The sequence below is a fragment of the Oncorhynchus masou genome, chromosome 27 (genome assembly GCF_036934945.1).
Source record: "Oncorhynchus masou masou isolate Uvic2021 chromosome 27, UVic_Omas_1.1, whole genome shotgun sequence".
Classification (NCBI taxonomy): domain Eukaryota; kingdom Metazoa; phylum Chordata; class Actinopteri; order Salmoniformes; family Salmonidae; genus Oncorhynchus; species Oncorhynchus masou.
Window position 1 is genome coordinate 34075984 of NC_088238.1, and position 288358 is coordinate 34364341.

The following is a 288358-nucleotide window of genomic DNA, read 5'->3' on the forward strand; positions in this document are numbered from 1 at the left end:
ACCAACTGTCCAACTAAGTCCATAGTTCCGGGTTGGAGCGAGCGGTCGCATCGACACTTCGGTCCGCAGGTAGTATAACTTTTCATTACATTTCATTATAGTACAACGGTTTGATTTGTCTAATCTTAGCAATTTCTTCTTAGCTAGCTACATAGCCGTCTTTGTATCAAAGATAATTGCGTAATTATCGTATTTCGTCGTCCTAACGTAGTCTACACTGCTTTCTGCCCAGCAACTAGCTAACGTCCACTAGCACAGCAGCTAGCTAACGTCCACTAGCACTGTAGAAACTATTACACTCAACGACTCGATTAGTGTAGTGTTAGCTAGCTACATAGTTGTCTTTGCTGTCTTCGTATCCAAGGTAATTGTGTAGTTTAGAGTGTGTAGACTTAGAGTGATTATCTTAATTTACCGAGGTTAGCTAGCCAGCTATTTGTCGTCCTTAACGTAGGAGTCACTGCTAGCTAGCTAGCCAACAGCTAGCCAACGTCTTCCGAATTGAACTTCAACAACCCGGTCAACATTCCGCCTCGCTCCACAGGTAGTATCACATTCTCATTTCACTTCATTACAGTACAACGGTTTGATTTGTTTGATCGTAGCTAGCTAGCTACATAGCCGTCTTTGTATCTAAGACAATTGTGTAGTCTGGAGCGATTTTCTAGGTTAGCTAGCCAGCTATTGTCGTTCTTTTAACGTAACGTTACGTAATCAACACTGCTAGCTAGCCCCCGAATAGCAGCACTGTAGAAACTATTACACTCGACGGAACGACTTGATTAGTGTAGTGTCAACAACGTAGCCACTGCCAGCTAGCCTACTCCAGCAGTACTGTATCATTTCAATCATTTTAGTCAATAAGATTCTTGCTACGTAAGCTTAACGTTCTGAACATTCGATAAGTGTAGTCCACTTGTCATTCCAATCTCCTTTGCATTAGCGTAGCCTCTTCTGTAGCCTGTCAACTATGTGTCTATCTATCCCTGTTCTCTCCTCTCTGCACAGACCATACAAACGCTCCACACCGCATGGCCGCGGCCACCCTAATCTGGTGGTCCCAGCGCGCACGACCCACGTGGAGTTCCAGGTCTCCGGTAGCCTCTGGAACTGCCGATCTGCGGCCAAGAAGGCAGAGTTCATCTCAGCCTATGCCTCCCTCCAGTCCCTCGACTTCTTGGCACTGACGGAAACATGGATCACCACAGACAACACTGCTACTCCTACTGCTCTCTCTTCGTCCGCCCACGTGTTCTCGCACACCCCGAGAGCTTCTGGTCAGCGGGGTGGTAGCACCGGGATCCTCATCTCTCCCAAGTGGTCATTCTCTCTTTCTCCCCTTACCCATCTGTCTATCGCCTCCTTTGAATTCCATGCTGTCACAGTTACCAGCCCTTTCAAGCTTAACATCCTTATCATTTATCGCCCTCCAGGTTCCCTCGGAGAGTTCATCAATGAGCTTGATGCCTTGATAAGCTCCTTTCCTGAGGACGGCTCACCTCTCACAGTCCTGGGCGACTTTAACCTCCCCACGTCTACCTTTGACTCATTCCTCTCTGCCTCCTTCTTTCCACTCCTCTCCTCTTTGACCTCACCCTCTCACCTTCCCCCTACTCACAAGGCAGGCAATACGCTGACCTCATCTTTACTAGATGCTGTTCTTCCACTAACCTCATTGCAACTCCCCTCCAAGTCTCCGACCACTACCTTGTATCCTTTTCCCTCGCTCTCATCCAACACTTCCCACACTGCCCCTACTCGGATGGTATCGCGCAACCTTCGCTCTCTCTCCCCGCTACTCTCATCTTTCCATCCTATCATCTCTTCCCTCTGCCATACCTTCTCCAACCTATCTCCTGATTCTGCCTCCTCAACCCTCCTCTTCCCTTTCTGCATCCTTTGACTCTCTATGTCCCCTATCCTCCAGGCCGGCTCGGTCCTCCCCTCCCGCTCCGTGGCTCACGACTCATTGCGAGCTCACAGAACAGTGCTCCGGGCAGCCGACGGAAATGGAGGAAAACTCGCCTCCCTGCGGACCTGGCATCCTTTCACTCCCTCCTCTCTACATTTTCCTCCTCTGTCTCTGCTGCTAAAGCCACTTTCTTCCACTCTAAATTCCAAGCTCTGCCTCTAACCCTAGGAAGCTCTTTGCCACCTTCTCCTCCCTCCTGAATCCCTCCTCCCCCCTCCTCCTCTCTGCAGATGACTTCGTCAACCATTTTGAAAAGAAGGTCGACGACATCCGATCCTCAAGTCAAACACACCGCTGGTTCTGCTCACACTGCCCCCCTGTGCTCTGACCTCTTTCTCCTCTTCCAGATGAAATCCTTCTCAACAACCTCCCGCTCCCTATCCCTCTGCCATTTCCGGAGACCTTCTCCCTTACCTTCTCCAACTCATCCCTGATCTCGTCTTCCGTCTTCAAGAGAGCGAGAGTTGCACCCTTCTGCCTCACTCAATCCCTCCGATGTCAACAACTACAGACCAGTATCCCTTTCTGCATCCAAAACTCTTGAACTCTCTATCTCCCCTATCTCTCCAGAATGACCTTCTTGATCCAAATCAGTCAGGTTTCAAGGTCATTCTCCCCTCCGCTCCCGTGGCTCGACTCGACTCATTGCTAGAGCTCACAGAACAGTGCTCCGGGCAGCCGGCGGAAATGGAGGACAAAGGTGGCGTGAGAATCTGTCTCCTGCTCACGGACCACTGGTGTCATCTCTGTTCTACCCCTCCTCTCTACATCACTTGGCTCTGTCATCCTCACATGGTCTCTCCTGCTTGCTAAAGCCACTTTCTTCCACTCCAGGTAAATTCCAAGCATCTGCCCACCTCTAACCCTAGGGAAGCTCTTTGCCACCTTGATCTCCACGGTCCCTCCTGAATCCTTGGCGTCCTGGACCCCCTCCCTCCCTCATCTGCAGATGACTCCGCAGAGTACGCCCCTGCAACCATTTTGAAAAGAAGGTCATCTCCCGTCGACATCCGATCCTCGTTTGCTTAAAACCCTCAACTCATCGAACGCCGCAGCCCGTCTGGTGTTCAACCTTCCCAAGTTCTCAACCCCGCTCCTCCGCTCTCTCCACTGGCTTCCAGTTGAAGCACACTGCCCTACCCTGTGCTCTGACCTCTTTCTCCCCTCTCTCTCCAGATGAAATCTCGCTTCTTGTGACGATGACGCCATCTCAATCACCACTTTCCATGGACAACAACCTGCCCGCTCATCACTACCCTAAACCCCCTCCTCTCTTCTCCAGACCATTTCCGGAGACCTTCTCCCTTACCTCACCTCGCTCATCAACTCCTATAGCCTATAGGGAGGAGGTCAGAGAACTGGCAGTGTGGTGCCAGGACAACAACCTTTCCCTCAACGTGAGCAAGACTAAGAAGCTGATCGTAGACTACAGGAAAAGGTGGCCCGAATAGGCCCCCATTAACATCGACGGGGCTGTAGTGGAGCAGGTCGAGGGTTTCAAGTTCCTTGGTGTCCACATCACTAACGAACTATCATGGTCCAAACATACCAAGACAGTCGTGAAGAGGGCATGACAACAGCCCAGTACATCACTGGGGCCAAGCTTCCTGCCATCCAGGACCTATATAATATGTGATGTGAGAGGAAAGCGCATAAAATTGTCAGAGACTCCAGAAACCCAAGTTATAGACTGTTTTCTCTGCTACCGTACGGCAAGCAGTACCGGAGCGCCAAGTCTAGGACCAAAATTCTCCTTAACAGGTTCTACCCCCAAGCCATAAGACTGCTGAACAATTCATAAAATCGCTACCGGACAATTTACATTGATTACCCTCCTTTTGTACACTGCTCCTACTCACTGGTGGTTTGTTACCTATGCATAGTCACTTCGCCCCCACTTACATGTACAGATTACCTCAACTAGCCTGTACCCTCGCACACTGACCGGTGCCCCCCGCCTTGTTATTGTTATACTTATTGTGTTACTTTTTAATATAGCCTAGTTGGTAAATATTTTCTTCTTCTTGAACTGCACTGTTGGTTAATGGCTTTTAAGGGCTTGTAAGTAAGCATTTCTGTCACGGATCCCTTCAGAACTTTCATTGCGCACACCTGTCCCCTATTCCCACTGATTTGTACTGGTATAAGTGTGCCCTTTGGTTTCCATTGGGCTGTTGATTATTGTTACAATGTCCGTTGGTGTGTGTGAGTACCTGTGCTGTGAGTTTTGGGCTTTCGTGCCCTTGTGGATTGCGCATATGATTACGGGTCTCGTCCTAGGTGTTAATCATTGTGCGCGTGTGTCTTTATTCGAGGTACTCCTCGCTCTTTTGTTTGGGTTTCAAACCTGTGTTTTGTATACGTGTTTGTTTGGTCTTTGTCCCCGTGCTCTCACACGGCACACCGGAATTTGGGACGTAATTTTCAAAAACTATTACGCATTCCTGCGCCTGTCTCCTGAATCACTGTTATCAACGTGACAATTTCACTGTAAAGTCTACACTTGCTGTAATTGGCGCATGTGACAAATAAAGTTTGATTTGATTTGTAGAATGCTAGTAAAATATAAACACTCTTGTTAACTCTTTGGGGTACTCTAAAATCAGGAACGAGGCAGGACAAAATATGTGTTATTACACTCTTGTGATTCCACTAGGTAACACTCAGGTGAATCAAAGTCTTCTGCCATTCAATTAGTGGTTGAGTGGTTTAATGGGGATATACAGTAACTCCAAAATGCCTAAGTGTTTTACAATATTATATCTAATCGCAGGGGGAATATTATGTGATCCGAGGCCATAAAAGCTTAATTCTTCTTCTTATCTCATATAACAAAATCACAGGAGCTAAAACCTGAACCAACATGAAGTCCACAGGGATTAAAAAACAAATCATTGGGTGTGTGTCCCATTTAATTGGAGGGTAAATGATTAGATGTCTTAAAAACGACCAATCTGATTATGATGAGACATTTACAAACTTTATTATGGGACTTGGCATTGTCTTAGGTCGGGAACCTCTCAAGTGTCCCTCACACATTAGTATTTTGGGAGGCTTGTTTTCAACGAGGCACCCAGCCGGTGTCTTGCCCCATTGTTTAAGCAGTTGTTGGAGATTTCCTTGCCAAAATGAGCGCAACAAGTTCCCCGCCAACTCTGATTAGTAGGGTTCGGTCTCCCTCTGTGTGTTTTGTGTGTGCGCGCGTGTGTGTCCCAGCTCCACAGGAACCTGTCGCCTCAGCCAGCGCTCCAGCCAGCCTCTACAGAGAAGCCTGAAATTAACACCAATTAGAGTCCCAGGAGAGGAGAAAAGGGATCTCTCTGTGGCTCTCAGTAAACATGACTTATTCTTCTATCTGCTGCTCGGAATAAACAAATGCTGGATGAGAAGAGAGTTTCCCATTTCCCAATAGTGGGGACTGTAGTGTGTGTATGTGCGGTGTTAGTGGGTTTTGGGGGGTAGATAATGGTTTGTGATGAGAAGAGTGGGCTGTGTGTGTGTGTGTGTGTGTGTGTGTGTGTGTGTGTGTGTGTGTGTGTGTGTGTGTGTGTGTTCAACACCAAACAGTCTACTCTGACTGTCTGTAGGGTGTCATGGCAGTGACAGACAGACAGAGAGACGGACAGGAAGGACATCATGCTTATTGCTGGATAATAGGCAGCTTTATTAACAGACATGGCAACCGGGAAAAGACTACACACAGCACAGACTTACAGAGGGATATAACCTCTTACCCTTGTCAGAGTCCTCTTCAGCCATCTAGTAGACATGATCCCCTAAGAGGGGCTGCCTATTGTTGGCAACCTGCTCACAGATATGGCACACAGTTCTGCACTTTACCTTGTCTCTAAGGTCCCCCAGGTTTGTCCTCAGTGGGCAGGAAAGCGACAGTCCCTTCATAATACTGATGGGTCAGGAACATCATTAGACCTGCAACAGAAGCAGTGTGTGGCTTTGGAAATCATGATGGTGACATTGTGTGAAATATTTCATGAGTTTCTCCACTCATTCCTCCTTTCTCTGTTGGTCATATTTGAAAAAAAAAAATCAATTACATAACATAGTTACTAATAATAATTTCCATTCTTACATTGTTTGACTGCAATTGTAACTACATTTTAATAATGTGGTAATTACATTGTAATAACAATTATAACTCCATTATTTAAATGAGAGATCGTATCTGGGAGGCCCCATCCAGCACTTCCTTTCGCAGTCCGCCAGGAGGTCTCCGTAGAAACCGTATCCGAGCAGCGAGACATACCTGAGGAAGGTGTTGTTGTGACGGACAGAACACACGTCCATGAGTTGGGAGTCACCTGGAGGAGGAACAAACAGAACAGACAGAAAGGGCCTTATTCAACGGGTTGGAATAATGTCACAGAGCACTCAAAATAGAATAGTATTGGAGTCAGATTTGGGGTGAAATCCAATTCAACATCAGTTCCCCCCCCCCCCGTAACACTGCTGCTAATCTCTGTTACTTTCTATGCATAGTCACTTTAATAACCCTACCTACATGTACATATTATTGACTCTGTACCGGTACCCCCTGTATATAGTCCATCTATTGTTATTTACTGCTGCTCTTTAAGTTGTTATTCTTATCTCTTACTTTTTTTAAAGGTATTTTCTTAAATCTGCATTGTTGGTTAAGGGTTTGTAAAGTAAGCATTTCACTGTAAGGTCTACACCGGTTGTATGTGACAAATAACATTTTAATCGATTTTTTATTAGGCAGAAAAGAGGTGATATGTATCAGAGCCAAAGAAAGATATCATAGCCAATGGATCTGTCTGGGTCTGGTCAATTAGCACTCACTACACAGTAAATGAGGGGAAAGCGAGACGCAGACCTTGCCTGGCACTTGAGAGAAATGTTCAGTTTTACTTTGAAATCTCTGATTTTATATTATGGTAATAGGTCTCTATCGACCGTGCACTACCGTTTAGCCGGGGGACAGTAATTTCAGGCATATCTGTCACAGTTTGATAATTCACTATCTGTTGAGACGCACCAATGACACCAAGACAGACTGGTGAGGAGACAGACTTATTTCCTATTTCCATCTCTACAGCTAGACAGCAGACTGATGCTAGGGATGCTTCCCAAATGGCACCCTATTCCCTAATAGGCCCTGATCCAAAGTATTGTACTATATAGGGAATAGGGTGCTATTTGGGATGCAAGCTAGATGTTTTCAGCTGACTCAGTGAACCGTGACAGAGCAGAAAGCAGCCAGGGAAATCAGCCCTGCCGTTTACAGATGGACACAGAGATAAGTACGAAGATGAGTTATCTTCCTCTCTTCATCATTGCTTAGTAATCACACTCCTCCCTTTTCATATTGCTCTTATGAAGAATATTTGACAATGACACAGCAGACTGACTGGTTTGCTTCTCCAATACTTTCTGAAAAGTTCTTGAATTTAAATGAAAACTTACTGTAGTGCTACAGACTGGTTTACACTTCCTTATTTCTTACTCAAGTGAAGACATCTGTATGAAGGAAGCCTGGCTGCCTTGGGTGTGTGACTGTGTGAGCCAAGCATGTACTCATGATCAAACAACAAATCTTAACACTCAGCCAAAATATTCACAGAAGAGAGGAAACTAGCTACTCTCTCAGCTAAATATATCCCTCTGTGGATTTCCAGATTCTTATCGAAGAGATATTTTCTGCAGTTTTGGCTCACTTCCTCATTTGAATCTTTCCAAAGCTTCTCTCACTATCTCTGTCTGCCTAACTAACAGACTAACAGTCAAGGTTCAGTCATTTACCTGAACATAGTACCTAGAAAAGATGTGATAAGACAATGTGTTGAATTACACACAGCCACTAGGTATCTAAGTAGGTTACCTGATAAAACTGGGGGGACTTGGATACTCTAACCAAGGCTGTATGTGTGCTGTGTTGCTCATATTAGTCAGTGAACGTCTATTTGATACTGAGAAGTTTTGCTCGCTATCTTACCACATGTCTAATTAATACATCATTATTACTTTGAGTTATTATTATCAGCCTCAAAAAATTATATAATGATTGATTGATAGGTAACAATATTTAAAATGTTTATACAGCCTGAGCAGTGGCAGCAGAAGAGGCCACACTTGACCTCATGAAACCTGTCAGTGAGAAACTAACCACGGCAAATGCACAACAAAAACTGTGACACTGTGAGTCCTTTTCTCTAGATATAGATGTCAACTGGCTTATACTTTGGTGACAAAAAATTATTTCACCTTCATCTGACTGACCGGGAAAAGGCTGTATTTCTGGACCCCTGCAGCAGCAGGCACTTGATGCTAAGAAGTAGCATTAACCTATAGAATCACTGAAGCTATAGGAAAGGGAAAGGGGATACCTAGTCAGTTGTACAACTGAATGCCTTCAACTGTAATGTGTCTTCCGCATTTAACCCAACCCCTCTGAATCAGAGACGGGGGCTGCCTTAATCAACATCCACGTCTTCGGGGAACAGTGGGTTTGTCACGACTTCTGCTGAAGTCAAGGCCTCTCCTGCGCTGGGTTATGTTAACCCGTATTGTTATTTCGTGTTCACTTTGCTGTGTGTTTTACGTTCGCCTAAATAAAAGGCTCCGATGGCTACCCAATATCTGCTCTCCTGCACCTGACTCCCTTACACCCATTTACGCATACCTGACAGGGTTAACTGCCTTGTTCAGAGGCAGAATGGCAGATTTTTACCTTGTCAGCTTGGGGTTCAATCCAGCAACCTTTCGGTTACTGGCCCAACGCTCTAAGGCCTAACCAGCTGTGATTTGATTCTCCTCCTCTATCTTCACCCTTAGGTATTGTGAAGTAATGGATTTTACGGTGGTGAAATATATTATTTTAAAAAGTGTCACGCAGCACAACAGGCCCCCTCTTAATGCAGTTTTGAGTGATAGAGTCTTCACAACCCCCTGTAGGACCCCGTGTCCCGTTGCTATTGGGATTTCTTCCCGTAACTCAGCAACAGCCAGATAACAGAACATGGGAGCTGAAGTTAGCCACTGTGAGAGTCAATCATAGCCATGGCCACTATAACAGTTTTAACACAGTCTATGGGCTATAACTGGCCTTTTCCTTCCCTTCTTCCCTCTTCTCCATTTCTCTCTTCCCTTCCCCTCTCCTCTCCCCACCCCTCCTCTCTCACCTGCAGGGATGATTCCAATGCGGAGCACACATGGAACCAGGCCCTGGTTCGATTGGTTCTGCTCCACTCTGGAATCACTCTGGGTCCAGGCCGTGGACAACACACACACACCCACAATGCATGAAAACACTACTTTGAGACCAGCCTTAGAGTGTCTGCTGGTTTTTGTTATTTCCCTTCAATTTGTGTCCTATTAAGACCTAGACAACCAGGTGAGGGGATTTCCTAACTAATCAGTGACCTTAATTGATCAATCAAGTACAAGGTAGGAGTAAAAACCCTCAGACACTCTGTCCCCCTAAGCTTTCGTCTTAATGTTGTGGTTGCATTGATGCTGACATTAATGTCCACTTTGCTCTCAGCAGACCCCTTTCCTCAGATATGAATGCATTGTGGTTGGACATGGACTGTTTTGTACGGAAATCTTCACTTAGTCTTTTGCACCAACAAAGTCATTTCTGACCGAGATAATAAAGTCTATGCCAGGGGATTGAAGTGTCTTCCTGCAAGGTCTAAAACTCACCCGTCACATTGCTTCAGATCTACCTCCGTCGTCAAGTGATCCCTGGCATGATTGGCACTCTCCGTAACTATGGCAACAAGTTATATGGTCAGTATTAGAAACCCATGACGAATATCTCACAAGCTTGTCAAGATGTTGCACATATAACACAAAATAGTTAAGCCAAGAATCCTGCACACAGTATTTCTCCTCCCATTGTCTAAAATGAAAAAAAGGTGTTCCAATTAATGGTGAAATGCCAACACCAATTAAAACACCTCGAGCTATGGGGCTGGGTCCAGACTTAAGCCCATGACGGTTCTATGGTCGCAAGCTGCCAATACCCTTGACCAGGGACTGGCAACTCCAGTTCTCGGGGGCCTGATTGGTGTCACACTTTTGCCCCAGCCCCAGCTAACACACCTGACTCCACTAATCAACTAATCATGATCTTCAGTTTAGAATGCAATTAGTTTAAATCAGCTGTGTTTGCTAGGGATGGGGAAAGGGTTAAACACCACTCCAGCCCCTGAGGACTGGAGTTGCCCATCCCTGCCCTAGACGATCCTTGATCTTCCCAACCTATGTGATGCCTCCCCCTGCCAATACCCTAGACCCCTCAAACTCAACTCTGGACCTCGAAGCCAATTCCAGTACTCGTTTTCATTATTCCCCTCTAATCGGGGTTCACGATTTAGACCTGGCATAACAAGTGGGTGCAATTAATTATCAGGTAGAACTGAAAATCAGCAGGCTCAGGACCTCATAGGGTGAGAGTTGAGTACCCCTGCCCTAGATGATCCATGATCTTCTCAAAGCATCCCGCGAATCATAGATGTGTTTGGAATGGATTCTCATGTTTATCGACTATCACAGCTTCCATTAGTGTTCCCTTGATGGATGATGCTATAAATAAAACCATATTCTTGGGAGTGGTTGGCGGGTATAGGCTGTTTGCCAAGTCAACAAATAAATATTTGCCGGCCATAAATGCTCATTTGTTATTTAAATGTTAATGTAGGCCCTATGACAGTAAGTCACTGATCACGTCGGTGGAGATGGAGGCTTGGGAGAAGAGTGGTGCTGCTCTCTGCTCGTAAAGCCGCTTCCCACGCTGTTTTCCACCGTAGGAATTGATGTACACTAGCAAGCGTTTCGGTCGGCTGCCTGCAAAGTGAAGAAGAGTCTGGTTTGGTCATTAAAACGGAGGACTCAACATTTAGTTTAACAGATGGTAGTCTGTGACTGTCTGACAACTTCATGAAGTTTTCATTAACCAACAAAACTTTACAGAAATGCTCCGTCATCATCAAACTGAATTCCTCTGACTGATTCTCTTAATGTTCTATGGGAATAAATTGTTGGGATATTGAAGGCTATATGAGCAAAAAGCATTGGAAAGGTACTTCTTTGTAAGATGCTAAATAGTATGCTAATGGTTTGGGTAAATGGTCCCACTTTACACAGACAACACATTTATAGGGTTAGGCCTTCTTAGATGTTTCACACATTATGAACCTTTAAAGTTGGCGTTTGTTTAAAGTAGATCCAGTAAAACAGTCTGCATTGAAAGAGGACATACTGAGTAGTGAGAGCTGGTTTTCGATGGTCTGAACCCACCGTTGACGCTGTGCCTCATCCAAGTAATGGAAGATGATGTCTACACCGCCAGCAGGGATGTTTGGTCCTCTCCATGTAGGACACTATAATTAGAAAAAGGTAAGAGAAATAGAGAAAGAGAGAGCGATAAAGACAGAGACTGAAAAACTGTAAAAAGTCCAGAAGGATTCTATCATTCCAACAAAAAAATGAATTTCTGTCTTGTTAGGGTAGATTAAACAAAACAAAGATTTCTGCCTCCACAAACCATCCCATGCCAGATGATGTATCCCTCCCCTACCTGTGAATGCAGACGGATACAACAGAACTTGATGCTTCCTTCGGCCATCTTAGTTTGTTTGGTCGTCTTCTTTGGTCTCTCTGGCACCAACTATCTCAGACACCAGGAGAAAATGATGGTCTGCTGTAAACGTTAAGAAACAACACAGAAAAACAGTTTAGTGGCCCATAATAACACATCAATTACAGAAAGGACAGTTTGACCTGCGGTCAGGATTAACAATTCAACGATAATAGAGATATGATATTAAAAGGCAAAGATAACCTGGGGTTAACTTGGGCATATTTTTAGGGTCATATTCCCAGTGGTTGTATGACTTAAATCAAGGAACATTGTATCTGTCTTGGGACCATGTGTAATGAGCCTTACTGTTTTGTACTTTCCTATTAACAGGCTGTGGGCACTACAGTTTGCGTCACTGGATGCCAGTAAACATCTCATGTGACTGTGACATACTGGGGGAAGGGTGACAGTGGTTATGGCTTTGTTCAAGGGAGTGGAGGGTTTAGACCAGGCACTAGGTGACGTTAATCATCTACCTCATAGTCATACACAGTTACCACCTAACGCTGACATACATAAACGTCTAGATCTACAGTACAGCCTAACCTGCGTCATGATGAAAGCTATTGGAGGAAGTTAGCTGACACCATGAAAATTATAGAGGGCAGCAAAAACAACACAAGAATGGGTGCCCTCTGGATGAATTTGCACTGCGGGTGATTTTGTTTGGCCCCCAAAGTCCTGACCCCTCCCAAAAAAGTGTTTCATTGTTGTTGTTGTCGGGCATAAAATACAATAAAACACCCTGAAATAAAGAGATATATGTGAACGTACACAAATGTAAGCAAGGTTTGAAATTATTGTTTTAGTCAAAAGTTATATCTGTTTGGGAAATATGTTCTGACCATCCTCTCAGGAATCTAGTTGATTGAAACCTGCCATTTGTGTGTGTTGTACCTTTTAGTGTTGTGATATAGGCAGTCAACCAACACCCGCTCGGTCAAGTAGTATATCAATTGGTTCTATTTTTATTTAGCCTTTATTTAACTGGGCAAGTCAGTTAAGACAAAAATCTCATTTACAATGACGGCCTACACCGGCCAACGCTGGGCCAATTGTGCCCCGCCCTATGTGACTCCCAATCACGGCCGGTTGTGATACAGCCTGGATTCGAACCATGGTGTCTGTAGTGCAGTGCTTTAGACCGCTATGCCGCTCTGGAGCCTATATTTAGTCATAATATCACACATTATTCTCAACATAAAGAACAATGGAGCTTTCGAAACTTTCCAGTACTGACAATGCTAAACAATGTCAAGGGCGGTGTTGCTTGTATATTCTCCAGTATATTAGCGACAGTATATCAACAGGAGGGGTTATTCTTTAGTCACATGTGGACTCTGATTAGTGATAGCAGAGAGATGGGACGGGTGACTCGAGGTTTACAGCCCGTCATAATCATAAGGTCTTGGGCTGAATCTGTTGTATCACTGTGACGCTATGGCTCTATGTATGACATGATGGAATAAACCAAACTTTGATTCACTCCACTAAAAATATAATTAAATACATTGATCAAACACTATGCTAGGCTCCTATTTTTTTGTTCAAACGGGTCAAATAAGACAGGTGCCTGAGAATCAGTCAGGCCGTCTCTGGGGCACCCCAGTATGAAGACGACAACCCTCACTATACTGGGTAAGTGGAAAGTTCAGCTGGAACAATGGCTGACATTCCAACGGACCCAAAGATGCTCTGCCTTTATATGGCATAACGCCGAAAAACAACAAAAAAATCTGGTCAGCAAGAAACTGTCAAAGTGAGGATAAGTGAACTACAGTGTCACGTGTGCATTGCCCGGCCTCAGTCTTCTGTGACTGGGTCTTCCTCTTCAAGATATGTCAGCATTAGGAGCTGATGATTATAGAGCAGACCCAATTTGCGTAAAGCCTCTAAAGCAGGCGGCTAAGTAAGCACGGCCTTGAATCACTGGCTTGCACAACTGACTCACCTACCACGCTGAACACACAACCCAATTACTGTTGCTGGACAGTATGTGACCTGACCTGATGGTGTGACACAGGTTAGAAAACACAAGGAGCTTTTTCCACACACAATTCACTGGTCTGGCACAGCTATAACCAAGAGAAGTTGTCTGACAACTACTGTGTACAGAATGCACAGGATTTCGAGATTGTATTGGCACCAAGACCTAACTGGGACCCAGAGTTTTTATAGTCAGGTCATATGGTCAGGAAAAACAACTTAGTCCTAATGAGTACAGTCAAATATAACCAAGGGAAGAAGTGTGAATATTATCTCATGATATCTGTCTTATACAAACATCCCAAAGGGGGAATTGGCAGTCCTCCAGCTACAACTAAAATATAGAACAAATCCATAAAAAGGTGAGCTGTGTAAAACAAAGCATGTTTTTTTTTTATAAAGTACCAACAAAGCAGTTTTTAACCTCAAACCCATTGCTACTTGGCCTGATAATGGGATATTTATTACAATTTCTAAATGATAACCTTCCTAAGTTCTCCTATGTCACCCTGCTCCTCTGCACACTCCACTGGCTTCCAGTCAAAGCTTGAATCATCTTCAAGACCCTGGTGCTGGTCTACCTAGCAGCAGGGGGAACTGCACCTCTTTACCTTCAGGCTATAATCAAACCCTACATTCCAACTCTATTGGCCCTCCCACCCCTACGGGAGGGCAGCTTCTGCTTGGTCAAAGCTCTTCTCTGTCATGGCACCCCAATAGTGGAACAAGGCAAGCTTCCCCCTAAAGTCAGGACAGCGGTATCCCTGCCCATCTATCGATAACGTCTGAATGCCACTTTTCCAACAAGTCAGTTCATCAAATTTCCGCCCTGGTCAATTGTAAGTGTTGTTATTGTGAAGTGAAAACGTCTAGGAGCAACAGTTGCAACGCTCACTACTGAGTTCCAAACTGCTTCTGGAAGCAACGTCAGCACAATTATGATTCGTTGGTAGCTTCATGAAGTGGCCGCGCAGCAGCACATGATCACCACGCACAATGCCAAGTGTTGGCTGGAGTGGTGTTAAGCTCGCCGCCATTTGACTGAAGCAGTGGAAACGCATTCTCTGGAGTGATGAATCACACTTCACTATCTGTCAGTCTGACAGATGAATCTGGGTTTGGCGGATGCCAGGAGAACTCTACCTGCCCCAATGCATAGTGCCAACTGTAAAGTTTGGTGGAGGAGGAATAATGGTCTGGGGCTGTTTTTCATGGTTTGAGCTAGGCCCCTTAGTTCCAGTGAGGGGAAATCTTAATGCAACAGCATACAATTACATTCTAGATGATTCTGTGCTTCCAACTTTGTGGCAACAGTTTGGGGAAGACCCTTTCCCGTTACAGCATGATAATGCCCCCGTGCACAAAGCGAGGTCCATACAGAATTGTTTGTCGAGATCGGTGTAGAAGAACTTGACTGGCCTGCACAGAGCCCAGACCGAAACCCCATCAAACATCTTTTGGATGAATTGGAACGACGACTGCGAGACAGGCCTGAAATAATTGGAAAGAGAGATGGCTAATGGGCAGGTGTCAGTAAGAGCTGGGAGAGGTGACATTAACGAAAGAGAGATTGTCAAACTCTTGGCTTGACCACCAGACAACAGAAAGATTTTAAAAAACAGTTATGAGCTGAACATAACAGTATGGCAGTGGAAGGGAGGACAGTAGAAGGTGACTCAACTGTGGTTTGTGATTTCCCATTAACCAATTCAGTTGCAGTAATTCCATTTAGGATTCTTTTGTAATTCCGTTACCAATTTTGGTAAAATAATTATGAATTGTAATCACTTAATGATTAGTAAACAAAGTTAATATCTGTAAAATCACTATAACTAAATGGTTATAGTCTACCATTATTTGTTATTTTCATTATCCTCCCTCCTCTTGAGGGAGAGAAAGTAAAAAATATACTAAAGGTATATGTTTTTGGTAACGGAACTACACGGCACAAGGTAAACAATTTTTACAAAATTACATATAAGTGTTGATATTAGTTGTCAGGGGTTTTACATCAACATTATTGTGTTTGGATGTATTTCTGATACCATTTAATACTTTTTTTCTGGTAGATTCTATGATCCCTTTTCCCTCTATTCATCCAGAAATCAAAGCCTTTACTTATGCTTAGTTTTACTGGATGGAAAATGGTTGAAAAATTTATCTATGCCTGCATTTTCAAAACAATACAGACTCTGAGCTTTCATTTGACACACAATTTGATATGCACCTATGAACTTCATCTGTTGGTGCTCATGGGTCCTTTTCAATGGAAATGCCCTAATGAGTTATTAGCCAGGTTAACACCCCGACTCCCCCGGCCCTTGTTTAGTTTACAGATAAGGACAGTGACCCTTGTCGTCAGTGTGCTGGTCAAGGGTATGAATCTGTGTGTTTGATATTGCTAGTTGAACATTGACCTAAGAGCTTTAGAGGGTTATTAAAGGACATTTGGTTCCACTTAGAGAAAGGCCAATGGCAGTGTGCAATGTGCACAGATCCCGTTGAAGGGATCAAAATCGACAACATCCGGTGAAGCTGGAGCGTGCCAAATTCAAATGACAAAATCGTAATATTAAACATTCATGAAAATACAAGTGGGCTCGCTATGTTGCTTTGTATTTTTGTAATTTTGAGTAAAGTATGTTGATTACTCATATCTGCTGTCCTGCGCCGGACTCTCTACACCAACTACACACAGGACCGTTACATTTACTTTTACTCTACGGACAATTCCTTCGACCTCATGACTAGGTTTTTGGCTTAGACATGCACTGTCAACTGTGGGACCTTATAGAGACAGGTGTGTGCCTTTACAAATCTTGCCCAATCAATTGAATTTCCCACAGGTCTGAATACTTGTGTAAAAAAGATAATGTTTTACAAATTTGAAAACATTTCTAAAAACGTGTTTTTGCTTTGTCATTCCCAGGTATTGTGTGTAGATTGATGAGGGACAAGCATAATATTAGAATAGGGCTGTATGATAACAACATTTTTTTAGGTCAATGGTTCTGAATACTTTCCGAATGCAGTGTAAGCAGAGAATGAAAGCTCTTACAATATTCAATGATTACATTTCTCTAAAACAGGCTACAGGCTACATGTGCACCACCAAGTCAGAACAGTAGGCAGTATGGCAGTGGAAGGGAGGACAGTAGAAGGTGAAGGGGGAATGGGACCAAATTATTAGGGTGAGGTACATGGGCTGCTAACAGATTACTACACAACATACAATTAGTATTACTTTCTTAGCTACAGTATATAAATTCAGCAACAAACAAAAAAACGTGTTCATGATTTTTAATAAAAACTGAACACAAGAACAAAAAATAACAAAGCGGAACAAACGAAACAGTTCTGTCTGGTGCAGACACATAAAACAGAAAGCAACTACCCACAAAACACAGGTGGGAAAAGGCTACCTAAGTATGGTTCTCAATCAGAGACAACGATAGACAGCTGCCTCTGATTGAGAACCACACCCGGCCAAACACACAGAAATAGAAAACATAGAACACAAAACATAGAATGCCCACCCCAACTCACACCCTGACCAAACCAAAATAGAGACATAAAAAGGATATCTAAGGTCACAACTTTGAGACTGGTGTTTTGTGGGTATAATTTAATGAAGCTGCCAGTTGAGGACTTGTGAGGAGTCTGTTTCTCAAGCTAGACACTCTAATGTACTTGTCCTTATGCTCAGTTGTGCACCGGGGCCTCCCACTCCTCTTTCTATTCTGGTTAGAGCCAGTTTGCACTGTTCTGTGAAGGGAGTCGTACACAGCGTTGTATGAGATCTTCAGTTTCTTGGCAATTTCTCGTATAGAATAGCCTTCATTTCTCAGAACAAAAATGACTGTTGAGTTTCAGAAGAAAGTCCTTTGTTTCTGGCCATTTTGAGCCTGTAATCGAACCCACAAATTCTGACGCTCCAGATACTCAACTAGTCTAAAGAAGGCCAGCTTTATTGCTTTAATCAGGGCAACAGTTTTCAGCTGTGCTAACATAATTGCAAACAGGGTTTCTAATGATCAGTTAGCCTTTTAAATTATAAACTTGGATTAGCTAACACAACATGCCATTGGAAAACAGGAGTGATGGTTTTTGATAATGGGCCTCTGTACGCATATGTAGATATTCCATTAAAATCCTGCCGTTTCCAGCTAATAGTAATTTACAATATTAACAATGTCTACACTGTATTTCTGATGAATTTGATGTTATTTTAATGGACAAAAATTTGCTTTTTTTTTCAAAAACAAGGACATTTCTCAGTGACTCCAAACTTTTGAATGGTAGTGTAATTAGTTTATTCGATAAATAACAGTCAGCAGATTAATGAAAGTAAAGTCACGACAGTGGCTTTGCATGGTAGGCTAGGGCACATATCAAACTTCTCATCCAGTCTTGCTTGACTGATAACCAACATTAGGCTGTGTATCTCTGAAATATGCCACATCTCATCACATTTAGATAAGGAGGAAGGTTCACAGGTTTGCGAGGGCAGGATTTATCAGGCCATCAATGGTCGAGAAGAGTATTCTCAAATGAGTCTGATTAATAGTGATCACGTTACAAAAATGTGCCTGTGCCTTCTAATTGCTTTGTAATATATGCCAAGTTACTCTCTCAGAATATCATAATGGACCTGCAACTTTGACCTTCTCTACTTCCACTCTGCCTTTCTGCAATTTCTCTTTAATGGATTACTTTCCTCACTCATCCAAGGGGCTCTCCATTTTTATGTGGCCTTTTTCAACTTCGCTGGAGCTATGGCATCAATGGTTGCCCTTAATTTGCTATTAAAGTTATCAACCAAATCATCACAAGAGGATTGCAGAATAGGTGGTGGAGTATTATTCATACACTCAAAATCTGTAGCAACTTCAGAGGTAAGATTCCGTTTTAATAATGCGTTCAGTATTACACTGTGCTATGGGCAACAAGGTACTAAAAAATACTGTGGTGATTAGATAAAGCAACATCAACAATAGAAGATATGTCAGTAGAAAGCCCTATGGTAATAACCAGGCCCAGAGTATGGCCGCGTTATTGGTGGGCCAAGTAACATGTTGGATAAAGTACATAGAGCTCAAAAGATTCATAAATTCACTGGCTATAGAGACAGTCTCTTTGTCAACATGAATATTAAAGTCGCTCAACACAATGATTTTATCATAGTTCTCAAGGACATGCAATCAACTTTGCTCTCAGTAATGAGGTAATTTACGAGAAAGAACAATCACCAAATGATTAACATTTACAAACACGTTTTCTGACAGTCTCCAATCTATCAGAATGGTAGGTGACAGTTTGTACCGAATAAACTCAATAGAAGGATGAGTTAAAGGAACGTAAATAAAATTACTCACAATAACCATAGTGCCATTTCTAAAGGAGTTGATATGCTTGCCAAGTCCTCTCTTGATTTTTCTGACAGGGAGAACTGGAGTACTACCAGACCCTGTCTGTCTCTAAAACTCGATGTTGCTGGAAAAAATCCTGGAACCCCTGCAGTTAGGATGAGTCTCTTTTGAAAAGTGCTGGTTGCTCCCACATCAAATCAACGAGACATTCCTGTCGTTGGAAAGTTTCTATAGGTACTCGTTCAGGGCAAAGAATTGGCTAAAATGTTCCGAATCCCTTCAGTAGCACTGGAGGGGGCCAGAGATAATTATTCTCTTCCCTGTGCTAGCGAGGGTGTTTAAAAATGTTTGCAGTCCTCCCTCAGTTCCTCAGATTGCCTAAAACGAAGATCGTTAAAACCTACGTGAGTGAGGATGGCGTCAATATTGGGGTAGTTGGCCAGAACCATGGGCAGGAGGGAGTTGACGTCATGGTCATGGGCTCTTGGGTGACAGTGGACCTTCGTTGATCCACAGTTCAATAGGCAGGCCAAAATTTCTCACCATCGAGTTTCCCATGATGGTGGTCGTGATGGAATCCGATGGGGAACATACTTTTATATCCAAGATGGTGTAGCAAGTGGATGTCTGTTTTGATTGTTTTGTCCCGTCCCGTGTATAGATCCGTTTTCTTTTGATAGCTGGGTCATTTCGTATATATTTTGCCTCCCCGATCTCCCACTCCTTGTGAGTTTCCATCTCCATGGGCGGACTTGAACATAACATCTGTCTGTTGGATTGGGACAACGCCGCCTCACAGCTTTGCAATGGAGGCATTTTAAAACTGCAACCCGCCTCTTACAGCAAGGTATGGAACCCCAGCCAGCAAACAGCCAACTATCTACCCTAAGCTGGTTGATGGTGGTGCATTTTGGGCAGACAAATCCATGTCTATTTTCCAGTTCCACCTTGTCTTCATTGTGTAGTGTGGAAAACATCTGACACCTGACACATTTGTGCCCAGCTGTGGAAAAACACCGGTGGGCTAGCACTGCTAGCGTTAGCCTGATCTGTTTTCATGATGCCTAGCAGCTAACTGCTACTTAACAGGAATCCGAGAGAAAAACTTGCTTTTCCAGCCATAAAGCATCTCCGTATTCGGAAACTTGCGGAAACTTTAGCTGATTAAAAATTATTTAATTAAAACTATCATAAAAACAAACAAAGTAAGTTTTCTGCAATCCTACACATATTGTCATGGGGCGGAGAGAAATAAATATCAGTTTTAAAGATAATTTCCTGAATTTTGCAATGACTTATGACATGTTAATGATGGGAATGACTGGCCATGGCATGGCTGACAGATAATTGAGTGACTGTCAGTGACTGAGATAAGAGAAAACTCCAGGCTCAACCAAATTTCGAAATTCCCTGGTGTATTTTACTATTCTTTCTCTCAAAAGTAAGTTGAGACCTCTGATTTCACCCACCCCCGCCAAAAATGTGCTTATACACACAGGAAAGTATGGGACAGCTCAGTGACTCTCAACCTGGCACCGACATGGGATGCCACCTTTCCAACAAGTCAGTTCATCAAATTTCTGCCCTGCTAGAGCTGCCCTTTCATCTGTAAGTGCTGTTATTGTAAAGTGAAAAAGTATTGGAGCCAATGGCTCAGCCGCGAAGTCACCACACAAGCTCACTAAACAGGACGGCAGAGTAATGAAGCAAGTAGTACATAAAAATTGTCTGTCCTCGGTTGCATCCTCACTTCCGAGTTCCAAACTGTCTGTGGAAGGAACATCAGCACAGGAACTGTTCATCAGGGGCTTCATGAAGTGGGTTTTCATGGCCGATGCCTCACAAGCCAAAGATCAATATGCCTTGCCATTGTCGGCTGGATTTGATTGCCTAATTGATTCTTGACCAGTGGAAATGCGTTATCTGGAGTGATGAATCACGCTTCACCATCTGGCAGTCCGACAGACAAATCTGGGTTTTCGCGGATGCCAGGAGAACGCTACCTGCCCCCATGCATAGTTTCAACTATAAAGTTTGGTGGAGGAATAATGGTCTGGGGCTGTTTTTCATGGTTTGTGCTGGGCCATTATGATTTCCTTCACTGAACTAATGCTAATGCATACAATGACATTCTAGACGATTTTGTGCTTTCAACTTTGTGGCAACAGTTTGGAGGCCCTTACTCTTTTCAGCATGACAGTCCTCCAAAGCTGTTCAAACAGAAATGGTGATGTCAAGATCTTAACCCTGGCCTGCACAGAGCATTCACTCCCCATCGAACCCTTTGGGATGATTTGGAATGCTTGTTGAGACAGGCTTATTTGGCCGACCTACTAATTTTCTTGTGGCTGAATGGAAGCAAGGTCCCACAGCAATGTTCCAACATATATTGGAAAGCCTTCCCAGAAGAGTGGAGGTTATTATAGCAGCAAAGGGGGACCAACTCCATATTACTGCCCATTGTTTTGGAATGAGATGTTTGACGAGCAGGTGTCCAATACTTTTATATCTAAGATGGTGTAGAAGTGGATGTCTGTTTTGATTGTTTTGTCCGGTCCCGTGTATATATCGTTTTTCAATCCCGTAATATAATCTCATTTCCATCTACGGACTGAACATAGCAACTGCCACCCAATGTGGTATTGATCTGCAACCCGCTCACCCAATATGGAACCCCTTCAGCCAGTTCTGTCTATAGCTGATCCAGGTCTAGCCACTGCACAATCCCCATCAACTCAGACATCTAGCTTTGCCAGGTCCACCTTCCAGAAATAAGTCTCTCAACTTTGAGCCACTTTTTATACCACATCTCCGTATTCCCTGCAGCTCTGAACTTTTACTGGATCATCCATAGCTAGCTGCTATCCGAGTGCCTACTCCTGGCTAACGTCTCTTCCTGAAGCAAGCACCAGATATTCTGGAGATAGCCTGGGCTAGGCCCATCTCCCGGCAAGCCGAAGAGATCCATCAGACAATTCCTGGGCTTCAATTACCTTTTTGCCAATTGGCCTGGACTTCTGCTAACACGATGCCCCGCAATCCATCAAAACCTGCAAGGAACCTACCAGGTACAACCCTAAATCCGTAACCATAGGCACCCTCTTAGATATCATCCTGACCAACTTGCCCTCTAAATACTCCAGATTTGACTGCCCTTGATCAGCATCAAATAGCCCCACACGGTATGCAACTTTTCAGGGAAGTCAGGAACCAATATACTCAGTCAGTTAGGAAAGCTAAGGCTAGATTTTTTGACAGCTGGCCACCCCTACACCGGCCAACAGCTCAGCTGTTTCGGAGCTGAACATGGGTGCACCTCAGCCACGCTCAAGGTCCTAAGCTATATCATAACCACCATCGATGAAAGACAGTACTGTGCAGCTGTCTTCATTAACCTGGCCAAGACTTTCAACTGTCAATCACCGCATTCGTATTGGTAGACTTGATAGCCTTGGCTTCTCAAATGACTGCCTCGCCTGGTTCACCAACTACTTCTCAGATAGAGTTCAGTGTGTCAAATCGGAGGGCATGTTGTCTTGACCTCTGGCAGTCTCTATGGGGGTGCCACAGGGTTCAATTCCCAGGCTGACTCTTTTCTCTGTATATATCAATGATGTCACTCTTGCTGCTAGTGATTCTCTAATCCACCTCTACGCAGATGACACCATTCTGTATACATCTTGCCTTTCTTTGGACACTGTGCTAACAAATCTCCAAACAGGCTTCAACGCCATACAACACTCCTTCCGTGGCATCCAAATGCTGGTAAAACAAAGTGTATGCTCTTCAACCGATTGCTGCCCGCACCCTCCGATCCGACTAGCATCACTACTCTGGACGGTTCTGACCTAGAACATGTGGACAACCACAAATACCTAGGTGTCTGGTTAGACTGTAAACTCTTCTTCCAGACTCACATTAAGCATCCCCAATCCAAAATTAAATCTAGAATCGGCTTCTGATTTCGCAACAAAGCCTCCTTCACTCATGCTGCCAAACATACCCTCGTAAAACTGACTATCCTACCGATTCTTGACTTTGGCGATGTCATTTACAAAATAGCCCCCAACACTCTACTCAGCAAACTGGATGTAGTCTATCACAGTGCCATCCATTTTGTCACCAAAGCCCAATATACTACCCACCACTGCAACCTATATGCTCTCGTTGGCTGGCCGTCACTACATATCCATCGCTAAACCCACTGGCTCCAGCTCATCTATAAGTCTTTGCTTGGTAAAGCCCCGCCTTAGCTCAGCTCACTGGTCACCATAGCAACACCCACCCGTAGCACACACTCCAGCAGGTACAGTATATTGCGCTGGTCATCCCCAAAGCAAACACATAATTTGACCGCCTTTCCTTCCAGTTCTCTGCTTCCAATGAATGCTTCTTAAATCTCCCTCTCTAACTTTAAGAATCAGCTGACAGAGCAGCTGTACCTGTATGTACCTGTACAGAGCCAATCTGTAAATAGCACAACCATTCAACTACCTTAGCACCCCAGTATCTCTACTTGCACATCATCATCTGCACATCTATCACTCCAGTATTAATGCTAAATAGTAATTATTTCGCCAAAATGGCCAATTTATTGCCTACCTCCCTACTCTTCTACTCTTGCACACACTGTACATAGATTTTTCACATTTTCTTTTCTATTTTGTTATTGACTGTACGTTTGTTTATGTGTAACTCTGTGTTGTTGTTTTTGTCGCACTGCTTTGCTTTATCTTGGACAGGTCGCAGTTGTAATTGAGAACTTGTTCTCAACTGTCCTACCTGGTTACATAAAGGTGACATTTTTCTTTATATATATCTATATATATACATACAGTATATATAAACTCAGCAAAAAAAGAAATGTCCTCTCACTGTCAACTGCGTTTATTTTCAGCAAACTTAACATGTGCAAATATTTGTGTGAACATAAGTTTCAACAACTGAGACAAAAACTGAACAAGTTCCACAGACATGTGACAAACAGAAATGGAATAATGTGTCCCTGAACAAAGGGGGGTCAAAATCAAAAGTAACAGTCAGTATCTGGTGTGGCCACCAGCTGCATTAAGTACTGCAGTGCATCTCCTCCTCATGGACTGCACCAGATTTGCTAGTTCTTGCTGTGAGATGTTACCCCAGTCTTCCACCAAGGCACCTGCAAGTTCCTGGTATTTCTGTGGGGAATGGCCCTAGCCCTCACCCTCCGATCCAACATGTCCCAGACGTGCTCAATGGGATTGAGATCCGGGCTCTTCCCTGGCCATGGCAGAACACTGTTTTGCAGGAAATCTCGCACAGAACGGGCAGTATGGCAGTTGGCATTGTCATGCTGGAGGGCCATGTCAGGATGAGCTTGCCGGAAGGGTACCACATGAGCGAGGAGGATGTTTTCCCTGTAACGCACAGTGTTGAGATTGCCTGCAGTGACAACAAGCTCAGTCCGATGATGCTGTGACACACCATCCCAGACCATGATGGGCCCTCCACCTCCAAATCGATCTCGCTCCAGAGTACAGGCCTCGGTGTAACGCGTATTCCTTCGACGACAAACGTGAATCTGACCATTACCCCTGGTGAGACAAAACCGCCACTCCTCAGCAAAGAGCACTTTTGCCAGTCCTGTCTGGTCCAGCCATGGTGGGTTTGTGCCCATAGGCAATGTTGTTGCCGGTGATGTCTGGTGAGGACCTGCCTTACAACAGGCCTACAAGCCCTCCGTCCAGCCCCTCTCAGGCTATTGCGGACAGTCTGAGCACTGATAGAGGGATTGTGCGTTCCTGGTGTAACTTGGGCAGTTGTTGTTGCCATCCTGTACCTGTCCCACAGGTGTGATGTTCAGATGTACTGATCCTGTGTAATGATCCTTACATGTGGTCTGCCACTGCGAGGATGATTAACTGTCCATCCTGTCTCCCTGTAGCGCTGTCTTAGGTGTCTCACAGTATGGACATACATTGCCCTGGCCACATCTGCAGTCCTCATGCCTCCTTGCAGCATGCCTAAGGTACGTTCACGCAGATGAGCAGGGACCCTGGCATCTTTCTTTTGGTGTTTTTCAGAGTCAGTAGAAAGGCCTCTTTAGTGTCCTAAGTTTTCTTAACTGTGACCTTATTTGCCTACCGTCTGTAAGCTGGTAGTGTCTTAACGACAGTTCCACAGGTGCATGTTCAATAATTGTTTATGGTTCATTGAACAAGCATGGGAAACAGTGTTTAAACAATTTACAATGAAGATCTGTGAAGTTAGTTGGATTTTTACAAATTGTCTTTGAAAGACAGGGTCCTGAAAAAGGGGCATTTCTTTTTTTGCTGATTTTATATATAACGCTAGTAAAACAAATGCATGCTTTTCAACCGTTCGCTGCCTGCACCCACACGTCCGACTAGCATCACCACCCTGGATGGTTCCGACCTAGAATATGTGGACATATATAAGTACCTAGGTATCTGGCTAGACTGTAAACTCTCCTTCCAGACTCATATCAAACATCTCCAATCCAAAATCAAATCTCAAGTCGGCTTTCTATTTCGCAACAAAGCCTCCTTCACTCACGCCAAACTGACTATCCTACCGATCCTCGACTTCGGCGATGTCATCTACAAAATAACTTTCAATACTCTACTCAGCAAACTAGATGCAGTTTATCACAGTGCCATCCGTTTTGTTACTAAAACACCTTATACCACCCACCACCGCGACCTGTATGCTCTAGTTGGCCGGGCCCTCGCTATATATTTGTCGCCAGACCCACTGGCTCCAGGTCAACTACAAGTCCATGCTAGGTAAAGCTACGCCTTATCTCAGTTCACTGGTCACGATGGCAACACACACCTGTAGCACGCGCTCCAGCAGGTGTATCTCACTGATCATCCCTAAAGCCAACACCTCATTTGACCGCCTTTCGTTCCAGTTCTCTGCTGCCTGTGACTGGAATGAATTGCAAAAATCGCTGAAGTTGGAGACTTTTATCTCCCTCACCAACTTCAAACATCTGCTATCTGAGCAGCTAACCGATCGCTGCAGCTGTACATTGTCCATCTGTAAATAGCCCACCCAATTTACCTACCTCATCCCCATACTGTTTTTATTTATTTACTTTTCTGCTCTTTTGCACACCAGTATCTCTACTTGCACATGTTCATCTGATCATTTATTACTCCAGTGTTAATCTTCTAAATTGTAATTATTCACTCCTATGGCCTATTTATTGCCTACCTCCTCATGCCTTTTGCACACAATGTATATAGACTCTTTTTTTTCTACTGTGTTATTGACTTGTTTATTGTGTAACTCTGTGTTGTTGTCTGTTCACACTGCTGCGCTTTATCTTGGCCAGGTCGCAGTTGTAAATGAGAACTTGTTCTCAACTAGCCTGCCTGGTTAAATAAAGGTGAATATATATATATATATATATATATATATATATATATATATATATATATATATATATATATATATATATATATATATATATATATATATCAATATTGATATATTGATATATATATACATGAAATTGCCATGCGAGAAATTGCCAAGAAACTGAAGATCTCGTTCAACGCTGTGTACTACTTCCTTCACAGAACAGCACAAACTGGCTCTAACCAGAATAGAAAGAGGAGTGGGATGCCCCGGTGCACAACTGAGCAAGAGGACAAGTACATTAGAGTGTCTAGTTTGACAAACAGACTCCTCACAAGTCCTCAACTGGCAGCTTCATTAAATAGTACCTAAAAAACACCAGACATATGGAAACCAAGTTTGACTCCATCACATTTATTACATTACAGCCATTACAATGAGCCAGCCCTCCTATTGAGCCCCACAGTGGACTTGTCATAATACCCATAAAACCCAAACACAGAGATCGTTCCAATCGTTTTTTCACCAATAATTTTTTCCATTGTCGATTTTAGAAACACTTCAAATAACGTTTTCTTTGTAGGCTTACCCTAGCACAACTTTTTAATAACCATGTAAATCTCTAGGAGTCAATGTGATTTTTATCAATATACATTCACAATACTACAAATTCCTGCAAGCTCCTGCCCTTCATCACTAGCTGACACCTTTGCTATCACCTAGCTAGCTACTTGATCCAAAACTAAAGATATATTCAATATTTTAATTTACTGTTCCATATTTTAACTAATATTTTTCTTAGTTATTTAGTCTTGTACAGAATACTATCCTAGTAGCAGTCAGATATTTATGTGCCATGAATACTAGGCTATTTTTTTTCTCCCAAAAAAGCGATGTAGCTAGCAAGCTACCTACGTAGATGATATTAGTAGCATACCCTTACTTTAGCAGATCCTTTTCTCCTTCAGCCGGCGGAGGTCTTTATTTAATCCCTTGTCATGTTTGCCAACTATATGAACAAGATGAAATCTATTTCAATTCATGGTGTCAGAACGCACTGCTGTATTAAACAATTCCGTTGCAGAATCAAAGCCAGATTAACTCATTGCAGAAGGTGTCGCTAATCATGAATGATTATGAATATTTATTTGACAAGAATGCACCTAGTCACCCATCAATCACGTAAAACACAGAACACCAACAATTGTTTAAAAAAATCTAAATAATAAACAATGCATACGGTGCCTTCGTTAAGTATTCAGACCCCTTGACTTTTTCCACATTTTGTTTCAAATTCTAAAATAGATTAAAATAAAATAAAAATCCTCAGCAATCTACACACAATACCCAATAATGACAAAGTGAAAACAGGTTTATAGAACCTTTGCAAGTGTATAAAAAACAAACAGAAATACCTCATTTACATTAGTATTCAGACCTTTTGCTATGAGATTTGAAATTGAGCTCAGGCGCATCCTGTTTCCATTGATCATCCTTGAGATGTTTCTACAAGTTGATTGGAGTACACCTGTGGTAAATTAAATTGATTAGACATGATTTGTAAAGGTACAGACCTGTCTATTTAAGGTCTCACTGTTAACAGTGCATGCCAGAGCAAACACCAAGCCATGAGGCTGAAGGAATTGTCCGTAGAGCTCCGAGATAGGATTATGTCGAGGCACAGATCTGGGGAATGGTTCCAAAAAATATCTGCAGCATTGAAGGTCCCCAGGAACACAGTGGCCTCCATCAATCTTAAATGGAATAAGTTTGGAACCACCAAGACTCTTCCTAGAGCTTGCCGCTCAGCCAAACTAAGCAATCAGGGGAAAAGGGCTTTTGTCAGGGAAGTGACCAACAACCTGATGGTCACTCTGACAGAGCTCCAGAGTTCCTCTGTGAGGATGGAAGAACCTTCCAGAAGGACAACGATCTCTGCAGTACTCCACCAGTCAGGCCTTTATGGTAGAGTGGGCAGACGGAATCCACTCCTCAGTAAAAGGCACTGGGCAGCCTGCTTGGAGTTTGCAAAAAGTCACATAAAGGAGCACCATCCCTACGGTGAAGCATGGTGGTGGCAGCATCATGCTGTGGGAATGTTCTTCAGCGGCAGAGATTGGGAGACTAGTCAGGATCGAGGCAAAGATGAACTGAGCAAAGTACAGAGAGATCCTTGATGCAAACCTGTTCCAGAGCCCTTAGGACCTCAGACTGGGGCGAAGGTTCACCTTCCAACAGGACAATGACCCTAAGCACACAGCCATAACAATGCAGGAGTGGCTTCGGGACAAGTCTCTGAATTAGGGCTGGGGAATATATGGAGTTTCTTTTATATATTCCAGTTTATGTTTTAGCGTGATATGGAAAATGCCTGTATGCAAGAATCGAGGTTCTGTTATAATGTTGTAACATTTTACAAATGCAGCATCTCTTCTCTGTCAGCCCAATGTCGAATCACAAATTACAAGGTTATCCACCAATCACAACCCTAGACAGCCTGTCACAAATTGTAACCTTGCTGGAGAAGTGTAGCGGCGGTAAGAGTTCTACCAAAATGGAAAGTGAGGAAGCCAGCACAAATCAAATCCAATTGTATTGGTCACATACACATGGTTAGCAGATGTTAATGCGAGTGTAGTGAAATTCTTGCAGCTCAGCCTCTCGTGAGGATCAAATCACCCCCAAAAAGGGCAGCAATGTTTTTTCAGTACTATGGAAGTGGTTCGGGTTGAAGAGGTCTGATGTTCAGCAAAAGGAATGTGTCGAAAGACAAGAAGCAGCGCAACCAACTTCTTCCATCACCTGGGAGGAATGCGTGAGACTACGCAATGCCGATTCCAGTCGATTCCAGCCGATTCCCAAAATGTCTGCTGACAGACAAACTACCATTGCTGCATCCTTTTCAAACGTATTCCCTTATGACAAGAAATGTTTGAGGTGGAAGGAGATAACGGATGCAGTGACCTATTACATAGCGAAAGATATGGTCCCAATCTTTACAGTAGAAAGCCAGGCTTTAAATAGCTGTTAGGTACAGTTGACCACAAATATCAGATGCCAAGCCACAAGTATTTCACTCGATTACCCACTGCTAACCCTGAAAGAGTCGCAGAGAAGCTGGCTAGTGTTTCTTATTTTTTCACCACAGCCAATCTATTGACGAGCAGTACGGCAGAGCCATACCTAAGTTTGACAGTCCACTACATAATTGAAGACTGGAAATTGCAAAATGTCTGCCTCCAGACGTCTTACTTCCCCGATGATCAGGACCCTAGGCATAGTAGCTGTTGCAACAGCTAATGGGGATCCTAATCAAATACCAAATAAGTAATAGCCCAGGGTCTCAATGACTCTCTGGCATCGTGGAACCGTGCTTCTACACCTGCATTTCTTGCTGTTTGGGGTTTTAGGCTAGGTTTCTGTACAGCACTTTGATATACCAGCTGATGTAAGAAGGGCTTTATAAATAAATGTTATTTTATTTGGATTTGGAAGATGTGCGAACACCGACAGGTGCGCATGACAACTGACAGCTGGAGCAACATGATAAAAGCATTGCGGTTGATCAACTGGACCAGCCGGCTGTTCTTTGGGCACAGGCTTCACCTCGCCATTGGAAAGTGTGACATTGGATAATTAAAGTACATTAAGAAAAGTTATGTGCAGACCGGCTGTAGGCTAATGTGTTAGTAGTTGTGTTATTCTGCCAATCCAATAGCAAATAACCACAGGCTGTTTTAATTATAACAAATTAACTAAATTAATATATTTTCAATCAAAATGATGATATAAATTACATATTCAAACGATAGTGGTCAACCATTCCTAAACAATAGAGTAGATGTGTGGGTGTGTGTTGTCCATTTGTTTTGCACAAATAGGCCTCGAGGCCTTGTATATTTGTTTTATTTTAATAAAGAAAATTCAATTAAGCTTTATGTCTTGGCCTTTTTTATTTTGTTTAGAGAAAAACAAGAAATCGAGATATACAAGTCGGAAGTTAACATACACCTGAGAAAACATATTTAAACTCAGCTTTTCACAATTCCTGACATTCAATCCTAGTAAACATTCCCTGTCTTAGGTCAGTAAGGATCACCACTTTGTTTTAAGAATGTGAAATGTCAGAATAATAGTTGAGAATTATTTAATTCAGCTTTTATTTCTTTCATCACATTCCCAGTGGGTCACAAGTTTACATACACTCAATTAGTATTTGGTAGCATTGCCTTTGAATTGTTTAACTTGGGTCAAAGGTTTTGGGTAGGCCTTCAACAAGCGTCCAACAATAAGTTGGGTGAATTTTGGCCCATTCCTCCTGACAGAGTCAGGTTTGTAGGCCTCCTTGCTTGCACAAGCTTTTCAGATCTGCCCACAAGTGTTCTATAGGATTGAGATCAGGGCTTTGTGATGGCCACTCCAATACCTTGACTTTGTTGTCCTAAAGCCATTTTCCAACAACTTTGGAGATATGCTTGGTGTCATTGTGCATTTGGAAGACCCATTTGCAACCAAGCTCTAACTTCCTGACTGATGTCTTAAGATGTTGCTTCAATATATCCACATAATTTTCCAACCTCATGATGCCATTTATTTTGTGAAGTGCACCAGCCCCTACTGCAGCAAAGCACCCCCACAACATGATGCTGCCACCACCGTGCTTCATGGTTGGGATGGTGTTCTTCGGCTTGCAAGCCTCCCCCTTTTTCCTCCAAACATAACGATTGTCATTATGGCCAAACAGTTCTATTTTTGTTTCATCAGACCAGAGGACATTTCATTTGTCCCCATGTGCAGTTGCAAACCGTAGTCTGGCTTTTTTATGGCAATTTTGGAGCAGTGGCTTCTTCCTTGCTGAGGAGCCTTTCAGGTTATATTGATATAGGACTCGTTTTACTGTGGATATAGATACTTTTGTACTTGTGTCCTCCAGCATCTTCACAAGGTCCTTGCTGTTGTTCTGGGATTGATTTGCACTTTTCACACCAAAGCACATCCATCATTAGGAGACAGAACGCCTCTCCTTCCTGAGCGGTATGATGCGTACTATTGTTTGTACAGATGAACATGGTACCTTCAGGCATTTGGAAATTGCTCCCAAGGATGAACCAGGCTTGTGGAGGTCTACAGTTTCTACAGTTTTTTTTTAGGTATTATTCCGTGTTCAAGTACTAGTCTGAACTAGGAAACTAGGAATGTCCGACTTGCTAACTGCTTTTCATTAATCACGTACTGCGTTCAATGATGTCGGACATTTCCTCTTATTAAAAAACCCCAGAAGAAGCGACAGTGCCTTGCGAAAGTATTCGGCCCCCTTGAACTTTGCGACCTTTTGCCACATTTCAGGCTTCAAACATAAAGATATAAAACTGTATTTTTTGTGAAGAATCAACAACAAGTGGGACACAATCATGAAGTGGAACGACATTTATTGGATATTTCAAACTTTTTTAACAAATCAAAAACTGAAAAATTGGGCGTGCAAAATTATTCAGCCCCTTTACTTTCAGTGCAGCAAACTCTCTCCAGAAGTTCAGTGAGGATCTCTGAATGATCCAATGTTGACCTAAATGACTAATGATGATAAATACAATCCACCTGTGTGTAATCAAGTCTCCGTATAAATGCACCTGCACTGTGATAGTCTCAGAGGTCCGTTAAAAGCGCAGAGAGCATCATGAAGAACAAGAAACACACCAGGCAGGTCCGAGATACCGTTGTGAAGAAGTTTAAAGCCCGATTTGGATACAAAAAGATTTCCCAAGCTTTAAACATCCCAAGGAGCACTGTGCAAGCGATAATATTGAAATGGAAGGAGTATCAGACCACTGCAAATCTACCAAGACCTGGCCGTCCCTCTCAACTTTCAGCTCATACAAGGAGAAGACTGATCAGAGATGCAGCCAAGAGGCCCATGATCACTCTGGATGAACTGCAGAGATCTACAGCTGAGGTGGGAGACTCTGTCCATAGGATAACAATCAGTCGTATATTGCACAAATCTGGCCTTTATGGAAGAGTGGCAAGAAGAAAGCCATTTCTTAAAGATATCCATAAAAAGCGTTGTTTAATGTTTGCCACAAGCCACCTGGGAGACACACCAAACATGTGGAAGAAGGTGCTCTGGTCAGATGAAACCAAAATTGAACTTTTTGGCAACAATGCAAAACGTTATGTTTGGCGTAAAAGCAACACAGCTCATCACCCTGACCATACCATCCCCACTGTCAAACATGGTGGTGGCAGCATCATGGTTTGGGCCTGCTTTTCTTCAGCAGGGACAGGGAAGATAGTTAAAATTGATGGGAAGATGGATGGAGCCAAATACAGGACCATTCTGGAAGAAAACCTGATGGAGTCTGCAAAAGACCTGAGACTGGGACGGAGATTTGTCTTCCAACAAGACAATGATCCAAAACATAAAGCAAAATCTACAATGGAATGGTTTAAAAATAAACATATCCAGGTGTTAGAATGGCCAAGTCAAAGTCCAGACCTGAATCCAATCGAGAATCTGTGGAAAGAACTGAAAACTGCTGTTCACAAATGCTCTCCATCCAACCTCACTGAGCTCGAGCTGTTTTGCAAGGAGGAATGGGAAAAAATGTCAGTCTCTCGATATGCAAAACTGATAGGAACATACCCCAAGCGAATTACAGCTGTAACGCAGCAAAAGGTGGCGCTACAAAGTATTAACTTAAGGGGGCTGAATAATTTTGCACGCCCAATTTTTCAGTTTTTGATTTGTTAAAAAAGTTTGAAATATCCAATAAATCTTGTTCCACTTCATGATTGTGTCCCACTTGTTGTTGATTCTTCACAAAAAAATACAGTTTTATATCTTTATGTGAAGCCTGAAATGTTGCAAAAGGTCGCAAAGTTCAAGGGGGCCGAATACTTTCGCAAGGCACTGTAAATCAACGGCTATAGATGGACTTATCTTTAAAAGGAAGCGTCCTAATAACCAAGACTGAAAGTATCTCTAGGCTAACATATGGCGCTCTGTTTTTAGATCTTGACAGTAAAATAAACAAGGAGATAGACCAGATGCTTTTCAGCTTTCTGTGTAGAAACCGTACCCATTACACCAGGAAAAATGTTGTAATGAACACTTGGTGGACTGAATGTACTGGACTTTACTACCTTAAATAATACTTTTAAGATCAATTGAAGAAAACAATTCCTAAGAAGACCTACTTCTATGTGGAATTTTATTCCTCACCATGTATTCTCTACTTTTAAGTGGCCTTAACTTCATGTTGGTTTGCAATTATAATATTGACAAAGTTCCAATGAAACTTTCTGCTTTTCATCTGCAGGTTTTCTTGTCATGGTCATAATTTATAAGCAACATTTTTCTCCACACAGATATTATATATGGAATAATTGGGATATATTGTATAAAAATACTTATTTGTTTTTAGAATATTGGTTCCGAAATATTATCCTCTTGGTGAGCTAACTTCTAAATGCAGAGGTTGTTTTACTTAGTTATAAGGAATTCTTATCACTTTATAAGTTCCCTGTAACACGTAAAGATTTTGCAATTGTTTTAGATGCCATTCCCTCATGTGCTGCTTTATTATTCAGGAACGTGTCAAGACCTGTCCCTCAAAGCCTACCTTCCATTAATCCTGTTGACTCATCAGTAAGAAAGCTTTTTTATCTTTTGGTGCGTTCAACAACAGAGTGATACAAACCTTGTTTCAGTAGGATGTTGTATCCATGACCTTATGTCATGCCTTATTTGAATTGTTTCATTGATAATATCTGTTGGAAAAAAGTTTGGATGTTGCCAAACATACCTACTTGTTAACAAAATTGTTCATAAATATTATCCTGCCAACCACTATATGAAGAAGTTTAAGGAAAACAAACTCAAATAGTACCTTTTTGTAATCACCACCAAGAAACATGTTGCATCTTTTTTGGCATTGTGTTCATGTAAGGAAACTGTGGCAAGACATCCGTAGATTTATAATTGAACACATTTATGAAGAGTTTACACTATTATGGAGAGATGTGCTGCTTGGATTCTTTACCTACGATAGAAATAAGATGAAACTATTTCATGCAATTAATGTAATTATTATTTTGGCCAAATTTCATATTCACAAATGTAAATTTACAAACAAAACACCACATTTTCTTACCTTACAAAAATACATTGAACTATATTTTAAGACAATTAATAACAAAAAAACTGTCAGAATTATTAGTGTATGTATGTCCCTTAAGTTCTTTGTGTAATGTGATATTGTACCCCCTAGCCCAATTGTCCTTTGTACATTATTTATATATGCTTGTGTTCCTACATGTACTTCCTGTATTGATTTGTTGTTAATAAAAAAATAAAAGTCGGACATTTTCCGAGTTTCCTATACCGACTACCATGATAACGCAACATTATACCTCAGCGACATTTGCCGCGTTCACGAAGCTTGTCGGAACTATGAACCTTGGAAATGCCCGATTTGCTGAATCGTTCATCGCGGCACGTAAATAACTTAAACCAGGAAAGTAGTCGGACATTTCCAAGTTTCTAGTATCGATTAGCATATAAAAAAATGTTATTCATTTTTTAATTTGTTTTATTTAATACCCATGTAGAAAAGTCTGTATACATACAATAAATACATAGACAATGATACCATATGCTAGGGGGTAACGTTACAACAAATGACAGATTATACAAAGACCGTAAAAGAAACACACATATTGATTGTTTTAACAGCTTTCTTATTAGAGGAATGTAGAATGGTCTTAATGTACTGCTCGAATAGAAATCACTGAAGAGTGATTTTTTTTATTAGTGAATTTACATGTATGAATGTGAAACTTTGCCATTAGCACAATTAGATTTATGAGGTAAAATGCTAGTACGTGAATTCAGCAACTGACAATAGTTGAAATCTGACGTCAACCGCGTCTCAAATCACTTTCGGTAGATCGTACTTGTGATTGGGCGATGGCTAGGAAATGTGAAACGAACCAATCCTTGCAGCGCTTGCTCAGAGGAACCCAGATCCAACATGGCGGAGGGAACTGGGTGTAAATAAACACTCGTTAGACGTTTTAAAAGCTATAGCTAACAACACTCGCATTTTTTTGTGTGTATGACATATTGTACTGGGGAAGTAAAATGTCAACTGACGGAAACAAGAAACAATTCTGGAAAAGAAACACAGCTAAGGTCCCTGGCAGGTTAGTGACGTGTTCCTTCTTGTTAGCTACATTTACTCACTGCTTGATAGCTAGCTACGTTGCACTATTGAATCTGAAAATGCATATCACACTGACTGTAACGTTAAAACATTAACATTTTCACATACCAATAATGATTTCTTGCTTTATGTTATACTTTATGGGGTTGTCAAACGTGTGCATGTGACAGTGATTTCAGAGAACATATCAACAGCCATTTGCTAGCTTAAGGCTAGTATAATTTAGTCGGATAGGTAAACAGCTAGCTTAGCTAACCAGCCTAACATTCCTTGCTAGCCAGTTCGCTAACTTGCTAGGGTTTTCATTTAGCTAGCTAGTAGCCTTTTCTGATTGAGCTGACTCGTTGTCAGAGCGTATTGTAAACACACCAACAATGAAATAAGACAACTTATTGAACTTCTTTCTGATGTGTAGCCATGTTTCAAGTAACTTCACATTTAGGTTAGCTAGCTAACTTACATGCTCATCAAAGAATGAAATGGGGCATCACATTGCCAACTTATGATGTTTTCAAATGAAACCCGAGTAAACCAAAGTTAGTCTGCTCATTCATGCTCTACGACTTTGCTCCTTATTGGAGTGCACTTTAACTGAATCAAGGCATTAGTTGACAGAGACGTGTTATCCACTGTTCACTATAACACACTGTAATACATTCATTCAAGAGATTTCTTGTCAAAGCATAGCAATTGGTCACTGTGTTTTCTTTCCTCTCCACAGCATACAACATGTGTATGGTGCTCAACATCCTCCTTTCGACCCTCTTCTGCATGCTAAGTAAGTGTCTGATTAGTTGTACTGTATAGGCCCAACAGTATGTCTGAGTCACAGATGACACCCCATGTCCTTCTATTAATGCACAATATAGGGAATAACGTTGGGACATTCTATAATGTCTATAATATTGGGACATATTCTATAATGGTGACTGTTGGTCCTTTGATGGGGATTTAAGATGGTCATTCAGGTTGAAGTAGTGAACGTACCTGAAAATCCAGTCAATAAACTGGGTGTGTTTAGCACTTTCAGAAAATACTGAGGCCAACATTCAATGCTATTGTAACTTGCTTAAGCCTCATACAGCGACATTGCGTTTTGGTACACCAGAAGTACATTAATTTCCAATGGATCACTGTGTTTTCCTTGCAGCATTGCATTGCAGAGACAGTTTCAGTGCATTCTGTGTGGTGCATACATTGTATTTATCGAACATATGCATCAAATTGTATGGCTTGACAGAAATGGTAGCAGAAGGTGAATGTTGAACTTTTGCACAGATATCCAGATGATGCTTCATACCATTTTGTGCAATGACGCTGTCAGTGTGATCTATGCGTTAGGGCTATTGTAATTACAGAAACACTGCATGTCCTAGTTTGACTGTCTTTTTAAGCACCCGTTTGACTTGATTGAGAATAGGGAATTATGTCCGCTCCACTTTAGCCTGGCTGTCTAACAGTTTAATCAACACTAGCTACATCGTTGCCTTGCCAAGACAACAGCAGATTGGCTAAAGGGCAATTCCACTGTAACAGAATTATGCTTTGACTGAGTTTTTTCACTTTCAAATGTATGCCAAACAAAAAACAATTCAAAGTTGACCTGACCATACAAATCTATGCTCAATGACTATGGTAACGGAATTAGGGTAAAATCTCCCTTAGGTTTTTATGAGACCACATTTTCCAAGAACTCTGAAAAATATTGGTTCCGAATTAAGATTCAAAGATGTCTGCAGAAAGATTGTGGTGTCAGCTATGACATGGTACCTTGTTTGATTTAAAAAAAAATGTTGGTTATTGAACTACAGTCAGTGAGTTGGATTTACACCCGGTAATATAATTATGGTATTGGCATTACAACATGGCTCTTTGACCTGTACTACACAGAAATGCATAATTATGGATATGATGTTATTGTCTTCATATTTTACGAGTTTGAACAGCACAGAAGATGACAGTCCAATACAGCAGAGTAGAGTTCAGTAAAGTATAGTACTGTATTTTACTGTCCTAAATTATACTGTACTATTGTATTGGACTGTACTCTACTGTGCTCTACTCACTGTACTGTGCTCTACTCACTAATCTGCACTGTGCTATTCAAACTTATGTCTACGATACAGTAGGTTCAGATTTGGTCTAGTCCGTTTTGTTTGTGTGTTAACGTCAAGGTCAGTTCATGTTCATAAACGTACGGTGCTGGTCGGTGCTCAGTGGGTGAGGATGCTAGTTAATGTAAATGAAAAGGGCCTCCCAGGTGGCGCAGTGGTTAAGGGCGCTGTACTGCAGCGCCAGCTGTGCCATCAGAGTCCCTGGGTTCGCACCCACCCCCGCTCTGTCGTAACCGGCCGCGACCGGGAGGTCCGTGGGCCTAGCGTCGCCCGGGTTAGGGAGGGCTTGGTCGGTAGGGATGTCCTTGTCTCATCGCGCACCAGCGAATCCTGTGTCGGGCCCGGCGCAGTGCGCTCTAGCCAAGGTTGCCAGGTGCACGGTGTAGCCTCCGACACATTGGTGCGACTGGCTTCCGGGTTGGATGCGCGCTGTGTTAAGAGCCAGTACGGCTGGTTGGGTTGTGTATCGGAGGACGCATGACTTTCAACCTTCGTACGGGAGTTGTAGCGATAAGACAAGATAGTAGCTACTACAACAATTGGATACCACGAAATTGGGGAGAAAAAGGGGTAAAATAAAAAATAATAATAATGTAAATGAAAAGAGGGAAAGGAGAGGGGTCATGGGTAGGTGTCAGTAAGACATTAACTGGAATTCAGACTGTTTTAACACTCTTGGTTAGACTACCAGACAATAGAAAGACAAAAATTCATTTTGAGCTGAACATAAGTGTACCAGTGGAAGGGAGGACAATAGTAGGTGACTGTGGTTTGTGACTTATTATTTCCCATTGTAGCCATATCAGTTGCAGGTATTCCATTACTGATTTTTTTTCGTGGGGTTATTCCGTTACCAATTTGGTAACGGATTACGAGTTTTAATTACATAATTATTAGTAAACTAAATTTATATCAGTAAAATCACTAACTACTGGTAGGTCTACCATTCCTTGTTTCTTCTGCTAACTTTCATTTTCCTCCCTTATGAGGAAGAGTAATTTGAAAATATCTTAATGGTATCAGTTTTTGGTAACAGAATTACAAGGTACAAGACAATATTTCTTAAACTTACTGAAGGTAAGCAATTTCTCCAATACTAATATGATATTAGTTGTCAGGGGTCTATACATCAACATTATGGTCTTTTGATGTATTTCTAACACCGTTGACTACTTTTTCTCGTAGATTTTGTTTCTAAGATCCCTTTTCCATTATAATTATTATTTAACTTTTTACCCCCCAATATTTGTGATATCAAATTGGTAGTTACAGTGAAGTTCCATTGCACAACTTCCGTACGGACTTGAGAGCCGTGTGTCCTCTGAAACATGACCCTGCCAAGCCACATGGGTCTCCCTCATGGGTCTCCCGGTCGCGGCCGGCTGCGACACTTCCCCCTATCAAGCCCGGATCTGTAGTGACGTCTCAGGCACTCGGGAGGCCCTTTTCCATTTGATTATCCAGAAATCAAAGCCTTGACTATGCTGAATTTGTAAGATGGAAATGGTTGAAAAATGTATCTATGCCTTAATTTTCCCCAAATATATAGCTTTCATTTGACACAATTTTATATGTGCCTATGAACTTCACATGTTGGTGCTCATGTGTCCTTTTTGATGGAAATTCCCTAAAGCAGAGACAGACTGATACCTAGAAGGGCTTACTTCTCAGGCTGCCTGGCACCGACTATATATTTGTTTATGATCTGTCTTATCACCACTTGACATCCTGTTTAGGTTAACACACACAGATCCAAGTTAGGCCTAATCAAATACTCTATATAGGTAACAGTATAATATTCTCTCTGCTGGCTCTCTAGGCTGTGCAGTCCAGTCTAGCACAGTTCTGAATCTCCACCCATCTGCTCACATACCAGTATACCAAGTATATTCTCCCAACTGTTGGTTGTGGGTTGACAAGGAGGGAGCGGAAATACACGAAGCAGCTGATCTTCAGTAATAGGCTTTTGTTGTTTTGCCATTGAGATTAAAGTGCAGCACGTTTAATCATGTGGTTATGTCCACAGAGGGGTTTATTTCAGTTACTTGTTATTGTTAGGCTGAGTTCCATAGTTTTATCACCTGTCAGGAGTGGGCTAGTGACAGGCAGAGTCATATTGAACTTGGCTTTGCTTTTGTTATGCTAATGCTTGGTTTTGAATGAAAATAATTAGATGGAAAGGATGGGTCCCCCCTCCCTCTCTTCTTCCACGTGTGCTGTTTTTCAATCTTTGGTGCACACCTGAGTTTCATGGACATGAGAGGAAAAAGGATACATTTAAATGGACTTTTTATTACATTTTCCCCCTGAAGAAAACATCTCTCATACACAAAGGAAGGTTTTCTGAGAGATTGTATTTTTAATTGATTTCATCTCTGCGCAATGATTGTGTACCTTTTACAATAATCATTTTGAAATCATTTAACTAGATGCTGACTCATTGATTGTCCTTGTGGAATGTTTTTGTGGTTGTCTAATTTCTTTCATTATCGTCATTCAGTTTTTTCCAACATTATCGTCAGTCAGTTATTTTCAACATTGGCTCGCTGCGTCAACGTGAGAATATCCATCCGTAGCCTGTCGATATCAAAGGCACACCTGCAGTCTGACTAATATAACTTAAAAAGGACCCGTGCATTTTTGGAATTTAGTACATGATTATGCTCTGGCTGAAGTAGGCACTTTTTGACAAACTGTATTTGGCATTTGAATCTTAATGCCATCTAATGGACAATTGAAGGTTGTTTGAAGTTGCCTTTCCAGAGTGAATTTGGCTCCCTGTCTTTAATCTTTCATGGCCCTTCTGTTCATCCTTATAAGTTTTTCACCTGTCCTTCAAATCACCATTATTACCAACCTCTTCCACCTTCTGCAAAAAATAACATGAATTTGAAAATACATGAATCTTTTTGGTGCTTTTTGATGTCTTCTTTAATGTTTTGGATGACTTCTAGTACCCTAAACTTCTCCTTATGTTTCTCCCTCTCAGTCTAATCAAAGCGGGCAACAAGCCCCAGACGACACCGGGAGGGAAGTCAAAGAAAGCCACCACCTTCCAGGAGTTTGAGAGCATCACCAGCGATGCCTGGGACGTGGGGGATGACGATGACGAGCTTCTCGCCATGGCCGCACAGAACCTCAACATCGAGGTCGTCATGGAAACAGCCAACAAGGTGATTCTGTGATGTAAACATACACAGCAGTTAGTCATCCTTGGGTGTTTCAAAGGCGCTTATTATGCACTCATAAGACCTTTTTATGTTAACATATAAGCCCTTATAATACATTCAGGTGTTTGTAAGGAGTTCAAAAATGTAATGTATTGTTATTATCATTATGCAGGTTATCGAGAACCACAGCAAGCAGCAGGAGAAGCAGAGACAGGACGATGCCGGCGCGTCAGAGCTGGAGGAGAGAGAGGAAGAGGACGCAAATGAAGAAGAGGTGGAAGAAGAGGAAGAGCAGGGGGAGGAAGGGGAGGAATCAACCCCTGAGGTGTCGTTTGCCTCTGAGCCCAGCCCGCTTGGCGATGGCAGACTTGTGAAGTCACTGAGTGAGGCCCCCATCGGATCACCTAAGGGTAAGTTGACATCTGTCGCACGTTTCTCACTTCTCGCTCTCCCGCTCTCTATCTCTCTTCCTCTCTATCCATCAATCAATCAATCAACAAACAGACAAACAAACAAACATGTAAGCTTCAGGTGAGGTGACAGATGCGACTATCAACTTCCTAACTGTCTCCAGTCTCCACCCGCTCCTTCTATACACAATATTTCCTCTCTCCTTGCCTCTGCTCTGAGCCTGTTAGGCTTTTCATGTTAATTTGTAAGTGTGCTAACAGCAGCAGAGGGTGGTGTTTGTGTTGTGCAGTAGGGAATGCCTGCCTGCTGTCTGGTGGTGCAGGAGATAAGAAAGCAGCCCGTAGCCGCCCTGACACCAGTAGTTATCTCCATGGAGGAGACACTGGCTGAGCAGATACTGTCTCGTGTCTGCTCCATTCACCTGTGTTGTTCAGTACACACACACACACACACACACACACACACACAAAGACAGATGCACACACACACATACTGCCCCCTGCTCACACACTCCTTCCTCCTGTGAGAGACGACATATTATCTCTGATTGTTCTGCTCTCTATTATTGAGTCAACTGTAGTGTTTGGGTAAATTATAAATCATGGTGATAATGCAGTGCCTGTTGAGCTACCCCCTCTCTTGTTCTTTGTCTGCATGAAGTGATAGTACTCACACACTCCCCTTTGCATGCTGTGTTCAAACAAAGCAGCCACCTTGAGCTCAACTCATCACATAAAACCTCAGTGTTCATTTTCCTTTCGTCACATCACTATAATCTTGTTGTGACTATCTGGTAGCTCCTCTCTACCCCCTTCTATGCTCTCCCGTCTGTCTAACCTGGCACTCCCCTGCCTCCCTACCTTCTGATGTGTTGTTTTTGTCTGCTGCTGTGGTCTGTCTCTGTGGACCCAGCTGCCTAGTCCTATATTCGATAATGGCCCACTGCAAGGCTTTCATTAGGCTTCATCACCCAGCCTGCACTCAGGCTGCTCTCTGCTCATGGACAGACAGACAGACAGACAGACAGACAGACAGACAGACAGACAGAGAGAGAGTGGGCTGACCTTGACCCTGCAGCACTCTACACCCTCTCTGGGTCCTCCACTGTCCTCCACTGTCCTCTACCTTCTGCTGCTGGGAAAAAACTAGACTCTGCCCTGTAATTGCCTGAATTCGGGGTTTTCTGTTGCTGGAATGGAGAATGGTGGTTGGGTTACACAGTATTTGTGTGTGTCTGTTTGACGAGTGACTTCAATGGGTGCTCTCGGAGAAAAGGTGCTTGCAACAGGTGTGTGTGCGTGTTTGTCTGTGTGTTTTTGCATGTGACCAAGTGTGTGTGCATCTTTGTGTGTGTCTGCGTGTTTATTGTTCTCAGTATCTGTCCCCTCTCTCTGTTTATCCAGATGTGTCGCTCCACAGACAGCAGTCCCTGCCCCACCGGCCTACCATCCCCATGGTGGCTCGTATAGCTGACCAGAACACCTCCGGGACCCCAGCCATGACGGAGAGAGAGGCTTCTCGCCTGGACAAGTTCAGACAGGTCCTGGCTGGACCCAACACTGACCTTGGTATGTTTCTGGATATTAATTACAGATCTAAGATCAGACGCCTGTGGTCATAGGGATCATTGAACCCACAACGTTTGAAACTCTGATATGTGCTTTGTGTAGGAACTTTACCGCTTAACCACACAGGTTCACCCCAATCCTGAACTAAACCATTTGGGGGGAAAAGATATCTGATCCTGTATCATTGCTTTGGGTTACAACACCTCTCTGTCTCACCTTGCTAAGATAAAGACATCCTCTTTTATTTTTTATTTTTTTTAAACACCATTCCCAGCTCTGTGGTATTGAACTCCATATGAGAAAACAAGCAGTGAAACATCTGCGGTGTTCTAACGATGCCATATGAATAGCTGAGGGGGAACTAAGCTCTGCCATCTGGCCTGTGGCCACCGTGCATAATCCAAGGGATTCAAATGATGATTTTAGTTTTTACTTGCTCGTTCTTTAGCTTACTTCTACTGTACTTCTTTGAGATGTTTTTTATTTTATTTATCCTTTATTTAACTAGGCAAGCCAATTAAAGCAAATCTTATTTACAATGACGGCCAAACCCCGGACGACGCTGGGTCAATTGTGCGCCGCTAGATGTGATGCAGCCTGGATGAGATGAGATGGTGCTTAACTTGTGATCCAAGGCCATAATGGGGTAACGGCAGTAGCTTTGGTATAGTTCTTCTATGGGCATTTATATGGCCGATTTGAAAGTTTTATTGGTTATGCTTTCAACTTCTACGGGCTATTCTGTGGAGGATTTTAAAGTTCTATGGGTGATTTGAAGGAGTCTATTCACCCTTTAACTCCCACTTGTTCTCCTATAAGTTTCAGGGTCATGTTCTTTGTCAGTCCCCTAATCTTGTCTGTCTTATCAGCTCCGTCCTGGAAAGGCATGGGGGCAGATCGCTAGTGAGTTGCATTGGAGCTGCTCGGGCGTGTGCGCGAGTGTGTACGTGTTGTCAGACTCACTCTTAGCCCTCTTGTACCCTTGATGATTTTCCCTGCAGTCGTCTTTGGTAATGCTCTGAATGTCCTGTGTGATTGTGTGTGTGCTGTCTGTTCCGCCTCAATGATTCCAGCTTCCGTCGTTGTGCCTGAGCCAGAGGTGAAGGTGTCTTGGTGAGGTTATACCTGTGAGGGAGTCAATGCTATAGAGTCATTGTGATAGCGCTGATTCAACCCACTAGCTGTATCATTTAGTGAGGCTTAGTGTCACCGACTGTCTGTCTAGTCTATACAACCTGAAGTGAGCTACAAGTCATGAGGTGGTTCAGGGTCGTGCAGAGACATATGATGGCGTAGGAGTGGGGTAAGTGACGCGCTGAATGTCAAAAGACCACGTCCGATTTTGAAAGGCGAAGACCATAACAGGTTCACCTTTTTTTTTGCCACCTGTTCCTTTTCAATAGACACATTTAACCTGGACAGCTCATGACTAAAGAAGGGACCACTATATAGAGCTCAGTTGATACACAAACAGTGGCAAGTTTTTTTTCAAGTTTTAATGTCACATGTACAAGTACAGTGAAATGCCTTTCTTGCAAACTCAAAACCCAACAATGCAATAATCAATATCAGGAGAAATAAGAATATGAAATACACAAAGTAAGTAAGCATACTATATACTGGAAATATTTAAGTCAGTTCTTATACCATATTTACATGGGCGGTGATACTGGAGTGATGGAGGTAGATATGTAAAGGGATTAGGCAACAGGATGGAAGATAAGATAAACATAGTAACAGCAGCTTGTATGTGAGCGGGTGTGTATAGTCAGTATAAATGTATGTGCATATAAAATGTGTGAGTGAGAAAATCATGGAGTGAGTGTGTGTGTTGGTGACAGTGTGTGTGAGTGTGCATAGAGACAGTGCAAGACAGTGTAGATATTTTGTTAGCTATTTATCAGTCGTAATGCTTTGGGAGAGAAGCTGTTCAGGAGCCTGTTGGTGTCAGACTTGAAAATAGTCTATGGCTTGGGTGGTTGGCGATTTTCCTAGCCTTATTTTCACACCGCCTGATAGAGGTCCTGGATGGCTGGGATCTCGCCCCATGTGATGTACTGGGCTGTCCGCACAACCCTCTGTAGCTCCATGCAATTGAGGGCGTTGCTATTGCCATGCTAAGCAGTGATGCAGCCAGTCAATATGCTCTCAATGGTACAGCTGTGGAATCATTTGAGGGCCAATGCCAGACTTTTTTTAAACTTCCAGAGGGGGAAGCAGCACTGTCGCGCCTTCTTCACGACTGTGCGTGTGTGTGCTTGGACTATTTTAAGTCTAGGGATTTGGAAGCATAGGAACTTGAAGTGGTCTACCTGTACCACAGACGCTCCATTGATTTGGATGGGGGCGTGCTCACCTCCCCCCCCCCCACTCTGTTTCCTGTCCACGATCAGCTCCCTGGTCCTGCTGATGTTGAGGGAGTGGTTGTTACTCTGGCACCACACTGCCAGGTCACTGACCTCCTCCCTGTAGGCTGACTCATCATCGCTGGTGATCAGGCCTACTACCGTTGTGCTGTCAGCGAACTTGATAATGGTTTCATGCGTGGTCACACAGTTGTGGGTGAACAGGGAGTACAGGAGGGGACTAAGCACACACCCATGTGGGGCACCTGCATTATGGGTCAGCGTGGCGGAGGTGATGTTGCCTACCCTCACCACCTGGGGTTGTCCCATCAGGAAGTCCAGGATCCAGTGACCTTGGGTGTTCAGATCCAAATTCATAAGCTTGGTGACGAGCTTGGAGTGGACAATGGTGTTGAACGCTGAGCTGTAGTCAATGAACATCATTCTCACATAGGTATTCCGCTTATCTCGGTTAGTGAGGACAATGTGGAGTGCAATTGAGATTGCATCATCTATGGATCTGTTGGGGCGGTATGCAAACTGGAGTGGGTCTAGGGAGTCTGGGGTGAGGGAGTTAATGTGTGCCATATCCAGCCTCTCATAGCACGTAACGATTACAGAAGTGAGTGCTACAGGGTAGTAGTCATTGTGGCATGAAGCCTTAACGTTCTTAGCAACAGGATTGATTGTGGTCATCTTAAACATGGGGATTACAGACGGGGACAAAGAGATTTTGAAAATTACTATGAATTTGCCTGCCAACCTTTCTGTGCATGCTCTGAGCACGCGCCCTGGAATACCATTGGGGGCTGTGGATTTGAGGGTGTTGACCTGATTTAAAGACCCTTCTCACTTTGGCCTCGGTGAGCGAGATCACCAAATCCTCTGGGTCAGTGACACCAGGCTCAATGTTGTTGTCAAAGCGTGCACAAAATGCATTGAGTTCGTCTGGTAGAGCGGCATCGTTGGGCAGACCATGGTTGGACCTTCCTTTGTAATCCGTAATGGACTGTAACCACATGCGGCGGGTGGCAGAGTCTGTGCAATGACCATTTCTCAACAGAGTGAATCACGGGTACTTCCTGTTTGAGCTTCTGCTTGTAAACAGGAAGTAAGTCACAATCTGATTTGCCGAATGGCAGACAAGGGAGGGTCTTGTTGCATTCTTGTGGGTAGAAAAGCAGTCGTCTAGGACTTTATCGCCCATAGTGGCTTTGGAGATGTGTTGATGGAAGTTGGGCATCACGTGTCTTCGTGACGGCAAATTAAAATCGCCAGCAACCAGAAAGGCAGCCTCTGGGTGTAGGTTGTCCTGCTTGTTTATAGCCTTGTACAGTTTGTTAAGCGTCAGCTTGTTCTTTTTATTGTCCTGAGGTGGAATGTATACAGCATTCACGATAACAGCTGAAAACACCCTTGGGAGGTAGAAATGTCGGCATTTGACCATCAGGTATTCCAAGATGGGTGAGCAGTGGGTCAACACTTCCACCGAGCTGGAATTAACACATCAGTTGGACTTGATGAAGAGGCAACCCCCCCATCGATTTCCCCGACTCCACTGTCCTGTCCTCCCTGTGAATGGAGAATCCATTGAGTTGGATAGCCATGGGGGTATCTTGTCCGAGAGACGTTTATGAAAAACAAAGAATATTGCAGTTCCCCCTTACAAAAATGTACAATGGAAAAAAATGACAGGAAAATACCATGGTACTTTCCTGCCATGGTAGTACAGTGAAAAAATATGGTACTTGGCTAGTCCCGTGTAGGTCAGTTGGTAGAGCATGGCACATGCAACACCAGGGTTGTGGGTTCATTTCCTACAGGGGACCAGTACGAAAACGTGTGAAAATGTATGCTCTCACTACCTAAAGTCGCTCTGGATAAGAGCGGCTGCTAAATGACAATTGAAAAATGTACTCACGTGATGCAACCTTGAGTACTTCAAATGCAAAGCGTAGGGCTAGTTCCCTCTTAAACCCCTTTAGCTCATAGTGAACCACAACACACTTGGTCTAGTTGTGTACCCTCTTAAAACATGGGACCTGGATAGAGTATGGTGAGAAGAATGCATTCTGAAACCTTGAATAATTAAAAAAGTTAGTTTCTGGTACTTCTCTCATCAATACAGTTTTCAGTTGGCTCTCTCGCATTCAACTGACTTGGCTACTCGTATACGATTCTAAATAGCCAACATACACTATATATACAAATGTATGTGGACACCCCTTCAAATTAGTGGATTCGGCAATTTCAGCCACACCTGTTGCTGACAGGTGTATAAAATCGAGCACACAGCCATGCAATCTCCATAGCCACACATTGGCAGTAGAATGGCCTTACTTAGAGCTCAGTGAATTTCAACGTGGCACCGTCATAGAATGCCACCTTTCCAACAAGTCAGTTTGCAAAATTTCTGCCCAGCTGGAGATGCCGCGGTCAACTGTAAGTGCTGTTATTGTGAAGTGGAAATGTCTAGGAGCAACAACGGCTCAGCCGTGAAGTGGTAGGCCACACAAGCTCAGAGAACAAGACCGCCGAGTGCTGAAAATCGTAGGTCCTCAGTTGCAACACTCACTACTGAATTCCAAACTGCCTCTGGAAACAACGTCAGCACAATAACTGTTCGTTGGTAGCTTCATGAAATTGGTTTCCATGGCCTAGCAGCAGCACACGAGCCTAAGATCACCATGCACAATGCCAAGCGTTGGCTGGAGAGGTGTAAAGCTCACCATAATTGCACTCTTGATTAGTGGAAATGCGTTTTCCGGTGTGATGAATCTAGTAGTAGTCTGACGGACGAATCTGGGGTTGGCGGATGCCAGGAGAACACTACATGCCCCAATGCATAGTGCCAACTGTAACTTTTGGTGGAGTAGGAATAGTGGTCTGGAGCTCTTTTTCATGGTGTGGGCTATGCCCCTTAGTTCCAGTGATGGGAAATCTTAACACTACAGCATACAATGACATTCTAGACGAATCTGTGCTTCCAACTTTGTGGCAGTTTGGCTAAGGCCCTTTCCTGTTTCAGCATGACAATGACCCTGTGCACAAAGCGAGGTCCATACAGAAATGGTTTGTCGCGTTTGTTGTGGAATAACCTGACTGGCTTGCACAGAGCCCTGACCTCAACCCTATCGAACTCCTTTGGGATAAATTGGAATGATGACTGCGAGTCAGGCCTAATCGCCAAACATCAGTGCCCGTCCTCACTAATGCTCTTGTGGCTGAATGGAAGCAAGTCCCCACAGCAATGTTCTCACATCTCGTGGAAAGCCTTCCCAGAATAGTGGAGGTTGTTATAGCAGAAAAGGGGTGACCAACTCCATATAAATGCCTGTGATTTTTGAATGAGATGTTCGACGAGCAGTTGTCCACATACTTTTGGTCATGCAGTGTATACATTCTTATCTCATAGATACATTTTCATTATGTAATTATTTTTATTCACTGGGTTGCTAAAACCATGAATGCTGATTGGCTGACAACATTTATTTTTACTGCTCCAGTAACGTTGGTAACCAGTTATAATAGCAATTAGGCACCTCAGCGCTTTGTGGTATATGGCCAATATACTACGGCTGCGGGCTGTATACATGCACTCCGCGTTGCGTCGTGCTTAAGAACAGCCCTTAGCCGTGTTATATTGGCCATATACCACACCCCCTTGGGCCTTGTTGCTTAAACATATCCCTAAAAACACCAAGTTACAATGTTTCCCTTTGTGTATGTGTGAATGTTCGTTGGTCCTGTCACCATGACTATGATAGGCTAGCTTGACTGAAGCTAACTTTACCTGACGTTATCTTCTATGCTAACGGACTTTTATTAATTAATTAAACTATCAAAACATCATCGGAAAATTACAATTGGCTATATTATTACAATCCCCTTAACTTGGTGTTTCATACCCTATGCTTTATAACTCTCTCACCGTAATGGTAACATTTAAAATATTTTGTTTTTCTGGTGGTTCTCTCACTGACTCACAAACTAGGCACTCTAGCGCAGGAGCCACTGTAGCGTGAGAGCGTGTGAAGAAACCACTAGAGCGAGCGGCTCTCTCTGTGGGCCAAAATAAGCACAGCACCCCTTGACTATAACCACTGTAAATTATTCCAAAATTCCAAAGATAAGGCTACCAGATATCTCACATTCTCCCACATTTTTCAGGTTGGTAACACAGGGAACCCAAATATGAGCAAAAAAAAAACAGTACTATTAATACAGAAAGTATTTCCCCTTTTTCACAGCAACAGTTTCCCTTTTTCTTTGACATTACAGACAAACTAGGACCAACAATGGTAGCCTGCCTCTGACTTTATTAGAAATTTGCCCATACAGGTAAATAAATCATCAATATAATGCCAACCAACCTCTTTTGACCTTGTGGGGTTTATTTATTTAAAGCATAATTATAAACGGTAAATCACAATTAATAAAGATGGTACCGTATGATAATTTTTGGTTGAATTTGTAATGCAGTTTTAAACCATGCTATTTCAATGAGGCAATACTATGGTATTATTTAGGATCATTGCAGTACTATCATACTTCAAAGCTAAAACCATGGTACATTTCCATGATTGACTATATCATGGTATAAGTGAAAGTATCATAGTAGGACCATGGTACATTTTTGTAAGGGCCGAGAGTCTCGTTTGTAGCAAATCTTAGATCGGAGGTCATCTATCTTATTATCAAGTGACTGTACATTAGCCAGTAGAATGGAGGGAAGAGGTGTCCGGTTTTCCCTTCGCGTTAATCTCACCAGGATCCCCCTCTCTTGCCTCTGTAACGCCGGTGTTTTCCCTTTCGGGTAGCCCAGGGCAGATGAGTCGAATTAGAAGCCGGAATTGGGGTAAGTAACTGCCAATCTGATGTTCAAGAGTTCTTGTCGGTTGTAAGAAATAGCGGATACATTTCACGAAAATCGAGTAAAAATAAATGACAAAATAATCACAAAATAGCAAAGTTGGGTCTAAGCTTGCAAAATGGCAGCAATCCAGGATGGCGAGGTCATACGAGGATTTAAAGCCATCCATATACTGATGCATGTCTTCATCTGTCTCTCTGTTATTCTAGTGTCCTGGGAGGAGGATGAGAGAGAGAGAGAGAGAGATGGATGGAGGCCGGGTCAGGCAGCAGGGTACAGTCAGTGATTCTAAGCCTGTCAACATTGATTATACCAGGCCTGCAGTCGGGATCTGCTTTTTAAATGGAGTTGTCGCTCCTTTATTACATATCCAAACTGACTAGTGTTAGCAATTTACGTTATTCTTCAATAACACAAACTCCAAAGCAAATCAGGGGGAGAAGAATAGGTTTATTTGAGAAGGACAAATCAAGATGTTATGCTGGGAGGTAGATGTTCAGTCTCTCCTCTCCTCAGGTTTTCTCCACTGAACAAAGGAACAGAATGCCATTTATAGCCCCCCATGTACCAAATGTGGAAGACAACCACATGACTAAGCCTAGATCATCTGGAATGTAATCATGATATTTAGCGCCCTCAGTCCTGATCTTTTGGATTAGGTCAGTTATTTCCTCAGAATTATCAGGAATATAAACACAGTATTCAGAAGATAATCAAGGGCCAAACGATTTTGCATTGCCACAGACTGAGATGGCAACCATCTCAGCTGTAATTAACTCAAGACTCTCAGCTGTACTATTAGCTAGGATTTCCAAAGAGCTAGCCTTATTAATAACTTCCCGTGCTATTTTAGAAATACCATCAGTGGGAAAATCAATCGCAGAGAATCTCTCCATTTCTGTAATCCCACATTTATGACTGTGTGAAAAAAGAGAATTCACAGAACGTCTTACCCTAGGGTACGACATATCCCAAATAACACGACCCTTGCCTCAACTTTAGTAACCAGGAATAGGCATAGGATCCGCAGATGAAGTAAGTCCCATTAGGAGCTATCATGCCATTATTGAGGATATTACTGAAGGTATTGGCATAAAAAGTAGTCATAGTGTTATTACTGAGTCAATTCAGCAGACGTTAGACATTACACGACCTTAGTACCATCACAGGTAGATCTGTTGTCTGATCACACTTACTGTCCTATTTTGACAAACGCATGTGTCCTGGTGCAGTTGATACAAATTCCTAGAGAGTGACCTATTAAAACATAACCACCCAACAGGGGCATGTGTAATAACTAGGTAAGGTGGTCGCTGATTAGTGTCATTGGTAATCTCAATTGATGGAAGGAACTGCAGAATTAGGTACTCTCACATGTTGATACTCAACATTCTCATCCAAATTATTACCAATAATCACCTTATACCAATTAACATCTCTCCATATACCCAACATTTCACTATGGTTAAAAGGAATAGCCTTTCATGGAATGCCTGCCCTTGATATGTTTTTATTTGACCTTTTATGTAACTAGGCAAGTCAGTTAACCTCTAGCGTCGAGCAATCCCGTACCTGGGAGCGTAATCATAGCCTCAAGCTCATTAGCATAACGCAACGTTAACTATTTTTGAAAATCGTAAATGAAATGAAATAAATATATTGGCTCACATGCTTAGCCTTTTGTTAACAACACTGTCATCTCAGATTTTCAAAATATGCTTTTCAACCATAGCTACACAAGCATTTGAGTATTGATAGCTAGCAATAGCATTAAGCCTAGCATTCAGCAGGAAACATTTTCACAAAAACAAGAAAAGCATTCAAATAAAATCATTTACCTTTGAAGAACCTCGGATGTTTTCAATGAGGAGACTCAGTTAGATAGCAAATGTTCAGTTTTTCCAAAAAGATGATTTGTGTAGGAGAAATCGCTCCGTTTTGTTCATCACATTTGGCAAAAAAAAAAAAAAAAACGAAAATTCAGTCATTACAACGCCAAACTTTTTTCAAAATTAACTCCATAATATCAACAGAAAGATGGCAAACGTTGTTTTAGAATCAATCCTCAAGGTGTTTTTCACATATCTTTTCGATGATAAATCATTCGTGGCAGTTGCCTTTCTCTTCTGAACCAAATGGAAACGTGCATGCAGCTGGAGATTACGCAATAATTTCGCGAAGAGATGGATTGATTGACGGAGAGAAAGAGGGAGCCTATAAGGAGCAAGTGAACAGACAGCGAGAGAAGTGTTGACAGAGACAGATGGTTGTGTTGTCCAGTGGTTGAGGTGGCCGACCTGGTTTTTGTCCTGGTCTCCCCTCTGACATCACAGCATCTGTAGCACTACATAGCCATTGATCAGTCCTTTCACCACCAACGGAGCTCGCTTAAACCTCCATCTCTCACACACTGTCGCTCTTTCTCGCTCAAACCTCATCTCCTCATCCCTTTCTCAATCACACAGCTATCTATCGGGGGAGACTCTGCCCTCTAGTGTAGTACGACTGCTATGACTCTTGTCCTTGATGTTGGGGGAAGTGTGTGTGCGTGTGTGTGTCAGGGAAGGTGTGTGTGTGTGCGCGCTTCTTTCTTCAGCCTGATGGATTGCAGCCTCGTTTGTGGGTCTAGCCCTCCATCATGTTGTGATTTGTCTCCAGAGTTGTGTGTGAACAACTGACTGACTGCTCCACTCTCACCTGTTTAATGATTAGTAGATGAGTCATGGGAGAGAACGGGGCTGAAACCCTTAGGCCTAAAAAAAGTAATCATTATTTTTCTTGTCATTCCCAGTTCCCATGCTCCTAATTTTCTTTTCAAAATCTTTGTGACAATCAGGTACTTTAGTTTTTCCAGATGTAATATTTAGTTTTTGTATCTAATTCAAGCAATCATCAGCCATCTGTGTTTGTGGGTGGGTGTGTTTTGATGTTTAGCACTAGTGCAGTCTGTATGTCAGGATTTCTGGGTTTCTCCAGACAGAGCAGTGAACCTTGCAGAGGTAGGCAGGCTGACAGCGGAACAGAGGAGGCTTTACAGCACTAAGGCCAGATAGACCATGGCAAGAGCAGGCAAAACCCATTTATCATCACTGAGAGCGAGAATATGAATGGATCTCATTCACAGCCTCTCATCTCTTTCATTTGAACTCTGTCTCCCCTTCTCTCTCCCTTTTGCTGTCACTTTCTCTCTCATTCTCGCTATGTCACCTGTTTCTGTCTCTCCCTCTTTCTAAAGAGATTCGATGTGACACTTTTTGGGGATTATGTGGCTACAATACTTCCAGTTGATTTGGGCATCCAATGTATGGGACATTGCAACTTAATATTTGCTAGTCAGCCTGCAAAATAAACACTTCTACGATAAATATGACTAATCTAGAAAATACAGTATATATTTCCTGAAAAACTGTGGACTTAATTCAGCTGTATAAAAAGATTTGTAGCCTAACATAGTCGTTTGATTTTTGATATATACTGAACAAAAATATAAACAACAATTTCAAAGATTTTACTTTTATTGTTCATATAAGGAAGTCAGTCAATTGAAATAAATACATTTGGCCCTAATCTATGGATTTCACATGGGGCACAGCCATGGGTGGGCCTGGGAGTGCATAGGCCCACCTGGTCGGGAGCCAGGCCCAGCCAATCAGAATGAGTTTTTCTCCACAAAAGGGCTTTATTACAGACTGAAATACTCCTCCGTTTAATCAGCTGTCCGGGAGGCTGGTCTCAGACGATCCCTCAGGTGAAGAAGCCGGATGTGGAGCTCCTGGGCTGGCGTGGTTACACGTGGTCTGTGAGGCCGGTTGGACTTACTGCCAAATTCTTTGTGTCCCCAGCACAAAGTGCTACTTGTAGGCAAAATGAAAATCTGACCCACTTCTATTCATAACTACATTGTTGAATGTAAGTGACAACTTTATACTACTACATTACTAACTAGCCAGTTAATTATTCTGTGTCTTAACCAGTCTGATTTCATTGATCTGTTGCACGTTATCTTGAATGGGCCAAGTCAGCTGCAACATTTTTTCAGGTTAGGGAAGTTGGAGCTAGCGTTTTCAAATTGGGCATGCTGGCTAATATAGAAAAACTTTCCAAATCTACTATTTTCCTTAAGTTATCAAACAACATTTTTACATTACAATAAAGTAAATGGTTTAAAGTGTCAAAAACAATCAATCAGATTTTTGTTGAATTTTTGGTATTTCCCCCAATAGAGTTGGTGCGACATCTGAAGGGTTCTCGTTGGCCGCCTCACATATTGAATTCTTTTATAAAATGTTACAATGTTTTACATCAAGGGTGGTCAACCATTTTAGAAAGCAGTTGCTCAACCTGACCTTGATTAACCTCTTGATACTCCCCACCCCGGATCCGGGATCGTGAATAAAGCCTCAGGCTCATTAGCATAACGCAACATTAACGATTTCTGAAAATCGCAAATAAAACGAAAATAATGCACCTGCTCTCGAGCTTAGCCTTTTCTTAACAACACTGTCATCTCAGATTTTCAAAATATGCTTTTGAACCATAGCAAATCACTAATTTGTGTAAGAGTATGCTAAGCTAGCTTAGCATTTTGAGTAGCATTTAGCACGCAACATTTTCACAAAAAACAGATAACCAAATAAATAAAATCATTTACCTTTGAAGAGCTTCGGATGTTTTCAATGAGGAGACTCTCAGTTACATAGCAAATGTTCAGTTTTTCCTGAAAGAATCTTTGTGTTAGAGAAATCGCTCCGTTTTGTACATCACATTTGGCTACCGAAACGAACCGAAAATTCAGTCACCAAAACGTCAAACTTTTTCCGAATTAACTCCATAATATCGACCGAAACATGGCAAATGTTGTTTAGAATCAATCCTCAAGGTGTTTTTTCACATATCTCTTCATTGATATGCAGTTCGTGGAAGCCTGCTTTCCCCTCAGAATCGCATGGAAAAATACCAGCAGTTGAAAAAGACGCACCAATTTCGACGGAGGACACCGGGCGGACACCTGGAAAATGTAGTCTCTTATGGTCAATCTTCCAATGATATGCCTACAAATACGTCACAATGCTGCAGACACCTTGGGGAAACGACAGAAAGGACAGGCTCATTCCTCTCGCATTCACAGCCATATAAGGAGACAATGGAAAACGGAGCCTCAAAAATCCTGCTGGTTTCCTGGTTGCCGTTTCATCTTGGTTTTGCCTGTAGCTCCCGTTCTAGGGCACCCACAGACAATATCTTGAAGAACACAAGAGAATATCTTGTTTAAAACGGGAACGTTTTTCATCCAAAAATGAAATTGCGCCCCTAGAGTTTCAAGAGGTTAACTGACTCTGACGTTTGAGCAGGGCTGGATCAAAAGTCTGAACACCCAGTAGCTTTCCAGACCGAGGGTTGAACACGTGTTTTATACAGTTGCCTAACATGTATTTTACTGTGTGTGGGGGGTTAAGTGCCTTGCAGAACGACAGTAGGCTACATGTGATTAGAGATTAGCCTCCCAGTGTCGATACCCCAGGGTTGTGTGTACGGAAAAAAGTATGAAATATAAGCTTGAAATGGGTCGGCACGGTCTAATTCAGGGGTTCCCAACTTAGAGGGCACCAACGTTTCGTGGGTAGGTGCGGGGCCTTCCTTGATTTGCCCTAGGAAAACGCGACTCTGCACATTGGGATATCTTTTTGATTTGTCTCTGACATTCAGAATCGGAGATACGACTCTATAAAGTGGAGGAGTAAAAACAAATTGACTTTGCATGGGAAGTATTGTTATACAATGTGTGACTCTGTCGCTATCAATTCATCTAGTCATTTTCTGTAAAACATCATGCATAATTAAATTGAGGGTTAATATAAATGATCATAAAACATATTTGGTAGCGGAATACAATTTGGTTAAATCTAGTCTGCACTTTATTTTTCTTATCCATTTTATAATTGTATTATGATAGCCTACCTAAACTAAATCATGAGTCTGTTTAGACTATGTAGAATTGCATTAAATTAACTTCAAAACAAAAGTTTCCTACGTCCCTCAAATTAAACAATCAAGCTGAAAGTATTTTTAATAAAGGCTATCTCAATAAACAATAATAATAAGAACGCTGGGAGGGTGTGACATTTTTCAAAGGTGAAAAAGGGGGCCCTGGGGGGAAAAACGGTTGGGAACCACTGGACTGATTGATTCAACAACTTAAAACGCATATCTAAGTTGAGCTTTCTTATCAAAGATAGCTGGCTAACTCATTGATCCTGCTTTGGAGTTTACCCAACTGAAACTCCCTGGCCTCAGGCAGGGGTCTAGCTAAGCACTGATTGATAACCGATAAAAATACTGTGCATGGGATGTGTCTGAAAGGGCACCTGGTCAAAAGTTGTGTAATATAGGCCTATGACAAATAGGCTGCCATTCCAGACACAGACATGAATCATTATCTTAATCTAACCTCCTTTTTTGGGATAAAATATATCCTCTTTGAAAGAGGAAAGTTAGGCTAGTTCTGCCCCTCCCTGCCTTCTGACTGAAACATTTGTATTTATTATGGATCCCCATTAGCTGCTGTCAAGGCAGCAGCTACTCTTCCTGGGTTCCAGCAAAATGAATGCGGTTTATACAATTTTTAAAACATTACAATACATTGACTGTGTGCCCTCAGTTGACATCAGAACTCAAAGTGGGCATCTAATTCAACTCAATTCTGACATTTTGTTGAAAATCTGTACCAGGACTGCGTTTCTGATGTTTTTCTCCAGTGTGTATGAAAATTAGATGCAAGTATGATCCTCCAAAATATGGTTTTCTATGAAAAAGTCTTAGAGTTGAGTTGTCTATTAAGACGATCATCCAATGATGAATATCCTGGAGAGTGGACCGTAGAGTAGGAGCGCAAGACACTCATCCCGCAAAAACATTAACAGCATCTCAATTTTGCAAAGTTGAACCACTATAGTAGCTCAAGTTTCTGCCTGTTGTGGTACAGCATTTCACAGACCTCAGTGTTCATTTAAGACCAGAGGCTAAATGACAAGTACTGTGATGATTATGTCTCTCATGGCGATGCCCTAGGCCGAAAGCTGCTCAACTGTAACTGGTCTCACCAGGCAGGCCCTCAAGTGCCAGTTGTCTCCCTCTTCTGATTGCTAATTCCTTTGTGCGTTATTACTTAGCACACAAAGTCATGTGTATGGTAACCAATACAAGTTGTTTTTGCCTGTCCAGGCCAGTAATATGTTAAGGCTACTCTGAAGTAGGCCTAAGTTCCTAACTGCTGTTGAGCACCAACTTGAGTTGCTTTTAGTGTGTTTGTGTCCTTTCGACTTTATCAACAGCTTTTCATCCCCATTGGAGGAATCCAGACTTGAAAGGCCTCTGGCCACCAACGATGGAATTTTTCCCCAGTTGAATTTATGCAGTACTCAGTGGCTGACGAGCTTCTTAGGAAAGTGTGTGCAAAAGCTGCTGCCTATTGGCGAATCGAACGGGTGTGCTCGCATATTACCTTAAAAGACCTTCGCTTGAGAAACGAGAAAAATAGTAATAGTACTGTTTGTCCATTTTGAGACGCTGTATACATACACTTCCTCAAAATAGTCTGAATTAATCTAAGATGACTCTTTTTACATTTTAGCCGAGCAGATAATAGTCACACAATTTTACATCTAACTGAGATGTTTGTTGCAGTATCTCTCAATGAAAAAGTTTGAATGAAAACCAGTCGTCATAATATACAGTGCATTCGGAAATTATTCAGACCACGTGACTTTTCGCACATTTTGTTACGTTACAGTCTTATTCTAAAATGTATTAAATACTTTCCCTCCCTCATCATTCTACACACAATACCCCATAATGACAAAGGGAAAATAGGTTTTTAATAATGTTAAGAAATTTAATACAAATAAAAAACAAAAATACCTTATTTGCATAAGTATTCAGACCCTCGGCAATGCGCCTCGAAATTGAGCTCCAGTTCATCCTGTTTCCATTGATCATCCTTGAGATGTTTCTACAACTTGATTGGAGTCCACCAGTGGTAAATTCAATTGATTGGACATGATTTGGAAAGGCACACACCTGTCTATATTTGGTCCCAAAGTTGACAGTGCATGTCAAAGCAAAAACCTAGTCATGAGGTCGAAGGAATTGTCCGAGAGCTCCGAGACAGGGTTATGTCGGCACAGATCTGGGGAAGGGTACCAAAACATTTCTGCAGCATTGAAGGTCCCCAAGAACACAGTGGCCTCCATCTTTCTGAAATGGAATACATTTTTAACCACCAAGACTCTTCTTAGAGCTGGCCACCCGGCCAAACTGAGCAATCGAGGGAGAAGGCTGTTGGTCAGGGAGGTGACCAAGAACCCGATGTTTACTCTGACAGAGCTCCAGAGTTTCGCTTTGGAGATGTGAGAAACTTCCAGAAGGACAACCATCTCTGCAGCACTCCACCAATCAGGACTTTATGGTAGAGTGGCCAGACGGAAGCCACTCCATAGTTAGAAGCACATGACAGCCCGCTTGGAGTTTGCCAAAAGGAACCTTGGCTTGAATGCCAAGCGTAAGTTCTGGGGGAAACGTTGCACCATCCCTACGGTGAAGCATGGTGGTGGCAGCATCATGCTGTGTGGATGTTTTTCAGCTGTGGGGACTGGGAGTCTAGTCAGGTTAGAGGAAGAGATGAACAAAGAAAAGTACAGAGATCCATGATGCCAACCTGCTCTAGAACGCTCAGGACCTCAGACTGAGGAGAAGGTTCACCTTCCAACAGGACAACAACCCTAAGCACACAGACAAGACAACGCAGGAGTGGCTTCGGGACAAGTCTCTGAGTGTCCTTGAGTGACCCAGCCAGAGCCTGGACTTGAACCCAATAGAATATCTCTGGAGAGACCTGAAAATAGCTGGTGTGCCAAGCTTGTAGCGTCATACCTAAGAAGACTCGAGGCTGTAATCGCTGTCAAAAGTGCTTCTACAAAGTACTGAGTAAAGGGTCTGAGTACTTACGTAAATGTGATTTTTAAGTGTTTTATTTTGAATAAATAAGCAAAAATGTCTAAAATTCTGTTTTTGCTTTGTCATTATGGGGTATTGTGTGTAGATTGATGAGGGGAATAAAAAAAATCAATTTTAGAATAAAGCTGTAACGTGACAAAATGTGGAAAAAGTGAAAAAGTATGATTCACTAGATTACAGTGTGGTTCAATGGCAGCCATGCATAACTTGGTCTTCCCATAATAGAACAAAGACTGACTGTGAACTCCCCATGAGCCAAATCACAACCAATATAGAGATCTGGTGGCTTCCTCATAATCCCTGTATCAAAACTGACACTAAAACTTTTTATTTTACTCAACCTCATTAAAAAGCTGGCATCACGCACACTTTAGAGACTAGGGAGAAGTTCAAAGAAGTTTTTTAAAAGTGTCATCTGAAATTAGAATATTGTACGTTGTTAACATCATGAGAAAAGTAGGATCGTTTAAAAGATGTAGGGGAATTTATAATGCAATCAGTTTAAGAAGCCGACCACCTCTCTCTGCAGTGACTTTGAGAGGCCGGGCTAGGGGGGAGTTGACAGGGTCCTTACTGTACCATTCACTCCCCAGTCATCTGCACTATATCTCACCATGTCTACGTCCCAAATGGAACCCTATACCCTAAATAGGCCTAGTGTGCTATATATGCTTGGGTCAAAAGTAGTGCACTTTATAGAGCGTAGGGTACCATTTGGGATGTAGAGTACATTCCATCGTCCAGAATCCAGGTGGTAATACGGAGGAGTATCTTTTTACAAGACTCCTATTAGTTCACGAGCCTGTCGTCACCAGCTGCTTGTCTCTTCGTCCTTTACCTGAGTTAACAGCACTGTACTCTGCCTCTCACACAGACAGACATAGTGCTTAAGGTTTAGAGCATCAGCTAAAACTTTTACAGCGCCGCATAAATGCGTCAGGCCGGATGACATCCCTGTTAGCCATGATAGTGATGATGTGGAGGCCCTAGTTTATCTGCTGGGGATGTTGTCTTGGGCCCCTGCGTTTGAAGAAAAGGGGATCTGCCTGCCACTGAGATTGTAGCCTCTCCAACTTTCGTTTTACAGGCCTACACAGGCCTAAATCTGAGTGTATCGGGGTGTTGCTGGGGATGATTCTTTATTGGGTTGTTGTCGGCCGTGATAGAAATAGGCCTACGGGATCTGCTGTCACTGTCTGATATTATAGCGTATCACTTTATTAAGTAAGTGTTTGTTTTGTGTTGTTGACATGCTTTTATTCAAGAGAGGGCAAAGTTTTGGTATTTGTTGAAAATAGGGGGCTGTAGTGGATTTGTGGCAACAGGGGAGTCAGTCAGAAGAAGTTGAGTGAGGTGTTTGCTTATTGATGGGTGTTTTTCTACGCTTTTTGGTTGTGTGTGAGTCTGTGAATGTGAGCTGTGTGTGAGGACCTCTTGGCTGTCTGTCCGCCCCATTGCCCCCTCTCCGTCTGAGTAGTGTTTGAATCGTGCATGGCACCGAGCTGTCAGCACACAGACTGACAGCTCTCATCTTTCCTGATAAATGGCCTGTCTTGCCTTTTCTATATAATTTATTATATTCCTCTTTTTCACGCACACACACATGATTTGGACTCAAATCCAAGCACTTGACTCTCCAGCTGGAGATTGAAACAACACAACCTGTGTTGGGATTGACATATTTTTGAGGTATTTAGCATCCATTAATTTAACTTCACCCATAGGGATGCAGTTGTTACAGTGCTTAAACGGGAGGTACACAATGTTACAAAGTACCGGCGTGGCCACAAGTGAAACTGTACTGTAGCCAAGACCTGTCCGGTGTGAGCTCATAAATAAACCATTAACTCTAGTCTAAGGACTGGGATAGGATAGGAAGTGCTCTCAGGGAGAGAGGGAGTCTATGACATAACATAGTGTTTCCCCTAGGATTTTTCAGCAGCGGTGGAAATGTTAGTGGGGGGGGGGTTGTTGTTTTAAAACTCATTTCATTCTGCAATTCTATACCCCCCCCCCCTTTTTTTTTGTTGTTGTTTGTGTAGTTTTAAAGATACTTTCCAACCAATTTTACACATTTTTGCATGGGGCAGAGTATTGCTGTTTTTAAAGGTTATTTCCTGCAATTCAATTCTACACATTTTCCATGTCTTAACTATCTGTGTTTGTGATTCCAGGGGTCGAAGCCTGACTGAGTCACCCCCCCTCTCTTTAGAAGAAATAGGCCTACATTATATTCTATTTGTCATTTGTAGTCTGTGCTGGCATTTTCATTTGACTTGGCCTGTATCACCCTGTCCAGGATACGCCTTTCCTCTGTTTCTCCTAGATTAGCCTCATAGCTCAGACACAATCACAATGTTGACTGATGTGCTTCACACTGTGCTTTCCCCTCATAATCTCACACAGGGCTCTGAGACTTCTGATTTGATTTAGTTCTGGGTCCACGTCCCCAGGGACCTTGTTCCACGTCCCCAGGGACCTTGGTCCACGTCCCCAGGGACCTTGGTCCACGTCCCCAGGGACCTTGTTCATCTAGTTCTTCAGGCTTTGCTATTTTATTCTAATGAACATGTGATACATTCTTGAAAAAGCCGTGTTTTCTGAGAAACAAGACAGCTCCGGCCAGTAATGAAACAGCATTTGCAATTTTAAGACCTGGCTCTAGGAAACTGAGCACGGTCGTGTTGTTTCCTTCCCCGTGTAGCAGGAGCTCCGGATGGAATTTCCTCATCAGTTATCTGACTGAGTCAGCTAGGGAGAGGATGTTAAAGGGACATGCAGACTGCATCTTAAATAACATTCTATAACCTTTTATAATGCACTCATTTTCAACTGTTAGTGCACTTCTTTCAATCAGAGGGGACCCATGTAGTGTAGTTCTTTTGACCTAATCCCTATGCGTGAACAGAATGTAATTTGAGATTTTCCCAGTTTCGATTTTTCCAGCTGCGGCCACCTTTGTCAGTTTCGAGTAGTGTTTTAAAATGCAGCGAGCACAGAGGGTGTGTCATGTTCGGTGATATTCCTCCTGTGATGTATGGCTGCAGCAGGCAGATGCTCTCACACTGCTGGCCAGCTGGTGCCAGGTAAATGTCTGGCCTCCAGCCCTCCCAAACACTGAAGCCTTGCACGTATGGCCATGAGAGCGGTTGTCTTTGGAGGTCATCGACGCCGAGGAGAGAAAGTGTATAAGGCTGTGTACGACTCTCTCTCCCCACCGTGAGGTTAATGTCAGTTACGATTGCACACTTCCGGAGGAAGGCGAGATTATTGGGATGCGACCATAGTGTTCTGTGGGCTGTGATACACTATAGAATCTATGTATGTCTGTCGAGACCCTGGAGATACAGAGAGGAAATATGGATCAATTGCTATGTCCTATAGGCAAGCCTTTATCCTATTTATCCAGTTTTCTCTTCAATTTAGTGGTATTCACTTGGTAGTTAGTCTTGTCTCATCGCTGCAACTCCTTTATGGACTCGGGAGAGGCGAAGGTCGAGAGCTGTGCGTCCTCTGAAACACAACCCAACCAAGCTACAATGCCCACTTAACCCGGAAGCCAGCCACACCAATGTGTCGGAGGAAACACCGTACGCCTAGCGTGTCAGCATGCACTGCACAATGCCCGCCACAGGAGTCGCTAGTGCGCGATGGGACAAGGACATCCCTGCCGGCCAAACCCTCCCCTGACCGAGACGCCGCTGGGCCAATTGTGCACCGTCCCATGGGTCTCCCGGTCAGCTGCGACAGAGCCTGGACTCGAACCCATAATCTCTAGTGGCACAGCGATGCAGTGCCTTAGATCTCTGCGCCACTCAGGAGTCCCTGAAAATGGTTTTGAATCTCAATGGGAATGAAAATAATAAATAAAAGGATAAATAAATGAAACAACTAACATGCTCAGAATGTTGTTTAGCCTAAGTGGCGATGGTATACAAAGCATTAGTGATAGGCTATACAACATATTAGTAATTGTATAAGTGGATGCTTGATTTAGCCAATGGACTAATCAAGGCCTTTCCTGTTTAGAACATGCCAACATTTCCCATTGCAATATCTGTCAGTAACACAATACTCTATTGCGTTTGTTTTAGAACTGCCGGGTAAGGTAATTTGGAACTTATCAATATGTCTGCTGTGTTGTACCAATTTCATGCCAGCGTTCTGAACAAGAGTCGAGGTTAGGCCTAAGTCGGAGATGCTTCTGTTTTTACATGGAGGGAGGTAGAGTGGGAGGGAGGGATGGATGGATGGGGAGGTGGTGTGGGGTAGGGGAAGAGGAAGCGGTGTTTTGCCTGCCGGTGTCATCTCATTTACACTCAAATCAGTTTCCCCCGTTCTCCTAACACGAGTGAAACAATGCACAATATGCAATTACACTGAAGAGATTCTTGTTGAATTTGGATTGGAATAGGCAAGCGGAATGTTAATGATACAGTCCTAAACTTTAGTTCGGCTGAAGCGAGGCTCGATGCATGGCCATTTGTGAATTGTGGCTGAATGACACCAGTGAAGGTCTTGTGTGCGTCCCAAATGGCATCCTAGTATTCCATTTTATAGTGCACTACTTTTTACCATGGCCAATAGGGCTCTGGCTAAAAGTAGGGTACTGTATAGGGCAGGGTTCGGCAACAGTTGGCCCGCGAGCAAAACCGTATTTAGATTTTATTTAGCTTTACCGTCCTGCCAGTAATTCAGCCCAAAATTAGTTTAGTTTAGGAAATCAAGTATTCAAGTATTTCCACGAATACAAAAAGAGTTATCGTGTGTCAATATAAGCAAGCTATGAAATTATTATTTTAAAATAAAATCTATTTTTAGGTTTAGTTGTGTTTGTAAATTATTTTAATTATGTTCCATCCACTCCAACAAAAATCTTCTCACAGCTGAATCTAGTTGCAAACTATAGCACTACTGAGAATTCACTGCAATTCAATAGGATCTCTCTCTCTGTCTCTCTGTCTCTCTCTCTCTCTGTCTCTCTCTGTCTCTCTCTCTCTCTCTCTCTCTCTCTCTCTCTCTCTCTCTCTCTCTCTCTCTCTCTCTCTCTCTCTCTCTCTCTCTCTCTCTCTCTCTCTCTCTCATATACATACATATACAAGGGCTCTCTGAGTTGAGAGATGGTTCAATGTCATATCTCAATCTAAAGGTTCCTATAGTTTAGTACACAGACTAATGCAAACAATTGTAATTCTGTACCTCATGTGCATTCACTGCTATATGCATGTATGTTCAAGGACTCTCATCAAGTGAAGAGAAATTGTTCATGGTCATGTTTCTGTAGAGTAGTGCACAAACCATAGAACTATAAAGTTATGTACAAAGCAAAACTATTCAGCTTGCAAGTCCCCAATCAATGTCATACTTTTATTTTGTGATAGGAACGCTATCTAGCTCATTTCTGATTGTACTGTTCTGAATATGTAAATGTTCCTCTGCTATGTACTCAGCCAGTTTCCTCAGTCAGTCTTTTTGTTATGATAATACATCCATATCTACAGTAGTCAATGGGTAGAGTAGCCAGCATAGGTATCCATGTTGTCAACAGGAAATGGAAATAAAGACCTTTCCTCTTCAAATATTGATGTTTTTATGCCCAATTTAGCACTGTCCACTCTCTGAGTTTGAAGTATGCAGTGGATATATTGTGAAAGTATCCAGCGTTAAACCATGGCTGCATCCATCCCAAATGACACCCCATTTCCTATATACAGTAGTACACTGCTTTAGACCAGTGCACTAATGGGCCCTGGTCAAAAGTGCACTACATTGTCGGTGTCCCAATTTGCAACCTATGTGAAGAATCCAGCATAAACAATTTTCTTTGTGGTTTTATAGACCCAGAGGGAGCTCATCTTTCCCAATTTAAAAGTCCAATTTGCACCTCTCTGTGAGATTTATTCACATTAACGCTCATGGGCCCCAGACCACGGCCTCCTGACAATGTGGTGGGAAACCTCTTTAAACCCATCAAATTCTGATGTTATGGAAGTCAGAGACAGTGAGCAGAAGCTTTGGGTTTGGAATTCATTTCCTGGCACCCCGATGCCTGTATGTGTTGGATATCAGGGAATGTGGGAAAAATATACAGCAATTCAGAAATCTGCATGCTGTTGTCTTTCAAGGAAATATGTTTTCCTCTAGATCGACCATATGTTTAGGGTTCATTTTCTGGCATCATGATCTCTGTAGGTGTTGGGAATTCTGAATATTTGGGGGAAATAGGCTGTACAGTAAATATGCATGTTGCTGTCTTTCCAGGAAATATGTTTCCCCTCGAAGCAAACATTATAAATGCATTAGGCTGATGCTGTAGGCTTACCTGTATCCTAAGGCTTAGTCGTGGAATATGGAATTGTTGACATTTGTGTTTATTTAATTATTCTCTTTTCTTTTGCTTTCTTCAGGCAAAGAATCTCAGTGGTCTTGTATATTCTTTGAAAGTGTCATAATGTAATTCTCTGTCTGTTCCCCTTTCAGAGGAATTACGAAAGTTGAGCTGGTCTGGAATTCCTCGCCAGGTTCGTCCAATCACGTGGAAGCTCCTATCGGTAAGTAAGGGTGTTTTCACACACAGTCCTCTTTTAAAAGAATGTTCTCAGTCGTCTTCAAATGTACATGTTAATAGTATCTTCTGATTACAATTATTATGTCTCATATTTTAACTAAACGCAATCTATTAGCTTCCAAAATGTAAGTAGGTACAGTGCCTTTGCGAAAGTATTCGGCCCCCTTGAACTTTGCGACCTTTTGCCACATTTCAGGCTTCAAACATAAAGATATAAAACTGTATTTTTTTGTGAGGAATCAACAACTAGTGGGACACAATCATGAAGTGGAACGACATTTATTGGATATTTCAAACTTTTTTAACAAATCAAAAACTGAAAAATTGGGCGTGCAAAATTATTCAGCCCCCTTAAGTTAATACTTTGTAGCGCCACCTTTTGCTGCGATTACAGCTGTAAGTCGCTTGGGGTATGTCTCTATCAGTTTTGCATATTGAGAGACTGAAATTTTTTCCCATTCCTCCTTGCAAAACAGCTCGAGCTCAGTGAGGTTGGATGGAGAGCATTTGTGAACAGCAGTTTTCAGTTCCTTCCACAGATTCTCGATTGTATTCAGGTCTGGACTTTGACTTGGCCATTCTAACACCTGGATATGTTTATTTTTGAACCATTCCATTGTAGATTTTGCTTTATGTTTTGGATCATTGTCTTGTTGGAAGACAAATCTCCGTCCCAGTCTCAGGTCTTTTGCAGACTCCATCAGATTTTCTTCCAGAATGGTCCTGTATTTGGCTCCATCCATCTTCCCATCAATTTTAACCATCTTCCCTGTCCCTGCTGAAGAAAAGCTGCCACCACCATGTTTGACAGTGGGGATGGTATGGTCAGGGTGAAGAGCTGTGTTGCTTTTATGCCAAACATAACGTTTTGCATTGTTGCCAAAAAGTTCAATTTTGGTTTCATCTGACCAGAGCACCTTCTTCCACATGTTTGGTGTGTCTCCCAGGTGGCTTGTGGCAAACTTTAAACAACACATTTTATGGATATCTTTAAGAAATGGCTTTCTTCTTGCCACTCTTCCATAAAGGCCAGATTTGTGCAATATACGACTGATTGTTGTCCTATGGACAGAGTCTCCCACCTCAGCTGTATATCTCTGCAGTTCATCCAGAGTGATCATGGGCCTCTTGGCTGCATCTCTGATCAGTCTTCTCCTTGTATGAGCTGAAAGTTTAGAGGGACGGCCAGGTCTTGGTAGATTTGCAGTGGTCTGATACTCCTTCCATTTCAATATTATCGCTTGCACAGTGCTCCTTGGGATGTTTAAAGCTTGGGAAATCTTTTTGTATCCAAATCTGGCTTTAAACTTCTTCACAACAGTATCTCGGACCTGCCTGGTGTGTTCCTTGTTCTTCATGATGCTCTCTGCGCTTTTAACGGACCTCTGAGACTATCACAGTGCAGGTGCATTTATACGGAGACTTGATTACACACAGGTGGATTGTATTTATCATCATTAGTCATTTAGGTCAACATTGGATCATTCAGAGATCCTCACTGAACTTCTGGAGAGAGTTTGCTGCACTGAAAGTAAAGGGGCTGAATAATTTTGCACGCCCAATTTTTCAGTTTTTGATTTGTTAAAAAAGTTTGAAATATCCTATAAATGTCGTTCCACTTCATGATTGTGTCCCACTTGTTGTTGATTCTTCACAAAAAAATACAGTTTTATATCTTTATGTTTGAAGCCTGAAATGTGGCAAAAGGTCGCAAAGTTCAAGGGGGCCGAATACTTTCACAAGGCACTGTATATCTAGCTGCCCGATAGCACATTCTGATTAAATGGCTTGTTCAGCACTTTGTAAAAACCCAGAGTGCATTGAGTGAATGTTGGAAAATGATCTTGGTTCCTTAACATAACAATGTGAATGCAAAGAGGACTCGGTCCACAAAATAGGTGTATTGAACTGGCAAAAGAGTTGAGTCCTCATTCAAAGTTTTTACCTCAGAGTTCACATTAAAGAGGACTATATGTGACCCCTCCCTGTCTCAGTCCAATTTAATGATCTTTCCCTTGTGGCTATGACCACATCACAGCCATGATACAATTGTCATAACACATGCTGTCTCATGTATTATTGCTTAGTTACTACAGATGGTTTGGAATTCCCATTGTTAGAGCCTATCCTGCCCATGATATACAAGGCAACATGCACATGGCCACATTCATAAAAAGTGCCATTGTTTACGTTGTTACCTAGCAACGCACTACTACTTTTACAGATCCACTTTCTCATCTGCCTAGCCGTGCAACTTAGAAACTTTATCTCCACTGTAAAAAGCATCTAGACATTTGCAACACTGAAATTCGATCTTCACTGTGCTATAATAATGAACCTGTTGGGAGTCTGGACGAGATGCAGACAGACACCTTTTCTTAGCCAGTCGAAATCCTGGAATCTGCATAGTTTTTATGGATATATACAAAGAAATGTCAATAAAATAACTATTGAAATGAAATGCAGCTACTTTGCTATCTTTCCAGCTTCAGTCTAAAGTGATTGTGTTAGCTGTGTAGTTGGCCAGCTAGCAATGGGGGGGAGGAGCCTCCATATCAACCCTTTTTTTGCCATAGCAACCTGCAAAGTTCTGGAATGTCAACCAGCTCTCGGGTGACTTTGCTTTACATGGCAGTCAGTATGAATAGAGCTAATGACCAGAGAATGCTTAAAATTGCACTTGGACAACTAGCGTTAGTGAATATAGCATCACATTTTGTTGAACAATTTATGGTTTGGGAAAGAATCTTGCTTTTTAATGCTAGTAACCTGTTGTATAAAAGCAATTCTACACTTGAGTCCATGTGTTATGACATTTTTACCATGGCTCTGGTGGCCGTTGTGGCCTCGTATTATTGCTTAATTACATAATGCTGTAATTGAAAATGTAACACCCAATGTAGGCTACTGCCCCTTTAAGAGCCTGCATTGATTTTGTACCATATGCTGTAATTGTCACCAAATATGTTCTCTTCTCACACTATTCAAACCTCACAATCAAATAAACAGCTTATGAAGCTCTATAGATCACATATTACAAAATAATTATCTGCACATTGTGTCACGACAAAACTCCACACACATTTTGGAATTTCTGTGCATTCATGACAATCACTAATCAATTTTCAAAAACGGCACACGTTTCTTCTGTGAATCTGTACATCATCGTCTCTCTTTTGTGGCACCAATGTGAGGGGTTATGGCAGGGGAAACGGTGTTGCAGTAGCCGAGTCGAGAATAATGACGAGAGAACGTGTGGAGCTTTGTGTTCACATTCAGAGGCTCTTTTGAGTTCCTTTGGAGTGTTCACAAATTGTCTGAAAGGGACCATTCATTTTGTTAACAAAAATTGTCTGAAAGGCACCATGTGTGAAAACACCCTAAAACCATCTTGTCAGTTTTCTCCCAGGCGCTCTCTCTGGCCCTCGCTCGCTCTCTCTGGCCCTCGCTCGCTCTCTCTGGCGCACGCTCTCTCTTGCTCTCTCACGCGCTGTCTCGGCTCTCTCTTGCTCTCGCGCGCTGTCTCGCTCTCTCTTGCTCTCTCACTCTCTGGCGCACCCTCTCACTCTCTCTGGCGCACCTCGCGCACCCTCTCACTCTTGCTCTCTCACGCGTCTGTCTCACGCTCTCTCTTGCTCTCTCACGCGCTGTCTCGCTCTCTCTTGCTCTCTCACGCGCTGTCTCGCTCTCTCTTGCTCTCTCACGCGCTGTCTCGCTCTCTCTTGCTCTCTCACGCGCTGTCTCGCTCTCTCTTGCTCTCTCACGCGCGGTCTCGCTCTCTCTTGCTCTCTCACGCGCTGTCTCGCTCTCTCTTGCTCTCTCACGCGCTGTCTCGCTCTCTGTCTTTCTGTCTCGCGTGCTCTCTTCTATGTCTCTCTTTTGTCTCTCTCGCGTGCTCTCTTCTGTCTCTCTCGCGTGCTCTCTTCTGTCTCTCTCGCGTGCTCTCTTCTGTCTCTCTTGCTTGCTCTCTACTCTCTCTCTTGTGTGTGCTCTCTCTTTGTCTGTCTCTCTTTCTCTTTCCCTGTGATTCATGGAGATTAATAACGCTCTTTACCTCCATTTAGAAATTAATTGCCAGGCACAAATAATGTATTCACGATACAGAATGTTTACTCATTAAGCTATTGTTGCAGTTTACAGTGACCCAACTAGTGAGTGACTTCAGTCTGGTGATCACTTCAGGGTGTGGAGCATTACTTTGAGTGGTGTGACTTTCACATTAATTGCTGTGTGTAGTTAATGTCCCACAGACAATAGCTCATTAAATTGCCTAGGGGTACGGCAAAGATTTTTGTTGTCAACACAAATTAGTGTCAGAGGTCCCCAGTTCGGTCTGAGGGGCTGAGATGCAGTGGTGTAAAGTACTTTAGTAAAATTAAAGTACTACATAAGTTGTTTTTTGGGGTGTCTGTACTTTACTATTTTTCACAATTTTTTCTTTTACTTCAACACATTCTTACAGAAAATAATGTACTTTTTACTCCATACATTTTCCCTGATACCCAAAAGTACTCATTACATTTCGAATGCTTAGCAGGATAGGACATGGTGTGTATTGGAAACTTTAGGGAAGTAATGGGTTACAGTACATTGCACTCTATCTGTGCTTTGCCTCTAAATGGAATCACCTATTATTTTGCTGGTAATGGTGGCACATCGATACAATATGGCTATCAGATTCAGATTAGTCATCAATAACCCAATCCAATATCAGGTTGTGCTGTTGGCTCTCAACGGCTTGGTTTTCTGGGATATTTGATAGGTTCCCTTAGACCCCCAGCCTTGTCCCACCAAATTTTTAATATAGGCCTATACTGCACGAGAGATGCAAGTGTTTGTGGTTTGAAAAAAAATGGAAAGTGAGGAGACAGAAAGAGATGCCTAATCCCTGCAACATGCCATCCCTATCCTCCCCCGAAGGATCCTGGGATATCTGAACACTCCCCTGACCTTTAAATCCTCTCTGTCAAGATGCGGTCTGCGATAGACAGGAGAGGCTCTGAGAATCTATTCTCCACCCTCTACCGCTATTTCATAAACTTGGAGCCACATAATAAAACTTCACTCTCGGCGCGTCCCCTGTGACCTTCTCTGCTCCCGACCGTGCCGTGGATGTTCAATTTATTCCTTTCCAGAGGCTGGTTAGTGCTAGCTGTATTACCTCCTCTGAAAGAGACAATCAGGCATTCTAGGTTGTTAATACATTTTAATGCTGCATCACCACCCATACTATCCCCCCCCCAGTTGCATTTTATCACCTGACTGCACAAATTATACATAACTGTCTCAATCATTATTAGGAAATGGAGGTAATTATAAGGTAAGAAAACAGTGAATGAGCCCTTTTTATATTCTTGTCATTCTACCTCTCCCTGGGTGATATCTCTATACGCTACAGTTATGTTTAGACTCGTCTCTATCTGTCTGCACCATAAGACACAGAGAGAACTTCAGCTTCCGGCTCTGTGAAAAATAATAAGTGTTTCTGGAATAATGAATAAGAAGCTTTTTAAAGAAGAATCGTCCACTTGGGTTCCAGTGCCTGGAGGGAGTCAATTAAGTGGATTTTCGGTGATAAGAATGGCTAAGCCGCCCGTGGCAATGTGTACACTTTTCTAATGGAGCGGAATTGTTAAATGTTAAGTGCTGGTAAAGTAGCAGCTAACTGGCTTTGTGGTATTGATGTGGCTGCAAGGCCAGATGTGATATATAGCCTAGTGTAGGCCCCATAGTCAGCACAGCATGTTAGCTGTAGCATATAGGCCTATGGATCATTCTATATCAAATCGAGGGCCTTTTTCCAAAGCCATTTTTTTATTAGTTGATTTTCATATGCAATGTCCCATGTAGAAACTCTATATAGAAAATCAAATCTCTGCACTCAAAATAACTCAGTGCCACTAAACCAGAAAAGTAGCAGATATAACCAGCTTAACTCTAGTACAAACATAACTTTATGACCATTGAGATGCATGCCATTTTTGAGTCATTTAGTGTCTTGCTTGGGTGGGCGAGAGGCACCATGCCATTGAGTACTTCTCCCCTCAGGCCAGGACTATGTCCCATTTCAGGCTACAGGAAGCCCTGGTGCCTCAGTGTTTGCCATGTTGAGACTGGCACACTGATGATGGAGGTGCCAATGAAGGACAGGGTAGACAGCAGGTGATAGAAAGGTGCTATCACGGCCCGTGTCTCTGAACGGTCTCTGGTGAGGGACAAACACCTCTGATTTTTATGTAGAAAGACTGAAAAGCTCAGTTCAGGTGGCTTTTTAAAAAGGACTACTCCAAACCGAATGAAAATAAAATTGTACTGGCACCATCTGAAATATAATTTCCACCTCCAGAAATGAGCCTAACATATTGAGAAAATGATTTGGTACAACATGGTCCATTTTATCAGGTATGATATTAGCAATAAGCATTATCATCTGTAGCTCAACTGATGCAGCATAGTGGCTATAAATAAATAAGCTGAAGCATGGGGTTGCCTATTTGCATTTACCCTATTGGGCTAATCATTAGCTAGATCTGAAATGTAATCTTTAACTAGTTCAAATTCATAAATAGGATGCTATGTCGTAATTTTTTTTGTTGCATAAACACAGTGAATTTAACCTAACAGGTAGGCCTACATTAACTTGGTAACCCGCCACCTGGGCTAATATGCCCCCTGCCTGTACTTCTCACAGAAACCATCACCATTTTATCCCCCAACACTTTCCCTGGTTGCCACTCAACTAAAAATGTAAAGAAAATAAATAAAATCACTCCAAATAAACTGATTTTGAGGTGGGGTGGTGTTCCACGCGCTGTGCCACAATTACATGACTGCACAGAAAACACACACACACACACACACACACACACACACACACACACACACACACACACACACACACACACACACACACACAGCCATATCTAGTTCACCTGTCTCACCTTCATCTGCCTATGGCTCGCTCATCTGTCATCCTGACTCAGACCCAGAGCTCGAGCTCCACTCAATCACTCCACATCGATGCACGCTATTGAACCCCCTGTGTGGTGAGGGTTGGTATGTGCGTTTCTGTCTGTGTTCTTGGTATCCTTCTTCTGTGTCTTTCTGCATCTAGTCCTGTGTTTGTGCATCTGTGATTTTGACATAAGAATTAAAACAGCAGGGAATCATCTTTAAACTAGAGCGATGACTCGTCAGGCCTCTGTGGGAGCAGAGGGGGCTGCCGTCACCTCTTGAGGCGCTGTTGTTTTCCTGCAAAATCAATTCTCTTCATCCTGCTGACTTCTCACAACCTACTGCGCACACACACGTACTGTTCAGACTTGAGCAACCCTCCCCAGCACTCTACTAAGTAGATATTTTTTTGGTTTGTCAGTTCCTCGCTAGAAAATAAAGATTTCATTTAATCCCTAAATTGATTCCATAGGCTTCTTTTTTTCTGAGGGAGAGCAGTGGGAGAACAGGTTGTTTGTGTCAGGTGCCAGCCCATGGATTCACAGAGTGATTAGTGGTGAAAGGAATCACCAGCAAGTTAAAGGGATCTTTAGATGTTTCTCGGCTGGCCAGCTGTAATACAGTAGCCTACTGACTGTCAGCACCTCATAGTTTTACTCTCTCCTCTTCCAAAACTTTCACAAGGGCCCGGCTATTGATTCTTCTAATTTTCACAAGTACAGATGTAGTCAAATATATTGGCACCCTTGAATTATTCGGTTCTGTTCTCGAAACCAGTTCCAACCCTTGGCACAGATACCTCCGAACACAACCATAACCCCCCCCCCCCCCAAGCAGCTCCCCCTGCCTGTGTTTCTTACTGTGTAGTTTTAAAGACTGCGGCATGCTGTAGGAGACATTTACAGGCCTATAAAAACCTTGATAAAGTGCAGTGCCTCCCTCGGCTGTGTGTGTGTGTGTTCTCCCTTGTTGACCCTCAGTTCAACCTCCATTAACCTTGGTGGAGGAAACTTTCTCTTCCCTTTATTATGTAAAGTCTGGCAACAGCTAGGGAGATAGCAAGGTGCTCCAGCTCATCTCACAGCCTTATCTATTATTCTCACAACATCCTCTCCAAAAATAACACCTACAAGGCTATGTACAGACACTCACAAAATAAAAAAGAGCACAAATTCACACTTTATAGTTCAAAAAGTACGTTTGATGAAGATTTGCTTGGATTTGACCACTCTCCTCTCCCATCTTCACTAATGGGGTTACACGGTAGGATTAGGGGTCGATTTTTAATTGGACAGGAGGACACCTCATTTTAGGAATGACACTTTCATTTACCTAACTGTGGTTTGTGTGCCTGCCTGGCTGTAGAGAACATCTGCTCACAACTATGACAGTCCTGACTCCAAAGGAAGAGGCAATCCTCCTGAACCTGCTTGGAACTGACAGCTCGCGCTGATCAACATTTTATTACTGTTGACATATATTTTTGTAGGTGAAGAGGAGAAAATTCTAATATTTGATGTGCTCTCTACTGTATCCAGCAAACATACTGCCAGCCCACCTCCAAATTACTATAACCCATGTGTGACTCACTCAAACTGTGTTTGTACTGTATGACGGAGGGGTTTCAAACTTTCGAAGGACTCCTATTCATGTTCTGACTTAACCACTGCTGGAAAGTCCAACATGTTCCATCTATAAAGTAACCCATTTCTCCTCTCTCGATTCACGAATCAAACTTCCACTCGCATCCTGATTTTAATGGAGTTTTCAAAAGGATTTGACCCCCACAAAACGTAGTTCTGCACTGCATATCTCACAGCAGTAGCACTCGGATAATACTTCAGAGTCTCTTCAAATACTTGACCTTCCACTGTTACCAACAATAGAATACCAACCCTCACCTCCTCCCTTTACAGCACATTATAAAGTCAGTGTGATTACATGGATATATGGTAATGGCCCTTACAGCCAGTGCTCAGGGGGCTGCCTGGCACACATACGTCTTGTTAGAGCCATTTCGTTGGGCCGTGGGAGTGAAGAATGGGCACAAGCCTCAACTGCTCCAGAGATGAATGGTTTTCTGGGGTTGTAGATTTCCAGGCAATCAATTACTGAATCACTATAGGCCTAGTCTACACCACCAGGACTTGTCTTTTCTGTCCCAGACATATGGTGTATACTGTAGCTAGATACATTCTCACTGGAGGAGAAGTGTGTGTGTGTTCAATGTTATGCCACTGTTAGGACATTAACCCTCTCTGCATTAATCTCTGCCCATCTGTTATTGAATGTGGGTTGATATTATTCTCTTCATATGGCCAACAACCTGAACAGTTCCCTTTTCAAGTTCTCTTGGCATACTGAAATATTTGCTCATGCAGTGGAAGTGTGTCAGTAGTACAGTGCTCTAACAGTCTGTGTCCCAAATGGCACCCTCATCCCTACATAGAGTAGTGCACTACATTTGCCCAGCATGAGGCCCACTGGAGCGCAGTCCATTTAGCAGATTTAAAGTGATCGGAAGTTACTGTATCCCTAACGTAGTTCTCCAGATGTGTATGGGTGCATGGGAGTGTGTGCGTCTAGCCTAGACTAGTGTGTAAGCTGGGCTTGTGAGAAGTCATTCTCAACTACACACAAGGCTAGCATGCCTAGCGTGGGCTGGGTTTTTTCCCCCAGTGAATTGATTCAAAGCTGTATGTTTTGATTCAGTCTAGTTATTAGGCTTGGGTGGTATCCAGATTGTCATATCTTCACACAGACCTTGTGCCATACTAAGATATCGGGTAATACTGGCACTGGACACAAAGGGCACTGTTTTTAAACCTCACTGAGGCTCTGTAATCCAAAGGTGAGCAGTTAGAGGTACATTTAAAAATCCATAGAGAATGACAACTAAATGCTAACGAGTGCATTGCAAACATTTTTTACAGTCTCTGAACGAAACCATACAAGTAAACAAGCAACTAAAAAAAGTTACTCACAGTTTTCGCCAGGCACAAAACAAATCTAAGACAGCAAGGCTCTGTTACCAAGTGAAGCTTGATTTTGGAAGAATCTAACCATTTAGCTAGATAGATAGCTAACTAGCTAGTACATTGTCAAATCAAATGCACAACTGCAGAGCTTTTAGCACATTTTAGTGCAAACTTGAAAATTCTGTGTGACTTTTGGCACACTTTTACTGTGAACACTGACACTGTACCCGCTTTAAGTTGCAGGTATAACAGTGGCCAAGTAGGCTACTGTGGCTATTTGATCATCATATGGGCCTATCAGGGTGGCCTAGCATAAAAAACAATGGAGAAAATGCATTACATAGCAATTTAACATGGAAATAGCTGTCCTGTATTTCATCCTACAGTAGCAGCCAATGTGTGGTGTTCAATGTCTGCCTACATTCCATCAGACTTTTGTAGGGATTGATATTAACCTGTTTATCTACTTGTCTTTCAGACAAGGAGGTGACTGAACATGTTGTGTTTGATTCAATAAACCACTTTACAACATAAAATGCAATGTTTTTCTCATACCATTATTACAGAGATTCAGGCAAATTATGCTGCCTATTGGCTATAACTTATTCAAGCCTGTCTCAAAATACAACACTGCCCCTTGCAGAACAAAAGCTCTTTACCTGACTTGCTTTTCGAAGATGGCAAAAAATGCACTTGTTGTGCTCTTGTAGGAAGCATCCACTCCCCCATTGCTGACTAGCAATGAGCTATAACTGGGCTAATAACTCACTTACTTGCAAAGAATATGAACATGCACACACCTGGCAACATGCAGCTGTTGGTTTGATCGCAAAACAAACGCATCTATTCACAACCACTCATGCTTTAAACACAGTCCAGTGCAAAGTGAATGGCACAGATCCATATATGTCAATGGTCTATTTGCATATAGGGATACTGCAGCTCTGATTGGTTATGGTGCACCGGTCTGTGTAGAGTATGGGACTGAGTTGTGCCAGTTACAGAGGAGGAACTTCCAGATGCAATTAAGGCCTTGAAGTGCGGGAAAACTCCAGGGCTACATTGCATACCGGTTAAGGCAAGCTAAGGTATCAAATTTTTTTTGATGTGCTCAGAGGACCGTTATTAGCATGTTTTAACCACTCCTATAAAAATGGTAGATAATCAGATACTGAACAAGGTCTGATTTCACTAGTACTGTAACAGGACCCATGTGGTAAATACAGTGCATTTGGAAAGTATTCAGATCCCCTGACTTTTTCCACATTTTGTTACCTTACAGCCTTATTCTAAAATTGATTAAATTGTCCCCCCCCATCAATCTAGAAATAATACCCCATAATGACAAAGCGAAAACCGCTTTTTAGAAATGTATTAAACTTAAAACACTGAAATATTGCATTTACATACTGTAAGTATTCAGACCCTTTACTCAGTACTTTGTAGAAGCACTTTTGGCAGCGATTACAGTCACAGGTCTTCTTAGGTATGACGTTACAAGTTTGGCACACCTGTAATTGGGGAGTTTCTCCCATTCTTCTCTGCAGATCCTCTCAAGCTCTGTCAGATTGAATGGGGAGCGTCACTCCACAGCTATTTTCAGATCTCTCCAGATATGTTCGATCTGGTTCAAGTCCGGGTTCTGGCTGGGCCACTCAAGGACATTCAGAGACTTGTCCCGAAGCCACTCCTGCATTGTCTTGGCTGTGTGCTTAGGGTCATTGTCCGGTTGGAAGGGGAATTTTCACCCCAGTCTGAGGCCCTGAGCGCTCTGGAGCAGGTTTTCATCAAGGATCTCTTTGTACTTTGCTCCATTCATCTTTCCCACAATCCTGACTAGTCTCCCAGTCTCTGCCGCTGAAAAACATCCCAACAACACGATGCTGCCACCACCATGCATCGCCGTAGGGATGGTGCCAAGTTTCCTCCAGACGTGACGCTTGGCATTCAGGCCAGAGAATCTTGTTTCTCATGGTCTGAGAGTCCTTTAGGTGCCTTTTGGCAAATTCCAAGCGGGCTGTTGTGGCTTCCGTCTGGCCACTCTACCATAAATAGCCTGATTGGTGGAGTGCTGCATAGATGGATATCCTTCTGGAAGGTTCTCCCATCTCTGCAGAGGAACTCTGGAGCTCTGTCAGGGTGACCATCAGATTTTTGGTCAACTCCCTGACCAAGGACCTTCCTCCCCAATTGATATTTTTAGCTTGTTAGGCTATCTCAAGGATGAGTCTTGGTGGTTCCAAACCTCTTCCATTTAAGAATGATGGAGGCCACCGTGTTCTTGGGGACCTTCAATGCTGCAGCCATTTTTTTGCTACCCTTCCCTAGATCTGTACCTCGACACCATCCTGTCTCGGAGCTCTACGGACTATTCCTTCGACCTCATGGCTTGGTTTTTGCTCTCACATACACTGTCAACTGTGGTACCTTAGACTTTCCAAATCATATCCAATCAATTGAATTTACCACAGATGGACACCTTTCGGGCAGCAGGTAACCTAGCTTATAGGAATCTTGGGGCATTAACCAAAAGGTTGCTGGATCGAATCACCGAACTGACAAGCTAAACATCTGTCATTCTGCAAGGCAGTTAACCCACTGTTCCCCAGGAGCCGATGACGTGGATATCGATTAAGGCAGTCCCCCCCCCACCTCTCTCATTCAGAGGGGTTGGGTTAAATGCGGCAGATACATTTCAGTTGAATGCATTCAGTTGAGCAACTGACTAGGTATCCTCCTTTCCAATCAAGTTGTAGAAACATCTCAAGGATGATCAATGGCAACAGGAGGTACCTGAGCTCAATTTCGAGTCTCATAGCAAAGGGTCTGAATACTTATGTAAATAAAGTATTTCTGTTTTTCATTTTAATACATTTGCAAAAATGTTGAATCCTGTGTGAAGTTTGAAGATGAACAAAATGTGTTTAATCCATTTTAGAATAAGGCTGTAACAGAATGTGTAAAAAGTCCAGGGGTCTGAATACTTTTGAATGCACTGTATAAAGATCCAATCCATAAAATAAATTGGGGGCCCCATACACTTCTGTGTTGTGATGCAAACATTTGCATAGCGCATAGAATTTAAAAGGTATTTTCGGATATTATTCATCCCAATCAGGAAGTTTTTTTTTTACATGGACACTAGATTTGAGATAATATAAGACAAGTACTGGAGAAAATTGAACACAATGAAAAATCAAGTGAACCAGCCTGGTATTCGAAGCTGACAATGAAAAAGCTTTTGGTAAAAGTACGACTGGAATTTATATATAAATGCCTGGAATTTTTCCATTTTGGAGAATCTCTTATACAATGGGTTAAAGTTATGTAAAATAGTAAATATTGTCTACTTCTCAGAAAGTATTAAACTAACGAGAAATATAAGAAGGTTGTCCACTATCGGCATATTTTTTTTTTTTGCCATTGAAGTATTAGCTATTTAAAACAATAATATCAAGGTGCTAGAAATCCAGGGCTTAAATACAAAGGTGTCATTGTACGCTGATGATTGTTTTCTGACTGTGTACCGGTACCCCCTGTATATAGCCTCGCTACTGTTATTTTATTGTTGCGAGGCTATATTCCTATTATTGTTTTGTTTTTTATTTGATTTATTTTAGATTTAGTTTATTTTTAGTAAATACTTTCTTAAGAAAACTAATGTTAACTGCATTGTTGGTTAAGGGCTTGCATTTCACTGTAAGGTTGTATTCGGCGCATGTGACAAATACGATTTTGATTTTCATTGAAATCCACAATAGAGGATCTAGATATTTTTTCTAACCTCTGACGAAGGCCTTGAGGCCAATATGTCCTATATGTAAAGCTTAATAAAAGGCAGTGATACTAGCAAGAGCAGTGTGCAGGTTTCTTATTTTTTCTCATGTTATTCAATTGTTACCATGCACCTGCAACAAAGACAGCACAGATGTGCGAGTGCCTTTTGAATAGAAAGTTAGCAAAAATAGATAAGATATTGCTACCATGGAACGGAAATACCTGTCTCTTTGTGGTAAAATCACCCTGATTTAACTCTTTAGTCATATCCCAGATTACCTATGAGTTTATGGCCCTGCCTATACCTAACAACTTGTTTTTTTAAACTTGTTTGCAAAAAATGTAATTTTATTTGGAATTGCAAGCCAGACCAAATTAAACCGGCATGTTTATATAATGAATATGAATTCGGAGGGCAGACATTGTTAAATATTAAACCATTAGAGGCTTCAGTCATCCAAAAGTTATACTTGCATCCAAACTGGATCCCTGGCAGACTAGTAAGAATGGCTCACCCCGTGTGGCCTTTTCCCCTTTATTCATATTACAACCTCTCACTTTCGGTTATTTGAAAATGAAATCATCTCCCAAAATATCTGTATTTTTAAACAAGCCATAGAAAGTTGCAATTTCAGTTTAATACACCAGAAAATACAGAACAATTATTTTAACAAATATTATTGTTAAACTCAAATATGCTAACTGATTAAAAATAATCGATCAAAACAGTAGAATTTTTGTAAATGATGTCACACATGCAGCTAACAAGAATATATGGAAATGTCTGCTCTATCAAAAATTATGTCCATCTATTTGCAGCATTACTTCAAAAATGGAAGAGGGAAGGTGGTAAGGAACCTGTCTGTTGGCCCTGCATTAAAGACCAAAATTGGTTAAAGAAAACTGAGATAAATAAAAGTATACCAGCTTCATTTAAGGACCAAAAAATTGGCAGCTGTGACATATAGATTCTCGATGGACTGGTTCAATTGTACATGGTTTATAAACGTATAATTTACATTTTTATTTAACCTTTATTTAACTAGGCATGTCAGTTAAGAACAAATTCTTATTTACAATGTCGACCTACCAAAAGGCAAAAGGCCTCCTGCGGGGACGGGGACTGGGATTAAAAATCAAATCAAAATGTAGGACAAAACACACACCATGATCAGAGAGACACTACATAAAGAGAAACACAAAACCAGATTGAAAACTTAGGTTTTCAATTTAAATTATTATACAAAATTCCTGCAACCAATATAATGTTATATGTGGGGAGATACAGCCATCCCAGCTCTACAGATTTAGCTGCGTGGAGACAGAATCATTAGATCATTTTAGTACTTTTTTAGTACTATCCATATGTAGCTTGTTTTTGGTCGCAGGTCCAGGAATGGCTGAAGAATTGAATTTACCTGGAGTTAACTCTGCAAATACCACTGCTGGGTGATCTGAAAAGTCAGTCAATCGATCAATAATATAATAATACTATTACCAAAAATATTTATCTTTAATTTACAATCTGTAGAAACTATGAGAATAGAAAGGTTCAGAACTTTTGTTGAACATCACATCACAGTATATGGCAAATAGAAATCAAAACTGGATGGTTTTCAGAGATAGATGGGAGGGGTTGAGAGTAGCTGGAGGATGGGACTAAAAACAAACAAAAGATAAGTAATGTAAGATATACTGTGTCTGTAAAATATTTATGGTATGTTTCATCTGGAAATAGAATCCTAAGTGTTGTCCATTCAGTTTACTCCAATTAGGGGAGGGGCTAGGGGAAAGTAATAAAGGGAAAAATACTTTTAAAAAAGTGTGTGGAACTGGCTTCGCTTGAAGGACCCTATGCTATCCTAACAGTTCTGGTGTACTCTTCCCAGGGTTACCTTCCTGCCAACACAGAGAGGAGAGAGAGCACGCTACAGAGGAAGAGACAGGAATACTTTGGTTTCATAGAACAGTACTATGACTCGCGCAATGACGAGCACCACCAAGACACATACAGACAGGTAAGCATGCTATCTATGACCACACACACACAGTCACATTCTCTCTCTCTTTCTCAGTCACTCTTTCTCTCCTCCTCCCCCATGTCTTTCTGTATTCCCAAATCCACTGAGCCATGCACTCATATATTGAGAGCATTCTGTCTATCCTAAGCTCAGCTCCTCCATAGTTCATCCATTCCAGTGGTGGGTAAATATAATTCCTCAGCCATCTACAGTTCAGACCCCTTCACCTCAGTGACAGACAGACGGCAGACATTTATTTGTGCAGATAGAATGGGCTGTCCTGTGGGTGTAAATCCCCAAGCCCTCTTACCAGGCCCTTCCCTTTGTCCCTGATGTGTTGGTTCCCTCGCAGCCCAGACTAGCCAAGCCACTGCCTGTCGGCGGCCACGAGTCTGCTTTACAGATCCAGTTATACGGTGATAAGTGGTTTTCCATGCTGCTCTCTTCTCACACATAGCAGTGCCACTATGGAGGCTAGACAAGAATGACCCTCTCTCTCTCTCCCTATCAAAATTCTATCTTCTCCCCCCTCCCTCCCACCGTTGGTGTCAGTCTCTCTCTCTCTCTCTCTCTCTCCCTCACTCTCTGTTTATCAGGGAAATCACTTCTGCTGACCCCCCCCCCCCCACACACACACATGTTTTACTACCTTAAAAACAAAATCTATTCAAAGTACAATTTTCCCTAACCCTAATTGTAACACTAAACCTAACCCCTAATCTTAAAATAACCTTTTTCCCTAAGAAGGGGGAATTGTCCTTGTTTTAATATCCTTTTCGAGATTTCCTGTACCCACGAGAATAGTAATACACACCGCATGCACGCCTGATATTTACTATGAGGTGTGTTGTCGATATTTACTTTGGTGCGTCAATATTTACTATGCTGAGATTTACACCCGTTTCCCGCTAGAGTAAGATGAAGAGAGAAAAGTCCTCTCTTTGCCTTTAAGAAAATGACTGATATTTACTTTAAAATTTGAGTTTTAGGCTTCCAGCAAACTGAGTAGAAATTTACTCTCAGCAGGGAGTCTTGAGAGAGTCCTTCTCTCCACTGATCTCAGTTCTGTGCTCAGTGGCAGAGGATGTTTTCTGGCTGATCACAGGCTCCCTGCTGTTCCCGAGTCAGCGCTCAACTTCCTGACATTGGCATTGCAAGACCTCTGTCTGTCTGTCTCTGCCTGACCTGACGGTCAGCCTCCTGTGTTTTTCTGTTCCCCAGTCGCTCTCCTCTGTAACTCCTCTCATCTCCCTACATTAGTCTGTCTGTCTGTCTGTCTGTCTGTCTGTCTTTTGTACATGAATCTCTCTCCTTGTCTCTCCCTCTCTCACTCAAGCTCTCCCTCTTGCTCTAACTTTCTCTTTCAATCAATCAATCAATGAAATGTATTTATAAAGCCCTTTTTACATCAGCGGATGTCACAAAGTGCTTATATAGAAACCCAGCCCCAAAGAGGAAGCAATGCAGATGTAGAAGCACGGTGGCAAGGAAAAACTTTCTAGAAAGGCACTCCCCGCCCACACTCTCAGGAGGTTACTGTCAGGCACTCTCTCACACATCTACAGTAGTTTTTAGAGTTGACATGTTTGAATCTGTCAGAGTTTTCATATTTTCATTTTCAGTCACACTTCTGTACTGTTTCCTGTTGAATTATCTCATGTTGTTGTGCGTTTAGCGGTATGTATGTAGCGGTTGTTTGTGGAAAAACAGCTGTTTTTTTCCCACATCTAGGGCTGGGGAAAAACTCCACTGGATATCTGATCAATTGAGTGTGTTGACTTATTTCCTTAGTGTGGGTGTGTTGTGCACGGTCCGTGTGTGTATGCGTGAAGACTGAGTGTGGGTGTAATGTGTTTGTGTTAACTGTTTTCTCCACGCCACCAGATTCGTATAGACATCCCCCGGATGAGTCCGGAGTGTCTATTGCTGCAGCCTATGGTGACAGAGTTAAGACTGGTTAGAGCGGCTGCCGACCAATCCTCACTCGCCAGAATGACACCGATCCGGTTCCCGTCTGGTCTGCCCTGTCTGTGTTTGTCCTTCTGTTTACAGGCTCCAAGTTCTGAATTGGTTGACGGTGGTTCTCTGGTTTGACGAAGCTCTCCTGCACACATAAGTGATGACATGGTGTATTTGCTTGTGCCATACACTGACCCACTGTGGTTCTGTAGAGAAAACAGGGTTTGGTTTGGAGAGCTTGTGAGACACACCACCCCGCCACCCATTTCAGAAATGTAGCCTAGGAGCTCCAGTTCTCTTCAGTTTTCTGCCGTCAATACATGCCCTGGACCCTCGATCCAGTGAATCCACTAACCAGCTCTCTCTCTCCTCTCTTCCCTCACTGTGACGACGTATGATAACCTTGGCTGCTCTTCTGTTTTGTGTTTCATCTCTCCTCTCTGCAGATTCACATTGACATCCCGAGAACCAATCCCCTTATTCCTCTCTTTCAACAAGCTTCTGTCCAAGAGGTGAGACCTTCTATACAGAACACACTGACTGCCCTGCCTCACCTAGACCTAGCTAGTGTATGACATCCTGTTCGTCTTATTATACATACAGACACACACTGCACCATGCATGCATGCACGTATACTCAAGCATCCTCTTGACTACTGAAGAGTGGAAACAATCTGGTGTAATGAAAGGTTCTCCCGTGTGGTTTTGCTGTTTTGTTTGCACTCTGGTATGAGTCGTTTTTGCACTCTGCAATGAGTATCTTAGAAAACAGATCGTTTTTGTCATTGGCTATAATGGAACGTGTTTGCTTGTGTGTCCTGGATAGGTTTGTTCAGTATTTGCGAGTCACACCCCTCTTCCTCAATGTCCTCTATTGGTCTCTACCTCTGTTCCCTTCCCAGACCACACTCCTACCTCAGTGCTATGAGAGAATACTCGTGAATGGGCCAATATCTATTTTTCTTAATTTAAAGTGTCTCCCTTTTTCTTTGTATACCTCTCTTTCTCTCACTCACTCCTTTGCCTCTTTCTCTGTCCCTCACCTATTTCTCTCTCTAGCTGCCCCTTTCTTCCCCCCTTCCTACTCTCCTCTTTCCTTCTTCCTACTGTTTTATTTTTTAATTCCTCAGACACTCTCTCCCTATGCTGCTCTTTTTCCTCATCTCTCTCCCTTTCTGTGCATGCTGGTGTTTCTGGCCACAGGCCTGCAGTGAAATATTTAGAGAATTTAATTGGGGATCATTTTTTATTTCTGTCCCGAAATAACTTGTGGTGGTGATGCATGCGACCGCAGAGCTGTCTAAAAATCACACATTTCAGTCTCTCTTAGTCTGTGTACATAGTGCCTATAGAAATCTACATCCCCTTTGCATTTCTTCACATTTTATTGTGTTTTACAGTGCATTCGGAAAGTTTTCATACCCATTCCCTTTTTCCACGTTGTGTTACATTACAGCCTTATTCTAAAATGGATTAAATAAAAAAAAGTCCTCGTCAATCTACACACAATTACCCCATAATGACAAAGTGAAAACAGGTTTTTAGACATTTTTGGAAATGTATCAAAAATAAAAAACATACGTTATTTATAAAAGCATTCAGACCCTTTGCTGTGAGACTCCAAATTGAGCTCAGGTGCATCCTGTTTCCATTGATCATACTTGAGATGTTTCTACAACTTGATTGGAGTCCACCTGTGGTAAATTAAATTAATTGGACATGATTTGGAAAGGCACACATCTGTCTATGTAAGGTTGCACAATTGACAGTGCATGTCAGAGCAAAAACTCAGTTATGAGGTCGACGGAATTGTCATTAGAGCTCCAAGTCAGGATGGTGTTGAGGCACAGATCTGGGGAAGGGTACCAAAACGTTTCTGCAGCATTGAAGGTCCCCAAGAACACAGTGGCCTCCATAATTCTTAAATGGAAGAAGATTGGAACCACCAAGACTCTTCCTTGAGCTGGCCGCCCAGCCAAACTGAGCAATCGGGTAGAACGGCCTCGGTTAGGGAGGTGACCAAGAACCCGTTGGTCACTCTGACAGAGCTCCAGAGTTCCTCTGTGGGGGTGGGGAAATGCTGGCTGAGGACAACCGTCTCTGCAGCCACCACTAATCAGGCCTTTAAGGTAGATTGGCCAGGGGGAAGCCACTTCTCAGTAAAAAGCACATGACAGCCTGTTTGGAGTTTTCCAAAAGGCGCCTGAAGGACTCTGAAGACCATGTGAAACAAGGTTCTCTGGTCTGATGAGACCAAGATTAAACACTTTGGTCTGAATGCCAAGCATCATGTCTGGAGGAAACCTTGCAACATCATGCTGTGGGATGTTTTTCAACGGACTAGTCAGGATCGAGGGAAACATGAATGGAGCGAAGTACAGAGAGATCGTTGATGAAAACCTGCTCCAGAGCGCTCAGGACTTGGGCGAAGGTTCACCTTTCAACAGGACATGATCCTAAGTACACAGCTACGATAACGCAGGAGTGGCTACGGAACAAGTCTCTGAATGTCCTTGAGTGGCTCAGCCAGAGCTGGACTTGGACTTGAACCCGATCGAACATCTCTGGAGAGACCTGAAAATAGCTGTGCAGCGATGCTCCCCATCCAACTTGACAGAGCTTGAGAGGATCTGCAGAGAAGAATGGGAGAAACTCCCCAAATACAGGTGTGCCAAGCTTGTAGTGTCATACCCAAGAAGACTCAAGGCTGTAATCGCTGACAAAGGTGCTTCTGCAAAGTACTAAGTAAAGGTTCTGAATACTTAAGTAAATATTTCAGTTTTGTATTTATTATAAATTAGCAAAAACCTGTTTGTGCTTTGTCATTATGGGGTTTTGTGTGTAGATTGATGAGGGCAAAAAAATATTGAATACATTTTAGAATAAGGCTGTAACGTAAAAAAATGTGGAATAAGTCAAGGGGTCTGAATACTTTCCGAATGCACTGTAAGTGGGATTAAAACTAACTTGGGCACTCAACTCACTTTCTTCTTGGTAAGCAACTCTAGTGTAGATTTGGCTTTGTGTTGTAAGTTATTCTCCAGCTGAAAGGTGAATTCCTATATGTGTGTAGTGTGAAGCAGATTTTGCCTGTGTTTGCTTGGAGCTCCATCCCGTTTCTTTTTATCCTGAAAAACTCCACAGTCGTTGCCAGGCATACCCATACCATGACGCAGCCATCACCATGTTTGAAGATAATTCATTTTTTTATTTAACCTTTATTTAACTAGGCAAGTCAGTTAAGAACAAATTCTTAATTACAATGATGGCTTAACCCGGGCGACGCCCTATGGGACACCCAATCACTGGCGGATGTGATGCAACCTGGATTCACACCAGGATCTGCAGTGTCTTAGGCCACTGCGCCATTCCGGAGCCTATAAAGGCACCTAAAGGACTAAGGAGGCAGTTACTCAGTGATGTGGTGCTGGATTTGCCTCAAACATAAGGCTTTGCATTTGTGTTTTGCATACTGATGCATGTTTTGGAATATTCTTATTTTGTATATTTATATTATTCTTTGTGGAATAACTACAATGTTGTTGATCCATCCTCAGTTCTCTTTTCACAGCCATTTAACTAGCTATTTTAAAATCGTCAATGTCCTCATAAAGACATTCCTATGCAGTTTCCTATGTCTTGCAGCTGAGTTCAGAAGGACAACTGCATCTTTGATGTGTCTGGGTGGTTTAATACATCATCTACAACATGCTTAAAGATACAGTACCCTTTGCCACAATGACAGCTTTGCACACTCTTGGCATTCTCTCAACCAGCTTCACCTGGAATTATTTTCCAATGGTTTTGAAGGAGTTCCCACAAATGCTGAGCACTTGTTGGCTGCTTTTCCTTCACTCTGTGGTCTCAGTCATTCCAAACCATCTCAATTGGGTTGTGGTAGGGTGATGGTGGAGTCCAGGTCATCTGATGCAGCACTCCATCACTCTCTTTCTTGGTCAAATAGCCCTTACACAGCCTGGAGGTGTGCTGGGTCATTGTCCTGTTGAAAAACAAATGATGACTCAAATGATAGTCAAATAAGAGCAAACCAGATGGGATGGTGTATCGCTGCAGAAAGCTGTGATAGCCATGCTGGTTAAGTGTGGCTTGAATAAATCAGTCTTACAAAGACACGGCGGTTGGAACAAAATTCTCAAATTTGGACTCATCGGACCAAAGGACAGATTTCCACCGGTCTAATGTCCATTGCTTGTGTTTCTTGGCCCAAGCAAGCTTCTTATTATTATTTGTGCCCTTCAGTAGTGGTTTCTTTGCAGCAATTCGACCATGAAGGCCTGATTCACGCAGTCTCCTCTGAACAGTTGATGTTGAGATGTGTCTATTACTTGAACTCTGTGAGGCATTTATTTGGGCTGCAATTTCTGAGGCTCATAACTCTAATGAACTTATCCTATGCAGCAGAGGTAACTCTGGGTCTTCCTTTCCTGTGACGGTCCTCATGAGAGCCACTTTCATCATAGCTCTTGATTGTGTAAGCGACTGCATTTGAAGAAACGTTCAAAGTTTTTAACATTTTCAGCATTGACTGACCTTAATGTCTTAAAGTAATGATGGACTGTCATTTCTCTGTGCTTATTTTAGCTGTTCTTGCCATAATATGTACTTGGACTTTTACCAATAGGGCTATCTTGTGTACCACCCCTACCTTGTCACAACTGATTGGCTCAAATCATTAAAAAGGAAAGAAATTCCACAAATGACTTTTAACGAGGCACACCTGTTAATTGAAATTTATTCCAGGTGACTACCTCATGAAGTTGGTTGAGAGAATGCCAAGAGTGTGCAAAGCTGTCATCAACGCACATTTTTGGCTACTGTGAAGAATCTCAAATATATTTGGATTTGTTTAACACTTTTTTTTGGTTTGCTACATGATTCCATATGTTTTATTTTATAGATTTGATATCTTCACTTTTATCTACAATGTAGAAAATAGTAAAAATAAAGAAAAACACTTGAATGAGTAGGTGTCCAAACTTTTGACTAGTACTGGATATTAAATATCTGATTTGTTATTGTTACCCACCTACCAATCACTTTTTTTATTAAGCTTTTGAAAAACTCTCTAATCTTTGTTTGAATCTGTGCTTGAAATTCAATATTTGACTGAGGGAATTGACAGATGTATGTATTTGGGATAGAGAAAGGTGTATTCATTCAGAATCATGTCACCCTCTATTATTTCACACAGAGTGAGTCCATGTAACTTGTGATTTATTAAGCCAATTGTTACTCCTGAACTAATTTAGGATTGCCTTAACAAAGGGGGTGAATACTTATGCAACGACTATTTTAGTTATATAATTTTTGTGTTCATTTGGAGAGAGTCATTTTATTTTCACTTTCACATTATGGATTATTTTGTGGAGATCAATTACAAAACATTACAAATAAATACATTTCAATTCCACGTTGCAATGCAACAAAATGTGATTAAAGTTCAAGGGGGTGTAGACTTTCTATAGGCACTCTATGACTCTCCTGAGACTGTACATTACTGAGTAATGCAACATTTAGTTTTTCACACCGTGTGGGTCGAGGTCTCTTCCTAAGGGACCTACAGCACTGGACATAAACTTTGCCTCGGTGCACCACTATGGCTGTAGACATGCTGTTCACACATTAGCAGTGATGCTAGCGCCAGAGAGAAGCGCACGTGTGTCCATACATACATTTCTGTCCTCATGATTTCCCTTGAGGAGGCAATGTAGCAGCGTGGGTGGAAAGAGGAGAAGGATGCAGAGGGTGACGGAGGGGTGAAAGCCTAATGCTCATCCAAGCAAGTTGTGCTTTTATGCATGATCAAATTAAAATAATTCCGTGATGGTGCACTGAATTATGCACAAGCTATTGGATGAAAACATAACTCATCAGTACTATGATTTTTAGTAGCCTTTTGTCCCTTTTTTAAAATGTTTTTTTTTTTCATCAGAGCTGTATTGTAAAGCTTGCCTTGTCCCAGATCTGCAATAGCCAAGCCAACTCCTCACTACTACATTTTTGGGCAAAATAACATGGAGACCTGGGACCAGGCTTACTGACCACTCACTGTCCTTTATTCCCTGTGCTTGTGGCTTGATGGGCAGCCTGTTCACTGCATAAACATAACACACTAATGTCTGGACCTAACCCTCACACACTGACACTGTTCAACACTGTCCTCTCCTGATCACACACGTACCACTATCTAATCAGTTACCACCACGAGGTCAACATACCTCATCTGTTACTCTGCTGCGTGTCATTTTTTATTGTTGTTGATCCATTTATTTTTAATTACAATATTTTATTATGTTGGCAGAGTCTTTCAGCCTCTTGAATCTCCTATTGGCCTCTCTCCCTAACTCTCTTACACTCACTCTCTCTGGCCATTGATTTCCTCCACCTGGTTTAGTGTCTATTTTCCACCCTCTGATGGGCTTCTGACGGACTGTGGGTGCTCTGGCCATGAATTCTAGCTGCAGGGAGATGATGGGTGAGAGAGAGATGAGGAGCAAGAACATAGGTTGTTTCAGGGAGTGAAAGGACAAAAAGAGAAGAGGGACGGTGGGTGACGAGAGGGTTGGGGGTGGAAAGGGAGGCGAAGGGGAAGACATGGATGGGGAGGAGAGAAGGGAGGGTGTGCTGTAAAAGGGAGAAACTCACATTAGCACTCCGCCTTCACTCCCCCTCCTTCTCCTCTCTGTCCCGCTTTGATAGATGTGACTTTGATGATGAAAGCAGGGGGACAGCAGTAGGGAGATGTGAATCCCATACATGTCCATGTAACAGCATTTTAAAGGGACACCGCCAAACCATACTAGCTAGCGTAACGTGCCAGCATCCCAGGCAGCCAACCAACATGTTTTTGGAAGCCGGGGCGATCACAATTTTGAGAAATGTGTTTATTTAGAAAAATGACAGAAACAAGGCGTCCGAGAAAGTGCTCTGCATGTGTAATGCATCGCCTGACATGTCAGAACTCCGGCACAGACATTAAGGGCCAGACTAGAAGAGGGATGAGAAAGAGAATGGAAATCCAAGGTTGCGTCCAAAATGGCACCCCATTCCCTATATAGTGCACTACGTTTGACAGGAATGCTATGCGACCTGGTCAAAAGTAGTGCACTATTTTTGGGGAGGAATAGTGTGCCATTTGGGACACAGGGTGTTGTGTGGTTGATTTGTGCTGAACTTCAAGCCTCCTTTAATTCTTGGGGGATGACAGCAGCAAGGTGGAACATTAAAACCGAGGCTGTAACGAAGATGGAGGTGTTTTGCCTTCCAGAAAAAGATTAGAGAAAGAAGAAAAGAAAGGAGAAAATTGAAAAGTTTGTGAGCGAGTTCAAAGTTCAAAGTTTGTGAGCGAGTTCAAAGAGAGACAGACGGGTCCAGCACGGCGATGAGACATTTACGTTGATGTTGTCGTGTGCACGCTTCAATTCCATGTCATTGCTCACCGCACATGCATGTCCTATGACTAATTTCCTCACTTCTCTAACACGATTAAACCTTTATGTCAATTTTTATAATTTAATCTGATATTGCTCTTTGATTGACTGGTGGGCATGGGGTGGGGCTTTTCTCGGTTGGTTTGAAACCGTCATGTGACGTTGTTAAAGAAAGTCAAATATATAAAACATAGAAGTAAGTCTACATTATTCACTGTTTTACATGGATTTGTCATCTGTATTGTGTCTGTTCCTATTTAGGTATGTCTTAGATGGAGAGATGGCTAGATTGACTTTATCGTCCTTGAGAGGGACTTTGACTTTCACATTAAAACAAGCAAGCTTACTTATTCCTCTCAGTTTACAAATATTAACAAGATAGCTTGCGTATACTGATTCTAGAAGTAGCTTCAATTTTCTTCTATGTACTGTGCTCTATACATAGTGTGTGTGCTGACCTGTGTATTCCTCCGTCTGTCCATCAGATCTTTGAGCGTATCCTGTTCATCTGGGCGATCCGCCACCCGGCCAGCGGCTACGTGCAGGGCATCAACGACCTCGTCACGCCTTTCTTTGTCGTCTATGTCTTTGAGTACATCAGTGAGTCCCTCTTCCTCCGTCTTCGTCCTCGCTCTATGTCCTCCCGTTTCTTCCTCTGTCCTCTTCCTCCCTATTCTTCCTCCCTCCTCTCTTCCCTTACTCAAGGGAATAGCCAAAGCCAAAGACTAGATAGTATGCGTTTGTACTTTGGTGAGTCCCTCTCTTCTAGCCGCTTCTCTCATTTAAGGGAATTGTCCTCTTTTTTGCTTCAATCACTGGAGTAGATAGCCAAATGCTAGATAGTAGCGTCCACTTCCCTCACTCGAGAGAATACCAAGCCATGAAGAGATCCTAATTTAAACGTTTTAATAGGCTCTCCTCTCACAATAGAGCTTGCCTGGGTCCCTGCTGTATGAGTTTATATGGTGTAAATTATTTGTGTTATGAATGTTTCATTAAATTGATGACTATGTTCTCTTGTGCTGTGTAGACTGAACTGAGCCGCAAACATTGATTTGCAGAGAGTAAAGCATCTCAAATGACGTTTGTGTGTATGGGGGGGATTGTGTGTGTGTATGCACGTGCTTGCACTCTAGTGTGTTTGTGCTTGAATAAATGGCTCCTCTGCCACTCCAGGGGTTGCTCTAAAGGCATGGTAAGAAGTTGGGTTGTGAACCCGGGGGATTGCAGCTGTTTTGTATGCTGAAGCGTGAAACAGAAAATAGTTATTTCTGTTGCTTTTGACTCCCCTCTCTTTCCTTGTCTCTGACTCAGACCCTGTCGGTCTGTCAGATCCCCAAAGTCTCCTGGCCTGCTTCGCTTTGTTTATATGCATCTTCATGTGCTGCTACTGATGAGCCTTGAAAGCTTACAAAGCCAACAAACCTTCAAACGTGCTCCGCCTGACACGTAACACGATGGTTTGATGTGCTGTCTGTTGCTTTTCGCTCGTGTTTTTTTTGAGAGGTTAAGAGAAAGAGAGCGAGAGGGATAGAGCGATTTCTGGGCGTTCATGCCAGGGAATGAGCAGGCTAATTACCCTTCTGTCTGAGGCTTTCTCTCATGCGCTCGCTCGCTCACTCATTCAAACACACTCTAGCTTGTATACGCACACACAAACTCAGTTCAACTTTTGATGGTGCTGCGTCACAGCTAGCTGGCAGCCATTTGTTATTTCCCAGTATTCTACAGAGCCTAATGAGGGCTGACATTGGAGTGATTGAAAATGCACGTTAAATAAAGTTTGATTTTATCCCTTTCATTCATTTGTCAGACCGCGTGAACATCGCAGTCTGACTGAAATGAATGAAAGGGATCAAATCTCAACTTTATTTAACGTGCTCCCTCTCTCTATCACTTTGGGAAGAAAAGAAAGAACTCTCCATCACTAGAGAGAGAAGAAAGAAGTCAGAGGGTTGGAGATTTCAGAGTAATTGAAAGCTGTTAGTGTAGGACATCTCTCTCTGAGTCAGATTCTCACTGTCTGTGTGTGTGTTTGTGTGTTGTTGGACTTGGCTTTAGTCTCCTGATCTTGTCAGGAAGCTCCACTGACTAGCAGGCCCTGTCTCTCTTTAAAGGATGTAGATGGGTTTGTACACTCCTAATCACTCCTAATTCAGTAGCATTTTACAAGGTGTTAGTACAAACTCTTGGGGGACATTACTGTTGAAGGTAATGCTGCTTTCTGTTTTAGCTGATTCTCTCTTATTAAAGGAGGAGGGTGAAAGGAGGTTTGCTAGTGTGTGTTTGGATCTGTTTGTGTGTGCGTGTTGTTTTTCAGCAGAGTTTGCAGTAGTTGCAGCCATATCGTGATTTGTACTCACTGAATTGTGCCGGTTGAATCCCTGTGTGTTAAAGATACATTTAAAAAAATATATATATATATATTTTTTAAACATTTATTTAACTATGCTGTGTTGTGCCTGCTGCTGTCAGGTACCATGCATTATAGTGCTTGCCAGCTTGTAGTCCTAAAACCCGAAGTGAGTTACCTCATTCAGCTGCTCCTTCTGGGAAAATGTATGCGGAAAGATTCAGGTTTTTGGGATGAATGCAGAACATAAGGGCTTAAGTTCACACAGGCTTAGGAGATCTATGTTTTGTTCCATGAGATATCAGTCAGTTAGTATGACCTTTATGAAGCCTTTATGTGCTTTATGTACTTTTTTAAATTACATAAATGCTTCAGCATTGACAAAAGGTGATTTTAGCTGAAGAAGATTCTCATAGAACAAAATCTCCTAAGCCTGTGTTTGGCAGACCTTCTGCGTTTATCCAAAAACTCATAGGCTTTGCCCAAAAAGACACCATTGCTATTGCTCTCTATAGAAGAACAAACCTTTTTTCCCCCTCTGCTACACACACACTCACGCACACTTATGCACATACACTTTTGAGAGATGTGTGTGTATGTTTGTTTGCGGTAGTCAGTAGGCCTACACAATGTAGCTGTAGCATGTTGGCTATAGGCTTTTGAAGTGCACTGTAATACACTGCTTAACCTGTCACCCTGCTTGACCACTGGGGGCAGTATTAACTCTGTTTAATCTACCTTCAGAAAGTATTCATAGTTAGAAAATTGTACATCATGCACTACAGGTGGGGAACTATGGTGAAGTAATTCTGCTTTGAAAGTTGATAAACTTTTGATAACCCCACTTTTGAGAAAATGGCTATTGAATGTTTTGGTACACCTACTGGAGAGCTCTTCTTTGTCTACACCCATTCAGTATCGTTCACACCCTCTTAAGCTTTAGCCCCACTTACCTATTTAAGGATTCACATGTGACGCCATGTGCTAAACAGAGTAAGGTAGTGTAGGAAACAATCAAATATTTCAAGAGTGAAAGTAATAGCAAAAATACACTTTATCTAGTCCAATAGATGACTGTAATCACCCCCAACTAGGTTCAATATTAGCTAGCTAGTTTTGTATTCTGTACAGGCTTTCTTTTCACTCTGTCAATTAGGTTAGTATTGTGGAGTAACTACAATGTTGTTGATTCATCCTCAGTTTTCTCCTATCACAGCCATTCAATTCTGTAGTTGTTTTAAAGTCACCATTGACCTCATGGTGAAATCCCTGTGTGGTTTCCTTACTCTTCGGCAACTGAGTTAGGAAGGACACCTGTGTTTTGTAGTGGGGTACAGAAATGGGGTACTCATTTAAAAATCATGTTAAACACTATTATTGCAAACAGAGTAATTATTATGTTTTGTGCTGCTGCTATGTTGTGCTGCTGCCATGTTGTGTTGCTACGATGCTGTGTTGTCATGTGTTTCTGCCATGCTATGTTGTTGTCTTAGGTCTCTCTTTATGTAGTGTTGTGGTGTCTCTCGTGTCCTGATGTGTGTTTTGTCCAATATATATATATATATATATATATATATATATATTTTTGCCCCGGTCCCCGCAGGAGGCCTTTTGCCTTTTGGTAGGCCATCATTGTAAATAATTATTTGTTCTTAATTGAATTGCCTAGTTAACTAAAGGTTTAATAAAAATACATTGTTACTTGTTAAGCACATGTTTACCCCTGAACTTATTTAGGCTTGCCATAACAAAGGGATTGAATACTTATTGACTTCAGACATTTCAGGTTTTGAAGGATTTGTAAAATTATTGAAAAACATGATTCCACTTTGACATTATGGGGTATGACAAAATAATTTAATTCAAGCTGTAAGACAACAAAATGTGGAAAAAGTCCAGGGGTGTCAGTACTTTCTGAAGGCACTGTAACACCAGAGAGAGGTGTTAAAGATGTGAGGAAGTTGAGTGACATGCTGTGTCAAATGTGAATCACAGTTTCCTCTGTCAGGGAAATTATTAAGATGGCCACCTGCACTAGGTGTTTTTCTCTCTCATCAACACCATCTAAATACGTCTATCAGACAGGATCAAGGCTGCCGTTCCATCTCTGTCTTTTCGCCTTGCCTTCGCTCTGTAACAACACTAAGCTATCGCTTTTTTGTGTCTCTATTTTTGTGTCTCTATTTTTGTTCCTTTGCTGCTAGTTTTCAAACAAACATCTATCTTCCTTCCTTTGATGATGCAAGAACTAAGACGTTGTGTTTCATGCAGAAACCAGTGGGTTGCTCAAGGGGGGTGGGGGGCGGGGGTTCATGCAAGAACAATGGGATGCAACTGCAGCCCCGAATTGGTGGCTGTAGTTGCACACTAATGCTTTGGCTGCTTCCAAATCCCACACACCAAGCCCCACCCCCCTGTCACTCAACCAGGCAGTTCCTCATACTCAAGATTCACTCTGCATTGAACAACAGCATGCAGTTAAAATATTTTTCTGACAAGAACAACACTGCTTTCCTCTTTGCATCTTAATAAAAATCCACATTTTTCTATATTATACTATTTGTTCAACAGATAGCTGGAATCAACATACTTTCATAGCCTATGCATTATCTGCCTGTTCCTGTTTTGCCCGTCGTCTGCTGACACTCTCCTTCTCCCCATTGTGCCCACGGAGTAGGGAAAGATGGGTTCTGCGAAGCACAAGCATATTACCGTTGCTCAAAATGCTTTTGAGAGAAAAATACAGTTTTTAAAGCAACTTCTGTCTAGTTACAGAGAGGATAGTCATATAATGTATTTCTCAACATTGACTTCATGGCACCACTTTGTCACTGGTGTAGGCTGTAGTTAGTATGGTTTTTGGTGCGCCTGCGGAGCGGAGTATGCCATTTGCAGTGAATAGGCCTACAATTAAGTAGCTTATAGGCCTAGGTCTGGAACGTTTTTGTAGGAACACTAGGCTACATTTACTGTAATACAACTTTAGGTATTTTTTAACGTAAATAATCAATATAATTGAAGACTGGGTGATCTGTGTTCAATACAGGAGGAAAACAAACTGCAGCTAGCTTTCTGGTCACGCGCCTCTATCTAACAGTACACTTCAAGTGACCCTCGTTCAAGACGGCCGTACTTCATTACACAAAGGAAAAACCTCAATAAATTTCTATAGACTGTTGACATCCAGTGGAAGCGATAGGAACTGCAAGAAGGTCCCTTAGAAATCTAGATTCCCAATGAAAACCCATTGAAAAGTGTGACCTAAAACAAATAATAATAATAATCTGAATGGTTTGTCCTCTGGGTTTCGTCTGTTATACTCACAGACATGATTCAAACTTCAGAGTGTTTTCTATCCAAATCTACTAATAATATGCATATCTTATCTTCTGGGGATGAGTAGCAGGCAGTTGAATTTGGGCATGCATTTCATCCGGACGTGAAAATACTGCCCCGTCACCAAGAAGTTTAAGCTTCAGCTCCACTCATCTATTTAAGGATTCACATATGAAGCCATGTGCTAAACATAGTAAGGTAGTGTAGTAAACAACCAAAGATTTAAAGAGTAAAAATGTGAAAGTAGTAGCAATGTGTCAATGTGTGTCAGATACACATGAGTTCAGAGGCCTTGCTTTAACAAAGTTAACCATTTTCACTGTAGTGTCCAAAACGTCTTTCAAGCTGTCAGGCATTCCCTTGGCAGCAAGAGCCTCTCGGTTGATGCAGCAGTGTACCCAAGTGGCGTCGGGAGCAACTGCTTGCACGCGTGTTACCACTCCACTATGCCTCCCTGTCATGGCTTTTGCGCCATCAGTACAGATACCAACAGGAACAGCAGCTACATACGGAGCGTTAGTGGAATTCCCGCTAGAGAGTAACGGTTAATGTGATTGGATGTTAATTATTTGACTAGGCTACCTGTATTGTGTTTCGCTGAACACGAGATGGTTTAATTTTATTTTTGGCAGTGAAACGAGGCTATTCAGGCGAGTAAGATTTTGTGAAGATTCTTTTTTAAATATGTTATTAAAAAAAATGTGAATCACATTTTAGGATCCGTGCTGTCAGAAGGAAGCTGCACGTGTTTCCTGGAAGATGACCTATGATAGTACTGCTGGGCTTTATATAGGAGCAGTAGTGATGTCAGTACAAAGTCGATGCAAAAGGATAATATAACTTGTGCCTGCGTCTGTGTGAGTGAGTGTAGGGGTCCGGTAATATGGGGGGCTGCAGTGTGCCAGTGGGCAGCAGGCAAGAACACCATGATGGTGTCACGGCCAAGGAGTTATGGCGGAGAGGTGAGGGGAATGAATGTAATAATGATGGGAGGAATGGGGTGGGCATTCAGTCCTGTCTGTCCAGAGCTCTCAACTACCTCAAGTCCTGCCTGCTGGTCCTGGCATTGAGGGGAAATAGAGGGACAGTGAGTGACTGAGACGGGCAGAGGCAGGGATTGGAAGAGGCTGTGATAAGGATAGAGAAGGGGGGAAACGAGTGGAAGTGAGGAGCTCAGAGGGAGAAATCCCCCTTATTCGGATCCCCATTAGCTGTTAATTTTTATTTTATTTTTATGTTTCTACTTATACTTGCTACCATGATTTAGGATAATGCTGAATGAGTTGTGAATAATAATGAGCGAGAAAGTTGCAGACACAAATATCCCCCCAATAATGCTAACTTCCACTGTTATTGTAGTTGTGAGAGGTTAGCATGTCTTGGGGGTATGATATTTTATTTACAATTAAAGTTACTCCAAAATGACGCTTGGGCAATAATCTGAAACACAACCAAAAACAGAGCAAATGCATACAACAAATGTGTAGAGTCACAAGCTTGATGAAGTCATTGCGTGCTATGAATATGGGACCAAATACTTAACTTTATACTACTTTAATTCACATAAGGGAATTTGTCCCAATACCTTTTCCCCCCTAAAATGGGTGGACTATATACAACAAGTGGTGTAAATACCCTCAAATTAAAGCTGACAGTCTGCACTTTAACCTCATAGTCATGGTATCATTTCAAAGTGCTGAAGTAAAGAGCCAAAACAACAAAAATGTGTCACTCTTCCAATACTTTTGGAGCTCACTGTGTCTTAAGTGAACCATCACTTAAATCAAATTTTATTGGTCACATACACATATTCAGCAGATGTTATTGAGGGTATAGCGAAATGCTTGTTAAGGTTCCTAGCTCCAACTGTGCACTTCTTAAGAAATTGAAAATGATACATTGTGACAGAGCTGGCAAATACATTACTTATCAGGTTTTGATTCAGAATAATAAACCAGACATATAGCCAAGCTCTGACGGAGTCTACACTGTAAGCCGACGCATAGACATGAAGGTTGGTTTTAATAACAGCAACAGAACCGTGTGAAAGGAGATCAAATAAGCTAAGTGAAGAGAATATACCTGCTCTGTTAGCAGTGCTATCCTAGCAAATTGTTAGCATGGCTGGTTGGTTTACAGTCTGAGACCTAGCTGACACTGGGCATCTCTGACAAACTCTAAACAGTGCTAATGTTAAAAAAAAAAAAAAAGTTTTATTGTGTGTGTCACTCTCAGCATCTGACAGGGGGATTGGGGATTGTAGGCGGAGCAGTCAGGGAAAAACCATGTAGAGAGGGGTAGAGAGGAATTCACAGTCAGCCTAAATGATAAACCATGTAGACGAGAGAGAAATACACATATTGAGCTTCAACAAGAGCCCTATTGGACTACTCCAAGCAAGCTAAAGATGATCCCTTCCTACTAAGCAGAGAAGCGACTGAAGTCAACACGCTGTGATTGTGAGTAGTGGGCCTATATTTTGTGTTTACACCATGTGATTAAAACGGGAGACTTTTGATGTAATGAATCGCAGTCAAAATTTCACTCTTCTGTTTTACTTGTCTCTACAGCAGAGCCTTGTAGTTTTAGCCAACTACTTTGTCAGCTGCTACCAGGCTGGTTTAGTTTATCCATGTTTAAGTGGTCCGTATCGACTGTGTGAGTATCATGCCTACTGTCTAAAGACACACCACACGGATCCCCCGCTCAATCCACAGACAGCGCAGACACAGACCACTGACCCTCTGCTCAATGAACAGACAGCATGACAGAGAATCACGCCTACTGTCTGTCAGTTTGGTCTGGCTGTGGGTTGAGCGGAGGGCCAGAGGTGTGTGTGTCTGGTGTCTGTGAATGGAGCACTGGGTCAGTTGGGGGTAGTCTATCTGGTGTCTGTGGATTGAGCGGAGGTTCAGCTGGCTGTCTGTCATTTGGTCTGTGGATTGAGTTTAGTGTCAGTGGGGTGTGTTGGTTCTCTGTCGTGCTGTCTGTTAATTGAGCGGGGGATCAGTGTGGTGTGTCTTGTTGCTGAGTATTTAATGAGTATCGGTTTGTTCGCAGTCTCCCATCGCCAGGCGCTGATTTTAACGCTTAGCTGATTAACGTTCTTTATTTGCTCTAACGAGTCATTAAGTAATTGCCTCTGCACGGCCACTGACATTCACTGGAGGTTTCCCTCCCTCTTTCCTCCTCTGCTCTCTCTTATCCCCCTCTTCTTTCGTTCTCTGATGGAGTTCCCCATTGACCCAAGTTTGTGTCTAGTAGACTGATGTGGAAGGCAGGGAACAGTGCACACACATTACTTATTGGCAGTAGTAAAGAAATGTGCATCTGAAGTAGGCCTAGCAATTAGAAAGAAAGACGCTTAACTTTAGTTTTGCGATTTGCCTCTTGCTCTGTTATTTTAAATAGGGTTATTTAGAATCTGTTTTGGCTTGAGCCACTTTTTTTCAACTTGGGCTTTTCATAAATATTTATTTATTTCACACTCCTCATATTTCTAGTTTATTTAAATTTTAAATCATTGTTGTGAAATATAATATACACTATCATACTAATAGTACAGTACTTGGAATAGTTCGTATCACGTCTTGAAATATTTTCTTCTTTAAGATGATGGAGAAGCTGACTCATTATTCCAATGGCCAGGAACTGAAACACCAGATCTATTTTGAGACTTTCTCCACACATTTTCTCATCCTGATTCCATAAAATGCACTGGAGCTGAAAATGGTTCTGAAAAAACTCCTTGTCAAGATGTAATACATTTTCCATGAATAATAATCACGGTTATTGAATATTTTGGTATTATGTTAATTCCTCTACTATAAAAAGGCATAAATTGGATTTCTCGGCATGAAATATTGTTCCTTTATCATTTTGTCATCCCGCTAAAATGCACTTGACATGATGCAATTGAGTGTCATCTTTTTTTAAGATACACATTTGTTGTTGAATAATCTTCCACTCTTCTGATAGTAATTCAGACTGTAGCTACTGCACATAAAATCAGCAAAAAAAGAAACGTCATCTCACTGTCAACTGCCTTTATTTTCAGCAAACTTAACATGTGTAAATATTTGTATGAACATAAGATTCAACAACTCTGACATAAACTGAACAACTTCCAGTGATGTGAATAACAGAAGTGGAATAATGTGTCCCTGAACAAAGTGGGGGTCAAAGTGTCAAAGTAACAGTCAGTGTTTGGTGTGGCCACACACTGCAGTACCTAATGCAGCTGATCTCCTCATTGACTGCACAAGATTTGCCAGTTCTTCCAGTGAGATGTTACCCCACTCTTCCACCAAGGCACCTGCAAGTTCCCGGACATTTCTGGGGGGATTGGCCCTAGCCCTCACCCTCCGATCCAACAGGTCCCAGACGTGCTCAATGGGATTGAGATCCAGGCTCTTCGCTGGCCATGGCAGAACACTGACATTCCTGTCTTGCAGGATATCTCACACAGAACGAACAGTATAGCTGGTGGCATTGTCATACTGGAGGGTCATGTCAGGATGAGCCTGCAGGAAGGGTACGACATGAGGGAGGAGGATGTCTTCCCTGTAACGCACAGTGTTGAGATTGCCTGCAATGACAACAAGCTCAGTCCGTTGATGCTGTGACACACCGCCCCAGACCATGACGGACTCTCCACCTCCAAATCGATCCCACTCCAGAGTTCAAGACAAAACTGCGACTCATCAGTGAAGAGCACGTTTTGCCAGTCCTGTCTGGTCCAGCAACGGTGGGTTTGTGCCCATAGGTGACGTTGTTGCCGGTGATGTCTGGTGAGGGCCTGCCTTACAACAGGCCTACAAGCCCTCAGTCCAGCCTCTCTCAGCCTTTTGCAGACAGTCTGGAGGGATTGCACGTTCCTGGTGTATTTCGGGCAGTTGTTGTTGCCGTCCTGTATCTGTCCTACAGGTGTGATGTTCGGATGTACCGATCCTGTGCAGGTGTTACACGCGGTCTGCCACTGTGAGGATGATCAGCTGTCCGTCCTGTCTTCCTGTAGCGCTGTCTTAGGCGTCTCACAGTACAGACATTGCAATTTATTGCCCTGGCCACATCTGCAGTCCTCATGCTTGCTTGCAGTATGCCTAAGGCATGTTCACACAGTTTTCATAGCTGTGACCTTAATTGCCTACCGTCTGTAAGCTGTTAGTGTCTTAACAACTGTTCCACAGGTGCATGTTCATTAATTTTTATGGTTCATTGAACAAACATGGGAAACAGTGTTTAAACCTTTTACAATGACGATCTGTGAAGTTATTTGGATTTTTACAAATTGTCTTTGAAAGACCGTGTCCTGGCTGAGTTTATTTATCAATTAACATCCCACTCAGCCTCTTAGACCAACACTACGTCCCAAATGGTGCCCTATTCTCTATATAGTGCACTACTTTTCACGAGGTCTCATAGTGCACTTCTTTTGACCAGTAGGGAGTAGGGTGCCATATATCTCCCATTCTTACATTTTTTTCTGTTTTTCTCCCCAATTTCGTGGTATCCAATTGTCTCATCGCTGCAACTCCTGTACAGACTCGGGAGAGGCGAAGGTCGAGAGCCGTGCGTCCTCTGAAACACAACACAACCCAACCAAGCTGCACTGCTTCTTGACACAATGCCCACTTAACCCGGAACCAGCCGCACCAATCTGTCAGAGGCAACACCGTGCACTTGGTGACCGTGTCAGCATGCACTGCGCCCGGCCGGCCACAGGAGGTGCTAGTGCGTGATGGGACAAGGACATCCCTGCCGTCCAAACCCTCCCCTAACCCGGACGACACTGGGCCAATTGTGCGCCGCCACATGGCTCTCCCGGTCGCGGCCGGCTGCAACAGAGCTTGGACTCGAACCCAGAATCTAGCACAGCGATGCAGTGTCTTAGACCACTGCGCCACTCGGGAGGCCCCCATTAACTATACTTCTAATGATTTCTGTGAAACTGCAAATTAATTTCTTAATGGATTCTTCCGTATTTCACACTCTAGAAATGATCCCTCTTCTTTTCCTCTTCTTATCCTCCTCTTTTCTCCGTTAGTGGCAGCTCATCTCGAGTGATGACTCTCTGTTTAACTCTGCCTCAATAACAGGTGAAGTCGATGTGGATAGTGTTAGTGTTCTGTTATGTTGTGGTAAGTTTCAAGTTTTGTCACGTGCACAAGTACAGTGAAATGTCTTTCTTGTAAGCTCTATCCCAACAATGCGGTAATCAAGTAAGCAGTAAGATATTCACATTGTGTGTAGACTATAGTGTAGCTATACTATAGCCTTCCCAGACATACAGTTAGAGCCTAGTTCTCCCCATATTAGAGGTCTTCACGGGACTCGTTCGGAAATGTGCCTGGGGCTTTCCCACCCGTACACGTTTTTCATAAATACATTTTTAAAACCTAGAGAACCATTCCCGAATGGACTCGTGGACAACTTGAAACGTTCCATATAGACCTGGTCGGATCCAGACCCAATCCGAGTGAGGGAAGCAGAAGAAAAGTCCTTTTTTTAAGCTATTTTTTCTCTCTAGCAGATGGGGGAAGGGCCATACTGTGAGCAAGTGACGCAGGGAGGGAGAGACGAGAGACACCAACCAACCAAGCACACTTGTGCTTTAGTACGCTAATAGCTGTCATACAGCTAGATTATCAGATATGATTACATAGTACCTGTCTTGACTGCATCAAACTGGGAGAAGCTAGTTAAGATAGCCTGCTAGGCTAATTAAGGCAGCATCCCACAGTTACAAATGACAACCAGTCCATTCAGAATATTAAGTAGCAGCCTACCTGTTGGCTTTTGGTCGTTGTAGCCTATCCTTCTCCTTTAACTTATTCCGTCATTTTAATTACATCTTCCATTGATTCGATATCTCAAAAATGATGCAACACACAAGGCTCTATGACTATAGCCTATTTCCGCTTTGATGACTTGGTCAACAACAAAAACAAGCTCCCCGTGCCATGCTCCTCTCTCGTGAAAAGCAATAGCAGCAGCATAAGTTATAGAATTTTTCTCTCTCTACTGCAGCAGTCGAGGTTGGATCTCTACGGGCCCTTTTGGACAAGTCAGTTACCCAAGACCCGTGACAATCATATCACCTCCTACCCAGACCTGTGAAATTATTTAGAATTCTGGATCCAGATCTGTTCGGGTCCCGGATCGGGTATAGGTCGATCCGCGAAGACCTGTACCCCACATCAGTCCAATTGATATGTCTATCATCTATAGCTCATGTATTTCTATGTGGCAGTGAGAGCCCTAGATACAGTACTGGACCACTAGCCAAGCAACCAGCAGGCCGCAGAGAGAACAGCAACAACATCTCTGTGCATCTTTAATGGCACCCAGTGCCAGTGCCATTTCAGATACGGCCATAGAAACCGATCTGAAATGCAGCTCTGCTCTCCTCTCCTCTGCTGCTGTACCATCGCCATGGTTACGTGATTGCGGCGCAAGCGTTGGACGTTGGTAGGTGAGTCGTACTGCTGGGTTGGTTGGGTGTAGAGGAGAAGCAGCTGTGTGTGTTGGCTGACTGCGTGGGCTGGGCTGGTGCTAGTCTAGTCCAGTGCAAAGCCTATGGCCGCAGGCAGTTATTTTCATCCTCTAGCTTGTGTCCTCTGTAGGCTATCATATGTTTACTATAGGAGGAAGACACGCACACACACAGAGTGCATATTTATTTGTTTATTACCACACAATGTGTATTTCCATAAATCACAGATGGATTCACAATGCTCTCTCGCCTCTTTCTCTCACACTGTGTAATTACGCTCCCAGCATCACTTGTTTCTCAGCATCACTTGTTTCTCTCTACTAAAACAACTTTGCCAGATTTGACTCTCATATTAATTATCCACTGTTTCAATTACCTACCTGAGAGGAATCTATGTGATAATCATTAACCAACACTAGGTTTAAGGATAGTTGGCATGTGTTAGTCAGGTTGGGTTAATCTTAAGTGAGATTACGGATATCTGTGGCTTGTGGCCACTCTTCGCTCTGTGAAGACTATACAAGATGATATTGACACATCTAGATATGACATACAGGCTTTCATAGACTCCAAAACCATCTCTCCACAATGTTTTCAGCTAAGGGAAGCCTGATGAAGAAAATTCAGTTGTGAATGTAACACGTTTTGGGCGAAAATTTATTGCGAAAAACAAATGTTTTTAGACAAAAAATCTGGGTACTCGGACTTGGTTGAAGACAGTCAAAGTTTGGGCACCTACTCATTCAAGGGTTTTTCTTAATTTTTATTATTTCCTACATTGTAGAATAGTAGTGAAAACATCAGAACTATGAAATAACACATGGAATCATGTTGTAACCCAAAAAGTGTGAAACAAGTAACAAAATATATTTGAGATTTGTTTCTTCAAAGTAGCCACCCTTTGCCTTGATGACAGCTCTGCCCACTCTTGGCATTCTCTCAACCAGCTTCACTTGGAATGTTTTTCCAACAATCTTGAAGGAGCTCCCACATATGCTGTGCACTTGTTGGCTGCTTTTCCTTCACTCTGTTGTCCAACTCATCCCAAACCGTCTCAATTGGGTTGAGATCGGATGATTGTGGAGGCCAGGTCATCTGATGCAGCACTCCAGCACTCTTGGTCAAATATAGCCTTTACACAGCCTGGAGGTGTGTTGGGTCATTGTCCTCTTGAAAAACAAATGATAGTCCCACTAAGCACAAACCAGATGGGATGGTGTATCGCTGCAGAATGCTGTGGTAGCCATGCTGGTTAAGTGTGTTTTCAATTCTAAATAAATCACAGACAGTGTCACTGTCAACGCACCATCTCACTTCCTCCTCCATGCTTCACGGTGGAAACCACACATGTGGAGATCATCCATTCATCTACTCTGCGTCTCACAGAGACACGGCAATTGGAACCAAAAATCTCAGTTGGACTCATCAGACCGAAGAACAGATTTCCACCGGTCTAATGTCCATTATTCATGTTTCTTTGCCCAAGCAAGTCACTTCTTCTTATTGGTGCCCTTTACCTAGTGGTTTCTTTGCAGCAATTTGACTATGAAGGCCAGATTCACGCAGTCTCCTCTGAATAGTTGATGTTGAGATGTGTCTGTTACTTGAAATCTGAGGCATTTATTTGGGCTGCAATCTGAGGTGCAGTTAACTGTAATGAACTTATCCTCTGGAGCAGAGGTAACTCTGGGTCTTTCTTTCCTGTGGCGGTCCTCATGAGAGCCAGTTTCATCAAAGCGCTGGATGGTTGTTGTTGTTGTATTTCAGCATGACAATGATCCCAAACACACCGCCCTGGCTTCGTAAGAAGCATTTCAAGGTCCTGGAGTGGCCGAGCCAGTCTCCAGATCTCAACCCCATAGAAAATCTTTGGAGGGAGTTGAAAGTCCGTGTTGCCCAGCAACAGCCCCAATACATCACTGCTCTAGAGCCGATCTGCATGGAGGAATGGGCCAAAATACCAGCAACAGTGTGTGAGAACCTCGTGAAGACGTTTGACCTCTGTCATTGCCAACAAACGGTATTTAACAAAGTGTTGAGATAAACTTTTGTTATTGACCAAATACTTATTTTCCTCCATAATTTGCAAATAAGTTCATTAAAAATCCTACAATGTGATTTTCTGGATTTTTAATTTTTTTTTGTCTGTCATGGCCTCTCATCTTTTTTAAGTGGGAGAACTTGCATAATTGGTGGCTGACTAAATACTTTTTTGCCCCACTGTATACAATGTAGAAAATAGTAAAGATAAAGAAAAACCCTTGAATGAGTGGGTATTGTCCAAATATTTGAGTCTACATGCCATCCAAGTTGTCACAGACTCCAAAATAATTACTACACAATTTTTCCCAGTTAAGGTAAGCCGGATAAAGCCTCCTGCATGCTGCCATTAGCAACTAAATTATCCTTATGTGTTCTGTGTGCAATTTTAAAATAAATGTGTCAGTTACATCGCTATGCATATGATCTATTAGAAGCAATTATTGGTTCCATGATTGTTTTCCCCAAGAACAAAAAAATTCACACGAAGATTGCAGTCTGGAAGCTGTGGTATCTCAACGGCCAATAAGAAGCCGCTTGGCTTGGGCTTGGCAGATGTAGAGGAGGGGAGGACCTGTGTTAGGCTGATAGTGGAACAGACTCATGGAAACACACACACGCACACACACTAAAATCCACTCTTCCACACTCGATTTGCATGGGGAAAATCACCATGTACAATGCCTTGCAAAGGTATTCACCCCCCTTGGTGTTTTTCCCTGTTTTGTTGCATTACAACTTGTAATTTAAATAGATTTTTATTTGGATTTCATGTAATGAACATTCAGAAAATAGTTCAAATTGGTGAAATGAAAAAAGTATTGAGTATATCTTTTCATGTGACAACACTGAAGAAATGACACTTTGCTATAATGTAAAGTAGTGAGTGTACAGCTTGTATCACAGTGTACATTTTCTGTCCTCAAAATAACTCAACACACAGCCATTAATGTCTAAACCGCTGGCAACAAACGTGAGTACACCCCTAAGTGAAAATGTCCAAATTGGGCCCAATTAGCCATTTTCAATCCCCGGTGTCATGTGACTCGTTAGTGTTACAAGGTCTCAGGTGTGAATGGGGAGCAGGTGTGTTTGGTGTCATCGCTCTCACAATTCCTCATACTGACTGGTCACTGGAAGTTCAACATGGCACCTCATGGCAAAGAACTCTCTGAGGATCTGAAAAAAATAATTGTTGCTCTACATAAAGATGGCCTGGGCTATAAGAAGATTGCCAAGACCCTGAAACTGAGCTGCAGCACGGTGGCCCAGACCATACAGCGGTTTAACTGGACAGGTTCCACTCAGAACAGGCCTCGCCATGGTCGACCAAAGAAGTTGAGTGCACGTGCTCAGCATCATATCCAGAGGTTGTCTTTGGGAAATAGACATATGAGTGCTGCCAGCATTGCTGCAAAGGTTGAAGGGTTGGGGGAGGTCAGCCTGTCAGTGCTCAGACCATGCGCCGTACACTGCATCAAATTGGTCTGCATGGCTGTCATCCCAGAAGGAAGCCTCTTCTAAAGATGATGCACAAGAAAGCCCGCAAACAGTTTGCTGAGGACAAGCAGACTAAAGACATGGATTACTGGGACCATGTCCTGTGGTCTGATGAGACCAAGATAAACTTATTTGGTTCAGATGGTGTCAAGCCGTGTGAGGCGGCAACCAGGTGAGGAGTACAAAGACAAGTGTGTCTTGCCTACAGTCAAGCATGGTGGTGGGAGTGTCATGGTCTGGGGCTGCATGAGTGCTGCCGGCACTGGGGAGCTACAGTTCATTGAGGGAACCATGAATGCCAACATGTACTGTGACATTTTACATTACATTTAGATACTGAAGATCATGCATGATCTCCTCCCTTCGGAGACTGGGCCGCAGGGCAGTATTCGAATATGATAACAACCCCAAACACACCTCCAAGACGACCACTGCTAAAGAAGCTGAGGGTAAAGGTGATTGACTGGCCAAGCATGTCTCCAGACCTAAACCCTATTGAGCATCTGTGGGGTATCCTCAAATGGAAGGTGGAGGAGTGCAAGGTCTCTAACATCCACCAGCTCCGTGATGTCGTCATGGATGAGTGGAAGAGGACTCCAATGGCAACCTGTGAAGCTCTGGTGAACTCCATGCCCAAGAGGGTTAAGGCAGTGCTGGAATATGATGGTGGCCACACAAAATATTGACACTTTGGGCCCAATTTGGACATTTTCACTTAGGGGTGTACTCGCTTTTGTTGCCAGCGGTTTAGACATTAATGGCTGTGTGTTGAGTTATTTTGAGGACAGAAAATGTACACTGTTATACAAGCTGTACACTCACTACTTTACATTGTAGAAAAGTGTAATTTCTTCAGTGTTGTCACATGGAAAGATATACTCAAATATTTACAGAAATTTGAGGGGTGTACTCACTTTTGTGATATACTGTATACACATGTTCTGAAAGGCCCCGGAGTCTGCAACACCACTAAGCAAGGGGCACAACCAAGCAAGTGGCACTATGAAGACCAGGGAACTCTCCAAACAGGTCAGGGTCAAGGTTGTGGAGAAGTATAAATCAGGGTTGTGTTATAAAAAAAAATATCTGAAACCTTGAACATCCCTCGGAGCACCATTTTTAAATCCATTATTAAAAAATGGAACGAATATGGCACCACAACAAACCTGCCAAGAGCGGGCCGCCAACCAAAACTCACGGACCAGGCAAGGAGGGCATTAATCAGAGAGGCAACAAAGAGATCAAAGATAACCCTGAAGGAGCTGCAAAACTCCACAGCGGAGATTGGAGTATCTGTCCATAGGACCACTTTAAGCCGTACACCCGATAGAGCTGAGCTTTACTGAAGAGAGGTGAGAAAAAAGCCATAGATTAAAGACAAAAATAAGCAAACACGTTTGGTGTTTGCCAAAAGGCATTTGGGATACTCCCTAAACATATGGAAGAAGGTACTCTGGTCAGATGAGACTAAAATTGAGCTTTTTGGCCATCAAGGAAAACGCTATGTCTGGGGCAAACCTAACACCTCACATAACCCTGAGAGCACCATCCCCACAGTGAAGCATGGTGATGGCAGCATCATGCTTTTGGGATGTTTTTCGTCAGCAGGGACTGGGAAACTGGTCAGAATTGAAGGAATGATGGATGGCACTAAATACAGGGAAATTCTTCAGGAGAAACCTGTTTGTCTTCCAGAGATTTGAGACTGGGACGGAGGTTCATCTTCCAGCAGGACAATGACCCTAAGCATACTGCGAATGCAACACTCCAGAGGTTTAAGGGGAACCATTTAAATGTCTTGGATTGGCCTAGTCAAAGCCCAGAACTCAATCCAATTGAGAATCTTTGGTATGACTTAAACATTCCTGTACACCAGCAGAACCCATCCAACTTGAAGGAGTTGGAGCAGTTTTGCCTTGAAGAATGGGAAAAAATCCCAGTGGCTAAATGTGCCAAATTTATAGAGACATACCCGAAGAGACTTGCAACAATAAGTGTTGCAAAAGGTGGCTCTACAAAGTATTGACTTTGGGGGGTGAATAATTATGCACACAAGTTTTCAGTTTTTTTGTTTGTTTCACAAAAAAAAATATTTTGCATCTCCAAAAAAAAAAAATGTTTTAATGACAGTTTATAAGGCAACAAAATAATAATGCCTAGTGGTTAGAGCGTTGGGCCAGTAACCGAGAGGTTGCTGTATCGAATCCCTGAGCTGACAAGGTAAAAATCTGTTCTGCCTCTGAGAAAGGCAGTTTTAACCCACTGTTCCCCGGGCGGCCGGAGACATGCATGGTTCTATTTTGGAATTTGTGGTCTGTAGAGCTGCAGCACTAGTTTTACCAGCCCTCTCTTTCTAATCTGTAGGGAAAAGGTTAATGAACCCAGATGATCACAACACCAGGCTCTAGGGATCTCTCTGTGTGTGTGTGTGTGTGTGCGCGTGTTTGTGCGCGTGTGTGTGTGTGTGTGTGTGTGTGTGTGTGTGTGTGTGTGTGTGAGAGAGAGCAGGAGTGTGAGAGAGAGAGAGCAGGAGCGTGAGAGAGCAAGATCGATGGCGTGTGCTTGTGCGCTGCATATATGTAGGGCTGTCCCTGACTTTATAAATCTTGGTATACCGAGTGTCATCTGTTCTTTCGACCAATCAATCAATTGGTCAAAGTTGTATCACTTGTAGGTTTTCATATATAGACACATCCTATGTGTTTTAATCAACTATATGCACTGAGCTTGTCTGATGCTTTAAGTGCCCTGTTTGATAAATAATTAAGGCGCACAAATGACTAGAGGGAGTCTGACCACAATTGATTTGATTGTGTCGGGCAGGACTCAAACTGGCTGTGTTTTAAACAAATGACAGCGAGTGACTGTGTGACGAGCACCCATTGTCGCTCTCTCCTCCCTACTGCACCGTCCACCACAGAACATTAACAGTGTTTATTGCGTTGTGTGTGTTGCTGAAGCTGCAACATAATTACAGCCATTTCTGACTGAAAAGTTACCTTGCCGAAATCCCTCATTTGTTTAGGAAAAACATTCCCTGTGCCTTCAACCCTTGCTTTCTTTACGTGAGGCATGCACGTGACCAATATGGTCTGACCTATAGCACATCATAATCACATCAATAAATTGGTTATAACAAATGCTGAACACTGTAAAACATTTGTCAGCGAAATAGATGCAAATGACATGACAAACTCGAAACGGGGGAATGTTTGGTTGCTCAGGGGATAAAGGGGAAGTCAGATGTGTGGAATACATTTGAGTAGTTGTGGAAAATACTGGATATCAAGGTAAGCAGCAAGCGCTGCGTGCATAATGTGTGCTAAACAGGTGCTGTTAGATGACAATAAAACATTTTCTGACCGTTTGGAACAATGTAAACAACACTAAATAAATTATAAGCAAACCAAAGAGTATGTTGTAATGCTGTTGTTTTTTAAAGACTTTATTACAGCAGGGACTAAACAGTCGCGACTAAACAGTGAATGCAATTGCCAAAATGGAATGGTTTTCTAATTATTCAAGTGCCGCATTTTTATATATATATATTTTTTTAATGTAAACGCTTGATTGCATTTGAAGTCATGAATGACTCATATGCTGTGTGATGACATGAACAAATTAATGATTGATTTATACAATAAACCTATATTAGTATTGAAATATGGGCTTAAGCAAGTTACGGTATTAAGACTAAGCAGGATGCGGTCTAAGGCCTATACAGCTCAATGGTGGTTATACAAGGCCGCTATACTCAACCTGCTAATGATAATGGCATTACTTATTTATTTTATTTTATTTGACCTTTATTTATCTAGGCAAGTCAGTTAAGAACAAATTTGTATATTCAATGACGGCCTAGAAACAGTGGTTAATTGCCTTGTTAATGATAATCATAATAGTAATAATAACTATAAGACGGAGATCAAGAAAAAGGATTGTTATTATTATAACTATATTTTTTCGGACAATTTAGAACAGTGTGAACAACACTAAAGAAATTATAAGTAATACCAGAGAGGCTGGTATAAAGCATAGCAAATATTAAAAACAGCCGAATTTGTGAAATTGTTTATCCGACATGTTGTGGTCTCGATCGACCAACAGCCTATCGATCAAACAATCGACCGGTTGCGTGCGGCTTGGTGCTATTAAACAAACACTCAGATCCTGCTTGTGTTCCCTGTTTATCTTATTTCTGTAGATATATGGATGATTTATAAAGCCAGGCACATTTAACTGCGACAGCTATCCAACACGGAAGAAAGCGCATTTGTATAATATTTTTTATTTGTGTGGCACCATTGTTCTTACACAATAATAACCATATACAATTTCAGTAGCACATGTCTTAGACTGATGGACCGTGCCACCCAACAGCCTCCACAGTGGATCAGTACACTCGAATCAGACAGGTGCCTTGTAGGCTACACCATGACCATTTTCTTTATTTTTTTCCCTGCTGCTCGCAATCTCGATTGACCAACAGCCTATCGACTAAACAATCGACCAGTTGACTTATTGGGGTTCAGCCCTAGTGTGTGTGTGTTTTCTTGTTCCTGTGTACTAGTGTGTGTCTAGCCATACACCTGTATCCCGCTATTAATGGTCAAACACCTTTATCTCACCCTCCCATGGACTGGGCTTCACCTCGTATGGCTGCATCCCTGTTCTCTGGTCCTCTGTTCTCTATTGTCCCTCTTTCTCTCTGGTTCCTGTGTCCAGTCAGTGTGATGTTCAGTGCCTGTGTCCTCGCTCCTGCTCTGTCTCTCTGTCTGTGTGTTTGTGATGCTCAGTGGCCATGTCACTTTTTTTTTAACCTTTGTTTAACTAGGCAAGTCAGTTAACCTCTTGAAACTCTGGGGGGCGGTATTTCATTATTGGATAAAAAACGTTCCCGTTTTAAGCGCAATATTTTGTCACGAAAAGATGCTCGACTATGCATATAAGTGACAGCTTTGGAAAGAAAACACTCTGACGTGTCCAAAACTGCAAAGTTATCGTCTGTGAGTGCCACAGAACTGATGCTACAGGCGAAACCAAGATGAAATTTCAAACAGGAAGTGCCCCAGATTTTGAAGGCGCTGTGTTTCAATGACTCCTTACACATGGCTGTGAATGGGTCACGAATGAGCCTACACTTTCCGTCGTTTCCCCAAGGTGTCTGCAGCATTGTGACGTATTTGTAGACATATTGACCATAAGACACTACATTTACCAGGTGGTCGCTTGGTGTCCTCCGTCACAAATACTGCGTAATCTCCAGCTCCAGTGCTTTTCCGTATGCTACAGAGGAGAAACCCAACTGCCACGAATGATTTATCATCGAATAGATATGTGAAAAACACCTTGAGGATTGATTCTAAACAAAGTTTGCCGTGTTTCTGTCGATATTATGGAGTTCATTTGGAAAAAAATTTGGCGATGTAATGACTGAATTTTCGTTTTTTTTTCTTAGCCAAACGTGATGAACAAAACAGAGCCATTTCTCCTACACAAATAATCTTTTTGGAAAAAATGAACATTTGCTATCTAACTGAGAGTCTCCTCATTGAAAACATCTGAAGTTCTTCAAAGGTAAATAATTTTATTTGAATGCTTTTCTTGTTTTTGTGAAAATGTTGCCTGCTGAATGCTAGGCTTAATGCTATGCTAGTGTTGCGATACGAAACCTTCAGCCCCGCCCCTTGGCCGGCAGCGAGGTGCTAGAGGTGGTTAGCGTAACGTTCCCTGGATTGGACAGGGCACTATAGATACTTGAGGTTATCTCGGTATAACCAGGACCGCTCGCGTAGCCCTGCCTCTCTTTCTGTATCGATACGTTGTCCGCGTAGAGAGGTATTTTGCCTTGTCACTCTCAACAATCTAGCTCTAGCTGGGATGTGTGAACCCCACGTTTCTCCTCCAGACTCTTTGTTTCACCACTAATTGATCCTTGAGTTGTTATTAAGCACTAGTCCTACCAGTCTCTATATGATTTCCCTGTGGTTGAGTATTTCCCCTCTGTGATGTATCTAGTTTAACGTGTGAAGACCTTTAGTCAACTTAGTCTCACTACTCTGCCCGTCGGCTATGTATCGCTTGGAAAATAAAACTTAGATAGATCAATAAGACAATTAAATTAATCACTACTGGACACACCTTCCTCCTTGTCTTTTAATGGTAACTCATTCTGTCATAGAGCATTGATCCCCATTTCCAGTGTCCCGGTAGCGGGGAGTGTCAGAGTTGTTATCTCCCATGCCGTTAACTGTCTTTGAGAGAACCTTTTACTCGAGACAAAATAAGACTACCGTTTATTTTTGAAAACACTCTATTTTTTGTCTTTTACAATCAAACACACTTCAAAATACACAATTTGTTACTCGGTCACACACAGCGTTAATCAAAAACATGCAAATGACTTAATGCTCTTATAAAATGCCTGGTACAATGATAACACTTATCTCTATATTAAATACTTATAATAGTTATTTAATTACCTTTGAGAGATGACGAGGAGACCCACAAGATCAAGAGCAGAGTTTCAGTCGGTCAGAGTTCTTTTAGAATTTAGTTAGTAGCGACTCCCCTCTACTGGCTGAGAGGTTGACTTAAAGTCGGTGGTTTACTAAATTTAGAGATTCAAGTTTGGACTGGATGAGAGGACCCGTTGGTGATCCCTCGGCCTAAGCATATTGACCAGGTGCGTGTGTCTCAGAACCTCGGCCTCGTTGCGTGTTACAGACTCTTTGATAATTCCATTGGGGCAATGGAATATCAAATCCCCAATGGAATATCAAAGAGTCTGTAACACGCAACGAGGCCGAGGTTCTGAGACACACGCACCTGGTCAATATGCTTACAGGGTCAATTCAGATAACCATAGGTATAAACAAGAGATCAACTAAAGGAGTAGAGTGACTCTCAGTCCCGTTGAACTACCGCAGCGTCCGTGGCACGCAACGAGGCCGAGGTTATGAGACACACGCACCTGGTCAATATGCTTACAGGGTCAATTCAGATAACCATAGGTATAAACAAGAGATCAACTAAAGGAGTAGAGTGACTCTCAGTCCCGTTGAACTACTGCAGCGTCCGTGGCACGCAACGAGGCCGAGGTTATGAGACACACGCACCTGGTCAATATGCTTACAGGGTCAATTCAGATAACCATAGGTATAAACAAGAGATCAACTAAAGGAGTAGAGTGACTCTCAGTCCCGTTGAACTACTGCAGCGTCCGTGGCACGCAACGAGGCCGAGGTTCTGAGTCACACACACCTGCTCAATATGCGACAAAACTGCTGTTCAATAGGTAAACAGGATATTGGAAAGTCACTTCTCAGATCCAACAAGTTAGAATCTTTAAGTAATTTGAGTCAGGTGTCAATTTACCCGAATTCAAATGGTTGTCTAAATGAATTCAGAATTCAAGAAGTCAGCGCCAAAGTAATGGCAAATGTCTCTTTATATACCTTTTGATTCTCTGGACCCGATCCGCTGCTCCTCCCAGTCCCTCAGAGCAGAGAGGGTGATGACATATCTTACAACAGGAAATACTTTTCTTACAGTGCATATATGGGCCTCTGGTTATGACTGAGCCTATTACTCTAGCAACAATGAGGAAATACTTTTCTTACAGTGCGCATATGGGCCTCTGTTTATGACAGTGCCCTTACTCTATCAGCAATGAGTCTAACAGCTGTTCCCATTCAGAGGTGTCACTTGAGGCAGAGGGTGATTCTTCCTGACACCAGTCAGGTTCAATAGTTGGTTGGCTTGAGTCGTCTTCTGGTGGCTTTGCCCAATCCAGTATTTCAGTAGGCGAGGTCATCTCTGTCTCTACCCTTGGTGGGTAAGACAGGGGAAAGGACCAGGAGGTAGATCCCTTTGGCATTTTACTACACTAGCTATCAATACTCTTACACAAATGCTTGTGTAGCTATGGTTGAAAAGCATATTTTGAAAATCTGAGATGACAGTGTTGTTAACAAAAGGCTAAGCTTGTGAGTGAATATATTTCTTTAATTTCATTTGCGATTTTCATGAATAGTTCACGTTGCGTTATGGTAATGAGCTTGAGGCTATGATACGGGATTGCTCATCGCAACCAATTCTTATTTAGGAACAGTGGGTTAACTGCCTGTTCAGGGGCAGAACGACAGATTTGTACCATGTCAGCTCGGGGGTTTGAACTTGCAACCTTTTGGTTCCTAGTCCAACACTCTAACCACTAGTCTACCCTGCCTCTGTAGTGGCTGATCACAGGCTACAGCCCCTCTCTTTCTCCTGACAATATGCTTCGACAGATGGCATGGTCCTATCGTTCGAGAGGGAGGGAGAGTGTGTGTTTGTGCAGAGCTTGGGACTTTTCACTCTGCCTATTTTAACCCTCATAATCTGACTGCTCACCTATAATGCCCGTAACACACTCTTACTGACACGTTCTTCTTCTCAGCAAAAGGCTCTTATTATTGCATATGAACTAGACCCTGGGTTTGTGTGTCATGTTGACTCATAGAAATAGAACTCATTCTAGCTTTGTGGCGTCTACTACTGATGACGTCAGAAACTGAGTGGTGGCCCAGTGAGGTAGAGTGAGTGTGTGACTGAATAAAGCAGAGAACACTGTGTAGGTGACTCAGATCTCCCAATATAACAAAGGAAATCATTTGCTGTGCTTCCCTCGCAATGGAAATTCACTTCTTTAGCATTGTCCTATCAGAGCAGGCTTCAGTTCCTCCAGTGACCACAGGGGGAGCTGTTGATTTGTGGAACAAGTAGTACAGACGAATAGAAACACAGCGCCTTCTTTCTTATACCCTTGTTCATGCATACTCTGAGTTAGCCCCGATTCCACATCAACCCCCTTACCCCCAAGACACTTGTACACACTCCTATACAAGTGTCTCCCCTACCCTCACCTCACTTGAACAGAACAATGTTAAACTGGCAGTAAAGACGACCTGGAGAGTGTCTGATTTGTATTAAGGCAGTGGTCACCAAGTCAAGATCTACCACTCTACCATAAAAAAAACGACTGTAGGAATGAGGTTTGTGCAGCAGGTCTAATACATTATCACAGCATATTGGCTATGATTGGCCTGGCGATATTGTTCTTCTCAGACCATATTGTATTTCAAAACTCATGCTTTGATAACAAAATAGATCAGTTGTTGCATCACTTGGCACAGCTGAGCATAAATTGAAATAATTCGCTTTTTTATTTTACTGGACTTGATCTGTATCTGATGGTCAGTTTCAGCCGAGGAAAGGAGAGAGCAGCAGAGTGTCTGCCTCTCATAGCCCCTGCTCTCTCTTTTCCTCTGGTGAGACTGAACAGGGGACACAGTCTTCCACCTGATGGGGCAACTGGAGTCGCACCACTTTATTTCTGCCTCATGCACGAATGCATGGTGTTCGCATGACCAGAACAAGTGAAATATTCTTCGATATTAAAATAGACACGACAAGCTGCTAATAATAAAAACACAACATATTGAGACACTTGGCTACTTCATTCTTTGCAGCTGCAGTGCTGCTTGTAGCACGAGTGGAAGTAGGGATAAGCGTATTTTATGTTTTGTAAAAGTGTTGGAGAAAGAAACTGTGACAAGGCTGAATTCTTTGATAGTTTCGTGGAAGCTGTAGGCACGTTGATATGAGCTATCCGATTGGCCAGCACAGTAGGCGCACTTGATTTAGTTCTCCTGGTCTGCCGGGTAGGCGGAGTTTGTCCCAGACAAATTAAACGGTTAAAAATGGGAAGACTTTGCCTACCCGGGGTGTAGGGCTTCTGAATCAAGTGGACCTACCGCCAGCAGCGCAAGACGAATACAAATAGATAGAGAGGAGCGCAAGGCTATATCGTTGGCTTTTCTACAGAAATGTTTGGTGATCGCAATCGACCGGTTGGTGACCACTGTATTAAGGGCTCATGAAAAGGCTCTCCTGTCTTTTGAACAATCTATCCATCCAGCCATTCCTTCTCCCTGTCCATATTAGAGCCTGTCTTCAGCAGTTTGTCTCTTCTCTCTTCTCCCTATTTACCTGAGGGCGGCTGCTGCTCACCTCCCCTGGTGTTACCTGTCAGAGTAGCCACTGAGGACACACAAACGTAATAGGCGGCTGGCCAGTGATGCGTATAAAGAGAGAGTGGTTCGTCAGGTGTGTGAGAGTAGTAGAGTGTGATTAATCAGTATCATCTCTCTCTAGTGTTCCACTCTGTTGCAGTTGTCAAGAATGTGTCAAACCCTACATACAGCCCTCCCTAAAGCCCACACCATATCTGTCACACACACCTCATGTTCCCCACGCCTCACCTAATCAATCGGGTTATATGTTCATGATCCCATATGGCACCCATCAGCGTGATAACAAATTATATTACACCTGGTCTATATTAACCCAGGTCGACACATGATGGACATGTAGAGGTAATTAGAAGGACGTATGGTTAACAAGGCAACAAATTATTGTATTTTTTCATTCGCTGTATGTAATGGCTTATAGGTCCTTATGGGAAACATGTTGCTCATGTGAAGATGCATATACAGTTGAAGTCGGAAGTTTACATACACAGGTTGGAGTCATTAAAACTCGTTTTTCAACCACTCCACAAATTTCTTGTTAACAAACTAGTTTTGGCAAGTCGGTTAGGATGACACAAGTCATTTTTCCAACATTTGTTTACAGACAGGTTATTTAATTTATAATCCACTGTATCATAATTCCAGTGGGTCAGAAGTTTACATGCACTAAGTTGACTGTGCCTTTAAACAGCTTGGGAATATTGCAGAAAATGATGTAATGGCTTTAGAAGCTTCTGACAGGATAATTGACATCATTTTCAATAAAAAAAAGGAAACCTATTATTCTGACATTTCATATTCTTAAAATAAAGTGGGGATCCTAACTGACCTAAGACAGGAAATTTCTGCTTGGATTAAATGTCAGGAATCGTGAAAAACTGACTAACACTAATGGGACAGGAGATATGCTTGTTCAAAGTCTGGAATTTGGTGTCTGTGATATCGTATGTGACTTAAGAACATAAGTATTAGGGTTTAATATTTTCCAGGTATTTTACAAATGTTACATCCCGAGAATAATTCACCTTTCTTCCGGGTAACCCGGTATTTCCCGCCAAAACCGGAAGTGTCATTGAAAGCATTATACGTCATATAAATATGTCTGGATTTTATTAGAGCTTTGATCAGCATGTAAATTTTAACCTGATGCTTCCCGAGTCTGATGAGACTTATATATTATATTATATATTAAATACATTAAATACACTGCATATATATTATATATTAAATACACATATATATGAAATACACTGCTCAAAAAAATAAAGGGAACACTAAAATAACACATCCTAGATCTGAATGAATGAAATATTCTTATTAAATAGTTTTTTCGTTACATAGTTGAATGTGCTGACAACAAAATCACACAAAGATTATCAATGGAAATCAAATTTATCAATTTTGAGTGGAGTCACCAAACCATACTACAGGCTGATCCAACTTTGATGTAATGTCCTTAAAACAAATTAGGCTCAGTAGTGTGTGTGGTCTCCACGTGCCTGTATGACCTCCCTACAATGCCTGGGCATGCTCCTGATGAGGTGGAGGATGGTCTCCTAAGGGATCTCCTCCCAGACCTGGACTAAAGCATCCGCCAACTCCTGGACAGTCTGTGGTGCAACGTGGCTTTGGTGGATGGAGCGAGACATGATGTCCCAGATGTGCTCAATTGGATTCAGGTCTGGTGAACGGGCGTGCCAGTCCATAGCATCAATGCCTTCCACTTGCAGGAACTGCTGACACACTCCAGCCACATGAGGTCTGTAATTGTCTTGCATTAGGAGGAATCCAGGACCAACCACACCAGCATATGGTCTCACAAGGGGTCTGAGGATCTCATCTCGGTACCTAATAGCAGTCAGGCTAACTCTGGCGAGCACATGGAGGGCTGTGCGGCCCCCCAAAGAAATGCCACCCCACACCATGACTGACCCACCACCAAACCGGTCATGCTGGAGAATGTTGCAGGCAGCAGAACATTCTCCACTGCGTCTCCAGACTCTTTTATGTCTGTCAGGTGCTCAGTGTGAACCTGCTTTCATCTGTGAAGAGCACAGGGCACCAGTGGCGAATTTGCCAATCTTGGTGTTCTCTGGCAAATGCCAAACGTCCTGCACGGTGTTGGGCTGTAAGCACAACCCCCACCTGTGGACGTCGGGCCCTCATACCACCCTCATGGAGTCTGTTTCTGACCGTTTGAGCAGACACATGCACATTTGTGGCCTGCTGGAGGTCATTTTGCAGGGCTCTGGCAGTGCTCCTCCTGCTCCTCCTTGCACAAAGGCAGAGGTAGCGGTCCTGCTGCTGGGTTGTTGCCCTTCTACGACCTCCTCCACGTCTCCTGATGTACTGGCCTGTCTCCTGGTAGCGCCTCCATGCTCTGGACACTACGCTGACAGACACAGCAAACCTTCTTGCCATAGCTCGCATTGATGTGCCATCCTGGATGAGCTGCACTACCTGAGCCACTTGTCTGGGTTGTAGACTCCGTCTCATACTACCACTAGAGTGAAAGCACCGCCAGCATTCAAAAGTGACCAAAACATCAGCCAGGAAGCATAGGAACTGAGAAGCGGTCTGTGGTCACCACCTGCAGAACCACTCCTTTAAAGGGGGTGCCTTGCTAATTGCCTATAATTTCCACCTGTTGTCTATTCCATTTGCACAACAGCATGTGAAATGTATTGTCAATCAGTGTTGCTTCCTAAGTGGACAGTTTGATTTCACAGAAGTGTGATTGACTTGGAGTTACATTGTGTTGTTTAAGTGTTCCCTTTATTTTTTTGAGCAGTGCACATTTTTTGACCCCAACATTAATGACATTTAACGAGCCCGATCCCCAAAAAAGCCCGAATGATCTTGCTTGTTATCCAATACATATATGATATAGGCTACTGCACATTACGCATGACAGAAAAAACAGAAAATTCCATAGATAGCCAGCAATATGCTCTCTTGAGTACATAAATGAAACCTGCTCCAGCACCAGGAATTGCACACATCATTCAAATAATGCTAAAGCAGAAGATAACATGCGACTCTGGTTCAGCACGTGGCCTACAAAGTTACAAGTACAGGCTAGCGAATTGGGATTTTAATTTGGAAATATATTAGGGCCTATTTGTATAATTAGTAGGCTTACGCATACAGTATATAGCTTTAATAATATTTCCCCTAATGTTATTAGCCTACCTCTTTCTCTCTCTATCGTTGCCTCATTCATTCCTCGCCTTTCAACAGGTAAATGCAGTACATTTCGTTGTCCTTATCTTCATCATTCTAATAACGTCCTTTAATAATATAGGACTAGAAATAGAGGCAGGTGGCTTTCACTTCTCTTCACAAACAGTGAATGTTTATGGGCCTGAATAAATAACTGCTATAGCCTACCGCCATCGCAGGTTCGCTCTTCTTTTGGCTACCGTGTTTAACATTCATCAAAAATGAGCTTGTGTCCCTCTTCGAATTGTCTATTGGTATAAGAAATGCAAAAGTGCTAAGTAGTGTTTTTTTAATGAGAGGCCAGCGGAGCACAGGTGCTTGCGTATTGCGCATGAGACAGAGGCTATAAGCGTATTATGCATAATCCATCATTATTTAGCTAAATAAAAGGCTAATACTGCATTGAATGTATTACCCGAAAGAAGTAGGCTAGGACATCTATATATAGGATTGTATATCAATCAAGAACAGGATTATCTATATTGGATGCAATTTAAATAGCGTTAATGGAGAGAGAGAAAGATTGAAAGTGCTCACACGTGCATTGATTCAAAGCAACGATTCTCAAGTGATAGGCTGATTAAAAAATCTGCAGCGGCAATTAAAAAAAATATATCTTTGCAATTAAAAAAATAATGTGATCCCCGAAAGCCAGATGGAGATGGGTAAATTAGACAAGACTTCAGTCTTTTTATATTACCTATCACAAGAAAAGAAAGTTAACATGATGAGATGATTGGTCTACATGCATTGTGAACTGCGTTGCATATGGCAATGGGCCATCTGTCCCCACCCTGAGTGTTGATTCATCATGCAGAGGCCGTAGCAAAGCCCGATTTTGACATCACATATCATTTAGCAGGTCCATTTCATGCTATGCTGTTCATATAGATAATTTACTGGTTTCTCAGTTATTTATCTCGGTCAAAGGGAGTGGTTTTGGGCAGTAAATCTTGGTAACTGGGTTCCCACCATTCAACCCTTGTACACTACCATTCAAAAGTTTGGGGTCACTAAGAAATGTCCTTGTTTTTGAAAGAAATGCAAATAACATCAAATTGAAAAGAAGTACAGTGTAGACATTGTTAATGTTGTAAATGACTATTGTAGCTGGAAACGGTAGATTTTTTAATGGAATATAAGCATACAGAGGCCCATTTATCAGCAAACATCACTCCAATGTCACAATGTTCCAATGTCACACTGTGTTAGCTAATCCAAGTTTATCATTTTAAAAGGCTAATTGATCATTAGAAAACCCCTTTGCAATATGTTACCCACGGATGGACTTCATTGCTAGGCAGCGTAGCCTAGTGGTTAGAGCGTTGGACTAGTAACCGGAAGGTTGCAATTTCAAATCCCCGAGCTGACAAGGTACAAATCTGTCGTTCTGCCCCTGAACAGGCAGTTAACCCACTGTTCCTAGGCCGTCATTGAAAATAAGAATTTGTTCTTAACTGACTTGCCTAGTTAAATTAAAGGTAAAATTAAAAAAGAATTTTTTTTTGCTGATGTAGAGCTTCATAATCTGTACTATATTTCCATGGCTTTTGAAGGTATTATGCATGGTTTAGATGATAGGTCTATGTGCAGAGAACATACTGAAAGAGTAAGATGGCACTAAAATTGTTATCAGTATTTTTTTTTAAATATAGATTAGTGCTGTATATTTGAATGACTGTGGAGAGAAGATGTAGTTGAATGACTATGGTTGTAGATGTACTAAGAAGCATCAGTCTGCATAACCACAGCAACTCGCCCAAGCCTCCCCCATTTCTCCTTCACCCAAATCCAGATAGCTGATGTTCTGAAAGAGCTGCAAAATCTGGCCCCCTCAAATCAGCCGGGCTCGACAATCTGGACCCTCTTCTTCTAAAATGATCTGCCAAAATTGTTGCAACCCCTATTACTAGCCTGTTCAACCTCTCTTTCGTGTCGCCTGAGATTCCCAAACATTGGAAAGCTGCCGCGATCATCCCCCTCTTCAAAGGTGGAGACACTCCAGACCCAAACTGCTACAGACGTATATCTTTCTTACCCTGCCTTTCTAAGGTCTTCCAAAGCCAAGTTATCAAACAGATTACCAACCATTTCGAATCCCACCGTACCTTCTCCGCTATGCAATCTGGTTTCAGAGCTGATCATGGGTGCACCTCAGCCACGCTCAATGTCCTACACGATATCAGAACCGCCATCGATAAGAGACATTACTGTGCAGCTGTATTCATCGACCTGGCCAAGGCTTTCGACTCTGTCAATCACCCCATTCTTATCGGCAGACTCTCAAATGATTGCCTCGCCTGGTTCATTAACTACTTCTCTGATAGAGTTCAATGTGTCAAATCGGAGGGCCTGTTGTCTGGACCTCTGGCAGTCTCTATGGGGGTGCCACAGGGTTAAATTCTCAGGCCGACTCTCTTCTCTGTATACATCCATGATGTCACTCTTGCTGCTGGCGATTCTCTGATCCACCTCTCGGCAGACGACACCATTCTGGCCCTTCTTTGGACACTGTGTTAACTAACCTCCAGACGAGCTTCAATTCCATATCTCTCCTTCCGTTACCCCCAACAGCTCTTAAATGCAAGTAAAAATAAATGCAAGCTCTTCAACCGATCGCTGCCCGCACCTGCCCGCCCGTCCAGCATCACTACATTGGACAGTTCTGACTTAAAATATGTGGACAACGACAAATACCTAGGTGTCTGGTTAGACTGGAAACTCTCCTTCCAGACTCGCATCAAACATCTACAATCCAAAATTAAATCTAGAATCGGCTTCCTATTTCGCAACAAAACCTCCTTCACTCATGCTGCCAAACATACCCTCGTATAACTGACCATCCTCGACTTCGGCGATGTCATTTACAAAATAGCCTCCAACACTCTACTCAACAAATTGGATGCAGTCTATCACAGTGCCGTTCGTTTTGTCACCAAAGCCCCATATACTACCCACCACTGTTACCTGTACGCTCCCGTTGGCTGGCCCTCGCCTCATACTCGTCGCCAAACCCATTGGCTCCAGGTCATCTACAAGTCTCTGCTAGGTAAAGCTTCACCTTATCTCAGCTCACTGGTCACCATAGCAGCACCCACCCATAGCACGCGCTCCAACAAGTATATCTCACTGGTCACCCCCAAAGCCAAATCTTACTTTGGCTGCCTTTCCTTCCAGTTCTCTGCTGCCAATGACTGGAACGAACTGCAAAAATCACTGAAGCTGGAGACTCATATCTCCCTCACTAGCTTTAAGCACCAGCTGCCAGAGCAGCTCACAGATCACTGCACCTGTACATAGCCTGTCTGTAATTATTTATTTATCTTGCTCCTTTGCACCCCAGTATCCCTACTTGCACATTCATCTTCTGCACATCAATCACTCCAGTGTTTAATTGTTATATTGTAATTACTTTGCCACCATGGCCTATTTATTTACTTTTTCTACTGTATTATTGACTGTATGTTTGTTTATTCCATGCGAAAGTCTGTGTTGCTGTACTTCTCGAACTGCTTTGCTTTATTCTTGGCCAGGTCGCAGTTGTAAATGAGAACTTGTTCTCAACTAGCCTACCTGGTCAAATAAAGGCGAAATACGTGTATTTTTTATTTTTATAATGTAAGTAATGTGTGTGTGAATGGGGGTGGAGAGGAAATTGACACATTAACAGGTGTTGTTAGAGAGACCCTCCATGAAGCGCTGAGAACAACCATCTGTACCACTACACTTCATCAAGGAGAGAGACTCCCCAGGCTCTCTTCAAGAACATCTTTCTCTTATTTTTTCCCCCAGTTTAATAGAAGGCCCCTGCTGTGATGCTGGTAGACCCAATTCACTCTTATTTTCACCCTCTCTCTCTCTCTCTTGGTACAGAGGAGGAGGTGGAGAACTTTGATGTGTCCAGCTTGCAGGAGGAGACTTTGCGGAACATCGAGGCTGACAGTTTCTGGTGCATGAGCAAGCTGTTGGACGGCATTCAGGTACATGGATTCTCCTTTCCTTTCCGCTGTTTACATTCACTGTGTGCCTGTGTGTGTGCGCTTGTGTATGTGTACCACCGCCCCAGGAGAGAACGGTTAGGCATGTGTATATTTATGTGTATGTGGAGTAGTAGTTCCAGGGGTGCAGGTGTGTGTGTGTGTGTTGATTTGGCCACAAACATGATTGCATACAGGTTTAGTCACAATAGGTTCCCCTGTGTGTAGGTTAGTTGCTCCCTCCCACCTTCCCCCTCTGTTCTATCTCCTCAGAATTAGAGTGTGTGGTACATATTCTCTTTCTGCACTGTGCCGTAGCCAAATACAGCCTTTTACCCGTCAGCCTGGTGGCGGGCAGCGTTGAGCATATCACCCAGGGAACTGGTCCGCCTCCTCACTTTCTCGCTCTCTTTGTCGCTTATTGATTTACAGCCATAACATTAGAGCCCCGTGTGTGTGTGTGTATGTGTGTGTGTGTGTGAGTGCGCCCGTATGTGTGAGCATTCGAGTGTGTGTTTGGCCTTGATGTAAATGGCCCCATATACAGAGTTAGCTAGGCAGTGGAAGAAGGCAGGTAGGTGGCAAGGCTATATTATCCATACAGCCATTCAACAGAGCGGAGTGTTGCTACTAGCCACACGCCCGACACTGCTCCCGGGTGTTGCCCGCTTCCACCGTTTTGTCTCGCTGTGTTTTTTTCTAAACACTCGCTAGGGATGAAATGTTGTGTAATTACACCAGGGTGCGGAAGAGGATTCGATTTACTTCAACTAGTACTCTCTCTCGTTTTCTCCGTCTCTCTCACTCGCTCTCACTCGCTCTCTCTCGCTCTCCCTCGCTCTCTCTCTCGCTCTCTCTCACTCTCACTCTCTCTCACACACACACACACAGATTGCCTTTTTGGCATGAAATACAATTTGTAGATCTTGCCAAAGCAGTATAGTTGTACAGCATTTCAGTAAATACAATGAGGATAATTAAATGTATTTTACTTAACCTTTATTTTTATCAAGGAGTCATACTGAGACCAATGTCTCTTTTACAGATCAGCCCTGAATGACATACATTACAGAAAATGCACACATCAATAGAAATAGAAAATGCAAGCAGAAAGAAGAACACGATCATAAAAAACAAACGCTTTCATCAGTGATTACGGTCCTCAATCTGTTTTCTGAATTGCCCTCGAGTACCCAAAACTTCAAATTTAAGAACATTTTGAAGATAAAAAAAAATAAAAATAAGATGCACGAACTTAAAGCTGATTTACCGAACTCAGTAGAGACCAAAGGAATTTCCAAAGTTATCCCTGAAACCGGGTGTGGTAACTAGTATGTCTAAAGTTTAGTAAAGATGTTGGGTACAGTGGGACTTTTTGTTAAAGGGATTTATAAATTAAAACATAGCAATGTATCAACCTAGGTTACATCAAAGACGGCCAGTCAACTTTCCGGTAGAGAATGCCTCGATGAGCACTAAAATTGTCACCTGTAATATAGCTCTGTGCGCTATGATAAACTGCAACTAACTGCTTTAATAAAGTGGCAGCTGTGTTCATATACAGTTGAAGTCGGATGTTTACATACACTTAGGTTGTAGTCATTAAAACTAGTTTTCAACCACTCCACACATTTCTTGTTAACAAACTATAGTTTTGGCAAGTCGGTTAGGACATCTACTTTGCGCATGACAAGTCATTTTTCCAACAATTGTTTACAGACAGATTATTGCACTTATAATTCACTGTATCACAATTTCAGTGGGTCAGAAGTTTACATGCACTAAGTTGACTGTGCCTTTAAACAGCTTGGGAAAATTCCAGAAAATGATGTCATGGCTTTAGAAGCTTCTGATTGACATAATTTGAGTCGATTGGGGGTGTTCCTGTGGATGTATTTCAAGGTCTACCTTCAAACTCAGTGCAACCTCAAGTCTGTTTCATCCTTGGGAGCAATTTCCAAATGCCTGAAGGTACCACGTTCATCTGTACAAACAATAGTACGCAAGTATAAACACCATGGGACCACGCAGCCGTCACACCGCTCAGGATGGAGACTCGTTCTGTCTCCTACAGATGAACATACTTTGGTGCGAAAAGTGCAAATCAATCCCAGAACAACAGCAAAGGACCTTGTGAAGATGCTGGAGGATTCAGGTGCAAAGTATCTATATCCACAGTTAAACAAGTCCTATATCGACATAACCTGAAAGGCCGCTCATCTATGAAGAACCCACTGCTCCAAAACTGCCATTAAAAACCAGACTACGGTTTGCAACTGCACATGGGGACAAAGTGAATGAATGAAATGAAATGCCCTCTGGTCTGATGAAACAAATATAGAACTGTTTGGCCATAATGACCATCGTTATGTTTGTAGGAAAGGGGGGGGGGGCTTGCAAGCTGAAGAACACCATCCCAACCGTGAAGCACGGGGGTGGCAGCATCATGTTGTGGTGGTGCTTTGCTGCAGGAGGGACTGGTGCACTTCACATCATAGATAGCATTATGAGGACGGAAATTGATGTGGAAATATTGAAGCAACATCTCTAGACATCTGTCAAGAAGTTAAAGCTTTGTCGCAATGGGTCTTCCAATTGGACATTGTCCCCAAGCATATTTCCAAAGTTGTGGCAACATGGCTTAAGAAACACAAAGTCAAAATATTGGAGTGGCCATCGCAATGCCCTGTCCTCAATCCTTTAGAAAATGTGTGGGCAGAACTGAATATGTGTGTGTGAGCAAGGAGGCCTACAAACCTGACTCAGTTACACCAGCTCTGTCAGGAGGAATGGGCCAAAATTCACCCAACTTATTGTGGGAAGCTTGTGGAATCAAACCTGAAACGTTTGACCCAATTTAAACAATTTAAAGGCAATTCTACTAAACGCTAATTGAGTGTATGTAAACTTCTGACTCACTGGGAATGTGATGAAATTAATAAAAGCTGAAATAAATCACTCTCTCTACTATTATTCTGACATTTCACATTTCTAAAATAAAGTGGTGATCCTAACTGACCTAAAACGGGGACTTTTTACTCTGTTTAAATGTCAGGAACTGTGAAAAACTGAGTTTAAATGTAGTTGGCTAAAGTGTATGTAAACTCCCGACTTTAACTGTAGATGTTGCCACTGTAGTCTAGTACTGATAGAAACATCAACTGAAAAATCTGTTTTCTACTGTTTAGCGGTTGGCAGTGCCTATTTCTATAGAAGAAGCCCATTTTTATTTTGTTTATTTATTTATTTTTCTTCCATTTTTGCAGGTATTTTGTTTTAGGGGGTACTCTCAGCTTCTTAACTTACTCATCAATTTGCTTAAAAAAAAATAATGAATACAGTTCATTTGAGTAGTAATAATAATTGTACATATAATCATGTATACAGGTACAACACTACTGCTGTTGTATTGTGTAATCTTCAATAGATACCTTTTAAGATTATAAAAGAAAAGACGGAATGGGAAATAAATAAACAACAAAATGGACATGCATGATGGTTACACTATTTATTACTTATAAGTTATATACAATGTAAATACTACATGGAATTAATGGTCATGGGATGACTCTTAGGCTATGGCAATCATATACATACTGTATCTCTCGTTCTCTCGCTCGCTCTTCTCTCTCCCGCTCTTTCTCTCTCCTCTCTCCTCGCTTACTTCTATCATCTCTCTCCTCTCATCGTCTTTCCTGGCCTCTTTGTATCTGTCATTCAGAAGGCAGTCTCTCCTCTCCTTCACTCCAGTCTCTCTCTACTCCAGAGAGGGCCATTTGTATGCTGGTGACTCACCTCTCTTCAGAGGTAGCAGTGCATTAGGATGCACTCCCAGCCAGCTACCCTTTTGTGCTGTTTTGTCCCTAATTACCGCAGTAACTTGTGTGTACAAAGCTGATTCGCGCAGGCACTTGTGATTTTCTTCATAACTTCACAGTATACTCAGTTATAACCCAGGAATATTCGTACTTCACTTTTATACAGTGTTTAGAGGTGTTTGTGTGTGTCTGTGTGGGGCTGTGTCTGTGTGAGAGAGAGAGAGACAGGGACTGCCTCTGATTATTGCAGTAGAAAGGAATGCTTACTTTGAAGATTATGACACCATAGCATTCTTACATCTCCACGGAATGATATAAGATCGTGATGAACATATCATAATAGGTGTTAAGCAGTAAACAACATTTTGTATCACAGCAAATTGCTTTTTTGACCTTGATCTTTGGACATTCAAGGACAATACAAAGGATGGCTAACAACACAAAGGATGTGTCCCATATGGCACCCTAGTCCCTACATAGTGCACTACTTTTGACCAAGAAGTGAACTATATAGGAAATAGGGTGCCATTTGCGATGCAGCCTCAATGAAGCTAACAACACTAGATGGCATTGCTCCTAGTATAGAAAGCAGACTGCTATTATTGAAATCTTGGTTTCCTAAAAACTCTAAAGTAAAATTCACAATAACATCCAGCTTTCAGACAGCTTTCTACAGCTTTCTGCCCTGAAGGCAGTACACCACAAAAACACTGCTTCATATAGCAATGTACAGTACTCAATGTGTATCACGTGTCATATTCTCTTTCATTTTGCACCAGCATGCATCAGAATCAAGCATGAGACTAGCTAACTAACCCCATCTTCTGTTTAGCTCTTCTTCTATTGCTCTCCCGCACCACTTGATGCCATTTACATGTCACAATGACCTGTGTGGAAGCTAACATGCATTTCTTTAATCCTTGCTGTTTATGTTGAGCATTAGGTTTAGAGACAGATGGAGAGACTTTACAGGCTTTGATTCTGCTCCCTAGAGGCTCTTCGTATGGCACTCAATCAACGACACAACAAGACCACTCCTCTCTCTCTCTCACACACACACACACACACACACACACACACACACACACACACACACACACACACACACACACACACACACACACACACACACACACACACACACACACACACACACACACACACACACACACACACACACACACACACACACTTGGTGAACTCACACAGCTGTGGGTACACTCACACACATCACCAGCTGTTTTGATGACTGATATGTGAACGGTGCAGCCTAAACCCCTGTGATCCGCTGAAGCGGGACACGGCACCACGCTGCTGTTTGCTGAACGCCGACCTCGGACCCCTGTGTTGGGCCCTGGGAGACCCCATCTCTGATTAGCACGGCTAGGTGATCTGTAAACAGATGTATGGTGTCATAGAGAGGAGAGCAGCTCTCTCAGGGAGGGAAGGGGCCACACAGCTTGCTTGTGAAGCTGGTTATCAGAGTTGGAGTCTTTTAGTTGGTGTTTATTTGACCAAAATACCAATAAAGGTGCTCTATTGAAGTGCACTCACCTACAAACACCTGGATTTTCTCTAGGAATTGATCATGTAATTGTATTCAGTAGCAAGACAAAAGAACTGACATACATCCTTTGAAAACACCCTATAAAACATCCGCACCCAAAGAGGGTAATGGCTTTCTCGACCCCACCCCACTCCTCTGCTATTTAACCCCTGCACTCCCCGTCTCCTCTGTGGCTATTGTAGTTGTGGGTATCAGAGAGAATAAGTTAACGGCTGGGACAGGATGGATAACAAACTAGCTAATTAAGGTGCTAGAGGTGTTCAGGCCCGTAAAGATTGTTTAGAAACCATTAGGGGCAAAATGACGTGCCCCTACCCCTCTCTGCCACACACACATAATTAGATATAGACAAGGTCACAGGAACCACACACAGGCACACACACATGCACACACACACCCTCTCTCTGGTGCTCCTGTAGGAACTGCTGCTGTCGACAGAATGTAGTAGCATTTACGCTGGGACAAAGGAACCAAAGCACGCTTTTATTAAATCTCCTAAATAAATAGGTCCCTTATGGGGCCTTGTCGCTAAAACACATTCAGTGATATTAATGAGCCACTTGTTTATATAGCCTATTTTTAACGTGCTCTATAGCTAACTTAACAGAGAAGGAAATTGGAAGCATTTACCTCAGAGCCCCTGGAGATTAGTGGTATAAAACACTGTGAAAGCCACTGTGAGAGTAGTATCAGATCTAGAATAGAAAAGGCTTTTCTTTCCGTAATATATTAATAAATTCCTCTCAGCTTGAACTTTAAATGGAGTTTAAATGATTTTCCAGCAACTAGGTTACTTGTCGTTACAATGGCCTTCTTTTTAATTGAGCTTTTCTGTTGTGTTAGAAAAACTAGTATTGGCGTCTAGTTGTTTAGTCATGGTTGTTTAAAGTGCCATTTGTTCTGTTGTCTCAGTCTTTCCGAAATCTTCTTGTCTGTCTGGATTAGCTGCTTACAATTTTGTCAGTAATCTGCTGCACTAGTTAACTAGAAGCAGACAGACACACAAACATACAAAGAGGTTAAACACTGGCTAGCTAGCCCCACACACTAGGGTTGGGCGGTATCCAGATGTCCATATCTTCATACCGTCCTTCTCTCACCCCGGGATTTACGGTATTAATGGATTAATACACAAGTAATATCACATTTTCATGGTGGCTGCTAGCTAAATATGCTAATGAGTGCAAACAAAAATAAAGAATTGTAAAGACAGGCAATCCAGCTCATAAATTTGTACATAGGTTTGTACATAGAAGCTACCAAATTATATTTTTTGTGAGTTTGGACATTTACAAGCGAATGTGAACAAGAGACATTAAAAATGAACAAAGTTTTGACGCATGCTTGTCTGAAGGAAGAACATTACTGGCTCTGGAGCAGCATGTGTACACGCTGTGTCACGCTGTGTCTTTGTGTGGCTGCCAGCCAAATAGCGTTGCACTTCTGTTGTCATCTGTTGAAAATGAAGCTATTTTCTGCCGAATGTGTTGCGCTTATATATTTTTATAGCAGCGATCTACCTCCCCAAGCAAAGTGAGAAGAATTAGAGCACCACATTGAAGCTGCCCATCAACACCCGTTCGGGGTGGTGTTGTCATCATGTTTGACAGTCTCCTGGAGGGGAAGATGTCTTTTCAAGAAATGGCCATATCACAGCCTGCCGATATGGACAGCCCCATCAAGAGGATCCTCCTGGATGATGTATTTTGGGAGAGAGTGGTAAGCAGCCCGAAACTCCTGAAACCTATAGCGTTAGCCATTGCACGGATTGAGGGAGACTTCCTGTCTGATGTTCAGACTCTGCTTGCAGATGTAAGCGAAGAAATCCGTACTGCCCTGCCCACTTCACTGTTTCTCCAAGCAGAGGAAATGTGAAGGAAACGTGAAGACCTCTGCCTGAAGCCCATACATGCCACAGTGTCCATGTTGGACCCCAAGTATGGCCAGAGCATCCTTTCTGGTGCAGAGATCAACAAGGCCTATGGTGTCATCACTACTGTGTCTCGTCACCTTGGACTGGATGAGGGCAAGGTTCTTGGCAGTCTGGCGAAGTACACTTCCAAGCAAGGGCTTTGGGATGGAGATGCAATATGGCAGTTGTGCCAACATATCTCATCAGCCATCTGGTGGAAGGGACTTTGTGGAACTGAGGCTTTTCCCCCTGTTGCCTCCATCATCCTCCAAATCCCACCAAATCCCGCCTCAGAGCGCAACTGGATCTTTTTAGGGGAGCACACACACACACCACTCCACAAATTTCTTGTTAACGAACTATAGTTTTGGCAAGTCGGTTAGGACATCTACTTTGTGCATGACACAAGTAATTTTTCCAACAATTGTTTACAGACAGATTATTTAACTTATAATTCACTGTATCACAATTCCAGTGGGTCAGAAGTCTACACTTAAAATTCACAGTGGTAAGAAGTTTACATACACTTAGTTGACTGTGCCTTTAAACAGCTTGGACAATTACAGAAAATGATGTCATGGCTTTAGAAGCTTCTGATAGGCTAATTGACATCATTTGAGTCAATTGGAGGTGTACCTGTGGATGTATTTCAGGGCCTACCTTCACACTCAGTGCCTCTTTGCTTGACATCATGGATGGGAAAATCAACAGAAATCAGCCAATACGTCAGAAAATAAATTTTAGACCTCCAAGTCTGGTTCATCCTTGGGAGCAATTTCCAAATGCCTGAAGGTACCACGTTCATCTGTACAAACAATAGTACACAAGTATAAACACCATGGGACCACGCAGCCGGCATACCGCTCAGGAAGGAGACGCATTCTGTCTCCTAGAGATGAATGTACTTGAAAAGTGAAAATCAATCCCAGAACAACAGCAAAGGACCTTGTGAAGATGCTGGAGGAAACAGGTACAAAAGCATCTATATCCACAGTAAAACAAGTCCTATTTCGACATAACTTGAAAGGCTGCTCAGCCAGGAAGAAGCCACTGCTCCACAACCGCCATTAAAACACCAGACTACAGTTTGCAACTGCACATGGGGACAAAGATCGTACTTTTTGGAGAAATGTCTTCTGGTCTGATGAAACAAAAATAGAACTGTTTGGCTATAACGACCATCGTTATGTTTGGAGGAAAAAGGGGGAGGCTTGCAAGCCAAAGAACACCATCCCAACCGTGAAGCACAGGGGTGGCAGCATCATGTTGTGGGGGCAAAGTGAGAAGAATATATGTATGGTGGACATTCCTGCAGTCAACATGCCAATTTCACACTCCCTCTTGTGGCATTGTGTTGTGTGACAAAACTGTACATTTTAGAGTGGCCTTTTTTATTGTCTCCAGTGCAAGGTGCACCTGTGTAATAACCATGCAGTTTAATCTGCTTCTTGATATGCTACAGCTGTCAGGTGGATGGATTATTATCCTGGCAAAGGATAAATGCTCACTAGCTAGGAGAAGCTTTTTGTGCATATGGCAAATTTCTGGGAACTTTTACATTATGGGATATATCATGTTTATATTTTTGTTCAGTATGATTTGGCAATCTAAAATACTTTTGCTGACATGGGCTAATTGGCTGACTATCAGTGACTGACATAACAAGAGAGAAACTGTTGACGCACAAATAAATGTTTAAATTGCACCTTGTGTATTGTACTATTCGAACTCGCAACAGTAAGTTGAGACCTGGGGGGAATTGATCCTTCAAAAGGAGGCCCATCCCTGACATAGCTAGAGCGGTGGATTAAGAGCAAGGTGTGTGTAATGTCTGTCTCACAAGCAACTGGAGAGACCACACACAGACACTCACTTGACTATCTGCTGGTTTAGCTGTGAGCTAAAGGGTCCCTGCTGTGGGAGGCTGGTGCAGCCTGCTGGTGCAGCCTGCTGGTGTAGCCTGCTGGTGTAGCCGGTGTTGAGGCGATGTAGTGAGAGGTGCAGTGGGTTGCTATCCTGTTATTACTGCTCCGGGATGTTTAAAATGAACCGTGACTCATAGCTTCTGCTCGGGTTCAGCTTGCTCCTGTGTGTGTGGGGGTGGCTGTGGTTGGAGCCTAGGGAAGGGTGATGCCAGTCTTTGTTTGGGGGAATATCTCACCCTAGCGCACCCCTGCTAATTAGATTCATTCAACTGTGCCCAGGAGGAGGCGGGGGAGACATGGAGAAGAGCCAGAGCCAGGGAGAGGGGGAGAATGAGAGTAAAGGAGAGGGAGAACAAGGCTCCAAACATTTTCAGTTGGTGGCACCAGTCCATAATTTGGTTGCACCCATTTTTCTTCGCAGCATCACGTGATAGAGCAACATTTTATCATCTTATAAAGTTATTCAGTTCTTTATTAAAATGTGTAATCGACTACTGAGATGGTATTCAATAATAAAAAATAAAAAAAAATCATCAATTTTCATCTATTCATGTTTCAAAATATTCTAATTTGCAACCTAATCCAGTGGGTCATGCATTTTGGGTAGACAATTAAGCTGTTATATTTCACTGTTAAACCAACTCTAAATATACTGTAATACCCACTAATAGCCATGTATTAGTCTAAAAGTTAATGTAATCTCCAAAAACCTTTGCAGTTGTAGCCTACCACCCAATGAGGCCTATGCAATCACAATGGCCAATATGCATTTATCACACTCTATCTCAAAGCCATATCAAATGTCTTGGTTGTAAAATAGTTGCTATTGAGCTCAAAATTGAGCTGATTTTTTTTAAAGTACAGAAAGCTGAGAACCTCCTTAACTGTGACAACAGGATTGCTGTGTTTTCCCCGATATTGGATTTTAAAATGTTATACAATCAGAACCACTTTCTTTTCCTCCCAGAGCAGGCAGACACTTTCTGAGGATCATGAGGATCATGAGGATAATTTACTTTTTTAATTTACTTTTCTGTTTGACTAAATCCTGGTTTTAGCCTCCTCAAAATAGGAGGTGACCATGTAAAAATGTGCAGCTCGGCCAATTCTAAATTTAGGTAGGATAATGAAACAATTGGGATGTAAGGAGAAACATTGGGAGCGAGACTCGGGTTGAGGGAGGGGGGAGGGAGAGTGGCAGGCAGGAGGGAGGCAGAGGCTGGAGAGACTGAGTGAATGGAATGAGACTGGGAGGAAGTGATGGGGACCTGTGAAGGCAGTGGGAAGAGGGCTCTCTCCCCTACCTTTTTATTGACAGCTGGATGCCTCTTTTTCAGCTCCGCTAGCTACTCAATCACACAGCTGATAGAGAGGCCTGTCACTCATATTCTCCTTGTTTCTGACACACACACACACACAGCCATCTGCAGGTCGGCAGAGGGAGCGATAGATGGAGAGAAGGTTGATGGAGGTGCGTCAATATGGCTTTGTCCTCCTCAACACGCCTCCTGTGTGTTTGTAGGGGTCTGGTTGTGTGCATACAGCCCGGTGTTCAGCAGGTCTATTGTGACTCAGGGTTATCTGTAGCTGTCATCTCTGCAGCAGACGCCTCCAGCGACAAACAGACAGCCAGGCACACTTTCTATGTTGTTCACTTTGTTGATAGGTGCCAACACACACAATAAATAGCCTCAGTCTACAAAGATTGTGTTTTACATTGTTTAGCCACTAACAGAATAGAAAGGGGAAGAAATGGCTGCCCTGAAAACCTCATTAGCCATGCATCGATCGTGAGAGTCTTGTCATTCCTGGGATGAAAAAGGGAATAGTTGTCATTGTTGGTGAGGGCAGAGACGTGACAGAGACAGACAGTGACCCAATGGCTCAGTTTTTAGTTGAGAATAACAGAACAGCGAGAATATAAAAGAAGAAGAACAAAGTGTGGAATGTGGATATTTCCTGCCATTGCCTCAGAGGATCAAAGCTACGGTCAAATACTTTATCACAGACAATATGGCTTTGTGGAGATATGGGGAGCGAGAAAGGGAGGAAGAGAGAAGAAGAAGCGAGGGATGGTGTGATGGAGAAAGGGATGGAGAGAGTGTGATTGAGAGCGAGGGCAGTACAGAGAGCGAGGGTAGTACAGAGAGAGAGAGGGCAATAGATTTATTTATTTTATTCGTTATTTTACCAGGTAAGTTGACTGAGAACACATTCTCATTTGCAGCAACGACCCGGGGAATAGTTACAGGGGAGAGGAGGTGGATGAATGAGCCAATTGTAAACTGGGGATTATTAGGTGACCGTGTTGGTTTGGGGGCCAGATTGGGAATTTAGCCAGGACACCGGGGTTAACACCCCTACTCTTACGTTAAGTGCCATGGGATCTTTAATGACCTCAGAGAGTCAGGACACCCGTTTAACGTCCCATCCGAAAGACGGAACCCTACATACACAGGGTAGTGTCCCCAATCGCTGCCCTGGGGCATTGGGAGATAAAGTGAGAGAGCGCTAGGGAGGGGAAGAATCAGATATGAGAGACAGCATCACACTGTCTTCATACTGAGCTGGACAGTCTAGATCACAGGGTATCATGCTATGGGTCAGGTTAAGTGTACCATAATCCTTACACTTGCGCTGTGGCCTCACTCCATACTTCCCCAGTGCTCTGCAGTAGGCCAGGTATTAAGCATGCTTAGCCTGTTACAGTTACTAGTTACCTGTCCACAATTGTAATCGGTAAGGTAACTTTTGGACTACCCAAACTCAGTAATGTATTCAGATTACTTTCAGTTACTTTTAGATTACATTCCCCTTAAGACAAAACATTATATTACTAATTCAACAACATCTGTTGCAGGATAAATCAGCGTTTAGAGTTTACATAGCTGGCCATAAATGGATTTAGCATTTTACTTTATGGGTTGGTTATGTAGACTTCTTCTCACTCATTGCTTTATTCTGCAGATATTAATACGATTTGGCCATATCTTTACATTAAAAACCAAAGTCTGTCAGATTTCCAGTCATTACAATGAATTTAATACCTGTTGGTCTTCAAGAATAAGACTTGGAAATATGGAATTATAGATTACCCCAATTGTTTTACCTGCGCATAACCCAAAAACGAAAGACTTATTAGCCAGCCCTACTCTGTTGTTTATGATTTTGTTGTCATGGAGGACTGATTGGGCTCATTGCTTTGATTTGAAAAGTAAACGCTGCCCTCGGAATATCATGTTTTGCACTACCGAAAAGTGCAATATACAGTACGTGAAAAATGAATGCCATAGGTGCATTTACTACATATTTATTATTTATGTTTTTGTTGTTGACACTTTGATGTCTCTCTAATTTGCAGCTGTTTAAGAGTTTGTGCATGTGTCCGTTAGGCCCTCCCTATTTACGACTCGCTGCATGAAGCAGTGCTTAGAGTGGACCAGAGAGACCGGTACAGTAGCTACTTCGTTAAAGCAGGGGATCTTAAAAGCTGACGTACTTATTGGTGCCTGTGGGCTCTGGGTTAGTCTTAATGCATGCTTCAAACTGGCCTACTGCTCACTCTCTTAATAGGTAATTGCATTTAGGGACAGAGAAAGAGGGAGGGAGAGCGATTAAGCGTATTATGGTCTGTTGACCCGGGGACATGGCTGCTGCACGTGTGCAGATGGAGCCAGAAAGTCTCAATCCCTACTCTCTCTAATAAGTCAGACCGTAACACATTAAACTAGATATGATCTCACTGTAGTGATTTCAGGGGATTCAGAACACTCACTGTTAATGTGGTTAGGTTAGGGAGATTACTGTCTAGTCTGGCCCTGTAGCTCTACTATATGAAAATGGACTGACTCCTGCTGAATGGAGTTAGATGAGGAGTAGAGGTAACTCTAGGGAGCAAGGGAGGGAGCGAGGTAAGGAAGAAACAAAGGAAAATGCCTTGACCCGGTACTGCTGTGTACTCCTGAATCCATGCCAGCCATTGAAATATCATTTATATGTGTCAGCCTACGTGATATCCTTGTCACATTTTACATAGTGTATTATTTTCTTGAAGTAGCTTCTTTATAGCTGGGCTGTACAGTAGCACTGGAAGGTCACAGTGAAGGGAGAGGTGATGGTAGGCCAAGGTTTCTATCTCTCTCGCTCTCTATCTCTGCCCCCCCCACCCTCTCTATCTTTCTCCATCTCTCTCCCCCTCTGTCAGTAGTGTGTTGTATCCAGAGGCACTCCTGTATTCATGGCCACAACACTCAGGCACCAGAACGCTCACTGCAGGATGCGCAGCTGAGCCTGAAGGTCGGGCAGCAATTGTTTATCGCTTAATGTCTCTCGCTCTCTGTCTAAAATGTCTCTCGCTCTCTGTCTAAAATGTCTCTCGCTCTCTGTCTAAAATGTCTCTCGCTCTCTGTCTAAAATGTCTCTCGCTCTCTGTCTAAAATGTCTCGCGCTCTCTGTCTAAAATGTCTCGCGCTCTCTGTCTAAAATGTCTCGCGCTCTCTGTCTAAAATGTCTCGCGCTCTCTGACTAAAATGTCTCGCGCTCTCTGTCTAAAATGTCTCGCGCTCTCTGTCTAAAATGTCTCACGCTCTCTGACTAAAATGTCTCGCGCTCTCTGTCTAAAATATCTCACGCTCTCTGTCTAAAATGTCTCTCGCTCTCTGTCTCGCTCTCTGTCTAAAATGTCTCGAGCTCCCTGGGTCTCGCTCCCTGGGTCTCGCTCCCACACACACACACACACACACACACACACACACACACACACACACACACACACACACACACACAAAATTTGTAGTAACTTAAACTTAGTGCCCATGATTTTATCATTTATAATTTCGTAAATGCATGGTTGATCTAAGGCCTGTTGTGAGGTTGCTGCTTTTTGTCCCCGAAGCCCTTAATCAAATAATACATTATTTGATTACTTAAATGTACATTAGGATCAAAACTGGGATTGTATGTACATGTGACTTGCTCCACTATGTTAAGTCCACTTCCAATGACAATTTGTACATTAGGACAAACCTCAAACACGTGACTTTTTAATTTCCAATTACTGTTCGCCTATGTCATTAGCACACCCATATGCACTCTCTAAATGGAGCTTGTTATATAAAGTTGATCGTACATGAGCCCATTAGATGGATACCCTCTTCACTATGCTATAAGGAGACATCATTAGCTCTTCAAGAGCTGTCATCTATTCATACTGTGGCTAAAGGCGACATCAATGGATGTATAATGGTCTCAGTACTTTAAGAGGAACTGAACCAAAAAAACGTCTTCTCTGGTTGAAAAGCGGCCTATGTGGCATCGGTAGTAGTTGTCATGACTCTCCAGACAGTGGATGAAAGGACCCATCAGCTAGGCAAATGTTTAAAGATAGCCAGACCCCCTCTCTCCCACAGAAGAGGGGAAGGGGGGCTGTGCCGTTTATGATACATTAACACTGGATCGTAAATTTAAGTAGGAGGGAACTTTCCCTCTCTGCCTTTCAGTATCGGGCTCCCGAATGGCACAGCGGTCTAAGGCACTGCTTCTCAGTGCTAGAGGGATCATGACAGACACCCTGGTTCGAATCCAGGCTGTATCACAACCGGCCGTGATTGGGAGACCCATTGGCCGAGCGTTGTCCGGGTTAGGCCCGTGTAGGCCATCAATGTAAATAAGAATTTGTTCTTAACTGACTTGCCTAGTTAACTTCTTGAAGCTAGTGGGCACTATTTTTATGTTTGGAAAAATAACGTTCCCAAAGTAAACGGCCTCTCTCAGAACCAGATGCTAGAATATGCATATAATTGACAGATTAGGATAGAAAACACTCTAAAGTTTCCAAAACTGTCAAAATATTGTCTGAGTATAACAGAACTGATATTGCAGGTGAAACCCTGAGAAAAATCAAACCAGGAAGTGGCCTCTATTTTGAATACTCCATGTTCCATAGCCTCCCATTGCTCCATTTAAAGGGATATCAACCAGATTCCTTTCCCAATCGCTTCCTCAAGGTGTCAATAGTCTTCAGACATAGTTTCAGGCTTTTATTTTGAAAAATGAGCCAGAACGAAAACATCGCGTCAAGTGGTCACATTAGTTTTGCTCGGGCAACAGAATTTGGACAGCTATTGTTTTTCCCTCTCCTACTGTGAAAGACATTTGCGTTTGATGTATTATTGATTATATATTTTAAAAACAACCTGAGGATTGATTATAAAAAAACGTTTGACATGTTTCTATGGACATGGATATTGGACATGGATATTATTTGGAATTTTCGTCTACGTTGTCGTGAACGCTCTTTCCTGTGGATTTCTGAACTTAATGGAACTAAAGGAACATTTGTTGTGTAACTGGGAGTCTTGTGAGTGAAAACATCTGAAGATCATCAAAGGTAAATGATTAATTTGATTGCTTTTCTGAATTTCGTGACCTAGCTACTTAATGCTTAGTGTACATAATGCTTTGTTATGCTATCGATAAACTTACACAACCGCTTGGATTGCTTTCGCTGTAAAGCATAATTTCAAAATCAGAGACGACAGGTGGATTAACAAAAGGCTAAGCTGTGTTTTGCAATATTGCACTTGTGATTTCATGAATATGAATATTTTTTAGTAATACTATTTGACTGTGGCGCTATGCTATTCAGGGGTTGCTGATGACAATTATCCCGCTTAAGGGATGGGTAGCGTCAAGAAGTTAAATAAAGGTTAAATACATTTTAAAAATCCACCAAAGAAAGGCCTTTGTGAACAGAAGACCTTTGCCGCCAAAAATAATGAACTTTGGAACGATATTCAATAGATAGGGATGTTAAGAATGGTTGGTGGGGATCTAAAGAATAATCATGCCATATTGTTTATTATTTTGTGATGTTGTTAAGGGTGGTATAACAAAGTAACTGTAACTCTGGACGTGTACGCTTTCTATGTATCAAGTTTACATCTAAATGTTGTGTAAAATATGTGATTAAATATGAGAATACTTTGTGAAAATAGAAATGTGATTTTAGTCTTCTAAATTAGAATTGTTTGTCATAAAATTTTGGTCAGTCAGTAACCATGCCCAAGTGAGCACAGACATTGTGTAGGCGTAATGGAATGCCCCATTTTACCCGAGGATAAAAGCCTTGGTAACAAAATTTACATTAGACCAAGTAGACGGGACAGTGAGACGGACGTTACGAATGGTTGAAACTACCAATGCAGAAAGCATTTAGCGGTGGCTACACGGCTGAAAATGGTGAGACCAAAACATGCCTGCCTGCTTGCTGCTGGCGTGTAAAATGGTTGGGAGCCTGAACCTGAATAATCAACCTTGAGACCAAGCAGACAGACGGTGTAAGCTGGACGTCACACATGGTTAAATCTACAAGAATAGACCGTGTGGAGCGGGGCTACACGCTACTAAATGGTAAGAAACTCTGAAACTCTCAACACGGGTGAAGAAGAGAAAGACCAGAAACATTCAGTCTGCGGCTGTGCATCGAAAAGTCGTCCTAGGTGGGAAGGAAGAATCCCTCTCAGACAACCGTTGGTACATCTGAAGTATCTCTCCTAACGAACACTCCAAGACCAGCCGAGTCTCACAATGAAGTTGGATAGGACACCCAAACCCTTTTTGAGAAAGTGGTTTAACAGAGAGATGGCAATCAAGGACCGCTATGCGTAAATATACCCTACCATTAAAAGGTTTTAGGGTCACTTAGAAATGTCCTTGTTTTTGAAAGGAAAGCACATTTTCTGTCCATTAAAATAACATGAAATTGATCAGAAATACAGTGTAGACAATGTAAATGTTGACTATTGTAGCCGGAAACAGCTGATTTAAAAAAAAAAATGAATATGAATATCTACATAGCCGTACAGAGGCCAATTATCAGCAACCATCACTCCTGTGTTCCAATGTCACACTGTGTTAGCTATTCCAAGTTTATCATTTTAAAAGGCTAATTGATCATGAGAAAACCCTTTTGCAAATATGTTAGCACAGCTGAAAACGGATTAAAGAAGCAATAAAGCTGTACTTCAGGCTAGTTGAGTATCTGGAGCATCAGCATTTGTGGGTTCAACTAACCTGTACCCCGCACACTGAACCGGTACCCGTGCCCCCTGTATATAGCCTGGTTATTCTTATTGTGTTACTTTTTATTTTTGTCTACTTGGTAAATATTTTCTTAACACTTCTTGAACTGCACTGTTGGTTACGGGCTTGTAAGTAAGCATTTCACTGTGAAGTCCACACTTGTTGTATTCAGGGCATGTGATAAATAAAGTTTGATTTTATTACAGGCTCAAAATGGCCAGAAACAAAGACTTTCTTCTGAAACTCGTCAGTTTATTCTTGTTCTGAGAAATTGCCAAGAAACTGAAGATCTCATACAACGCTGTGTACTACTCGGACAAGTACATTAGAGTTTAGTTTGAGAAACAGATGCCTCACAAGTCCTCAACTGGCAGCTTCATTAAATAGTACCCGCAAAACACCAGTCTCAACGTCAACAGTGAGGAGGCGACTCCGGGATGCTGGCCTTCTAGGCAGAGTTGCAAGAAAAAGCCATATCTCAGACTGGCCAATAAAAATAAAATATTAAGATGGGCAAAAAAACTCAAGACTCAAGACACTGGACGGAGTAGGCCAGCGTCCCGGAGTCGCCTCTTCACTGTTGACGTTGAGACGGGTGTTTTGCAGGTGCTATTTAATGAAGCTGCCAGTTGAGGACTTGTGAGGTGTCTGTTTTATCAAACCAGACACTAATGTACTTGTCCTCTTGCTCAATTGTGCACTGGGGCTCCCGCTCCTCTTTCTATTCTGATTAGAGCCAGTGCTGTTGTGCTGTTCTGTGAAGGGAGTAGTACACAGCGTTGTACGAGATCTTCAGTTTCTTGGCAATTTCTCGCATGGAATAGCCTTCATTTCTCAAAACAAGAATAGACTGACGAGTTTCAGAAGAACATGCTTTGTTTCTGGCCATTTTGAGCCTCTAATCGAACCCACAAATGCTGATGCTCCATATACTCAACTAGTCTAAAGAATGACCGTTTTATTGCTTCTTTAATCAGAACATTTTTCAGCTGTGCAAACATAATTGCAAAAGGGTTTTCTAATGATCAATTAGTCTTTTGAAATGATTAACTTAAATTAGCTAACAACGGAACAGAGGAATGATGGTTGCTGATAATGGGCCTCTGTACGCCTATAAATGGGGTGGCAGATATCCTAGTCGTTAGTTTTGGACTAGTAACCGAAAGGTTGCAAGATCGAATCCCCGAGCTTACAAGGTAAAAATCTGTCGTTCTGCCACTTAACCTGTTGCGTCGCGCAATCCCGGATCCGGGATTCTATTTATAGCCTCAAGCTCATTAGCATAACGCAACGTTAACTATTCATGAAAATCGCAAATGAAATAAATATATTTGCTCTCAAGCTTAGACTTTTGTTAACAACACTGTCATCTCAGATTTTCAAAATATGCTTTTCAACCATAGCTAAACAAGCATTTGTGTAAGAGTATTGATTGCTAACATGGCTATAAGCCTAGAATTCAGCCAGCAACATTTTCACAAAAACAAGAAAATAATTCAAAAAAATCATTTACCTTTGAAGAACTTCAGATGTTTTCAATGTGGAGACTCAGTTAGATAGCAAATGTTCAGTTTTTCAAAAAAATATTATTTGTGTAGGACAAATCGCTCCGTTTTGTTCACGTTTGGCTATGAAAAAAACCTGTATACAGTTATAGCCTCAAGCTCATTAGCATAATGTAACGTTAACGATTTCTGAAAATCGCAAATAAAATGAAAATAATGCGCCTGCTCTAAAGATTAGCCTTTTCTTAACAACACTGTTATCTCAGATTTTCAAAATATGCTTTTGAACCATCGCTATTCACTAATTTGTGTAAGAGTATGCTAAGCTAGCTTAGCATTTTGAGTAGCATTTAGCACGCAACATTTTCACAAAAACCAGATAAATAAAATAATTTACCTTTGAAGAGCTTCGGATGTTTTCAATGAGGAGACTCTCAGTTACATAGCAAATGTTCAGTTTTTCCTGAAAGCATCTTTGTGTAGGAGAAATCGCTCCGTTTTGTACATCACATTTGGCTACCGAAACGAACCGAAAATTCAGTCACCAACAACGTCAAACTTTTTCCGAATTAACTCCATAATATCGACCGAAACATGGCAAACGTTGTTTGGAATCAATCCTCAAGGTGTTTTTTCACATATCTCTTCATTGATATATCGTTCGTGGAAGCCTGCTTTCTTCTCTGAATTCCATGGAAAAATACTTGCAGCTGAGGTTTGCGCACCAATTTCAGCGCAGGACACCGGGCGGACACCTGGTAAATGTGGTCTCTTATGGTCAATCTTCCAATGATATGCCTACAAATACGTCACAATGCTGCAGACACCTTGGGGAAACGACAGAAAGGGCAGACTCATTCCTCTCTCATTCACAGCCATATAAGGAGACAATGGAAAACGGAGCCTCAAAATTCCTGCTCATTTCCTGGATGCCGTTTCATCTTGGTTTTGCCTGTAGCTCACGTTCTAGGGCACGCACAGAAAATATCTTTGCAGTTCTGGAAACGTCAGAGTGTTTTCTTTCCAAAGCTACCAATTATATGCATAGTCGAGCATCTTTTTGTGACAAAATATTGCGCTTAAAACGGGAACGTCTTTTTATCCAAAAATGATATAGCGCCCCTAGAGTTTCAAGAGGTTAACAAGGCAGTTAACCCACTGTTCTTTGGCCGTCATTGAAAATAAGAATTTGTTCGTAACTGACTTGCCTAGTTAAATAAAGGTACAATGTTAATGTTGTAAAAAGACTGTCTCCACTGTATTTCTGATACATTTTATTCTATTCTAATTGACAAAAAAATTATATTTTCCTTCAAAAACAAGAACATTTCTAAGTGACCCCAAACTTTTGAACGCTAGTGTATATATATTTCATTTCTTATCCGAAAGAGCGGTGGTTCATGTGCAAAGTATTATTATTTCTTTGAGCGTAGGTTCCATTTAAGTAGGAGGGAACTTTACCTACCCCTCCCTCTCCATGTGTAACAAGCCGTCATATCTTGTTAGTCCACTAGGGACTTTTATCTCATGTAAGTGTGTTTTGTGTATTCTTCGTTAATATTTTGTTGGTAAATAAATGATTTAAATCAATTTGTTTAGTACTGATTATTCAAAAGGGCTAGCGTTCTTCCGGATCCAAGGATTATGCCACGTTCAGAGTGAGATTGAGATAATAATTGACTGTTATTGATGTAAGATATCTATATATCTTTTGAGTTTAATTCGGGCGAAGGTAACTCGTTTAACAACTTCTTCCGTGGTGCCCCAAATTCCTAATGAGTTAATTGCTCATGATTAATTTAATCGAATAACACGTAAACATAGTTAGTTGATAAGGTATCACGACATTGTTATAAACATACATTCTAGTCTCAAAACAGTCAAATGTAGTAATGAGGAGGAGAAAAACAGATGCCAAATCAGTGAGTTCAGCCACCCTTCAAGCCCTGCTGTCTGATATTTGCATTTAGACTGTAAATGTTGCATTTAATCCCCTGTCAGCATGTGTTTATTGGTTGAGAGGACAGCGCAACTCCTGATCTCTCCTGTTCTCCCTCTCCCCATCTCTCTGTCTCTCCGTCTGTCCGTCTGTCCGCCCCCTTCAAAATGGCCACAGGGTGATCACGAGCTGTGTATGCTCTGATGAGACTGTGTATGCTCTGTGTGCCAGTGTCCCTCAGCTAGTATACACAGATGTTTGTTTATATGTCATCATTACTATTCCTCACTCACATCCTCTTTTTCTTTATTGAAGTACAGTTTGGTACAACAGTCTTGTCTCTGTTTTTAAGTTAAATCAATAATAGTGCAGCCATCACCCCTAGTAAGTAAGTCAGGCCTCACCTTACTGTGAAATTCATCCCTCTCTTTCTCTCTCCTCTCTCTGCTCTCTCTCTCACACTCTCTTCTCTCTCACATTCTCTCTCACTCTCTCTCTCTGCTCTCTCTCTCTCGCATTCTCTCGCTCTCTCTCCAATCAAGGACAACTACACATTTGCCCAGCCTGGGATCCAAAGAAAAGTCAAGGCTCTGGAGGAGTTGGTCAGCAGGATCGATGGTGAGTGCTTTCTCTCCCTTTCGCTCTTTCTCCTGGCCTCTCTTGTGGTCCTCTGCTCTCCTGTGGTCCTTTCCCTCTTCCTCTCCATCTTTCTCACCCCTCCCTCCCCTTAGCTTGTCCTCTCCCACTTTCTATCTCCCTCTTTCGATCTGTGTGGTTTCCAGAAGGGAAATCTTGTCTCTGAGCACACCCCTGCATCATATCTCTCTCTCTTTGTCTGTCTGACCATATCTCTCTTCCTGTCTGTCAGAATGATGATTAGTCTGTCCTTCTGTCAGAGTGATCACGCGCGCGCACACACACACACACACAGACCCCGACTGCTGTGTGTCATCCCCAATCAGCAGCGGGTCAGTGTGGCTTTTAAGAGTGGTGGCTGGCTGGCGTCTGGTCCGCCGGGGGGAAGCAGGAGCCACCAGAGCATGAGATCCTCTCATTACTTTAAATTACTGAGGTGTAATCAGAATTCACTGGCCATCCTCTCCTCCCACCATCTCCTCACAGAGCAGGATATGGCCAGGGTGGAGGGAGACCGGTCCCTGCACAGCACAAAGCCAGACCAGGACCAGATCTAGACTCTACTCCTAGTCCTATACTCATATACTTTATTAATATTAGAGAGTTGTAATCAGGATTCAGTGGACATCTTCTTACAGCACAGGGACAGAAACCGAGTCCTGCACTGCACACAGTCAGCCCAGTTCTAGACCCAGATTCAACACCAGACCTACCGCTATACCCTATTGCCAGATCCAGCCCAGACCCAGGCATTTGTATTCCAAAACAGTCTCATATTTTCTTTCTTCCTGACGTCTCTGCTCAGTTTGGACTTGGCTATATTTAACAACCAAATTTATGCAGGGAGGGAAATTGAGTTGGTCTTGGACTAGATAAATGTCTTTAGGTCACAGGTTAGATTTACCCTCTCTGGAGTAAGAGACTGTTCTTAAACAGATATTGAACTTTACCAGTCCTCCTTGAGAACTTCAGTTATTTTTCTCTTACTTTATCAGTTTCCAGTGTTGTTGCCTTCTCCATTTTCTTGATCCTACAGTACATGTAAATTACCGGTAAATACTTATTAATGAACCATACCTTGCCAGGTATTTATTTCTGTGATATTTTTAACAGCTGTTGGGTGGCCTTTTCTCTGTTGATTTGTAACAGAGAAGGTAGCCTAGCGGTTAAGAGTGTTGGACAAGTAACCAAAGGTTGCTGGTTCAAATCCCTGAGCCAACATGGTGAAAAATCTATCGATGTGCCCTTGAGCAAGGCATTTAACCCTAATTGATACTGTAAGTAGCTCTGGATAAGACCGTTTGCTGAATGACAAAAACATTTGTTTTTTTATTAAATGTTTTATTTTTTTTTACAATTTAACATATTGCTCATTAATTCAACACACAGCTCCTTAACCTCTTGGAACTCTAGGGGCAGTATTTCATTTTTGGGTAAAAAAAAACGTTCCTGTTTTAAACAAGATATTTTGTCACGAAAAGATGCTCGACTATGCATACAATTGACAGCTTTGGAAAGAAAACACTCTGACGTTTCCAAAACTGCAAAGATATTATCTGTGAGTGCCACAGAACTGATGCTACAGGTGAAACCAAGATGAAACTTCAAACAGGAAATGAGCAAAATATTTGAAGCGCTGTTTTCCAATGTCTCCTTATATGGCTGTGAATGCGCCCTGAACGAGCCTACAATTTCTGCCGTTTCTCCAAGGTGTCTGCAGCATTGTGACGTATTTGTAGGCATATCATTGGAAGATTGACCATAAGAGACCACATTTACCAGGTGTCCGCCTGGTGTCCTGCGTCGAAATTGGTGCGTAAACTTCAGCTGCAAGTATTTTTCCATGTGATTCAGAGGAGAAAGCAGACTTCCACGAACAATATATCAATGAAGAGATATGTGAAAAACACCTTGAGGATTGATTCTAAACAACGTTTGCCATGTTTCAGTCGATATTATGGAGTTAATTTGGAAAGAAGTTTGGCGTTTTGGTGACTGAATTTTCGTTTTTTTTGGTAACCAAACGTGATGTACAAAACGGAGCGATTTCTCCTACACAAAGAATCTTTCAGGAAAACTGAACATTTGCTATCTAACTGAGAGTCTCCTCATTGAAAACATCCCAAGTTCTTCAAAGGTAAATTCTTTTATTTGAATGCTTTTCTTGTTTTTGTGAAAATGTTGCCCGCTAAATGCTACGCTAAATGCGACGCTAGCCATCAATACTCTTACACAAATGCTTGTTTTGCTATGGTTGAAAAGCATATTTTGAAAATCTGAGATGACAGTGTTGTTAAGAAAAGGCTAAGCTTGAGAGCTAGCATATTTATTTCATTTCATTTGCGATTTTTATGAATAGTTAACGTTGCGTTATGCTAATGAACTTGAGGCTATAACTGGATACAGGTTTTTTTCGTAGCCAAACGTGAACAAAACGGAGCGATTTGTCCTACACAAATAATATTTTTTGAAAAACTGAACATTTGCTATCTAACTGAGAGTCTCCTCATTGAAAACATCCGAAGTTCTTCAAAGGTAAATGATTTTATTTGAATGCTTTTCTTGTTTTTGTGTAAATGTTGCCGGCTGAATTCCAGGCTAATAGCTATGCTAGCTAACAATACTCTTACACAAATTCTTGTTTAGCTATAGTTCAATAGCATATTTTGAAAATCTGAGATGACAGTGTTGTTAACAAAAGTCTAAGCTTGAGAGCAAATATATTTATTTCATTTCATTTGCAATTTTCATGAATTGTTAACGTTGCGTTATGCTAATGAACTTAAGGCTATAAATAGGATCCCGGATACGGGATTGCTCATCGCATGAAGTTAAAGATTTGAACCATAAAGATACACCTATACACGTGCATACTTATACGCTCACAGGTCTCCTTATAGGTAGAACCAACACTACAAGCAAACTCTGTACTCATTGTAATTAGAGACAAACATTTTCTCCTGGGAATTCTTCTAAGAACCCCAAATGTGTTAATTCATCTGATATTAAAATGGCACCCTATCCTCTATATAGTGCAATCCTTCGGACCAGATTTACTCCAGACACCCGAACAGGCCCCCATCCCCGTCATTCACAGGAGAAAGCGACGGAAAAGGTATCGCGGAAGGAGATCAGGGTGCCTTGTGAGGATCCGCCGACGAGTGGCTAATCTGCCTTTGCCATCCGTACTATTGGCCAATGTACAATCACTGGATAATAAATTGGATGAACTAAAAGCACATTTATCCTACCAACGGGACATTAAAAATTGTAATATCTTATGTTTCACCGAGTCATGGTTGAACGATGACATGAATAGCATACAGCTAGCAGGTTATACACTGTATCGGCAGGATAGAACATTAGCCTCTGGCAAGACAAGGAGTGGTGGTCTATGTATATTTGTAATCAACAGCTGGTGCACGATATCTAAGGAACTCTCAAAGTTTTGCCCGCCTGAGGAAGAGTATCTCATTATAAGCTGTAGACCACATTATCTGCCGAGAGAGTTTACATCCTCTACTTTTTGTAGCTGTCAACATACTACCACAGACCGATGCTGGCACGAAGACTGCACTCAACGAGCTGTATACCGCCATAAGCTAACAAGAAAATGCTCAGCCAGAGGCGGCGCTCCTACTGGCCGGGGACTTTAATGTAGGGAAACTTAAATACATTTTTCCTCATTTCTACCAGCATGTTAAATGTGCAACCAGAGGGGGGGGAAAAATCTAGACCACCTTTACTACACCCACAGAGACTTGTACAAAACTCTCCCTCGCCCTCCATTTGGCAAATCTGACCATCATTCTATCCTTCTGATTCCTGCTTATAAACAAAAATTAAAGCAGGATGCACCATTGACTCGTTCAACAAAAAAGTGGTCAGATGAAGCAGATGCTAAGCTACAGGACAGTTTTGCTAGCACAGACTGGAATATGTTCTGGGATTCTTCCGATGGCATTGAGGAGTACACCACTACAGTCACTGGCTTCATCAATAAGTGCATCGATGACATCGTCCCCACAGGGACTGTATGTAAATACCCCAACCAGAAGCCATAGATTACAGGCAACATCCACGCTGAGCTAAAGGGTAGAGCTGCCCCTTTCAAGGAGCGGAAGCTTATAAGAAATCCCGCTATTCCCTCCGGCGAACAATCAAATAGGCAAAGCGTCGATACAGGACTAGGATCAAATCGTACTACACCGGCTCCGGCGCTTGGATGTGGCAGGGCTTGCAAACTATTAGAGAATACAAAGGGAAGCACAGCTGAGAGCTGCCCAGTGACACGAGCCTACCAGACGAGCTAAATTACTTCTATGCTCGCTTCGAGGCAAGTAACACTGAAACATGCATGAGAGCATCAGCTGTTCCGGACGACTGTGTGATCACACTCTCTGTAATAACATGTTATTACATCACACTCTCTGTCATTTTATTTTACCTTTATTTAACTCAGCAAGTCAGTTCAGAACAAATTCTTATGTTCAATGACAGCCTAGGAACAGTGGGTTAACTGCCTGTTCAGGGGCAGAACACAGATTTGTACCTTGTCAGCTCGGGGTTTGAACTTGCAACCTTCCGGTTACTAGTCCAACGATCTAACCACTAGGCTACCCCAATAACATGCAGACCACCATAGACCCTGTGCACAAGAGCACTAAGGTATTTGATATTTTATTAGGATCCCCATGTGATTAAGACCTTTAAACAGGTCAACATTCACAAGGCCGCAGGGCCAGACGGAATACCAGGATGTGTACTCCATGCATGCGCTGACCCACTGGCAAGTGTTTTCAATGACATTTTCAACCTCCCTGTCTGAGTCTGTAATACCAACATGTTTCAAGCAGACCAACATAGTCCCTGTGCCCAAGAACACTAAGGTATTTGGTATTTTATTAGGATCCCCATTCGCGGCTACTCCTCCTGGGGTTCACATAAAACATAATACAGAATGACATAATAAAGAACATCAACAGACAAGAACAGCTCAAGAACATATCTACGTACATTTATTTTAAAGGCACACGTATCTTACATATCAATGCATACACACAAACTGTCTCGGTCAAATAGGGGAGAGGCGTTGTACCGTGAGGTGTTGCTTTGCCTGTTTTTTATACCAGGTTTGCTGTTTATTTGAGCAATATGAGATAGAAGGAAGTTCCATGCAAAAGGCTCTATATAATACTGTACGCTTTCTTGAATTTGTTCTGGATTTGGGGACTGTGAAAAGACCCTGGTGGCATGCCTGGTGGGATAAGTGTATGTCTCAGAGCTGTGTGTAAGTTGACTATGCAAATAATTTGGGATTTTCAATACATTAATGTTTCTTATAAAAATAAGTGATGCAGTCAGTCTCTCCTCAACTTTTAGCCAAAAGAGACTGGCATGCACAGTATTTATATCAGCCCTCTGATTACAATGAAGAGCAGAATGCGCTGCTCTGTTCTGGGCCAGCTGGAGCATAACTCGGTCTTTCCTTGCAGCACTGGACCACACGACTGGACAATAATCAAGATTAGACAAAACTTGAGTCTGCAGAACCTGCTTTTTGGAGTGTGGTGTCAAAAAAGCAGAGCATCTCTTTATTACGGCCAGACCTCTCCCCATCTTTACAACCATTGAATCTATATGTTTTGACCATGACAGTTTACAATCTAAGGTAATGCCAAGTAATTTAGTCTCTTCAACTTGTTCAACAGCCACACAATTCATTACCAGATTCAGCTGAGGTCTAGAACTTAAGGAATGATTTGTACCAAATACAATGCTCTTAGTTTTACAGATGTTCAGGACCAGTTTATTACTGGCTACCCATTCCAAAACATACTGCAACTCTTTGTTAAGGGTTTCAGTGACTTCATTAGCTGTCTTTGCTGATGCGTATATGGTTGAATCATCAGCATACATGGACCCACATGCTCTGTTTAATGCCAGTGGCAGGTCATTGGTAAAAATAGAAAAGATTAGAGGACCTAGAGAGCTGCCCTACGGTACACCACACTTTACATGTTTGACATTAGAAAAGCTTCAATTAAAGAAAACTCTTCAAGTTCTATTAGATAAATAGCTCTGAATCCACGATATGACAGAGGTTGAAAAGCCATAACACATACGTTATTTCAACAACAGGCTATGGTCAATAATATCAAAGGCTGCACTGAAATCCAGCAGTAAAGCTCCCACAATCCTATTATCAATTTCTTTCAACCATTCACCAGTCATTTGTGTCAGTTCAGTACATGTTGAGTACCCTTCTCTGCTGAAAGTCTGTTGTTAATTTGTTTACAGAGAAATAGCATTGTATTTGGTCAAACCCATTTTTTTCTAACAGTTTGCGAAGAGCTGGCAGCAAGCTTATAGGTCTGCTGTTAGAACCAGTAAAGGCCGCTTTACCACTCTTGGGTAGCGGAATTACTTTGACTTCCCTCCAGGCCTAAGGACAAAGACTTTCCTTTAGGCTCAGATTGAAAATATGACACAGAGGAGTGGCAAAAGAGTCAGCTACCATACTCAGTAGCTTTCCATCTAAGTTGTCAATGCCAGAAGATTTGTCACCATTGATCGATAAGTCATTTTCCCACCTCTCCCACTCTAACTTTACACAATTCAAACTTGCAATGCTTTTCTTTCATTATTATTATTTTTTGCATGAATACAATTGCTCACTGTTCATTGTTGGCATTTCCTGCCTAAGTTTGCCCACTTTGCCAGTGAAAATATCATTAAAATAATTGGCAACATCAAATGGTTTTGTGATGAATAAGCTTTCGATGAAAGATGGAGTTTGATTTGTCTTTCTGCCCAAAGTTTCATTCAAAGTACTCAAGTTTTTTTCATCATTCTTTACATCATTGATCTTGGCTTCATAATACAGTTTTTTCTTCTTGTTGAGTTTAATCACATATTTCTCAATTTGCAGTAAGTAAGCCAGTCAGATGTGCAGCCAGACTTATTAGCCACTCCTTTTGCCCCATCTCTTTCAACCATACAGTTTTTCCAATTCCTCAAGCTATGGAGCCTTAACAGTTCTAACAGTCAGTTTCTTAACAGTTTATCAATACTTGGAAGAAACTATTTAATAAATTAATCAAGTGCAGTGTCTGGATGCTCCTCATTAATCACATCAGACCAACTGATATTTTTAACATCATCCACACAAGAGTCGCAGCAACATATGTTGTTTGATCTCTTATATACAATTTTAGGCCCAGCTGTTGGAACTTTGGCTTTCCTGGATATAGCCACTATGTTGTGATCACTACATCCAATGGATACAGATACAGCTTTGGAACAAAGTTCTACAGTATTAGTAAAAATGTGATCGGTACATGTGGATTATCTTTTTCATGTAGTGTTTGTAAACACCCTGCTAGGTTGATTAATAACCTGAACCAGATTACAGACACTGGTTACAGTAAGAAGCTCCCTCTTCATCGGACAGCTTGATGAAACCCAGTCAATATTCAGGTCCCCAGAAAGTAGATCTCTCTGTTTACATCACATACACTAGCAAGCATTTCACACACATTATATATAGCACTTGATGGCCTATAGCTACACCCCAAAAGAAAAGGCTTTAGGTGTGTCAAGTGGACCTGCAACCACAACACTTCAAAAACACTTGACATAAGATATTCTCTAAGCATGACAGGGATATGGGTCTGAATATATAGAGCAACACCTCCCCAATAAGCATCTTCTATAGATGGTATAGCTTTGTATTGCCACTGCTGTATCATCAAATGAATTATCTAAGTGAGTCTCAGAAATGGCTAATATATGAATGTTATCTGATGTTAGCAAGTTATTGATTTCATTAACCTTATTTCTAAGGCTGCATATATTAATATGGGCTATTTTCAGTCCTTTCCTGGGTAGCTTATTAGAGATAGACATAATACTGAAAAGAGCAAACAAAGCAAGATAAAAACAAATATACATTCAGCAGTCCATTAATCAATTGGTGTGTGTGGGTTGAAAATACGAAACCATAGGCTTGGCTCTCTCATCCCTGTCTAAATGACTACCGACCCATAGCACTCATGTCGGTAGCCATGAAGTGCTTTGAAAGGCTAGCCATGGCTCACATCAACACCATTATCCCAGAAACCCTATATGGGAATGGAAAGTATTGGCATATATTTGTAAATACTCAAATACATAATTCATATACCATTTTTTATATATTTTTTTCAACGGGTAGTAATGCTGAGACCAATGTGTATTTCTCAGTTGAGCCCTGCATTAACACACATACACATTAATAATGCTCATCAATATTCACATCAATACACTAAAATCAAAACACAATCATAGAAAACAATCAGCCTTTTGAATTGCTCTAGAGGCATCAATTCGTAACCTTTTTGAGAACCTTGGACAAGGAAGCTGCAAAAAACCCTAAAAGCAGATCAAATATAACAATTTAACATCAATACACACAAATATAGAAGCTTGAAGCTTTCCACCTTCTCCACTGTGGTCCCGTCGATGTGGATAGAGGGATGTTCCCTCTGCAGTTTCTTGAAGTCCACGATTATCTTCTTTGTTTTAATGATGTTGGGTGAGAGGTTCTTTTCCTGGCGCTACACTCCCAGGTCCCTCACCTCCTTCCTGTAGGCTGTAATGTCGTTGTTGGTAATCAGGCCTACAGCTATTGTGTCGCCTGCAAACTTGATGATTGAGTTGGAGGCGTGCGAGGCCATGCAGTCATGAGTGAACTGGGAGTACAGGTGGAGGCTGAGCACACATCCTTGTGGGGACCCAGTGTTGAGTATCAGCGAAGTGGAGGTGTGTTTTCCTACCTTCCCCACCTGTGGGCGGCCCGTCAGGAAGTCCAGGACTCAGTTGCACAGGGTGGTGTTCAGACTCTGTGCCTCAATCTTAATGATGAGCTCCGAGGGTACTATGATGTTGAATGCTGGGCTATAGTCAATGAACAGCATTCTAACATAGGTATTCATATTGTCCAGATGGTATAGGGCAGTATGCAGTGCGATGGTGATTGCATTGTCTGTGCATCTTTTTGGGGCAGTAAGTAAATTGATGTAGGTCTAGGGTATCAGGTAAGGTAGATTTGATATGGTCCTTGACTAGTCTCTCAAAGCACTTCATGATGACAGAAGTGAGTGCTACGGTGCGATAGTAATTTAGTTACCTTGGCTTTCTTGGGTACAGGAACAATGGTGGACATCTTGAATCATGTGGGGACAGTAGACTGTGATAGGGAGAGATTGAATATGTCAGTTAACACTCAAGCCAGCTGGTCTGCGCATGCTCTGAGAACACGGCTAGGGATGCCGTCTGGGCCAGCAGCCTTGTGAGGGTTAACACGTTTAAATGTCTTACTCATGTTGGCCACGGAGAAGGAGAGCCCACAGTCCTTGATAGCGAGCCGCGTCAGTGGCACTGTGTTATCCTCAAAGCGGGCGAAGAAGGTGTTTAGCTTGTCCGGAAGCAAGATCTCGGTGTCCGACGTGGCTAGTTTGTAGTATGTGATTGTCTGTAGATCCTACCACATTGATCTTGTGGCTGAGACATCTTGAAGCGTGGATTCCGATTGGTTAGACCAGCGTTGAATAGTTCTTAGCATGGTTACTTCCTGTTTGAGTTTCTGCCGAAATGAAGGGAGGAGCAAAATGGAGTCCTAATCAGATTTGCCGAAAGGATGGCAGGGGAGGGCCTTGTAAGGCATCCCGGAAGTTGGTGTAGCAGTGGTCGATTGTTTTAGCAGTGCGAGTCAATGTGTTGATACAATTTTGGCATTCTTTTCCTCAAATTTGCTTTGTTAAAGTCCCCAGCTATAATACATGCGGCCTCAGGATTTGTGGTTTCCAGTTTGCATAAAGTCCAGTGAAGTTCTTTGAGGGGGGGATATACACGACTGTGACTATAACCAAAGAGAATTCTCTTCAATTTCCCTGGGGGGTACGAACAAACGATTCGATTCGGGAAAGTCGTATTCCTGGTCAAAGTGCTGGTGAGTTACCGTGCTCTGATATCCAATAGTTCTTCCTGGCTGTATGTAATAACACAAAACATTTTCTGGGCTAATAATGTAAGAAGTAACACACAATAAAAACAAAATACTTTAAAGAGTATCTTGTACGTCTAAGTGAACCATGTAAGGTACGTAAGTTTATGTAGAAAGGCTTTATAACCAAAAAGAGTGCAAGGTATCGAATTACTATACTTTAGAGAGGGCCAGCCTACTTTCTCATACAGAATGCAGTGATGTGTACCGGACCCATTGCCCATAATAAGCAGTGCATTATGATAATTATGCATACAGGCGTCTGTTAGTTTTTTTTGTAGAAGGAACAGCATTGTTTATATGGACAGTAAAAAGTACAGGACCTAATGTGTGACACCTTTCGTAATATCAATAAAAGCTGACTTAACACCATCAGAAAAAACACATTCTGTCATGTCTTCTCCCCAATTTCTCCCCAAGGAGGGAGGGGGCAGAGCCCCCAATTTCTCCCCAATTTTGTGGTATCCAATTGCTGGTAGTTACTGTCTTGTCTCATCGCTACAACTCCCGGGAGAGGCGAAGGTTGAGAGCCATGCGTCCTCCAAAACACAACCCAACCAAGCCGCACTGCTTCTTGACGCTACCCATCCCGGTACCGGGATAATTGTCATCGGCAACCGCTGAATAGCATAGCGCCACAGTCAAATAATATTACTAAAAAATATTCATATTCATGAAATCACAAGTGCAATATTGCAAAACACAGCTTAGCCTTTTGTTAATCCACCTGTCGTCTCTGATTTTGAAATTATGCTTTACAGCGAAAGCAATCCAAGCGTTTGTTTATCGATAGCATAACATAACATTATGTACACTAAGCATTAAGTAGCTAGGTCACGAAATTCAGAAAAGCAATAAAAAAAAAGTTTACCTTTGATGATCTTTGGATGTTTTCACTCACGAGGCTCCCAGTTACACAACAAATGTTCCTTTTGTTCCATAAAGATTATTTTTATACCCAAAATACCAACGTTTGTTTGTTGCGTTATGTTCAGAAATCCACAGGAAAGAGCGTTCACGACAACGCAGACGAATATTATATTCCAAATCATATCCATTATGTCCACAGAAACATGTCAAACGACTGGGGACAATCTTTGAATCAATAAAGAGTGGTCAACAGTATTCTCTTATCCATACCCTTTACCACATTGTTTAACACCAAGGTTGCATTAGGGATGGTGCTATAAACAGGCATGAAACCAGACTGGTGAGCACTTAGAATACATCTCGTAGGAAGGAAGGATCTAAGTTGTCAATGAATTAATATAATGTTTTCAGGGCTCTACATTAAGGCATGTATGGGGTAAGTAAACATTTTTTTTACAAAAATTGTTGGATTACCAGAATATAGATTTCAGTAGAAAATCACTATCAAACTATTACTCCGATCAGAATTGGATCAAGCAGCGCCGCAGTGCATGGTTTACATTCTGAGTAAATTGCCTATATTCCAATTTGCTATAACAAATTTCTATAAATAAGTTATATTTATACAAAACGAGAACAATGTAGACCGAGCTAAGAGCCTCACCAAAGCACCACAAAATATCCGGTCAGAAAATGTAGTTTTGATATGAGTATGACCTGGCCTATTAAGCCACTCTTCAATGTAATTCATCCCAGATTTCTCCTGCCATGCTTTTTCATGATCACGGTGCAATAAATGAATGTAATAGAGTTCTGGACATTCTCAGAAAGTTTTATTGTTTTTGAATAACCCCAAGGCTTATGGTAATAACGAGAGGGAGAGAAGAAAGGATAGCAATATATACACATCTAATGAGAAATGTGAACAACACCTTCTTGTTGAGCAAAGCATTATAAGACAGACTTTATGCATACGAGGCCCCAGAAAAATCCTTCCTTGCCATTGTGAACCAAACAACCAAAAGCTTTATAAACCAAATAAAATATCATAAAAGCATTAAGACAAATTAAAGTTATGAAGAGTATTTTCCAAAATATTTGAGTGTTTAATGTCCTAAAGTTGCCGCTTTTAAATGAGATGAATTATGGAAGTCGGAGTCTATGCTATTCTCAATCCAATGAGGAGTCAAAAATGTAGGCTCCAGCTGATGAATGCTTATGAAATGAAATGAGTAGTTGACCTATGCCTATTTCCATATTATTCTAGCAATGTGCAACCTACTTACAATGCATATAGTAGCCTCGGTTTAATAAGAGAAGAGGATGAGGAAAAAATGCTAATCAGTTTATAATTTTCCAGTTCTGAGGATAGCAGAGTTGCTCTGCAGCCCGTGATGACATCCCAGCACAAGACGCACTGCTAGAGAGGCTCGTTGACTGTGTCACTCGCTCCATCTGCACACTTTGGCAGACAAATCTAGCCAGATAGGCCTAGGCTACTACACATCTCTTTTGTGTCACAGCTCCACCAGAGTGAAATAAGCTATTCGAAAAGATTTGGCTCAGCTAAATGTATTTTGTCAATGTCATGATTCTTCTCGTCCTTCCAATAGCATGCCAGCAAATGCGTAGCAGTCTTTCTTTCTTTAAAAAAAATCGAATAAATGAGTTTGTACGTTATTTTGGATGGCTGCTAGGGGGAGATAACATCGTCTATGGCAGGGGTGTCAAACATTCCATGGAGGGCCTATTGTCTGCTGGTTATAGTTTTTTTTCCCCTTTCAATTGAGACCTAGACCACCAGGTGGGGAATTCCTTACTAATCAGTGACCTTAATTCATCAATCAAGCACAAGGGAGGAGCGAAAACCTGCAGACACTCGGCCTTCCGTGGAACGAGTTTGACACGTGGTCTATGGGCAAGCGCAGAATTTTTTTTCATATCACTACTATATACTTTACACATTTTCAGTCACACTTTTGACTGATGGTGTTACAGACCTTTTTATTTTGTGACTTCAGCTTTCAGACAAGTAAAAAAAATCTGTCCTACTTGTTCAAAGGACAAGTGGCTAAAAAAGTTAATGTCAAGCCCTGGTTGTTGAAAATGAAAACATATTCACTAGAAGTTGACTGATCTTCCAACGAGCCAAGTGGTGGCTGGGAGAGGGAATAGTAGTCGACTGACTGCCCAGGGTCGATTTAACCAGCATTTCTTAAAATAAAAAGCCTGGAGAGATAAAATGGTGAAAGCATCACTTGTCTTATTTTTCTCAGTAATGATGCCAGTGTCTGACACAACTTGCTTATGCAGGGACGGAGATGAATTGCCACGCTTCAATGCATTAACTATTTTCCAAAATGTAGATGGATCACCAGCAGAGTCTGTGATATAACTGAGAAAGTAGCTTGACTTAGCTTTCTTAATTTAGGAAGTACACCTATTTTTACATTTCCACATTTATTTCTACATCTAGGAAGTACATGCACTTGACCAGGTCTGTTTGGTATTTTAAATAATGTATTTCAAAATATGTTTGTGAAAATACTTTAAAGTAGTAGGCTATTTATAGGAAAGTATTTGAAAATACTTTTGAATACTTCCAATATTCCAGTTGATTCAGGCCACAAAGACTTAAATACACAGGAAATAACAAATAATCAAATACACGTGCGTGTGCATATCAGTTTGTGTGTTTGCCCATGTATGTTTATGTGTGTGAGTATGTCCTTGTACATATATGAGTTGGTGTGGATTGATTTCCACCTCTGCGTAACTAGATCCATTAGGGCTGTTCCAGGGGGGAGGTGTTATGCAGCACCATTCTGCCAGCTCTCTGCTAGCTGTGTAAACCTGACACAGGACATGGCTCCAAGGGGGTCATTTTGGGATAATGGCACAGTGTAACAACAGTCCTACAAAGCCCAGAGTGACTTAAAAATAACCACCTGACCACCATTCCACACTGGAATTTACATCTTGAAAAGAGGAAATTGTTCAGAGTGCAGGGAACAGCAGGGCACAAGAAAGAAACATAGAGAAAAATGGGAAGAGAAAGGAAGAGGAGGACATGGAGCCAGTGAAGAAGAGAGAGAAAAAGGGAAGATGGGAAGAAAGCATCAGATGCAACAGCTGTGGTGAAGAGATAGATCAGTGCCCTTGCTACATTCCCTTCCTTCAGAGACCCATATCAGCCTTAGTCTCTTGCTCTATGTGGTACACAAACCATGTTGTATTTGATCCTATTACCACGGTGTACTTTTCCCCTACCACAGTCTCTGATGTTATAAGGTGTGTGCTAGCCAGGGCTGGAGGTGTACCACTGAAAGATGGCCTGCCCAGATTGGTGCTACTTGATGGGCTGTGGCCCTGATGTTCAGACATGTTCCTGAAGCACACCTCTGGCTCCTCAGCCATATGGCTCTGCTCTGTCAGGTGACAGAAAGGAAGGAGCTATCTTCGCACCACAGGGACATCACAGAATCTGACCAGCCTGCCAGCCTTCCCTGACATAATGCCTGTAAGCACAGCGGAGCGTCTGGACGCGACAGAGAAAGATGGGAGTGTAAGGAGGGCGTGGAGGTGGTGTGAGAGAAAGACCTAAACTGTCCCTCACTCGTGATGCCATCAGCAAAGACACATTGTGGTCATATAGCTGAATAGCCACATCATGCTGGAACAGCAACCACAATATCTGCCCAGACTACACTGTATGAAGAGGTATTTTCTAATTTGGCCCCTGTAATTATATTCGATACTAATGATGCTGCATTTTGTAGGGCTTTTCAAGGTGCCTTACGAGTTGACAGTGTAATGGTGAATTGATCTCACCTTGCATTGTCCTTTGCAGTGATGCTGATAGATTAAATTACATGCATAGCAAATATGTGATGACATGAGAAACTGATCCCCACCTGATGATGATGATAATACAGAAACTGATCTGTGTTGTTGTGTTATACGGACTTACAGCAGAGTCTTGTAATTCCTTGTACCTTGGCTGATCCAGTCCAATTTGACCACCTGTGACGGAGGGGAGAGGTGGTGAAGTGGTGCTGATCTCACCCCAGTGTCTGATTGCATAAACGCTTCGTCCCGTCCTACCCTGTGACTCGTCTGCTATGTATCAGCGGCTCAGGTCCGTCCTTCAGTCTCTCCCTGCCTGCCCTTCAGCCCAAACACTGCCAGCTCACCTGCCTTTATCTCCCTCAAACAGAGAGCAAAGGAGAGAGAGAGTAGAGCGAGCGAGTAGAAAGAAAAACACAAACACACCGTGGGGAAAGAGAGACCAGAGAGAGGAGGAAACAGAACAGAAAGGAATAGAGAGAGAACAGGGGAATAGAGAGAGCGGGAGGGCACAGCCCTCCCTGGACCCTCAACCACCCACACTTGCCTCTCAAATCGGCAGGGGTTCGAGAGAGGAAAACGGTTTGGCATGAAGCCTCAAGAACTCTCCCTTTTCTCTGCCTCTGTGTAGCACTAGGTCCATAGAGTACAGTAGCCTATATATCAGAGAGCATAGTCTAGGCTCTCTGACCAATCCCTGCTGAATTTAGCAGAGGAGTGAACGTTCAACCTCCAATAGGCCCCTGACAAATCACTAACACATTTTGGTGCACGACCCGTCTCGGGTCAAAACAACCACCCTGGTTATTTTAGTACAGGGGTAGGCGACCCTAGTCCTGCAGTGCCGCAGGCACGAAATGTTTTTTGATTTAACCGACCTGGAAGACCAGGTGTGTTGAATTTAGGCAATCACTGAACTGATCAATTAGCTCAGTTGGTCAGGTGTGGTGCCTAGATGGAACAAAATCATACAGTACCTGCAGCACTCCAGGAACAGGGTTTCCTACCCCTATTCTAGTATAACCAGGTCTCTGCTTACCGTACCATCTCATCTGTACATCTCTGAGCAGAGAGGCAGTGGGAGCCAATGGGTCCTGTCCCCCTGTAGCAGTTTCCTGCTTCCTCTAGCTCAATTATTACAGGCCTACATTATTACGGGGGAGGAGAAGTGGAAGAATGAAGGGATGAGGGGTGGAGGGGTACTTGCTGTACTCCCCCCTCATTGAATATCTAACTTTATACTATATTATTTATTGCAGACTTCCACAGAATGTTTCAAAGAATGTTCACTTTAGCTCAGACCGTGTAACTGAACTAGTACAGGGAGCGTATACTTTACTGATGCAGATGAGTATGTAGGCGATTCCATAATGTGTTAGAGGTTATTCAAGCATGGTATATTCAAGGACAGACAGTTGTATAATAGTTGATTTGCCAGGATGATATGGCGATAGCTGGTATGAAAGACGTCTGCTTTTGTAACAGCCTGGCTGCCGCGTGACCCATGTGACTACACAACGAGCTGTGTCTTTAAGAGCTGGTGTCAGCCATGCTACTCTTGTAAGGGTACGAAAAGAACATCACATGCCATTCAGACATTCATGCCTTGGTACGTTACAGGGTTAAAATGGAATATGAAGAGTACATTTTACCACTTCTGACTAAGACCGGGGTTGCGTGCACCCTAACCGTGTGTGGAACTGTGCGTCCCTCAAATCTCCTCTTCGTCCTCCACATGGCATTCCTCTCTTCTCTCTCAGGGCCTAATCTCCTCTCCACACAACACAGCAGGAGTAATACACATCTCTTCTCCTCTCTATCCTCAACCTCCTTTGTGTGGGGCTGTGTTTCTCTAAAAGACAGAGGCTGGTGTGAGGCTATTACAGAAATGGGAATCAGATCACACACAAAGCCCCCCCCACAGCATCGATCTCCCTCTGTTCCATTTCCTTTCCCCTTCTCTCTGCCTCTCTCTGGGCTTTGTTTACGTTTGACCGACTGATGCAGGGACGCGGCAGCTCGTCTCCTCTCTTCTCTCTCTGCTCTTTAGAAATACACTCCCGTGGATGGATTGATGGCCTGGGCCGTGTGGAGCTATAGAAAGGAGTCGATGCCAATGTGTTCACTCACTATAGCTTTAGAAATCAGTCAGTCATGCCATTGTGTTCACTCACCGCACAGTAGCCGCCTTAGGGTCACTGCTGTCTGTCATTAGCTGCCTGACCAGGGTGTCGTGGTGGTCGAGATTGCACATTTTGTTTTGTGCTTTTTTTTAAGAACAGGGTTCATAAGTTGATTGATGTGTTGATTAGATGGGTATTAAGATGTTATATGCTACAAGGAGTTTGTGAAGAGTAGAAAGATGGGCTCCTGTATGTGCAGTACAGTATGGAAGCTATGTACTAATTGAAGTTATCTATATCTCTTTGAAGCAGAGATAAGGTGGTGTGTGTGTGTGTGCATATAGATGTGTGTTGAGTTTGTCCCTCCACGTGATCGATGACAGCCCCCTATCTCGTCCTGTAATCCCCCATGTTCCCCTGCTCCGCCGCAGCCCACACTACCATCCTAGCTCTCAGGCCCTTAAACAGAACCAGGCATGGAGATGAGTGCATTCACAGTTCAAATGAATGCGCTGAGGTGGTAGTGCACAGGGTGTGCTCTAGATAAATGAGGAGCAGAAAACGGTCACCTTCAATCCAGGAGAGTGTGACGGGACCAAAAACCTAGTTTAAGCCAAAAGGGGAGGTCATTTTTTTAATGCGTTTAGCCTACCACAGCTAAAGATATCTTTTATAGTCACTTTTCATTTTTCTACTTGAGTTGATGTTACAGGTGACATTAGTCAGTGAGTTAGACACCGTTTTCCAAAAGTGAAATGCAGACAGGTATTGAGGTTTATGTTTATTTTTTGTTTATTTTACTAGGCAAGTCAGTTAAGAACAAATTCTTATTTTCAATGATGGCCTAGGGACAGTGGGTTAACTGCCTGTTCAGGGGCAGAACGACAGATTTGTACCTTGTCAGCTCGGGGGTTTGAACTCACAACCTTTCGGTTACGAGTCCAACGCTCTAACCACTAGGCTACCCTGCCGCCCCAATCTGCGGAACTCTTCACCTCTCCACCCCTGGCTGCCCCTGCTCCCCTCATTATGCAATTCATTTAATCCCCTCTGCTCAGGAGACAAATGGCAGATCCGTCACTGGGTGCTTTTAGCAACAATCAAGGGCTTCGCTCTAACTAACGACACAGTATTAAACGATAGCCCCGTTTTCTTATCGTGACACTAAAGCGTGTGATTTCTACCGGCACGCCAATGTTCACCGGAAGCTACAATCTATCTGAAATATTAAAGCTGATCTACACCCTAAAATGAATTTCTTTTTTTTTTCTTTTTTCCCAGAACTATGTATGTTATTGGTCTCACTGTATATAACAAACATGTTGCATAAAGAAACCGTAATTCAAGTGATGTAAGGACAAGTAAGCAAATTACATTTAAGCACATGGAAATACTTCCGTAACAGCTTCAAGATATCCTATATTTTAGTAGTCACACAATGAGTCTTTCTGCAACAATATGGAATAGGTACATCAATGTGCAAAGTTATACATAACACTTTGGAATAATTTGCAGTGGAAGCGAAGTAAGCAGTATTATGTTCATGTCTTCAGCTGTGCATACAAAAACAAGAATTACTTTACCAAAGGATGGCAATTGCGAAGGCACTCGAGTCAAGTTACAACTATACTGAACAAAAAATATAAACAATGTGTTGGTTTCATGAGCTGAATTGAAAGATCCCAGAAATGTTCCAGTCGCACAAAAAGCTGATTTTCATTTTCTGTACAAATTTGTTTACCGGTACATCCCTGTTAGTGAGCATTTCTCCTTTCTAAGATAATCCATACACCTAACAGGTGTGGCATATCAAGAAGCTGATTAAAGAGCATGATCATTACATTGGTGCACCTTGTGCTGGGGACAATAAAAGGCCATGAGTATGTCTTTAACAAAGCCCTTTCGTGGGGGGGAAACTCATTCTGATTGACTCCCAGGCCCACCCGTGTTTGCACCCGTGCCCAGTCATGTGAAATCCATAGATTAGGGCCTAATTTAAATTAACTGATTACCTCCTATGAACTGTAACTCAGTAAAATGTTTGAAGTTGTTGCATTTATATTTTGTTCAGTACACAAGTATCTGGTTGTCACAATTAGTTTGACAGGAGGAACTTCTACGCCCCCAACTACTAGTGATATAATTCAGAATGATAAACCTGATGATCAACAGAAAATGCTTTGGACACCACTCATTTCAGGATTCTGTTTTAGAAATTGAGGCACAACAAATTACAGAAAATGGTCCACACTAATTCTGCTGTAGGATGTACAAAATGATTTCAATAGATGATCAAGCAGGTTTTTATAAATGTTGGGTGTGGCTGACCATTGAGCCCTGGGGAACCCCTCCCCGGGGTGGCTTCTAAAAGGTGAACCTCCGGCTGCTGGCATGGCCCACTTTGTCCAGGTTGGGGTTACAGGCAAACTGGATCATGGGAGGCGGTCCGCACAGGAGGATGAGAGTGTCGTCTCCAGGGGGTGGAAGGTGGTCCCTCACCTTGTCTTCACTGATGAAGCCTTGGCTGTACTCCCACTCCTCAGGAGCTCTGTCCTGGGTGAACCATAGCTTGAACCGGGTTGGGTGATTAGCTGCGATCTCCTCCAACTCCGGTCGAAGCAAGATGTCTTTCTCAGTCTGGTTGGCGAAGAGCAGCTGACACACAGTCTGGTCTTGGGGATCCTTCATTATAGCTGTGATGATCTGCAGCATGGGAGTGATTCCAGTCCCTCCTGCGATCATGCCCACTTTCTTGGAGGTTTTGATCACAGGCTCCGCCTTTTTTTCTGCCTTGATGGCAAAAGCCCCGTTTCCTTGGTAGACCAGCAGGCCGCTGGGCCCTCTGAAATCAATTGTGTCGCCAATCCGGAGGCTCTCCAAGTACTGACTCATCTTCCCACCTTCAGGAAATTTTGGATTAACATTCTTGTAGTAAATCTTGACTACCAGGTCTACAAAGCCTACGTCGTCGTCACTAGACACAGGTGTGTACGGTCTGACCACCAGGACTCCATCTGGCTTGGCAGACAGGTATATGTGTTGCCCAATGGGTAGCCCAAGGACATGATCATTCTCCCGCAGGGCAAAACGGAATTTCCTTGTGTCATGACTGATGATCTCTTTATCTATCAGCTTTAATGCATATTTGATGTTGGGGTCCTCTAGGGTGATGGCAGGTTTCTTCTTTGAGAGGAAGAGGCTCAGGATGAGGTTGATGATGTTGTCGATACTGCTCCGAATGAGCCCAATGATGTAAGAAGAGCATCTTGTTTTTGGCACGTAACAAGGCAACAGCGAAACGTATGTTCTCCCTAAAAATTAATTTCAATGTTGTTGTTTTTTATGTGTCTCTCTGTAAGGTTTGCACATTTTTCCTCATCTCTCTGTTCTGTGTGAATACAGAATACATTCAGGGTTCATCAGCATGGAAATTGCTAAAGGTGAATTTATTTATGCAAATGAAGGAGAGAAACAGCATGGTTTCTGCACTCTGAATCATGTACATGTAAGACTCCCATGGTTCGATTGTTGAGGCAGAAGTATGAATAGAATTAATGGAAAACAGTTGACTAGTGTGTCTATGAAGAAAAACCTTGTATGTTTCCTTTGTTTGAAGATGTTAGATGGTATTATTCTGTGTGTATATGCATGATTGTGTGTGTGTTTGTGTGGCTGTGTGTGCTTCCCTGCGTGTGTCTTTCACACTCTCTCTTAATCTGGGATATGTGGGACGGTAACGTGCAGGGCGCCAAATTCAAAACAACAAAAATCTTACAATTAAAATTCCTCAAGCATACAAGTATTTTACACCATTTTAAAGATAAAATTCTCGTTAATCCAGCCACAGTGTCTGATTTCAAAAAGGATTTACAGCGAAAGCACCACAAACAATTATGTTAGGTCACCACCAAGTCACAGAAAAACACAGCCATTTTTTCCAGCCAAAGAGAGGAGTCACAAAAAGCACAAATAGAGATAAATGAATCACAAACCTTTGATGATCTTCATCAGATGACACTCATAGGACTTCATGTTACACAATACATGTATGTTTTGTTCGCTAAAGTGCATATTTATAGAAAATAAATCTCATTTTACGTTGGCGCGTTACGTCCAGTAGTTCTAAAACATGCGGTGATTGTGCAGAGAGCCACATCAATTTACAGAAATACTCATCATAAATGTTGATGAAAATACAAGTATTATACATGGAATTAGAGATATACTTCTCCTTAATGCAACCGCTGTGTCAGATAAAAAAATAATAATAATAAAAGCTAACAATGCAATAATCTGAGTACAGCGTTCAGACAGCAAAGCAGCCAAAAAGATATCCGCCATATTGTGTAGTCAACATTAGTCAGAAATAGCATTATAAATATTCACTTACCTTTGATGATCTTCATCAGAATGCCCTCCCAGGAATCCCAGCTCCACAATAAATGTTTGATTTGTTTGATAAAGTTCATCATTTGTGTCCAAATAGTTTCTGTTTGATAAACAAATCCAATCTCGCGTTCAGGTCAAGCCGAACGTCGGACGAAAAGTTCAAAAAGTTATATTACAGGTCATAGAAACTTGTCAAACTCAGTATAGAATCAATCTTTAGGATGTTTTTATCATAAATCTTCAATAATGTTCCAACCGGAGAATTCCATTGTCTGTAGAAAAGCAATGGAACAAGAGCTAACTCTCTCATGACCGTGCCTCACGAGCCTGTGGCACTCTGCCAGACACATGGCTCAATCCCCTCTCATTCGACCCCCACTTTACAGTTGAAGCCTCAAACAAAGTTCTAAAGACTGGAGACATCTAGTGGATGCCTTAGGAAGTACAATATGACCCCATTTACACTGTATATTGGAATTGCAAAGAGTTGAAAATCTACAAACCTCAGATTTCCCACTTCCTGGTTGGATTTTTCTCAGGTTTTCGCCTGCCATATGAGTTCTGCTATACTCAAAGACATCATTCAAAAGGTTTAAGGTTTTAGGTTTCAGAGTGTTCTCAATCCAATACCACTAATAATATGCATATATTAGCATCTGGGACTGAGTAGCAGGCAGTTTACTCTGGGCACCTTATTCGTCAAAGCTACTCAATACTGCCCCCCTGTCACCAAGTAGTTAAGTATGCCTGTGATTACAGGTCCATGGCAGAGCTTTATGTTGTTCTGACATCAAGTCTCTGCTGTGAGGATTCAACCTGCAGTCACCCCACCTTTGATCTCTCTGCCTCTCTGAGCTCCTCTCACCTCCTCTAGACCTCTCAATCCACCTACACATAAACTATTGATTCACACAGGCCCATAGAGCTTGGCTTTCCTCTACCGTCTTAGCAGCTCTATGCATATTGCTATATTGTTGACCATAAAAGCAACTCAAATATGCATTAATTCATTGGCATCAAAAAATAATGTGTTTATTGTGCTTTGAAGAGATTTGTAAGTGAGAGTATGAAGGAGTTCTTCTTTATAGCTGGATTTGACTTTGATCTTGGACACTGGAGTCCCTGGTCGATGGTTTAAATCATAGTCGTCAGTGCTGTAGCCCTGTGTGTGATTGAAGGATGCACTGAATGACGCGTTCCTGATGTTGTGACAAATGCCATCACTAAGAGCACAGAGAGAAAGAACTGGAAGCCTGGCATACAGACACTGTCATCCTGGGATATAGAGTACAAACACACCCACACTCACACACATACTCAAGAATATAGGATGCACAGTTTTGTGGTGTGTCTTATCAATCTCCTTATGTAATCAACTTTGCCTGACACTGAAACATGACAAGGACTACGTCAGAGCTGTCACAGATGCAAAAAGACACGCTGTTTGTATGCCATGGAAAATGATTTCTATAGAGTACTGTCAGAGTACTGGAGGTCTGGTAAAGTAATAGAAAAAGCTCCGCAGAGAACCCATGCAGACAGGACATACACGCGGAAAATGTAGCTAAGAGGGAGGGAGAGGGGGGGAAAGAGAGGAGTAAAGAAAGAGAGAGAAAGAGGAGAGAGATGAGGGACAAAGAGCGTGCACGAGAGCGGGAGAGAGAATGCGGAAAGAGAAAGAGAGGGTCACTGCCCAGATGTAATTATTGGATAGATGGAGGAGAGCAGAAGTCAGGGAGAAGTGTGGAGCTCAGCAGAATGTATCTCATTCGCTACAAAACTCTCTACTAAACAAACAGTCCTGTTAAAACTTGCATCTTCTTTACCATATTATAGTCTGAATACTCGCAAACAGAATTCATGAGTTAATTACCACTGACTTTGATTTTGATCTGGTAAAGTACTTTTTGGGGCAAACAATTTCAACCACAGGCTTGACTGAATTCACCCTCAACCAAAAAAAAAGCAGGTGCTTCCCTCCTCCCTGGGTTTGTAACGGAGTAATATAATGTTCTCTATTGCAGAAAGAGAGGGAGCAGAAAGAGTGGTTCCGTAGTACTGAAGCAAACACTAATAATCTTACTCTCTCGGTCTTCCTTCCCCAGCTATAGCAGCTGTTCCTCTCTCCTACTGGCTCTAGAACAGATAAACAATAACTAACTAATTAAATTCCAGGGGACCAGGAGGAACTCAGACAACTCTCTCTCTCTCACTCACTCACTACTCAGTCTCTGTGTCTCACTCATTCACACTCTCTCTCTCTACTCTCTCACACACACATAGTAGGATGGTTTCTCTACTCTTCTTAACATTCGTCTTAGCCTGGTACCAGATCTGAGTGTACTTTAGCCAAGACAACTCCTCTGACTACATGTGAGAAGTTTAATTTCAATATGTTTTATTTATTTATTTCCTCTAAAGTGTTTGTTGCCTCTTATTAGGGAAGCTGTTTGGAAGTGATATATTACTGTGATTTATTCACTGTTAATGAGGGTAGGCCTAAGTTGTTTACGCAGGAGCATAGCTATGTGATAATTAAACTGTGGAGACGAGAGCGAAAAAGGGGAAAGTGTTCACTGTTTACCTCACCCTCTGAGAGTGTTTGTGTGGGTGTGCGTGCGAGAACAAACTAATGTGAAGTGTTGATGTGTCTTGACATGTGTCGGGTGACAAACGAAGTGAATCGTGATGGGTACAGCAGGGGTCACGTTAATGCGTACTTTTCTCCGGGTAGTTAAAATGCAAGATGAACTTCATGCAAAACTTTAGGAAATGTAGCTGGCTACATTCTTCTATGATAAACATGAGGAATCGATGGCCATGAATAGTTTTTGCAAAGAAATACCTTGTTTTTTTCCCTGTAAGCTAATGTACTTATGTGTGGCTGCTGACTAAATAGTGTGGCACTTCTCTTTTCATCTGATGAAAATGAAGCTATTTTCTGCTGAATGTGTTGCATTCATTTATTGTGTGTGAAGAAAAACTAGTTGCACTCCCCTGGTCACTCTGTTGATGCAAACAAACTGATTAGCTGTGTCAGAGTCTCAGATTTATGCACACTAGAGGTCTTCACGAAACCACCTGTACCCAAGACCTAATCCGGGACACGAGTCGTTCATCACACAGAACTGTAAATAATGTAACGGGTGGGATCTGATATGATTGTTGCGGGTCTCGGGTATGTGTCATTTTAACTGACTAGTCCAGAAGGGCCCGCACAGATCCCAAACGTGACTGCTGCAGTAGAGAGAGAGCGAGAGACATTTTATAATTTATGCTGCTGCTCTTGCTTTTCACAAGTGGAGTGTGACGCTTGTAGCTTGTTGTTGGCCAATCATAAGTCATCAAAGTGGCAATAGGCTACAGTCATAAAGCCTTGTGTGTGGCAAAAGTTAGGAGATACTTTTGGTCATGTAGTGTATGTGAACACCTGCTCCTCGAACATCTCATTCCAAAATCATGGGCATTAATATGGAGTTGGTCCCTCCTTTGCAGCTATAACCGCCTCCACTCTTCTGGGAAGGTTTTCCACTAGATGTTGGAACATTGCTGCGGGGACATGCTTCCATTCAGCCACAAGAGCATTAGTGAAGTTGGGCACGGATGTTGGGTGATTCGGCCTGGCTCGCAGTCTGCGTTCCAATTCATCCCAAAGGTATTCGATGGGGTTGAGGTCAGGGCTCTGTGCAGACCAGTTCTTCTTGACAAACCATTTCTGTATGGACTTCGCTTTGTGCATTGTCATGCGGAAACAGGAAAGGGCCTCCCCCAACTGTTTGCCTCAAAGCTGGAAGCACAGAATCGTCTACAACATAATTGATGCTAGTCCATGGAAACCCATTTCATGAAGCTCCTGAAGAACAATTATTTTAATGACGTTGCTTCCAGATGCAGTTTGGAACTCATTAGTGAGTGTTGCAATCGAGGGCAACACTTTTTACTCGCTACGCGCTTCAGCACTCGGTGGCCATGTTCTGTAAGCTTGTGTGGCCTACAACTTTGCGGCTGAGCCATTGTTGCTCCTAGACCTTTCCACTTCACAGTAACAACACTTAGAGTAGACTGGGGCAGCTCTAACAGGGCATACATTTGACAAGCTGACTTGTTGGAAAGGTGGCTTCCTATGATGGTGTCACGTTGGAAGTCACTGAGCTCTTCAGTAAGGCCATTGTACAGTGTTTGTCTATGGCTGAAATAGCCGAATCCGCTAATTTAAAGGGGTGTCTCATTCTGTTGCGTATATAGTGTATCTAATCAATGGAAGATATAATTAAAATTACGAAATTAAAAGTTAAAAGAGATATAGAATACAACGACCAAGACAAGAGCCAACAGTTAAGGCTGCTACTTAATTTTCTGAATGGAGTTATTTTTAACTGTTGGATGAGAAAGCGCATGTACTGTTCCCTCAATTTTGCCTGGCTAGCTAACTTTAGCTAGCTAAACGAGCTTCTCCCGGGTTTGATGCAGTCAAGACTGGTACTACGTAATCATATCTGTTGATAAATACCCTAGCTGTATGACAGCTATTAGTCTACTATAGCACAAGTCGGCTTGGTTGGTTGCTGTCTTTCGTCTCTCCCTCCCTGCTCCCAGTGTCAATCGCTCCCAGTAATATGCACGCTTGCACGCAACACACACTGTTATAATGCTGTCTTTCTCCCTAGCTCTATAGGAGCTTTAATGTTCGTTGAGAGGTCCACTGACAGCTATGCAATTACTGCTGTATTGTCTGACCGCCCAGCCATCATCGGTGGAAAGAGAATTGTGTGTGTGTGTGTGTGCGCGCTGTGGATATCAGAAGATTATCAGCGGCTGTCCATGTGAACCGCGCATGTGTGTGTTCGTCAGTGTCTGACGGGCGTGTGTGTGCATACTGTATGTGCGTGCGTTGATCATTGTTTGACGGAAGTGTGTGTTTGTTTCAGTTTAACGAGTCTGTGTCTATGGGTGTGTTTCAGAAACAGTGCACGTCCACATGCAGCAGTATGAAGTGGAGTATCTCCAGTTTGCCTTCCGTTGGATGAACAACCTGCTGATGAGAGAGCTGCCGTTACGCTGCACTATACGCCTCTGGGACACCTACCAGGTACACACACACCACAAACACACGCGTACGTACGCACACATACTGTGCGCGCGCAGGAACAAACACAAAACACTCACATGCATTCACACAAATTGTCACATTTCACTCACTCACAGCCGCAACGTGTGTGTATTGTTCTCCCATTGTGTTCCTTCATAAGACCCTATCCAGAGGAGGTCATCCATCTCTGTCAGTCCTCTCCTCTGTGGCCTGTGCCTCTGGCTCTTTATCTCTCAATCTCTCTCTCGGTCTGTCAGCAGCTCAGAGCAATGAGCCCGTGCCTCAACACCACTGAACTATTACCAAACAAAAGCCTTGTTAACAAACCATCCTTTATAACTCCCCGACTTCTTCCCATCCCTCCCCTCAGATTGTACGACCTAGCTAGCCTCTGAAAGGCTGCAGTAGGACAATGGTGCAGAACTCTGTGGCTTGGCCCTGAAGGGCCACAGTGTCTGCTGCTTTTCTGTCTGACTATAAACTGGCGGTTGACTTTTATAAACTGGCGGTTCGTCAATGACATGAATTGATCCATGAAGTATCGCAGAGATAAAAATGACTGCGGCACTGAAGAACTGGTTCCATGTAGGAAGCAGGTGTATGTGTCCTGCATTGTGTTCCTTTGCCTCAGCAGTGCATCATCTAAGGTAGCCTGTTATCTTTTTTTATTTTATTTTGTTTTATTGTACATGTGCTCCAGAGGGAGCTGCTTAAACGCTAGTACACCCTAGGCCACAGGTAGGTTATCTAACAAACATCTCTCCTTTGTTCCGCCACGTACGGTATAATACACCATGCTACAGCACAGCACTGAGCCAAGGAAGGCGTTTTGTAAGGACATAAAAACACAGCACCCTCTCTCTCTTCTACTTCCTAATTAAACCACAAAGTGTTACTGCCTTTGGTTATCTCCCAAATGGCACCCCTACTCCCTATGTTTGACCAGATCCCTATGGGTTCTAATCAAAAGTAGTGCACTATACACTGAGACTGACCAGGTGAATCCAGGTGAACACTACGATCCCTTATTGATGTCACTTGTTAAATCCACTTCAATCATGGTAGATGGAGGGGAGGAGACAGGTTAAAGAAGGTTTAAGCCTTGAGACAATTGAGACATGGATTGTGTTATGTGTGCCATTCAGAGGGTGAATGGTTAAGACAGAAAATGTAAGTACCTTTGAATTGGGGAATGGTAGTAGGTGCCAGGCGGACCGGTTTGTGTCAAGAACTTCAACCCTGCTGGGTTTTTCACGCTCAACAGTTTCACGTGTGGATCTAGAATCCAGCCAACTTGATACAACTGTGGGAAGCATTGGAGTTCATATGGGCCAGCACTCCTGTGGACCGTTTCGAAAGGGCCGTTATCATGCACCTGTCGGGACAGGGACACGATAAAAAAGATGCCATCCGTTTGCACTTGAATAGTGAATGCAGGACGCTTTTCCTGCAGTTCATTTTCTTGCCAGCCAGGTAGGCTACTCCATTTGTATATTAAGCAGTGTGCTTAATATTAGGAAAGTTTCAAACTAAATATATAGTAGGCCTAGCCTATAGGAAGCTGATGGGATCCTTCTTTTTTTTAATAGAGGCCATCAAAACTCTGTTTTCTCAATTGCATGGCATAGTCTATAGAAATGTTGCACAACATGGGCTTATAGGAACACTTATTTAATTCCAGGCATCAACCAGCTATGAGGAGCTGACTCGGTGCGCATCAAGTAACCCTATTCCACTCAAACTCAGGGTCTCACAAAGTGTTTGATTTGAATTTTGTTGCATTTGCATTCATGTCAGAGTGATTAGAGAGACAACAGGGGGCTGAGTACCCACTATTAGCTATTGGTTGTTGGCAAGTTTGGTAGGCATCAGAGTGCAGTTTTGGAGAAGCCTAGTTACTGTCGTAACTCCCCTGTGGCGATCTGAAGGATCAGGTTACAGTGGTTCCACACTACAGCATGCTGTCTCTCTCAGAGGGGGAGAGCGGGAAGTCGGCTGTTTTATGGGCGGTCATAAAATACGCTGCCTCTATGCTCTGTAGTGTTCGAGATTTAAATGTAAATGGTGGAACACAGAGAGACACTTGGACATCAACAGCTTGAATAATTAAACAATATTTATATTTTTGAGAATGTGGGAGTGGTCCGTGGACACCTCTTAAAGAGCGTGTGAATTTTTTCAGCTTTTTGTTGAAAATCGCGCAAAATTTCATCGTCCTGCTACTCATGCCAGGAATATAGTATATGCATATGATTAGTATGTGTGGATAGAAAACACTCTGAAGTTTCTAAAACTGGTTAAATCATGTCTGTGACTATAACAGAATGTGTGTAGCAGGCAAAACCCCAAGGAAAACTGTTCACAAAATAAAAATATATATATATCCCTCCGCCAGTTCTCTGTATTGTCTATGGCAAGGGCAAATAGATAGCGCCCAGTTGACAGTTCCTACAGCTTCCACACGATGTCGCCAGTGTTGGGAATTGGGTTGAAGTTCATCCTTGGTGAAATGAGGAATAGGCACTTCCTGTCATTGGTTACACCAGTGGAAGTTATGAAAGAGAGAAAATATCAACCATGATTTCAAGACTTGCTGCTATTGAATACAGATCGCCCCGTGAGCAATTTGATCGATTATTAACGTTTACTAATATCTAAAGTTGGATTACAAAAGTAGTTTGAAGTGTTTTGTCAAAGTTTATAGGCAACTTTTTTAATAAAAAAAAAATGACGTTGCGTTTAGGACAGGTGTTTTTTCCTGGATCAGACGGGCTTCATAAATGGACATTTTGGGTATACATGGACAGATTTAATCTAAAAAAAGACCCAATTGTGATGTTTATGGGACATATTGGAGTGCCAACAAAGAAGCTCGTCAAAGGTAATGAATGTTTTATATTTTATTTCTGTGTTTTGTGTAGCGCCGGCTACGCTAATTCTTTTGTTTACGTCCACTTCAGGTATTTCGTGGGGTTGCATGCTATCAGATAATAGCTTCTCATGCTTTCGCCGAAAAGCATTTTAAAAATCTGACGAGTGTAGCTTGAGTACCCTGCATGTGTGTTTTAATGAAAGTTTGAGTTTTATCGAGTACTATTAGTTGTCACTCTGAAATGTCCCCTGATGTTGATCCCTGTATAGGGATAGCAGCCATAGGGACAGTCATGTCGAGTGTGTTTCGTTTGGTGATCTAATGAAGGACAGGAAACACTCATACAGTTGAAGTCGGAAGTTTACATGCACTTAGGTTGGAGTCATTAAAACTCATTTTTCAACCACTCCACAAATTTCTTGTTAACAAACTATAGTTTTGGCAAGTCGGTTCAGACATCTACTCTGTGCATGACACAAGTCATTTTTCCAACAATTGTTTAAAACAGAATATTTCACTTATAATTCACTGTATCACAATTCCAGTGGGACTGAAGTTTACATTCACTAAGTTGAGTGTGCCTTTAAACAGCTTGGGAAATTACAGAAAATTATGTCATGACTTTAGATGCTTCTGATAGGCTAATTGGCATAATTTGAGTCAATTGGAGGTGTACCTGTGGATGTATTTCAAGGCCTACCTTCACACTCAGTGCCTCTTTGCTCGACATCATGGGAAAATCAAAAGAAATCAGCCAAGACCTCCACAAGCCTGGTTCAACATTGGGAGCAATTTCCAAATGCCTGAAGGTACCACATTCATCTGTACAATCAATAGTACGCAAGTATAAACACCATGGGACCATGCAGTCGTCATACCGCTCAGGAAGGAGACGCGTTCTGTCTCCTCGAGATTAACTTACTTTGGTGCGAAAAGTGCAAATAATCCCAGAACAACAGCAAAGGACCTTGTGAAGATGCTGGAGGAAACGGGTACAAAAGTATCTATATCCACAGTAAAACGAGTCCTGTATCGGCATAACCTGAAAGGCCGCTCAGCAAGGAAGAAGCCACTGCTCCAAAACCGCCATTAAAAAGCCAGACTACAGTTTGCAAAAGCACTTGGGGACAAAGATCGTACTTTTTGCAGCAATGTCCTCTGGTCTGATGAAACAACAATAGAACTGTTTGGCAATAATGACCATCGTTATGTTTGGAGGAAAAAGGGGGTGGCTTGTAAGCCAAAGAACACCATCCCAACCGTGAAGCACAGGGGTGGCAGAATAATTTTGTGGGGGTGCTTTTTTGCAGGAGTGGCTGGTGCACTTCACAAAATAGATAGGAAAATGATGTGGATATATTGAAGCAACATCTCAAGACATCAGTCAAGAAGTTAAAGCTTGGACGCAAATGGGTTCTCCAAATGGACAATGACCCCGAGCATACTTCCAAATTGTGGCAAAATGGCATAAGGACAACAAAGTCAAGGTTTTGGAGTGGCCATCACAAAGCCCTGACCTCCATCCTATAGAAAATGTGTGGGCAGAACCAAAATTCACCCAACTTATTGTGGGAAGCTTGTGGAAGGCTACCTGAAACGTTTTACCAAAGTTAAACAATTTAAAGGCAATTTTACCAATACAAATTGAGTGTACGTAAACTTCTGACCCCCTGGGAATGTGATGAAAGAAATACAAGCTGAAATAAATCACTCTCTCCTATTATTCTGACATTTCACATTCTTAAAATAAAGTGGTGATCCTAAGACACTGAATTTTTATGAGAATTAAATGTCAGAAATGGTGAAAAACGTTTAAATGTATTTGGCTAAGGTGTATGTAAACTTCCGACTTCAACTGTATATATATTTTACACAAATGTATATTATTTTATATATATATTTGTTAATATATTTTATCATGCACATCTCATTCTCTCTTTCTGTCTCTATCTTTCGTTTACACAAACACACACACACACACACACACACACACACACACACACACACACACACACACACACACACACACACACACACACACACACACAGAGAGTAGCTCTGGAATGGCCCTGGCTTTTCACTTGGTTCTACTAATCAGCTACTTCCTTAAGGTCGTATGAGGACTTTAGAATTTAGCTGGTGGTCAAAACTCTCCAGCCCTATCGACGAGCCACACAGACTTCGTGCGCCCTTGTGTGTGTGGTCTGACAGCAGCCGTGGCTTTTATTTTTTATTTACCTCAAGGCGTTAGAGAGAGGGAGGAAATTATGAAGGGAGAGATGGAGGGCTTCCTCTGTACCTCTGTATCCACCACTATCAGACCCTGCCATTGATTTAGATGCTTGTTGACGTATGTACTTTGTTGTTGTGTGCTCTCTTGTTAGGATAACACTAGGATTCAATAATAGCAGGATATTACTTATTGCATCTCTATTGATTCTCAGTTGTGTTGGAGTATAAAATGTGTGTCTACATTATGGGATGTAGAGGAACCTGACCCTCCTCTCCTGATGACTCACTTTAATTACCGTGGCATCAACGTCTTGGTGGGGCGCTCGGAGGGTAGAGGGGTGTAATTGTGTACCTATACCCTTGTTCTCCTTCAATTACCGTTCTACCCCCTTTATTGACTGGGAGAGAACACACACACACACACACACACACACAGACAGACAGACAGACAAAGTGAAAGTTGTAGATTCAGTCAGAGAGCATTATGAAACATAATAATAAAGCAAAATGGCAGGAGAAGCCCCTTAGTGGCGAGATAAAGTCACTGACCATACAGTAGGTGGTGAGCCTGTAAACTCTCATGACGTTGTTATGAAGTTTAATACACTCTCAAGACCACTGTTCTGACTGCTTATGAACTCACCCAGTCAAATTCCCAGGTCGTAATCCCAGAGAGCAGCAGTCAGGAAGGCCTCAAATGTTTAGTTTTTATGAAGTCAACACTGAGCTGCTGCCTACCAAAAATTAACTGCAAAATAAAACTCAATTGATTTCTACCTATGAATTATTGGTAGTAAATCTACTTTCTCCAAAAACACTTCTGAGCCCTGGCTCTGCAGGCCCTGTCAGATATGAAGTATGTGCTGCCTGTACTATGGATCCACTGATGATGGGTTGTGATAAGGAATAACTGTCTAGACTTCATTCTTGCTGATATGAGTTTTGGAGGTTTGAGTGGTGAATGAGTGGAGTTTTTCTAATCAATGTTCGGGCCTGCAGGGAGTGACCGCGACATGAATTAAACCCTGAGTGGGTGACCTTTTGGGCTAACAACCTCGGGTTGTTCCCCTCAGTTATGACTGTAAGATCACTGCCAACAACCTGTCTACAGGGACCTCTCAATCCTCCACTTGGCTCTTCATCTCCAAGCCCCCTACACACACGCACACGCACACGCACGGTACGCATACTCAGCACGCACGCACACGGTACACACGCAAGTCTCACACCCACACACTCTAATATGTAGCGAAACGATAAAAATATGTATGTCTTCTCTCGCATTGAGAGAAAATGTCTGCTACTGCATCTGTAAAGACAACCCCTGTGTGGTTCTGCCATAGTGGGGGTTTATATCCAAGTAGGGTCTACAGTGTAGAATTGATCCCTTCCCCAATCATTTTGAGTAGGAGGAAAACAACTCGTAAATGGGGCCATTTTATGTCTGGGCACAAAGGTAATCTTCAGTGCCTTCAGAAAGTATTCACACCCCTGAACTTTTTCCACATTTTGTTGTGTTACAGCCTCAAATTTCAAATAATTACATAGAGATTTCATGTCACTGGCCTACACACTGTATCCCAAAATGTTAGTGGGATTATGTTTTTAGAAATGCTTACAAATTCTAAAACATTTAAAGCTGAAATGTCTGAGTCAATAAGTATTCAACCCCTTTTGTTGTGGCACGCCTAAATAAGTTCAAGAGTAAAAATTAGCTTAACAAGTCACATAATAAGTTGCTTGTACTCACTCTGTGTGCAATAATAGTCAACATAATTTTTTAGTGACTACCTCATCTCTGTATCCTACACATAGAATTTCAAACACAGGTTCAACAACCAAGACCCCATTGGTAAATTTTAAAAAAGCAGACATTGAATATCCCTTTGAGCATGATTAAGTTATTAATTACACTTTGGATGGTCTATCAATAAACCCAGTTACTACAAAGATACAGGCGTCCTTCCTAACTTAGTTGCCGGTTAGGAAGGAAACCACTCAGGGATTTTACCATGAGGCCAAAAAACAGTTACAGTTATGGCTGTGATGGGACAAAACTGAGAATGGATGAACAACATTACTATATATATATATATATCCCATTTAGCAGACGCTTTTGTCCAAAGCGACTTACAAGTCGGCTGGGGCCACTACTTTTTTTACATATGGGTGGCCCCAGCGGGAATCGAACCCACGACGCTTGGCGTTGCAAGCGCCATGCTCTACCGACTAAGCCACACAGGACCTAATCCACAATACTAACCAAAATGACAGAGTGAAAAGGAGGAATCATGTACAGAATAAAGCATATTCCAAAACATGCACACTGTTTGCAATAAGGCAATAAAGTAATACTGTGAAAAATGTGTCGAAGAAATGAACTTTTTGTCCTGAATACAAACGGTAATGTTTGGGGAAAATTCAACACATCACTAAGTACCCACTCCATATTTTCAAGCATGGTGGTTGCTGCATCATGTTATGGCTATGCTTGTTGTCGGCAAGGACAAGGGAGTTTTTTAGTATAAAAATAAAAGGACTAGATCTAACATTCCTTGACATTCCTGCTGTCAGCATGCCAATTGCACACTCCATCAAAACCGGAGACATCTGTAGCATTTTGTTGTGTGATAAAACTGCACATTTTATTGTTTCCTTTTATTACCCCCAGCACAAGTTGCACCTGTGTAATGAGCATGCTGTTTAATCAGCTTCTTGATATGGCATACCTGTCAGGTGTATGGATTATCTTGGCAAAGGAGAAATGCAAATATTGTACAATCCAGGTGTACAAAGCTCTTAGACTTACCCAGAAAGACTACCAGCTGTAATCGCTTCCAGAGGTGCTTCTACAAGGTATTGACTCGGGTGTGAATACATGTAAATGAGATATTTCTGTATTTCTTTTTCAATAAATTAGCAAAATGTAGAATGTTCTAAAGACATGTTTTCACTTTGTTATTATAGGATATTGTGTGTAGATGGGTGAGAAAGTGTATTTAATCATAAGTCAGGCTGTAACACAACAAAATGTGGAATAAGTCAAGGGGTCTTAATAACTTCTGAAGTCACTGTATGGTTTATATAGTAACCCAGTAACTAAATTGAGATTAACTTTGAAGTTTAGGCTGCTGTAGCAAGGTGGAGAAATGATTATCAATAATTATACAACTTGAAAAATTATACCATAAAAGAGAGTTTATACAGATTAATTTCCTCAACAAAACCAAAAAATTTAATGTAATTCAGTCCTTTAATATTTAATACATTTGCAAAATAGTTTAGAATGACGACACTCTCTCCCCCCTTCTCTGAGGGACCTATGACGGTCTGTGCCCCTCCCTCTCCTCCTTTCCTTTCCACATGCTCCTGAGACAGTCTGTGTCACAGTAAAGGCATCAGCATACTTCAGTGCAGCTGGTGCCAAGTCGAACCGAGTGAGTGTGCTCCCATAATTCCCTTTAAAAGCCTTCCCTTGACAAACCAGAAAAAAGCGGCAATAGTACTGTTTGTCCATATACACTTCCTCAAAATAGTCAGAATTAATCTAAGAAAACTCAAGAAATCTGCCATTAAATTTAACGTTTTTGCCAAAGAGATCTTAGTCACGCAATTTTATGTTATTTTTTTATGAGAAAATGTGCATGAAAACGAGTCATCTCTCGTTGAATGACAACAAATACTTTATTGAAGAATACCTACTGTTGATCAGTCACAGACGAAGGGGCGTAGACTTTGGCTCCAAACTTCGACTTGCCTCGCAATTTTTTTGGGGTGCCTAAACAGCCGGAAAAAGACTCCCCGAAGTCTAAAACAAATAAAAACATCACAAAATCTCGTCATAATACACTGTATATACCAAGGTATGTGCATACACCTTCAAATGAGTGAATTCGGCTATTACAGCCACACCTGTTGCTGATAGGTGTATAAAATCGAGCACACAGCCATGCGATCTCCATAGACAAACATTGGCAGTATAATGGCCTTACTGAAGAGCTCAGTGACTTCCAACGTGGCACCGTCGTAGGATGACAACTTTCCAACAAGTCAGTCCGTCAAATGTCTGCCCTGCTAGAGCTGCCCCAGTCAACTGTAAGTCCTGTTATTGTGAAGTGGAAAAATCTAGCAGCAACAACGGCTCGCCACAAAGTGGTAGGCCACATAAGCTCACAGAACAGGACCGTCGAGTACTGAAGCGCATAGCGTGTAAAAAATAATCTGTCCTCGGTTGCAACACTCACTACTGAGTTCCAAACTGCCTCTGGAAGCAACGTCAGCACATTAACTTTGCGTAGGGAGCTTCATGTAATATGTTTCCATTACTAAGCGTCAGCTGGAGTGGTGTAAAGCTTGCCGCTATTGGACTCTTGAGCAGTGAAAACATGTTCTCCGGAGTGATGAAACGGGCTTCACCATCTGGCAGTCCGACGGACAAATCTGGGTTTGGCGGATGCCAGGAGAACGCTACCTGCCCCAATGCATAGTGCCAACTGTAAAGTTTGGTGGAGGAATAGTGGTCTGGAGCTGTTTTTCATGGTGTAGTTCCAGGGAAGGGGAAATCTTAACTTTTCAGCATACAATGACATTCCAGACAATTCTGTGCTGCCAACTTTGTGGCAACAGTTTGGGGAAGGCGCTTTCCTGTTTCAGCATGACAATTCCCCCATGCACAAAGCAAGGTCCATACCAAAATGGTTTGTCGTTCGGTGCGGAAGAACTTGACTGGCCTGCATGGAGCCTTGAACTCAAACCCCATCGAACACCTTTGGGATATTTGAACGCCGACTGCGAGCCAGGCCTAATCTCCCAACATCAGTGCCCGACCTCACTAATGCTCTTGTGGCTAAATGGAATCAAGTCCCTGAAGCAATGTTTTAACGTGTAGTGGAAAGCCTTCTCAGAAGAGTGGAGGCTGTTTTTGCTGCAAAGGGGGGACCAACTTCTTATTAATGCCTATGATTTTGTAATGAGATGTTTGATGAGCAGTTGTCCACACACTTTTGGTAGAGATTGTTAATATACACTACATTATCGAAATGTTTCAATTGGGAAGCATGCGGACGCCTTAACTCACCATGAGGAAATCTCAGTAGTGTCCGAATTAGCCCACTTTCACATGTTAATATTTAATCTCCTGCTGAGCCATATGGCCTTTTGACAACACAGCAGTACCTCACTGTCTTTGTCTGTTGCTCTCACTGGGGCATGTTTGTCTTGGAGACCTCTTCTTCTCGCCTCTTCTCTTCCTTTATGCCTCCCCTACATTCTCCATCAGACTGGGAAGGTTTATACTGTATTTACAAAGGCTGCTCTCGACATGCTTCCAAAGATAAATTCGGTCACACAAGGTTCAGAGGGGATTTCTTTACATTAGTGGTTATTGTGTCAGGAGGAGGACATAGTTCTACCTTTCAAACCTGAGAGTCTGTACACGTATACATACATGTACTCATACGTCTTGTGTTCTGATTTCAAGGTGAGATTTTGGAGAGGTTGGCTTTCCAAGCCTGTAGAATGTAGGCTGTAGAATGTCACGCATAGAATGTTGTCCATCGAGTGGCAGCATAAGTGTGCTGTTGCACAGTTAGTGCTTGTTTTCATGAACACCAGAGAAAGTGCAAAGCAAATGTCAGAGCATATGTAGTTATTGGTTGGGCTGGTGAGTGTGTGTGTGCTTGTGCGCGTGTGCGTGGTCAATGTGAGCCGCTGAGCCTCAACAGGGCTGTATTGTGCCATTAGAGCAGCAGTATGTCAGGGGAGGGTTTAACCTGTGTTGAAATTCTCTCTCTGCAGTCAGCCCATCTGCTCTCCAACACATCCTCCATATGTAATGCCATGTGCCCGTATGCACTCACAAGACCTTCTAATTCATTATCGTCGCCTGCTTTACTTGCTTTGTAAATGACATACATATGCGTGTAAATTACACAGTCTAACCACATCCATGTGGGATTATTCGATTTGTATCAGGTTGGTATTGGCCATTCCATGACTGCCGTGCCATCGTGTGCGTTTGTGGCATGACTGCCATGCTGTGGTTGGATCCTGTATCTGCTCTCACAGGTAGTTACTGTCACGCCCTGACCGTAGAGAGCGTTTTTTGTCGCTATTTTGGTTTGGTCAGGGTGTTATTTGGGTGGGCAGTCTGTGTTCTATGTTCTATGATTTTCTATTTCTATGTGTTTGACCGGGTGTGGTTCTCAATCAGAGGCAGCTGTCTATCGTTGTCTCTGATTGAGAACCATACTTAGGTACCCTCTTCCCCCACCTGTTTTGTGGGAAGTTAACTTTGACTTTGTTCAGGGCACATAGCCCAAAGCTTCACGGTTTGGTTTTGTTCTTTGTTTTATCGGCATCATTTCTAATAAAGAGAAAATGTACGCTTACCATGCTGCACCTTGGTCCAGTCCTTCAGCCAGCCGTGACAGTTACTGTGGACAGACCTGGAGGTGGAAACGCCTGCAGCCAGCCCTAGGGCTATTCCCATGTGTGTCAACGTGTGTGTCGTGTTAATGCAGGCAGGATCAGGGCATGGCATGTACAGCCCTTAGGGGTTCTGCTGCTGACTGCTGAAGTACGGTGGTGGTTCTGCCACACATCACAGGTCAAATGTCAAACAGGTGACATAATGCAGCGGCCCTCCACAGCTGTTCACACAGAGAAGTTAATGTGTGAATTACCATTGTATTACCAATATGACTGGCAGGACTGAAATAGAGTAAATATGACTTTTGAAGGTGGGCTTTGTGTGTGTGTGTGTGTGTGTGTGTGTGTGTGTGTGTGTGTGTGTGTGTGTGTGTGTGTGTGTGTGTGTGTGTGTGTGTGTGGTGTGTGTGTGTGTGTGTGTGTGTGTGTGTGTGTGTGTGTGTGTGTGTGTGTGTGTGTGTGTGTGTGTGTGTGTGCGCGCGCCAGAGAGAAAGACAAAGTGTGTGTTTGCATGTAATGGATGTTCATACCCATACCACACACCCACCCAAACCACTGTTCCTAAAACCCCTCACACACACACATTCACACTGTTCCCACCCTTCCTTCCCTCCACGCTCCACTCGTCCCTGACAGAGGGGTGTCCAAATTATCCTTGTTGCACAGAGCATGAAATTAGCAAGTGGCTCTGTGTGAATGCATTAGCAAGGGGGTGTTAGGGAGCACAAAGCCCCCCCACCCCTTTTGTGTAACCAGGAAGATGGAAACACGGTATGCATGGTGCAGAATGTCTGCCGCTACATAGGTCTGGGAGTTGCCAGGGACCTGACAATACGATATTATCACAATATTTAGGTGCTGATACGATATGTATTGAGATTCTCATGATTTTATATCTGTTGCAATTCAATGCTGTGATTTTATTGCAATTCCATTTTCCCCCAAAATATTTCTCACCACATGTCCGCTGCAGAGGAACAAGCGAGAGCCATGAGAGAACGATTTGTGCTCAGTCATGGAAATGAGTGCTGAAAACAAATTGGCTCTCTATTTAAAACAATAAAATAAAAGGAGAACAAGCTGTGAAGGAAAAATACTGGAGTTTTGGTACGATAATGTCAAAAACGATACGATATAAGGTCAAAAATAATATCCCGATATGTAACCGGATACATTTTTGCCCCCCATCACTACTGCTACACCGCTCCATTGTAAAGAGCCCCAAGGCAGGGAGGTAGATTCCCTCCTCTAGAACTATGCCTATGTGTGTTGTTGTCGAGCAAAACTGTTTGTGGAAGGTATCATATAGCCTATTTGGCAGGGAAACTGTGAAGCGAACTGTGGCCAATTGCTTGTTTCTGTTTGTTTTCTGTTTTGTTTTCTTTAATAAAAGACGCAATGTTGTCCATTTGCTGCTTTTCATGAAATCATGCGTACCTGTTCTTTATATGGCCAGAAACAACTTTGTTCATATGGGCAGAAAAGAGTTAGGTTTAGGCAGAACTGTGCTAGCTGTTGGAACGGTTCACCGCATATCTGCCCTATTCATAGGTGGCGTCTCCAATAGAAGCTTCCCCTAAAGAAAATGACAAAAATGACAGTATATAATTACTGCTGTCTTTCCAAAAATATATTACAATCCTTCAAAACACTACACCAGAGAGCATGATTTTGCCACAGATTATCATTAGCTTATTTTCGAACAATAGCTGCAGATTCTTTTAAATCACAAGTCCAGGGCATTTCCTAAAGTCGGGAGGCGTGCGAATTGGGCACCGCACATAACATGTCAAATAGATGATTGTTGATTTGCGGCTGTCAGCGAAATGCATCTAAAATAGGCCTAGGTCTATCGTAATATTTCAAAATACAATCGCTGGAAAAACACAAAAGAGAGGAGACAAAGATAAAACTAGAAGCTGTCTTTAGGGAGGCCATAAAAATGCTCAACTCGCAATAGGCTATTTATTGAGCGAACAGTAGCTTATCTTATTGGGAGAGCATCAGCCATATCCCCGGTGAGTGCGCATATTCACTGTCTTTATCATTGGGTGAGTCCGTGCTCCTGAACAGTTTTCTTTTAGAGCAATTACCTCATCCAGGCTTGATGGACGTCAAAGCCTACGACATGTCTCCCCTTTTCATCGGCCTCAATTAGATGGATGCGTTCACGACAATGTCGTTTTCACTTTTTCAGTGTCAGCGGAGTAGTCTGCCCTGTCATTTTTGTGTATTAAAAAGGCTGCTATTATCTCCAGTCGTGGAGAGCAAAGTGTCGTAGAATGTCTGCATGAAATATCCTGCAAACAGTGTGTCAGTTATATTATTAGCCTAATTTCTGGACTATCCAATCTACTCATCACATTAGGGACTAGTACACTATCCTACTTGAGTCTGAAAATGCAATGATAGACGCATGGAATACTTATCATTAAAGATAAAACAAACAAAACATGATTTTTGAAACTCACACGCTGCCAATGGCCCTACTAACTTGAAATGTGAGTGTTATCTTTGGCAATGGTATAGCCAACATTTGTCTGTTCAGATTTTTATTTATTTATTTTCCTATATTTTGGTTGACTATATTGTCAGAGATTGCTGTAATGTTTTACCTTATTACGTTATGTCTATCCAGAGAGAGAGAGAGAGAAGGAAAGAGAGAATTACAGATGGAGACTGCAGGGCTTACAGAGAAGTAATGAGAGAGATGGAGAGAGCGCAACAGAGATATTGAGGGAGATTGAGTGAGGAAGAGCGAGTGTATACCTCTGCAGGGCACAGGAACGGCAAAATGAACCTTGGGGATGTGGCCCCAGCCCCTTTACCCCTCCCCTCCAGGCCCCCAGGGGCCTCCTAATGATTGGCTGATTGGTGACACAGAGAGCCAATCCCCAGCAGGCACAGACAGGGTTAGAGGTGGGGTCAGCCACACGGCCCCAAGCATCAATACTTAATCTGTTCTGCTCTCTCTAAAAAAACAGAACTCTGCCGCTTCGCTCACTCCTCTCTATACCTCTCCTCTGATGCACCGCTCTCTCCGTCTTTCTCGTCCTCTCTCCTCCTCTACACCGTTCTCTCTTTCACTATCCCTCTCCTCCACGGCCATGTTCGCTTCATCCCTCTGTCTCTCTGTCCTTTTTTTCCTATGCTGTAGACATACAAACACACTGACAAGCTGTGTCGGAATCCATTCCGGACTGAGCTTTCACGTGTGAGGACACACACTGACACACGGAAACCAACACACACCGTAAACACCTTGCTGTGCTTCCACACTGCTCTGGTCTGCAGTATGCTGCAGCATTTCGCCAAGTGCTAACCCCCTGTGTGTGAAGTGTTGCTGCTGAACTGACTCCACTCGCACGCGCACACACACACACACACACGTCCTTCCCATGGATGTCCTCTGTCTCACTCAGGATACAGCAACAGGCCTTTTGTAGATGTGTTTTCTCAGCAGGAGTTTTTCCTCACACACAGGCACACACACATCACCCACTACCTCAACTCTCCAGGTTACTCTCACCTTCAGGGTTTGAATCCTGGTTATCAGTTTTCCACAAAGAGCAGATGTTTTTAGTCCCACATCAAATAGGACCAGTTAAGGTTGAGATGAGAGACAAGACCGCTTGCGATACAGTTTGGAGCGCCTGACTCCCTGACTCTGCACCTCTCTCCTGATCACATAGAGAACCTCAGTACTGTACACCATGTCTGCAGGTCAGGCCCACTCAGACAAACCCATGCCTGTCTTCTCCAATACTGTGACTCTTGACACCGGGACTGGCACCAGGAATAACAATACGGAAGGAGATGGAAGCATACTGCACACTATAGAGAAACTTGAAGTCAGTAATTATCAGAGGGTGTACTGTAGTCTTTTAGTGTGAAGACTTATTTGGAGGATGAGGTAGTCTGTATGAAAGGCTGAGGGTGGAAGATAGAGTTGAATGGGGGGATATTGAGCGAGAGCGTGAGGTGAGATATAGACCCAGAGAAATGTTGGAGAACATGGGGCTGAGGTAATCACAAGCGATTGGTGATCACGCTCTCACTCCCAGAAGTCCCTCTGTTAATAAAGTGTGTCTCTGTCTGTGTGTGTGCGCGCGACTGATTCCTACCCATCAGCTGGTCAGATTAAAGCCGTGAGGGTAGACCAATAGGCAATCATCAGCCAGACCATAACTCACTCTGCAAAACACTTCACTCTCTCCCTCTCTCTCTCCTTCCCTCTCTTACTCACTCACTTTATCTCTGTATGTCTGTTTTTCTTCCTTCGCTCTCTATCAGTTTATCTGTTTCTCTCTTTATGCCTCAGTCTATCGGTCTCTCTCTCTCTCTCTCTCTCTCTCGGTCTCTCTCTCTCTACTACTCCACCCTGTACCCTCTCTGACTGTCCCCTGCCTGAGTGATTGACAGGGAAGATGAGGTGTGTGTTCTGCCATGTCTTAGCTCTCTCTCTTCAATCCCTCCCTCTGTTTTCTAATTCCACCACTCCTCCTCCATCTTCATCTCTCCTTCTCGAGAAGGTGAATTCCAGTCATATTAGCGTTTTATGCAAGACCTTTCTTCCAATCTAGCCTACATTCCACGCTACATGTATTGGCTAGTCTAAACTTATTTAACAGACATGTCCTTATTGACTGGAGGGGCCGAGGGAGAGACCGAGGGAGAGACCGAGGGGCCGAGGGAGAGACCGAGCGAGGGAGAGACCGAGGGAGATACCGAGGGGCCGAGAGAGAGGGAGAGGCCGAGGGAGGGGCCGAGAGAGAGGGAGAGGCCGAGGGAGGGGCCAAGGGAGGGGCCGAGCGAGGGAGCGGCTGAGGGAGGGGCCGAGGGAGAGGCCGAGCAAAGGAGGGGTCGAGGGAGGGTTTGAGGGAGAGGCCGAGAGAGGGAGAGAGAGAGGGGCAGAGAGAGGGAGAGATGGACCGAGGGAGGGAGGGAGAGAGAGATGGACCGAGGGAGGGAGGGAGAGAGAGAAGGGCCGAGGGAGAGAGAGAAACGGGCTGAGAGAGAGGAAAAAGAGGAGAGAGAGTGACAGAGGGAAGAAGAGGAGGGAGTGAGAGAGAGAGTGGCTGAAAGGGAAGAATAAAGGGGAGGGAGAAGCTAAGAGGGAAGAGGGAGAGGCTGAGAGGGAAGAGGGAGAGGCTGAGAGGGAAGAGGGAGAGGCTGAGAGGGAAGAGGGAGAGGCTGAGACGGAAGATGAGAGGAGTGGCTGAGAGGGGATGAGAGAGAGAGTTGCTGAGAGAGAGAGAGTTGCTGAGAGAGAGAGAGAAGTGGAGAGGAAAGGCAGAGTTTGGCGGAGAGGAGAGAGGACAGGCAGAGTTTGGCTGAGAGGGGAGAGGAGAGAGGACAGGCAGAGTTTGGCTGAGAGGGGAGAGGAGAGAGGACAGGCAGAGTTTGGCTGAGAGAGAGAGAGTTGCTGAGAGAGAGAGAGAGTTTGGCTGAGAGGGGAGAGAGAGAGAGGGGAGAGGAGAGAGGACAGGCAGAGTTTGGCTGAGAGAGGAGAGGCTGAGAGGGGAGAGGAGAGGCTGAGAGGGGAGAGGAGAGGCTGAGATTGGCTGAGAGGAGAGGCTGAGATTGGCTGAGAGGAGAGGCTGAGATTGGCTGAGAGGAGAGGCTGAGATTGGCTGAGAGGAGAGGCTGAGATTGGCTGAGAGGAGAGGCTGAGATTGGCTGAGAGGAGAGGCTGAGATTGGCTGAGAGGAGAGGCTGAGATTGGCTGAGAGGCAGAGTTTGGCTGAGAGGGGAGAGGAGAGGCAGATTTTGGCTGAGAGGGAAGAGGAGAGGCAGAGTTTGGCTGAGAGGGAAGAGGAGAGGCAGATTTTGGCTGAGAGGGGAGGGGAGGGGAGGCAGAGTGGCTGAGAGAGGAGAGGAGAGAGGAGAGGCAGAGATTGGCTAATAGGAAAAAGGAGAGGCAGCGATGGGCTGAGAGGGAGGGGCGGGAGAGTGGGAAGAAGAAGAGGAGAGAGTGGCTGAGAGGGAAATAGGAGAGAGAGTGGCTGAGAGGGAAGGAGAGAGAGGGAAGGAAAGCGTGGCTGAGAGGGAAGACAGAGGCTAAGAAAAGTACAAAGATGTATTTTGGGGCGGCAGGTGGTTAGAGCGTTGGGCCAGTAACCGAAAGGTTGCTGAATCGAATCCCCGAGCTGACAAGGTAAAAATCTGTTGTTTTGCCCCTGAACAAAGCCGTTAATCCACTGTTCCCCGGTAGGCCGTCATTGTAAATAAGAATTTGTTTTTAACTGACTTGCCTAGTTAAATAAAGTGTACATTTTAAAAAAAATAAAAAAAATGTTTGAGACAAAGCAAAGGCACAAATTTGGAAGGCATAAAGGACAAGGAAAGTCATAGAGAGAGAAGGAGAAAGAGCATCCAGTGCCTTTTCTTTTATTGTGGTCATTTATTAAGGTCCCATTCCCCCGAGGAGCAGTGAGAGAGAAACAAGTAAAATGATCCACGAGTAGACGCTGCTGCAGTTAACTGACACTTAAAGGAAAACTCCACTTAAATTATCTTTGTTTTTTTTCATTAGTCCATTGTTGATAGTCCCAAAAATGTTTTGCATGCAAATTTTCAAGATATTGCGAAACACATCATCATGATGTCAAATCAAATTGTATTTGTCACATACACATGGTTAGCTTCTTGAAAACGTGACTGCTGACATGCACAACATTTTGGGACTGTATCAATGTAATTTTATTTAGCAGATGTTATTGCCGGTGTAGCGAAATGCTTGTGTTTCTAGCTCCAACAGTGCAGTAGTATCTAACAATTCACAACAATACATACCAATCTAAAAGTAAAATAATAGAATTATTATTTTCGGCCCCTCTAAATAAATAATAGGACATGAAATGTCGGAGTGGCATTGCTTTCCAGTGGTATGTAATAACACAAAAAAAAACGCTTTGGGCTAAAAATGTCAGAAATAATGAATATAAAAAAATACTGCAAAGTTGCTTCGGAGCTAAAAGCATCTTACTCCGTATCAACAGTGGACTAATGAAAAAGATACCAAAATATAGTGTATTTTTTCCTTTAAGGTGTACCCTGGCATCACTGCCATGTATAATTCTAATGATGTATGATTACACCCACTAGTCTAGTTTACCATTTATTTCTGCTTATTGAAAGTGACCTCAAGTAGGAAGTTCGAGCGGTTGGATGATGAAGAAAGACTCAAAACTTTCTTGTATGTTTTAGTTTTATGGGGGAATGGTATGGAGTAGACTCCCGAGTGGTGCAGCGGTCTAAGGCACTGCATCTCAGTGCAAGAGGCGTCCCTGCAGTCCCTGGTTCGAATGCGTCACATCAGGTCGTGATTGGGAGTCCCAATAGGGCGGCGCACAATTGGCCCAGTGTCGTCCGGTTTTGGCCCGGGGTAGGCCGTCATTCTAAATAAGAATTTGTTCTTAACTGACTTGCCTAGTTAAATTAAAGGTTATAAAGGAATAATAATTGATAGTAACTCATGTGAAGCTACCATATCTCATGCTTCATAATTAGAGGTCGACCGATTAATCGGAATGGACGATTAATTAGGGCCGATTTAATGTTTTCATAACAATCGGAAATCGGTATTTTGGGGCACCCATTTGCCGAACACATTCTTATTTTCAATGACGGCCTAGAAACAGTGGGTTAACTGCCTCGTTCAGGGGCAGAACGACAGATTTTCAGCTTGTCAACTCGGGGGATCCAATCTTGCAACCTTACAGTTAACTAGTCCAACGCAATAACGACCTGCCTCTCTCTCGTTGCACTCCACAAGGAGACTGCCTGTTACGCAAATGCAGTAAGCCAAGGTAAGTTGCTAGCTAGCATTAAACGTATCTTATAAGAAACAATCAATCATAATCACTAGTTAACTACACATGGTTGATGATATTGTCTAGCGTGTCCTGCGTTGCATATAATCTGACTGAACATACAAGTATCTAAGTATCTGACTGAGCGGTGGTAGGCAGAAGCAGGCAAGTAAACATTCATTCAAACAGCACTCTCGTGCGTTTTGCCAGCAGCTCTTCGTTGTGCGTCAAGCTGTTTATGACTTCAAGCCTATCAACTCCCGAGGTGAGCCTGGTGTAACCGAAGTGAAATGGCTGGCTAGTTAGCTCGCGCTACTCGCTCTGAGCCTTGGGGTGGTTGTTTCCCTGGCTCTGCATGGGTAGCGCTGCTTCGATGTGGTGGCTGTTGTCGTTGTGTTGCTGGTTGGAGCCCAGGGAGGAGCGAGGAGAGGGACGGAAGCTATACTGTTACCCTGGCAATACTAAAGTGGCTTTAAGAACATCCAATAGTCAACGATTAATTAAATACAAATGGTATAGAGGGAAATAGTCCTATAATTCCTATAATAACTTCAACCTAAAGCTTCTTACCTGGGAATATTTAAGACTCATGTTAAAAGGAACCACCAGCTTTCCTATGTTCTCATGTTCTGAGCAAGGAACTGAAACGTTAGCTTTCTCACATGGCACATATTGCACTTTTACTTTCTTCTCCAAAACTTTGTTTTTGCGTTAGTTAAACCAAATTGAACATGTTTCATTATTTACTTGAGGCTAAATTGATTTTATTGATTGTATTATATTAAGTTAAAATAAGTGTTCATTCAGTATTGTTGTAATTGTCATTATTACGAATACATAAAAATAATAAAAAATAAAAATCGTCCGATTAATCGGTATCGGGTTTTTTGGTCCCCAATTATCGGTATCGGCGTTGAAAAAGCATAATCGGTCGACCTCTATTCATAATATGTACATAGCATAGATGTGTTGGAATGTCAATGCAGAGAAGTGATTTGCTTCGCTGTTGGCTTAGTCGATGTTCCCTACACAGCTATATCCATATTAACAGTCTGCACTCTGCAGTGTGTCAAACCTGTGTATGTTTTAACCTCAATGTGAAGGGAATGTTTCCACAGACGTACCTCCAACAGTTAGTTACCCTTGAAGAGTACTATCCCTGTCCTGTCTGTCCTGCCTGTTTATTGGCTTGAGGAAGGAACACAGCCATTGATTTTCATTACGTTCTCTCCGTGTCTGGCATAAACAACGGCCCGTCGCCCCTCGCTGTGAATACGCAAATATCACCCTCGCCCTGTGCTTTGCTTCACTGTGCTGCGCCACTGAACTGCAGCACGCCTGCCCCGGAATGGAGAATGTAATTTTTGAACAACCCCCTCTTCTCTAGTGTGAACAGCATTAGTCCTGACTATTTACTCAGGAAAGTGGGAATAAGTTCCCTTCCTTCAGAGAGTCTTTGACGTCTGCAAGAGACGTCCCAGTCAGTTAGGACACGTACTTTGTGCATGACACAAGTCATTTTTCCAACAATTGCTTCCAGACTGATTATTTCACTTATAATTCACTGTATCACAATTCCAGTGTGTCAGAAGTTTACATACACTAAGTTGACTGTGCCTTTAAACAGCTTGGAAAATTCCAGAAAATTATGTCATGGCTTTAGAAGCTTCTGATAGGCTGGCTAATTGGCATAATTTGAGTCAATTGGAGGTGCACCTGTGGATGTATTTGAAGGCATACCTTCAAACTCAGTACCTCTTTGCTTGACATCATGGGAAAATCAAAAGGAATCATCCCAGGGAGAAATTTCCAAATGCCTGAAGGTACCACATTCGTCTGTACAAACAATAGTACGCAAGTATAAACACCATGGGACCATGCAGCCATCATACCACTCAGGAAGGAGACGCGTTCTGTCTCCTAGAGATGAACGTACTTTTGTGCGAAAAGTGCAAATCAATCCCTGAACAACATCAAAGGACCTTGCTGGAGGAAACGGGTACAAGATGCTGGAGGAAACGGGTATAAAAGTATCTATATCCACAGTAAAACGAGTCATATATCGACATAACCTGAAAGGCCGATCAGCAAGGAAAAAGCCACTGCTCTAAAACCGCCATAAAAAAGCCAGACAACTGCAAGTGCACACGGGGACAAAGATCGTACTTTTTGGAAAAATGTCCTCTGGTCTGATGAAACAAAAATAGAACTGTTTGGCCATAATGACCATCATTATATTTGGAGGAAAAAGGGGGAGGCTTGCAAGCTGAAGAACACCATCCCAACCATGAAGCACGGGGGTGGCAGCATCATGTTGTGCGGGTGCTTTGCTGCAGGAGGGACTGGTGCACTTCACAAAATACATGGCATCATGAGGGAGGAAAAATATGTTGAAGCAATATCTCAAGACATCAGTCAGGAAGTTAAAGCTTGGTCGCAAATGGGTCTTCCAAATGGACAATGAACCCAAGCATACCTCCGAAGTTATGGCAAAATGGCTTAAGGACAACAAAGTCGAGGTATTGGAGTGGCCATCACAAAGCCCTGACCTCCATCCTATAGAAAATGTGTGGGCAGAACTGAAAATGTGTGGGCGAGCAAGAAGGCCTACAAACCTGACTCGGATACACCAGCTCTGTCAAGAGGAATGGGCCAAAATTCACCCAACTTATTGTGGGAAGCTTGTGGAAGGCGACCCGAAACGTTTGACCCAAGTTAAACAATTTACCAAATACTAATTGAGTGTATGTAAACGTCTGACCCACTGGGAATGTGAGGAAAGAAATAAAAGCTGAAATAAATTGTTCTCTCTACTATTATTCTGACATTTTTACCAGGATTAAATGTCAGGAATTGTGAAAAACTGAGTTTAAATGTGTTTGGTATGCAGTTGAGTTGCCTGGATGTTGAGAGTTTGTGAAGACCAGTATTACTGTAAGCACTTGAACATATTGTCCCATTTCCACTCCTTTAGTTCTTCAGTCTGTTTTAAGAGCTTTAATTGTCTTCCCCTGGATAGCCCTTTAGATGAGGGCTATCCAGGGCTATAGAAGAGGGCTATCTCAGACTCGCTCTCTCTCACTTTAATTCCCCTCCTTTATTTAGCCCTGTAAAAGCCGGCCCGGAAATGTAATGAGCGTCTGAAAGAAGGCAGGAGAAAAAGTAAAGGGCAAATTTAACAGGGATTTGTCTTTCAGCTTCTAGTCGATTGTAAATTCTCTGATTGTGACAGAAAATATTTAATATCTTCTGTCTTTCTTTCTTTTTCCTGTCTTCTCTCGCTCTGCCAGGCAGTAAGTGTCCAAATTCCCACTCTGAGTGTAGATTTGTCTTCCTATCAAACCTAATGTCAAGGTAGAGTAGGCCTAAGTGGAGAGATGTAGATGGAGGGCACTGGGAGGATGCTACAGTATTATCTTCGCTGTCGCTCCACTGCTGCTAACGCCTGATCTGTTAGAAAATGTGTTTTGTTGTGTAATTCTCTCACTCTCTCTTTGCAGGCTGAACCAGAGGGATTCTCTCACTTCCATCTCTACGTGTGTGCTGCTTTCCTGGTGCGATGGAGGAAAGAGATTCTGGATGAGAGAGATTTCCAGGTAATAGAGAGAAGGATGGAAATGTATGTTGTCATACCTACATCACCTTTTACTGAGGTTCTGGGTGAGAAAAATACCCCACTTAATAGTGGTGTTTCCATCACTTTATATTTGAAAGAGTGAGTGAGGTCGTACTCTATTCCCATGTTGCTCTATTTAAGAAATTGTGTAATTTCGGCTTTGGTCATTTGGCCACAGATGGTGCTGTTTAAAAGTAGTGCACTGTTTATACAGGGAATAGTGTCATTTGAGACTGTGCCACTAAGTATGAATGTGAGTCCCAGTAGGGCTGAACAGAGTGTGCCAGCCAGTGTCCTCTTCTCCCCCAGCACATCCCAGACCAGCACCACGCTCATCATTAACTACAGGGATCAGGGGTCACAATGGCTGCATTAGTGGGATGACAGCAGCAGCTGCTGCAAGGTGACATTGGCATGAAGCAGGAATCAGACTTTGGGCCCTTTCCCCTAGTTCCTCTCTTCTATTCTCTCTGTTTCTCTTATTGACGGATGTATCTTCTCTTGTCTTCTCTCAACCACACTCTGAAGAGTTTTAGGTCAATGAGTGCTTCTTCAACTTTAATAAGACCCGTTTCGAAGTTCTCCTTTGCTTCACCTCCTAGTCCCTCATTAACCTTCCTCTCCCTCCTTTTCCCTCCCCCTCTTCCTTCTCTGTGCAAATTGAATTGAAACTGGTGTGTGGTTGAATATGCAGAGGTTCAGTGGTGCATGCCGCGAGGGGCTCTATGTGTCGGTGTGTGTGTGCACACGTGTGAGCATGCGCCTGTGTGTATGTGTGTCGCAGTTGATTTATAGTGTTTACAGTGCCCACTGATTTAGTATTATCCCTGCTGCACGGCTGCACCACACACACACACACCTTGGCATGCAGACTGCCACCGACGTGCCAGAGGCCCTAACACTCGCATCCATCTATCCTCCTTTCCTCCTCCCCTGGGAGAGAGAGGGGGAAGAGAGGTGGCTCTCTTTTTCTCTGTCTTTATTTCATCACTCTCTGTACCTCTCCCTCCTCAGTGTTCCTTTCTCTCTCTCTTTATCCTTTTTCTCTCCCTTTTGCTTTTGCTCATTTTCTTTTGCTCTCTCTACCTCCATTCTTCCATTCTTCTCTCTCTCTCTCTCTCTTTAGCTGAACATGCAGTGCATTTGTAAAGTATAGACCCCTTGATTTCTTTCCATGTTATGTTACAGCCTTATTCTAAAATTGATTAAATTTTTTCCCTCATCAATCTACACACAATACCGCATAATGACACAGCAAAAACAAAACAAAAAATGATATCACAACAAGTTTGGAACACCTGTATTTGGGGAGATTCTCCCGTTCTTCTCTGCAGGTCCTCTCAAGCTCTGTCAGGTTGGATGGGGAGCGTTGCTGCACAGCTATTTTCAGGTCTCTGCAGAGATGTTCGATTGGGTTCATGTCCGGGCTCTGGCTGGGCCACTTAAGGACATTTAGAGACCAGAAGACACTCCTGTGTTGTCTTGCCTGTGTGCTTAGGGTTGTTGTCCTGTTGGAAGGTGAACCTTTGCCCCAGTCTGAGGTCCTGAGCGCTCTGAAGCAGGTTTTCATCAAGGATCTCTGTACTTTTCTCTGTTCATCTTTGCCTTGATCCTGACTAGTCTTCCAGTCCCTGCTGCTGAAAAATATTCCCACAGCATGACATCCCCACAGCTGCCACCACCATGCTTCACCGTTGGGATGGTTCCAGGTTTCCTCCAGACGTGACGGTTGGCATTCAGGCCAAAGAGTTCAATCTTGGTTTCATCAGACCAGAGAATCTTGTTTCTCATGTTCTGAGAGTATTTAGGTGCCTTTGGCAAACTCAAAGCGGGCTGTCATGTGCGTTTTACTGAGGAGTGGCTTCCGTCTGGCCACTCTACTATGAAGGCCTGATTGTTGGAGTGCTGCAGAGATGGTTGTCCTTCTGGAAGGTTCTGCCATCTGCACAGAGGAACTCTGGAGCTCTCAGAGTGACCATCTGGTTCTTGGTCACCTCCCTGATCAAGGCCTGTTTCCCCTAATTGCTCAGTTTCTCAGAGTGGCCAGCTCAAGGAAGTGTCTTCCATTTAAGACTGATGTATGCCACTGTGTTCTTGGGGACCTTCAATGCTGCAGAAATATTTTGGTAACCTTCCCCAGATCTGTGCCTCAACACAATCCTGTTTCGGAGCTCTAAGACAATTCCTTCAACCTGATGGCTTGGTTTTTACTCTGACATGTACTGTCAAATGTGGTAACTTATATAGACAGGTGTGTACCTTTCCAAATCATTTCCAATACATTGAATTTACCACCGGTGGACTCCAATCAAGTTGTAGAAACATCTCAAGGCTGATCAATGGAAACATGAACTCAGTACCTGAGCTCAGTTTCGAGTCTCATAACAAAGGCTCTAAAAACCTATGTAAATAAAGTATTTCTGTTTTTAATCTGTAATAAATTAGCAAAAATGTACAACCTGTTTTTGCTTTGTCATTGTGGGGTATTGTGAGGATTTGTATTTATTTTTTACATTACATTTAAGTCATTTAGCAGACGCTCTTATCCAGAGCGACTTACAAATTGGTGAATTCACCTTCTGACATCCAGTGGAACAGCCACTTTACAATAGTGCATCTAAATCATTAAGGCTGAATAAGGCTGTAAAGTAACAATGTGGAAAAAGTCAAGGGTTCTGAATACTTTCCGAATGCACTGTATATATACAGTCACCACTGATTTACACCCATACCTTACACCCACTGTGAAACCTCGAGAACATCTATACCTTTTTGACGATAGAGCTTACGGGCCATATTCACTTTTCTTCTTACTTAATTCCATACAGTACTGTATCGAGTCTCCTTGGAATGGGATGGAGGTTTGGCATTTCCCTCTGGGGATAAGTGTGATACCCTGCAGAGAGATAGGCATCAAAGAGAGGTATAGGCAGAGGAAAGAGTGAAGTGTGATTATGAGAACTGAAATGAGTGTTCAATCTAAATGTGTGGATTGGCTATAGAATGAGTCACCATGGTGTTACTGGATGACTTTTGACATTAACTTGGGTTAATGCCGCTGTGTGCGTGCGTGTGTGTGTGTGCAAGTCTGTGTGTATGTGTTTGAGTCTGTGTGTGTGTGTGGCTGACATTCTCCCTGTCAGTGTTCTGTGCCTCCTGCTCTGACAGTTCTTTGACCATCTGCAGCCCCAGCTAGCCAGTCCCCTCCTCTGTACTGACCACTGATGTCTTCTAGGCCAGGCCTATTCTTGGCAGAAAGGCTGGTAATAAGTTTGACCTAATTAGGCAGCCAGGCAGAGGAGGACCAGAACTTGACATTAGACCCGAGTTCCCCTCCCAATCTCAGGTCCATTATTTAGCAGGCAGGCAGGGGAGGACCAGAGACCAGACCGTACCTCCTTCCATCATCCCAGGCCGAGGCATGCTGTTCAGGCCAACCTGCCTCAAGCAAACCCACCCCAGTAATAGGGCTTTGATCCCCCGAAAAACAATCCTACCTCTGGGCTTCTTCCCTTCAAACTCACATCCAAGACTGTGTCTTTGGCTCCAAGCTAACTAACCCACCCTAGTCTTTGGCTTTGCCCCTATTAAGTGGCTTTGGCTTTGACCTTAGCCTCCATCAAACCGACCTCAGACTCTAGTTGATAGCCCCAGGAAATCCCCCCCACAGTGGGGCTGGTCCCCACCAGCAGCCCACCCACCCTGACCCAGCCCAGCTCCAGGCCTTGGCACCATCTCCACAGGTTGGCCAGGCCTCAGTCTGCTCTATTACTCCCACACCCAGTCTGTCTCTCTCAGTAGTGACCTTTCGTCTGGGTCTTGTGATTACCATCCAGTGACGGTACAGACCACACTAACTCCCACTATTCTGCTTTCCTCTCACACTACTGTACTCTTCTGGTAGCTCCAAGATACTCTTGCCCAAATCTTCTGACTGAGTCTCAAATGGTTCTCTTTCCCCAATATAGTGCAGTACTTTTGACCAGAGCCCTATGGACCCTCGTCAAAAGTAGTGCACTATAAAGGGAACGGGGTACCATTTGAGAAACGGGGTACCCAAACCGGCTGCATGCGTGCGTCATTGTGCGCAAATGGAATTTGTCCTCCCACACCAAACGCGATCACAACACGCAGGTTAAAATATCAAAACAAACTCTGAACCAATTATATTAATTTGTGGACAGGTCGAAAAGCATTAAGCATTCATGGCAATTTAGCTAGCTAGCTTTCAGTTGCTAGCTAATTTGTCCTATTTAGCTAGCTTACTGTTGCTTACTAATTTGTCCTGGGATAAATGTTAAGTTGTTATTTTACCTGAAATGCACAAGGTCCTCTACTTCGCCAATTAATCCACACATAAAACAGTCAACCGAATCATTTCAAGTTATCTCTCCTCCTTCCAGGCCTTTTCTTCTCTTGACTTCATATTGCGATTGGCAACTTTCATAAATTAGATGCATTACCGCCACCAACCTATTTCGTCTTTCAGTAATCCACGTGTGTATAACCAATGAGGAGATGGCATGTGGGTACCTGCTTCTATAAACCAATGAGGAGATGGGAGAGGCAGGACTTGCAGCGCGATCTGCGTCAGATATAGAACTGACTTCTATTTTAGCCCTTGGCAACGCAGACGCTTGTTGGCGCACGCGAGCAGTGTGGGTACAATAATTGAATAACATGTATGTCTAAATTTATTTTGCAGCGCACGCAACGCAAGCGGTGTTGTCAGCCTGTTAGCCTGGGGGGGGGATAATGACAGCTTCCTGTGGTTTACAGACCTTGTTCTGGTCAGCCACTCTAATCACTGAGTATATTCGTATAGCTCCCAAGAGCACTGCTTGTGACACAAAGTGCATCGGGTTTGTGTGTGGGTGTGCGCACATGCATGTGCAGACACAGAGTTAGTTTTCTTGTTGTGTGTGTTGACAGAGAGTTGAAGAGTTCACCACTCCTCTCCACTGTGCCTGCCATCTGCTCTTTTCTTTCTCTCCTCTACCCCTCTCGCCTCTATCCCCCCCTGGCCCCCCTGCAGTGAGCCACCACAGGCCACAGACAGCCAAATGTCAGAGCCCGCTGGCATGTACTGAGGCCAATATGCAGCAAATGAGCCCTCATTATCTATTTGTTTATCACATAATGGGAAGCCTTTTCTCAGGCTAATGAAACGAACACAAAGGCTGCAGCCCAAAATGGTACCCTATTCCCTTTACTGTTTTTGAACAGGACTCTGGTCAAAAGTTGTGTGCTATGTAGGGAATAAGGTGCCATTTGGGATTCATCCAAAGATTGTTTCTTCCAGCCTTTGATTAGCGATTACATTTCCCCTGACCTCTGGTTCCACAGAAAATGATGTGATGATATAACTTGTCTACAAATCAGGACAGAATCTAGGCCCACCATCTTGTAATGCATCCTGGACATTACCTTAAAGCTAGAATCCTTAATTGGAGAGATCCTGACATGTCCGTTTGGGATATTACAACAACAAATAAGTTCCTGCAATCAATGAACACTGTTTTTTATTTTTTTATTTACCTCTGACATCATCGCACGCGCGATAGAACAGCAGAATATGTACCGCAATATTTTTTACCATGCTGCCGGATGCTCCTCTTCTTCGTTGAATCAACACAACAAAAATTATAACAAAGGCACTGGGGCGAAATGATCTTTATTGCAGGATTTAACCTGTGCTTATACGGCTTATATACAGGCGCTACTTAAACAGCCATTCCTATGCTCATACAGATTCCTCAGAGCATCATTAGCCAGTCTAAAGTCAGCAGTCTACAAGCAATCTAGTGGTAGCTGCTGTCTTAGCTGTCCATTACTTGTCCGATACAGATGTCTTTGACCTGCCATACACCAGGGGCTGGCTCACCTGACACCTCCCACACACCTTCCCTCCCAGCCTAGCCCTGTACAGAACAGAGTCGTAGGCCTCTGTCACCCTCTCTATCTCTGTGTGTCTGTCTCTTACTCTCTTGTGAAAGACACCTGTGATCTTTGTGACCAGTCCCCCTGAGTCTGAAACCACTGTAACATGTTTAAATGTGGATAGATGGGGTGAGGGAGAAAGAAAATAGAAACGGGTCTAATCAACCTTCCATTGTTTGACTTGATTTAAATTGAGTTTAGCTTCTAATGGTGAGGGCTTGGAGTTGAGACGTCGTGCAGGGTTTGTTGTATGGCTGTTCCAGGGTTGTGTAATCTGTATCTGTTCACAGTTCTACACCACAGCCCTGGAGCACTTACCCTGATACACACTTACAGTCGTCGAACAATGGCACATACACACACGCACGAGACAGCACACACGCACAGCAGCCAATCAAGCGTGTGAAGCAGAAAACTTGGAAGTAATGTACTCTTATTATCGACATCATACATGAGTGCAGGCTTTAATTAAAAAGAGAGGATGTATGGCCATGTAATAAGCTGCATGTTAACTCACACTTACAATATCACATTATATAATACATGCCTCACTCATACTGTATCATTCATTCCCTTAATATTGGACTGCAGTTGCCATTTACATTTTCTTCTGCCATCAGGTTTATAACACTTGGTTTATTTTTAATTGTTTAAATAATATTTGTCAACTTTTTGGACAATACAAAAACAATAGACAACTCAACATTTACATACACAAATATTAATGACCTCACACTTACTCAGACCCACATTTTCCCACTGTAACTTCACCCATCCTGCCCGTCTCACAATAACACTCGCTCATTTCTCATCCCCTGGACATCACCAGTGTTTGCAATACTTCATGCCATCTAGCTTCGAACTGCACGATTCTGCCTCTCTCTGTAGCCCATGTTTTTTTAGTATTTAGATAATAATGCACTTGATTTATCCACCGTCTTGATTTCCAGATTTTTAGCAAAAGTTTTTTTAAATGATTGATGACAAAAGTACAGTCAGTCCAACCCATTGGGTATTTCACCACACCCTCATACGCCATGTCTTAAAATTGATATTGTAATTAATTGATATTGTAAAACAGCCAACTCTAACTCCACCCATAACTTTTGGACTTTCTAGCAGTTTTAGAGATGACTCTGCCATTGTGCTGTAAAAACTGTGATTTTTGTCTCTTGTATAAATAATTCTGTACATTAGTTTATACTGGATCAAGCTTACATTTTTGTTAACTGTCATTTAGTTTGTTGTGTTCTAACACTCACTCCATTATGTGCCCATATCAGTTATTTTTAGGTGTTGGTTCCAATAGTTTAGTTGTATAGGCTTTCTGCAATGTTTTGTGTATCTTATAACTAGTTGTGTGTGTATTAGTTGGTTTTGTGAGGGCTGTGTTTACCAGGTTTATTTGCTTGTTTAAAAAATAACTATATTTTGGAGATTTCGTTATCAAATAACCGAAAGTGAGCGGTTGTAATCTGAATAAAGGGAAAAACGCCATTCTTACTCATTTGTAAATAAAGCCAATTTGTTTTTTAGAATTATTTCTGTTTTTAGAGGAAGAGAAAACAAAAGCCCACTGTGCCTAATTTTCAACAATCTTCAGGCAACATGTCAAGTGTAATTCCCCCATTGCATTTACTCAAGTTCTGTTAACTCCAGGACCACCGACAGTTTTTTGGTTGTTGTTGCCTGATGCAGGACTCTTGTGCCAGAGAAGAGAGACTCTCAGACTGAAAACACCTCCATTAAATTACGAAAAGTCAATTTGTGCCACGGTTTAGACTACCGATAGAGCAGCGCTCCTACTCCACCTTGTGATAGTGTGGTGCAATGACAGAATGCCACCATCTACCACTAACTGTCGCGGCATAAGCTCCATAACTTTTAACGGAAGAACCACTGTAGTATTCTTTATTTGAGTTTAACATGTAGTTGTTGGCTCTCTTCAAAAGTAAAATATAATTTTCCTGCTTAACCTGTCTAGGACTGGGCTTCCGCTAGCGGAATGGGGTCCCCCCCCCACCCACCCACCATTTTAAAGATAAAACTCTCTTTAATCCAGCCACAGTGTCTGATTTCAAAAAGGATTTACAGTGAAAGCACCACAAACGATTGTTAGGTCAACACCAAGTCACAGAAAATCTCAGCCATTTTTTCCAGCCAAAGAGAGTAGTCACAAAAAGCAGTAATAGAGATAAAATGAATCTCTAACCCTTGATGATCTTCATGAGATGACACTCATAGGACTTCATGTTACACAATACATGTATGTTTTGTTTTATAAAGTTCATATTTATATATTTTTTTAAATCTGAGTTAACATTGGCGCGTTACATCCAGTAGTTCTAAAACGTGGTGATATTGCAGAGAGCCACATCAATTTTTAGAAATACTCATAATAAACATTGATAAAGATACGACTATTGTACATTAAACTTTAGATAAACTTCTCCTTAATGCAACCGCTGTGTCAGATTTCAAAAAAAACTTTATGGAGAAAGCAAACCATGCAATAATCTGAGTAAAGCCTTTAGACAACAAAGCAGCCACAAAGATACCTACCATATTGGGTAGTCAACATTACTCAGAAATAGCATTTTAAATATTCACTTACCTTTGATGATCTTCATCAGAATGCACTCCCAGGAATCCCAGTTCCACCATAAATGTTTGATAATGTCCATCAGTTATGTCCAAATATCTTCTTTTGTTAGGGCGTTTGGTAAACAAATCCAAAAGCGCGTTCAGGTCTCGCCGAACAAAGAAAATTCAAAACGTTCCGTTACAGTTCGTAGAAACATGCCAAACTAAGTATGGAATCAATCTTTAGGATGTTTTTAACATACAACTTCATTAATGTTTCAACCGGACAATTCCTTTGTGAGCGCTCCAGACCGAGGCTGTGGCACTATGCCAGACCACTCACTCAAAGAGCCCTTATGAGCCCCTCCTTTATAGTAGAATCCTCAAAACATGTTCTAAATATTGTTGACATCTAGTGGAAGCCTTGGGAAGTGAAACATAACTAATATCACCCTGTATCTTCAATGGGGGCTGAGTTGAAAAACTACCAACCTCAGATTTCCCACTTCCTGGTTGGGACTTTTTCTCAGGTTTTTGCCTGCCATATGAGTTATGTTATACTCACAGACATCATTCAAACAGTTTTTAGAAACTTCAGTGTTTTCTATCCAATACTAATAATAATAATATGCATATATTAGCATCTGGGACAGAGTAGAAGGCAGTTCACTCTGGGCACACGATTCATCCAAAAGTGAAAATGCTGCCCCCTATCCCAAAAAGGTTAGTTAAGAAAATATATTTTCCTCTTTACCTTGTAAAGATTTTCTATGGGCTTTTTCTAAGATAGTGATTTATTTTTCTTTCATTTTAATTTCTGTCTCAGATTTAACTTTTTCAGAATATTAAATTATCATTCCCTAATGTATGCCTTAAAAGCATTCCAAATTATATGGCTGGTGGGGCTCTACTTGGGGAGAGTCGGTTCACCGGCACACTGAAGTGAGGTGAATGGAGGCATCACACTTACTTCAGGGAAGTTTCTGATGCCCTCCTATACCCCTAATAGGCAGTGTAATGAAACAATAGAGACAGAAAAACAACAAAACAACAACATTTTGTAAGTAATTAAATGACAAGAAAAAGGGTTCGATTGGTTAAGCAGGTAAATGACTAAGTGGAAACTAGCAGGCAGAACGTTCTCTGAAAATGTTCTCTACTGATCCACCTCAGGTGGCTGGGAACCGTTGCGACTGTAACTGGTATCCCGCTCTGTCTGCCTCAATAACTTATTTGACACTCTCTCTTTCTGTCTCTCTCTCGCACGATCTCTCTCTCTCACATACACACACCAACTCTCTCTCTTTCTGTCTCTCTGTCTCACACACACACACACACACACAAACTCCCTCTCTCTTTCTCTCTGTCTCTCTCCCATGATCTCTCTCACTGAATCTCTCTCTAACACATGCACAAAATCTGCCTCTACATCTCTCTCACACACATACACACACACACACACACACACACACACACACACACACACACATACACACAATGTGTTGTTCAGGGCTCTGGAAGAATTGCAGAGTGCCCGAGGTGCTGTTTTCAGAAGGCTGAAGCACTCACTGCCATTCTACATTACCACCAATACCCCTAGATCCTCCAAAAACATTGACTAAGAGTTTGGCTCTAACAGGCTCACAGTAGCGCTATGCTAGAACCCTTGATCCGTCCAACACTTTGGCCTGTAGCTGTATCAAGGGATAAAGTGCACAATCATGTTTTGCTAAGAATTACGAGCATTCACAAAGTTGATGTCAAGGCTATCATATCAAATTATACTCAATGGTGCCTTTCCATTTGGACCAGTCAGCAGTCACCAGTCAGTGACAAAAGATCAAGTGGACAGAAGAGTGGGGAGCCTGTTATGTTTCTTTCCTAGAATTCATCAAATTTAATTGAGGACCAAATGTTTCATGTAGCATGAATAGCAATGGCTTCGATACAGCCGCCATGCCATTTCTCTGTGATTGCATTACTATCTGGTATTGAATAAATGCTGGGAACGTCATTTGGATAGTTAATTCCGGCCTGACTGGCATGTTCACATCGAAACTGTGTTAGACTATTTGTTTGGTGTAAATCAAAGATCAAAATGTCACTGTGGGAAACAGACGTGGGCACACACACACACAAACGTACACTTAGCAGAGAGAGAGAGAAAATAGTTAGCCTTTATGTGTACTGAGTGTATAACTCTATACTATAGCAATATCGGTGCTACTTCAATGTCTGTAGGCCTATACTTTTGAGTGTACACAGTGACTTCAGAAAGTATTCACATCCCTTGACTTTTTAAAATTTTTGTTGTGTTACAGCATGAATTTAAAAAGGATTAAATAGAGATTTTGTGTCACTGGTCTACACAAAATACCCCATAATGTCAAAGTGGAATTGTGTTTTCAGGAATTTTTACAAATTCATAAAAAATTTAAAGCTCTATGTCTTGAGTTAATTAGTATTCAACCCCTTTGTTATGGCAAGCCTAAATAAGTTCAGGATTTATGTTTTTGTCCTGAATGCAAAGTGTTATGTTTGGTGAAAATCCAGATGAACACATCGCTGAGTACCACTCTTCTTCTTTTCAAGCATGGTGGTGGCTTCTTCATGGCATGTGTATGCTTGTCATCAGCAACGACTATGGATTTTTTTTGTTGCTGATTTGTTTTAATTTAATAGAGCTAAGCACAGGCAAAATCCTAAAGAAAAACCTGGTTCTGCTTTCCAACAGACACTGGGAGAAAAATGTTTAGCAAGACATTTAGCAATTTCTACACTGGAATTTTTTCCAAGACAACATTGAATGGTCCAGAGTTACAGTTTTGTTTAAATGACCTGAAAATCTACAACAATACTGTCTAGCAATGAACACTTATTTTAAAAGCTTAATATAAAAATAAATTAATAAAATATTGTACAATCCCAGGGTGCAAAGAGACTCAAATAAATAATGAAATCATGTTCAATTTGGTTTAAATAATGCAAAAATAAAGTGTTTCAACGGAGAACAAATTAAAAGGACCAATATGTGCCATGTAATCGGACAATTAATTTTTTTTGTTTTTTTTGTCAGAACATGAGAACAATGAATACTGAATGAACACTTATTTTAACAATGTAATCTTCAAAAATATTCAGCCTCAAATAAATAATGAAACATGTTTTTGGAGAACAAAGTTTGTAAAGAAAGTATAGTGCAATATGTGCCATAGGACTATTTCCCTTCCTTGCTAAACATTTGTTCCTTTCATTAACCTTTGACTATTGGATGTTCTTATAGGCACTTTAGTATTGCCAGTGTAAATATAGCTATTTCCCCTCTCCTTTGCTCAAACCAGAAACACAATTGCCAGTGTACAAAGCCACCATCGAAGCAGAGCAAGGGGAACAACTACTAGAAGGTACAGAATGAGTGACGTTTGAAACGCTATTAGCGCGCGCTAACTAGCTAGCCATTTCACTTCGGTTACATCAGCCTCATCTCGGGAGTTGATAGGCTTGAAGTCATAAACATCGCAATGCTTGACGCACAATGAAGAGCTGCTGGCAAAACGCTCGAAAGTGCTGTTTGAATGAATGTTTACACGCCTGATTCTGCAGGCGTTGGACTAGTTAACTGTAAGGTTGCAAGATTGAATCCCCCGAGTGGACAAGGTGAAAATCTGTCGTTCTGCCCCTGAACAAGGCAGTTAACCCACCGTTCCTAGGCCGTCATTGAAAATAAGAGTGTGTTTTCTTAACTGACTTGCCTAGTTAAATGAAGGTATATAACACATGCACTAACACATAGACACGCAGGCACCGACGCGCGGACACACAGGCACCGACGCGCGGACACACAGGCACCGACGCGCGGACACACAGGCACCGACGCGCGGACACACAGGCACCGACGCGCGGACACACAGGCACCGACGCACGGGCACCAACGCACAGGCATACAGGCACCAACGCACGGACACACAGGCACCAACGCACGGACACACAGGCACCAACGCACGGACACACAGGCACCAACGCACGGACACACAGGCACCAACACACGGACACACACACTAACCACCACAGACGGGTGATTGATTGCACGCAACTTTACCAACAGCTCTATTTATCAGGAGGTCCTGGGTTTTATGAATACTATACACAATGGGCCACACACATTAGCAGGAGAGAGAGAGAACGAGAGAGAAGCAGGGAGAGAAAGAAAGGGAGAGAGAGACACGCAGGGGGAGGGAGAGAGAGAACGATGCAGGGAGAGAGTTTATACAATTACATCCACAGTAGTATCTTGTTTTTTTCCATTCCTTTCAGTAAATGCCTGTGTTGAGTGGAATCATACTGCCGTTGCGAGAGTCTCCATTAACAGAGTGTTTTAAAGCCAATTTACAGGGGAGGCCCTGCCTCTAGCTCTTTCGCTCTCTCCCTTCCTCTCTAACTCCTTTTCTCTCCCTCCCTCCCTCCCTCCTCCCTCCCTCCCTCCCTCCCTCCCTCCCTCCCTCCCTCCCTCCCTCCCTCCCTCCCTCCCTCCCTCCCTCCCTCCCTCCCTCCCTCCCTCCCTCCCTCCCTCCCTCTTCTGAGTGAGTGAATGAGGGTGTGCATGCATGCACACAGTGATTCAACAAGCTACACCCAGTTTAAATGAGTTTCCACTCACAGCCAAAGTTTTGGACAAAATTACATGTTTTTTGATGAATGGTGGGGGCATTGTATTAATCAGGCAGAAGTTTACACCTTCTCATCTTTCAGTGTAGAGGTCTTAATAGACTCACAGCCATAACTCACAGCAGCCAGCAGCTAAACGACAAGCATCTGACACGCTCCACACATCAATCTCTACTCCCAAAAGAAATGGAAATTATGCTCCTTTTTTTGAGAGAGAATTTGTACACATACTAGGCCTATAACTCGATTGGCACTTGCCAGACTTTTAGAGATAGAAATGGGGGGGGGGGGGGGTGGTGAGTTTTTAAAATGTAATTTATTATAAAAAAATACAAAAAATGCCCTTGATTGAATGAATGTTGTTGTATATAAACAAATTCCCCAAATGTATTTTGGGAGTAGAGATTGATGTGTGGAGCTCATCGGATGCTTGTCAGGCATCGGATGCCTGGCTGTTGTGAGTTATGGCTGTGAGTCTATTAAGACCTCTACACTGAGATGAGGAGGTGTAAACTTCTGCATGATTAAGATAGGTTTCGCCTGGTAGTTGTGATAGAACAGGTTGGGAGTGTGACTGCCTCATATGTTGCTGCCATCACAACCATATCGCACGGTGCGGTGATACAGAGATTGATGTATCATAGCACTGGCTTTTCTATACCACCCGGAGAGAGTATACACTTAAAATTATATACAGTTGAAGACTGAGGTTTACGTACACCTTTGCCAAGTACATTCAAACTCAGTATTTCACAATTCTTGACATGTAATCATGGTAAAAATTCCCTGTTTTAGGTCAGTTAGGATCACCACATTATTTTAAGAATGTGAAATGTCAGAATAATAGTGTAGAGAATGATTTATTTCAGCTTTTATTTCTTTCATCACATTCCCAGTGGGTCAGAAGTTTACATACAATCAATTAGTATTTGTCAGCATTGCCTTTAAATTGTTTAACTTGGGTCAAACGTTTCGGGTAGCCTTCCTCAAGCTTCCCACAATAAGTTGGGTGAATTTGGCCCATTTCTCCTGACAGAGCCGGTGTAAATGAGTCAGGTTTGTAGGCCTCCTTGCTCGCACACGCTTTTTCAGTTCTGCCCACAAATGTTCTATGGGATTGAGGTCAGGGTTTTGTGATGGCCACTCCAATACCTTGACTTTGTTGTTCTTAAGCCATTTTGTCACAACTTTGGAAGTATGCTTGGGGTCATTGTCCATTTGGAAGACCCATTTGCGACCAAGCTTTAACTTCCTGACTGATGTCTTGAGATGTTGCTTCAATATATCCGCATATTTTTCATGCCTCATAATGCCATCTATTTTGTGAAGTGCACCAGTCCCTCCTGCAGCAAAGCACCCCAACAACATGATGCTGCCACCCCCGTGCTTCACGGTTGGGATGGTGTTCTTCGGTTTGCAAGCCTCCCCCTTTCTCCTCCAAACATAACGATGATCATTATGGCCAAACAGTTCTATTTTTGTTTCATCAGACCAGAGGAAATTTCTCCAAAAAGTATGATATTTGTTTGTTTGTGCAGTTGCAAACAGTAGTCTGGCTTTTTAACCTCTTACATCTATGGTGGCGCTATTTCATTTTTGGATGAAAAACGTTCCTGTTTTAAACAAGATATTTTGTCACAAAAAGATGCTCGATCATATAATTGCTACTGTTAAAGAAAACACTCTGACGTGTCCAGAAATACAAATATCTTCTCTGTGCGTGCCCTTTAACGTGAGCTTCAGGCAAAACCAAGATGAAATCAAAATGACAAGGATTTTTGAGGCTCTGTTTGTCATGATCTCCTTATATGGCTGTGAACGCAAGAGGAATGTCTAATTTCTGAGTTCCCCAAGGTGTCTGCAAAATTGTTGTGTTTGTAGGCAGATCATTGGAAGATTGACCATAGAGACCACATTTAACGTGTCCGCCCGGTGTCCTGCGCACAAATTAATGCAAAAGTCACCTGCCAGTATTTTTCCATGGGACACAAGTGTAAAGCTAAACTGCATGTCAATGAAGAGATATGTGAAAAAACACCTTGAGGATTGATTCCAAACAACGTTTGCCATGTTTCGATGATATTATGTAGTTTATCCGGAAAAAGTTTCACGCAGGTGACTGCATTTTGGTTAGTAGCCAGGCGCAATGTAGAAAACAATGATTTCTCCTACATACAGACGATTTCAGGAAACACTGCGCATCTGGTATGTGGCTGGGAGTCTCCTCATTGAAAACATCAGAAGCTCTTCAAAGGTAAATGATTTTATTTATTTGGTTATCTGACTTTTGTGAAAATGTTGCGTGCTACATGCTACACAAAATGCTATGCTAATTATACTCTAAAAATTAGTCCATTTCTATGGTTCAAAAGCATATTTTGAAAATCTGAGATGACAGTGTTGTTAAGAAAGGCTAAGCCAAATGCATTATTTTAATTTTATTTGCGATTTTCAGAAATCGTTAACGTTGCGTTATGCTAATGAGCCTGAGGCTTAGTCACGATCCCGGATCCGGGATGGGGAGTTTCAAGAAGTTAATGGTGGTTTTGGAGCAGTGGCTTCTTCCTTGCTGATCAGGTTATGTCGATATAGAACTCGTTTTACTGTGGATATAAATCAAATTAAATTGTATTGGTCACATACACATGGTTAGCAAATGTGAGTGTAGCAAAATGCTTGTGTTTCTAGTTCCGACCGTGCAGTAGTATCTAACAAGAAATATAACAATTTCACAACAACTTCCTTTATACACACAAGTGTAAAGTAATGAATAAGATTATGCACATATAAATATATGGATGAGTGATAGCCTAACAGCATAGGCAAGATGCAGTAGATGGTATAGAGTACAGAATATACATATGAGATGAGTAATGTAGGGTATGTAAACATTATATAAAGTGGCATAGTTTAAAGTGACTAATGATACATTTATTACATCCAATTTTTAATTATTAAAGTGGCTAGAGATTTGAGTCCGTATGTTGACAGCAGCCACTCAATGTTAGTGATTGCTGTTTAACAGTCTGATGGCCTTGTTTTTCAGTCTCTCGGCCCCAGCTTTGGCCAAACAGTTCTACCTCTACTGACCTCGCCGTCTGGGTGATAGCGAGGTGAACAGGCAGTGGATTGGGTGATTGTTGTCCTTGATGATCTTTTTGGCTTTGAGTGTTTTTGGTGACGAGACAAATTTCTTCAGCCTCCTGAGGTTGAAGAGGTGCTGTTGCGCCTTCTTCACCACACTGTCTGTGTGGGTGGACCAATTCAGTTTGTCCGTGATGTGTACGCCGAGGAACTTTAACTTTCCTCCTTCTCCACGACTGTCCCATTGATGTGGATAGGGGGTGCTCCCTCTGCTGTTTCCTAAAGTCCACGATCATCTCCTTTGTTTTGTTGACGTTGAGTGTGAGGTTATTTTCCTGACACCACACTCTGAGGGCCCTCACCTCCTCCCTGTAGGCCGTCTCGTCGTTGTTGGTAATCAAGCCTACCACTGTAGTGTCATCTGCAAACTTGATGATTGAGTTGGAGGCGTGCATGGCCACGCAGTCTTGGGTGAACAGGGAGTACAGGAGAGGGCTGAGAATGCACCCTTGTGGGGCCTCAGTGTTGAGGATCAGCGGGGTGGAGATGTTGTTTTCTACCCTCACCACCTGGGGGCGGCCTTTCAGAAAGTCCAGGACCAAATTGCACAGGGCGGGGTCGAGACCCAGGGTCTGCTTACTGCCCCAATAGGATGTGATACAGATACGTTTGTATCTGAAGATGCTGTTTCCTCCAGCATCTTCACAAGGTCCTTTGCTGCTGTTCTGGGATTGATTTGCACTTTTCGCACCAAAGTACGTTAATCTCTAGGAGACAGAACGTGTATCCTTCCTGAGCGGTATGACAGCTGCGTGGTCCCATGGTGTTTATACTTGCGTACTATTGTTTATGCAGATGAACGTGGTACCTTCAGGCGTTTGGAAATTCCTCCCAAGGATGAGCCAGACTTGTGGAGGTCTACAATGTTTTTTTCTAATATCTTGGCTGATTTCTTTTGATTTACCCATAATGTCAAGCAAAGAGGCACTGAGTTTGAAGGTAGGCCTTGAAATACATCCACCGGTATCCACCCATGACATCATTTTTTGGTACACCTCACTGAATTGTCTGTAATTGACTCAAATGATGTCAATCAGAATGGTTTTTCCATTTTTGGAAGAAAAAGAAAACAAGATTCTAAATAATTGCTACTGTTCGAAAGAAAACCATGACATCATTTTTTGAATTTTCCAAGCTGTTTAAAGGCACAGTCAACTTTTGGTAGTGTATGAAAACATAAAGCTTTCTGACCCACTGGAATTGTCTGTACAGTTGTTGGAAAAATGACTTGTGTCATGCACATAGTAGATGTCCAAACCGACTTGCCAAAACTATAGTTTGTTAACAAGAAATGTGTGTAGTGATTGAAAAACTAGTTTTAATGACTCCAACCTAAGTGTATGTAAACTTCCGACATCAACTGTACAGTATAAGTGTTGAGACTTCTTTGCAGTATGATAGTGACTGCCCCTGCATTCTCCATCAGTGATATACAGTATGTGTTGAGACTTCTTTGCAGTATGATAGTGACTGCCCCTGCATTCTCCATCAGTGATATACAGTATAAGTGTTGAGACTTCTTTGCAGTTTGATAGTGACTGCCCCTGCATTCTCCATCGGAGATCAATGAACACCACACCAGGGTGCCACACGGCTCTGATACTGACGAGGGGCTCAGTCGATTGTTGTTTTTTCGTCCGTACTCACAAATGTCCTAAAAGCAGTTATCACTCCCCACGCCAGCGGCCTGTGGTGTGGCGGTCTGCCTTGCTGCCAGACCTGTCTTTGGCCCTGCAGTTTATCAGTGTGCGTGGCTGCGTGTCTGGCTCGGCCCGGACCCACCACAGTGAGCCAAAAGCGCAGCTAAATAATTAAACTGCTTCTTTCTGGCTCCTGCTTCGCTATGTGCCACCTGCGATACGGACAGGACTCAATAACCATAGCCGCCTCATTTCAGTGATTTCAGAGAGGCTACATAAATAAATGTCATTATTGCCTTACATGAGAGCCAATCAGAAAGCAGTGAGAGCAGCGGAGATAGATTTGGCTGAGGAGCTATCTTAGGAGGTGATTTGGGGAAGAGAGACCGGGACACAAGGACAACTTGGAGAGACGGGGTTGTGAACTTTTACCTCTACTGGGCCTGTGACGTTTACTCTGGGTCTGTGACTTGGCTTTGCGTCTGTGATTGTGTGTCTGCTTGCGCCTTAATCTCGGTTAAACCAAAGATAAAATCTTGCGTAATGTGTTAGTTCATTATGATCCCCAGGAGCACTGTCACACACACACACACACACACACACACACACACACACACACACACACACACACACACACACACACACACGCACACACACACAGTCCACCCTCTATCCATCTATCCAATTTGATCTCTCGTTAGCTCTGTGGGGAGAAAAGACAGCAGAGTCCTTTTGAGACATACCAGGCTTTTCATTTAACTTAATACAATCTGAGCAACATCCAGGAATGTCCTATTCAGTGTGAGGAGAGCATTTTGAATCAATGAGTCTTTGGTTTACCTTTTGTGCAGGTGCTTGATTCCATAGAACTGTACTTTGCGTAAGTGGTCGGCTTGAAAGGCCTTGTACTTCCTGAAGAGGATGCTTTAACAAATGGACCCATCATTTTCTAAACGTTATGCATTTCTGCCACTGGCCTTGCTTCTTTAGAGAGGCTGTTAATTGTTCAGATGTTTTTGAGTCTTCTGGGGGGCCTCTTTTGATGCTGTTTTGAATGTGACTTAAAATATTAAGACACACAGACATTGTACCCCCTTCATTCTGAAGTTCCCCTCCTGTGTTAGTAAAGTGATTTCTGCAGCAGCTTGTGAGATGTGTGTAATTAAGGTCTATTAAGCTAATTAGTGGAATATAAATGATAGCCAACAGCTGGTCATTAGAATGTTTAAGTCATTCATGAAGGACTCTCACCAGCCAGTCACCAGGGAGGTGGTTTTGACTACTGGCTTATTCTACACATTTGGTAGGATACTGAATACCAATGAGTTGTCCTATTGAATATTCTCTGGTCCATATACTCAGTGAGGTTGGGTATTAGGCCTGGCTCGCTGTCGGCATTCCAATTCATCCCTAGGGTGTTCGATGGAGTTGAGGTCAGGGCTTTGTGCAGGCCAGTCAAGTTCTTCCACTCCAATCTCGACACACCATTTCTGTATGGACCTTGCTTTGTGCATGGGGGCATTGTCATGCTTAAACAGGAAAGGGCCTTCCCCATAGTTGGAATTGTCTAGAATGTCATTATATGCTGTAGCGTTAAGATTTCACTTCACTGGAACAAAGTGGCCTAGCCCGAACCATGAAAAACAGTCCCAGACCAAACTTTACAGAGTCCAATGCCGGAGATCTTTACACCACTCTAGCCAATGCTTGGCATTGCAGATGGTGGTCTTAGGCTTGTGTGCGGCTACTCGGCCATGGAAACCATTTCATTAAACTGCTGACTAACAGTTCTTGAGCTGATGTTGCTGCCAGAGGCAGTTTGGAAGTGTTGCAACTGAGTGAGTGTTGCAACTGAGGACAGACGATTTTTACACTATGTGCGCTTCGGCACATGGCGGTCCCATTCTGTGAGCACTCCGTGGCTGAGCCTTTGGTGCTCCTAGATGTTTCCACTTCACAATAACACCACTTACTGTTGACTGGGGCAGCTTTAGCAGGGCAGAAATTTGACGAACTGACTCGTTGGAAAGGCGCCACGTTGAAAGTCACTGAGCTACTGCCAGACCTGTAACAACTTCTTTAAGAGGCTCCTCTGTCCTCCACTCATTACCTGTATTAATGACACCTGTTTGAACTTGTTATCCATATAAAATACACCTATCCACAACCTCAAACAGTCACACTCCAAACTCCGCTATGGCCAAGACCAAAATGCTGTCAAAGGACACCAGAAACAAAATTGTAGACCTGCACCAGGCTGGGAAGACTGAATCTGCAATAGGTAAGCAGCTTGGTTTGAGGAAATCAACTGTGGGAGCAATTATTAGGAAATGGAAGACATACAAGACCACTGATAATCTCGATCTGGGGCTCCATGCAAGATCTCACACCGTGGGGTCAAAATGATCACAAGAACGGTGAGCAAAAATCCCAGAACCACACGGGGGGACCTAGTGAATGACCTGCAGAGAGCTGAGACCAAAGTAACAAAGCCTACCATCAGTAACACACTACGCCGCCAGGGACTCAAATCCTGCAGTGAGAGACCTGTCCCCCTGCTTAAGCCTGTACTTGTCCAGGCCCGTCTGAAGTTTGCTAGAGAGCATTTGGATGATCCAGAAGAAGATTGGGAGAATGTCATATGGTCAGATGAAACCAACATATAACTTTTTGGTAGTAACTCATCGTGTTTGGAGGACAAATGACAATGATCCCAAACACACACCCCGGGCAACAAAGGAGTGGCTTCGTAAGAAGCATTTCAAGGTCCTGGAGTGGCCTAGCCAGTCTCCAGATCTCAACCCCATAGAAAATATTTGGAGGGAGTTGAAAGTCCGTGTTGCCCAGCAACAGCCCCAAAACATCACTGCTCTAGAGGAGATCTGCATGGAGGAATGGGCCAAAATACCAGCAACAGTGTGTGAAAACCTTGTGAAGACTTACAGAAAACGTTTGACCTCTGTCATTGCCAACAAAGGGTATATAACAAAGTATTGAGAAACTTTTGTTATTGACCAAATACTTATTTTCCACCATAATTTGCAAATAAATTAATAAAAAATCCTACAATGTGATTTTCTGGATTTTTTTTCTCATTTTGTCTGTCATCGTTGAAGTGTACCTATGATGAAAATTACAGGCCTCTCTCATCTTTTTAAGTGGGAGAACTTACACAATTGGTGGCTGACTAAATACTTTTTTGCCCCACTGAACAAAAGTATGAACGCAACATGTTAAAAACTTCTTATGGCTAGGGGCTCCACTAGCATTCCACTGAAAAGGCAGCATGCGAAATTCAAATATATTTTTTTGAAACATGTAACTTTCACACATTAACAAGTGCAATACACCAAATGAAAGATAAACTTCTTGTTAATCTACCCATCGTGTCTTATTTCTAAAAGGCTTTACAGCAAAAGCACAACATATGATTATGTTAGGTCATAGCCAAGTCACAAAAACACACACAGCCATTTTCCGCCAAAGATAGGAGTCACAAAAAGCAGAAATATAGATAAAATTAATCACTAACCTTCGATGATCTTCATCAGATGACACTCATAGGACTACATGTTACACAATACATGTATGTTTTGTTCGATAAAGTGCCTATATTCTTATCAGCAGACTCAGTAGCCTCGGTTTTTCTAATGACTGCCTTGTCTGGTTCACCAACTACTTTGCAGACATAGTTCAGTGTGTCAAATCGGAGGGCATGATGTCCGGTCCTCTGGCAGTCTCTATGGGGGTACCACAGGGTTCAATTCTCGGGCCGACTCTTTTCTCTGTATATATCAATGATGTTGCTCTTGCTGCGGGCGATTCCCTGATCCACCTCTACGCAGACGACACCATTCTGTATACTTCTGGCCCTTCCTTGGACACTGTGCTATCTAACCTCCAAACGAGCTTCAATGCCATACAACACTCCTTCCGTGGCCTCCAACTGCTCTTAAATGCTAGTATAACCAAATGCATGCTTTTCAACCGTTCACTGCCTGCACCCGCACGCCCAGCATCACCACCCTGGATGATTCCGACCTAGAATATGTGGACATCTATAAGTACCTAGGTGTCTGGCTAGACTGCAAACTCTCCTTCTAGACTCATATCAAACATCTCCAATCCAAAATCAAATTTAGAGTCTGCTTTAGAATTTAGAATCTGCTAAATTGTAATTATTCACTCCTATGGCCTATTTATTGCCTACCTCCTCATGCCTTTTGCACACAATGTATATAGATTATTTTTTTCCTACTTTGTTATTAACTTGTTTATTGTTTACTCCATGTGTAACTCTGTGTTGTTGTCTGTTCACACTGCTATGTGTAACGGATGTGAAACGCCTAGCTAGTTAGCGGTGGTGCAAGCTAAATAGCATTTCAATCTGTGACGTCACTTGCTGTGAGACCTTGTAGTAGTGGTTCCCCTTGCTCTGCAAGGGCCGCGGCTTTTGTGTAGCGATGGGTAACGATGCTTCGTGGGTGACTGTTGTGGATGTGTGCAGAGGGTCCCTGGTTTGCGCCCGGGTATGGGCGAGGGGACGGTCTAAATTTATACTGTTACATTGATGCTGTTGATCCGGATCACAGGTTGCTGCGGAAAATGAGGAGGTCAAAAGGGGGGTGAGTGTAACGGATGTGAAACGGCTAGCTAGTTAGCGGTGGTGCGCGCTAAATAGCATTTCAATCGGTGACGTCACTTGCTCTGAGACCTTGAGGGAGTGGTTCCCCTTGTTCTGCAAGGGCCGCGGCTTTTGTGGAGCGATGGGTAACGATGCTTCGTGGGTGACTGTTGTTGATGTGTGCAGAGGGTCCCTGGTTCGCGCCCGGGTATGGGTGAGGGACGGTTTAAAGTTATACTGTTACATATTCTTTATCTTGGCCAGGTCGCAGTTGCAAATGAGAACTTGTAGCCTACCTGGTTAAATAAAGGTGAATTAAAAATAAATACAAAATAAAAAGATTTATTTCCAAAAATGTGAGTTTACATTGGCGCGTTACGCTCAGTAATGTTTTGCTTCCAAAACATCCGGTGATTTTGCAGAGAGCCACATCAATTTCCAGAAATACTCATAATAAACATTGATAAAAGATACAAGTGTTAATCACAGAATTAAAGATAGACTTCTCCTTAATGCACCCACTGTGTCAGATTAAAAAAAAACTTTTCACCATGCAATAATCAGAGTACGGCACTCAGAGACCAAATCAGCCAAAGAAATATCCGCCATGTTGGAGGCAACATTAGTCAGAAATAGCATTATAAATATTAACTTACCTTTGATGATCTTCATCAGAATGCACTCCCAGGAATCCGAGTTCCACAATAAATGTTTGATTTGTTCAATAAAGTTCATCATTTATGTCCAAATTCCTCCTTGTTGTTAGCGCGTTCAGCCCAGTAATCCACCTTCATGAGGCGTGAGCACTAGGTCCAGAAAAAGTCCAAAAGTTCCGTTACAATCCGTAGAAACATGTCAAACGATGTATAGAATCAATCTTTATGATGTTTTTAACATAAATCTTCAATAACATTCCAACCGGAGAATTCCTTTGTCTGTAGAAAAGCAATGGAACAAGAGCTACCTCTCACGTGAACGAGTGTCACGAGTTTGTGGCACCCTGCCAGACCACTGACTCAAAGAGCCCTTATGAACCCCTCCTTTACAGTAGAAGCCTCAAACAAGTTTCTAAAGACGGTTGACATCTATTGGAAGCCTTAGGAAGTGCAATTTGACCCCATAGACACTGTGTTTTCGATAGGCCAAGCTTTGAAAAACTACAAACCTCAGATTTCCCACTTCCGGGTTGGATTTTTCTTCCTTTTTTGCCTGCCATATGAGTTATGTTATACTCCCAGACATCATTAAAACAGTTTTAGAAACTTCAGAATGTTTTCTATCCAAATCTACTAATAATATGCATATATTAGCAACTGGGACTGAGTAGCAGGCAGATTACTCTGGGCATGCTTTTCATCCAAATGTGAAAATGCTGCCTCCTATCCCAAACAGGTTTTAAGTGTTGGTCCCATGTTTCATGAGCTGAAATAAAAGATCCCTGAAATGTCCCATATGGACAAAAAGCTTATTTCTCTCAAATTCTGTGCATAAATTTGTTTACATCCGTGTTAGTGCGCATTTCTCCAAGATAATCCATCTACCTGACAGGTGTGGCATACCAAGAAGCTGATTAAACAGCATGATCATTACACTGGTGCACCTTGCGCTGGAGACAATAAAATGCCACTCTAAAATGTGCGGTTTAGTCACACAACACAAAGCCACAGATGTCTCAAGTTTTGAGGGAACGTGCAATTGGCATGCTGACTGCAGAAATGTCCACCAGAGCTGTTGCCAGATAGTTAAATGTTCATTTCTTTACCCTAAGCTGCCTCCAATGTTGTTTTAGAGAATTTGGCAGTACGTTCAACCTGCCTCACAATCGCAGACCACGTGTAATCACGCCAGCCCAGCTTCTTCACCTGCGGGATCGCCCCTACCACGCCTACCATCTGACCCCTTTCTGATACAGAAATAAAACCCTGTTACAGAAACACATTTGTTATTTGCAGAAGGGCCCTGATAGGCCTACTAAAATCCTAAACACATTTTAATGCATTAATTGCATTAAATAAAATAATTTCCTACCAGGGACTGTAGTGACGCATCTTGCACTGAGATGCAGTGCCTTAGCCCGCTGCGTCCATGTTTGTGTGTTAACTATTTAACTGTACTAGAATTTCTTAAAAGGCCGCAAAAAAATGTAATATCGGTTATTGGTATCGTTTTGTTGGGCAAGGAAAATATCCTGATAATACCAGGTTCTGACCAATAGATGACACTGTTCTGCTATTGGGTGATCATTTTTTTAAGAATACCCCTTCATTGTTGTTCACCTAAATTACAAATACATGTTGTTTTCTAACTGTAATCAGTCTATGGAGCAGGTATGACAGCAACCCATGCTTTGGTTTAGTTTACCTGGCCATTGTTTCAAATGCTAACTTTTTAGCGTTAATGGCACAAATCCAATGCAAGTCGGTGGTACTTATATTAGCATTTTTGCGCTTCATATCCAAATCATGGGAACCGGTTAATAACATTATTTTAAATTTCAAGCATTTTTTTTTCAGTCCCACAAAAAAACGCCATCAAGGCACCTATGCAAAAAAACTCACTCTGTCACTCAGAAGCTTCTCTTTCCTATGTCTGCCTGCCATCTAGTTTTCTAGGCTATTTAAAGATACTATAATTATCTCGTTTCACATTGTAATTATTTACAACAATAAGGTAAGATGTGATTTTAATTCTGGTGCCGCTGCGCACACAAGGTTGTTAGCTAGCTCTGGTCCAAGGAGTTGAGCTAGCCTCAGCGTTGAGCCAACTTTCCGACGTTCGTCCTTGTTAGGATATACTTATTTGATTCAGTGAAGTAATGATAGGCCTACTAAAATACTAAACACATTGTAATGCATTTCTTATCATGATGTCCAGCGCTTTAAGCCAAGCCTCCATGTCCAGCCCTATCTCTTGCGCTCCCCCAACCCCGCTGCATTTCAGTCACATCTCACTCCCTACACTTGTCTTTCGAGCATGCAAACAGCTAGCTTGCCTGGTTCATAGAAACCTGCTCTATCTGCACACATTTTTGAGTAATTTAATGAGCTAAATGTAAAAACTGTTGATTTCACAAGTTAAGAAAGGAACTATATGAACCAGTACTTTTTTATTCTGGTTCAAACCGGTTCAGAATTTTATTATGCTGGTCAGAACAGTGGAACTGAATGAAAAATATATTGGTTCTGTTCAGAATGAAATGACACACAGCAGATTGTTAAATAGAATTACTCGCTGATTAAAAGTGTAAGTGTGTTCCTCTTGCTCCTCTGAGCTGATGGTTTCACTACTGTTGCCCCTGGCGACACCTTCACATTCACACACTGTAATGTTCACAGAGTGGTGTGCCCTTCTCTCTCACTTGGTCCTCGCTGTCTTTCTGTCTCGCTCTCTCTCTCTGTGGCCATATCACTTATTCTCTGTCTCACTGCACTCCCCTCTCTCTCTCTGTTCCCCTCTCTCTTTCTCTCTCTGCCCCACAGGGTCTGATGATCCTGCTGCAGAACCTACCCACCATGCACTGGGGCAACGAGGAGGTCAGCGTGCTCCTGGCCGAGGCCTACAGGCTGAAGTTTGCCTTCGCTGACGCCCCCAATCACTACAAGAGATGAGTCTGGCCCATGTGGCCCCTGACAGTTAGCTACTGAACCCCTGACAGAGGCCCCCTGGAGGACGGATGGACCCCCTCCTCGACTTTCTTGTCCCTCGGCAGTCCACGACCATTGCTAATAGTAGATTAAAACAAAAACCACATTTAGGTCCCAAATGGCACCCTATTCTCTACAAAGTGCATTACTTTTGACCAGAGCCCCAAGTAGTGCATTATGTAGGGAATAGGGTGCCATTTGGGAAGCATCCAACCAGTGCTTCTTGGTATGTGTGTACCTTTCCAACCGACTGTTCTTCTTAACTCCTCTTCTCTTTGTTCTTAACAATGAAATTATATTTGTGCAACACTGCAACAACATCAATGTCTGTCCCATCGAAGTAGACCCCAACCAAAAAAGAAAGACCTCCAGTCAGTATGATAATGGAGATCTTGCTGCAGATCCATGGATGACTGTTCTAGACTGTCCTGTAATGTACTGTTTGTCCCTGACTGGCCACAGCAGCCTCAACATGTCCCGAGACCTAATGAATTAATTGTAGTCCTGAACTAACCCAGTGTGGGGGGGGGATAGAGAGCGAGACCTTCTGTACTAGGTTGATATCTGTCACTTTTAATTCCAAAGGGAACTGAGGACACACACGTCATCATTCTAGTCATCCCTAGCTGGCATCGAGCTCTTCTCTCATCTCCACGCTCCATGCTTTCAGTTTAAGACAAGCGGTCAATCCCCCAGAGACAATTGGGTTTTTTAGTTAAAAACAGAAACACATTCATATAAAAGGCAATAATTAGCTAATAGGGAGATCAGAAAGTATGTATTATTATGGATGGTTTCATTCTGACTCTGACATGGTCCGCAGGGCTGGTCTAATAATATAAGGTCTAACAACACTCTCTGAACTCTATTGTATTATGTCAGACATTTGTCGGTTGGCTGAGGGTGTCGCGTGACTCTGCCGAGTGTCGCGTGACTCTGCCGAGTGTCGCGTGACTCTGCCGAGTGTCGCGTGACTGCCGAGTGTCGCGTGACTCTGCCGAGTGTGACTCTGCGTGACTCTGCCGAGTGTCGCGTGACTCTGTCCGTGACTCTGCCCTTGTGTCGTCTCTGAACCTAGGACTCACTAACCTAGGACTCACTACCTAACTCGGTCAGTCTATCAGTTAGACACGTTGGCACAGCACCATACAGTCACCTTTTAGACCAGGTGATTTCCGAGTTAGGTCACATGGTCTGAAAAAAACAACAACTCCAGGCCGTAGCCCTTTACACTCATAACCATATACGGGTTGATAAAGGCAGATTTAGGCACTAGTAAACAACTAAATTGGAACACAGTGGCTGTACAGTAACGTGCTATACATGTCAGTGCTCTTGCTCTGCGCTTCACATCGCTGTATGGGTTTTTGACTGACAGCTGTTCTGAACTTGAGCACCTCGCATGACCTTGTTGTGAATGAGAATGTGTTTTCAGTCAATTTACCGGGTAAAACTGAAAATTGCTGTACATTTTTTTGAAAGGTGAGGCATAGAGGATTATAATAAACACCGTTTTTTCATGCAAGCAAGACAAAAACCCATGAGTTGAAATATGCACTTCACATTTCATAAACCTCATGTCATATATAGTGTCAACGTTTATGATCACTATGTTTGATATACAGTTACAAGATGGCATGGTGTCATACACTGCGTTGTTCTGAACAGAATGAGCCTATGTTTGTCTATTGTGAAGAGAATTTGCCAAGGCAGATGCACTTGAATGCACTCAAGACTCCCTTCTTTGCGCACCAAGATTATCATCTGTTTCCCTGAATTGCGAAAGCAAGTAATATCGCATGTTTCAACTTAGCTAGTCATTTTGGCAGTAGAACACGCTTTCAAATGAGGCCCACCTGACCCAGATTTAGATTTATAATGGACCGTTTTTGGACTGCGTAAACAACAACAGTAATTGTGTGATGATGCGAATGCAGGGTTGTGTTCCAAACAAAACAACTACAAGTGTATTTGCGCTAGTTCCTCAACGGCACAGCAAGGAGAACTCATAAAGGCACCTTATAGTTGAAGACATAGTGCTTTGAAATGACCTAGGAACTGTGGACACTGGAGAGGTATGTGGCCACAAGGAGACACTAGTTAGTCCTCGCTCTCAAACCCTTGTAATCGTTTTGTCTTATGTTGCACCTACCCCACATTTTCCAGGAATGTTCTTATCATGTTACTGAATATATTCAGAGTATTTTCAGATTTTGTTACCAACAAATGCAGTGAAAGTACAGTAAATGTAGAACGCACATAAAATCAAGTGTAATCATTTTCCCATAAACTCCTAAATGTTCCCTTTCAATTGCTACCATGGTCATGCATATGCTTTTCATATTTCTTCTGTAAGAAACATTTCAATTTAGCCCTATCCATATTGTCTGATTTCAACGAGTGTAAAGGGTTAAAAATGACTCCCCAAAACACAGAAATAGGACCAAGAGTTGTGTTTTTTTCTGGTCAGGCTACGTGGTCAGGCAAAACTCCTGGACTACGACAATTTGTAACTGCTCATAGCTCTAGTTCTCTAGGGCCATAGTTACATTTTTGGAAAAGATAAACTAAATTGTTGACATGGGTCATTGTACCCAGTCCAGTAGCTTTGTTGGTTATTCAGTCTATTCATAAACACTTACTGACTGAGGGCGTTAGGGTGTAATACATTAACTTTCTCCGTTTGCCTTCATTTGACTGCTCAAACTCAACTCCGTTCCACTCCTGTTTTTCATTGTTCCCCTCTAATCAGGGACTGATTTAGACTTGGGACAACAGGTGGGTGCAATTAATGATCAGGTAGAACAGAAAGCCAGCAGGCTCTGCACCATGTGGGGTAAGAGTTGTATACCCCTTGTGTAGAGGATTGATATATGATGTAAATTAGATGTTGAAATAATATGTACAACTTGTATCATCAAAAAACATCCTGTCAGGTAACACTGAATATCAATAATTGTTGCATGAGCCCCTCGATGATGTGTGTTGTTGATATGTGGGGTTGGGAGTGTATGTATAGATGGGGCAGCTTAATACTCTCAGTATTTGGAATTCCTCAGCTTCTTTTGATCATGTCGGTAACGTTTTTGCGCTCCATGTCAGCTCCAGGCCCAATTTCCTATTCTCACATTGATTAGAAATTTAAAAAACTGCACTTGATAAAAGTACATTTTCTTTCCTTTTTTTGTACGAAATATATTATTTGCAATCCGCTTTAAAAATCAGTCTCTCTCCCTTTTTTACATACTGTTTACATGAGCCTGTTAAGTTGTGCCTAATGTAGAGAGAGCAGATCATCATAGATATTTATTTTACCTTAATTTAAGCTCTGCAAATGAAACGAGAACGTTTATTCAGTTGATGCGTTCACTCTCTGTGTTTGCTAAGCCATGACAGTGACTGCATCCAAAATGGCCCCCTATTTCCTATATAGTGCACTACTTTATGGGCTCTGGTCGAAAGTAGTGCACTATATAGAGAAAAGGGTGCCATTTGGGATGCAACCAATGAGTACACAGAATCACATTGGTAAGTCTAGCAGCTGCCTTCTCTGGTATCCTTATGTGTTTCAACTTGGTTTAATGCTCCCAACAAACCTTACAGACACACCTTCTGTAAAAGTCACAAGCCCTTGGTTACCATGGTTACTGTGGTGACCAGGTGTCCGTCTGCTGGTTGGAGCCCTCGGACACACATACTGGACATTGCGGTCAGCATCTCATGGGGCATGACCTAACATGTTTGGTCTCCCTACTAAAGCTTTTTTTAAGGCTTGAATTTCACTCTTTCTTTTGTTCTGTTTCTTTTCAGAGATGTTAAAATGTTTCTGACCAAACTAAGACTGGTCCTCTTTCCCTTCTGACTTCTGACTAAGACATCTGAAAGTGTAAATCTCATACAGTGGAGAGGGATTGTGATTATTATTTTTTTAAATGTATGTGTACAGAGCAAATGAATTTTGAAACAAACATCTGTAAATAGAAAAGTGTAAATAAATGCTATATATGACCAAACTGTTTGTATATTTAAATTCATGGATGTAAACACGTTGTACTATAATATCAAATCTGAATATCATGATTCAATATATACGACTCTGCGTTGCGTCTTGCATAAGAACAGCCCTAGCTGTGAGGTATTGGCCATGTACCACACCCTCTTGGGCCTTATTGCTATTATAAACTGGTTACCAATGTAATTAGAGCAGTAAAAATACATGTTTTGTCATACCCGTGGTATACTTAAGCAATAAGACTTAAGTATGTGGAATATGGCCAATATCCTACGGCTTATGGATGTTCTTGGGCACGACGCAACGCCCTTAGCCGTGGTATATTGGCCATATACTACCAACCCCTGAGGTGCATTATTGCTATAAACTGGTTACCAACGTAATTAGAGCAGTAAAAATAAATGTTTTGTCAAACATGTGGTTTACGGTCTGATATAACACTGCTGTCAGCCAATTAGCATTCAGGGCTCAAACCAACAATTTATAATAGCAAATAAGATTAGAACTGTATATATTCAACACCAGAATTACCCAGTGGTTTCAAGTCTCCATACCACACAATGAAAACATGAAAATTACAAGTATTTACGTTGTTATTTAAATGACTTTCACCTCAGCTGAGGGCACTTCAACCCAGGCATGCCTAGCAACTGCATAAATAAGGGCTGTAATAGCTTCTGCATTGTTTGCCTAGACTGTTGTATTAATAACTTCTGTATTATATGCGTGTGGCTGCTGCTCCCCACACAGACGCACGCACACGCACGCACTGCCTCGGCTGGTAAACAGGTTTGTTGTGATCCTGTGGAGTGGTGGTGGTAATTAGGCCCTTTTTGTGTGTGGAGGGAGTCCCTCGTTCTCTATCTCTCCTTTTCCCCTCCCTCTCTCTCATTAAGCTAACTGATGTTCACAGTAGCAGGAATTTAAAAAGCCATTAGAATCACCTGGACTTCCTGAGTCGCTCACACATGGTACAGGTGGCATGGGCCGAGATGGGACTCACAATGACCCCCTTTTACGGAGGTAGATTCGGCTGTAGGGCATGTACACTGCTGTACAGAGCAGAGAAATATAGAGTTTGGCAAATGTTGTTTGAGATTGATGATGGCTCAAATACCACCCTACAGTGGTACTAATTTGTACAGTGGTAAATAGGAAGTCATTTGGGATTTTGCCTTCGAATTATAATGGTGGCCATGTTCTAAGAGTGTTTGGAGTGTTTGTAATGGATTAGTCTGAAATCTGTAGCTGCTGTATGTCTATGGCTCTACATGCTGAAGCTATGTCTACAGAATGTCTCCATAGAGAGACCGCAGTGCACAGAGAGCTGTCCATACTGTACAGTACATAAGGTTGCCATGGTTATCATCAGTGAACTCTGCTTTAGTGCTCCTCCAGTCTGTAATGAAAAATAATATTAAATATAGCTGTGAGCAGCAATGAACAGGGTTCACAGGGTGACAGAAAGGACATGCGATCAGATGGATAATAAAGCAAGCCCTCTATCATGTAGGAATTATTTTCCTTTATGTGCAGTCATGGGTGCATTCGGAAAGTATTCAGACCCCTTGACTTTCTCCACATTTTGTTACATCATAGCCTTATTCTGAAAATGGACAATGTTTTTTTTATCGTCAATCTACATACAATACCCCATAATGAAAAAGCAAAAACGGGTTTTAAGACATTTTTGCAAATGTTTATAAAAAATAAAACTTATTGACGTAAGTATTCAGACTCTGCTCTATGACTCGAAATTGAGCTCAGGTGCATCCTGTTACCATTGATCATCCTTGAGATGTTTCTACAACTTGATTGGACATGATTTGGAAAGGCTGTCTGTTTTAGCTCCGACAGTTGGCAGTGCATGTCAGGGCAAAAACCAAGCCACGAGGTCAAATTGTCCATAGAGCTCCGAGACAGGATTGTGTCTGGGTAAAGGTACTAAAACATTTCTGCAGCATTGAAGCTCCCCAAGAACACAGTTGCCTCCATCATTCTTAAATGGAAGCAGTTTGGAACAACCAAGACTCTACCTAGAGCTGGCCACCCGGCCAAACTGTGCAATCAGGGGAGAAGGGCCTTGGTCAGGTAAGTGACCAGGAACCCGATGGTCACTGACAGAGCTCCAGAGTTCCTCTGTGGAGATGGGAGAACCTTCTTAAAGGACAACCATCTCTGCAGCACTCCATCAATCAGGCCATTATGGTAGTGTCCAGACAGAAACCATTCATCAGTAAAAGGCAAATGACAGCCCACTTGGACTTTGCTAAAAGGCACCAAAAGAGCCCAGACTTGAACCCAATCGAACATCTCTGGAGAGACCTGAAAATAGCTGTGCAGCGACGCTCTCCATCCAACCTGACAGAACTTGAGAGGATCTGTTGAGAAGAATGGGAGAAACTCCACAAATATAGGTGTGCCAGCTTGTAGCATCATACCCAAGAAGACTCAAGGCTGTAATCTCTGCCAAAGCTGCTTCAACAAAGTGCTGAATAAACAGTCTGAATACTTATGGAAATGTAATAAATAGTTTTTAACATCTATGAACCTGTTTTTGCTTAATCATTATGGGGTATTGTATGTAGATTGAGGGGGGGGCACTGTGGAGTGGATTTCCAGTGGTTTAAATGGGCACATATTTTTTTAAAGTTAAGACATGTACCATGGGCCTACATTCCAAATTTGGTGTCATTTGGTCCTATGGTTCATGCAAATATGATTTTAGAAGTATTTTTGCATATTAACGTCTGTCTTTATATGCATCTACAGTGTGGCAATCTCTTAATGCATCAACGGTATTATCTCAAACTCTTTAGGGACTATTGCGATGAGTCCAAATATCACATTTGGTGTGAATTTGACTTAGTCCATGAAGGTTTTTTATTATTATTTTAAGCATTAGCGTTACATAGTGAAAAAAAAATGTTAATAGTTTCCTTAAACTTATCATGGTAAAGTATTTGTTTAGCCTACAACGTTTCTAGTTGATAACCCATTATGAAGTGGATTTAAATGGACATGTAAAATCAGCTTTCCAGATTTATCAAAAACCAATCCCTTAGTTCAAGAGAAGCTATGTTAAGAGATTTCCAAGAGATGGGCCTACAGATCAAATTTGGTATTATTTGGAATGGCTTATGGTTCATAAGGCATTTGGCTTATGAAGGCCAGCATCCCAGAGTCGCCTCTTCACTGTTGACGTTGAGTGTTTTGTGGATACTATTTAATAAAGTGGCCAGTTGAGGACTTGTGAGGTGTCTGTTTAGACACACTAATGTACTAGACACACTAATGTACTAGACACACTAATGTACTCAGTAATACATTACATTACATTTAAGTCATTTAGCAGACGCTCTTATCCAGAGCGACTTACAAATTGGTGAATTCACCTTCTGACATCCAGTGGAACAGCCACTTTACAATAGTGCATCTAAATCATTTAAGGGGGGGGGTGAGAAGGATTACTTATCCTATCCTAGGTATTCCTTGAAGAGGTGGGGTTTCAGGTGTCTCCGGAAGGTGGTGATTGACTCCGCTGTCCTGGCGTCGTGAGGGAGTTTGTTCCACCATTGGGGGGCCAGAGCAGCGAACAGTTTTGACTGGGCTGAGCGGGAACTGTACTTACTCAGTGGTAGGGAGGCGAACAGGCCAGAGGTGGATGAACGCAGTGCCCTTGTTTGGGTGTAGGGCCTGATCAGAGCCTGGAGGTACTGCGGTGCCGTTCCCCTCACAGCTCCGTAGGCAAGCACCATGGTCTTGTAGCGGATGCGAGCTTCAACTGGAAGCCAGTGGAGAGAGCGGAGGAGCGGGGTGACGTGAAAGAACTTGGGAAGGTTGAACACCAGACGGGCTGCGGCGCCCAGCCAACAGCGAGTTGCAGTAATCCAGACGGGAGATGACAAGTGCCTGGATTAGGACCTGCGCCACTTCCTGTGTGAGGCAGTGTCGTACTCTGCGGATGTTGTAGAGCATGAACCTACAGGAACGGGCCACCGCCATGATGTTAGTTGAGAACGACAGGGTGTTGTCCAGGATCACGCCAAGGTTCTTAGCGCTCTGGGAGGAGGACACAATGGAGTTGTCAACCGTGATGGCGAGATCATGGAACGAGCAGTCCTTCCCCGGGAGGAAGAGCAGCTCCGTCTTGCCGAGGTTCAGCTTGAGGTGGTGATCCGTCATCCACACTGATATGTCTGCCAGACATGCAGAGATGCGATTCGCCACCTGGTCATCAGAAGGGGAAAGGAGAAGATTAATTGTGTGTTGTCTGCATAGCAATGATAGGAGAGACCATGTGAGGTTATGACAGAGCCAAGTGACTTGGTGTATAGCGAGAATAGGAGAGGGCCTAGAACAGAGCCCTGGGGGACACCAGTGGTGAGAGCGCGTGGCGAGGAGACAGATTCTCGCCACGCCACCTGGTAGGAGCGACCTGTCAGGTAGGACGCAATCCAAGCGTGGGCCGTGCCGGAGATGCCCAACTCGGAGAGGGTGGAGAGGAGGATCTGATGGTTCACAGTATCGAAGGCAGCCGATAGGTCTAGAAGGATGAGAGCAGAGGAGAGAGAGTTAGCTTTAGCAGTGCGGAGCGCCTCCGTGATACAGAGAAGAGCAGTCTCAGTTGAATGACTAGTCTTGAAACCTGACTGATTTGGATCAAGAAGGTCATTCTGAGAGAGATAGCTGGAGAGCTGGCCAAGGACGGCACGTTCAAGAGTTTTGGAGAGAAAAGAAAGAAGGGATACTGGTCTGTAGTTGTTGACATCGGAGGGATCGAGTGTAGGTTTTTTCAGAAGGGGTGCAACTCTCGCTCTCTTGAAGACGGAAGGGACGTAGCCAGCGGTCAGGGATGAGTTGATGAGCGAGGTGAGGTAAGGGAGAAGGTCTCCGGAAATGGTCTGGAGAAGAGAGGAGGGGATAGGGTCAAGCGGGCAGGTTGTTGGGCGGCCGGCCGTCACAAGAAGCGAGATTTCATCTGGAGAGAGAGGGGAGAAAGAGGTCAGAGCACAGGGTAGGGCAGTGTGAGCAGAACCAGCGGTGTCGTTTGACTTAGCAAACGAGGATCGGATGTCGTCGACCTTCTTTTCAAAATGGTTGACGAAGTCATCTGCAGAGAGGGAGGGGGGGGGAGGGGGAGGAGGATTCAGGAGGGAGGAGAAGGTGGCAAAGAGCTTCCTAGGGTTAGAGGCAGATGCTTGGAATTTAGAGTGGTAGAAAGTGGCTTTAGCAGCAGAGACAGAGGAGGAAAATGTAGAGAGGAGGGAGTGAAAGGATGCCAGATCCGCAGGGAGGCGAGTTTTCCTCCATAATACACTAATGTACTCTTGCTCAGTTGTGCAACGGGTCCTCCCACTCCTCCAGTTTGTGCTGTTCTGTGAAGGGAGTAGTACACAGCGTTGTACGAGATCTTCAGTTTCTTGGCAATTTCTCACATGGAATAGCCTTTATTTCTCAGAACAAGAATAGACCGACAAGTTTCAGAAGAAAGTTCTTTGTTTCTGGCCATTTTGAGACTGTAATCAAACCCACAAATGCTGATGCTCCAGATACTCAACTCGTCTAAAGTCAAGTTTATTACTTCTTTAATCAGGACAACAGTTTTCAGCTGTGCTAACATACTTGAAAAAGGGTTTTGTAATGATCAATTAGCCTTTTAAGATGATAAACTACGTTTAGCTAACACAACTTGCCATTGGAACACAGGAGAGATGGTTGCTAATAATGGGCCTCTGTACGCCTATGTAGATATTCAAAATTTTTTTAAACAGCCGTTTCCAGCTACTATAGTCATTTACAACATTAACTATGTCTACACTAGATTTCTTATCAATTTGATGTTTTTTTAATGGACAAAAATGTAATTTTCTTTCAAAAACAAGGAAATGTCTAAGTGACCCCAAACCTCTGAATGGTAGTGTAAATACAGGCATTATAATTCTGACCCATATGAGCAGCAGTTCGGGGCAATGTGTTATGGTTAAACTAAGCATAGTTTACAAATGTATCCAGAAAATAAATCAACTCAATTTGTGTGGTACGGAATGATTTAGTGAGACCTGGGTGTGCGCAGATTTACTAATTATGCAACATTCAGAATGAGACTGATGAGGAAATTAATTAATTGGTGACTGCTATGAAATCGATATTCTGATATTCTTTGAGTTTATTTGGGAAACGGTAGCTCATTAAACAAACTTTTCCCGTGGTGCCTCAGGTTACTGAGTTAATGGTTACCTGATTAATTAAATCATGTAATTATAAACATAGTTAATTATTTGATAAATAGCATGTCATCATATTAACAATAACATTGTCATGACACTAGCCACTGGACTAGTAGCTAGCTACTCTTCTGTACTACCAAAATGCAGTACCCACTTGGGTAATGGTATGGCAGTCACAAGGGGCCAGAAAGCACAAAACACTTCAATAGTAATTCAGGAGTTGCCTTATAACTTAGTCCTCCATACAGTTATGGCCATCTCTGTACACCTCTGTATTTGGGCTTCTCCCCATCCTCAACCTTCGTACAGTAGGCATACTCAAAACATTGCATGCTAGCTAGCTGCAATTGTATCAGTGTTCTTACAAGCACACACCCACACACAGTTTAGTGCTACTCTCCAGTCACCAATAGACTTGTATCTATGCTCTGACATCCTCCCATTGCTTCTGTCGCTCAAAGATCTGCTTCAGTGAGCACTGCAGCCTGTTCCCTTCTCCTTTTTCTTTCAAGTGGAAACGTAGTGCCCCTCTTGTACGCTCACAAATGTCCCTGTGACTTCAAGGCTGAAGCAAATATCAAGCCGTGACAGATATGACATAGGCTATCTCGACCCGGGGTTATCAAACCGCTCCTCTGGGACCCCCGGCCAACGTATTCCAGCGCTAGCACAGCTGACCCAATTTGTCAGCTAATTATCCAGCCCTTGATCAGGTGAATTAGTTCAGGGATACAACAAAATTGTGAAATGTCTGGTGGTCCCCCAGAGGAGGTTTGAAAACCACTTATCTAGAGTGGGCAATGTTACAATATGAAAAAGACTAAGGCCTACAAACTAATGCTCCTGATGACATGGTATGAAGTCATAACACGGATGTTGATGAGTTTGAGTTGAGTTTAGATGTGTAGTTATTTGTAAAGTAGATGCTTATTAATACTGCTACAGAGATTAGATTAACAGCTATTAACCAATGTCAACACATATAGCTAAAGTAAGAGTACAAACACTCTCTCTCTCACTCCTCCCATCTTCCCCTATGCAGTGATGTCTATTTTTACTGAGAAATGATTAAGTAAGAAAGGCTTTACAAAGAACAATGTAACATTCCATCTAACTTGCTACACATCAAAGTTTTGTCCTTGAGATTCTGATCCTTTGCCTCACGCTATAGGCTATATATCTGCTGCTGTGCTGGCCGGAATTGTTGCAGGCTTGGCAGCCCTAAGTCTTGCAGTGATAAAGACAGAATGGTTTGATGCTGCCCAGCCAGCTCATGTGGAACACATAATTGCCTTCGAGGGATAAGCCCCAGCCCCGGTCTGAGCCCTGGACACTCATTCCCTCCTAACGCCAAACGTCACAACCACTTATTCAAATGACAGCTCAATGGAATAATAACGTGCTAGCTTGGCGCATTTACCCCTAAAGAACCGCATGCTTGGGCTATATACACACACACACACACAACTATGATGATAATGTGTATGTGTAGCAATGGTGGGCTGCTCAAACATATTCTCATATTCTCTTCTCTCTCACACGCATAATGTAGGCTACAGTAGAAGCTACAGCAGCCACGTTTGAATACAGAGAAGCTAATTATTAGCGAAGTGCAGACGTAATTTATGACTCAGCAGCCCTGCTTTCTGAGTCTCTGCCTGCGTACCAAGTGGCACCCTATTACCTATATGGTGCACTACTTTGACCCTGGTCAAAAGTAGAGCACGTAATAGGGAATAGGGTGCCACCTGGGATGCAGCCTAGGACAAAGTGCTCAAAGGCATGAGCCTGGATATACTTGGGCGGGCAGAGTGAGTGAGTTGGTTGGTTGGGCTAAGTTGTCCAAGGAAGGTGTGTCGTGTCTCAGCATGCCCTCTCGATCCTCTATCCCTAACACCCCTCCCCTGCCCTTCCTTGTCCTGACCCATCAGACTACAGTGAAACAGTCCCCCCCCCCCCTCCACACACACACACACACATGAATCTAGCCTGGGCTGTCCTATATCCTCCAGAAATCGCAGTATTATTTATCAGGAAGCGCTGGGAGTGAATCAGAGCCCTTTTGTCTGCTTATTATGCGGTCCGCCTCGTTAGCAGACGTGATTTAATATTAATCTTGTTTTCAGAGCAGAGCTCCTCTCGCTGCTGCATTTTCATACAGGCAGGGAGAAGCATGGCGGCCAAGGAGAGGATAGGGAGCTTAGGAAGAAGCTGAGCATCCAGTGTTTTTTAACCTTCACAACGAAACCAAAACACAAAGCGTAAGAAGGCTGATGCCCACTGAAACAGCTAGCTAAGCATCTGTTTGTATACTGTACAATGTGTATTGTAGAAGTAACCAAAGGCATATGCAATATTTTGCAATGTTGCACCCCAATGAATAAGCAAGTGGTGTTTGACTGATTGTAAGGTCAAGGGCCATATAAGAAGCTCAAAGTGATGTTTCCTCATCAACACATAAAAAGTTACTTTTTGGGCCAGGCCTCGGAGGTGGAAACACAAAAGGAAACATATTTGGGCCAAAACACTGGTGCAAAGTCTGACAAGGGAAACGCACCATAATATTGCCAAGCATTTGTTTATTATTGTAAAAATCATTGTTGATGTAATTCAGATTATTCCCCTTCTAATCAGGAGGCTCTGAAAGCCCCTGGCAGTTTCTGAACTCCCTGGGTCCTCAGTGCCATGATGATGATGAGCTAATACACATTAGCCTGGTTGTGAGTGTGGACTACACGGTTCCTGTTTAAGACCCCTCACTGAGCTGAACAAGGCACTGTGTTTTCCAGTTGTATTTCATTGTTTTACTGCTAATTGACTTAAACAGATGCCGAGCCCCCAGTCGAGTAACTCTGCTCTACTTAGCTTTAGCCCGCTGTTTGTAGTTGATTGTTTTTGTTATTTTGAGTTGCAACTCTCCCCTCTCCTTTTATAGCAAATACCACGCAGGTATTCTCTCTCTCTCGCACTCCCTCCCTCCCTCCCTCCCTCTTTAGCCACAGAACGTTCCATGCGTTGGTAGAATCATAGACCTGCCTACCTGTTACCGTGGTCCAAGTCTTGGAGTTTGTTGTTATGGCGACCATATAAAGATTCCTTACTGTCTGTAATGATTTAAATGCTGGATGAACAGGAGTGTGGTCACTGCATCCTCCTTTCAAAGCACTCTTACCATCTTAGGCCCTGTTAAAAATGTCAAGATGTATTGATGAATATGTGTGTCGGTCTCATGAAGTATAGATTTTCTGATTAGTTTAGCTGCCTTGTGAAGCTTCTCACTTAGCAGTACATGTTTGTGTTCGTCCCAATTGGCACTCGTTTTAACCCAAAGTAGTGCACTATATAGGGAATAGAGTGTCATTTGGGATGCATCCTCTTAAAATCTGGGAATCCTCTGGGACAGAATTCTCTGTGACGGACGCATCACAAAAGCATCCCCCTGACAAAACCATGTATCTCACATGTAGCACAGCTGAGATCATCCTCCCACAGGATCAGATACTTGATTCATAATACAAACCCACTGATCCAGAGGAGCTCAGCTTCCCCACATAGGTCTATTAGCATGTTGTAGCGATAGAAGTCTACGCATATGTTGCTCTTGAAATTGGTTTGCACTTTAAATTGTGTATGAGAAGATCAAATTTGCCACCAAACAGATTCCATCACTATGAATTGCACCACTATGAAACTAATACACACAGTCAGCAACCATTTAGGATCATGTGTTTATTCATAGAATCCTTGAGTGGTGTGTGTGCAGTAGGCCTAAATCAGTGTAGTCATTATTCAGCTGTCTTACAACACACACACGCATCCGTAATACATATTATGCATTAATATGGGTAAATCACATCTCTGATCCATGCAGCAGTGGAATCATGTAAAAATGTATGTCATCTCTGTACTCAGTGTGGGGCCTATGAATGTTGTATATGGAATCACTTCTTCTGAATTAACATTTCAATAGGCTGTGTAAATTGAGGATGAATGCAGGGAGGGCTGGGTGGATCCGTCTCCTCCTGACTCAGCTCTCCTGTGCCGCTTTACCCAGGGAACGAAACAGGATTAGCTAGATAGCTTGACCGAGTACCATAGCAATATAGCTAACGCAAGGCCTGATTCATACAGAGGTGCTCACACACTTCAGACTGAGAAGAGGCATGTTTCTAGAGGTGCAGAGCCAGAGAGCAGCGCTTAATGGTGTCATCCATGCTTCATTGATAATAAGAGCAGAGGCACGCTGCATGAGGCACGCTGCATGAGGCACGCTGCATGAGGCACGCTGCATGAGGCACGCTGCATGAGGCACGCTGCATGAGGCACGCTGCATGAGGCACGCTGCATGAGGCACGCTGCATGAGGCACGCTGCATGAGGCACGCTGCATGAGGCACGCTGATGTAGAGGGGCTGTTGAACTCCCACTCATGTAGACAATGAAATGTGAAAGAGCTACTGTGTATTGATGTCACAGAAAGTGGGGCACTTAGTTTTCTATAAATTTAGTTTTCCATTCATAAAACTAAGTGCTCACTTTTCTGCTCCACATTTATTTTATTTTTTTATATACGTGGCCTTCACTTGCAACCATGTAACCATGCTTCAGAGGTGACCTGGGTTCCAACATGCAACTCTTGTGGGGTGAGATTCTAAAATCCGAGCCACAGACTTCTGCATATCATACACTTCATTTTATGTATATAATGTACGTACGTACATGAAGGCCATGATGTATCATGGGTAAATTGTGACTGACTGATCTACAAATAATATTGAGTAGATATTTATGATGCAAGATGATTTGTAGATCAGTTGACTCACCTTTAAAATCGGCTGCAATGTGAGATTCTCAGTTGGTTTTGCTAACTCCTCCTACCTGTGGAAACAAATGTGCTTGTATGAAATTAGACTTTCCTTGTCCACTAGCACATCAGGCAAATTATGTTTACTGAGGAGATTGGGGAGAACGGGCTCGTGGTAATGACTGGAGCGGAAGGGGTGAATTGGTGTCAAATACATCCAACACATGGTTTCCAGGTGTTTCATACCATTCCATTTGCGCCATTCCGGACATTATTATGAGCCATTCTCCCATCACCAGCTTCCTGTGAGAGGGGGAATCCCAAAATATGTGTAAAGTGGTCAAAAATAATTTTGCTAGTTGTACTGCAAAAGTAGTTAAATTGGTAGATATTGTGGCACACCCACTAACCTCAATGTGCAAATGTGCTTTATGGTCCTGCCTGACAACAAAAAGAACAGTTACACGTGCCTATTTTAATCAGCTCTAAAGAAAACATTCCCTAAACTCAATAAGTGCAGAGTAATGCCTGGCTAAAGGGGGGTAGGCCGCATAAGCTCATGTAAACGAATATCGCAAACTCTGATATTACTAAAATATCGAATGCAGGTAGTCAATTGTCTGCATTACATACACAATGAAACAGAATTAGGATATCTTAATGAGTCTTGGAATGTAGACCGATAACACAGAGATATGCAGAACTTTCCGAGTCAAATTTGCTCTCATTCAGTGATGTATGATCCTGCCTGACAAAAATACATACAGTTACATATGTTTTATGATGTTGTGGCTATTGTAATATAATCAGCTCTAAGGAAAAGAGGTGGGTTGAGAATGAAAACTGTCATTTCTTTTCAGTCAAAGGTTCCTCTGTAGATTTGACATTACACTGTACCCAAACCGGCCGCGTGCCTGCGTCATCAAGCGCAAACAGATTTTGTTCGCCCACACCAAACACGATCACGACATACAGGGTAAAATATCAAAACAAACTCTGAACCAATTATATTAATTTGGGGACAGGTCGAAAAGCATTAAACATTCATGGCAATTTAGCTTGTAGTTGCTAGCTAATTTGTCCTATTTAGCCAGCTTGCTGTTGCTTGCTAATTTGTCCTGGGATATAAATGTTGAGTTGTTATTTTAAATGAAATGCACAAGGTCCTCCTACTCCGACAATTAATCCATTCATAAAACGGTCAACCGAATCGTTTCTAGTCTTCTCTCCTCCTTCCAGGATTTTTCTTCTTTGGACTTTATATGGTGATTGGCATCTATAACTTTCATAGTTACCATGATGACCGACCAAACTAGTTCATCTTTCAATCACCCACGTGGGTATAACCAATGAGGAGATGGAACATGGGTATCTGCTTCTATAAACCAATGAGGAGATGGGAGATGCAGGACTTGCACCGCGTTCAGTGTCACAAATTGAACTGACTTCTATTTTAGCGCTTCGCAACGCAGACGCTCGTTGGCGTGTGCGAGCAGTGTGGGTAACATGTATGTTTAAATTTATTTTGTAATGCACGCGATGCAAGCGGCATGTTAGGCTCAAAATCCGTTTGACTCCAAATCCATTATGGTGTACAAAATTCAATATGGCTGCTACAATGCCATTAAATTGTGGTTTAATCACCTGTATATTCAGTTAAAGTCAGAAGTTTACATACACTTAGGTTGGAGTCATTAAAACTCGTTTTTTAACCTCTCCACAAATTTCTTGTTAACAAACTATAGTTTTGGCAAGTCGGTTAGGACATCTACTTTGTGCATGACACAAGTAATTTTTCCAGACAGATTATTTCACTTATAATTCACTGTATCACAATTCCAGTGAGTCAGACGTTTACATACACTAAGTTGACAGAGCCTTTAAACAGCTTGGAAAATTCCAGAAAATGATGTCATGGCTTTAGAAGCTTCTGATAGGCTAACTGACATAATTTGAGTCAATTGGAGGTGTACCTGTGGATGTATTTCAAGGCCTACCTTCACACTCAGTGCCACTTTGCTTGACATCATGGGAAAGTCAAAAGAAATCAACCAGACCTCCACAAGTCTGGCTCATCATTGGGAGCAATTTCCAAACGCCTGAAGGTACCACGTTCATCTGTACAAACAATAGTACGCAAGTCTAAACACAATGGGACCACGCAGCTGTCATACCGCTCAGGAAGGAGACGCTTTCTGTCTCCTAGAGATGAACCTTCTTTGGTGCGAAAAGTGCTAATCAATCCCAGAACAACAGCAAAAGACCTTGTGAAGATGCTGGAGGAAACAGGTACAAAAGCATCTATATCCACAGTAAAACGAGTCCTATATCGACATAACTTGAAAGGCTGCTCAGCAAGGAAGAAGCCACTGCTCCACAACCGCCATAAAAAACCCAGACTACGGTTTGCAACTGCACATGGGGACAAAGATTGTATTTTTTGGAGAAATTAATCAAAAATAGAACTGTTTAGCCATAATGACCATCGTTCTTTTTGGAGGAAAAAGGGGGAGGCTTGCAAGCCGAAGAACATCATCCCAACTGTGAAGAACGGCGGTGGCAGCATCATGTTGTGGGGGTGCTTTGCTGCAGGAGGAACTGGTGCACTTCACAAATTAGATGACATCATGAGGGAGGAAAATGATGTGGATATATTGAAGCAAAATCTCAAGACATCAGTCAGGAAGTCAAAGCTTGGTCACAAATGGGACTTCCAAATGGACCATGACCCCAAGCATACTTCCAAAGTTGTGGCAAAATGGCGTAAGGACAACAAAGTCAAGGTATTGGAGTGGCCATCACAAAGCTCTGACCTCAATCCAATGGAACATTTGTGGACAGAACTGAAAAAGCATGCATGTGCGAGCAAGGACGTCTACAAACCTGCCTCAGTTTCACCAGCTCTGTCAGGAGGAATGGGCAAAAATTCACCCAACTTATTGTGGGAAGCTTGTGGAAGGCTACCCGAAACGTTTGGCCCAAGTTAAACAATTTAAATAACATCTGAAATAAATCATTCTCTCTACTATTATTCTGACATGTCACATTCTTAAAATAAAGTGGTGATCCTAACTGACCTAAGACAGGGAATTTTTACTAGGATTAAATGTCAGGACGCGCTCCAGCAGGTGTATCTCACTGATCATCCCAAAAGCCAACACCTCATTTGGCCGCCTTTCGTTCCAGTTCTCTGATGCCTGTGACTGGAACGAATTGCAAAAATCGCTGAAGTTGGAGACTTTTATCTCCCTCACCAACTTCAAACATCTGCTATCTGAGCAGCTAACCGATTGCTGCAGCTGTACATGGTCTATCGGTAAATAGCCCACCCAATTTGACCTACCTCATCCCCATACTGTTTATATTTATTTCCTTTTCTGCTCTTTTGCACACCAATATCTCTACCTGTACATGACCATCTGATCATTTATAACTCCAGTGTTAATCTGCAAAATTTTAATTATTCGCCTACCTCCTCATGCCTTTTGCACACAATGTGTATAGACTCTCTTTTTTTCTACTGTGTTATTGACTTGTTAATTGTTTACTCCATGTGTAACTCTGTGTTGTTGTCTGTTCACACTGCTATGCTTTATCTTGGCCAGGTCGCAGTTGTAAATGAGAACTTGTTCTCAACTAGCCTACGTGGTTAAATAAAGGTGAAAAGGAAAAAGGAATGGTGAAATACTGAGTTTAAATGTATTGGCTAAGGTATATGTAAACTTCCGACTTCAACTGTACATGTTTTAAATAAGAGACATCTTTTAGATTTGTGTACTGTACTCAATACTATTTTTGTGTAATTTAACTATGTTGGAAATCCAATAGGCCTGCCATAATTACACTCAATCACCATTGTCTGGATATGGCAGACTGCTTGGCATGGCAACTCTAAGTATTCTAAGTCACAAGCCACTTTGAGGATCAATTAGGCAACTCGGATTGTGGTACAGCTTGTAGCTCCAGGATTGGGGTCTTCTGTCACCTCCTTATTATGTAGAAGTAAGCTTTGGTTCATTGCTCGTCCAATATGGCTGCTTGAATCCAACATGACCTTCCGCTGGCTCACTGCATTCGTGATGCACATTGGGATGTTCCGGTGCACTCTTATGCTGTTTGGGTTGAGCTGACATGTTCACCAACCTGGCTGTCTGCCCTGGAGTTAACTTATATGTTGACTTGGGGACATTATGGTGTATGGGGTGGATGCAACCACATATGATGACAAACAAATCAGGCAGGTATTCACTACAATCAAACAACATAACCTGACACGCATTGAGAAGAAATGCAATCAACTTAGTGGGCCTTCACATGTCATAGGTATTGTGCCTATGCAATGTCAATGCCATCCTGAATCTCCCAGTCTGCCCTGGAGTTGCCGTACATGTTGACTTGGTAACATTATGGGGAGGATCCAACCACGTGATGATAAGCTCATATGGCAGGTGTTCACCACATTGAACCAACACACCTCTCCAATTTAAATGCCATCCTGCATCTCCCAGAACTGTCCTCGATAGGCCCACTCCACCATCAGTCCCCCCTCTGGCAGTTAATTTACATTTACAGCACTCACTGTCAAAGGAAGGCCAAGAAGATCATCAAGGACATCAGCCATTCGAGCCACGGTCTGTTTACTCTGCTACCATCTAGCAGACAGAGACGGTACATGTGCATCAAAGCCGAAACAGCTTCTATCTCCAGGCCATCAGACTGTTGAACTACCCAGCTACTTGCCCAGTACACTACCCTACACCTCGAGACAAATGCCCCATATATATAGTCATTGAATGCTAGTCACCTCATATTCTGTTTATATACTGTTGTTTATTGACTGTGTATATACAGCAGTGGCGGTCCGTGCTGTTTAAATCTCTATGGGATCGGTGTCCCTTCACCGGGACGGTTGAGCTAACGTGCACTAATGTGATTAGTATGACATTGTAAGTAACAAGAACATTTCCCAGGACATAGACACGCCTTATATGGGTAGAAAACTTAAATTCTTGTTAATCTAATTTCCAATTTACAGTGGCTATTACAGTGAAAAAATACCATGCTATGTTTTGAGAAGACTGCACAACAATAAAAAACTTTAATCATGGCAACTGGTTTGATACCTTCACCTCTGAAGTTAATTGACATTCAATAATCTTGCTCTGATTTGTCATCCTGAGGGTCGCAGAGATAAAATGTAGCATAGTTTTGTTTGATAAAATCCATTTTATATTCAAATGTAAGAATTGGCTTCAACAGTTTGAACCCCTGCTGTGTCTGGCTCCATACCCACCCTGCCATCGAGATGTGTGAAGGTTAGTGTATGAGCTAATGATCCATCATGTATGACATTCCTGGGTGTATAAACTTAAATGTTGTATAACCATATAATTGTTGTATGTTCTCTATGGTTGTGTACTTGAAAATGTATCAATTGACCAATTCGGCACATTTGGGCAGACTTGATACAAAATATTGTCCAGTATTGAAATGCTTCACTGGATCAAAACGAAACTTTGCACACACACACTGCTAAGTTGCACCTAAACTGCAATAATACATTATGGCCTTTCTCTTGCATTTCAAAGATGATGTAACAACAACAAAAAGAAAAACACACGTTTTTTTTGTTTGTATTAACTTTTACCAGATCTAATATGTTATTCTCCTACATTAATTTCACATTTCCACAAATTTCAAAGTGTTTCCTTTTAAATGGTATCGCATTGCTTCAGGTCCCGAGCTACAGGAAGGTAGATTTGGGTATGTCATTTTAGACGAAAATATATATTTAAAAAGGGTCTGAGCCCTATTAAGATGAGGGAGGACATTTTTTTTTCATAAGCATGGCCTAATTTCTATTACAGAAATTGGATGAGACTCAATCATATCCCATTCACCCAGTTCAATGTAACAGCGATAGGTTTAGGCTACATGATTCTCACTATGCTCCCTATATTACCCATCATGAGGTTGCTACAATCCATCATGAGGTGACAGACAGTGACGCATGGACAGACAGTAACATTCAATACCGCCTTGCACACTCTTGCCTGCATCTAGATGATATAGGATGTAATCAGTTGCAAACAAGAGTTTCTATTGGACAAATTGGGGTATGTTTATCCCCGTTTTGTTCCATTTAGAGAATCCTTTTTCAACAGAATCGGTGGAAGGAGTTCACCCCTGATCACGTGTAAATACAGTTCACCAGGCGAAAAAACCTTTCAAAGCCAAACCGCTACACACAGCCTACATCGTTTTTTCCATATTAGCTAAAGTAAACTCCTAATTAGCATAGCTAATAGAGCTAACATGTTAGTAAACCCGCTACAATCATGCAGTAAGGCTACAGTGTACAGGTCAGAAAGCAGTTACACCGGCGTGCCCCTGAGGCAATAAATTAGTAATACCAATAGTTTACCTTGACTTGGAAGAGTATCCAGTGTTGTGTTGGAAAGTCACAACCAGCTAGCTAACATAACATCCCTCTGTTTGAGAAGGGTGTCTCAGTGGGCTAAACTAGCTAGCTGCATTTGCTAGCTAAGTAAGTGAAACTGAAAGTTTAAAAAATGACAATATTTATCTCTTTCTCTCTTGCTTCCCCCTTCATATTGAAAAAAATGACTTTGTTCAAAACGGTTAAACTATTGTCTCTTTCTCTTTGAGTCAACTATTCACCACATTTTTTACACTGCAGTGCTAGCTAGCTGTAGCTTTTGCTTTCAGTACTAGATTAATTCTCTGATCATTTGATTGAGTGGACATGTCAGGTCATGCTGCAAGAGCTCTGACAGGCTGGAGGATGTCCTCCAGAAGTTGTCATAATTACCATGTAAGTTTATGGAAGGCTGTGAGAATCACGATCCTCCTAGGTTTTGTATTGAAGTCAATGTACCCAGAGGAGGATGGAAGCTAGTTGTCCTCCGGCTACACCATGGTGCTACCCTACAGAGTGCTGTTGAGGTTACTGTAGACCTTTGCAGAATAGTGTGTTTTAATCAATTATTTGGTGACATGACTATATTTAGTATAGTTTTATCTAAAAATTATAACTTTAAAGTTTTACCATTTGAATTTTTATGAAATTCACTGAGGAGGATTGTCCTCCCCTTCCTCTGAGGAGGAGTCTCCACTGATGTACCTTCCAACATAAAGTGTTCCTAATCGGGTGTTTGTCCACCACAAGGCAGAACAGCTTCAATGTACCTTGGCATAGATTCTACAAGTGCCTGGAACTCTATTGGGGGGATGTGACAACATTCTTACATGAGAAACTGTGGCTAGGCACCGCTCCAGAATCTCCCATGAGTGTTCAATTGGGTTGAGATCTGGTCTGAGATCTTGCACATTGTTTTCATGCTCATCAAACCTGTTCTGTGGATTGGGGCATTGTTGTCCTATGGGGGCATAGTTATGGTAGCCAAAATAATGGCCTGCCTAGAATTTTTATACATGAACCTAAGCATGATGGGATGTTAATTGCTTAATTAACTGAGGAACCCCTCCTGTGTGGAAGCACATGCTTTCAATATACTTTGTATCGCTCATTTACTCAAGTGTTACCATTATTTTGGCAGTTCCCTGTATAAACTGTATTCTTGCCATATCTCATCCTAATATTCCGACTACTTTACATACAACTTTCTTTCCAAATGACATACTGTATAGTATTCAGACCCCTTAACTTATTCCACATTATGTTATTTTACAGCCTTATTCTAAAATAGATTAAACTCTTTTTGCCCCTCATCCATCTACACACAATACCCCATAATGACACAGCAAAAACAGGTTTTTAGAAACAATGTGCAAAATGTTAAAAATGTCAAAACTGATATCACATTTACATAAGTATTTAGACCCTTTACCCATTACTTTGTTGAATGACCTTTGGCAGCAATTACAGCCTTGAGTCTAGGATGCTTCAAGCTTGGCACAACAGTATTTGGGGAGTTTTGCCCATTGTTCTCTGCAGATCCTCTCAAGCGCTGTCAGGATGGAGGGGGAGTGATACTGCACAGCTATTTTCAGATCTCTCCAGAGATGTTCGATCGGGTTCAATTCCGGGCTCTGGCTGGGCCACTGAAGGACATTCACAGACTTGTCCCGAAGCCAGTCCTGCAACTCCAAGTGGGTTGTCATGTGCATTTTACAGAGGAGTGGCTTCCGTCTGGCCACTCTACCATAAAAGCCTGATTGGTGGAGTGCTGCAGAGATGGTTGTCCTTCTGGAAGGTTCTCCCATCTCCACAGAGGAACTCTGGAGCTCTGTCAGATTGACCGTCAGGTTCTTGGTCACCTTCCTGACGAAAGCCCTTCTGTCAGATTGCTCAGTGTGGCCCGGACGGCCAGCTCTAGGAAGAGTATTGGTGGTTCCAAACTTCTTCCATTTAAGAATGATGGAGGGCACTGTGTTCTTGGGGACCTCCTATGCTGCAGAAATATTTTGGTACCCTTCCCCAGATCTGTACCTCGACACAATCCTGTGTCGGAGCTCAATTCCTTCGACCTCATGGCTTGGTTTTTGCTCTGTCATGCACTGTCAACTGTGGGACCTTATATAGATAGGTGTGTGCCTTTCCAAATAATGTCCAATCAATTGAATTTGCACCTGAGCTCATTTCCGAGTCTCATAGCAAAAGGTCTGAATACTTATGTTAAGAAGATTTTGAAGAACCTGTTTTCGCTTTGTAGTTATGGGGTATTGTTTGTAGATTAAACAGGATGTTTTTTTTATTGAATCCGTTTTAGAATAAGGCTATAACATAACAACGTATGGAAAAAGTGGTGTCTGAATACTTTCAGGATGCACTGTATATTCTGGATTCTGACATGCTCACACTAAAATATCTACTTTGGATTGTTAATTGGACTCGTTCTGTCATTTCTTTTTTAGATGTTTTGTTATTTGTGTATTTGTATTGTATTTGCTAGACATTCTACTGCACTGTTGGAGAACACTGTTAGTAACATATGCATTTCACTACACCTGCTATAACTATAAATCTGTGAATGCGACCAGTAAATGTTGATTGGACCAAATTATTTCAGGGATCATTTATTTCAGTTCATGGGACCAACACTTTACATGTTGCAGTATTTTTGCTCATTATAATACAACCAAATTATAAAACGACAATAAGATTTTACCTTTCTTATAACTGTTAAAAGCATATTTGTAATTTTGTGTTAGAGAAAATGTGTATATTTTCTAAAGGTCTCTCTCTCTCCCAATGCTTCTGTTCCCATCACTGTGAACATCTCACCAAGGTCAGCTTGGCCTCCTTAACTTGTTAGGAACTCACCTTTCATCTCATATTAGTCTATGACAAATAGAACGTTTTTTTTTTTTAAATCTCTGAGTTATTTTAGATGAATGTCTATAAATCTATCCCTGGTAGTGTTACGGAGAGGCAACTACTCTCTCCTGTTGCGCTACGATGTATGGATTGCAGGCATGTGCTTGGCCAGTGGCTGTGATGTAGGGTTCAGCCAGGAGTTGATGGACAGTCGAAAGAGCGAATTAAATCGTAGGAGGGACATCCCAGTTTCAAGTAGTTTCAGATTTCACAACCAATATCACACAGGCTCAGAAAATATACTACTATGTCCATGGGAGCCAGGGCTATCGCTCAATGCATTTTAATCTATGGTGTCCACAGATCGATTTGTAAGCGGAAATGTCGGTCGGAACCGGTACCAGAACCACAAAGGTCCCATAAACAGGGGACTTTACATCTAAAAGATTTTAAGACATCCTAATGCTGTTTGTTTGTGTATGTAGGGCAGACAACTAACTACTTGTATTCCACATTTGTGCAATATTAGAGCTTGCAATATTGGGTTACATAAGTTTGTGGCCCATCTCCCCCTCTACCAAGGCATTATTCTGCACATTTTTTGTTTAGTGGGTGTGTCACAATATCTATCAATTTTACCACTTTTGCAGTAAAACATTTTTTTCACAGTCATCCATTTCATAAATGGGAGACATTAGAAATGTGAAAAAACATGGTTGTGTTTTTTTCTAACTTGGGTGGGAGTATCTCAAAATGTTGGAAGCCTTGCCACTAGCCTAATATTGCATTCATTCTTCTAAACATGACTTTCCTTTGGATTATAATGCAGACTAACCCCGAGCAGGGAACATCAACCCTTATTTGATTTCTTGCTGCTGGGTTATTAAAATTGTCTGCATATTTCTTTATTTCTTGCTGGATTTTGGGTCTGAACTGAATAAAACATTTACTTTTATTTGAGTACAAAGATATTGTTGCTCAACTACAGCAGACTTAATTTTGCCTCCCTTGTGTTTCTATTAACAGTGTTGGGTGCTGAGTAAACTCAACTAGTGAACCACATTCTGTCCCATCACTATTACCAAAAAAAGACTAGCTGTCCCTTTAACATGCTGGCTTCGTCCTAAACTCTAGCTAATTGTGTCAGAGTGTGTTCTGGCAGTGTTTCAAAGTGCTTTTCATGTCCTAACCTTCTCTGGCTGAGTTGACGACTGAGTAGTTCAGGAGAGCCACAGCCCAGGCATCTCTCTGGTGAGCCCTAGCTCTTCTTGTTTATTGGAGAGAAAGAATTGGGCTCCCATTGAGTCTTAGCTCACTACAGAAATGTTAATTAGGCATTAAACCTTGTTCCGGGCAGCAGACCTCTCTTTCCTGAAGCTTCTGCCGCTCCGCTAAGCTAAGCGTGGTGGGCTGTGGGGACTATGTGTTTTTATGAAGGCCATTACTTCTACCACACACAGGCTGTGGATACTGGTACACATAGAGGAAAATACACAGAGAGATGAAAGGAGGGGATGGGATATTCTAATGTGTTGGTTGCTATGGTCCCACCTGTTTACTCATTACACAGAGAGAGAGCTACACTGAGTGTACACAACATTATGAACACCTGCTTTCAATGACAGACTGACCAGGTGAATCCAGGTGGAAGCTATGATCGAATATTGATGTCAGTCAAATCCACCTCAATCAGTGTAGATGAAGGGGAGGAGACAGGTTAAAGAAGGATTGTTAAGCCTTGAGACAATTGAGACATGGATTGTGTTATGTGTGCCATTCAGAGGGTGAATGGGCAAGACAAAAGATTTATAAGTGCCTTTAAATGGGGTATGGTAGTAGGTGCCAGGCAACTTGACACAACTGTGGGAACCATTGGAGTCGTGTGGAACGCTTTCGATACCTTGTCGAGTCCATGCCCTGACAAATTGAGGCTGTTCTGAGGGCAAAAGGGATGGGTGCAACTCAATATTAGGAAGGTGTTTTTAATGTTTTGTACACTCAGTGTATTTTGATTAAACTCTGTTGTACAGATCAGTGAAGTTGTTTGAGCAGGTACCAAACTTCTGTTGCTCCACCTGTTGTTTTCTTTCTCTAGCGGTTCACCGGCATCCCCCTCTCATCTCCTCCCTCCCTCCATCTATAGAGCATCTATGCTGAATTGACTTCTCTCAACGAAAAGATTTAAAAGAGCATTTTGCAAATGTTCCACTTGGCAGCCTACTAGGCAAAACAAATTAGGAGTTCACAACTTCAAAAGAGCTCCCCACAGCAACCCCCTCGCCCCAGCCAACGGTGGTTCTTTCCAAAGACAGACAGGCAGCCAGGCAGTGAGAGGGTTTTTAATAAGGAGGAATCTCAATCAGAGCCCTTGCAGAGTAAAACGGTGGATATGAATCTACTGTGTGGGATGCCCGCATTTATGGGTAAGCATGCCCAGCACTCGCCAACATACAATATTTCCAGTTTTTAAGATTTTAATGGTGAAAATCTTAGTAAAAAATATTGTGAAGTGATAACAAGCTTCTATTACATTGAAGAAAAACATAAACGTAACATGTAAAGTGTTCGTCCCATGTTTCATGAGCTGAATGTCCACCAGAGCTGTTGCCAGAGAATTGAATGTTAATTTCTCTACCATAAGCTGCCTCCAACTTTATTTTAGAGAATTTGGCAGTACATCCAACTGGCCTCACAACCTCAGACAACATGTAACCATGCCAGCCAAGGATCTCCACATCCGGCTTCTTCACCTGGTAGAGACTGAGACGAGCCACCTGGACAGCTGATCAAATGAAATTGTATTGGTCACATACACATGGTTAGCAGATGTTATTGAGAGTGTAGCGAAACGATTATGCTTCTAGATCTGACAGTGCAGCAATATCTAACAGGTAATATCTAACAAGTCCACAACAACACCTAATACACACAATCTAGTAAAGGAATGAGATAAGAATGTATAGATATAAAATATATGGATGAGAAGTGACAGAGCATCTAAGATGCAATAGAAAATATAGAATAGATAGTGTAGAATACAGTATATACATATGAGATAAGTAATGCGAGATATGTAAACATTCTTAAAGTGGCATTATTAAAGTGATGAAACTGTGGGTATGCACAACCGAAGAATTTCTGCACAAAGTGTTAAAACTGTGTCAGGGAAGGTCATATACATGCTTGTCGTCCTCACCAGGGTCTTGACCTGACTGTAGTTTGGCGTTGTAACCAACTTCAGTGTGCAAATGCTCACCTTCAAAGGCCAATGCCATGCTGGAGAAGTGTGGTCTTCACGGATGAATCGTGGTTTCAACTGTACCAGGCAGATAGCACACTGTGTATGGCGATGTGTGGTCACGTTGTGAACTGAGTGCCCCATGGTGGGGTTATGCTATGGGCAGGTATAAGCTATGAACAACAAACAAAATTGCATTTTATCTATGGCAATTTGAATGCACAGAGATACTGTGAAAAGATCCTGAGGCTCATTGTCGTGCCATTCATCCGCCACCATCACCTCATCTTTCAGCATGATAACGCACGGCCCCATGTCGCAAGGATCTGTTCACAATTCCTGTAAGCTGAAAATGTCCCACCTCTTCCATGGCCTGCATACTCACGACACATGTTTGGGATGCTCTGGATCAACGTGTACGACAGTGCATTCCAGTTCCCACCAATACCCAGCAACTTCAGACAGCCATTAAATAGGAGTGGGACAACATTACACAAGCCACAATCAAGAGCCTGATGAACTCTATGCGAATGAGATGTGTCACGCTGCATGAGGCAAATGGTAGTCACACCATATACTGACTGGTTTTCTTATCCACGCCCCTATCTTTTTTTAAGGTATCTGTGACCAACAGATACGTACGTATATGTATTCCTAGTTGTGTGAAATGTCACGACTTCTGCCGAAGTCGTTGCCTCTTCTTGTTCGGGCGGTGCTCGGCGTTCGACGTCACCGGTCTTCTAGCCATCATTGATCCATTTTTCATTTTCCATTGGTTTTGTCTTGTCTTCCCACACACCTGTTTTCAATCCCATTCATTACCTGTTGTGTATTTAACCCTCTGTTTCCCCTCATTACATTTACATTTAAGTGACGCTCTTATCCAGAGCGACTTACAAATTGTTTCACCTTATGACATCCAGTGGAACAGCCACTTTACAATAGTGCATCTAAATCATTTAAGGGGGGTGAGAAGGATTACTTTATCCTATCCTAGGTATTTCTTAAAGATGGGGTTTCAGGTGTCTCCGGAAGGTGGTGATTGACTCCGCTGTCCTGGCGTCGTGAGGGAGTTTGTTCCACCATTGGGGGCCAGAGCAGCGAACAGTTTTGACTGGGCTGAGCGGGAACTGCACTTCCTCAGTGGTAGGGAGGCGAGCAAGCCAGAGGTGGATGAACGCAGTGCCCTTGTTTGGGTGTAGGGCCTGATCAGAGCCTGGAGGTACTGCGGTGCCGTTCCCCTCACAGCTCCGTACAAGCACCATGGTCTTGTAGCGGATGCGATCTCTGGAAGCCAGTGGAGAGTCGGAGCGGGACGTGAGAGAACTTGGGAAGGTTGAACACCAGACGGGCTGCGGCGTTCTGGATGAGTTGTAGGGGTTTAATGGCACAGGCAGGGAGCCCAGCCAACAGCGAGCTGCAGTAATCCAGACGGGAGATGACAAGTGCCTGGATTAGGACCTGCGCCGCTGTGTGAGGCATGGATCGCGGATGTTGTAGAGCATGAACCTACAGGAACGGGCCACCGCCTTGATGTTAGTTGAGAACGACAGGGTGTTGTCCAGGATCACGCCAAGGTTCTTAGCGCTCTGGGAGGAGGACACAATGGAGTTGTCAACCGTGATGGCGAGATCATGGAACGGGCAGTCCTTCCCCGGGAGGAAGAGCAGCTCCGTCTTGCCGAGGTTCAGCTTGAGGTGGTGATCCGTCATCCACACTGATATGTCTGCCAGACATGCAGAGATGCGCCGGCTTCGCCACCTGGTCATCAGAAGGGGAAAGGAGAAGATTAATTGTGTGTCGTCTGCATAGCAATGATAGGAGAGACCATGTGAGGTTATGACAGAGCCAAGTGACTTGGTGTATAGCGAGAATACCAGAGCCCTGGGGGACACCAGTGGTGAGAAGACAGATTCTCGCCACGCCACCTGGTAGGAGCGACTGTCAGGTGGACCTCACGTGGGCGGGAATGCCCAGCTCGGAGAGGGTGGAGCTCTGATGGTTCACAGTATCGAAGGCAGCCGATAGGTCTAGAAGGATGAGAGCAGAGGAGAGAGAGTTAGCTTTAGCAGTGCGGAGCGCCTCCGTGATACAGAGAAGAGCAGTCTCAGTTGAATGACTTCTTGAAACCTGACTGATTTGGATCAAGAAGGTCATTCTGAGAGAGATAGCGGGAGAGCTGGCCAAGGACAGCACGTTCAAGAGTTTTGGAGAGAAAAGAAAGAAGGGATACTGGTCTGTAGTTGTTGACATCGGAGGGATCGGTGTAGGTTTTTTCAGAAGGGGTGCAACTCTCGCTCTCTTGAAGACGGAAGGGACGTGCCAGCGGTCAGGGATGGTTGATGAGTGAGGTGAGGTAAGGGAGAAGGTCTCCGGAAATGGTCTGGAGAAGAGAGGAGGGGATAGGGTCACGGGCAGGTTGTTGGGCGGCCGGCCGTCACAAGAAGCGAGATTTCATCTGGAGAGAGGGGAGAAAGAGGTCAGAGCACAGGGTAGGGCAGTGTGAGCAGAACCAGCGGTGTCGTTTGACTTAGCAATCGAGGATCGGATGTTCCCTTCTTTTCAAAATGGTTGACTTCATCTGCAGAGAGGGGGAGGGGGGAGGGGAGGAGATTTCAGGAGGGAGGAGAAGGTGGCAAAGAGCTTCCTAGGGTTAGAGGCAGATGCTTGGAATTTAGAGTGGTAGAAAGTGGCTTTAGCAGCAGAGACAGAGGAGGAAAATGTAGAGAGGAGGAGTGAAAGGATGCCAGGTCCGCAGGGAAAGTTTTCCTCCATTTCCGCTCGGCTGCCCGGAGCCCTGTTCTGTGAGCTCGCAATGAGTCGTCGAGCCACGGAGCGGGAGGGAGGACCGAGCCGGCCTGGAGGATAGGGGACATAGAGAGTCAAAGGATGCAGAAAGGGAAGAGAGGAGGGTTGAGGAGGCAGAATCAGGAGATAGGTTGGAGAAGGTTTGAGAGATGATAGGATGGAAGAGGAGAGAGTAGCGGGGGAGAGAGAGCGAAGGTTGGGACGGCGCGATACCATCCGAGTAGGGGCAGTGTGGGAAGTGTTGGATGAGAGCGAGAGGGAAAAGGATACAAGGTAGTGGTCGGAGACTTGGAGGGGAGTTGCAATGAGGTTAGTGGAAGAACAGCATCTAGTAAAGATGAGGTCGAGCGTATTGCCTGCCTTGTGAGTAGGGGGGAAGGTGAGAGGGTGAGGTCAAAAGAGGAGAGGAGTGGAAAGAAGGAGGCAGAGAGGAATGAGTCAAAGGTAGACGTGGGGAGGTTAAAGTCGCCCAGGACTGTGAGAGGTGAGCCGTCCTCAGGAAAGGAGCTTATCAAGGCATCAAGCTCATTGATGAACTCTCCGAGGGAACCTGGAGGGCGATAAATGATAAGGATGTTAAGCTTGAAAGGGCTGGTAACTGTGACAGCATGGAATTCAAAGGAGGCGATAGACAGATGGGTAAGGGGAAAGAGAGAATGACCACTTGGGAGAGATGAGGATCCCGGTGCCACCACCCCGCTGACCAGAAGCTCTCGGGGTGTGCGAGAACACGTGGGCGGACGAAGAGAGAGCAGTAGGAGTAGCAGTGTTATCTGTGGTGATCCATGTTTCCGTCAGTGCCAAGAAGTCGAGGGACTGGAGGGATAGGCTGAGATGAACTCTGCCTTGTTGGCCGCAGATCGGCAGTTCCAGAGGCTACCGGAGACCTGGAACTCCACGTGGGTCGTGCGCGCTGGGACCACCAGATTAGGGTGGCGTCCACGCGGTGTGGAGCGTTTGTATGGTCTGTGCAGAGAGGAGAGAACAGGGATAGGTAGACACATAGTTGACAGGCTACAGAAGAGTTTCTACATGTCTTTGTCAGAGATTGTTTTATTGTCAGTATAGTTTTATGTTGTATAGGTGCGCGTCGGGTCCTCGTACCCATGTTTGTTTATGTATATACCTTTTAGTGTGATGGAGCATGTTACGTGGACTTTATTAAAAGACTCCATTTTACACTACGTTTGACTCTCCTGCGCCTGACTTCCATGCCACCTATACACCTATGCCTGACAGAATCTCTGACCAATAATATGAAGTCAGCAGGAGAGGACACTATGCCCATGGAGCTGGAGGAACGCGTTCAGGAACAAGCGAGGGAGCTTGACTGTATAAGCTCTGTCATGGATCGCATTGTCCAGAAAATGGATCGCTGGGAGAGACAGGGAGTTTCTCCAGCGCCACCACCACCACAACCGGAATCTCCCATGAACGTTTTTCCTCTCCGGAATCGAAGATCCATTTATCCCTACCCACGGGATACAACGGAGATACTGCCGGCTGCCAGGGTTTCCTCCTTAAGCTGAACTTATATCTAGCCACGGCCTCCCCAGTACCATCTGACCGTGAGAAGAGTTACGCCCTTGTCTCATGCCTCACCGGGAAAGCCCTGGAATGGGCCAGCTCTGTGTGTACAAGGGAGGATGCGGCGTTGGACCATTTTGAGGAGTTCACCCGCCAATTACGGATAGTATTCGATCATTCACCTGAAGGCAAAGCAGCGGGTGAGCTCCTCTATCATCTGAGGCAGGAGACGAGGAGTGCACAGGAGTTTGCTTTGGAGTTTAGGACCTTGGCTGCTGGCGCTGGATGGAGCGACAGGGCCCTGATCGACCATTACCGTTGCAGTCTACGCAAGGACGTCCGTCGGGAGCTGGCCTGTAGAGACACCACCCTCACCTTCGACCAGCTGGTGGACATGTCCATCAAGCTGGACAACCTGCTGGCTTTTCGTGGACGTCTAGATCGGGTTCTGGTTGTTCCATCCTCCCGCACCCTCTCTCCCGAACCTATGGAATTGGGAGGGATGGTGCGCAGGGAGACCGGAGGGGGTTCCCGCTCAAGCACCATTCATGGTCGCAGAGGGCACACTGCTGGTCGGTGCCGGGTTGGATCCTCTGGGAATAGAGAAGGCAGGCAGGGCATTCTGGCTTCACCCCAGGTGAGTAGGCACCATTCTCATCCAGAGCCCTCTGCTGCACTAATGTTTGTCTCTGTCTCTTTTCCAGATTTTTCACTGCATTCCCAGTATAAGGCGCTAGTAGATTCAGGTGCGGCTGGGAATTTCATTAATAAAAGTCTAGCTCATAGTTTAGGGATCCCTATTATTCCTGTGGATATTCCTTTCCCTATTCATGCCTTAGATAGTCGACCATTAGGGTCAGGGTTTATCAGGGAGGTAACTGCACCTTTGTGTATGATAAAGCAGGAGGGTCACAAGGAGAAGATTAGTCTTTTCCTTATTGATTCTCCTGCGTATTCTGTGGTGCTAGGCCTACCCTGGTTAGTTTGCCATAACCCCACTGTTTCTTGGCCACAGAGGGCTCTCACGGGGTGGTCGCGAGAATGCTCAGGTAGGTGTTTAGGGGTTTCCGTTGGTGCTACTACGGTGGAAAGTCCAGACCAGGTCTCCACCGTGCGCATTCCCCCGAATATGCCAATTTGGCTCTCGCCTTCTGTAAAAGGAAGGCGACTCAATTACCACCCCATTGATGGGGGGATTATGCGATAGATCTCCTGGTATACGCTGCTTATCCCAAGAGTCACGTGTATCCCCTGTCGCAAGCGGAGACGGAGGCTATGGAGACATATGTCTCTGAAACCCTGCATCAGTGGTTCATTCAGCCATCCATTTCACCAGTCTCTTCGAGTTTCTTTTTTGTGAAAAAAAAGGATGGCGGTTTACGCCCGTGCATTGATTATCGAGGTCTTAATAAAATCACAGTGAAATATAGTTACCCGGTACCTCTGATCAATACGGTTATTGAGTTAATGCACGGGGCACGTTTTTTCACAAAATTGGATCTCGGGAGTGTGTACAATCTGGTGCGTATTCGGAAGGGTGATGAGTGGAAGATGGCATTTAGCACCACCTCAGGTCATTATGAGTACCTTGTCATGCCATATGGGTTGATGAATGCTCCATCAGTTTTCCAATCATTTGTAGATGAGATCTTCAGGGACCTGCACGGGCAGGGTGTAGTGGTGTATATCGATGATATTCTGATATACTCTGCTACACGCGCCGAGCATGTGTCCCTGGTACGCAGGGTGCTTGGTTGCCTGTTTGAGCATGATCTATATGTCAAGGCTGAGAAATGCTTGTTCTTCCAACAATCCATCTCCTTCCTAGGGCATTGAATTTCCACTTCAGGAGTGGAGATGGAGAGCGACCGCATTACAGCCGTGCGTAATTGGCTGACTCCAACCACGGTAAAGGAGTTGCAGCGTTTTTTGGGGTTTTCCAATGTCTACCGGAGGTTTATCCGGGGTTTTGGTCAGGTGGCAGCTCCCATTACCTCACTGCTAAAGGGGGGCCCGATGCGCTAGCAGTTGTCGGCTGAGGCGAACAGGGCTTTTGAGCACCTGAAGACTCTGTTTACCTCGGTGCCTGTACTGGCTCATCCGGATCCCTCTTTGCCATTCATAGTGGAGGTGGACGCATCCGAAGCTGGGATTAGGAGCAGTGCTCTCTCAGCGTTCGGGTACGCCACTGAAGCTTCGCCCCTGTGCTTTCTTTTCGAAGAAGCTCAGCCCGGCGGAGCGAAACTATGATGTGGTGAACCGAGAGCTGTTAGCTGTCGTAGAAGCTTTGAAGGTGTGGAGGCATTGGCTTGAGGGGGCTAAACACCCTTTTCTCATCTGGACTGACCACCGCAATCTGGAGTACATCCGACAGGCGAAGTGATTGAATCCTCGCCAGGCAAGGTGGGCCATGTTTTTCACTCGTTTTGTGTTTACTCTTTCTTACAGACCAGGCTCCCAGAACGTTAAGGCAGGCGCATTGTCTCGGCTGTATGACACAGAGGAGCGATCCATGGATCCCACTCCCATACTCCCAGCTTCGTGTCTGGTGGCGCCTGTAGTGTGGGAGCTGGACGCGGACATTGAGCGGGCGTCACGTGCAGAGCCCTCTCCCCCTGAGTGTCCAGCTGGTCGTGTGTACGTTCCGTCCGCTGTCCGCGACCGATTGATATATTGGGCTCACACGTCACCCTCCTCTGGTCATCCTGGGATAGGTCGGACGATGCACTGTCTTGAAGGGAGGTACTGATGGCCCACTTTAGCTAAGAACCTGAGGATTTATGTTTCTTCCTGCTCGGTGTGCGCCCAGTGCAAGGCTCCTAGACACCTGCCCAGAGGTAAGCTACAACCTCTATCCGTTCCTCAACGGCCGTGGTCGCACTTGTCGGTGGATTTTTGTGACTGATCTTCCACCTTCACAGGGTTTCACCACGATCCTGGTCGTTGTGGATCGGTTTTCAAAGTCCTGTTGTCTCCTCCCTTTGCCCTCTCCCTACGGCCTTACAAACTGCAGAGGCCCTGTTTACACACGTTTTCCGGCACTATGGGGTGCCTGAGGATATAGTGTCTGATCGGGGTCCCCAGTTCACATCAAGGGTCTGGAAGGCGTTCATGGAGCGTCTGGGGATCTCGGTTAGTCTTACCTCAGGTTTTCACCCCGAGAGTAATGGGCAGGTAGAGAGAGTTAACCAGAATGTGGGTAGGTTTCTGCGGTCTTATTGCCAGGATTGGCCGCTGGAGTGGGCGAAGTTCGTGCCCTGGGCAGAGATGGCTCAGAACTCGCTACGTCACTCCTCCACTAACCTTACTCCCTTTCAATGTGTATTAGGGTATCAGCCGGTTCTGGCTCCTTGGCATCAGAGCCAGACCGAGGCCCCTGCGGTGGACAATTGGTTTCGGCACGCTGAGGAAACCTGGGAGGCAGCCCACGTCCACCTTCAGCGTGCCATAAGGCGCCCGGAAATTGGCGCAGACCGTCGCCGCAGTGAGGCCCCAGTGTTCGCACCAGGGGACAGGATCTGGCTCTCGACCCGAAACCTGCCCCTTCGCCTGCTCTGCCGGAAGCTGGGTCCGCGGTTTGTGGGGCCGTTTAAAGTCCTGAGGAGAGTGAACGAGGTATGTTATAGGTTACAACTGCCCACTCATTACCGTATTAACCCCTCGTTCCATGTGTCTCTCCTCAGGCCGATGGTGGCTGGCCCGCTCCAGGAGGCTGAAGTGCATAATGTTCCTCCGCCTCCTCTAGACATCGAGGGGGTTCCGGCGTACTCTGTTCGATCCATTTTGGAATCGAGACGTCGGGCGAGGGGCCTTCAGTACCTCGTGGACTGGGAGAGGTACGGGCCGGAGGAGAGATGCTGGGTTCCGGTGGAGGACGTGTTAGATCCTTCCATGTTATCAGAATTCCACCGTCTCCATCCGGATCGCCCTGCACCTCGCCCTCCGGGTCGCCCCCGAGGCCGGCGTCACTGCCGAAGTCGTTGCCTCTCCTTGTTCGGACGGGGCTCGGCGTTCGACGTCACCGGTCTTCTAGCCGTCATTGATCCATTTTTCATTTTCCATTGGTTTTGTCTTGTCTTCCCACACACCTGTTTTCAATCCCATTCATTACCTGTTGTGTATTTAACCCTCTGTTTCCCCTCATGTCTTTGTCAGAGATTGTTTTATTGTCAGTGTAGTTTTATGTTGTATAGGTGCACGTCGGGTCCTCGTACCCATGTTTGTTTATGTATATACCTTTCAGTGTTATGGAGCATGTTACGTGGACTTTATCAAAAGACTCCATTTTACACTCCGTTTGACTCTCCTGCGCCTGACTTCCCTGCCACCTATACACCTATGCCTGACATGAAATCCATAGATTAGTTCATAATGAATATATTATTTTCTTATATGAACTGTAACTCAGTAAAATATTTTGTTGCATGTTGTGTTTATATTTTTGTTCAGTGTGGTATAAGTGTTAGAAGTCTTGAACAGGTGTCTATATAGAGAAAGGCTGAATAGCTTTCATTTGATTGATGTGTCTCTAAAGCATTGAAGCGCAGCATTTCTCAAAGTGTAAATCTTTACTCTTACACAACAAGCCTGAGAGTAAAATGCCTGCCATTACTCATGTTTGTCGTTACCTTGTTTACTTTAAGACTTTACTCTGGTATTATCTATCTAACTCTCTGTTAAAAGGTCAGTGATTCTGGGATGACAGGGCATCGAGCATTGTGTAGCGACACAAAAAGGAGGTCTACTCTGAGCGATTGGCATTTCTCTACATTGCCTGTTGACCGTGCACAGGGAGTCATTGAACGTTTAAATTGTTCGTCTGACGTCGTCGAGGTTCATTCACAGGATAAAGGTCAATTTTTAATCTGCTGTAGATGATCCATCTATATATGATCTAGCCAACGCGACTGTAGTGGTGTATGCTTTTCCCATACTTATAATGTTGTTGTAAGTTATCCACATTTATGCCCTGATGCATTCTGGGTGACTCATGAACCCTTGCCATATGAGCCATATACAGTATGAGCCATATCATTCCCATGGTCAGACCTCCAACCAAGGCCATTGGCCCAACCCATCCAACTAGGCAGGGCCACTCTGGAAATAAGTCCTTACTTTATTGTTATCCTTGAGCGTTTTGTAATAGTGCTTTTTTTATAATGTAGCTTGGAACCCCGTATTTTCCCGGGCATTTAAGATATATATTACCTTCAATGTTATCTGGTGAACAAGCCGTCACTGTTTTGTGATTATTGGTGTCGTAAAATGTTAGCGAACCGGTAAGCAATTAGCATGGTTGACATTTCAGTGGAAATACTACTATTATCAGCCTTTTGATGTCTCATAATTTATTTTACAGATAAAATGTATGTTTTCAGAAAGTAGATAACAGTTTAATATTAAAATATAAATGAGTACGAATAATAACATCAAATAAAAATTTCAGTGATGTGCATTGACAAAAACAAAGAAAACACTGTGTTGGAGTTTGTGTGTCAGAGATGCACTTGGAAAGTAAAGGAAGAAACACAGAAGGTGGGTTGAATAAATATACAGTACCAGTCAAAAGTTTGGACACACCTACTCATTCCAGGGTTTTTCTTAAAAATATGTATTTTCTACATTGTAGAGTAATAGTGAAGACATCAAAACTATAAAATAACACATATGGTATCTGTAGTAACCAAAAAAGTGTTAAACAAATCAAAATATATTTTATATTTGAGATTCTTCAAAGTAGTCACCCTTTGTCTTGATGACAGCTTTGCACACTATTGGCATTCTCTCAACCAGCTTCATGAGGTAGTCATCAAGTCATCAAAACCATCAAGCGCTATGATGAAACTAGCTCTCATGAGGACCGCCACAGGAAAGGAAGACCCGGAGTTACCTCTGTTGCAGAGGATAAGTTAATGAGAGTTACCAGTCTCAGAAATTGCAGCCCAAATAAATGCATCACAGAGTTAAAGTAAAAGACACATCTCAACATCAACTGTTCAGATGAGACAGTGAATCAGGCCTTCATGGTCGAACTGCTGCAAAGAAACCACTACTAAAGGACACCAATAATAATAAGAGACTTGCTTGGGCCAAGAAACATGAGCAATGGACATTAGACCGGTGGAAATCTGTCCTTTGGTCTGATGAGTCCAAATTTGAGATTATTGGTTCCAACTACCGTGTCTGTGAGACACAGAGTAGGTGCACGGATGATCTCCGCATGTGTGGTTCCCACCGTGAAGCATGGAGGAGGAGGTGTGATGGTGTGGAGGTGAATTTCTGGTGACACTGTCAGTGACTTATTTAGAATTCCAGGCACACATGACCTCTTACATCTATGGGGGCGCTATTTCATTATTGGATAAAAAAACGTGCCCGTTTTAAGCGCAATATTTTGTCACAAAAAGATGCTCGACTATGCATATAATTGACAGCTTTGGAACGAAAACACTCTGACGTTTCCAAAACTGCAAAGATATTGTCTGTGAGTGCCCCAGAACTGATGCTCCAGGCGAAACCAAGATGAAACTTCAAACAGGAAATGAGCAGGATTTTTGAGGCTCTGTTTTTCATTGTCTCCTTATATGGATGTGAATGCGCAAGGAATGAGCCTGCCCGATCTATCGTTTCCCCAAGGTGTCTGCAGAATTGTGACTTATTTGTAGGCCATATCATTGGAAGATTGACCATAAGAGACTACATTTGCCAGGTGTCCGCCCGGTGTCCTCCGTCGAAATTGGTGCGTCATCTTCGGCTGCACGTCTTTTTCCAAGCGATTCAGAGGAGAAAGTAGACATCCACGAACGATATATCAATGAAGAGATATGTGAAAAACACCTTGAGGATTGATTCTAAACAGCATTTGCCGTGTTTCAGTCGATATTATGGAGTTAATTTGGAAAACAGTTCGCCGTTTTGATGACTGAATTTTCTGGGTTTTTTGGTACCCAAACGTGATGTACAAAACGGAGCGATTTCTCCTACACAAAGAATCTTTCAGGAAAAACTGAACATTTGCTATGTAACTGAGAGTCTCCTCATTGAAAACATCCGAAGTTCTTCAAAGGTAAATGATTTTATTTGAATCCTTTTCTGGTTTTTGTGCAAATGTTGCCCTGCTAAATGCTACGCTAAATGCTACGCTAGCTATCAATACTCTTACACAAATGCTTGTTTTGCTATGGTTCAAAATTGTTTTATTTTAATGGTTTTCTTGTTTTTGTGAAAATGTTGCTGGCTGAATTCTAGGCTTATAGCTATGCTAGTTATCAATACTCTTACACAAATGCTTGTTTTGCTATGAAAAGCATATTTTGAAAATCTGAGATGACAGTGTTGTTAAGAAAAGGCTAAGCTTGAGAGCTAGCACATTCATTTCATTTCATTGCGATTTTCATAAATAGTTAACGTTACGTTATGCTAATGAGCTTGAGGCTATAAATGGATACAGGTTTTTTTCATAGCCAAACGTGAACAAAACGGAGCGATTTGTCCTACACAAATAATATTTTTTGAAAAACTGAACAATTGCTATCTAACTGAGAGTCTCCTCATTGAAAACATCTGAAGTTCTTCAAAGGTAAATTATTTTATTTGAATGGTTTTCTTGTTTTTGTGAAAATGTTGCTGGCTGAATTCTAGGCTTATAGCTATGCTAGTTATCAATACTCTTACACAAATGCTTGTTTTGCTATGAAAAGCATATTTTGAAAATCTGAGATGACAGTGTTGTTAACAAAAGTCTAAGCTTGAGAGAAAATATATTTATTTCATTTCATTTGCGATTTTCATGAATAGTTAACATTGCGTTATGCCAATGAGCTTGAGGCTATAAATAGGATCCCGGAAGTTAACCAGCATGGCTACCACAGCATTCTGCAGCAATACACCATCCCATCTGGTTTGCGCTTAGTGAGACTGTCATTTGCTTTTCAACAGGACAATGACCCAACCCACCTCCAGGCTGTGTAACGGCTATTTGACTGAGAAGGAGAGTGAAGGAGTGCTGCATCAGATGACCTGGCCTCCACAACCTCAACCCTATTGAGATGGTTTGGGATGAGTTGGACTGCAGAGTGAAGGAAAAGCAGCCAACAAGTGCTCAGCATATGTGGGAACTCCTTAAAGACTGCTGGAAAAGCATTCCATATGAAGCTGGTTGGGAGAATGCCTCAAGTGTGCAAAGCTGTCATCAAGTAAAGGGTGGCTACTTTGAAGAATCTCAAATATCAAATATATTTTGATTTGTTAAATACTTTTTTGGTTACTACATGATTTCAAATGTGTTATTTCATAGTTTTGATGTCTTCACTACTTTTCTACAATGTAGAAAATAGTGAAAATTAAGAAAACCCCTTGAATCAGAAACTTTTGACTGGTAATATATATACTGTATTACATTTCAGAAATGTATTTTTTTAACAAATGAAGACAAACAATTCAATCTCAACCTCCATCCCAATATTGTCACAGAAATCACGATAAACATCCAGCTCCATCGCCAACTCTGGATCCCACTGCACACACCTGTAGTGGAACTAATGCTGGCACATTGGACTCACAGTCCTGCGGGGAGCTTACAGATGGATCATGCAATAAGATTGATTAACATGGTTTGCAAATGTAGAAGTACTAGAGCAACAATAGTAATTGATAAAGCTGAGCGAGACAAAAACAAACAGATGATGAAGTACCTGAGGGTGGTGGCGTGACAAAGGTGGCCGGTGGCGCTTTCCTCTTCCCTTTCTGTGCTGCAGTTGGGAGTAAAAGTAGTGTCAGAGAGAGCATGTTTTTTTTGTTTTTTTACATCATCCACTGGGTGAAGCTGCAGAAGTTTTGGAGGAGGTGGACCTGACTTGTGGGCTGGTGATATGGACGGTAGATACTGTATGTAAAGATAATATATATATTTTTTTAACATAGCAGTTTTATAAAACAAATAACAAACAATATTTTTTTCCGAATTTAACATGTGGCGGTGGCTGTATTCAAATTGCAGGGGGCAGGGACACAAGACGAGCCTGCTGTGGTGGGGACCAGGTGAGATGGAGGAGGCAGTTGGTCCAGAGGAGGCCGCTTCGGTGGTGAAAGACATGGGGGGCTGGTGTGCATCGTGGTGGTGGTGGACAAAACCACCGACGGCTTGAAGGAGCTGGTGTTGGTAGTGGTGGGGTTGAGGGGCCGATGGTGGTGTGGCCAGGAGAGCAGTCACGTAGCCTTCTTCTACAGCTGGGAGCTCCAGCGGCTCCTACAGGTGTTGCACACAGGGAGGCACTGGCGGTGGTGATGCAGCTGTCAGGAGTGGTTCCAGTGGGGGTCCAGCAGAGGCGATGGCATCGATGGTCTTATCCATGGCAGCCCTCTCCTGTGCCTTCTTTGTTCTGAGGGCTGCCCGACACTCTTTCTCCTCTGCCTCGGCCCTCTCCTTCTCACCCCTCTCCTGTCACTGGCACACATATTCCTCCCCAGAGAGGCATCTGGTGACCACAGGGAGTTTTCTGTATTGGTCTGGGCCGATACTTCAGTACGGTAAGGATGTGCCCCAGGTCCTTCGCTATCAGCACCCCTCCTATTATGGGGTGCTCTTCTACGGCTAGGCCTGGAGCAGGGGCTGAGGATGGGGAGGGTGTGCTGGTCGACGGCACAGTGCTTCTGGTTTCAGGAGAGGCTGTGCTGTGACCCGGTAGGGACCGAGATGGGATTAAACAGGATCCTTCAATGGCTGAAGAGTCCAAAGGGAAGAGGTCACACTTCTTAATCCATTCCATCACATAGAGCATGTCCTGGCAGAGCTGGTATGGGTAGCGGAATAATCTTGTAAGTTCTGATTTGTTTCCCATGTCAGAGTAGTCGAAATGGCTGAGGTTTCCAGGTACCATGGAGAACTAGTCTTTAAAGGGACCAAGTATCTCACGTCCAGATGCTGCAGGACATGGGGGTGTGTAGTGGTAGACAAAGAGGCATGACCCCTTCCCCTAATGCCGCCCGGAGCACCTCCGGGTCCATGTGGTTCCTGTGCCCATTGAAGAGGAGAAGGAAAGGGCGTTCCTTTACTGCATGCTTAATGAAGTGCTGAAACCACTTCCTGAAACAGGTCCCTGTCAATGTAGCTACTGTTGGACCTTCCATACAAGGCTTGGGGGGGATGTCCTCCCCAGCTGTGTTGCAGCAGGCTAGCACTGTGATGTACTCCTTGGTCCCCGGAGCCTGCTGGTACACATGTTTTGCGCTTCGGTGAGCCATCACTTTGTGCCTGCTCTGGTCGGTACGAAACACAGACTCATCACAGTTATAGATTTGTCTGGGTTTTTCCCTCAACCCACTTTCCTCCAAGTGCTTCTCACAAGAAGTGGAGAAGGTGTCCAATGTTGGACAGGTGGCACACTCATCTTCTCCCTGTCCAGGGTGTCCGGCCTCCTCATGCTCAGGTTCTTGTGCCTCCTCAACATTTCCCATCACCTCTTCCTCAGTGGTGGGATTGCTCCTCTGGGTGCCTAAACCTGGAATAGAATAGGAATTGTCCATCCAGGATGAACATTTTAATTTTGTGATCACCATACACATCCACCTTTACGTCACACACATTGAGAACAGTCAGTCCAGCATTCTACATGCATGTACACATAGAACACCAAATACCTGCTTATTTTGTCGGTGTACTTCATCAGCCTCTGTCTGGTGAAGGCGAACCCCATGGCAGGCACAATAGATACAGTACTACACTATTTAGTAGCAAAACATGCTGTTCTTTTCCAGTTCATTTACATTTTGAGCTCAAGGTGATTTAGTCCTCCAACAGCTAGTGTGTCCGAAGTTAAGGGGTGTCTGATGTTGGGGGGAAATACTGTTCCTGTTTTCACTCATTGTACAGTATATCTATTTCTGTATTCCTTGTGCTCATTCACTTTACCAAACCAGCTATAGCTTCAATTGCTTACAGCTAATGCATTAACTGAGACGTACATGGACATTCTTAACCTACGACCTTTAGCAATATGCTAATGCATCCTAGCTGACACATCATGAAATCACATAAACGAATCATAGCCGTCATTAACAAGGCAACATCTCTGTAGCCTATTTGCTGCAATTTGTGTCTGTAATTTCATCCTTTCATGTGAAATACCCACCATTTCAGCAGGGCTTAGTGTTCAGTGATCAGAGACGCGTTACATATTCCCCTCATCAGCGAGCAGCCAGCCAACCATTAAGTGTAATGTGCAATTAAATATTTATTTGAACTTGGCTAGGTAGGTTCTATAACATTTACATACTCAACCCATTGTCAGCCATCCAGTGAAGTGCGTTTGTCTGCTTATGAATTCATATTTTCATGACAGCCTCTCTATTCTTCTCTTCACACTACCACCAGTCCATTTATATATATATATATATATATATATATATATATATATATATATATATATATATATATATATTGGGGGGTGTAGGCCTGCTGTACTGTACGTCTGTGTGGGTGGTAGTGTGGTAGTGGAGAATAAGTGCTCTTGGAAGCAATGAGTGTTTGTCTGGACTCACGCTGAGAGAACGGATGGAGAAAGAACGAGATTAACAGACAAGCTGAGAATATTGTGCATAAAACATTAATGTTTGACAGTGTAATAACTAGCAGACTTTAAACAAAGGATTCATTGCCCATTTTCTTGGAAAGGGTTAACAAAGATTTCAATTAAAGCAGCCTTTCTACAACAGAATGCCAACAACAATATCTCAGCTCACTTGAAAAATAGATTCACAATGCAAAGATGCGACACAGATTCATAAACATTGAGATCAGCTAAACATACAAGAGGCTTTGGTCTGAGCAGGTTCTTGCATCATGTTGTTTGTACACTGCAGTCTCACAAAGTCGACCGTTCTAAGTACACACATTCCAGTAGCTCTAGAGAACCCTTTGGCTTGACTACTGTAGGATCCCAAGTGCAGCTTGTGAGGTTACAGCCTCCCATCTCTCTCTCTCTCTCTCTCTCTCTCTCTCTCTCTCTCTCTCTCTCTCTCTCTCTTTCTTTCTTTCTTTCTTTCTTTCTTTATAAATGTATCACACACACACACACACACACACACACACACACACACACACACACACACACACACACACACACACACACACACACACAGTGGGGTGCCATTCAACCTCTCCCAGCCTGCTTTGCTCTGCTCAGGCTCATTCTCATGCATGGCTCCACTGGAGCCCCTGCTGCCTAGCTCAGCTGCATAAGAGGCTCTCAACACATACACTCACTCACTCACACTGTGCAAAAGAGGCTGTGACTGCTGGGTGCCCCTTCCAGCACACACACAGTCACAGCAGGCGCCAGGCTCCCCTGCCTGTACACACACAGACAGCGGCCATTGGGCTCCCCTGCCGGAGTCACAGGGAGTCACTCTCAGCTCATTACCACCAGACCTAATGGAGCACAACACACACCCTGGGATCACACTGGTAAATCGACCAGTGCATTGAGCACCTGGGAGGTGCGTGTGTATGTTTGAGGGGGGATGAATGTGTATCTTTTTGCCTGTGTGTGTCTGATTTTCAGCTCTCAGGAGGACAGTTCCCCGGGTGCCGAAGACGTGGTTGTCGACTAAGGCAGCAGAGGGGTTGGGTTAAATGCGGAAGACACATTTCATTTGAATACATTCTTTCCCTTTCCCTGTTTGATTGATATGGATGTCTCCCCAAACCCTGTATGTGTTATCTTAGTGTGTGTGTTTGTGTTCAATGCACACCCCGTCCTCCTCCCTTTCTCTCTCTTTCTCTCACCCTATTGCTCTCTCTCTCTCTTCTCTTCCTCTCACACACACCTCTGAGCACAAGGTAACTCTAGGTCAGGAGATGGGAGTGATTATTGACACACACACACACACACACACACACACGGGTTAAATTGGGTCGGATCCTGCTGTGTCCGTATCCAAATGAGAGCTAGGAGGAGCTGATGCACCTTTTGCTAAAGAATTGTTGTCCACATTTAATTTTCTTCAGCCAACAAAATGAGTAAGCAACAGCAAAATCAGAGGTGCATTCAAATTACAAGGAGAGAAGTATGCATGCCCAGTTACTGTACAATATTCTTAATGCAGTAACGGGAAAATATTGCCAAGGTGCAGCCATTTCTCTCTCAGGCTGATACAGAGAGACTCTGTAATGCTCTCCTGTCTGGTCTACCCAAGAAAGCCATTGGTCAAATGCAAAACATACAGAATGCTGCAGCACGGGTTCTGACCAAGACCAGACGGAGAGCACACATACACTGGTTTGGAAAATCTGACCATAATTCTATGCTTCTGATTCCTGTTTATGTAACAGTATAACTTTAGACCGTCCCCTTGCCCATACCCGGGCGCGAACCAGGGACCCTCTGCACACATCAACAACAGTCACCCACGAAGCATCGTTACCCATTGCTCCACAAAAGCCACGGCCCTTGCAGAGCAAGGGGAACTACTACTTCAAGGTCTAAAAGCAAGTGACGACACCGTTTGAATCGCTATTTAGCGCGAACCGCTAACTGAGCTAGCCATTTCACATCCGTTAGATTTACAAGCAAAAATTTAAACAGGAAGCACCAGTGATTCGAACTATAAAAAAAGTGGTAAGATGAAGCAGATGCTAAACTACAGTACTGCTTTGCTAGCACAGACTGGAATATTTTTCCGGGATTATTCCAAAGGCATTGAGGAGTACACCAAATCAGTCACTGACTTTATCAATAAGTGCATCAAGGACGTTGTCCCCACAGTGACTGTACGTACATACCCCAACCAGATACATGGATTACAGGCAACATTCGCACTGAGCTAAATGGTAGAGCTGCTGAGTTCAAGGAGCAGGACTCTAACCCAGAAGCTTTTCGCAAATCCCATCGTGCCGGCCGACAAACCATCAAACAGGCAAAGCGTCAATACAGGACTAAGATCGAATCGTACTGCACCGGCTCCGGTGCTCGTCGGATGTGGCAGGGCTTGCAAACTATTACAGACTACAAAGGGAAGCCCAGCCGAGAGCTGTCCATTGACACGAGCCTCCCAGATGAGCTAAATAACTTCTATGCCTGCTTTGAGGCAAGTAACACTGAAACATGCATGAGAGCATCAGCTGTTCCGAATGACTGTGTGACCACGCTCTCCGCAGCCGATGTGAATAATACCTTCAAACAGGTCAACATTCACAAGGCCGCAGGGCCAGACGGATTACAAAGACGTGTACTCTGAGCATGCCCTGACCAACTGGCAAGTGTCTTCACTGACATTTTCAACCTCTCCCTGTCTGAGTCTGTAATACCAACATGTTTCAAGCAGACAACCATAGTCCCTGTGCCCAGGAACACTAAGGTAACCTGCATAAATGACTATTGACCCGTAGCACTCACATCTGTAGCCATGAAATGCTTTTAAAGGCTGGTCATGGCTCACATCAACACCATTATCCCAGAAACCCTAAACCCACTCCAAATTGCATAACACACCAACAGATGATGCAATCTCTATTGCTCATCACTAAAATAAGGACTTTGGGACTAAGTACAGGAGGGGGCTGTGCACGCCCCCCTGGGACTAATCCCTCTGCAACTGGATCCTGTCCTGGACTTCCTGATGGGCTGTCCCCAGGTGGTAAGGGTAGGTAACAACACATCCACCACGCTGATCCTCAACACGGGGGCCCCGCAGGGGTGTGTGTTCTGCTCCCTCATGTACTCCCTGTTCACTTGCTATATTGTATTTACTTTTCCACCGTGGCCTTTTTTTGCCTTTACCTCCCTTTTCTCACATCATTTGCTCACATCGTATATAGACTTGTTTATACTGTATTATTGACTGTATGTTTGTTCTACTCCATGTGTAACTCTGTGTTGTTGTATGTGTTGAACTGCTTTGCTTTATCTTGGCCAGGTCGCAATTGTAAATGAGAACTTGTTCTCAACTTGCCTACCTGGTTAAATAAAGGTGAAATTTAAAAAAAAAATGAACTCAACACCATCATTAAGTTAGCTGATGACACAAACGTCAATAGGCCTGATCACTGACAATGATGAGACAGGAGGTCAGAGACCTGGCCGTGTGGTGCAAGGATAACAACCTCTCCCTCAACGTGATCAAGACAAAGGAGATTATTTTGGACTTCAGGAAAAGGAGGACCGAGCATGCCCCATTCTCATCGATTGGGCTGTAGTGGAGCAGGTTGAGAGCTTCAAATTCCTTGGTGTCCACATCACCAACTAACTAACATGGACCAAGCACACCAAGACAGTCTTTAAGAAGGCAGGACAAAGCATATTCCTCCTCAGGAGACTGAAAAGATTTGGCATGGGTCCTCAGATCCTCAAAAGGTTTTACAGCTGCACCATCGAGAGCATCCTGACTGTTTGCATCAGTGCCTGGTATGGCAACTGCTTGTCACGACAGAGAGTAATGCGTGTGGCCCAGAACGTCACCGGGGCCAAGCTTCATGCCATCACGGACCTCTATACCAGGCTGTGTCCGAAGAAGGCCCTAAAAGTTGTCAAAGACTCCAGCCACCATAGTCATAGAATGTTTTTTTCTGCTACCGCACGGCAAGTGGTGCCTGAGCGCCAAGTCTAGGTCCAAGAGGCTCCTAAATAGCTTCTACCCCCAAGCCATAAGTCTCCTGAACAGCTCATCAAATGGCTACCCAGACTATTAGCATTGCCCCCCCAGAACGTAGCTGATACTCTCTGTTATTATCTATGCATAATCACTTTAATAACTATACCTACAAGTACATATTGACATTGACATTGACTCTGTACTGGTACCCCCTGGGTATAGCCCCGCTATTGTTATTTACTACTGCCCTTTAATTATTTGTTATTATTATCTCTTACTTTTTTGGGGTTATTTTCTTAAAACTGCATTGTTGGTTAGGGCTAGGTCCCTTTTTTTTCTCAATTTCCGCCTGAATGACATGTCCAATGTAAACTGCCTGTTGCTCAGGCCCTGAAGCCAGGATATGCATATAATTGGTACCATTGGAAAGAGAACACTTTGACGTTTGGTGAAATATTAAAGGAGAATGTAGGAGAATATAACACAATAGATATGGTAGGAGAAAATCCAAAGAAAAATCAACCAGAATTTGTTTTGAGATACCATGCTCTTACAATGGAAAGTATATTGTATAAGTTTACATTGCGTTCCATGTCTGAAATGTGCTGTATAAACGAAGCTTTATTTGATATGACTACACTTATTTTTCAAATCCCCAAAATGTGTAAAATGCACCATTTTAGAACCTGGGATTTTAGCAGCTGTCTGATTTATGTGTGTTAGCACTCGCCAATGGCGTTGAATGCAGAGGGAAGACCGGGGCTAAATGTAACACGAGTCAGGCGTAACAGATCGGCCTACATTATATTCACAGTAGTCCTTCATGATCCTGGTGCCAGTGGAATGTTTTTTGTTGTTGCGACATTCAAGTCATCAATATGATATACTAGTATAGTATATAGTTTCTGATCTAGCTGATTAGCCAAGTGGGGTAAATGCAGATGGGCAACCCTCAACCTATTTATTTCTACCCACTGTGCTGCATCAACTGGGCTACATCAGGTGATAATCCTTAATACTAAATAACACACCTGCCAAGGACCAATATGTCATTGGGCCCATTTCTGGGGAGGAAATTATGTTTTAGATCTCTGCAAGGGTGCTTGACTTTTAACAAAAAGTTGGGGGATGCAAAAAAACAGGTTTTGAAAGTAGGGATGAAGCTGACCGTTTGCTGACCGTTTGCTTCATTGCTGAAGCATGTCTGCATCATTTTATTTTGAATTCATTTTGTAGTAGAATGTCCTTTTAAAAGGTCACCAGAACTGACCTTCTCACAGTCATTCTCTCCCTCAAAATGGTAAGTCCCTTCATAACCTGTAATATGCTGTGATATGTGCTTTTGTCAGTATATATTGCTTAGGTTAGTATGTTAATTATATCACTCCCCCCCCCCCCGAACGGGGGAACCCTCACCTCCCAAATCTCAATTTATCCACTGCACACGCACACACAGTGCTGTAGGCCATTTCACAGCAGTCCAAGGCAGCCTGTCAAACCCATGAACCCAGGGCCCGGACAGATATCTATATCTCTTACATCACCCATTCCTTACAGCCGAATGAGCAATATTTACATTAAACAACAATCTTGTTGAAATTTCCCCTGCAGCCAAAACATTTCCAGGAAACATTTTTTTTAAATGTGAATGCATCATAACTGGTACATTGGATCTCCTTAACAAATATAGCTACCTCACATGGTTTATGGTTATTGCCTACCGATGTTGTGTTGTGTCCATTATTGCGGCGCTGGCCAGTTGGCTGGCCTCTGGCTAGGTGGACATAGGAAGAGAAAAGAAGGAATATATCAGGGAACCAGGAGCCTCATTGATTAATCACTTGAAGGCACAAATCTGTGGGTAAACCATGCGTGGGTGGTATCATTTCCACGCAAGTGTGAAAGTTATCAATATGAACGTTTGCTTGAGAGTGTGCGTAAATTTACTTACAGTGCCAAGTGGTAGAATAAGGGAACTGCTTGTTAAGCATAGAATGGGGAAAAAAAACCTTCCTAATATTGTTGCACCCTCTCAGAACAGTCTCAATTCGACAGGGCATGGACACTACGAGGTGTCGAAAGCGTTCCACAGTAATGCTGGCCTATGTTGACTTCAATTCTACCCACAGTTGTGTCAAGTTGTCTGGATGTGGTGGACCATTCTTGATACACACAGGAAATTGTTGAGGTTGAAAAACCCAGCAGCGTTGCAGTTCTTGACACAAGCTGGTGCCCCTCGAACTACTACCATACCCGGTTCAAAGGCACTTACATTTTTTGTCTTGCCTAATCACCCTCTGAATGTCACACATACAGTGCCTTGCGAAAGTATTCGGCCCCCTTGAACTTTGCGACCTTTTTCCACATTTCAGGCTTCAAACATAAAGATATAAAACTGTATTTTTTTGTGAAGAATCAACAACAAGTGGGACACAATCATGAAGTGGAACGACATTTATTGGATATTTCAAACTTTTTTAACAAATCAAAAACTGAAAAATTGGGCGTGCAAAATTATTCAGCCCCCTTAAGTTAATACTTTGTAGCGCCACCTTTTGCTGCGATTACAGCTGTAAGTCGCTTGGGGTATGTCTCTATCAGTTTTGCACATCGAGAGACTGAAATTTTTTCCCATTCCTCCTTGCAAAACAGCTCGAGCTCAGTGAGGTTGGATGGAGAGCATTTGTGAACAGCAGTTTTCAGTTCTTTCCACAGATTCTCGATTGGATTCGGGTCTGGACTTTGACTTGGCCATTTTAACACCTGGATATGTTTATTTTTGAACCATTCCATTGTAGATTTTGCTTTATGTTTTGGATCATTGTCTTGTTGGAAGACAAATCTCTGTCCCAGTCTCGGGTCTTTTGCAGACTCCATCAGATTTTCTTCCAGAATGGTCCTGTATTTGGCTCCATCCATCTTCCCATCAATTTGAACCATCTTCCCTGTCCCTGCTGAAGAAAAGCAGGCCCAAACCATGATGCTGCCACCACCATGTTTGAAAGTGGGGATGGTGTGTTCAGGGTTATGGGCTGTGTTGCTTTTACGCCAAACATAACGTTTTGCATTGTTGCCAAAAAGTTCAATTTTGGTTTCATCTGACCAGAGCACCTTCTTCCACATGTTTGGTGTGTCTCCCAGGTGGCTTGTGGCAAACTTTAAACGACACTTTTTATGGATATCTTTAAGAAATGGCTTTCTTCTTGCCACTCTTCCATAAAGGCCAGGTTTGTGCAATATACGACTGATTGTTGTCCTATGGATAGAGTCTCCCACCTCAGCTGTAGATCTCTGCACTTCATCCAGAGTGATCATGGGCCTCTTGGCTGCATCTCTGATCAGTCTTCTCCTTGTATGAGCTGAAATTTTAGAGGGACGGCCAGGTCTTGGTAGATTTGCAGTGGTCTGAACTTCTGGAGAGAGTTTGCTGCACTGAAAGTAAAGGGGCTGAATAATTTTGCACGCCCAATATTTCAGTTTTTGATTTGTTAAAAAAGTTTGAAATATCCAATAAATGTCGTTCCACTTCATGATTGTGTCCCACTTGTTGTTGATTCTTCACAAAAAAATACAGTTTTATATCTTTATGTTTGAAGCCTGAAATGTGGCAAAAGGTCGCAAAGTTCAAGGGGGCCGAATACTTTCGCAAGGCACTGTACACAATCCATGTCTCAATTGTTTAACCTGTCTCCTCCCCTTCATCTACACCGATTGAATAAGGGATCATAGCTTTCACCTGGATGCACCTGGTGAGTTGATGTCACGAAAAGAACAGGTGTTCTTAATGTTTTGTATACTCAGTGTATGTTGAAAATGTGTGAAATTGTGTGAGTAATCATTAAATCATTTTTAGATTTAATTGTATATCCATTGTGAATTGATGCAACATATCTTGCTTGACATGCTATATAATTTGACCACATCAGTGCATTTTGTAAGATAATAATATCATGTACAGTAATTTGTTAAATTAGAGGTACGTGTGAAAGTGAAACCATTGGTTTAATACTATAAAAGACTGAGATAATGGGAAATCGAATGAGAGATGGCTGATTTTGCTATGTTTGAAGGCACGCTGCATTTCACTGAGAGCTGGATTTTAGAGACAGGTGCTACTTTTGCTGCAGAAAGTACAGATTCAAAAGATATTGTTTCCCAAAACCAATCTTATATAATTTTTTGTAAGGATTTAAGACTTTAAAAAGTCAAACCAGTGCCCTTCCGGTGCACATCCAAGTGCTATCCACCCTCGGGGTTTTTGGCAACAGGCACTTTTCAGAGAGAGCTTGCTGGTCAGCATCTAACAGCCCTTGATAAGCCAATGCTTTAGATGCAATCATTATTAAAACGAACAGTAACACACAGTTTCCTTACAGCATTGCACAACAGGCTAAAGTCATGCATTCAATGGCTTCACAAATATGAACGGAGCAATAGACGGCACCCACATCGTCATAAAATCAGCATCCCAAAAAACTCTTTGTGTGCAGATGATAGGTTATGTGATGTGCAAAAGATGCTGCTGAATGTGATGGAGAGGTGGCCAGGTGAAAAGCATGACTTTTTCTGCAGAACAGCAATGGTGGCTTATATGCCTTACAGGAGGGGGCTGTTGAGGATGGATGGCTTATTGGCGAGGGTTGTCTACTCATTTGAAACACATTTTCCATTGCTAAAGCAACTCGAGTTGTCCTAATGGTTCTCTCTTTGTAGCTATGTTTTTATTTTTACTGGTCAAGCCACAACTGAGCTAGCAAAATACAACCTTTTGGTTGTAGTGTCAATCTCTGACACTTGTACCTATTAGCTTTTTTTGTTGTTGCGCTCTTATATTCCATTGTACAGCGTTGTATATTCCCCACAGGCTGTAAAGGGATTATTTTGACGATATATGGTTAATTAGGGGCGTTTCGAAATGCAAATAGCCAAGGTCGTGCATGAGCACTGATATTTATCAATGGTAATCTCCTTCCGGTGTGCGTAAGAGGCTAGTAGAATTGTTTGATAAATCACACTTTTTCTATGCGTATAAACATTCTAAACTCCATTTGTAAGTCGTATTTTAGGATAGTTTCTACGCAATATTGATAAATGTGGCCCTTGGAGAGGGTAGCCCGAGCTCTGAGTCATACCCATGCCATGCATTGTATACCCATGTCAGCCATTGTTGACTGTTGTGTTACTGGTAGACTATACCTGTCGCCAACCCTGTACCCTACTGTGTCTTACCATCATGCTACGAGAGGACTTCTTCCAGACCACAACAGAGACATTAAAGTGGTTGTCAATGTCAATCACTCAGCAGACATGCCGAGTCCCTTTGCAGCTTGCTATATCCATCTCTCTCTCTCGCTTGCGCGATCTGTACCGCTCTCTCCCTCTCTCTCTATCCCCCCCACAGTATCTTTAATGTATGTGTCTATTTCTATGCATAACGTTTACATTATGTAATTATTATGTTTACTCAGTGTGTAATACACATGTTTCTGTGCATGTGTGTTAATGTGTGTCAGAGATTTGATGTATGTGCATATGTTTATTATTAGACATGCATGTACTGTGTGTATATCTGTCTGTGTGTGTGTATGTGTATGGTTTCTGTTCAGTTAACCCTGCAGGCCATATCAGTCGTTTCTCTGTCTATCTATATCTGCAGTGGACCGTCATATCTCCAGGGTCCTCTTCTCTGCATCATCAGATCAATAGGGCTTAGCACCCATCTTTGCACAACAATACACTGTAAAGGTCGAGTTTGCACTGGCAGGTAATGAAGGACCTTCAGAGGCAAACCCACCGACTGCTCTGCAGACAGGGAAGCAAACATACTATATGTCATTACACGTGGTGTGGCCAAAGCGGGAATCGAACCCATGATCCTGTTGGGGAAATGTGTTTTTCTGTTATACAATAAATGATACAGTACAACACAAGCTTTCCTCCTTCCAAAAAACCCATGTCAGCATCTGTACAGTATCTCCTGCATGCAGGGGGGGGGATCTCTGATCTCTGATGACTGGCCTTCAATTTCTATCACACACCTCATTCTCTCGTTCTCCAATTCTCTCTCCCTCTCTCTCTCTCTCTCTCTCTCTCTCTCTCTCTCTCTCTCTCTCAAACCCAGTAGCCTGCCAGACACAGTATCTACAGTACATATTTGTCACCATCCATTACTTACAGCCGAACGAGCAATAGTCACATTAAACAACAATCTTTTTAAAATTCTATCAATATCTCCTCCTGCTGCCCAAACATTTCTAGGAAGCATACAAAAACAGTGAATGCATCATAACTGGTACATCGTTTCTCCTTAACAAATATAACTAACGCACATGGTTTATGGTTATTGGCTACCAATCGGTGTGGTGTCCATTGTTGCGGCGCCTGGCCAGTTGGCTGGCCTCTGGCTGGGTTGCCACAGGAAGAGATCAGGAGAAAGCAGCCTTAGCTCGAAGCCATAATCATGTCATGCACTGTATACCCATTTCAGCCATTGTTGACTGTTGTGTTACTGGTAGACTAACACTTCGGCTACCCTGTACCCTACTGTGTCTAACCACCATGCTACGAGAGGACTTCTGTCTGTCCATTCCAAACCACAATCTCTCTCTCTCTCTCTAAAAACCGGACGACGCTGGGCCAATTATGCACCACCCTATGGGACCCCCATCATGGAAAGTTGTGATAAAGCCTGGAATCAAACCAGGGTCTGTAGTGACGCCTTTAGCACTGAGATGCAGTGCCTTAGACCGCTGCACCGCTCGGGAGCCCTACATACAGTATCTTTAATGTATACGTACGTCTATGTCTATCTATTTCTGTGCATAATGTTTTACAAATATGCATCACCAGAACAGTAGGGCTTAGCCCCTATCTGGGCACAACAATGCACTGTAGAGGTCGAGGTTGCACTGTCTGTCACTGGCACTGGCAGGTAATGAAGGACCTTCAAAGGCAAACCCACTGACTGCTCTGTAGACAGGTAAGCAAACATACTGTATGTATTCCATTACATTAGGGCACATTTTTATATGAGTGGCCAAAGCACGATCCTGTCGGGGATATGTCTTTTACTGCTATACAATAAATTATACAGTACAATACAAGCTTACCTCCTTCCAATGTCAGCATCTGTACATTATCTCCTGCCTGCATGTTTGACACTCCTTGTGTCAAAATATAGAGTGAACTTGTTTCTCATGTTTGTCTGAGAAAAGCCCCAAGAGAGCCAGAGAATCAGGTTTCTGCTATGTGCTCCTGTAATGCACAGCCAACCTGCTCCTCAGCACCTCAGAACTCCTACGAAAAGTATCTAATTCTCTCTCTTTCCCTTCCTCTTTCTCTCTCTCCCTCTCTCTCTCTTTATATTAAGCTCTCTCTCTTTCTTTATATTAAGCTCTCTCTCTTTCTCTTCGTCTCTCTTTCTCTCTCTCACACACACACACACACACACACACACACACACACACACACACACACACACACACACACACACACACACACACACACACACACACACACACACACACACACACACATTTACAACCCTCCCCCACCAACAAAATCACACATGAGTAGAGCAAAGGCTGTGCGCAAACTTTGGGATCTTTAGCCATGGGAAGAAAGGTTCAGTAAAAGTCAGATCCGCAGCCACTCCGTTGGGGTTATTACCCGTGGACCAGGCCACCACGGCAGGGTTGCTTCAATAGCTATGACATTTAGCAGAGACCCTAGCTCCATGTCTCATACAAATGCCACCATGCGCTGGGCGACAGGGATATTACTGCTGGCATGTGTGGAAAGGTTAATAAAGTCTATAAGTGGGCTCAGATCCCTGATCATATCCTATAAGCGGGGTATTTTTCATAATGCTCTCTAATTTGATATTAGCCCAATGTCAGGGGATCCCACCTGAGGTTGGTGGTACCTTAATTGGAGAGGATGGGCTCGTGTTAATGGCTGGAGCGGAATTGGTCGAATGGTATCAAATGCATCCAACACAGGGTTTTCCATGTGTTTGAGGCCATTCCCTTTGCTCCGTTCCAGTCATTATTATGAGGCGTCCTCCCCTCAGCAGCCTCCGCTGGTGGATCCCCAGCTGAATTAACGCTAATTGGGGAACATCATGTAAGGAGGTGCTGGTTAACTACAGGAAAGTTGTTAGACGTTGGTGAGTGTATAGGAGCTAGCTACATCCACAGCCACTCCGTTGGGGGTTATTACCCGTGGACCAGGCCACCACGGCAGGGTGGCTTCAATAGCTATGACATTTAGCAGAGACCCTAGCTCCATGTCTCATACAAATGCCACCATGCGCTGGCCGACGGCGATATTACTGCTGGCATGTGTGGAAAGGTTAATAAAGTCTATAAGTGGGCTCAGATCCCTGATCCTATCCTATAAGCGGGTATTTTTCATAATGCTCTCTAATTTGGTATTAGGCACAGTGTCAGTGGATTCCCATCTGAAGTAACACTAGTTAGTGAACATTGTGGCAGGAGGAGTTAAATACAGGAGAGCATTTAGACGTTGGTGAGAGGAGAGGAGCTAACTAGAGGTAAAGAATGGCTGGATCTATCAAGATGTATTATTTTCACAGTAGTTTCACCGTGTTAGTGTGTGTGCGTGTGTGTGTATATGTGTACGTGTGTGCGCATATCTGCATGTGTCTGTGTCTGTAAACATCCCCTCATCTGGGAGAGAGCCAACAAGCTTGCACAAAGCAATGCCATCCCAAAAGCTCTGAGTAACACATCATAACAACACCGATTGTTCCCAGCCAGTCACACTGCTTCAGCGCTCTCAACGAGAAAATTACAGCATAATCGGATGCAGAAGTGAAATATTAATAGTTAAATGTATGAAAATGTTCTATCTTCTCTGGTGACATGAAGCAGCTACAACAGTATCATGAACTACAAATATAGTATAGTGGTGTGACCCCTTAGCTGTGCTAAACGATGTAGAACCAATCAGGACATACAGGGAAAGAAGCATGACGTTGACCCAGGACATTGATTTAAGGTCAGTTTTGTTGTTTTCCCTCCTTAATAGTTAAGGTTAGGGTTGGTGGAGGGGAAACTGACCCTAGATCTGTGCCTATGGGATCTGTGCCTAAGCAGGTCAGGTCTGGTAGAGGAGGAGAGGAGAGGACTTTTCTCATGTCCTACTGGCTATAGGGGAAGATTACTGGATTAGGGCTGCTAGTAGAGACCCAGTGTTTACAGTATATTTGTTCAATGGAGGAGAAGAGAATGAAGAGAGGGAGATAGAGAAATGGGGGTGGGAGGGGTTTAGGCATGGATGTTGGCTGAAGCGGAAACATTTGAGCCTCTGGCAGAAGAGAGAGAGAGCCATCAAACTGCCTGGGTTCTATCTCTACCCAGTGACTCACCAGTGCTCGAGCAGGCCTCAGAGTGGGAAAGGAGGCGCTGAGGGGACAGAGACGCAGTGGAGACAAGGAGAGACCGAGGAGAGGTGTAGGCAGGGATGTGGGTGGAGATGGGAAGACAGGGAGAGAGGGGGCGGTGGGGAGAGGCATGTACTGTATAGTCCCTGTCTTACTGTTCTTAGTCTGGTGGCTTCATTTCACTAGGAATTAATTGTGGGAGAAGAACAGTTTCAGATAAAAAGAAGGAATCCAGCTTTAATTTTTCCTTTTGTGAGGCTGAAAACAAGTCAGTTACTCAACTCCTACCAAAGAAAACAGGAACATTTTCAATGTCCATTCACTTATATTGTACAATAGCCCTTTTCTAAAAGTCTTTGGAGTCTCTCTCCGTGAATGCTGTGTTGTTGAGTTCTGACCTCCATGCTCAGCGATAGCAAACAGGATTCTCTGCAGGTTATGGCACACACGTACATAGTGCAGCTTTAACTACTCTTGAATCAGAATTACTCTACCCCTATAATCTAAAAGCTGACCTTAGATCAGGCTCAACAATCTGAACCTCTAAACCAATCCAAATATTTTTTGAGGCCAGCACTACAGACGACTATATGGGTCTAATAAATACAGGACTAGTAAAGGTCCAGTGCACTACTTTTGTGAGAAAAAAAGATACATTTTCAATTATTATTCCTTTTTATATATAAACATTTTTATATATAAGCAAAAAAATAAACTGCATGAACGTGTCTTAGGCATGCTGCAAGGAGACATGAGTACTGCAAATGTGGCCAGGGCAATAAATTGCAATGTCCGTACTGTGAGACGCCTAAGACAGCGCTACAGGGAGACAGGACGGACAGCTGATCGTCCTCGCAGTGGCAGACCACGTGTAACACCTGCACAGGATCGGTACATCCGAACATCACACCTGTAGGACAGGTACTGGATGGCAAAAACAACTGTCCGAGTTACACCAGGAACCCTCAATCCCTCCATCAGTGCTCAGACTGTCCTCAACAGGCTGAGAGAGGCTGGACTGAGGACTTGTAGGCCTGTTGTAAGGCAGGTCCTCACCAGACATCACCGGCAACAACGTCGACTATGTCGCTGGACCAGACAGACCAGACAGGTGTGATGGTCGGATTCGCTTTTACCGTCGAAGGAATGAGCGTTACACCGAGGTCTGTACACTGGAGTGGGATCGATTTGGAAGTGGAGGGTCCATCATGGTCTGGGGCGGTGTGTCACAGCATCATCGGACTGAGCATGCTGTCATTGCAGGCAATCTCAACGCTGTGTGTTACATTGAAGACATCCTCCTCCCTCATGTGATACCCTTCCTGCAGGCTCATCCTGACATGCTCATTCTGTGCATGATTTCCTGCAAGACAGGAATTTCAGTGTTCTGCCATGGCCAGTGAAGAGCCCAGATCTAAATCCCATTGAGCACGTCTGGGACCTGTTGGATTGGAGGGTGAGGGCTAGGGCCATTCCCCCCAGAAATGCCCGGGAACTTGCAGGGGCCTTGGTGGAAGTGTGGGGTAACATCTCACAGCAAAAACAGGCAAATCTGGTGCAGTCCATGAGGAGGAGATGCACTGCAGTACTCAATGCAGCTGGTGGCCACACCAGATACTGACTCTTACTTTTGAGTTTGACCAACCCTTTATTCAGGGACACATTATTCCATTTCTGGTAGTCACATATCTGTGGAACTTGTTCAGCTTATGTCTCAGTTATTGAATCTTGTTATGTTCGTTACAAATATTTACACATGTTAAGTTTGCTGAAAATAAATGCAGTTGACAGTGAGAGGACCTTTTTTTGCTGAGTTTATATACATATTTTATTCCGATTTTTTAGGGAGTACTTGTCACATCCTGACCTTAGTTCTTTTTTTATGTCTCTGTTTTAGTTTGGTCAGGGTGTGAGTTAGGGTGGGCATTCTATGTTTTGTAGTCTAGGTTTTGTATTTCTGTATTTGGCCTGGTATGGTTCCCAATCAGAGGCAGCTGGCAATCATTGTCTCTGATTGAGAACCATACTTAGGCAGCCTGTTTTCCCACTATGGGGGTGGGTATTTGTTTTCTGTCTTTGTGTGTCTCCTCCAGACAGAACTGTTTCGTTTGTTCCGCTTTGTTGTTTTTTTGTTCTAGTGTTCAGTTTCTTTATTAAATTTACCATGAACACGTACCACTCTGCACCTTGGTCCTCTCCTTCCAACAGCCGTTACACTACTGCAGCACCCCCAGCACCCCTATTTCTTGCGGCTATGCTCAGAGTGGAGTAGGAAGAGGTTAAAATTGCATGCGTCTGTCTGGGATGCTAGGTTGTCGGGTCTGATTTGAGGTCTGATTCACTGTCTTAATCATGATCCCTCAGGGCTGGACTTCATGTTACCAAAATAACCTTCTAACTCCATGATGCCTTCTGTTGACTCTCAATCTGGCACGCATGCACACACACACACACACACACAAACACACACACACACACACACACACACACACACACACACACACACACACACACACACACACACACACACACACACACACACACACACACAAATCCCTCTCACAAAACATCATTATCCACTATCTCTAAGTGATTTATTTTGTTTGATTTTGTGTTAAATCAAAATCCGTAATAAATCAGACAAGCAGGATAATTCATAAATTCATCTTAGGACTGAAACCTCTCTGGCCCTTTTCTTCTATCTTCACAGGCCACTAACTGAGCCCCAAATGGCACCCTATTCCCTGTATTGTGCTCTACTTTTGACCAGGGCCCATAGTGTATTATAAAAGGAATAGGGTGCCCTTTGAGACGCATCCTCTATGTAAATATGAGCCAATGGGTTTGGAGTTTTCCCATTACCCTCAGCTCACCTCCCATCATCCTCCATCTGGACTGAAGATGCTCAGACAGCCTGTCTTATAAAGATGTAACACACACACACACCTGAGCTCCTCGAATATTTCTTTCACTTTCTCTCTAACTATAATCATTTACAGGCCATGTTCTGTGGCTTATTGAGATTACTATTATGCAGCTGTCCGCTCTCACTGCTCCCACTGCTCCCACTGCTCTCTCACTTGTCTAACCTCGCTAATACAATGGAAAATGGTGGGATTGAGCTGTAAATTTCTACTCCATTCCCGTCAGACTCATAGACGCTAATAGATACATTTTTCTGGAGCTCATTCATTTAGATAATAATAATAATAATAACTTAATATAATACATCAATAAAATCAATTTAGCCTCAAATAAATAATGAAACATGTTCAATTTGGTTTAAATAATGCAAAAATAAAGTGTTGGAGAAGAAAGTAAAAGTGCAATATGTGCCATGTAAGAAAGCTAATGTTTAAGTTCTTTGCTCAGAACATGAGAACATTTGAAAGCCGGTGGTTCCTTTTAACACGAGTCTTCAATATTCCAAGGTAAGAAGTTTTAGGTTGTAGTTATTATAGGAATTATAGGACTATTTCCCTCTATACCATTTGTATTTCATTAACCTTTGACTATTGGATGTTCTTATAGGCACTATAGTATTGCCAGTGTAACCGTATAGCTTCCATCCCTCTCCTCGCTCCTCCCTGGGCTCGAACCAGGAACACAACGACAACAGCCACCCTCGAAGCAGCGTTAACCATGCAGAGCAAGGGGAACAACCACTCCAAGTCTCAGAGCGAGTGACGTTTGAAACGCTATTAGTGCGCACCCCTCCAACTAGCTAGCCATTTCACATCGGTTACACAAGCCTAATCTCGGGAATTGATAGGCTTGAAGTCATAAACAGCGCAATGCTTGATGCACAACGAAGAGCTGCTGGCAAAATGCACAAAAGTGCTGTTTGAATGAATGCTTACGAATGCCTACCATCGCTCAGTCAGACTGCTCTATCAAATCATAGACATAGTTATAACATAATAACACACAGAAATACGAGCCTTAGGTCATTAATATGGTCGAATCCGGAAACTATCATCTCTAAAACAAGTTTATTCTTTCAGTGAAATACGAAACTGTTCCGTATTTTATCTAAGGGGTGGCATCCATTAGTCTAAATATTCCTGTTACATTGCAAAACCTTCAATGTTATGTCATAATTACGTAACGGTCTGGCAAATTAGGCCGCCTAAACTGTTGCATATACACTGCCTCTGCGTGCAATGAACGCAAGAGAAGTGACAAAATTTCACCTGGTTAATATTACCTTCTAACCTGGATTTATTTTACATTTACATTACATTTAAGTCATTTAGCTTAATATGCAGGTTTAAAAATATATACTTCTGTGTACTGATTTTAAGAAAGGCATTGATGTTCATGGTTAGGTACACATTGGAGCAACGATACGCACCGCATCGATTATATGCAACGCAGGACACGCTAGATAATATCGTCAACCATGTGTAGTTAACTAGTGATTATGGTTGATTGATTGATTGTTTTTTATAAGATAAGTTTAATGCTAGCTAGCAACTTACCTTGGCTTACTGCATTCGCGTAACAGGCAGTCTCCTCATGGAGTGCAATGAGAGGCAGGTGGTTAGAGCGTTGGACAAGTTAACTGTAAGGTTGCAAGATTGAATCCCCCGAGCTGACAAGGTGAAAATCTGTCGTTCTGAAAGAGGCAGTTAACCCACCGTTCCTCGGCCATCATTGAAGAATGTGTTCTTAACTGACTTGCCTAGTTAAAAGATTAAATAAAGGTGTAAAAATTAATTTTTTTGCTAAATCGGTGTCCAAAAATACCGATTTCCGATTGTTATGAAAACTTGAAATCAGCCCTAATTAATCGGCCATTCCGATTAATCGATCAACCTCTAGTTGGTTGAGTCAATGTCACTCAACAGAAGGGGACTGGTAAGAGAGAGGAATAAAGGTTCATATCCGCATTAGTGTGAAGAACTGGCTCTGTGAATTTTGATTTCAATAACTGAGGTGTTTCAATATCACACTCTGCATGGATGACGGGGTTGAGCTATTTTCCTCCTCAAATCACAATGTGCATTATCATATGCAGTAAGCTGTAAAGGTACAATCTGTTTTTCAAAACCCTGAACGTGTCACTTGGTAAGCTTGGAGGAATGTCTGTTTTCTTTAGTTTTCTTTAGAGGTGAGAATAATATTAATATTTTAGGTTATTTTTTACCCTGGCTGAGAAAGTTTCCCTCAAGCCCCATACCTCACCACCTGAGTATGTGAGTTTGTGTGTGTGTGTGTGTGAGTGAGAGAGATACACACAAACACTGGGTCAAACCTTACCTCTGATTGCACTTGGAGTGTTTTCAAATAACAGAGTCAGTAGGAAAATGTACTGTATCCTCTCTCTCTTTTTGTGACGTTTTCCAAAAACTCTGTTAAATATCTGCTTCGAATTAAGATTCAAAGATGTCTGCAGGAATAATGGGGTGTCCGCTATGACATGACACGTTGAGTTAAAAAAGTATTAAACGCAGTTAAAACACAGGTCAAAGGCAGGCAGAGGTCTGTATTCCAGGGCAGAGTCAATAAGGTACAGAGCAGCAGGTTCAGGACAGGTAGAGGTTCATAAATGGGTCAGGCAGGTACAGAATGGCAGGCAGGCAGAATGGTCAGAACCGGGGAAAGAGAACTAGGAAAGAGAACTTGAGAAAGCAGGGAGACGGGAAAACACGCTGATAAGAACTAACAAGACAAACTGGCAACAAAATCAGAGAACACAGGTAGAAATACACTGGGGATAATGAGGAAGCTTGGCAACACTTGGAGGGGGGTGGAGACCAGCACAAAGACAGGTAAAAAAATCTGGGTGTGACAGCAATATCTTCCTTTGTAGCCAATTCAATTGCAGAAGTTTTAATCAAATAATAATTCATAAACAAAATTGCTATCAGTGAAAACCCAAACGAATTGATAGGGCTACCTTGAACCCGATCGAATAACTCTGAAGAGATCTGAAATTAGCTGTGCAGCAACGCTCCCCATCCAACCTGACAGAGTTTGAGAGGATCTGCAGAGAAGAATGGGAGAAACTTCTCAAATACAGGGGTGCCAAGCTTGTAGTGTCATACCAAAGAAGACTCAAGGCACAATCGTTGCCAAAGGTGCTTCCACAAAGTACTGAGTAAAGGGTCTGAAAACTTTTTTAAAGACGCAAACATTTCTAAAAACCTGTTTTTGCTTTATCATTATGGGGAATTGTGTGTAGATTGATGAGGATTTATTTAATTTAATGCATTTAACCTCTTGAAACTCTGGGGGCGCAATTTCATTTTTGGATGAAAAACGTTCCCGTTTTAAACAAGATATTTTGTCACAAAAAGATGCTCGACTATGCATATAATTGATAGCTTTGGAAAGAAAACACTCTGAATTTTCCAGAACTGCAAAGATATTGTCTGTGGGTGCCCTAGAACGGGAGCTACAGGCAAAACCAAGATGAAATGGCAACCAGGAAACCAGCAGGATTTTTGAGGCTCCGTTTTCCATTGTCTCCTTATATGGCTGTGAATGCGAGAGGAATGAGCCTGCCCTTTCTGTCGTTTCCCCAAGGTGTCTGCAGCATTGTGACGTATTTGTAGGCATATCATTGTAAGATTGACCATAAGAGACTACATTTTCCAGGTGTCCGCCCGGTGTCCTCCGTCGAAATTGGTGCGTCTTTTTCAGCTGCTGGTATTTTTCCATGCGATTCTGAGGGAAAGCAGGCTTCCACAAACTGCATATCAATGAAGAGATATGTGAAAAAACACCTTGAGGATTGATTCTAAACAACGTTTGCCATGTTTCGGTCGATATTATGGAGTTAATTCGGAAAAAGTTTGACGTTTTGGTGACTGAATTTTCGGTTCGTTTCGGTAGCCAAATGTGATGTACAAAACGGAGCGATTTCTCCTACACAAAGATTCTTTCAGGAAAAACTGAACATTTGCTATGTAAATGAGAGTCTCCTCATTGAAAACATCCGAAGCTCTTCAAAGGTAAATGATTTTATTTATTTGGTTATCTGGTTTTTGTGAAAATGTTGCGTGCTAAATGCTACTCAAAATGCTAAGCTAGCAAGGCTTTGTAGTTTACTCTTACACAAATTAGTGATTTGCTATGGTTAAAAAACATATTTTGAAAATCTGAGATGACAGTGTTGTTAAGAAAAGGCTAAGCTTGAGAGCAGGCACATTATTTTCATTTTATTTGCGATTTTCAGAAATCGTTAACGTTGCGTTATGCTAATGAGCCTGAGGCTTTATTCACGATCCCGGATCCGGGATGGGGAGTATCAAGAGTTAAGGCAGTAACGTAACAAATGTGGAAAAAGTCAAGGCGTCTGAATACTTTCTGATGGCACTGCATGTGGGTGTTTGGTAATGGAATTTCAACGTACAAGGCAATGTTTCTTAAACATATAGAAGGATCAAATGATCCTAAATTTAAGTGTTGATATTAGTTAGGGCTCTTCAACATTATTGTGATTTGAAGTATTTATAATACCTTGCAATACTTTTTCTAGTATGTTTTCTAAGACCCCTTTTCCATCTTTTGACAAGAAATCAAAGCTTTTTCTTATTCCCTTATTTTTAGGATGGAAAATTAGTTGGGGACTCATGGGTCCTTTTACATGGAAATGACTGTGTACACTTGCATCAGTAGTAGTGGTGGTGATGGAAATGATTGGTAATGTAGAAATAACACAATATAATTCCTGTAGTAGCATATTTCCCTTTCCCTTCTCCCATCTCCTGTGACCATATGGTCCCATATACAGTTGAAGTCGGAAGTTTACATACATTAATTAGCCAAATACATTTAAACTCAGTTTTTCACAATTCTTGACATTTAATCCTAGTAAAAATCCCTGTCTTAGGTCAGTTAGGATCACCACTTTATTTTAAGAATGTGAAATGTCAGAATAATAGCAGAGAGAATTATTTATTTCAGCTTGTATTTCTTTCATCATATTCCCAGTGGGTCAGAAGTTTACATACACTCAATTAGTATTTGGTAGCATTTCCTTTAAATTGTTTAACTTGGATTAAACGTTTTGGGTAGCCTTCCACAAGCCTCCCACAATGAATTGGGTGAATTTTGGCCCATTCGTCCTTACAGAGCTGGTATAACTGAGTCAGGTTTGTAGGCCTCCTTGCTCGCACACTTTTTTCAGCCAGTCGTAGTCTCACTTTTTTATGGCGGTTTTGGAACAGTGGCCTCTTCCTTTCTGAGCGGCCTTTCAGGGTATGTCGATTAAGGACTCGTTTTACTGTGACAGAACGAGTCTCCTTCCAGAGCGGTATGACGGCTGTGTGGTCCCATGGTGTTTCTACTTGCGTACTATTGTTTGCACAGATGAACGTGGTGCCTTCAGGTGTTTGGAAATTGTTCCCAAGGATGAACCAGACATGTGGATGTCTAAAAAACAAATTGGAGGTCTTGGCTGATTTCTTTAGATTTTCCCATGATGTGAAGCAAAGAGGCACTGAGTTTGAAGGTAGGCCTTGAAATACATCCACAGGTACACCTCCAATCGACCCAAATTATGTCAATTAGCCTATCAGAAGCTTCTAAAGCAATGACATAATTTTCTGAAATTTTCCAAGCTGTTTAAAGGCACAGTCAACTTAGTGTATGTAAACTTCTGACCCACTGGAATTATGATACAGTGAATTATAAGTGAAATAATCTGTCTGTAAACAATTGTTGGAAAAATTACTTGTGTCATGCACAAAGTAGATGTCATTTCCGACTTGCCAAATCTATAGTTTGTTAACAAGAAATGTGTGGAGTGGTTGAAAAACAAGTTTTATTGACTCCAACCTAGGTTCATTTAAACGTCCGACTTCAACTGTATGAGGAGGACACATCTGCATATGGAATGAAGCCCTAGAGACATGACCAGAGCATATTCTCTTTCCAATGAGACTCAGTGAAAGAGCAGGGAAATGCTGTGAATCGATGCAAGGCTTTGTAGTTTACTAAACATATAGGAATCCTGAGCACATGCAGGAAAGTGTTGTGACACGAAGCAGAGCTTTGTAGCATAAATAAACCTATAGAGGTCCTATCTATGTGTACATTTCTATGAAGAGACCTGACAAGAGAATATATGCACCATTGTGGCCTCTGAAGGAATTTTCATTTTCGTTCTGCGTGTTAGATCTCTTCTTTGAGTGAGCTAATGAGTATCGGCCTGTAGGTTTCGAGAATTAAGGAAGAATGGTAACTTATTACTTTAACTTTATGTCATACCAACGTCATGATATTGAGGAATGTGCCTACAGGTATAGATAGAGCTTTAATTAATCTACACCATTTAGATGACACGTACTGTGTCATAGGCCAGGGAAGGCCAGGAGCATGTTATGATCCTATACAGTATGCTAGATCATTTAAAAGCGGCAACGCTGCTTGATACTGAAGATGACAATAACAACAATTCCTTCATGTTACATTAGAGTAATTTAGCAGACACTCTTATCCAGAGTACCTTACAGTAGTTAGCGCATTTCATACTTTTTCATACTGGTCCCCGTGTGAATCGTACCCACCACCCTGTTGTTGCAAGCTCCATGTTTAATCAACTGAGCCACACGGGGCCATGCTCTACCAATTGAGCCACACGTTTTTTTTCTTGGTTCATTCTTTATTCATGCAAACATACAGAGGTATCTGAAGCCGCCTGAAAAAAATAAATGACTTGCGTGATGGGTTTCATATTGTGCCTGCAAATTAGGAGCAGTTGTCGGACACACCCCTCGCACTCCACAGATTCTCTTTATTTCTGTGTA

General features: G+C 42.9%; 2 protein-coding genes and 1 pseudogene across 2 annotated transcripts; 1 reads left to right on the top strand and 2 right to left on the bottom strand.

Moving 5' to 3' along the window:
* LOC135515448 (ceramide kinase-like) overlaps positions 1-5731 on the bottom strand; it is a 14845-nt pseudogene extending 9114 nt beyond the window's left edge.
* A 29612-nt stretch (positions 5732-35343) lies between these two features.
* Positions 35344-221933, top strand: LOC135516059 (TBC1 domain family member 22B-like). Its single transcript, XM_064940060.1, has 14 exons — positions 35344-35521; positions 36263-36319; positions 40645-40828; positions 40998-41235; positions 42640-42804; positions 65515-65585; positions 81201-81329; positions 83738-83803; positions 91228-91342; positions 124635-124741; positions 146029-146104; positions 172357-172484; positions 195332-195427; positions 221523-221933. Exons 1-14 carry the CDS (start codon positions 35460-35462, stop codon positions 221649-221651), a joined length of 1623 nt encoding a protein of 540 aa, XP_064796132.1. The 5' UTR covers positions 35344-35459; the 3' UTR covers positions 221652-221933.
* LOC135516549 (NADH-cytochrome b5 reductase 3-like) lies at positions 165181-167038 on the bottom strand. The gene is made up of 2 exons (XM_064940902.1): positions 166999-167038; positions 165181-166317 (listed from the first exon to the last, which is right to left on the bottom strand). Exons 1-2 carry the CDS (start codon positions 167036-167038, stop codon positions 165371-165373), a joined length of 987 nt encoding a protein of 328 aa, XP_064796974.1. The 3' UTR covers positions 165181-165370.
* Positions 221934-288358: the final 66425 nt, after the last annotated feature.

Coding starts and splice junctions, on each gene's coding strand:
- LOC135516059 (XM_064940060.1), top strand. CDS start 35,460: ATGTCAACTGACGGAAACAAGAAACAATTCTGGAAAAGAAACACAGCT. Junction 36,320..40,644: donor GACCCTCTTCTGCATGCTAA/GTAAGTGTCTGA, acceptor TCTCCCTCTCAG/TCTAATCAAAGCGGGCAACA. Junction 91,343..124,634: donor CTATGTCTTTGAGTACATCA/GTGAGTCCCTCT, acceptor CTCTTGGTACAG/AGGAGGAGGTGGAGAACTTT.
- LOC135516549 (XM_064940902.1), bottom strand. CDS start 167,038: ATGAAGTCCTATGAGTGTCATCTGATGAAGATCATCAAAG. Junction 166,318..166,998: donor TCTGATGAAGATCATCAAAG/GTTTGTGATTCA, acceptor ATTAATTTTTAG/GGAGAACATACGTTTCGCTG.